Source organism: Hippoglossus hippoglossus, chromosome 1 (assembly GCF_009819705.1).
Source record: "Hippoglossus hippoglossus isolate fHipHip1 chromosome 1, fHipHip1.pri, whole genome shotgun sequence".
In the NCBI taxonomy this organism is placed as follows: domain Eukaryota; kingdom Metazoa; phylum Chordata; class Actinopteri; order Pleuronectiformes; family Pleuronectidae; genus Hippoglossus; species Hippoglossus hippoglossus.
Genome location: NC_047151.1, coordinates 15691045 through 15979402, shown reverse-complemented (window position 1 = coordinate 15979402; position 288358 = coordinate 15691045). Strand labels below are relative to the sequence as shown.

The following is a 288358-nucleotide window of genomic DNA, read 5'->3' as shown; positions in this document are numbered from 1 at the left end:
TTGTGAAGTATTGTAAAAGAAGATTAAACTTCAAACAAGAGGAACTGAAAACTCAGAACGGGTCCAAATTACTCTCGGCTTGTCTGTGGGAAAGACTATGAATACTTACTGTCTCTGCCTGTAGTTTGTGAGACAACGTGGTGTTTGGTGTTATTCTCTTCTCTACTGCTGCTACTTCACCTTATCTTCAATTACGGGCATGTGGAAGTAATTCTGGGACCCTGATATTCCCTCATATCTGCTGTACTTGACAAAGGTCTTCAAATTCATTCATTGTGTTCTTATTAAGGTCTTGAATACAACTTCTTGAAACAGTGGCTATGCATTAGATTTAGTTTACAGGCGGGAGGTTGATAGTTTCTGTCACTGTGAGAATCCTGTCCTGTGTTTTTTTCATTGGATGTGAAATTATTCACTTTCAGGGCAACAACAGCAGAAAACCACACAAAGCTTTGTAGACCTCTATCACGAAGAGAAGCTCTGCATCAGATTCCACTGTGAATGATGCGTTGGGCTCCTGTGATGTGTTGCGAATGTGTGTGTGATATCCGGCAGCTACCTGTTTCTTTTTGGACTTTAATTTTTCTCGAAAGAAGTTAAAAAAACAAAAAAAACACTGTGAACATGTGACCTCCTGTTCTCCTCCAAAGTAAAACAGTCTGTGTTCTTGGCAAACCTCCACTGCACAGGCTGCATGAGCTGCAGGGTCAGAGTAAATCCGTCCTCGTATCTATGCATTATTTTTGCAGATCTGTCAGCGGTGCTTAGGTTTTTTCGTGTGTAACTGAAATAGAATGAGCAGTTAATTTTGGTGTTGGAGATTTAACCTCCTCAGGAAGAAGACAGGTATACAGGGAGGGGATATGTTCAGTCAGATACCGAAGAGATAAGTACACACTAAGGCACAAGGATTTGTATGATCGATGATATTATTTTCTGAAAGTTGAGACATTTCACTTCAAAGGAAATTCAAATATCACTATAAGTTTGGACTTTAATGCTTGTGACTAAGTTATGGGATCGTCTTAGACAAAAAAAAAAGAAGAAAGAAAAAAAAGAAACCGCACAATAAAAGAAATGTCCATTCGACGAGCCAATCACCACGGACATTGCCTTTAAAGGAAAAGTCTGTACAGGTTATATATCTGCGGTACGATGTCACGTTGCGTCATTTGGCTGTTTTTCAACACCGGTCATCTCCAGACATGGACGGGCGCCAAATTGTTCTCGTCGTTCTCTTAGGTAATTGTTTGTAATGAAACTATATCGTTCTCTGCCGTGAAGTGAAATGTATATTTTTTACATCCATGACATTTTTACTGGTATTGTGTGTTTTGTTACCTTTTCTTTTTATAATTCAGGAGTTGTTTCCTGCAGTCGCCATGAAATTACTGGATCGCTGTCAGAGGTGACAGTCAGACGAGGAGACAACGTCACTCTCTACTGTGACTGCAAACTGTCCACTGGCGTTTACATCGTGTGGTACAGGAACTGTTCTCATGAGAACCAGCCCACTCTCGTTCTTAAAGCAAAACCTAATTATTTAGTTGATTTCCAGTTTTTGAAGAACTTTACTTCTAACTCCTTTGACCTGCTGATCGTTAACGTCACCGATTCTGATGAGGGTCTTTACTACTGTGGAAATGAGGAGATGAAGGTGGTGGATACGGAAAGGATCGTCCCCAAATATTTTCGAAGTTACGGCAATGTGACAACAAGGATCCTGCTGAGTATGTATTGTGGTCTGACTTTGCTATGTATTAGGCAAGTAGCTTTTCTATCATATTAATTCTAATGAAATTAGACAAAGCTACAAATCAGAGACTGCTTGAGTTTGAAGGGTTTGGGTTTTTTAAAGTGCAACATTTTTCATTTAGTCTTTTAATGAATATGAGAAGCCTGAAAACAGCTTTGCGCAAGGAATAAACAGAATAAACACTGTAAAAAAGATATGTCCAAAAAATTCTACTTGTTTTCTGAATTAAAGTTGTAAACATTTGGTTGCATTTGTATTTAATTTGTATTTATCATTGTTTGTGATTAAGTTCATGGTTAAACTGTAAAATATCAAGCTACAATTACATGTCTTTGTCTTAATGGTTTGAGAACGACACCTTGAGAATTATTGCCAAATTTTTTGATGTAAATATTGGCCAATGTATAGTATCTGAATTTTTTAGTCCCCAATATTGACACAGGGCTCAAGTCCTCAAGCCCCCCCACCCCCCCACCCCCACCCCCCGAGTGCTCTGGCTTCCTCCCACAGTCAATGTTAATAATTGGTGATTCTAAATTGACCGTAGGTGTAAATGTCTCTGGATGTCGGCCTCCCGCTTTTCGCACAGTTAGCTGGATTTGGCTCCAGTCCCATGACTCTTAAAGGATAAGATAAAAGAAGATAAAGCAGAAAGAAAAGTGTTTATGAATTTGTGTTTGATTCCAGATTCCATGGGTAACCACAGTGGATGCAGCTCGAGCGGTGGGTTTGCGTCCTGGAGGCTGGTGGTGTTCACGCCAGCCATCGCTATTCTCTCCTCTCTCCTCTCCTTTATTTTGGTTTACCACTTCTGTCAGAAATCAGGTAGGTTCCCTGCTGTGATGTCTCAGCTGTTTTCTTAATTTGTACCTCAAGTTTTTTTCTCTCATATTTTCTTTAAACGTCTTGTCCAGTCAATTTGGAAAATCTATTTTTATTGATCTTTTTTCAAAAATAACATTGATATGCTTAATAATTAATTTTGCAGATAAAGAGCCTCAGGTTCAGAGAAGCCAAACCAAACAGAAGCAGGTAACCCACATCAGTTTTTGTATTAATATTTTTGTCAGTATTTTATTTTTCACTTTTAGCTGCAATTTCTTCATAATTGAACATATCCAGAATTTATTGAAGTCACAAATCTTTCTAAACAACAGCACAATAGTAAAGTAATGATTCTTACTGTCGTATTGTTTCTCAGGATGAAGAGATGTGTTGAACACAAGTCGTGTTCCATAGAAAGGACGGATACACACAGCAGCAGACAGAGGATGGAGAGCACAACACCTTTGTTCAAGCAGCAAGTTAACAGAATTTAAATAGTTTCTGAATTCTGAGTGTTCGAATTTAGGTCAACGGTCTTTATGTCCGCGTGAGTTTGTCCTGTGGTTTAAGACACACGGTGCTTTTTAAACCACAAAGAGGGCAGATACACGCTTTGTGACCAGTTACATTCACATTTTTACTGGTTTATATTTACTTTTTCTACAATAACTGTTGTGACATTGTTCTTCCTGAATTGGTAAACCTCGAAGTTTTCTAACTGTAATTGACTGTTGCCTTTATTATTACATCTGAAAACAATGTCCTCCGCTGAATTCTCTTTTGTGTGCTTTGCGCGAATAAAAACAAAATATTACCAAAGACAGTAAAAGGTTTCTTTCTTGTTATGTAGCAAATTTCAAGTTATTTATCTATTTAATTATGAGATAATATCACCTACATTTCTGATTTATATCATTTATGGAGCAAATAGCCACTTTTTTTATATACAGATGATACAGGATGTGAGACAGCCCAGGATCTGGTTTGTCTTTGCAATGTTGATTGTGAAAACACAATACATAATAATAATTTGTATTAAATGAAAAAAGAAATTAAAATAACAGAATAAAATTGAATATAATTTATACAAATATATAGGCCATTAGGCTATATGGGCGGCATGACTCAGGAGGTAGAACTGTTGTCTAACAATCAGGAAGTTCCTGGTTTGATCCCCAGCTGCTTCAGAGAACATGTTGAAGTGCCCTTGAGCATGACACCAAACACTAATTGCTCGTAAAGTTGTCAACGGTGAAGGAACAAGTTAGTGGGAATAGATGAATGAGACAAATGATCCATTGATTAGAAAAGTACAAAATGTATTTATATACAGTATTGTATATTTGTGATGGGCCGTCTTTACTTGTCTCTGTTCTTTTATGATTAATATGTATTATTGTTTACCACTTTTGTATAAGAAATATATTTCAGTACTTTCATAATTTCACTATTTTTTGCTTTGTGTGATTGAATTTTTTTGGGACCAACTATTTACACACATTATTACATTATTAATTTAATAATTAATAGTGGCTCAGGGGTACAGTGGTTAGCACCGGCGCATCACAGCAAGAAGGTTCAGGGCCCTTCTTTGAGGAGTTTGCATGTTCTCCCTGTGCTCGTGTGGGTTTTCTACAAATGGATGAGCAGTAAACATCAGACTGTTCTGAAGTAGTCTACGAGTCCTGACCTTCATCACACTGAACTATGTATTTATGGAAAGATTATAGCAGCACTTGGGAGAAGGCATCTGTCAAACCTGTGTGAACTGGGGCAGAGTGGGCCACACTCCGAGCTGAGAAGTGTAGGCGTCTCATTAGGATTTGCAAAAAGCACTTGACTGTAGTAACTCCCACAAAAAGCTGTGCCGCAAAATAGTAGGTCAAGGGTCCCAATATTTCAACCTGTGCCAATTGTTTTTGTTATTTTATTCAAAACAAAATGTTACATTGAAAATCCAATGCAACACGTCTGTACTGTTAGATCTGAGATACAGAAAAGTGAAGGCTAGTTCTTTTTTTGCGGTTTCAAACCATTTCAGAGAAAATGCAGGTTCCTTTTATTTTAAGCGAAAAAGTACAGACCCTGACACTCAGTTTCCAAAATCTCACAAGAGCGAGTGTTCAATAAACCACAGCATTCTGTCCATGCATGAACAGCGAAGCTTTTACAGGAAACTAACACTGACAAACATACGACCACAGAGCACAGACGCTGCAAAGCTCCGAATGGTCTGCCCGCTGAGGGTGGTGGCATCTCGCCTCGATCTGTAGAAATGTTTTTTCCTCTTACAATGAAAATGCAACATGTGCAAACATAACGGAAGTAAAACACGGGTTAGAACTGCAGCTCTGTAGCCACCTCAGCTCTGAGTCTTTACACATATAGCACTGTTACAGTCACTGTTCATCCTCTGAATGATAACATCTGAATTACTCACATGGATATGTATCACCTCCACAAAGGAGCTTATATTTTGACCCCTGTCTGTTTGTTTGTTGGTGTTACGACCCAGCCCAGGCGAAAACCCAGATGCAACATGATGAATGAGTCTCCCCTCTTCTCAGCTCCCAAGAACCACCAGCAGCAAATTACTACAGCCTGTTTAAAGGTTTATTAAAACTATGTTTTTGCATCGGGGTGGGCCAACAGCAAAACGACAAACAAAAACAACCTTAAGGCTGAGTGTGAGAAATTGGGTGCAGATCCAAACAAAAACCTGGATATAGTGAATTTAAATCTAGTTTCATAGGAGGACTGTGTGGCCTTGGTAGAGGTTAGAGACATTCTAACCTGTTCATGTACTGCCTGTTTCTGTTGCACCAATGATTGATGATAAAAATATTTGTCATTCAGACCATGTGAAATTAGAATATTTATAGAGGAGGTCAGGAGAGGTAGTGATCTCTTAACATCACTCAGTAACGTGACTGACTCCATTTGAAACACTACTGACCTCTAGTGATGACGATAAGAAAAAAAGAAAAAAAGGGCCATTTGTGGGTCTTCATCTGTTGACCCATCTGATGACATTACAGCTCCCCAAAAGTGATGCCAAACTGTCTTGATCGCCCCCTGGTGGCTGGCTACAGTGTAAGTCAACCCTTCCTTCTCCATTTAACTGGATGGTGCATGAACCAAACTAAAAAGTGAAAGTAAAGGAATGAAATAAATGAATTAGTCATTTGATGCTCTAAAAACAGGGTGAAACCTCATGATTGACAGTTGACACTGACACACGATTGGTTGTCCCCTGATCACTGTTGTGCAGAATGTGGTTTTACATGACATCATCATCACAAGATGGCAACATTCGTATCCAGGATATTTTAGGTTCATTTCTGGAAAGTGGAGACACGTCGTCCATCTTTATATTCAGTCTATGAATTATGCCTTTTTGTGGCATGATTTATTTAAGATGAAAAACCACAGGAAGTATGTCTCCTGTCTAAGTGTAGTCTCAACAGAAAAAGGGTTTCTGCTGGCAATGCCTTAACTTCATTAAAATGCAATAAAATCTCATGTCCCCTAATGTGACCATCTTACAGAGTAATCTTCATCAATCGGCGCATCATAAACCAGTTCTTCAGATTTTTATGTGACATTAAAAATGCTTGAATACAATTAAAATGCTAAAAACATGCTCAAAGCAGGTAATTGTACCAAAGAAGCTCGCTGCAGGCAAATTATTTAACAAGCCACACTGGTGGTAAAAAAAAAGTCTGAATAACCGCATTAAATTTGAATACGATAAAAGGATATGTCTCCATTACACAGGCTGTGTCGTCTGGTGCACAATGTAAAAGAGTGAATTTCTCTGGAAGCTGTCTGAAATATAGTCCACGGTCTGATGATGAGCATTCATGTCACAGATGGTGTTCTCAGTAGGATTTGGAATGAATACGTGTCAGAGTGGCAGCAGACCAACCTGGAAATGGGTCGTCCTTTTTTCATTGTATTTTATTATGACAATACGGCAGCTTTGTTTTTTTAATCAGACCAAAAAAAAAAAGAAATGTGTTTTGTTCCCATTCGGATTTTCTAAACCTCGTTTTCACACGGAACAGTGAGCAACGACTTTCTTAAAACATTTTTTTTGCATTTGTGGTCATAAAGCCCCTGCAGACAGTAAATGACAGTAAATGCTCTGATATAGTGTCAGCTTCTGATTTACATGCTGTTTGTCACAGATTCCATGGATGTAATGAAAATCAAATGTACTGTACAGATTAACAGTTCAACCTGTTGTGGTTTTTGTAAGAATATTTCCCTTATCTTTCTCCAAGGTACTTTTTATTTGTGTAAATCCTGCAACGCTGAGGACATTTCATAAAAAAAAAAAATTATAATTATATATATTTTAATAACTAAATAAACATATTTTCATTTGACTCGTTCTCATCTGATGTAAAATTATTCTTTTCAGTTTGAAGGGAGGTGTACTGTGAAATAAATGATTCGTAAAGATGATCTTTACCTGACCTCTAGTGGAAAGTCAATGCAATGCACCGTATAGTCCAATTAAAAAGTTGGACGTCACAGTGAAAGGGTCCAAATTGAATTATACGGCTCTTTTTAATTCTCAGTCACTGTGGCTGCAGGAAAAAACATGATGTTCTACCTTTAACAATAGCAACACTGCTGTTCTATTCAAGGGGTCTGATGAAAACCTTATTTCTACTAAGTAAACGAACAAAAACATTACCTGTCATGAAGGTTCTGTCAGGACTATATCCATTCAAGCTGCAATTCAATATTTCAGGTCTCTTTCACAAAGGATTGAAATAATTTATAGACTGGTGATGTGTTGGTTGTTTTTAATCGTACATATGAGTGCACAACATTTCCTTATTTCACCTTGTTTATTTTCTCAATCATCAGTTGCTATTAAATCAGCAAATAACAACAGTCCAATAAATCTTATTTTCATACTAATACACAGCAGCAAACAGCAGTTATCCTCAGATAAGAACAGGGGAAATATTGTATTGATATATCCCCGATACTTGACACTCATTCAAAGTAAGACATGACAGAAAACATATTCCAATAATCATTTTTAAATCAATCAAAGGCTTTTTTTTCAGTTATTTGATTTAAAAGGTCATAATAGGCTACTGTATTTATGTCTGTAAACAATAAAAGGATCATTAATAATCCATAAACAATTCACGCAATCAAATATGCATCTAAATGCACTTATTTAAAAAAGAGAAAAAAAACGCTTTACTGTTTTAGTAAGTAAACTGCTCTTCAGAATTATGCACATTTAAAAAAGAAACTTGGGTGATTCCAAACTGGGTCAATAAAGGGTCAATATTAGCTTTGTTAACCCTGATCTATCTGCAACCTTGTAGGCTATTAGATTGTTAGGGATACACCAGCTGTCAAAAATGCCCCATTGCACTTCATGAAAACGCAACCAGAACGCTGTGACTGAGGTAGCTGCGAGTGAGTAGTAGAGTGCAAAAAATAAATAAATACACAGCAACCAGCAGTTTCCGTTCTGAAAGCATGTGCTCCAGGTTACAAGGTAATGCAAATGTTGTTTTATGTCTATTCCAGCTGGTGATCAGAGTCATGGCCCTTTGCAGGGGAGCCTGATGTTATGGCTCTGTTACGTTCTTAGATCCAGCTCATCCTTCTCTTTTGTTTTTAGCTGGACCACAACAGCAGGGCCTCTCCCTACAGCCCCAAACACAAATGTCTGACCCGCTGACGCACTGGTCAATAGCAAACAACAATCAAATAATAGGGAAAAAAGCAAGACTAAAAGTTTAAAGCAAATAACTACTTGGCTTATCTGCCTCAGCAGTAGTGTGTGGGTGTCGTCAAACAGCCATACAATAAATCTGATTTTGATTTAAAATGTTCCTAAACCTGATTGGTGCATGACAATCTGCTGTCAACAGCGGCCATGTGGTCAGATATATCTTTCAGATTGTAAAGGGAGAAGTTGGATATTGACAGTGACAGAGAGCTAAAATTAGCTTAACACAAACCATGACCTATATGCCAACAATGTAACACTACAGTCTAGATGAAGGAAAACAACTTAATAACCTCCAGTCCTGCTCTTATTTGCCTGCAGGCATGTTTTCTGTTCAGATCATGGTAACTGTGGTAGTTGAAGTCAATATCGCATCGGTCACCCCCCCCCCCCCCCCCCCCCCCATGACTGTTGTTTCCAAGTACAAGTGTTACCAGAAGCCAAGAACTGTGACTGCCAGAAACCAAAACATTGTACATTGTACACTTTACTGTGTGTCAACCTCCAATAAATGTTGATTAACAACTTAATCCTTACTGTATTAAAAAAAAATATCTGGTCACAATTATTTTTTTGTTCTAGTTTATTCCAAAGGTAATTTATAGGAGACAGCGTAAAAAACAATAAAAAAAAAATCTTTCATGCAATATTATCAAAACTGTCGTAGTAAAAAACTAATTGACAAAATAGGTTTTTGGGGCCTTCAAACTGCCTAAGTGTGATGTGTTCACCAAGCAGCTGTAGGGAAAATGAAGCTAAATGTCGGACCAGACTCCCTTTCATTCTTTATATCATAGAATACAAATCGAGTTCCAAGGGGGGAAACTTATCAAGACCTCACTTAATATAACCACAGTTCTCTCAAAACAAAATGCTTTCATTTTCTACTGCAGTAAGTGTCTCCGTTCAAACCTCTGTTATACAGAAGAGCAGCATGTATTTAAACATTATTTAATCCTTCAGCCATAGGCAAAGCATCAAAAAAATCTACATTCAAAATAATATATGGTATCAACCATATGTGTAAATAAGACTTAATCAAAGATATCATCTTTAAATATAAGTAAGTCACGTGAAAAGCTTTTGCAGTTTCCTATTGATTACATATTCAACTGTCATATGTTAACAAATGTACTGTATCTTCTTAAAAAAGTGTTCACAGGCAACATTAGGCATCATGCGTGTACCATGATTCTCTCAGTGCCACCAAACTCAGAGAATGAAAACATCATATTTAATATTCCAGACACCACTGACTTCTTCAGGTAAAATTGTCCTTTCTTGAAGTGCTACCTGATATCTTCCATGAGATCCTAAAACGCCATTTTATGATTCAATAAAATGCTAAGAAAACGAAAAAAAAATTGATTGTCAGAGTTTCTGAAGACCACTTTGAGGCTTCTCTGTTGTTGAATCATTTTTCTTTTTAAAAAGACTTTTGAGCTTCATGGATTTCTTGCTCTTTTCTTTATCCTTGCTCTTCTCTTCTCCAGTCTCAGAAGGGGAAGTGAGAGATGGAATGGCGACCCTTGGTGGTGGCATAGGGGGCTCCACGTCTGCTGGCAGCCTGGCCTGAGGAGGTGTTGGGGAGATGCAGGACTTCTCAAGGATTCCATCATACACGAGCTGGCTCAACGGACCAGCGTTAAAAAGATCTGATGATGTCCACGGCCCCTGGGAGGTTAACATAAGGTCTGGAACATCAACTCTATCCCTGATTTTTCCTGCGGGATTGTCAACCAAACTGTCTGTGTCATCTCTTGCCATTCTTGGTATTCTCCGTCTGAGAGAACCAGTAGACAGCTCAAGTTCATCTCTCAGCATCCTCCGGTTTGCTGGTTCTTGCATCTCTGCAGAGGACGAGATATCCATAAGGGCATCAAGTTTCTCTCTGGGTAGCATCTTTTGGGAAGCAAGATCTGTACAATGCTCCAACTCATCTCGTGAGATCCTTCGTGGTGCTCTAGTTGTCTCAACCATTTTGTCCATTGCCAATGCCCTCACTGAGGAATCAAGCTGACATTCTCCTTTATTCCACAGAAGCTTTCTTGAACCTGTGTCTAGGGAAATAGCCTTTGAATTTCTTGTCACTCTTCTGGGTACTAAGTCAAACGGATGCTCAGCATCATCTTGTGTTATCTTTCTTAAGCTGCTGTCAAATGAAGCCCCCATCATACCTCTGGATATGTTCCTTTGTGGCTGTTTATCTGTTGATGCTTCTAATTCATTCCAAATGATCTTTCTAACATCCATTGGTAAATCACTTATTTCTCTGTATATATTCCTTGAAGAAGGGTCAATAAAATCCCCTATTGTATCTCTTTCTACTTTCCAGGATGGAATATCTTTTGAAGACTCTTCTTTAGACATCTTCAAAGATTCCAAAGACGAATCCAGCAATTTGTCTCTCCCCATCTTCCTGCAGACAACATCTACCTCAAGCTCTTCTGTGGAAACTTTACGAACTGGAACAACAACCTCTACTTCTTTACTCAAAGTCTTTGAAATTGAGGGATCTGCAAGTAGCTCAGTTTCATCATGATAAAGCCTTTGAGAGGAAGCATCAACAGTGGGATTATGGTACATTTTGCTGAGAGGAGGAGAAATCATGCAGTCTGTGTCTGAGTACTTCTCTTGGGAGTTTCTATTAGTGAGAGAAAGGAATGGAAGAATAAGGGGAGGAAGAAAGGAAGGAAGGAATTAAACTATGGACAAACATCAATACAGGTTCTGCTGAAATTGTTCACAAACTACTAAAAGTTGTGGACAAGGAGACATACTGTTGCTTTAGCGTTTTCCGGAGAAGGCTTTCTTCCTCATCAAAGCAAAGGTAAGGAGCTCGGATGGGGATGAGAAGGTCAGGGTCTGGGGAGATCATGGCAGTCGGTGGCTGAGTAATGACACCAGGCCGACATGGCCGACATTTGGTAGATCCCTGTGTTCGAGGAGAGCGCTTCAGTGGTGCAACTGGAACCAAGATGAACCAATTAGCAGGTAACAATCCATATATATCAGACAGTGTTGTAGTGTAATGCCAGGCACAGACAAACATGTTTTCCTACTTGTTCAGCTAGTTGGTGAGCTAACCACCAACATGCTAGTCAGCCATAAACATGCTAATGTCAGTCCCTTTACACTTTCTTCCTATATTAGTGGAGAAGTATAACATTTGCAAGTCTTCCAGGACATGAATTGTTGATCCAAATGTAAAGTCCAGAGCCTCAAGAGTCTGCTGATAGGAAGCTCTGTGGACTGTATACGTGGGATCTTAATAGACAAAAGCTCACAATTCCTGTTACTTACCTGTCATCTGTGGTAAGATTGAGGATTCTTCTAACAGATCCTCTAAAGATCCATGTACAGAGCTATGGCATGAACAAGGTGGCTGAGGCACTCGGGGCATACCCAGGGCAATTGAGTCTGAGTAGAGCTGAGCAGTGAGGTTTGCTAGACCAGAATTCCTGATTATGGGAAAGCCGCAGAGGCGTTCAATCTGCTGCCAGCGATGGAGTCGCTCCCGCAGGCAGGCTGTTACTTCAAACAAGGCATTCCTTAACGAGATACAAAGACGTTTGTCAAAGACATTACATGTTGCATATTTACTGGAACACAACCGGCACAGGGAATTCTGTCACTCACTTTGCTTGCAGGATCTTGTGGTCGACCTGATCTAAAGAGGAGCTGTGGGCAACATGGAGAGTCCCCAGCAGTGAACTCCTCTTCTTCTTAATCTTCTCCGCCTGCAAGGAAGTAAAGGCAGTGGATCAGTCAACAGGAAGTAGGTTGTGCAGTACAGATCAGCTCCATATCCATTGTAACTCATTTCAATTGTCTCACCATGATCACCAGTCACACAATCATGAAGGATGAAAGATAAAATGTCGCTTGACTATTTTCCATGTATTCAAAATAGTCTTCTTCAGACATTACCTCTTCCTTGGCGACGGAAAGTTGCTGTTCTGCACTCTGCTTCTTGACATTGTAGTACTTGACCTCTACTTCATGCGTTAGCTGGAGCCACTGCTGCAGAACCTCTGAGACACTCCAGCTTGCATGCATGTCCTTCTCCGCCTGCTTCAGTGCCCCACGGACCTAAATGGATACCATCGGTTCAAGGTTCGCCATCAATTTGTTCAAACTACAGCAAAGGTAAGCTACTTAATGCTGCAAATGTGTTGTTTTCTCTGGTTGTGTGAATGAATAATAAATAAATTCAAGCATTTATTGTCATTGAACAGCTGTACAACGAAACTTAAGTGCAACTCCTCTCAGTGGTACAAAGAGACAATAACAACAAAGATCAAAGATCAAAGATCAAAGATCGGCCAACAACTCATCATGTAAAAAACTGTTGTAAATAAATAGATATTGCATAGACGGTTATAAGATAAAATTAGGTATGGTGTATGATGCGTTGCATCTACCTGTTCCAGCTCTTCCTCTGCATAGCGCAGGCGGCTGAGCTCAGTGACAGCACCCTGCCTCAGCTCATGCAGACGATAAGTCTCCTCCTGTGCTCCCATGATCTCATCCCTCATCTTCTCCTCCAGGTTCTGTTTCTCCTCCGCAACATTACGCTTCTCTTCTTGGGCTTGCTCCAGCCTGAGGGCGTGGAAATGTTATTAGTATAACTCGACAAGACTACCAGTCATTTATACAAAGCACTGCAGGTGACAGACAAAGAAATACTCCTGGATACTCACTGTTCCTGTAAATCTGTGAGGCTCTGCTCAGCCCTCTGAAGACTATCCAAATCTTTCATCATCTTGGTTATGTGGACTTTACTGGCTTTGTTCTGGGCCTGAGCAAACCAGCAGCCTCCAACTCCCATCACCACCGACACAATGAGCACCAGGTCCTTCATGTAATTATGAGGACCTATGGTTTAGTGAAAAGATGATAAGTTATGGTGGATGTATCATAAATGAATCATAAGTGAAGAGATAAAGGCTAATAAAAGGAGATTTTAAGGACAAGAAACAAGATGAAGTAAACCAAAAACACAGACTAAAACCTTACGTGTTTTGTCTGACAAAATGTCTAAGCCTCTTAAAACTAGTGCACACCCACCCACAGTTCACTTGTACCGTTTTTAGACATTATTGTTTACAGCACATTGATACCAGCTTCGGCCCCTATCATCAAAAGTTCTTGAACCTCGTTGTCTCTGCAAGTTAACATCTTCGTCAGTGTCTTCTACATATATGACACCTTTTTTTTAATCCCAAGATATTTTTCTTTTTGTTGTTTTTTTCAGTTTGGCCCCTGTTGCACTTTAGAAACTTCATTTTAATGTCCCATAATGTTCCTACTGTATTCTCACATTCTCACTCAGACATTTACACAGGGGTCTGGAAGGAAAAGTTCTGGAAAATGTTGGGGGGGGGGGAATGTCCGGTGCATGTCTGAAAGCAGCTTCAGTATGCCAGATTAGATTTATACTGTTTAGGAATGTTATTAATAACATTGATATTCACTTCACATTTTTAATTAAGTGGATTTACGATGACTTTCTTAGTGAAACGGTACAATACCAGTTGTTGTCCATTAAATATCGGAAAAACAGGGTGAAAACTAAAGAGGCAGGAACAGAAACAGATACATTTAAGAGACATAAGAGTTGGGAGAGTGGGGGGGCTTGTTCGTACGTGCAGGCGGTCCGAACAGCACCACGTCCAGAGCTTTGATGTTGAGCTTCTGTTTGTCTCGCTGGTCCAGAACTCTCAGCTGGGCGCTCAGGAATGAAGGCTCATTAGCAGCGATCCTGCACAGAGACGTCACAGACAGTGCTTGTTCACCGTGTTGCTGTGGCTCTTGACAACACAGTGACTTAGTTTGACAATATGACACAAGAGAATTCGTTTTGGTTGATATTATCTTTCTCGTCGGCCATTCTCACCTGGGGAGTGTGTTTCCATTGACCTTGAAGTCTTTAAAGTTTCTCTCATACTGCGGCAACTCAACAAAGTCCTTCAGCCAGCGAAGCACCTCATCTTGAGTCCAGTTGTGTACTGACAAACGAGACAATGAAAGAAGACAAAGAGAGATAAAGCCAAAGTAAGAACCTGCACGCACGCACGCACGCACGCACGCACGCACGCACGCACGCACGCACGCACGCACACACACACACACACACACACACACAGTCTCTCTCTCCCTCTCTCATACACACACACACACACACCTTCAGATGACTTCCAGCCCCTCCACAGCTCCTCAACCGTGATGTGTTGGTCTTCTCTGTGCAGGTTGCTGTGTTTGTTGGTCTGCTGCTGCTTCATGTCTTCGATGATGAACTGTAAAAAATGGAGCGACAGTGGAATAAAGAGTTTTTCAGATACAAACATTACAGAGCGAGGTCAGGAGCCACCAGGCGTGGATTTCAATCTAGGCATAAAGAGAGAGAGACTATTGACATATTGAGACTATATTTATTTATAATGGGCGCAGAAGCACTAGTGTGTATTGCGAATTCCAGCGAATGCATGTTCCTGGTTGTGTGTGTGTTAGTGCTGTCTTGGAATGTGTCCTTGGCTGTAAACGGAGGCTTCATATGATGGCCTGGAGGAATCTCGGGGCTGCGTTCTGATAATCCCAGGCCCTTCCCCTTACGTTTCTATGGCAACCGCAACCTGAGCCCCTGGATACTGTATCCGCGCACCGCATTCTGGATGGAGAAGGCATTCGAGAATTCTGGGTTTACTACCGATGTCACACACAACTAGACTCTCTGAACAACATATCTTTCTGCTCCGAATGTTATCTACAAAAAGACCACACAAATTGCACATGCAGACAAACGTGTTTTTACATTGATTAAAAGTCCCTTAGCCCTCGTATAGAGCTAAATAAAGACAGTGATACATTTTCAGACTGATAATTTGTTTACATGGCTGAATGGAAAAGTTTTGATAATTGCTTTTTGTGCCAAATGAAATGTTTTTCTCCAATTGATGAAATGCTCTGGAAGTGTGACATTATGTATTAAAACATATTATTATAGTTCTGCAAACAGAAGCGACGCATATCAACCTCAGTTTGCCAAAACATTCCGTGATATTTAGTTATGTGTTGCTTTTTGTTGGGTTTTTAATTGGATAAAAGAAAATCCTTGCAATGAACAAACAGATAAATAGTTTGCGACTTCCTGAAGAAAATCTAAGTTTGATTCAGGAAACATTGCGAGGACTTAAAGTCTTAAGCGTGACTGTGAAGGTCAACAGTGTTTCAGTATTCTTTTGTCACTGAGCCAAAAGCAAAAGTTATACTGTTACTATCCTTGAAGCAGCATTTGACTCTCGCTGCAGCCAGGACACCTGTTGTCGAACTGCTTTACCCTGTTGGCCTCTTGCATGCATGAGCACGTACACACTGCGATTTAGAACATCTAAGAAAATGGTGTAAAGATTATTGGGGGGGGGGGGGGTTAACATTCTACGAAGAGCGAGCTGTACCTCCATACTCTCCTCCACCTCGATTCCCCCGTCCTGGTCATCATCCATCATGTGATGTATGATCCGCAGGGCCTCCAGGCTGTAGCGATCGGCCTCGCTCATACATGGTGGGGTCACCCCCATGCAGGGGTCTACAAGGGTCAGGGGGACATTTTTAATAATCCATACTTCACTCAACACATCCAAGGAGTAACCCGCATTTATTCATCCATCCAGCTCAACTGATCCCTTACAGCTCGGATCTATAGAGTAAGCGTGTTCATTTCTGTTGACTCCTCAGTTCACTGATCCTTTCAGAGCAGAGAGATCATCTCATCTGCTCTGTGCTGAGTGAATGGGATTGTTTCTGCTCATGCCGGGAATGCACAATGAATAATTTCGACTAGTTTGGAGCAGCAGACATAGAGTGTGCGCATTTTGTCAATATTGCTACTGAGAAGTCTTTTTGTCGATGCAGAATTTTCACATTTCAAAAAACAATATGTTGAGTCATTGGCTGTGGTTTTTCTCCTCAAAACAGGAAGTAGGTCATGTTTTTGCCCCTGTTTGTTTGTTGGTTTGTTTTGACTACACAGAAACTACTGATAAGATGTCCATGTAACTTGGTGGTAGGATTGGACATGGGCCAAGAAAGAACCATTTCATTTTTGGCACAGATCTGGACAAAAGGCTCCAGGATTTTTGTCACTTTCTTTAACACTGTGAGGCAGTGTGTTTTTATTAAATTATTTTCACCAATATCCCCGCTGGCCAATTATGGAAATGATATCTATGAGTGTAGTTAATTTAGTGTGGCTTGAGTTCATTTAAGGGGACTGTTGCCATCCAGGCTATGCGCTCTGCTAAATACAATAATCTTTTATCAACATCAACTCGATAAATATGCAAAATAAACCAACTCCATAATCCTGACAAAAAAAACTCACACTAGAAAAAAATTGCTTCTGGCTCCAGGGAAAATTTAAAAAAATGTCCAATGTCTCTCAGAAATGAAGTAATACATTACATTTAGCATTTCTCTTCATCAGCCATTCAAAACACTTTTCTTTTGTTTTCTACCATAACCATCATCCATTGATGATGTGCTTTAAAGCCATGCAGGGACACACTGGCAGATTTGAACAGTTTTAACCAACATTGACAACACACATTTAATGGTAAGCACTTGAATGTTACACTTCAACAAACTGAATTTTTTCTATAAAGTAAAAAAAAAGAGAACAAATAAAAACAAGGTTGTTATAATCGAACCAGTTCTGAATTATGAGTTTGAAAATCAAATTGGTGCAAAAAAAGTTGTTGCCTCCAGCACACGGAAAAACAACGTGGGCAGAAATTCCGTAGCAGAATGTCCTTGGTCACGTGGTGATGACGATTACATGGAGGATCTAGTCATCGAGACCAAATCAGCTGTTGTTATGAGGCATTAAATCGTACATTACGTTTAACACAGGGATACTGTATGCATGGGAAGATGACACAGCTTTCTGTCGGCGGTCAGGCCAGTGAGTCAGAGTCCATTTTTGTCTCCGTGACTTTAGAGTTTCGGAACTCAGAGGATCTGGGAGTCAAAAGGTCGGCCAGTTAAACCCACCATGATCCGTTCCACTGACACTAACTGCTCCCCACCTGCAGTGTATGTAGCAATTCAAGTGACTTGTGGAAGAAGTAAATCCTGGTTTCTGTCATTAAACTTTTGCAAGAATATTGGACTTGATGTCTTGAGTAGAATTTTTACATGGAGCAAGTCGTCTTGGAATGAGCCCATGCACGCTCAATACAATTCAGCACTGAAATAAGAGTAGGCCTTTGAAAGTCGATCCTACAACATGGATCACTATACTAGCAGATAAACAGGTGGAGCTGAGAGAAGGTGCAGAGAACAACACAAACTGAACATGAGAGGGTAATATGATCTTCAATTCTAAATGACTCCATTGTTTCCTGTTTGTGTTGCTTACATGACAGACATGGGATTTTTTTTCCCAAGATAATTACGGCAACAAATATTGAAACTATCAATAATCTGCTGTTTCACTTTACATCGTCAGTATCCTGAAAAAAGAAGAGTAAATATCATGAAGAGTGTTCCGTGTTTATCTCCTCAGTCCCACAGTGTTTGATGTATAACACTTAAAGTACAGAGCAGAGACATTGGTCCCCCTGGCTTTTGGTGATGAAACTTGTATTTCTAAACAATGAAGAGACATCTCAGGCTATGAAACATGTGTGTTGTATGCAAAGGTCTTTCTGGACAGTTTTCTCAGGCAGCTCCTCAGGCACCTCCAACTCCCTCTCCACAGGTGAGCTGAGGCTGGATTGAACTCAGACTTTAAAAACAAAAATCCCTTTACAAAGTAAACATTTTACTGAATGTAAAGAAAGAAAGATTTATCAAAATGTCTAAAAAATATGGTTACAAAGGTTTTTGGTTTATTTGAATTATGCTCTCTGTGCAGCCTGTTGAATAATAGATGACAGTTAAATAATAATAGATTAATTTAAAGGGAGGCAGCTCAATTCAACCTCCAGTTATCATCAAAACTGGCTGAAAAATAAGTCAAGACCAAACATTTCTAGTCAAGTCAAGTGCGCCTTCGAGAGTTCTAAGGAAAGTTCACATAGAAGATAACACAGTTGTTTCTCTCATAAGATTGTAGAATAAACCTGGATGAAGTTAGATGGAAATCATGAGACATCCAGACATCCAGCTGGAAAGCATATTTCAAAACACTGGCATGCACTGTCATCCTCAGCAGTGAAATGTGCCAATATGTGTATCCATGGTAAATGGTGCTTTGATAGATTTGAATACGTGTCCAGCTTTCCTTATTGATGTGAGTCTTCAGTTGCTCCATGCATGCTGCTTGAGCACGTACCTGTAGGGTCGAAGCCCGCGCTCCCACCAGGGAGGCTGAAACCCTGCAGGTCCCCGGCGCCTTGCGCGGCCACAAAGATCGCAGCGGGGAAGACGAGGAGCAGCAGAGGCGACAGAGGCAGCATTTCAGATGATATCTCACAATATATCGTCGTGCAGAGTTGAGAAACTCCTTAGTACAAATGGAGAAGATATTAATCGCGACACCAACCCCCCCCCCGTTTGGGAGCGCACCAGTGTCAGTCTGCGAAAATGTGTTAAGCGATATCCGTGTTGCTATTACGGGGCACAGCCAAGAAGTGAGATGTGATACCGATGATTCGCTTGAGAAATCAGACGAGCTGGATTTATAGTGTGCAACCCGGGATATTGCCTGTAACAGTGCGCATAACGGGTTTGGCAGTCAGGATTTGCGGAGTCATCCAAATGCGCAAAGGCTGTGCGTAAAGGTTCCTCCAAACGGCTGTTAATCCCCAGAAAAAGGCTGATTCTGCTCAGATGATGAATAATCCAAACTAGATCTGATAAAAACACATCAGAATAAATGAACCTGAGGCTGAAGCATCCTTCATAAAACCCACTGTTATAACCACACAGACACACAGCAGATCTCAGGAGTTTAAAGAGGAAGAAGGAAAGCTCCCTTTTTAGGTCAGATGGTGTTTGAATTGAGGAGGAAACACAAGTTTAGGATCCTGTTCAGGTCGAATACACCCTCTCATTCCCTCGAGTCCAGTGAGAGTCTGTTCTGTGTCGGCTATTGATTCTCTTCATGAGCCAGATAACCGGAGAGGCTTCAGTCTGGTCTGTCTCCAGCCAGCCCTTTCCCAACAGAGACATCGAGGTGTGACGCTGTTGCGCGGAACTCTCTCCCCCTTCCCTCTCCCTCTCCCTGTGAGTGTGTGTGTGTGTCAACAGGGCCCCCCAACACTTCATTAGGTTTCCTGACTCACACTCCGACCCAAATATAGGTCAGCATTTTTCAGTTCGCCTCCGTGTTGGTCCAGATTTGTTTAGATGTCCACTTGTCCATTTTTTATAACTTCTGTATTAACACTGAGGGGGTGACACATCCTGAAGAGACATTCCAACTCCACTATTCCTTTTTTTACGGCCTAGCTGATTCTCACTTGGAAGGAAGATAAATTAAAGTATGAAGTATTGCTCCAGATCAAGACCACCATTCCAGAAATAGAGTGTCATATGTCACGTCCTGGCCAGGCTGTCCGGGTCTGACAGTTGTATCCACAGATCGTCAAGCAACGTGGATGGACGTAGCAAATGTTGGGGCTTCTAATGACGTCTAGATGTGGCTGGGGATGGAAGTATCTTCGTCACAATTGGGCGCGCGGTCGACTTAATTAAAAGCTAAATTAACAGGAGAAACATTTTGTGTTGAGGGGACACAAACAGAGCACATTACTCTACACACACACACACACACTAAGAGTAACAAAGTGTCACGTTACAGCCCAACAATCCAGCTCCTGGTTTAAAAATAGTGGGGCAGATTCAACCTCTCCCCCACAGAGCAACAGCCCAAGTGGCAAGTGTCCAGTGAGGCCACAGTAGGACCGGTGTAACCAGTGAACTGTATATGTGTATTTGTTATAATCCTAAATCCTACAGCTCATGCTCTGCTCTGCGATGAGAATGACACAGAGAAGGGAGATGGAGGTGATGCAACAAGAGCAAAAAATGCCCAACTGAAATAAAGGAGAAAATCTGCACAGCTAAAAGTCCCGTTAAAGGATTTCTCTTTCTCAGACGTCTGTCTCCCTCAGCACCCATCAAAAGATTCTTTACTGGATGTGCGTGTTGTTCAGCTCATTTTTATTCATGACCTTTCACTGAAGAGAACCTCGGCAGACTGACTGACTCTCTGTATGACCAGAGTGTTATACCAGACCTGAGAGACGGAGGGAGAAGAGAAGGTACAGAGTGAGAACAAAAAGGCAGGATGTGAGTCCCAGTCACAAAGACCAGGTCGACTGTGGATCTGCATATGTGACCAAAAATTCAATAATTTGAAATAAGCAAAGATTTTTATAAGGTGTACAAATAACAAAGACACATTCACCTCTGCAGAACCAGTTGTAATACTGAAATCTGCAGTAACAGAATCTCTATGAAATGTTTGTACATCAGTTAAGAGACGAGCAGGACCTCATCTACAGTTTGTTCCTCTAATACAACTACTGTGCTGGGAGCATGGAGGGAAAACAATGGAGCGGACACGAAAGGCCTTTCAGGTGGAGTTCGGTGGCACCAGAGGAGGTGATGTAAATACTTAAGTCTATACAACAATAAATCTATTAGGCACGGTGAAAACACATATGTTACAACTGAAGCGATTCACATCACTGTCATGAAAACTTCCAATGGGCAAAAAGTTGGCCAACCAGCCACATGTACTTAACTTTGATGTCAATCTTTAAACATGACAGAGAGCACGATACAAACAGAATGATGGGAATCAGGGCACTTTGTGAGTCAGGTACTGCAGGTAGTGGTTTTTAAGGCAAGATAAACTGCTCAGTAAATCAGTTCACAGTTACATTTTTACTTTCTAAACAAGGTGGGCGGAGAGTCTGAGTCTGGACAAGCCATCATCTCATCCCAGAAGACTCAAGAGCACAAGCACAGCTGATTGTTCTGGAGTTAGATCTACTGTATCTGCAGCAGACACAGCTCAGTCCCAGCATGGTTACTGAGCAGGTGAACTACAAGCTCCACGGCAAAGACGGTGTTAAAGCTTCTTCTTCCAACACGTAAGCACAAAAGGACTCTTAAGGCCTCTTAAAATCAAACATATGAAAGAGTAAAAAGTCACAAAGACAGTTTAGAAATGCTCTTCCTTGGTTCAATTACTTTTTCCTCTGGGAATATAATAGCAGTACTTTTGTTTAGATTTAAGTTTACGCAGATTACTAGTACAAAAACAGCTCGCTGATTAGAAAACCTAGACCTTGTCTCACAGAACACACCGATAGTGTCATATGTTATCCACAAATACACTACACTAATCAAAAACGGTCATCTTGGATGTAAAGAGACTGATCAGAGAAGATCTAAGCGAATAACTGGGGCCAGATATGCTCATGTCTTCATTCTTTAAAGTGCCTTCTTAAAAACACAGTTTGATCATTTGTTTTTTGCACAGCATGTGGAATTGTGAAAAGTTCTGTTAATAAGTATGAATTTGGGTATCAAGTTCCAAAACACACCAGTGGATATTAAACTAGAGGTGAGGTGTCAGACTACTAGAGACTCACTAAAAGCCGTTTCAACCTTTAACCCTCCATTGAGACAAAACTCTATTTGGTAACAAAAGTGAACTTACTATGCAAATGTCATAATGTACCTCAGCAAAAGCTTATAAAATATAATATGAATAAAATAATATAATAATATTTCTTGGTCCGTAAAAACTATGTTACTCTTATAACAAAATGTTTCCCTTACACACAACAGAAAAATCCCCACAGTACAAATGTGACTGTGGCAAAAAGAAAGCACAGTGAAAATAGCTTTCAAGCCCATGTATAAAAAACGAAATGTTTGTTTACAAATCAGGTTTGTTGGCAGATTCATCTCCTTTTAAGTGACGTTTTGAGACATCAAGCTTCTCAGATTGGGGCGTATGTCGTGTCCACAACGAACCACAAGATGGAGCTACAGAGAGGAGTCAGTAATCCCAAGTAATGTCGGTGAACTTTTTTCCCTCGACTCGCTCGTTCATTCCTCATGATTCCACAGCTGCTCTGTCGTGAAGAGTTCCTGTGCAGCTCTTCAAAAGGTCCATGAGCCTCTTTGGAAAGTACGTGCACACATTTTCTATCTCATTCACAAAACAACGCGCACACACACACACGCACACACACGATAGGTGTTACTACGACAGCACTGACATGGTGGAGGCTCCTGATGACATCCCTGAGTCACTACTGTTGTAAGCCACCTGGACGTCCCCGAGCCCACCCAGCGAGGATGATGGCGAAGAGGAAGACGCCGGTGATGACGAAGAGGTGCTGTGTGAGCGCAGAATGGCCCCGGCAGCACTGCAGTGGGGTCGCGGCCCAGGTTCAGGGGTGTAGGTGAAGGTGAGGGCAGTGGCATAGATGATTCCATCGTTGCGGACCAGTGTGACAGGGACCTGCACCGGCTGCCTCACCCAGCGCCAGCCCTCCCTGAAGGCAGAAATGTCCGGCACCACACACAGAATGCTCTCTCCACATCTTATGGGGCAGACAGATGAGACAAGGTTTGAGCATTTGAACCATTAAACATTAAATTCTCTTTTCCACCGGTGAAAAAACACAACTATCATCTGATAGCGACGGAAACATGACACTCAGGTGAACACGTTAATTTCTTCTACAAGACGTTATGACACACATTGAACTATTGGGCTGTATGAATAGCCATGAACGTTACTATACTTATTGTTGTTTACATCTTGGGCACAACGTGAACAACGCGCCCTACGCAAGATGCAGCACTGGCGAGACAGTGAGGTGACAGAGCTTCACAGTTTCCGTCATTAGAACTTGAATCACCTTTTCAGCAGGTTTACCCGCATTTAGAAAAACCTGCATATCCCTGCATATTTTGTTGTAAACGAGTTATTAGGGCGCTTTTACATCTAGCTTGTTTGGTCCAGACCTTCAGACTTTTCAGTTTAGTCCAAACCAAAATAACAGGTGTGAAAGGTGCCTCCAACCGACCAAAATTAGGTCCAACCAAAAGAGGTGGTGTCAGTCCACATCAAACTCTACCATGGTTCAGTTCTTTTGCAGCCTGAAAATACGTTTTTGGATTGTTGGGACTTCGAACAAATTGACCAATGAGGTTACTGGTCTCTCCAGAAACAGAGTTGCCCAGGTTTGCAGGATTGCAGTGTTCACCTCTCAAAATATTGGAAATTTAGGAATGAGGGAGTTCATTTCGCACATTTAAACTCGTGTTTTGTACTGCACCTGGAGTTGGTGATGAAGGTGGCAACGAAATTAACATTAACATTAACTGGTTCATTCATTTTATCAATTGAAACAGAAAGAATACTACCTGCTAATTTTTAACGTGCCAATGTCAGACTCATCTACAAACCAATCAATGTCGAGTATAGGTGGATGCAGCAAACGTAAGTGATGACAACAGGACAAACGTGCGTCTTACAAAAGTCTCAAGTCCGCTCTCTAAATCAAAACGTAAAACTAAAACTAACGTAACTAATGTAAAGAATGCAACAAAGACGTGAACCTTGGTAAATATACACACTGTATAAGCACACTCACCTGTACATGGTGTCAGCCTCCACATCTCCGAACCACACTCTGAGGTTAGGGGTGAAGTTCTGTCCTGTCAGTTCCAACATCGCCACATCTCCTCCTCCGTTTAACTGGCAACATTAAAGCCAAAAAGGTTTTATGACTTTAAGAAATGTCCCCACAGGCTGAGTAAGGCTTAAAAAGGAAGTAGTTTGGAACCACATAGTCACTCATGTTTACTGATAAAAATCATGACAAACCTGCAGACTTTCCACCACAGGAACAGGTGTGACCGGTGTGGGGACGGGACCCATGCCCTCATAAAAGGTGTACTCTGCCTTGTTAGTGCTAATAATAGTCCAGGAAGCCCCATCGTTGATAATATCTTTGTTTGTCTCTTTGGAGCACTGTGTGGCCTGGAAGAACAAATAAAAGTAAATTCATTTCACTGCCCACTTCATGTCTAACGAGAGGAAGAAGCTACTGGAGTGTCGGGTCGGAGCTTCTCATAGATGAGATTATTATTATTGACAAAGATTAGACTCTCTTCCTGGAGTCCAAGGCAAGAAGAAAAACAGCAGCTGTGAGCAATGCCCTCAGCAGAAATATTAAAGGGATAGTTCACCAAGAAATGAAAATTCACTTTAATATTCTGTTCGCTATAGGCAGAAACAGAAGCACTATTTCACAATTCAATGTCAAATTCTGTCTCTTAAACCAGTTCATGTTTGGATTATGGGTACATTTTGAATGGTTTTGAATGCGCACCTGGAACTGGATGATCCTCTCCTGTGAGAGACAGAGATACATCCTTTCTGTGTCTTTCAGGTAGAAGGCACACTTGTGCAGCTGAGACACTGGGTCATCTGCCTCCATCAACGCCATCTGCTTGTCGACTTTGCGAATGACCTGAGAAAGAAACAAGTTATATATTGTGTATTTGTGCAAACACATTTGGAAACGTTGCACAGTTACACTACCAATCATACGTTTTTAAACTGTTTTTTAAATATAAAGAAAAAAATGTATCATGGGGGAATCTTAAATATTAGGTTTAATAAAGAATTTGACTCATCCAGCAGCTGAACACGTGGGGTGTTGTAAAACTTTTGACCAGTGGTATACATACAGATATTACATACACTTTAGTTTAAAAACATCACTAGTATGACCGCAAACTCTCTCACGTGCTATTTGACATAAACACACACATACCAGTCTGGGCAGGGCCATGCCAGTAACAGAACAGACCAACTTGACCGTCTGGCCATAATGGATGTAGCCATCTCTCACAGCAAACTCCTCCCCCTCAGACTCCTCCTCGTCCACTGAACACATGAGAAAACACAATAATGAGTTAAATGTCTAAAAGTCCCGCATTAGCTTTACATGAATGCCTCAGATGGGTGTAAATAATCATGAAACGCACAAGAAAACTGGCCATGGATAAAGTATAACAGGCAAAAAAGTAAAAAAAGAAACTGTGACTCACAGAGGTGGATGAAGAAGGCGCCCCACTGCTGGGAGCTGGCATGAAAGTTTCCGCCCTCCACGTGAAGATACCTGGTGCTGACGGTTTGGGAACGGAGACGGTTGAACAACGCCACCTTAGTCCCTGAAGCTATACACACTAGGAGGACCGAAAGAGAGAGAGAGAGTGAGTGAGAGCGAAAAGAGGTGAAGGATGAGAGATAATATGAAGTCTCTAAATTAAATGTTTGCGGGGAAAACATGCAGTTGTCTTTATACGAGTGTATTGACGCGGCCTGCTACTCACAATCTGCATTTTTCAAGGACTGCTTCTTCTTGGAGGGCTTGGAGATGACCTTGATCCTCTTGCTGAGGAAGACTCCTATGTTGGCGCTGTTGCCGTATAACATCTTCACAGAGAGCATGAAGTGTTTCCTTTTATCCGAGTCACTGATGTACAGCGTCTTAGCCGTGCAGAAGTGCTAACGCAGAAAGAAGATACAGATTAGGGTGGGGGGGGGGGGGTTATGTGAGTGTATGTGTTTGTTCTCCATCTACATCCCTCCGTCAGCCAATTATCTGATTCTGAAAACAAGCTCATTAATGGCATCAGTGCACTTAGAAAACAATGGCAGCTACAGTAGGAACCTTAGAAGGGGTTTTGCAGTAACAAACACAGGATATTGTCAAGCTGTAAAATGCAAAGCAGCTTTGCATTTCATTGTGAAGCAGAGCAATAAACAAGTGGACCAACAAACGATCTGTTTCTTGCTAGAATGCCTGAAGAGAGAGACGTATATGTCAGTATTCGAAGCGGCCATAGGAAGGACATAAAATTCTAAGTCCTGAAGTGTTGCGTTATCACACACGCCTACACACCTTCCCCTCCAGATTGAGTTGCTGCATCTCCTGCTCACTGTTGCCGATCCCGATGAATGCACATGGCTGAGCCTCCTGCTCCGTGCAACCCTCCTTCTCCATAATCTCCAACTTCCTCTTCCAGCCACTGCCCAGCAGGTACACACAGGGCGGAGGGCAGAAAAACCTGAAGTAAACAAACATACATACTTGAGTTCCAATGCATCCATTCTGACTGGTACAGACGCTGTGTCAACCAGTAATATACAAACCTTTTTTCATTGCCATATGACTTTTGGGCCACTTTTGCGTGTAGTATGAGCACCGTTTGATCATCTTTGTCCTTCAAGTAATTCCTCATAGCCTCCCTGAATGGGGGGGGGGGGGAGACGGGGACGATGACACATTATAACACAGCACAGTACAAACTTTTGGAGCATCTGCTTAAATCAAATTGTGTCTCTTGACTTTCTGCAATGTTTCCCTCTACCTTGTCAAACGCTGAGGCTGAGAACGCTCACCAAACTTCCTGCAAAACAACAAACAACAGACCATACAGAGGTGTTTACACGTACGTGTAATACAAAACCAGTGAGTACAGTGTCCATGAGATCTGTGAAGGTGATATTCCCTCCGTCATAAAACTACTGGACTGATGGATGTGGTGGGTCAGGGAAGAACCCATTACACTTTGGTGCAGGTCCAGATTTGTTCATTATTTTCCTTAATTTCTTAAAGATTAATTCATGGATCTTGATGAACAAGATAAGGCACATTTACGGGACTAACAATTATAAAGGTGCTAAAATCAGTCTTTAAACTTTAAAGAAATAAGGGCTGAATGTGATTTAATATTGCACAGGAGATATATTACATATATTATCAAACCCTTGTCCTCTTGGTGGCTTTTTATCCACTTTTTTTTTTACTCTAATTAACTTAGTATTTATTCTATATTTATTCCTATATAGTCAGATCCCTCATTTAGCTCCTGTATATCTTGTAACTGTCTGTGTATGTTTTGACCAAGCTGATTTATAAAGTTGGTCAGAATTAACACTTGATATTGAGCTACAACTAGACAGTGTAAAGTAATGGAATATGAATTGTTTAAAGGGGATCTTAAGTTGTTTAAAAGGGTGAAATCATTATTAAAAAATCAAATCAAATCACCAAAAGCTATGCTCATCAGTACTATTACTGTAAATATATTTATACTGTAACTATTTAACGCTGTGATGTCAATGGAACAATGTTGGTAAAGATCTCCCTTTACTCAACTTACTGAAACAGAAATTAAAAAAAACATAAATAAGTTGTTGAGACAAAATGCAAAAGTGTCAAAAAAAGATTCCGAAAGAGTTTGAATGTCATTGAAACCTTCGTTCTTTTTTATCCACTTTTTCAAAAAACCTTTTTACTCTCATGAACCAATAATGATAGATTGTATATTTGTTCTTATAGCCTCACATCCCTCAGTTAGCTCTCTTATATCCTATATCTGTCTGAGTATGTTTTGTACAAGCTGTTCTAAATGAATTGTCCCCAGTGGGATCGATAAATTAACCTGAGCTAACATGTGGAAGTTACTCAGAATTGACTTGAAAATAAAATAAAAAAAGAAATGTGAAAGTGATTTTAAGTTGTTTAAAAAAGGGACAAAACAATCATTTAAATGAGTTTATGCCCATCAACACTCTGCTGCGACTACTTAAGGCAACAGGCTGTGACGTAGAGGCAACAATGTGTGAGGAGTTAGCAAAGATTTCACTTTACTCCACTTTACTGAAACACAAATGAAAAAGACACAAAGAAGCTGTTGAGGGTCCAACAAGTTAGTGAAATAGTTTGAATGCGATTTTATGTCACATGGTACAAAAGATCCTTAAACCCTATTGTTGTCCACTTTTAAAATGATGTGTATTGTCGTTAATTTACCACTATACAGTCTAAATTACTTTTATAGTTCCAGCTCACCAACCCTCGCCTGGGACTACTTGGTGCAACAGGCTGTGACGTGAACGTAACAATGTGTGAGGAGTTAGCGAAGATTTGACTCTGCTCAACTTTACCGAAACAGAAATGAAACCGACGGAAGTTGTGGAGACCGAACGCAGAAAGTGTCGAGTGTGTCTAGAAGGGAGTGAAGTGGCGTGAGCGTGAGTGAATGTGGCAGAACAACAGACGGAGCGGCGAGCAGCACAGACACCGAGAGGAAGAATGAGGGTCTTTTTCTGCACAACTGACCCCACATCAGGCTCAGTGTGTGTGGGGTCGATTCCGCTGGGGCTCCGGTAACAGCTCCCCCCCCCCCCACACACACACACACACCGACAGATACACAACCCAGACAGACACACACATACACACACACACACAACAGACAACACACTGACCGAGAGAAAACTTTCTCCACAACAACACGGTGCCTTGATTTAAACACTTACCCCGTAACAACGGGCGCCATCTTCCGAATAACTCACCCCCCCTGTGAGAGAGAAAAGTCCAACAATCGCGAGATCCCTCCCACAGCCGGACCCCCCCCACACACCCACAGAAGACACAGACTGAGTGAGTGAGAGAGAGGGAGTGGGAGAGAGACAGAGAGAGAGACAGAGAGAGAGAGAGAGAGGGAGTGGGAGAGAGAGAAAGAGAGAGAGAGAGAGAGAGGAGGGAGTGGGAGAGAGAGAGGGGAGAGGGGGGAGGGGGGGGACGGGGCAAAGGGGTGAGAAGAAGTGGAGGGGGGAGGGGGGAGGACAGACGCCAAAACAACAGGCGTGGGAAAGTTGCGCGCTCGCGCGAGAGCAGGAAAACTCTCACCGTCGACATGAATGGAGGCGGAGCGGAGATATCGCGAGATCACCCCCTCAGTGCTGTTTTTGTTTTTTTTGAACATGGCAGCCGAACTGTAACTCGATTCCCACGACTCACTGAGGCTCGTTGAGCAATACACACAAACTCACACCTCCGTACACAGCCTGGAGATTATTATCATAGGCACTAACACAGACATTTAAACGTCTTCACATGACCTTTATACAGCGTTGGGAGGTACTTTAGTACGTGTTTCATGTTTCTGTACTTTACTTTAGTAGATTTATTTCCAGGTACTTTTCCCTTTTGCTCCACTACATATACCAGCAAATAGATTTCCACTCCACTACATCTTTACAATGCATTGCGTTACATGCTCGCATTGTTTTATATTTATGTTTGTAGAAATCAATAACGACATAACAGCAGCAGTACTTGAGAATATGATATATTACATGATATTACTATTTCAATTGTGAATGGAAAAAAAAAAGAGTAAATGTATAAAAAGTACAACAAAAGGAATTTCATCAGTTAAGATGAGCAATCATTCAAAAATCTCTCTCAGTCTTTAGATCCTCTACATACAGAACATGTGGTTTTGTAAAGTCAGTTCACAAGAGTTATATTTAGAAAATCGGCCAATCACAAGATGGGGAATATATAAACAGTATGGTGGGAGTAATGGTAACAGTTGTATAGTGAGATATGAGATAATTAAATATACACTCTGTGGCCGATTACAAGGTTACAAGGTACACCCCCGGGTACACCCAGCAAAAACATGAAGTCTCAGTCCTGTGATAAATCCTCCCATTGTGACAGTTTTTTATGTTCAGCATGTGTTCAAACTCTTCTGGTATTTATTCAACTTTATGGTTCATGCTGTAGTTTGCATTACCACTGAACTGAATAACGTTATTTAAATATCTAATAATCTTATAAATTACATTATGGACAACAAAGTCGAACTTTCTTTATGGAAATTCATGACTCATTTAAGAAAGACAAATCATTTCTGGAAAGGCAAAAGTAAAAATGGGCATTTGTAATAAAATAAAAAGGGAAACTCAGTGGCTTCTGTTTTTGTAAACCTATTGATGACAAACATGTATTTAATCACAATGCAAAACCAGCAAACCTCAATGGGTTTCAACAGTCAGCGGATGTGGCCTCCTTCACTTCCCCTCAGTATTGAGAGGAGCTGAGGAAGGAGAGGAGCTGAGTAGTGAGAGGAGCTGAGGATTGAGAGGAGCTGAGGAGCTGAGTAGTGAGAGGAGCCTAGGATTGAGAGGAGCCTAGGATTGAGAGGAGCCTAGGATTGAGAGGAGCTGAGGATTGAGAGGAGCTGAGTAGTGAGAGGAGCTGAGGACTGAGAGGAGCTGAGTAGTGAGAGGAGCCTAGGATTGAGAGGAGCTGAGTAGTGAGAGGAGCTGAGTAGTGAGAGGAGCTGAGTAGTGAGAGGAGCTGAGTAGTGAGAGGAGCTGAGGGTTGAGATGGCCGTCTATCCTACAATAATGAATGATGACTAAATCTATGCAGACAACTGATTAATTAAATATGGCAAAACTTTCTTATTTCAAAATCTTGACACACTGTTTCACCTTTGTATAAATATCACTTCCACCTTGTGTAGTGGAAAATGATCACACAATCTCACAAAAAAAACAAACAACTTCAGCTTTCAGAGAAATGCTGTAATTACGGTGGCAGCAGAAGAAAGGGAAGTTAACAAGTGGCTTGTTAAACATAGTCTGTGTCACAGGGTGAGGAATGAAACCTGAATTAATAACACAAAGTAAAAAAGTAGATTAACAATGACAGTCTTCAAATTCTCTAACTATTCTTGGACAAGTTCTTCCTGAGTCAGTGGGGATATGAGACGCTTCATATCTGAAGATCTTTGGGGGGAAAAAAAGCTTTTAAACATTAATGGTCGTAAAAAATAGTGTCTAAACAGTTTGAAAGAAGAAACCCATTCATGTTCAGGGACACAGAAACAACATAGTTTTGCCAAAATAAATCTTTAGTCCCCGGTTATCTGTGCTCCAAAAGTGTTCTGATTAGGACTCCAGCAATTCTGATTTCATCAATGTCCTCTGCTACTGGAAGGAATCATTATTCAGGGATTCCCTCTAAATCTTCCAAAAAATCCTCTTCCTGTACAGCACGTAGGCGATGAACACCCAACAGGAAGTAGCCACGAGGTTTTGGGTGAGGTGCTCAGCGTGGGATTGGCTGTTTGCCATACGCCAGCGGAAGGGGAAGTACTCCTCCAACACTTCATGGCCCACATACACCAGGATGGAGTTCATACCTAAAATGTTTGACAGAATTTGCGATTAGTACATTTGGCAGATTTTATTTCTCAGTACACTAAAAGACAGACAATGCCTGTTCAGTGGTTTCCTAGACTTACTAATTTTTATAATTGCTAATATCAAACCACAAAACCCTGATTTCTAAAATCATATCAAACTGTATTAATTTGGGAAATCAAAGCCTGCCATTTGGTTATAAGTCCAAAAATTCACATTCCTAAAAACTGAGCCGGCTTTATGTCTGATGATATTACAAACCTGGGTAGTAGAAAGGTGCTCCAGACCACCACCTCTGCACGTCCACTATGAAGTAGAGCAGCACTAGCAGCACAAAGGCAAAACAGGCCAGTGTTGTCACATAGGACAGAGACCTAGAAAGCAAGAGGACAGAAACACGCACAAGTGTTAAAGACATCTTTTAGAATCCTTTGTCCAGAGATCTGCTACAATTTCTCTCTGGTTTAAGAGAGATGCTTTCACTCAACACAACTCCACACCTGTAAGTTAAAGCACACCACTGCAGTGGCCGCTCTAAACCTTCCTGTGTGTTTGGCCCTGTGGTGATGCTGGTTGCAGCTTATATTTCTGAAACTGTTAAAGTGACCTGCAGTAAATGAGCCACAGAACCCCCGTAGCTGAACCCCCGCTGCTGCACAAAGAACTGTTCAGCCCTTAATTCAAAGTTTGGTGAAGCTCTACTCTGCAGAACCCCGAACTGGAGACTCAGTTATTGTCGTCCTGAACACGCTGTTGTCGTGATCAAATATGTCCCTTGTTTATATCTGTATCATGTCTCCAAATCGTATCAAATTCAACATTGCACTTCCTTGGGCCCTTAACAATACACATGTAAAGTGTGAAGCTGATAAGGTGAACGGTTCTGGAGATGTGTGAGCCACATACAGACTTCTGAGATTTCTGAAATTAGTGGATAGATTATTAATAACAGGGGCTTGTGATAAACTTCAACAACCTCTGACTGTGCTGAGCAATGCACTATCATGGCTGGGTGTCCAGCTTGAACTTGTGCTCAAAATCTTACCATGTCTCACTTTATTTTGTGATGGAAAGTGTGTGTGTGTGTTAAATGATTAGGACGTATATTTAGGACAGTGAGAACTTCCCCAAACATTCAGTCAACAGCTGCGGTATAAAAGAAAAGCTGCCAAAACCAAGTTCCATTTGAAAGTGCATGAAAGCAAACGTTACCATAGGTTCTTGTTGACAGGAATGAAGCCCTGGTCTGTGGAACACTTGGTCAGAATTGCTGATATGGCTCCCTGAGTGTCACAAGACAGTTTATTATAAAATCAAGAAGGGGAAATGGTCCTGGAAATAAATGTGTTTGGGGAAAGTCAAAGACATTGTGCAATGAGTCATTGAACAGCAACTGTTTGAATACATATGTAAAACGTGATATAGCAACATAAAGTGCTTACCAAAAAGAGACCCCATAATAGAAACCTCGACATTATACTTGTGTGGAGATCTCTGTAGTGTAAGATAATTTTTCCTGCCTGGGGAAATTAAAAGCACAACAAATTATTATCAATGGCAATTTGGACTTTAGAAATATGACCAAAAAAAGAAAGACACAAAAAGAAAGAGACAAATTCATGTGACAAACCTGTAAACCAAGAAAAGCCATGAGGACAGAGTTGATGCTGCCAAGGACACCTTCTGGATCAAAGGGCATGCGAGTTGCGTAAATCACCTGAATTGAAATGGAAACCGAAGTGGAAACTTGTAAATAGGTTCTGGTGCAGTTTAACCTACCATCACCTGTCAAGTCAACATTTTTGGGAGTTAGAAATGTGGGTTAGCCTGGGAGAGAGAAACCTGATAAGTCAGCTGAAATTTCAACATCCCAAGTTATAAAAAGACTGAACGTGTGGGGTCACTTACCCGTGACGACGGAGTCTGGTAGATGTGGTTCTCTCCCAGCAGCCAACGGTCTATGAAACCAGCCGCTCCACCAGTGCAATTCATGTAAAGGCCCATGTCCCCAATCCCACCTGGGCCCAGATAGCCTCTGTTGAAAAGAGTGAGGTGAAGCTAGTGTCAATAATGTGGGATAACGGCCATCGAGAGCAAGGATAAGATTTGAAAACCAATACAAGCTCGACTGAGGATTTGGGAAGGGACATTTCTTCAGATCTGATATAAATTTGGACTCTTTATTAATTTACTACCACTATTCATTTTATCAGTTTTTATTTTTTATAGCTTATGTCTGCAATCCCAGGACTCTGCAGTCAACAAGGGTTTTAATCGGCTCCATCTTCGATCGGCAGTGATGGAAACCTCGGTGAATATCCTCTACTGGCAATGGGAAAGGAGTCAAACCCCCCTTTTCTAGTGCATTTACCTGCATTTAAAAAACGGATCATTTCGGTGTAAAAGAGGGATTAGTTTCATCATTGTTGGGTAAAAGTAAGTAAATGAAAACTAAAAGGGAACAGAAAAATAAAAATCTACACAAAAAGTTAACATTTGTCAGTTTTGAAAATCTGATTAATGAAAAACTTGAGTGAGACATATCCGAATAACAGACCAAACTGCCATTACATGTTACTTCATTATCAAAGCACACAGACATAGGACCAAAGACACATGACACAAATACTCATTGGAACTAAACAATTACGTGTTGCTTGCCGGGAAATGTTCCTTATAACATGGACTCTTATAACATGGACTCAAAGAGACACAAAAACATGCCCTGATCAACTCACGCTGGACAATCTGCTACCGGGAGTTGGAAAGTGAGGAACAACCAGAGGATTTCTAAGAGGATCACACACAGCCAGGCAGGCCAGTACAGCAAGATGTCACGGAAGGGGGACCACCAAGCACTCTGGAAAACACACAATCATTAATCAAACACTTAAGTTTCAGTTTATTTCAGGGGACTCTTGTGCCAGCAGAGCAACAAATAGAAGGTTAAAGAACGTGGGTAAAATGGAGCTGTTGGCTGACCGTCGTGAGGATGTCGAGGTGACCTTTTGCCACCAGCAGATCCAGGCAGGCTACAACCAGGTAGGACCAGGCCAGGCGCTGCAACACACCTGGGATTCGCAGGTTGTCCCAAGATACTGTGGGGTGGACAAGGAGGGAGTGGGAGCACACGGGTCAAGAAAGGAACAAATTACACCAAAGAATAATAGTTAAATAATGGTTTAAATAAAGGGTTTAGGATTTTGTCATCAACATGTAAGAATTGTGTTTATACTCACATGGTCCCTGGCAATAGTTTGGGTTGATAATGACGACACCGAGGATGAAGAGCTGCAGGCTCCTCCACACAGTTTTCCTCAGCAGTGAGCAGCGTGTTGAGCCTGCACACAGCAGGGAGTTGGTTGACAGTGCAATGGATGTCCCCATTATAAACACAAACCTGGTGGAGGAGGGAAACACAGTGTGAGGAACAGAGAGCAGTGCATTCAAGGGAACTGGGAAAGGATTTATTATTTTGGTTTGATTCATTTTATTTTTTTCTTGACAGGTGAAATTTAGTCTCCTTTACTGCAATCTAAGAACACTTAGATACACTGAAAAACACATATTACAAGCACAAAGAACAAAACTCTGTTGTAAGATACGCAACAGACCAGCTGGGAAAGCAACACAGGAGGTAATGGATGCTGAAATCACTGGAAACTGCATTTCACCTCACTTTGGACAAATGTGCAAATTCAACTAATCTACAGGGGTAGGGTTGAATTAGTTTGTGGTTCTGGCACTCTGTTAAGATACATATGTGATCTTTTATCTCGTACAACCCTGCTCGCACTTTGAGATCCTCTGGTAGGGGCCTTTAATTGTTACAGATCTCGGCTAAAGACGAAGCGGACAGAGTTGTTTTAAATTTATTTTCTACGTGTTTTTTATTTGTGAAGCACTTTAACGTTGTTTTGAGAAGGGCTGTATAAATAAGTGGGGTTCCATAAGCTACAGAACTAAGACATACTAGTGAAAATCTGTTGGAGGAATTGATCTTACCAAGGGAAGACTAAATCTGCAACAGTTAGACCTGTGAGGAGACAAATGTAAAACACAGGTTTATACATTGAATACAATACCAAGGATAATACTGTGCCAGTTTACAAAGATCTGTGAGTATCTACTAACATGGTTTAACAGAACAACAACAAAAGTAGAACCAGTCGGGGCTCACCATTCCAGCTTTGGTGCCTGAAGAACCAGTATCGCCCCCCTCCATAGTTCACAAACACCATAATGACTAAGGCAATTCTGACAGGAAACACAGAAAATGCACCATAACTGAAAAGCACCACAAGCAAGAGATTACAGAAATACAGCTCAACGGTTCGCTTTGAGAGAAATGTTGCTTGAAACAAATGTACTACTTCAGATAACTGGATCCTTAACGACTGACATTTCTGGTGTCAGCTGCAAAAATGTCACGCTGCAGCGAGAACCCAATGACACAGTGTCACACATCAGATCAAGTGGTAATTCAAATAAGAAGCAGTATTTTCTCTGAGAAAGTCGAGCTGCAGGGGTGAAGGGGGGTGAGGGGATGTGGAGTGGGGTTTACCCTCTGAATGTGTCCAGAGATCGCAGCCTCTTGCTGGGGTTGGGTGGAGGAGGGAGGATGGTGTCACTAACTGGTGGCACAGCTCTGCCAGGGGAGCCCAGTTCCTGGACGGTGAAATTACAGTTAAATATGAACATTATTCTGTTGGAAGCACACACACTTCTGCACGAAGACACGAGTCATGCATAGCGGTTAAAATCATTTGTTTTAACACATTTTCCACAAAAACAACAACTTCCACTGTGCTTTACAATGCAAACTAAAACTACACAGGGTGTCAGAACATCACTCACTTTAAACAAATCAAGTATATTAGTCACAGCATGAAAATGAAGCTGCTTCACTCGTGTGGTGTAATGACAAGCTCCCTACATATTAACACTCACAGAGTTGATGAGCCTCTCCGTCTCCAACGAGCCAGTAACTCGGAAGAGGATATTCCTCACCACGTCAAGCCTGGACAAGACGTATTCAACCAGGTTAAGAGTCTTTCTATAAGAAGCTCAAGGTGCACAATACATTAAATAAAGCAGCAGTGCATCTCGGGGCTTAGTAATAATAATAGTTGTTTACACTTGTTATTATTCTACAGGACCACAACAAATATCTAACTAATTACACAAATCCAATGCAATCTAGTTATCGTTACATTAAGACATCATTAGTAGAGTTGACTTTGTTGGTATTATCACAGGTCTATCTGGGAATTTAGTGCATAAAGATTAAGAATGAAATGATAACATGACATTACCTCAATATTATCCGACCAATGCAGGACATCAAGATCAGTCCAGCAAAGATAAGAAAAGCCACTAATATCGCTGTGAAGAGTGGAACAATATCAGTTAGATGTAGCGTGTACATGGTCCAATGCTATAAGGATGAATATAGCACTTATAACAACACTTAGAAGATGACATGTTTCCATGTCACACAAGCTAATGAAGGTGTTGAATTGACTCACGTATGTAGCTGTTGACTGGGTCTGCGTCAGTCACTACAGAACAATTCACTACTGAGGAGTCGGTGAAATTTTTCACCCACAGAGAGTAGTTCCCGTGCTCCCCAAAGTGGAAGGGAACCCTGCGGATGAAAGACGTGACGCTAAACACATAGCAAACCAGCCAAACTATAAATATATGAAGGGCATATTCCTTACATGGATGTAAACTGTGATTCAACAGTGTTTCTGTAACAAGATTAACTCACACAACACACCACACTCACCTAGATAAAATGTGCAAGACATGGATTTTAGAGTTTGCTCGTTTTAAAAAGTGTGTTTTCCTCATATGCTGGTTGGATATGCAAACAGAATTTTATTTAATGATGTTTCACAACACCTCGACTGTTAAGGATCTGTGAAGACCCTGAATTGTTATATTCATGTATTCATTCATGAGTAGCCCAGCTATGGAGTACTTTCACATGACTGCATATCTACAAATCATTGAAGTTACTTGTTTGGGACCATTTACACAGTAAATTCTATTAATTGTAATATTCCTGAACATTTACTGCATAAAGTAAAAAAAAAAGCCTAGTTCTCATGTATGGGAAAGATGTCAGTGTTATTAAACTTACGTGCACAGCTCCAGGTTGACAGGGGTGCTGTTGAGCTGTAGTGTTATTTCATGCTGTGTGCTCACAACAAAGTCAACCGAACTGGGCTGTCCAGGAGTGGGCGCTGCTGGTACAACTCCCAGCTGCTGGTACAAACACTAGCTCACAAAGACACAAGACCAGGTACATTTAAATTCACATTACATTCTCATCTGACATAAAAGCCATACAACCACCGAACAAACTGAAGTCAAATATTAGGTGTGTGTGTGTGTGTTTGTGAGTGAGTGAGTGTACCTGGTAGCAGCGCTCTGACACCCAGGACACCACCACCTCAGTGCCCAGCTCATTGTTGACTCTCAGAAATGCCTCGTCCATCTTCAGCACCCTGTGTTTGTGATGGGTTGAGCCAGCTGGAGGAAAAAAAGAGACATCAGTTGAAATGCATTTGCTGTGCAGGAGGAAAACACATGCAGAAGATGGTGCAGCTCCACAGTGGGTCTGACCACACCCCTCTGAGCTGACACAGCTATAGATATCATCTGAATCACCAAGAAACTCGAAACACTGGGTTTGCATTAGAACCAAAAGCCTGATGGTAGATTAATCCCAGCTGCCACAAGTCAACGTGGACTTGAACCGACGAGAGATAAACAAACCCTGAACGCTTCGCTACAGCCACTTTCACTAACTTACCTCAAAGCGATGGTTCCCTGCTACTGTGAAACTTACTCCACGCATAAGAGTGTGCTGGCTCTATAGAAACGTCTCTGGAGAGAAGAACCAGTCCAGCCTAAGTGTGAGCTACAGGCAGCTAGCAGCTAGCTGTGTCTGAGGAGGGAAACATGTGAGAGGGTTGAAGTCCCGGCTGCACAGCCCCATGGTCACATGCTGGATTAATCCATGCGACACCCCCCAGGAGGGAAGTTCAAACATCCAGAGCTCAGGCTTCCTCTGCTGACTGGATTTCTCCAGTCGACGCTGAACTAGAGTTAGCTCTAGAAAATGTTAATCGTGCCTATTAAAACCCTTGTTTATGGGCTTAATAGTCAAATACTTCAATCAAGCTACGTACTATTTTCACGTGGTTGACGAAAGACACTAATTCGTTGGTGAAATGTGATCTACACACATGCAGGCGTTTATGTAAACAAGTGTTGACATGTTCGCTAGCCGTGTAGCTCACTAGCTAGCTCTGGTGGTCCTCAGTAGTAAACACTGCTGGTTACTCACAGGCAGACGCTTCAGCCGCCAGTGGAGCCACACACACCGCTACAAGCAGAGCAGTGGCAGCAAGGACAAACATGTATTTCTCTAGTCGTGTCATGTCTTCCTGTCTTTGCTGTTTCCCCCCCTCGACAGAAGAAGATGTGGATTTGGACTTTCCTTCAGTTTCCCCTTTTCCATAACTGATTCCACTTCCGACCCTTCCTTGTTTTGACATTGTAGAGGGAGCGAGAAGGGACAAAGTTCATTATTAACGCAACCAGGCCAATGCCCTCCTCAAAGGTTCAATAACACGATTACTATTATCTGTCTCTGTGTGTGTGTGTGTGTGTGTGTGTGTGTGTGTGTGTGTGTGTGTGTGTGTGTGTGGCAATCAGCCATGCATAGACAATCTAATTCAAATCTACTATGCAAGATCAGTCAAATTAAATAATAATCAATAACTATCAGTGAAATAACATAAACGCAAACGAGTCAAATTACTTGGGGTCAGAAAACAATAGTGTGTGCTCACTTTTTTTGTAATTTAATCATAACATTATGAACATTTGGAGAGAACCCTAATAAATATGAAGTTAAGGGGTTAATAGTGACCAGACTACCTTTTAAATATTAATTTTTTGATAACTAATTTGACTCATTTGCTTTTATGTTATTTCACTGATATTTATTGAATATTAGTATGATTTAATTGTATCGATCTTTCATTGTGGATTTGATTGTCTGTACATGACAGATTCAGATTCAGAAACATCCCCTTAAAGACACATTTCCAGACATGGACTTCAACCATAGGACTACAACATGATCAGCTGCACATGTTTTCCACTTCCTGCGCGGACCCTGTTGCCGTGGTAACATGAATATATTTCAACGAATCAGTGGACTATACATGACTCAACTCCACAGCAGAGTTTAAAAACAGATCTTCAGCACAAGGAACAATTCAAGCTTCGAAAACGCACTGAGCTGTTTCTAATTACAATCTAATCAAATCAAATAACGTTGATCATCAAATCTGCCAATTGACGCATGCGCAGACGCGATCATAGCAAGGATTCCTAGTCGATAACCGAGTTAATCCCTAGTGCCTCTCACCGGACATCATTCGTCACAATGACAGATAAACAAAGTGCCCAGAAAAGGTAACGCGAGTAATAACATGTCAATGAAGTTTGGCCGCTTGATTAAATAACAACAGTATCAAAGTTCAGTGTCTCCACAGCCACAGTGAAGTGGACATGTTGCTAGTTTTATCGGCTTTTCCGAGGGGTTAGCCATAGCAACATAAGCTAACACCTCCACGCCTTGTTTGTCCCTCTTCTGTGTTGCAGTGTCAAAATAGCCGCCGGAGCCGTAGTTTGTGTGGAGTGTGAAATCAGAGGAGATGTCACCATCGGTAAGATGTCCCCCTCTCGCTACTGGACACTGGTGTCTTAGCGACAAACCCGCACATCTATGCGAGTCCGACTTTGTTGGAGCCACTGACACACTTGTCATCCTCTTGTTTCCTCAGGCCCCAGAACAGTGGTGCACCCAAAAGCTCGTATTATTGCAGAGGCAGGACCCATAGTGATTGGAGAAGGCAATTTGATCGAGGAGCAAGCTCTGATTATCAATAGGTAGGTTTCCTGTACATATCTGTCTACTACTACTACTACTACCACTACTACTTCTACTTCTACTACTACTACTAATCATAATAATACCTTTTTTCTTAACAAGGTTACAAAGTGCTTTAAAACAACACAGAACAACATAAGACAAAATAAAACTAAAACAAAACACTGTTAAAAGCAGTTAGAATCAGGCATTAGAGGCTTTATCATAAAAATATGTTTTAAACAAAACTTGAAATCAGGTAAATAGATGGAAAGTCTAATCTCCTTAGGCGATGCATCACATTTGCCTTGTCACCCACTTAGGAACTACTTGCAACTGTTTGTTGGAAGATCTTCGATAATGGTGTGGAGCACAAGGAGTGAGTGGGTCTGTAATGTAACTGTGGGCCAGACCATGCTGAGATGGAAAAGTTATTTAACAAGTTATTAAAAGAATCTAAAAACCTGGCAGCCAGTGAAGGGAGGAAAGAATTGGAGAGAAATCAACCCTACAAGCTGAGGTTGAGACACAGAGGAAACAACATCTCTCTTATCTTCTTATATGAGCTGCCTGATTTGTGATCCTCCTCCTCACCTGCATCATAATAACCACCAACCCGTTTGCTCTGCCCCACCTGCAGTTACCCAGAAAACATCACACCAGATTCGGAGGTGGAACCAAAGACAATGACCATCGGCATCAACAATGTATTTGAAGTCGGCTGTGGTATCCTTTTTATTAGCCCGAGCAGTCTCATCGTATTATTCAGGGGATTTTAAGGTTTAATAATCTGCTGATTCTGATTCTTAGCCACCAAAAGCATAACTTTGCCTTGACAGACGACGTACAGTATCACAAGCTCTGAAGATCGGGGACAACAATGTGATCGAATCTAAAGGTGGGATGTTCGTGTTGCTTCCAGTGTGTGTTTGTGTAGCGATGTTAGCAAGTGAAACCCACATCTGCTGAGGAGGTCGGAGCATTTAGACGAACACCATCACCAACTGTATCAAATGTCATCTGTGTCGCCCTCCTAGCTGACGTCGGTAGGAATGTGATCCTCACCAGTGGCTGTATCATCGGAGCTTTCTGTCAGGTCAACACGTGTGAGGTCATACCTGAGAACACGGTCATCTATGGCTCCGGGTGTATGAGACGGGTTCAGACAGAGAGACCACAGGTACGTTCACACACACACACACACACACACACACACACGCCTGGCCTACATCCTGGGGTGGAGATGGATACCCTGTGCTTGTAATTAGCAATTCAACTTCATAAATAAAGCAGTCATGTGTAGATTGTGTTGTAGAGGTTTTACTGCTATTACATCCGCCTTATCTTAAGATAATACTGCATGTGAACGTGTACTTTGACTGTGTCTAATGTATTTAAGTACAATGTTAAATACTAAGGATTGAGCAGTGCGGCAGTACTATGACCTTAGAGACAGATTATCTAAATATGCTTAAACATGAGTGTTAGCAGGTGCATACTGTACATACTGAAACATTTGGTCATGCTAATATGATCAGGGTTCTGACCAGTCTGTCCTGTGACCTCATTAGAGAAGCTTATGTCCAAAAGGTCCTGCGTGTACATATCAAAAGTAATCGTCTTTTTAACAGTGCTGCATTGAAAACACAGTTTGACCTAATTACATAAAAGTATAAAGTTTAGCTTAAACATCCCGGGCCTGATGTTTTTATGACCCTCCACTTAAATAAAACTTAATTTTTGCACTCAAGCAGATTTTATGAGTTTTTGTACATTACTGCAATAATCTGCATTTAAGGAAGAAAAGTGGGGCTATGGTTATCACAAGTTAAATCTACTATATCACAATTTGTGGTACAGGATACGCATTTAAATTTCCATTTGTCATTTTCTTCCATAGTCTCCTCAAATTGTTCAAGTTGAGATCTTAGTATTTCAGTTGTCTAGTGGTTTTGAGTTGGTGCAAAATGTTCAGATGGCAAAGCATTATGAAACACACACATTGTGATTATCACCATTCGTTAATAAACATTTGTTTTGTTGCCTTCACAGCCCCAGACTCTTCAGCTCGACTTCCTGATGAAGATATTGCCTAACTACCACCATTTAAAGAAAACGGTCAAAGCAGGCCACACCGCCAGCTAAAATTTAGCTTTCTAGTTTTTAAGTTGAATTATAAATGGCTAATAAAACCTTATCAGGATTAGCGCTTACTGGAAGGAAGCATGAATGTATATAATCATATATAATAAGCAGCTGGCTTCATCAGTAAGTATTTTCACTTGCCGATTAATATTTTCTACTCTAACTGAAACAGATTTAAGCATTTCATCTTTATTTCGCTGTGCTGATGTGCTTTTCTATAATAAATTAGATAACCTCAAATCAAAGAAGTGTGTATTATACATTTTTTATAATCACATAGTTAATGTCTAATATTGCAGTTACAGTAAGAGTAACCATAGATATATCCACATTTTGAAAAAGGAAAATACCAGTATTAAATGATAATTGTTAAGAAATACCATTGATTTATAACCTGAATTCATATTCAACAACTAAATACTCAATGTTGGAAACTAAAATGGTAATTCAGTCAGAAGTGTTACCACTACAGTGTGTGTGTGTGTGTGTGTGTGTGTGTGTGTGTATATATATATATCTCAGACGTTTCAGAGCAACCATCCATTATTCTGTAACAGTGTAATTTATTAAAACAATTTCAAAACAAATTCCATATTTCAAACCGCTATGCCAAGGTGCTGCAAATTAAAAGAATTTAAATATTTTTTTAATTCCACAGAAGGTAATGTCCGAGATGTTTCTTGCTGGATAAGAGACATCAGTGTGATGCACTGCACAACAAAACATCTGCAGTTCCTGATCAAAGGAAGCCGTCAGACGACTGGTGCCATGTCACATAAAACCTTCACACACACACACATACACACCTCTCTGCAGTACTCTAAGTAAAATAAAGAAAAAAAAGTATTTACACACTTCAACTCATTTACATTTTAACAGTAAGGTTACAGCGCCCCCTTAAGAGCATCCACTGTCCTCAATGGTCTCAATACTCTTTTTCCCCTGCGGTGTCCTTCAGTCATCACTGATCAATAAACAAACTGAAAAGGATTCCGCAACACGGGTGCTTTTCACATCATGTAATACACGATCACTGATCACTGAGAGGGGTGCAAAGAAGGAAAAGAAGCCAGTTTGTTTGACCTAACACCCAGCAAAGGTCTTTGTACTGTATTGTGGCCAGAGTCCCCATCTGATGAAGGGACTCAGCTGCTCCTCTGAGTGAAGGGACTTCACTTCTTTGCAGGAACACCTTCTGAATAATCCTCCAGAACCCCGGCCAAATGGTTGTTGTGGGTCTTGAAGTGTCTCTTCCTCTGCCCACCTTGCTTCTTCCTCTTTTGAACTGGCAACTGCACAGAAACACAATCGCTGATTATGACGCTTAATGTAGTAAGTATAAATGTCAGTATTCAATATGAAAATGTTTGTCTTCATTTCTCGTGACAAATCAGGACGAGTCCATTCAAAGTTCAGGATGTGAGACTGAAAATCAAACATGTGAAAACAGAAGTCACTCGCCACTTTTTTTGGTCCCGATTCCTGCATGGACGAGATGCCTTGTTTCTTCAGGTACTCCTCGATCTTCTCTTCATCAATGGAATCAACTGGAACGCTCCTCCACAGTTTCTGAAATTCTGCATTTTACAGAGAGAGAAATACACTGAAGACCCAGACGTAATAATAATTTCATGAGTTTGACCAAATACATTTATGAACATAAAAATTTATACCAAAATATGGCTGGTAAATACATTTGATATAAATCTATAATGAATATAGAGCATTTGGGAATCATTTTCTTTTTGTGCATCAGTCACCTTTATAAACCGACTTTAACGTGAGGCCGAATTTGCTTGTTTTGACAATCTTCCATGTTAAAGTCAGACGTTTCAGAGCAATTAAAAACCTGGGTTTCCTAGTTAATCACAACTTAATGTTAACAATGTTATAGTGAACCTCAGTTCCAATTTAGAATTTAACAGAATCTTCTGTTAGAAGAAAAAGCACCAACGTTTGGCTTACACATTTTGATTTGATGAGTGTATTTAAAAAGGTGTTGGTTGTTGTGCATTTTGATGATAAATGAATTGTGTAGGAGGATCATTGACAGCCAAGACAGAGACTGACACATCACAACTGACAGAGAAAGACGAATTCTCACCTTCATCTACTGTAAACTGACAGTGTTTGTCGTTGTAGAAGAGGATCTTTTTCTTGTCTGGCCTCGTCACAAAGATGATCTGATCCCCCAAAGCCTGTGAACAACCACATGAGTGCTCATTACTCAATATTCACACAAGATAGAAAAGGTGTGAGACTGGAGTTTATAACTAAAATGGGTCCAACAGTGATTTGAAACTTTCTTTAGTTAAATGCAGGAAAACTCCGAAGTAGTGTTGACGGCAGGTGCAACTGTAGCAGCAGCAAGGTGTTTCAAAACTAAAACGTAGCAGTGTGGATGTAGCCTTTGTGTAGCCATACATTATATTTACTATGCGTTACCTTAATGGCTTTGGCCGAGTTGGGCAGCCCCTCCTCTACATCGTCCAGCAGCACTCCTCCCAGGCCCAGCTGGTCGTGTTTGTCCAGCAGCCTCAGTAAGGCTTTCTTGTCCTTCAGGTTGTACTTGGGCTTGAAGCCATACGTTCCATCCCGCACGTCGATTTTCGGATTGTTGACCAAAGCCTGACATTTGCAGGGAGATGTACAGCAGTGAATTCCCAATTCTAAGCTCACTGGTTAAGTAGTAAACCACAAAATATAAACTTCAAAATCAGGTTGAAAACGTATATTTTATATTTACATAAAACACCATCTCTTTTCCTTAGGTTATAAAGGTAACTAGAAGGTATGTGTTATTGATTTGTTGCGGATCTGTGGCTTCTATCTTACATACTGGATGATGATATAGAAGTGAGAAGGAAGCCTACAGATGTCCGTTAGGGCAATCAAGTATAATTTGAGAACGTCAGATGTAAAATTGCTGAGTGTAATGGTGCAGGACAAACGTACTCCTGATGATAAATACAAAGGTTGTATACAACTTAAGAAACACACCTCAGTCATAAGCCAATGTTTCTGCTTCATGCTGATGTCCAGAAGCTTGGTCTCATCCAGAATCTCTTCTAAGGTCAAGCAGTGCGTGTCACCATTCTGATGCCTCGTCTGAGAGTGAAGCACAGAGAAGCACATGAATTTACAAACAGAAAATACACTCACAGTAAAAAACTAAACTTCTTTAGCACTCATTCGATCTGAGCAACTCGTCATCTTACACCTCCGACAGAATTTTAGTTAAGTTTAATTTTGTCCCTCTCAGCCAACAGTCAGGTTTTAAGATTGAACTCTGTTTTCGATTATTCAACAGATGGCACAAAAAGGCGCACACTCAAAGAAAATCTGTCAAGTTGAGAGTGAGTTTGCCGCGAGGGATGAGTCAGACAGTGTGACGGGGCCTGGCAGCCTCTCTGCACAGCCACAGCATGAGGAACAAGCTGTTTACAAACCAAAAGGAAGGCCGGGGAGCAAATGTTACAAAGGGGACACAACTGACTCACTTGGTTGACACAATAGACAAGTCAAAGCTTTTCAAGAGCTTTGATGGAGATGACATGTTAAAAAATCTGGGAATCATGCAGAGGCTATTGTGACAGCTGAAAGCAGCATGGAGAGGAGACACCCATGAAGCTGAAATGTCTAAGACAGAGGTTGTTTGCAGAGAAAAGGATTAATACATTCACCACTAAATTACAAGTTTTTTTTTTTTTTAAAGAGACATTTTCTACGGAAACTTACCTTCATATAATTGACTATCTTGGCCAAGCAGCCAAATTTGTACCCGGAGCTTGCTTTGATGTTTATGTTGCCATTACTCGACTCTGAAAAAAGGAAGAAGAAGAAGAGCAGTTAAGTAAAAATATTTTAATGTTATTCAAATGGATAAATAGGAGCTACAGGTTTTGGTGAAAAGCCCCTCCCCCTTTCACATGAAGAGTGAGAACATATGGTTTTCATTGCTGAGAGGGGAAAGGGGGCCGGGCATCTTCTCCAACCTCATTCATTACATTGATAAGGCATCACCCTGTGTAATCTCAACAATACAGATGATTAACATTAGATCAAGGAAAAGACATTTAGTTCAGTTAAATCTAGTTCACACATGCCAAAGGAAACTGGTGGGATGTCCAAGTTTGATTCTACTTCAAATCCATCAGTATCATATCAGTGATATATATCATATTTCAAACAAAACCTGGTAACCCCTGCTCCCTTTCAAATAAAAAAAGAAAGAAAGATGAGCTGTACTTTTGATTGGCTCTCGAAAGGAACAGAGCATCTACCATTGAAGAGCCAAAATTCCCATCACTACTATGTTAGGTTTTGGTAACAAAGCTTGTTAGTGGCATCAATTTATTGTTGATTTTGTTCTTTTCAGGGAAAATACAGATAATCACCTGCCTTATTCAACATCCTTCTAAAAATACAGCTGGAGCAGTATGAGAGCATAATTTGATAAGAGTGATTAGAGGAACAGCCAGATGGTCCCATTGTCTCTCTTGGGAGTAAAACAATGCTGCTCCAACCCCCAGGAGACTGTCTGAGGTCTGGAGTCAGCACTCGCCAATCCAGGCTGAAAACACACTGACTCATGAATGATTCACGGTGTGGGCGGGAGCTTCTGTCGCTGCGAGCTGCGCCGTGGGCCCGACGCCGAGATTGTGACAGGCTGGTTAACCAACGGTGCAGAGGCAGGGCAAAGACGGAAAGAGCCAATGATGGAGAGGAGGAGCCTGTGCCGCTCAGCTGAGACGTGAAGAGCTGCAAGGAGTGGCGGAAGGGAGCAAAGGGAGGGAGTGCACGAGCGACGGCTGGAAGTGCACGAGAGTGCTAGAGGAGGAAAACAGGTCGAGGAGTGAACGCGGGGGGAGGGCGAGAGTGGGAGACAGAGCGATAGGTGGAGCACCGAGAAGAGGAGAGAGCATCTGTTGACTTGCATCTTCTAAAGAACTGATCCAGACACACAGGTGAGTCTGCATATTTTTCAGAATAGCATCCTAGGAATCGTGTGTGTGTGTCTGTGTGTGTGTGTGTGTGTCTGTGTGGGTGTGTGGCATCAACGATCCACAGTGTGAATTGAAGCTGCGGGCTGTTCTCGGTCTTAATGTGCAGCTATGACTGAGGGGTTTTGGTGAATAATGATGATAATCTTTAATGCAGCAAATCTATTTCAGCAGCCAATTCCTTCTACATTTGAATAATCTAATATTGCGATTACCGTTTCAGGCAGTGATGTCTGTTATACAACAACTAAGTTAAGACCTTTACATCGAAATTAAAACATTCAGGGCAAAAATAAGGAGCTACGCAATGGATTAGATAATCATGGATCTGTACGTATGCACTCATGCCACTAGTATAGCAAGTATTATTGTTTCTGTGTCTGTATCTGTGTGTGTACTCATGTGCATCATGTCCGTCTGTGATTGTGGAAAATGCATGAGTCGATACAAGCTGCAGCTCTCAAGACAAATCACTGATGGTACTGACAGCACTGAGGCGCCAAGCAGGGGGCATTAGGAGTGTGCAAGTGTGTTTGTGTGTTTAGCGAGCCTGTGAAACCAGAGGACAACATCTAGTCCCACAGCACCTTTTAAAGCTTGGCTGGGGTGCGGCTCATTAAGAATCTTATCTGTCACTGTGTAGGAATTGTTGTAAGAATAGGTGAAATATTCAAATTTTCTGAACCAACTTCACACATCACATATGCATTGTCATGTTGGGAAACACAACCAAACTAAACCTGTGCTTGAAATTTCACAGAATGTTCTTGATAAAACAATAAAACAAAACATTTGACTGACATGGTGACGTGCAGAGCAATATTTGTTGGTAATGTTTTAAAACGAAAAGTAACCTTAACCCCATGTCAAGCAGAGTACAAAAAGAAACCAACTAGAATGGCATTAAGTAGAGCTCACACCTCCACCGGGGCCAAATAGTCCCCTTAAATTCAATCAGGCACCAAAATTGACCAAATTGCACACACACCCCTACTGTAGATATTATACCTCTAAATATACCTGATTCTTTCCCATCAAGATTCATGAATTAATCTGCGACAATGTCAAAAAACACCCTATAGCTCAATGTGATACAATGTGATACAAATTCCTGGATCTGCCCCCGGATCTAGATCTGCACCAAAATGTAATAGGTTCTTCTCTGACCGATACCACAACCATCCACCAAGTTTCACAGAATTCTATCTGTCCAGTAGTTTTTATGTAATCTTTACAATCAAACCAATCAACTTAACATCCAGGTTGTATAAAGATGTCCCAAATCTATTCAACATACAAAAGTCCAGTTTAAGGTGTAAGGGGAGAAAAAGACAGTAAAATGACAGGATGCTGTAAAAAGAAGCATGACCCTCTTTTCTCTGCCTCTTTTAGTGGTTGACTCAAGTAATCTGGGTCAGCTGCCTTGCTCTCAGTAGATAAATAATAAAAATGTCTGTGTGAGTCTTTAAAACATGCATGTGTGTGTATGTGTGTGTGGGCAGAGAGACGGGTGCACTGCTCCCTGAGGATTTAAAATGGTAGGCGCTGGCTAAAAATGTGAAAGTATTGCAGAAGAAAGACAAATGGCCTGACAACATGCATCATTCTCCTCATTTCTTTATTGCAGTTCCTCAACTAGATGCCACATCTCACTGTGCACTCATCCGATCTATGGCCTCAGTCAGGTTTCGCTCTGTAACATTATTTGCAATTTCTCCAATAACACGTGCAAGTCCTTCTTGTTCTGACAGACGTAGACTCGTATATTCTGTGAATAGGTCGATACTGCAATTCCTTTTTACAACATGACACTATGACTGCTACTGATGTAGTACTAAAATAATTACATTACAGCAAAGTACCCAACAGAAACCCTTTAGAGCAAATGGCTTCCCCATTCAGTCCGTGCCCTCCAGTGAGGATGTGTCTTTTACAAACAGCCTATTAGCAGTGCACATGGTCCATAGAGACAGTAATACGTTCACCAAGGAGGTTATGTTTTTGTCTGCATTTATTTGTTAGTAGTATAGGGCGTTTTTCAACATTTTCCTCAGTTTCTTGAAGAATAATTCATGGACCTTGATGAAAACAACTTGGCATATTAAGGAGACTGATATTTATGAGTGTTTGCAATTTAGTGCATGTTTAAATGTGGTTTCATAAGGGACTACTGGGCCTTGGCGGAGATACTCTGGTGTGGGACATTTTACCGTTTCTAATATCTATTGTTGTTAGAGGTGCAGACACTGTCTAGTCTGTCAGGTTTAAGATATTGCATCACATTCAGACAACAAAGACAATCTTAAATGTAATGGCCAAAAGGGGAATTCATTCATCGTTCTTTCACCATGGAAACAAGTATTTCACAACCAATACTCTTGAATTTGCCGTCACCACCTTAAAGTGAAACGCAGAACCACACTCAATACTAATATTTGTCTCTGTTTTTGTTGCTTTTAAGGAGAAATCATGGCCAACCTCACTGCCACTATAAACCCAAGTAATCTCTCATGGCACCATGAGGCAGTCTCTCTTTCCCATGTCTCCTTGCAAGTCCAGGAAGTGTACCCCTTCCACGACGGCTGGAACGTGGCGTGCTTCGTCATCCTCCTGCTCTTCATCCTCACTGTCCTGTCTCTGGCTGCCTTGGCCGTGCTCTACGAGCTACTTGACTGTGGGTGCTGCGCCAAAGAGAAGACACATCACCAGCTACAGGAGGAGGGGCCGGGGAGCTGCAGCAAGCTCATGACCAGCATTTGCAAGGAGCCAGAATCGCATACTGAGGTGGTATAAAGGCGGCCATGACGACGAAAAGGAACTGTAGGAATTCGGGGGTCACTGCTGAGCCGGGCAAGAGCACAGGCGCTGACCTCGACGCACAGAGAAATGAACTTCTAAAACAATGTAATAGTGGTTCAGATGCTCACAGTTGAAAAGGGAGCCCAGATACCATTAAAAAAGAAGGGGGCAGTGTTTCATTGATTTGGAGTGAGTCTTAATAGCTGTTTTATTTTGTCTATGAGGAAACGCTCACACATATACATTCACTACCACTTAACATAGAGTGCAGACCCTGAAAGCCATATTTTACACCAGAAAATAATCAGGAGAAAGAGAGAGCACCAGAGTAGAAAATGACACCAAGAGTGATTAAAAAAATATATATACACAATTTAAATAATCTTGTTTTTACTTTGTTTTCTTTTATATAGTAAAAGCCCAAACATATTAACTTAAAGAAAAGACACTAATCGGAACAAATATCATACATTTAAAAAAGAAAGCAAGTTTTCTTGTTCAGCGACACCTGCCCTGTGAGTACTGCACATACTTATTACCTGTTTGATCCAGAGAACCATCTACGAGAGGTTGTAAAATGTTGTACACAAAGAAGAATTTGCATATTCTTGTTTCCCAAGCAGCAAAGACATAATCTTTAAGTTGGATATCATCTTTGCATTGGATAAAGCCTGTGTTTTTCTGCTCTTTAGTAAATTGTGTAACTGTGCTGTTAACATGTTAAGCATTACAACATTATTTGATGACTGACAGTTGGTTGCTGCACAGTGATGTACTTTATCATGTCATATTAAGGACGATGTATAATTTCATATGCCTTACCACAAAATGCCTAATAAATTGTCACTGAATTATGTACCAGTATTTTGTTTTTTCTGCTGAAAGAAGCAGATTATTCAGTAATTATACTGAGAGTGGTAATATGATGAATATAAACTCTATTCTTTGGTTGTTTGTCATATTATATATGACATATTGTATTATATTCAGACAGTATCTTGATTCGTGAATTACTGCTCCTTGTAAAATAATAGTTTTAAAACAAATACCCTGTATTTAGATGCAAGCATTTTTAGTTTGGAGGAGAGGAGGGAAATTATGAGAATGATATGACACAAGGCAAAATCTGTGAATAAGAGGGGCTCATATAATTGCACTCTCTAGAAATTTGGGAAACTTTACTGAATGGCTTTGCCTCAGCCATTGACATAATGAGACAGTGTTGGTTATATAAATGTTGACAGATGCATCCCTATTGAAACTGAAAAGTAGTACAAGTATTCTTTTCAGTACAAAGCACTGTAATACATGTTGCACAGACCCTTCACGACAGCGGTACCAATCAAACACGTGATAACCCGTTTTTAAAGCTGCCTGCCTCACTTACCAGCGCCGTGCTTGGACCCTGACGATCCGTCCTTGTCTGCTTTGGACTTCTTTTTCTTGTGAGAGTCTGATGTCTGTCTCTTCTCTACAGCTGGAGTGGACAGAGCTCTTTTTTTGAACAGCTCCCTCTCCCTCAGTAGTGCTGGATCCATCCTGGCTGATAGGGCACAAAAAAAATCATAATTAAAAACCACAGTTTAATGAATATTCAGCAAAATATGAGTCAACAAAGCTACTTTTGGAGATGTTAGTGTCATTTTATAAGTTCACCAAGGAGGGTATGTTTTAGTTGCTGTTGCTTGTCAGTCGTTCAGCAGAATTACTCAACAACCACTGAACCTGTTTCCATGAAATGTTGGAGCGGATCTGGATAAATTGGTGGAGAGATTCAGGACTTTTTTACCCCTCACTTTCTTTGACGTGGCCAAAAGGTCCATTCACCTCTGAGGTGTGTATCTACACTCACTCTCCTTCTTTGTACTCTACACTCAGTCTTCTTTTTAACTTTTCAAATGCAGCCGAGCTGTTAAGGCCGAGGTTTCGCAAGTACCAAATATTATTCATCGTGCATCCAGGAGAGTGAACGGTTTCATATCCCACACCGAACACAGGAGGGATCCCACTGTAAACACAGCTGTGTGAAAAGAGTTCAGGGCTCCTCAGTAAAAACAAGCAGAGAAATATGAGACCCTGACACCCTCAGATTTACCTCCTGTGTGTTATGTGTCCCCTGTCTCCTCCATGTCCACCCAGCAGACAGCTCAGCCTCATATTCCCACTGAGACCAACCTGTACTATAGTACTAGTGGACTTCATCATAAATAAAATCATAAATAATGACAATAAGAGAGTGGAATTTGACACGAGTCTCCTCAAAAAGAAACAATCAATGAACCCAGGCTTCTTGGAGAACCAGTATAATAACATTTGATATGGAGCGTGGAGAACACTAGTAGCTGATAAGAGCAGCCAGACTGTGTGGACATTAAATCATTGTGCACTAATATAAACTGAACAGAGTTAAGACCCCCACACATAACAGCTAACTGAGTTAACATTAGCATGGTTCATGTACCAGCCTGGCGTTGTAGCTGTATCGAGATGCATTTAACTCGTCAAACAGTGATGGCTGCCGCTACCTCGCTTTACCAAACGCTGTTTACTTGTTTGCATCCTCTGACACCAACGAGGTTAAATGTAAAGCTGCGACACAGTCCAACACTGGCTAGTTAGCGTTAGCATTAGCTTTGCGGGTCGTGGGCGAACGTTACCTGAGACTTTGTTCCGGTTCTCAGAGAAAGTGACGGATTCGTCCCGGAGGACAAACTAATATCAGAGGTGATGCACCAGGAGGACAGCAGCTTCCTTCCAGAAATAAACCACTTTGTCTTCCTGCAAAGATCATAGAAGTTGACGTTAGCTAAATAACTTCAGACACAAAACATCACATTTTTCTCCACAGGCTGAACTTCCGGTTCTTGTTCGATTCCTCAGGATTCGACAGTTGATCCTTGGAATACGTCATCGCGTATGATAATCATTCACAGTTGAAAAAAAGGAAAGACAAATAAATGTATTTGCAAAAACTGATAAATAAAATAACATAATGTAGCCCTGACGAGTTTATTCACATCAGAGACAGCAACCAGGCCTGTAATAATGTTTATGATTTAAAAAAGCTGAGGAATACTTAAATCTAAGCTCAAAATTTAACACATCAATATAATTTCAATATATATATATATATATATATATATGTATATATTGTTTTTGTTTTTTCGGGAGCGGGGGGGGTATTTTACTATTTCACAATCAGTTTGTATTTGATTCTGTGAAGCTTACAACGCATGGTGTTTATTTCTGCTGTGTGACTTGATGTGTACTTCATCTTTTTATTCATAATTTGATGATTAATAAAAGAGGAAAAAAAAGATATTGTAAAAGAAGAGACACAATTTGAGTTCAGTGCAGTTTCGCATATAATTATTGATGTTTTCCATCAAGCAAAGTAACCTGAATAAAAATTACAAAGAAGATGGATGGATGGATATTTCTTTCAGAATATTAAAATATACCTCTGGTTTGGGTGAATAGGGAAATTAATTAATAGTTTTGTTTAGATATATCAATATTATTGAGAGTACTTATTCAGAGCAGTGCTCAGTAGTTCTTTAATAACTGCACCTCTGATTATTAATTTGAAAGTGGAGCTGGAGGCAGTAAATGGCACAAGGGCGCCTCTCAGTTGTTCCTTCATGGTACTGCCTCGTACACACAAACATTTCTCCAATTTTCTCTGCTCTGACTCTGACAACAAAAAGATAAAATCTGTATGTTCAACGTGAACAGTTTTATCAGCACAGGGGGAGAGAGAGAAAAGCATAGTGACAAAGAAACTAACAAACAAAGACCGGAACAAATTAAGATAAAATGAAAACATTGATGTGCTGATACATAAATCATTTTTGTCATGTGACCCCCATCAGCGCTTTGTTTTCATTCTACCTGGTGGCAGAAGAAAACAAGAAAAGAAAAAAATAAACACTAAAATATTTCATGACAATACTAATAATTTTGTACCCTCAGCAGAAAATGATTTGTTCACAAAGGAACATTATTTATAGTAAAAAGCTCATTTAATATCAAGGTTTTAAAATAAATCTTTGGAAGACTTTTGTTTTAATTACAACAATTGCGGATATAGTAACTAAATTACAGATCTTACAAGGTTTGTTGTAGTTGTTTGTTGTAATGTATTTATTCATGCTGAGCACACTCATTGTACTGAAGTGGTTTTTACCTCCCATAGTGAGAAAGAATAACCAGAATATGAAAAATAATTAAATTTTCTTTGTCTGTTATTATCACATTTTTGATATGTGTTGTGTTCTCTGTTGTAAAAACCACACAACACACTGTGATATATTATGTTTATTAATAGATACTCTCCACTGGGAAATTAAAAAAAATGAATAGGAGCTTATGTACATTTTTGGTGCAAACTAATCTTATCTCATATCCTCCATCTGTTCCGGGGCCTTAATATCAAAAACTGGAGATGCTGAGATTAAAAAAAAAATATTCTCAGTGTGATCTGTGATGTTTGTGTGTGTGTGTGTGTGTGTGTGTGTGTTTGTGTGTGTGTGTGTGTGTGTGTGTGTGTGTGTGTGTGTGTGTGTGTGTGTGTGTGTGTGTGTGTGTGCGTGAAACACACATCCACACACACTTAACATCGACACATACATACACACGTATACATGCAACACAGTGAGAAGCAGACGGAAAGTGGTATGCCTATATTTCTTTCAACATTTCTCCTCCTGTGTCCTGTGAATTTCTTCACTGAGGCGTAATTGTGTATTTTTAACCTCACAATGTGGTAATCACGTGGTTTTCCTTGGTGATTCATACAGTGGATCAACAAATCAGTATTTAAGCTCACATATTTGTCAGGATTAGTTTGATGTCACATACTAGATTCTTATCAAAGCAGTGAACTAAAATTTATTTCATTCTTCCCCGAATTAACTCAAGTCCCTGGTTGGTTCCAAAAATGATCCCCAGTCTTTGACGATGAATAATGCAGAAAAGACTCGATGAGCAGGTGGAGAACAGCCCAGAACATAAACGCACACATCAGCTCATCCAACTCTCAGATGTTCATGTGAATCATAGGACAAATTAGCATCTCCAAAACTCCTAATTAATGATTCAGCAGGCCAGTCAAAGAAGTGAGCCCACATGAATGATTAAATATGTGCTAACCTAATTTAGGGCCTGATCCATAATGAATGAATTACACTGTTTAGTCATAGCAGGGAGGGAATGGAGGGGAGAGGGAAAAGATGTGGACATCAGAGTATTGTTCGACTCACGAAGCGATGAATTATTGTGCTTCAGAAAGCTCGACCTCTCGGTTCCAGTCGCTTTCAAGCCACAACGACCTGCACAGAAAAGTATAACCACTGGACAGGAGTCACAATTTGCTCTGTATTAATCTGTTCAGTGTTTTGTTGGTTCTCGCAGCTGAAATTGTGTGAGAGAGAGGGGTCATTATATCATGTTCCACAGTAACAGAGGGAAAGAGAAAGAGAGTCAGCACCAGTAATCTACAGGTGAGGAGCAGAGAAGAGATGAGTGAAGTCCTGGAGCTGCAGACAACCAGTGCAAATCCCTGCAAAGGAGGAAATCTCAAGGTGACAGCTTTCAATTACAACAGCAAGAGAAAGTGAGAGTGTGTGTGTTTGTGTGCGTGCGTGTGTGTAGTGTGCGTGCATGTGTGTATGTGTACTACCTGTCAGCACTCCTGGGCTTCACTGACAGTTCAGTGTCACAGCTTCTGAACTGAAAGTACCTCATACACAAAGAGAAACACACACATCCTCACACACGCACACACACACACACACACACACACACACACACACACACACACACTTTTTCTCCGTCTTGTTTCCACGTTTGTCTTTGCTGTATTCTCAGGTATCGGGGTCGATCTTTTGTTGGACTCTGAGCAGCAGAGAAAAGAGAAGGGAGAAACAGCTCATTGGAGCTCGGTGTACATTGTGTGTGTGTGGGTGTATGTAAAGTGTTTGAGAATATATCATGGATCGGGAAACAAAGGCCACGAGCAAACAAACTACAACTGAGAACTGACAATGTTATTTATTTATTTGTTAGATTGTTTAATAGGACGATACAGGAAAAAAAAGTATAACCAAGAAAGAAGGCAGGAAATCCAACAGATATTGGATTCAAGAATAAAATTCAGCGAGCACCAGGATTAACATTATTTATTCAATTAACATTAAAGAAAATGACAGAAGTAGCAAACAATGCATTAATTTGATTCTATTATTATTATTATTATTATTAGTAGTAGTAGTAGAAGTAGAAGTAGTAGCAGTAGAAGTAGTAGTAGTAGTAGTAGTAGAAGTAGTAGCAGTACGATTATTTGTATTATTTGTGTTATCCATCCATTTTCTATATCACTTATACCTTAATATTTTTAATAATAAAAATAATACTCATAATAACCATAATAATGTTGCTAAATATGTCATTCCAACACCATGGGCATAGATATGCTACTTTAACAATGTCCCCATGTCCCATTCACCAATACATTTCTTCATAAATGCAGCACTTTCTTTTTTCTATTCATACTCTGTCGGTAGAGCCACCAAAGGGCAAGTTGGGTTTCAGTATCTTGCTGGGGATCTAAGCTGGTGTCTATCTGGAATATGACTTTATACTCAACTGCACCTAAAACTCAGCACAGAAAAGCAGCAACAGACCAAAAGTACACAAAGGTGTCCACATACCCTTTTCCACATTTTCACATGCAGTGCAATTTTCAGATCACCTTCAGGTTGGTTAAGCGAAGTGTCGCTATATCAACACAGCTGCCAATTCAGGTCAATTGTTATTGCATTGCTTGTCAAGCGTGAAGATGATAATGATGTCATCGGTGACATCATCACAAGATTTTCTCTCAATTCAGTTCAAATGAATGGATGAATCTCTCTCTGCGGATTCTTCGAGAACCGCAAATCCAAAAGAAATCTGTAGTCTGCAGTGTTTATTGAGAAAATGAGACAGACAGACATTCATTTATTTATTGGTGGCCATATACTGCTACTGGTGTGAGGTGATTTTGTAAAAATAAGCAATTTTGTAACTGAGCTTCATAATGACAGTAACCACAGGGTGGCAGTAGAACAGCATTTTCCTCTTTGCGAGTGACTCACCGAACCAGAGGAGCTGCAGCCTCTCAAAACAGACAGAGGAGATAAAAACAGCCAAACCTGCCATATTGACCCCGGTCTCAGGGCTGCATCTCGTCCGCTAACCTTCCAAATGAAAAGCCCACCACGACTGCTGAAGCATCCGGATTTACTCGTTAAAAGTCAAAATCCAGGAGGTCGTGGGACAGAGCATCTCTAATGGAGGAGACGAGGAGGTCTGACATGCTCTCATGCTCGAAAGCCAGGCCAGCAGTCTGTGGCTTTGTGCAGACAAACCTCTTATCAAAGAAACCAATGTTCTATTTTTGACTGACTGGTAAGAAGGGCACCGGTCAAGCCAAATGATCCTTTGTGCGAAATCTGAAAATTTAAAGAGGAGATGTCTCTTAAGGATTTTGAACAAGCTCTCTCGCTGTGAGGTGGCTGGTGAGGCATCGTTATGTAAGACAGCGAAGATACTCGAGGATGAGGCAGAGTTTTGTTGCCGAGGCAGTTTTTAAACTATTCTATACTTTGTAGCAGAAACAGTGTCCCAGAAATGAGTCGTACTGGCTTGTGAATATGAGATGATGAACAGCATTTTATGTAACTGCAGAAAAGGGGATTTTCACTTATGTACAGAAGGGGTTTAAGATACACACACACACACACACACACACACACACACACACACACACACACACACACACACACACACGCATGTGCATAGTCGTGACTTGCAATGATTTCCTGGAGACTTACTCTAACTCTAACTCTAACCATGGCTACTACTTGCCTAACCCTAAACTTAAATGTAACCAAAACCATATCGTAATCTTAACCTAAATTTAGCCTTAACCAAAACCTTAACGAAACCTTAAAACGCATCATCACCTTAAAATGTAATGAAAACGGAATGATTTACATTACGAGGACTTGCTTCATCATAAGGAAGACATGTCCCCATAATGTGATGTGAACAGATGTAGGTCCCCACAACGTCAATAATACCACACTCAGACACACACACACACACACATATAAATATATATACTGTTATTTCTCTTCATTCATTAATGTCAGCCTTCATCAGTAAATGCCAAATAACTTATTCTATCCATATGTGCACAAATACATGTGTGTGTGCTGTTCAGATGCACATGCGTGTGCTGTGTGGTTGTGTGGGTGGCACCCGAGCACTACAGGGGACAGCCAGGTGAAACGAGTGTGTGCTGTCCAAACCCTGCAGGGCCAAGCTAATCCTGGTTCCTGATGTTAATCTGAGTATTGAGCCTCTGTATGGGGAGGGGGTGCTGACACCTGATGGTGTGGAGGTCAATGCAGTGTGTGTGTGTGTGTGTGTGTGTGTGTGTGTGTGTGTGTGTGTGTGTGTGTGTGTGTGTGCGCGTGTGTGTGTGTATGAATGATGCTCCTCTTGCCCTTTCCAAATGTCACAGAAGGGCCAACTCCTGAGAAGCAGGCCCATAACGTGGGCCTACACAACATGAGTGTGTGAGTGTTGCTGTTTCCGTCTGTGAGTGTGTGTGTGTGTGTGTGTGTGTGTGTGATGATAATCTCCACCATTAAGCCCTTCAAAAGCCTGCCAATGTTTGTGCGTCTATGCAAGACAAGAAAGCGCGTGCACATTTTTGTGTGCACAGTCTGTTTGCGTGGAACTTTCTCTTCTGCATCCCATTCTCTATTCTCTTACTGCATCTTTAATAACCGCTGTCCACGCCGCAGTGCAGTTCACAAACAAAGTCTTCAAAACAACATCTGCTTACCACAAATTTAAAAAAATGGATTTTCATACATTTTCCCCAAGTGGTTTATAATTGAGTTTTGATTTATATTCACTTAAAGATAGAAATAAGAAGAGGTGAACGGAGGCCCAGGTTTGCCACACTAACGATATTGTTCGAGGATCTGTGTCACAAATGGTTCTGCTTTAAAATAATTACTTCACATGTGTATAAATTCAGCCTGAACAATGTACACGCCTTGCTTAGCAGCATTAATCACCATTTAATCAAATTCATTCCTCAGCCATGTGACTAATGTGGGCGAGAACAAAAGGGAGTGCACCACGGTGCATGCATTGTCCGCCTACAGTCTGTCACCTGTTTGTCCTGTTCCATTCCTCATAGCATAACAAAAAAACAAACAAACACATAAACACAAACCATTAGCACAGCCACAATGCTTTCTTAAAAAAAGTTTGAGCTTCATTGCCAAACAGAAGTTGAAAAGATGAATCATTCCTTTATGGTGATAAAGTTTGTTTTAGGCACATTTTAGCAGAACATAATTTTTTTTTTTGCCTGCTGGGAGTGTCCAAAACATAAAAGAATAAACAACAAATGTTTGATGTATTCCTTTGCTGCTCTTACACGGCTTGTGCCTCACTTTCTACTTCTTCTCTTCCTTTTTTATTTATTTGTTTATTTGAGTTAGTTTCCACATTTGTGAGTGTTGTGTTTGTGTTGCCAACGCTGATCCTGATGTTCAGAATTAGAGGTTTAATAAGATTGATTTTCCCTTCAATCACCACATGAAAATAACAGTTTTCACCAAATTTTGGGGGAGGGGAATAATTGAATGGTTTGAATTGCACAGGAGATGGAACTACTAATCGGATATTTTATTTTATTTTTCATCAGTGCATCTTGATACAAAGGTGGTTATTTACAGCTTTTACAGTCAAACTCTGCAGGGGACTGGGAGTGGTTGATGCTGCTGATGGCGGGGGGTTGCACATATACAAGCTCACAGAGAGCACAGTTCATTTAACAGTTTCTATGTCCATGATGGTTTGACTTAATAATGACTGTTTGAATTCTTACAAACTGCGAAAATATTGTCATTATTCCAGCAGACAAACTTCATCCACAGTGCAACTGCCATATCCCTGGAAATACGGATGAGGCATCTATCATAAAGCCGACTTTAAGGTTTAACAAGCAATATTTGAACTGTATTTTTTACACCATCAAAGAAACAGGTAAGGTGCTAATTTAAAAACGTAACAACTTGCAAAAGTGCCCAGCTGTTTTTAAGTTTAAATAAAGCAATAGCTGTGTCCAAATTCATCCTTTGGAGGCTGCATTTACAGACAGATTGTGTCACAGAGGCGCGACTAGGCGGTCTCATTAAGAAGGCTCCTTCTTTCGCCCCCGTGCAACAAAGGGTCCAAAGGGTGGATCCTTCTCAGGACAGCGTTTCCCAGGATTCATTGTGCTTTGGTTACAAACATGACACCTCAAAAACATCCGATGCTTATACACTTTCAAATGTATCAGTCTTCAACTCGATAGAACAGCTAATGGTACAAATGTCAAAAAAACTAAACAAGGAGCATTACAACTTTCTCACCATGTCCAATTACAGCTCTGTTGCTAGCCTAACCCGATAATGACAAGCTGGTGTCGCAAACCAAGAAAAGATACCAAATTCCCTGATTAGTGTCACCAACTTACCGCTCTCACCTAGCAACAGAGCTGCAGTTGGACAAGATGAGAATGTTTATGCCCCTTGTTTTTTGAACATATATCTGTGAGCTGTCATTACCTCTTCGGTTCATCACCGAGGAACAATAAATGGTAAATGGTTTGTATTTATATACATTATATATATTATGTCAGTTTGAAAGAAAAAATGCTCCGAGCAATTGTATCTTCTCTTTTCATTAATAAATAAAGATAGATATATAGAGTTTACATTTTTAAACTGCATTTTAGTCTTTTTTCCGTAAACTATATTGCCTTTTGATATTTAGAGGTTTCGGATTTCATCAGTGAGATGCATTCACAGGCAGCGGGAATCCCAAAATACAATTTTCTAGTCTTGATGACCACTCAGCGCGCTTACAAAAATCCTGGGATAGGTTGGTTGGAGAAGGAGCCTTCTATCTCAGCGATAGAAGGAAGCATTTATTGGCTGCATTTGGAGCCTTCGAAATGGGTCTTGTTGCGCCACTGTGACACAATCAGTCCACAAGTGCAGCCTCTGAAAGATGCTGCCCCTGAATTGAGACACATGCTTATATATTTGCGACATACAGTTTGATGTACATCTTCTGTAGAGTAATGAATTGGCTTGGGGCTGAGTGAAGAAGGCAGGGCAGTGAAGCAGGAAAGTACTGAGAGATAAACTAACACGGTGATGGTTTGATAGAAGAGACAGATGAGAGGGACAGAGGAGAGAGTCCACCTCTAGTTTGAGTGACTCACCAGAATTAGATAATTTAGACATCCTTGCCATATGACTGCTTTATTCCCACCACGTACGCTGTGGGAGATCTGTTCTGCTAATCACTTGTTAATAAGATGGCTAAAAGCACAGTTTCACAGAGGCCACTCAAATCCACTCATCTATTTCTGTACATCGTGTTTTTTGTGAATTCCTCTCATGTTCCAAGGAGGATCATTGTGGATTTCCTACTCGACCAACTGGACTCTGTGGCAACAGATGTCATGGGAACTGTAAGGGTCACTCATGTGTGCGTGTTTGTGCGTTTGTGTGATTGTGTATGTGGTTGCATGTTTCCACACACTTTTATCTGTGTGTGTTTGTGAGCTCAGATTTATTCGGGAATTCCCCTGATATCAGCTGGCACACATTTCTTTCCCAGCCTCCTTCATAATCCTCTTCCCTTTCCATAAGTGTTTCCCAGACCAAAATGGAAAACCAATAGAATAATGAAATACAATATAATACAATAACTCACATATTTTCCCTGCACTAATGAGGCAAACAGGGTAGCTTACCAGTCTGTTTGGGTCGGACATCATGGCTGATTTACAGCGTGTCCCTTTAGACAACTGATAAAGACACAGATTCATATTCTACCCAGTGTTTCTTGTTACTTCTTTCACTCATATTTAAAGGGGGCTTTACTGACTTTACTGTATAAATAGCACAGAATGTGTATAACATATATCATCAAAATTCATATTCCAGCCCATGTTCTCATTGAAAATAAACCTTGAGGGGCTACCAGTTTCTTTGCAAACCCAACAATACAAGACATTTGTTTGCAATTGAAAGTGGAATGGAGGATTGTAATTCTTTACTTCTGTGTTATTTCTGTTGAGTCCCAATACTTTCAACTTTCTATCATGAAAATTCATGTACATCATTTGCAGATTAGCATAAATTTTGTCTGCTAACAACTGATAGAGCTGTTAGTCAGTATAACATAATCCTAAATATACTAAATATAGCAAATCTGGAAAATAAGAAGACTGAATAATGCTCATTCCTCCACAACTGAGGCCTGGATAGTGTTGCTAGATGGTAAACGTTTAGAAGTATCATACCAGAGGCTTAACATTATTTTATCATCTTATCATATTTAAGAAAACAATAACAATGCTTAAACAAAAATATTTATAAAAAACTATATTTTGATAAAGTATTTGACACCGCCCACAAATCTTACCATATGAAAAAAGCATGGTTCAAGCTCCACCTCTGAATCGTTGCCTGTGTCTCCTACTTCCTCTGTGAATTATGATTGGCTGGAAAGACGTCATGTGAAAAGAGAAGTGTAAACAAACATGTGTAAACAAATAGACACATGGTCCCTATTAATGTCATCAAAACAAGCATGTTTATACGCAGACGTTTATCCAGATTTTACTACTGATAATTCCTAGTACTCCGTATACTGTCACTAAATGATGAAGTATCATACATTTTTAAAATCTGAAATCACTATTGATCGCACATCATACAGACGGTGACATTATTGTACAAATGCAATAATTATCCGACACCTAGTTACACAAGATCCATATATATGGCCAAATGTGTGCAGAGGAACAAGCTGTAAACACACCACTGACCTTCTCACCATTAACACTAGCATTCATTTGGTGTTGTGTGTCTGTCCACCTGATGAATCTAAGTCCAATATTCACTCTCTTTTAGCCATTTCCACCAACATCTGTGAAAAATGTCTGTCTTTCTAGCTGGCGAGATGGTCCACTATGCTCACCGGCTAGTCAACAGCTTTGTCTGTCTGTCATTCGATGCTTTTATCTGAGGTTTTCTTTTCTTTTCTTTTTGCTGAAGACAGGAGACTGCTGCCAAAAATCAGTTTAATAAAAGCAGAGTTTTTACACTTATGAGCTGGAAACCTTGACAGACAACTAAAGTCGGCTAAAAAGCTCCACAGATGCCGAGGTGAGGTGAAATGTTGTGCGAGTCTACAACCATTGCTCTTTGTGGCTGCACTTAGACACAGCCACTGCTTTATGATAAATGCTACCTTATAAATCCGATGCTTAATGTTCATCATCTTTTAGCATGTTAGCATGCTAACATTTATTAATCACCAAAGCCCTTAGGCCTCCTCGTCGTCGTCTTCATTAAAATTTCCTTACATCCATCAAGCAGGAGCTGACTCACAGACCGGCCCTACAGCCAAGCCACTGGCCTTACTAAAAATATTGACTGAGTGCAGCTTTAACACATTAATATGCTGTAAAGACATTAATCGCAACACGAGAAGAGTGATGACTAAATACCCAAAATATTTCCATCACAGGGAGAACGGTCCTGGGAACCTTGTGCATGCTGTTGCATAATATACGCAATCATCTGAAGCTTGTGTTCTGGCCTTGGAGGCTGCATGTGAAGGATCAAGCTCTCCTTCCATTCTGGGTGAGATTTAATAGTCATTATAAAGTGATTATTGCCTCTGTCCAGCACCCCCCCCCCTCCTCCCACACTCCCCCTTCATCTCTCTTTCAGTAAAGCTTCCACAGATCGTCAAGCACATGCAGCCGCAGGTCCTTCAGAAGACTGAAAAAACTGATCGTTCACTGCTGTTAAGATTTGCAATTGCTGGGTATGTATATGTGTGTGTGTGTGTGTGTGTGTGTGTGTGTGTGTGTGTGTGTGTGTGTGTGTGTGTGTGTGTGTGTGTGTGTGTGTGTGTGTGTGTGTGTACTTCTTACTTACAGAGTGAGGATATTTTAAGAAAGTGAGGATATTTTGGTCGGTCCATACTTTCTGACCCACCAACAAAGTTCTGTATGAGGGTCAAGAATATTTTTTGTCCACACTTGTTGCATGTTTAAAAATAAATATCCGATCATGTGGTGTCAATCCTTTTTACACACAGACTCCGAAACGTTTGTCCATCCTAAAGTTTTCGGAACAGGTTGGATTTGCTGCAGTTTTTGCATCTGTCATCATATGTTCCAGAGAGTTGTTTGAATTTGTTCGAAATCAATCCGATCATAGAAATGTGTTTTCTCATGATTTTCCTTGTGACTCATACAGAAGATCAACAAATTGTGGAAATCAGTTTTCAGTTGCAGTTTGATGCCACAAACTAGATTCTTATCAAAGCAATTGAAGGAACCAAACTTTACTTTTTTCCCTGTCTCACACTTTCCTCGTCTTCTCAGCATTCCTTCCTTTTTCCTGTTGCACCAAGTTGGCACCACAAATCCTGTTATTCTGACTCTCCCATCTCACCCTCTGTGGCTGAGCCTGACTGCGCGGTGGAGGCAGCACTGATATCTCAGTTGTGGGTATTATTAGTCTCTCTGGAGAGCTCCACCTGTAAACAAGTCACGCCACTGTCAGAAAAGAAGGTGAAACCAACTGTGAGACATGGGCAGCGGGGGGGTTGCAGTGGGAGTAGCACACTAATGAGAAAATAACCACAGAGAAGACACTGAGATGAATGTTAGCGGAGTGCTTTGCCCAAAATTAGCCTTTTCATATTAATTACTCCTTCTGAAATTAAATGCTTTTTGAAAACGTGAGCAGCAGCAGTAATCTCCAAAGGTAGAAGCAAAAACTCAGGACATTTGAATCTAGTTTCAGTTGACAGAATACATTTAGATACAATGGGCTGATTCCAAATGTAAAGGACGATATTTAGGTTGTGTGTTTTTATGGATAACACGTTTAATACACCACAGCAAATTGAAAGTGGGTGCAAATGTCAAACCATTTACGTCGCCGCAAATATTCTATTCCCTTCACTGTATACTTTCCCATGTCTGAGAGCCACAGCCTGTAAGTGCACATCAAGGTCCAGTGTAATACTGTTGTCAGTTCGTGTTCATAGTTGTGCTGTTGTTGTGCAGAATCCCCATGAAGATGATTCAAGTGTGCAGGAACAGAAATGTGCAGCACAGCTATTCTCTGAAGGACCCCGGGATTAGGTCAGTTTGAAAGAAAAATGCTCTGAGCAATTGTATCTTCTCTTTTCATTAATAAATAAAGATAAATATATAAATATAGAGAGTTACAATTTTGAATCTGCATATTAGTCTTTTTTCCGTCAACTATATTGCTTGTTGATATTTAGAGGTTTCGGATGTCATCAGTGAGATGCGTTCACAGGCAGCGGGAATCCCGAAATGAGATCATTATGTTTGTGCCTAAAACTTTGAAAAATCATGGGTGAAAAATGTCCAACATCCTCATATGAGTATCTCAGGCAGCATGTTAGCATCTGCTCATGTGAAAATCATCGGTGGTCTACAATGGTAGAGTTGTGTATTTAAGTTTAACCTGTGCTGTCAGTATATATTTATGAACACACAGGTCACGTCTCTTTGCCTCTGCTAACTTTGTGAACAGCCTCATGCAGCATCAACACTGCAGCTATCTGCTGATTCTCACCGGAGTATGTGTCATGCAGCTGTCAGGGCTGGGGTTTTAATAAAAAGATAGACCTACGCAATGCAAGAGTGTATGTCGCATACAAATTCAGCTCAATGTTCCAGGTTGCCAGCAGCTGATTTATTCCTCAAAAGTGAAAATGATCAGACATTATGACAAGTGCAAATGTGTCGTCTGCACAAATGCTGTGCGTGCATTGTTGACTGTGAAAACCGAGAAACAGATGCAACTCTGAAATGGCATCTATGTTGATTACAACAACTGACTACAATCTTGTGACCTGCCACCAAAGTGGTTTTCCCTCCTGGATGCACACACTGTACTCAGTTACTTTCTGATAATGTCAGAGCCATCTCGCCTCATAGTTTTCATAAAAGAAATATACTCGACTGTTGAGTTGATCTTTTTTAATGTTTACTTCTGGCATTTCAAATGATTCATAAATGATTTGTGAGACGAAGTAAAAATATAAACAGTTAATCCACATCTCACCATGACTGCAAACTTAAGGAACACTTCGCTTTTTATCACTATGCTTTATATTACAACAATAATGATCTCATAACTACATATTTTATACAGTTGTGGTATTCACTTTTGTAGTTTCCTTAACGTTTCCTTTTCTCTCCTTTATTTCTATTGAATAAATGGATAAAAATACATCTATAAATATTTATAAACTGCTTATTGTTACCGCTTATAATTGCTAACATGGGGGACTTAAAGTAGTATCTTGACGTTTCAAAGTAAGTAACACTAGTTTTTGTTGTTACAAGCACAGTGGGTGCTCTTAGTTGTGTTATAAGGTTTGATGAGGCATCAAGTGTGGATGCAACTGAAGCATGAGATAAAGGAGTTGTTGGCTATTATATAAATGTAGTATTTTATTTTTAAAAAACTTTAAAATCTAAAATCCATTAACCCAATTTTAGATTTTAACACAGAATAATGAATTTGAATTATTAATTGTCCCATGTAATTGTATCTTAAAACTTTACAAAATGTTACTAATTGTTTTTTAATTGCACAATCTAAATGCAAATTTAAGTAATCACTTAATAACTTGTTTCAATATATCAATGAATTAATCAATTATGACTAAGCACCGACAAACTCTATAATTATTTCAGTGGCACACTTAAGCCTCAATACAAATTGCCCCCAGGGGACATAAAAGATATATTGAATTGTACTTAATGGAATCCACCTTGGCTGTGTGAAGCAGCGATGGGTGCCGGGTCGTCTTTAACACAGGAGGCTACAGGTCGGACTGAGTCACTGTGACAACAGTTATCATAGAGCAAGGTGGTCCCGATATGTGTTTCATTTTTTCTGTTCAATGAGAGGATAGAAAACATATTACACACAGGCTCAAATTGTGTGTGTATGTGTGTGTCCAGGTTTTATTCATATTGTGAGGAACTAACGCCCAGTCCACACTAATGCAGACATGTTGCTAAACAAACTTTTCCCTCTGTGTTTGGTCTCCTCCACAAACAAAAAGCACCAAAAGTCTATAAAATGGTGACTGTTTTACAAACGCCTACCTAAGTGCAGATTTTCTAAAACTGCTTTTTGTGTGTGGATGAGACCAAACACAGAGGGAAAAGTTTGTTAAGCAGAACGTCCACATTAGTTTTCCTCACAATATGAATAAAACCTGGACACACATATACAAACCAGAGCATTTGGGGAAACAATGACATCACAGCTCATTTTGTGCATGGCCACTGTTGTTCTGTGTGAGGATCATGCGCCAGAAACAGCAACAACAATGGCGACTAAATACTGGTTTCTCTACGTCTAGTTACCACTGATATGCCTAATTACAAGTTTACAGCTAAATTTAGCTTCACTGCACCACATCACCAACATTCACAGTCTCAGCCAATGTCGGATCGTACCAGATCATTGATGTAGACTTTATCGCCCCCTGCTGGACCGGCATACTTCTTTGATTGTTTCTAGTCGTTTTTTGTGTTCTCGTCTTGATGAGGATATTTTGTAAAACTAAGGTCGTGCGAACAGAGATGTTTTAAGAAATGGAGGAGAAAATATCTATGTGTGCATAAGAGAGAGAGAGAGAGAGAGAGAGAGAGAGAGAGAGAGAGAGAGAGAGAGAGAGAGATTGCACATACACATCTGTGGCCTCATTGTTCATTAATTCACTGCAAACCCACCTCAGCAGCTTGTTTCTACGTCCCTTGCAAAAAAGGACACAACTGGGACATTGAACAAAAAACTCTGGCTGATGTAACGTCCAATTAAAACAGATTTAATAAATGTCATTACTTTTAAAAACTTTTTTCTTTATCGAAATAACATTTATAATATTCAAAGAACCTGTGTAGGGCATGGAATACATTATATTTGGGTTATACACGTTGTTTTATAATAATGTATCCCTCATAAGGCTAGAATGGGAAAAATGTATTGGCGCATCTTTAGATGGTTAATGGTATTTAAATGCATTGATTTGGTCCTATTGTAGCTATATGGCTTTAACACTTTTCCTTCTACTGCTAAAGTAATTTGTGGACCCAGCTGAGCTGAACACTGCCTTGGTGCCTCAGACACGTCACATTCACAACGTGGGCCAGCCAAGCTCGGCTCGCTCCCTCCTTTTAAACTCTACTTTTTAATCACTTTCACTTTTGCTATCTTCACGCATCTGTTAGCGTCACCATCTCTCTCACCCTCACGCACACACACTCTCAATGTCTCATTTCCTCACACACCCGGCAATCTTTTCAAAATCACTTCCTTGATTCACATCTTTGCCCTCCCCATTTATGAGCACTTTATTGAGAGGCAGAGAGGTGGCAGAAAAACAGACATAATTGCCTGGGGTGGTAAGTTATTGGAAAATGGATGAATTGCTTTCTTCAGGGAAAAGCCGTGAGAGTGTCAGGAATAAAGAAGCCTTCTTAATAACACTGAAGGTCATGTGGAGATGTTGGGGAGTGATTTCTCTGTGCTGCAGCAGAATGAGGGATGAATAAACACACACTGCATTTTTTTTCTCTCTCTCTCTCCCTCCGTGCATATGCAATTTATGAGTGTGTGTTTCTAAGGGCATGATTCTTCATGTGTATGGGGCTCATGGGTTTGGGCGTGCGCCGGCGAAGGGCATTGGGACCGCTGGTATTGTTATTCTCTGCCAGCTGGGCTTGGCTGAGTAAGGTTAGGGCTCCGTTTGAAAGGGTCCTTCAAGTTCATCTCCATGGTTACAACCAGACCCCCACAAGGTGGTTCAGTTGAGTTAAGTTAGGATGGATATAAAAAATAATGCTGAGGCACAGCAGGCAAAAAGGTGCATTAGTCATTCGGGTTTATATCTATATAAATACACACACACATACATGTATATACATGTATACATACATGTATACACACATACATACATATATGTGTGGGTGGCACATGGTGCGGGGAGCAATTGCCTCTTGGCAAGGGGGTTCCCGGTTTGAATCACGGTTTGGCTGGGGTCTTCATGTGTGGAGTTTGCATGTTCTTCCCATGTCTGTGTGGGTTTGCTCCAGGTATTCCGGCTTCCTCCCACAGTCCAAAGACTTTGGGGTTTGGATTAAATTAAATGTGAACAGTGAATGGTTGACTGTATCTGTATCTGGCCCTGTGATACGCCGGCAACCTGTCATGTATCCTGCCTTGTGCCCAAAGTCAGCGGGGATTGTTGGGATTTATCCAAATATTGAGTCTCTTTAATGCAATCTTAAAATGCAATTGTGATCTTTTAAACCCAACACACGGGGAACTGCAATATTCAGGGATAGGAAATAAATGATTCATTCAAAATCATTTAATATCCTATTTCTTTCTATTTCTCTCATCTCCTTCGCTTCTCCTACACTCATATTAGTCAATGCTAACAGATGGGTGCCCGGAAATAGATGTAAAGGAAACTGTGTGCACCATCCAGCAGATCCAGCACATCCAACAGACCAGAGACAGTCAGCACATTGCTGCCATTCTGTGGGTGGACTCCTCATGACCAATCAGTAAGAGACGCATCGGAGTACAGGAGTCAGAGCCGCCGGGGGTTCCAGGAGACTTCATCTGTCTGATGAAGTGTTCTCAAAGGCAAAATGATGGATTATTGAAAAAGCAATTATCACTTATCACAACTGCTTTCTTAAAAATCTAATTAGGTCATTTTTATTGTCAGTCATTGAGGAGCAATAATAACGAGTAAATATTGCGTTGCCAGTCATGATCAGTGACAGAGACAGTGAACACATGGGCTCCATTTCTTCCATTACACAATCTGACTTCATGTTTTCGCACCTGTCCGTTTGTTTGTCAGCTGGATTGCACAAAAACTACTGAATGGATTTCTACGAAACTTGGTGAAAGGATGCGACTTGGACCCTATACAAATTTCGCATATATCTGGACAAAGGGGCGGATCCAGGAACTTATTTTAACCTGTCATTTTCACCAAATTCCCAGGGAATAATTGATGGATCTTAATGGCATATTCAGATGAGAAATATGTGTGTGTACTATTTGGTGCAGCTTGATTTAAGTCAAGGGGACAGTTGGGCCTCAGCGAAGGTATTTGCTTTGTGCAGATGGAAGATTCTCAATCGTAGTGGCATTGGTGCATTTATCTGGACAGACGATGACAGTAGAGAGGGAAATTTGAGGATTTCGAGGAGGAATCTGAAAGACGTATGTGGCATGATCAGCATCTTAAACCCTGCAGGCCACCAAGCCACTTGGATTCAGCTATATTCAGCATCCATACGAGAAGACACCCAAAAAAGGACTGCATGGCTGTAAAGTCAACATCAGCAATGCGTCAAATACCAGAGAAGCCAATTGTGAGCATGCTAGGTGAGCTTATTCTCCTGGCATCCGTTATGTCGCTGCCATGTTGTTGATGCTGGTGCATTATGGCACAAAGCAACAGGGAGCATGTCAGCAGGAAGCTTCCCAGTTTTACACGCACACACAGACACACAGACAACAGAGTTTTTGAATGGATGAGACCAAACGCAGAGGGAAAAGTTTATTTCGCTGAAATTCACTGAAGTGGGGACAGGGACCCAAATAATGACAATGCCTCCACTTTTTTTTCTCCTGATAGTAGAGACAATGAGCCGATTTAAATACGTTTTCCTTCAGAGATAATACAGGTTTTAATTCAATCGAAATAACCAGAGTTACTGGAAATATCACTGCGATGCCTGACACTGCTGTGTTACTAAGAATACAAATGTGTGTTATTATATTCATGCTTAACATTAATTAGGTACAAAGGTGTTACATCCCTGTCCAACTGACGTAACACTGACTCACACTAATAGTGACTTAAGCTTCAGGCAAGTTGGGTTGGCATGTTAGGAATATAATGACATGAAAATGTGAGGTAGAAAAGTGTGAGTATGTGCAGGTGTGTGTGTGTGTGTGTGTGTGTGTGTGTGTGTGTGTGTGTGTGTGTGTGTGTGTGTGTGTGTGTGTGTGTGTGTGTGTGTGTGTGGGAGAGAGATTGATGGAGTGTCAGAGGATGTCTGTGAAGATTCTCAGTCATCCAGATCCTGTTTATCCAAGAGGAGTCGAATTGAGGACAGCTGGACTTGGACCTGTCATAACCAAGTCCACTTGTCCTCAGTTCAACTCTTGTAGGATGTCAGACGATGGGATTTGTATGGACTGAAGCGTCTCACACATACCAGCCCTGCAGACAGCCCTGGAACCACAAACACCGAGCAGCTCCCTTGTTGCTCTGAGAGTTTTTACCTATAGGCAAGTGGTGCCTCGTCTTCGCCTGATCCCCTGGGGACACGAGACCTGACATCATTCACTCACAGAAAGAAACACAGCAGCACCTTGGTGCAAAACCATTGACGCAAATGCAGACATTCAAATGCCTTTACATGCACACACACACACCCACCCACCCACCCACACGCACACGCACACGCACACGCACTCACACATGCACACGCACGCGCACACGCACGCGCACACACATACACACCCATTTCCAAACAAACTCTATAAGAGTTTCTCAGTGGGAAACTGGGACAAACTGTTCTGGCAGGGGAAAACGTCTGTGCTCACAGAGCAAATCTTACTGTTTGGCAGCCAACGAAGCGAACGGGCAAGCTAGCACGTGCACGAGAGTGACTACACGCACATGCACATGCACAACCAAATGCGATTATTTGTTATAAAGGAGCAGGCCACAGTGGCAGATGTAAAATGGATGACATCTGGCTGTAGAAGGGTTTTCTCTCCGTGTTCATGTGTGTCCTATTATTCTGAGAAATAGAGGGAGAAATGGCTAAATTTGGCAACGAGTTCTCAACATCTAGAGGCAAACAATAATCTCTGTCATGCAAGAACGTATTAATATCACCTGAAGACAAATGGTAACCGATATGTGGAGGATGAGAGGAAAAGAGGTAGAGGTGAAAAGGCTGCGAGAGGAGCTGAAAATAGGACGTAGAATAAAGACGAGATGTGAGAGCAAAAAGAAATAAAAGGTTGATTGGAATGTGAGGAGAGAAGGAAAGGAAAGAAATTCAAGGAGAGGAAGCGGAAAAGGAAGAAAAAGAGAAAGCAAAGAAGTTTTAGTTTTTTCCTTTTTTTTGCTGTCATTTTTTCACACTTTTATTCAATCTCTCTTTTTATTCCTCTCCCCCACTGCTGCTCTCATGGGAACCCAGTTCTGAGTTGCTTGAGCTGTTTGGAGTGTTTACCAGTGTTTGTGTGTGCATGTGTGTGTGTGTGTGTGTGTGTGTGTGTGTGTGTGTGTGTGCGCATGTGTGAGTCGGCGCGTCAATGTGTGTCGGTGCATGCACGTGTGGGAGGTTGTAAATTGAGCAGGTGTATCAGGAACAAAGGAGCAGGGAAGATCAGTGAGTCAACTATCGCCAAGCTGTGTGTGTTTGAGCGCATTATTGAATGTATGTGTGTGTGTGTGTGCGTGTGCGTGTGTGTGTGCGTTTGAGTGAGACAGAGAAAGAGAGGGCGTGTAATAAAAGTGTCGACCTGGGGGATTTGTCAGGGGAAACAACACTCTGTGAATCCCACTTAATGTGCGAGCAAACCCACACACACACACACACACTCTTGCACAGAGACTCAAACATGCAAACACAACATGTTGATTTTTGTAATTTCCAGGAGACACTCAGTGATGCAAATATGCCTCTGAGTGATTGATTCTTGGTTTGAGGTGACAAAGTGGCTCTTGACAAACACGAGGCCTTCCAGAGCTTTTATGTTTATTTATTTATTTTGTAATGCTGGCCTTTATAAACCACCACCGCAGTCATACTGTACAGGGACAGACAAATTACATAACGTTACGACAGCTCAGGGTTTGTTTATTGCACAGGACACAATGTGTGTGTTAGAATATGCAAATCCTATTCAAATGCAAAAAAAAAACTGAACACGAGTGAGTCAACAATATTATTCAGTCACATTATTATGGAGAGACCCGGGCTCCAGGTAATAGCAGCAAAGATCCCCATCTATGATTTTCCCCCGAAATGGCTTCTTTGTCAAATATAAATACAAACACTAAAGCAGACACACAATTTGAATTCATTTTGTTTCCTTTTTTCTTTTGATCCCCTTGTCTCAGAACTTTAATGAGGTGCAGCGTGGGTGCTGCTTCTCTCTCTCCATCGTTTTCCTGCCTCCCTCCACACCCACTCTATTCCTCTTTTTTTTTTTCTTTCTGTCAAACACCCCCCAGTCCAGTTTAACTGCCTTCACTTTCCGCAGGGCATACTGACGGAGGTAGCTTCCTGACAGATGTTGGTCTCTTATTGTCTTGTAATGAACAGCCTTAGAAATCCAAGACGCTACATGCCACATGAATATATATATACAGTAAATAATCGGGGTGTATACATGGTCAGCTTCTATCTGGCTTTTCAGGAATATTTGAGATGTTTTGTTGATGTGTGGTGAGCTGGGTTGTGGCCGTTGTGGCCTGTATGTTCTCACCACGTTAAGTGGTGAGAACATACAGGGATCTGTTATGATGTCTCTAAAAGCCTTTATGGGGAGAAAAGGCTTGCTGCACCAGGTGCATGGTCCAACAGGGTTGTTCTTAGTCTCTTAAATACTCATGGGAAAGTTTTGGGTGTAACATGCAAGACAACCAATCAGAGTGCATCTCCTATTCCCTTCCTAAGCCACATCTCTGTGGATTGCTGTTATAACGGTGTATTTGCCAGATAGTACGAAAACACGCTGTTCTGGAGAGGGAACAAATCAGAAAGGGAATGAGCAAAGACCATGTATGTGCGTAGCAGAGTTTATGCATGTTGTGCACCCACCTAAGCACATGCTAGTATATTCTTAATGCACCCTTACAACAGTGAAAAGTTGAACAACTCACTTCAGATCAAGCTTTTGTTGGTCAAACGTGCAATGGCTCCCGACTGCCTGAAGATATTGTGCCAATTATGTGCGTGACCACATCTTATAACAAGCCTATGTGCATTCAGATGGGCACAAATACATTTGTTATTTAAACAATGTGTTCAAATCCACTCATGGTAGAATAATCAAAACCCAAAAAGGAAAAAAAAAGTGTTGCTGCGCCAGTTGCACGGTCCAACTGTTCCGTCCAACTGTTCTTAGTCTTTTGATTAATCATGGGTGTGTTCTGGGGGTAACATGCCATTAGCCATGCCATTGTCCCTCCTTTGTGCATATTACTAACTTCTTAAAGCTCCCTTAAGAATAACAGTGAAACACTGCACTATTGACTGCAGGTGTTTTTTTTTTCCTGCTGTTTCAAGACAGCATTGCAGCTATAATGCATCTAATTTTGAATGCAACAAACCTATGTGTGCTCAGATAGACACAAGTTAATCAATAAATTGGGTTTGATAATGAAAACTGTGTCCGTCTCTAAGTAGAAAAAACACAAAGTACTGCAGGTGAGGGGGGCTGTAGATTCAGACCGACTTACTGCAATGGTGTTGGTGAAGATACAAAACACACCATAGAATTTAAGAATTATACTTCATATGTTTGAGCCAAATGGTTCTTCATCAGTTTGCATTTTGGTCACGGAGCACACAGCACTGAAGGCAGTAGATTTATCATTCAAACCGTGTGTGTAGATAACTATGTCTGTCTACAATTTTACCTGCAAAGGTTTATGAAAAGTGTCGTATCAAGAGAAAAATGTCATTATTGGTGTAAGGTTTCCATGTGACAGAAGGGATGTGGGTGTCAATACCTCAGCATGTGCTGGTGCCTTGATGTATGCATGTACTGTGGGCGTTCAGTCCTTCTTACCTGCCTTCTCTCTCTCTCTCGCTCTCCTTCTCTATGTTCTATGATCCCTTCTTTGCTTTTCTGCTATGCAGTAAATTTATGTGGTGTAGTAAAGACAAGGCGGGAGGGGGGGTGTGCTGCTAGGTGGGTGGTTAAGAGGGGTGGAATTGAAAAGATGGAGCAAGAGAAAGGGGGAGGTAGTGATAGAGAGTGAGCAAAGAAGAGATACACAGAGTGAGAAGGAGAAAGAGAGATTTGTGCACAGCCATCTGTGCACGTTAGACTGAATTTTGTGGTGTGTGTGTGTGTGTGTGTGTGTGTGTGTGTGTGTGTGTGTGTGGGGGTGGGTGTGTGTGTGTGTGTGTGGACATCTATATTCTCTTTACAACAATACATTGTGTACACTGCATTTTATTCACATATAAGTATTACAAGGGATTTCTTAAAACAGATTATATCTAATTATATTATATAACAACATAATCAACATGTATATGGATTCATGTGTATGCTGATACAGATATTAGGGAGTACACATATTTATGATTTATTGGCCAATATTTGTACCGTATCAAAAACATTGACAATGATTCCTAAGATATAACTATCAAACCCTTATGACAAAGAAATGCAATTGAGGTTTGATATTCTACAGTTTTACCCAAAAGATTATCATTAATAATAATAAATAAAAGAAAAATTCAATTCAATCCAATATGTATATATAGACCTTGAATTTCATTTTTTTAAATATATATGGCATATATAAATGCACATCTTTTCTTCATAATTTATTGTGTGACATAAAAGTTTTCAATTTGGCGCATATTAGCAAAAATAAACCTTGATAAAGTCTGTGAGAAGCTCTTATCAGCTGATTTATCCTTCCTCAGCCACCATTTCCAAAAGTTAGAAAATACGTTGATGGTCTTTCCCTTTGTGACATAGCCAAGATGGTGACCATTGACTTATTGTAACCATGATGATCAAGGTCCTCTAAATTAAAAAATATATTTTTGGCCCATAATTACTATTAAGCTCTTTTTCCTACTCTAACCAAACTTTAACCATGACATTATCAGAAAATATTTTTGAAATGTTAACAGTGTCGTACGGCACAGATAAACAATGTTGCCGTGCCTATGAGGTATCATAAAATGTGTCTTTCTGGAGGATGGGCTGTGGACAAACTTTTGTTTTCTTTAATTTTGAAGAACTCGTTGGTTTGGCCTTTATATGTGCAAGTTAATACAGATTGTCATTCATTTGTAAATGTTAAACAAACCCATCTCTGGTTTTTGAGACCAGCAGGGGACAGTAGCAACGCTCAGTTTACTCTTCTCTGTGTATAGAAGTTAAATGTTGGCTTCTAAAATTGCACATGTGCCTGCTGGGATCCATGGTGTTTGCAGGCTTTACTCTTTGAGGCCCGAGGTGTTGTTTTGCTTGTGTTGACTCTCCAAACTTAAAGTGAGACATAGAACGAAAACGTGGGCAGGCAACAGTGTCTGGTTTTGGCAAAAGTCTGAATTCAAATGCCATCTGAAACGTGCTGACCACCTGGACTGTTAACCTTCTTGTGCTGCATGTGGCCAAGACAAACACAGCTGCTTGGATAAAGTTTGCCATCTCTACATAACAGTGGAAAGTTTGTTAATTTCAAGAGCCAATTAGGATCAATCCTCGAACAAGTTTTCAGTGGGAACAATAGAAGACATACTCTTATCGTCCAAAATGTAACTGTTACTGTCCATGATGCATTCTGAAAGTTACCAACAGAAATGATCAATACATATGAGTGTATGATTGAGTAAGTGATGAGACCAGTCCATGTATTTTAGAAAACTCCCCCCTCAGGCATTTGGCCCTGTGACAAATCAAGCTTGCCAGTTTCTGTTCGGCTTGTCTTTGAGGCGCTGCCATCCAAGGTCATGTCATTTAAGTGGAAATAACAAAATTTCGATGTGGGACATTTCAATATGGTGGGTTGAGATCAGTGGAGGGTAATAAGAAACAATGACAATCCAGGCTGAACACATCAATAGTTGTCTAAAAAAAATTAAATAATAATAATAAATAGATGCAGGGATTGATTCTGTTATTTTTCACATGAGGAAAAACAGTAGAGGACTGAGCCAGTTGATCAGTGGCCAGATGGACACTGGAGTATTTGGACTGACACTTGCTTTGGCTCGGCTAAATCCTTGTGGTTTCCAAACGGAGAATGTGTTTTCAATTGACTAAAGATGTATTATTTCAGACAATGGGAAACAGAGACATTGTAAAACCTCAACAGAACACAATCTGAACAATGATTAACTACAACTCAGCTGGCAGAGCAGCTTGCAACCATAATTCAAAAAAAAATTTCATTTTATAATAAAAGCATCAAATTTGTTATGTGTTTATATATATATGTCACCAGCAGTTGGTCAAACATGCCTTTTCCATTGGACCAATATGCAACATTATCATTGTAATAATCTACATAGTAACCCTGAGAACATAATGAAACACTCACTCAAAATTCGATGGATTTACAGCCACATTTTTCATTTTGTTGTATAACGTCCTATGAATCAGATCCTGTAGTACTGGTATCGGAGGATGTATTTTCAATCCACTTCCCAAATATCTATTATTTAAGACTAATGCTTTAGGAAATTAGCTGGTGTTGGTGGTAGGTTTGTGCGTTGACAATAATCTATAAATTAAATAAATAAATAATCAATTAAATACATATCACGATACAGTGGTTACGATTTGACTCAATGGCTCCACCTGACGCTTCTTTACAATTTCACAAGAGATATTTACCACTTTAAGCAGTGTTCTTAAACATCAGTTTCCCATACACTCTATTTCTAAACAATTTTGCTGCAATGGTATTACAGGATCTGATAGAAAATCCAGAACAATGTTGAAAACCACTTGGGCAGTCTCCATTTACAATGAAATTGCTCTTTAAATATAAAGTCTAAGAAATTATTTTAATAACCATAGAGAATTTAGAGCCATTCAAGTCAATCCACTGTCTCTTATTACAGAATTTGTTAGGCCTCCTGCTCTCTGTAAATCCACGAATTTGAATACCATGTACCATCTCTTTCTTCTCATGACTTCATTAGAAAAAAACATGTCTGTACAGTTAGGGAGCTCATGGGCAAAGAAGCTATAAAAGACGAGAGAACATGAGGGACAGCGTTGGATAAAGCAAGGAAGAGTAGATCTGGGATTAAAGGAGAGAGGGATGAAAGATGGGATGAAGAAGATGGGAAGAGGTGCCGTGGTGCGAGTGGATTGAAGATGAGAGGAGCGGGCTGGAGACCGTGGGGTATCTGCACGTCTGCCACCAGCAGAGAGCAGATGTTGGACCCGCAGGCCTCCACCAGCATGGAGCCCCTAAAGCTGGCACAGTAGCAAACATGCAGTGACACACACTAATACTGCACGCACATACACATGTATGCGCTTTTGTATGTACATGCACACAACAACGTAACAAACCATTTGCAACCTGCTGTACTGTATGACGAGATCATGGAGCTGGGTGAATGCACAGAGAAGCAGTGTTAAATACATTGAACAATTTAATTTATACACAACTGGTGGTGAATTAAAGATGTTTGCGTTTTGTTAAACAACATCTTCATTAGTGTTGTTTTACATACAGAAAACAACACAAAAACAGCTTTTTGCCTCATCAACAAAAACGCACACTGAGGCACACAAAAACGTACATCACATTGATTTTTTTGTACAAACACAGACTCGGGCATTAAACATATTGTAGAGATTCATCAGGTAGAACTCATTCCCTCTCTTCATCATTTTACAGATCCATACATTTCACAAAGAGCAATAAATCGTCCCCATACCCTTTTAACTCCCACTTTTTCTGAAGGAGCAGTTGTTGGGATTTGGATCTGGACCTAAAATAAAGAGACACATCTCCATTGGAGATAATATTTTCTTTTCTTATTTTACAGCATCGCCAAACGTGAAACAATATCCCCTTTAAATCCATAAATGTCATGCATAAATGTGGGATATGTGTTTGCATAACTTAATAAGAGTGAATATGAAATTGGAATTTAATGAAACTACAAGGCTCCTGAACATTTGCAATTAATTATAAAACAAAAAGGCCTGAAGCAGTAGTGAACCCCCTGACTACTGTGTTAAACTGTACATACTGTAAAACAATGCAGACGCTTTCCTGTAAAATCGACTCATGTTGGAGATAATGTGTCTCTCATCCGTTATGTTAATTATCTCATTTGTTTACTTTTGGTTTAGAATCAATCTTGGTGAAATGCTGCATGAAGCCTTATAAATGTAAATTCAAAATTTTAAGAAAAACTAAAAAGCAGCAACCTCGACCTTAATATCAAGAAAAATATGATGACAAAAGTGGACGCACAAAAGAGTGAATACACTCTCAAACACAAACACGCACGCGCGCACACACAGAGTGAATGACAGCGGGGGCTCTGGGTCGATGAACATGTGGCAGCAGATGAGAGACCATAAGAGAGTAGGATAAATATTTGAAGCTTAGCGCAGCAGATCTGTAAGCCATCAATCAATCTGCAGATTCCATGGTGATGCTGTGTGTTTGTGCAGGTTGATGTGTGTGTTCATGTTGTTGGGTATATGTGGGTGTGTTACAGCTGATGACATGACATTCACTGATATTGAGCCTGCATTTTAAGCATCTTTAATATATTTTACTCCTTTTTTTTAATGTGTTTTGAAAGAGCTCTGTGTGTTCTTATAGGAGCTGAATGACCCCTGTGTGAAAAAAGGCCACTTTGAGGAATTATAGATCTTCAGAGGAAGGTCAACAATGCCATTAGGTCAGCAGGTCACACAGATCGATCCCAGTAGTGTATCGGCCTGTTTTCCCTAAAGGCTATCGTCCACCTACACTGGCTCATTACAAGAGTAAAGAAGCTGATTCACATTCACAGAAGGAACAAGGGCCTGACTATGTGCACTGCTGCAATGTGGTAGGTTTGTACATATTGTTGTTATCTACGACCATCTGAAATTCCAGTTGTATAGCCTAATATTAAAATAACATATATATATAATACTTTGACGGGCTTAAATATAGAGTATAGAGGAAGATGATAAGAAGAAGATCAGAAAAGTCAAAGAGAGATTCCCATGCTCTGAGAGCAATGTGAACCATTATGGTTGTTAATGTGCAGTTTTATACTAAGGGGGCTTTTACACCTTTCTTGTTTGGTCCGGACCCTTTGACTTTTCAGTTAGGTTCAAACTAAAATAACAAGTGTGGAAGGTGCCTCAGACATACAGATCAAAAATTATTTCCGTACAAAGTAGGTGGTTTCCGTACGGATCAAACTTAGCCATGGTTCGGTTTGTTTGCAATGCGAAAAACCCTTTTTAGGATAGTTTGGACTTTTGGACCAATTGTAGGAAGTTGAGTCAGCATCAAACAATACAGGAAAAAGGTGTGGAAGCAGCTCACAGGATTGTTTGCAGTCTTCGCCTCAGATGATGTTTGAACAATGAGGACATTCCTTTTGCTGTAGTAATGCCATAATGATATAAGATTGGCGACAAAATGAATGACGAGAACCAGTTCATTCATTTTCTCCATTCAGAGATGTAAGGTGGACACAAAAGTCTTAAGGATTTATTCTCTGAGCGTCAACTGAAGTTTTTGAGACATCTTCCATGCAGTCCAGTTTGAGGGACATGTTACTGAAACTGCAAATGTCAACCTCACAATAACTGTGGTTAAATGAAGGATTCACAACGCTTTACCCTGTTGGGACCATGAACGTCTATATTTCATGGCATTTCTTTCAATATTTGTTAAGATATTGCAGTCTGGACCAAAGTGGTGGACCGATCGACTGGCATTGATGGAAACTCCATCCCTCCAGCCACATTGCTAATGTGGTTTTAAAAAAAAAAGAAAAAGATAAGAAATCTCAAGGGATGTAATTAAAACATCTCCACCCACACCCAGAGAGCAAAGAGAGCCATAAGTAGTAAAAAGGCAATTAGAAAAAATCTACATGAAGTTATAAGAGTACAAATAGGACAAGTAGAAATCAGAAGTAACATCTATGCATAATTAATTATCTGCCCGTGACAGACACAAATTACAATAAAGACAAAAGCAAAGAAGAACCCAGACTTGCTTCATGTTCTGTGGCTTTATAATATATAGGTCTTAAAATGTACTAATGTTCCAGCATCTGTTGACCCATAAACTTAGCCAGGCTTTGGCCACAGGCTTGCATAGTTAACTAGATGCGTCATGAACTATATTGTTTGAATACTTGCTGTCTGCTATGCATATCCCTGGAGTATTACACTAAAGGACACGCCGCAGTATTCAGACTGTATAGGACCTCCAGAAAACAAAACTTGGCGACACTGGAGGTTACGTATTGCCCCTACACTGCCCCCTACAGTTCATGTGCATATTGCATTTGCACGTAGTGTTAATTTCTAAACCAAAAGGACACAGTGGAAGCCATGATGCTTACGCATAATTTAAAGCAAGTTAAAGCTCTGGCCTAACTTTATTTTAGAATTAAAGTGTATTAAATAAATGTGCTGTTTCTTTTTACTGTATTCTAGTAAATTTACAACACCGTGAGTGAGTACATTTTTTAAACGTGATGAATATGTGATTATGTTTCTGTGTTCTATGTGCTTTATGTCTGATCGTGGTTTTTTTGTCTCTCCCTGCTTGTATTGATACTGTATATGACATTTATTTATTCAATTTGTTGCCCATCTTTATCCTGTTTACACTCCCTGGCAGAATAGATATTGTATCTCAATGGAACCTACCTGGTTAAATAAAGAATAAACTAATATAAAAGATAAATAAATAAACTCAACTAGTGGCCTTAAGCTTTTGCACCACAGACCAGGCCAAGCAACGCCTGTAAGATGTGCTCCAAGGTTGAAATAAAAAATGTCTCCAAATTGCAAAAACAAATATTTGTGAAAAAAATATGAAGATAAATATTGTGTTGGTAAATTTTTAAGTTGTAAAACCCAAAGTTTTCTTTCACCTTCTCAAGATACTCGGCTGTATACAGGAAAGTTTTCAGTATTGTCTCATAAATAATGTCATTCTCTCGTTTTTTCACAGATTGCATTGCAGTTTACAGTATGATACTATACGGCATTAATATTTTAGTTTTTCTGACAAATCTACTGCGAGAGGATGTGACAGGATAACATTTGGTGTTCAGCCCAGAAATCTGCATTCAAGGTTTCAGAACTCAACCCAACAGTCTGCTGCCTCTGACCTGTGGAGCTGAGACGACTGTCCAGACGAGCGCTGGGATCCTCTGGGTTGGATTTGTTCTGATGATGGTGCAATCCCCAGACTGTCATCCTACGCCAGGCTCAATGATTGGGTCGGCATGCTGGAATGTGTGTGTGTGTGTGTGTGTGTGAATCTATGAGTCTGTGTGAACTTGTATGACCTTAAATAAAAACGTTGACCCTCATATTTCTGCTGATTCATTTTCCTTTTTTAGTCTTGAACTGTTGCTTTCATTCTTTCTTGTATTTTCCCAAAGGTGGGTCTGACTTTTTGTACCAATAACATTGAAAAGATGGGAATTTAGGTTTGTAGTGAGGCTTAAACAGTTTCATTCATAAACTAAATGAACACATTTTAAATGTCCTTTATTTTTAACCTTTCTAGTTTCATATTAAGTTTCCATATCCACAAGAAGATATACCTGTGGTTTTAAGTTCAGAAACCCATCGACATTGACAGTATAGTTGTGACATCATACAGTTACAGATGTCCTGACAGTTTTATTCATTAAAGACACGGGAATCTTTTTTTTCCTCCAATATGGGACCTTTGAGAAACCAGACAAGTTAATGCTAATGTGAGAGTAATGAAAAAATATTAAAAACAATAAACACCCATCTGTCCAAAAGCCTAACATAACCAATGCTTCATTATCAAATATACACATTAAGCTATTACATTTTAGAGGGGATAAATGGATTCCTCGTTCTTTTAGTGAATAAACTCATACTAGATAATTTACGTATTTTCACATTAACAATACACAAATTCCAATCCTCTTTATATAGTTTTTGTGTCTCCTGACTGTAAGCGTCTGTAAACCTTAAATAATAAAGATGAGATCTTGGGAACTGGCACAGCACTGAGCTGAAAAACAAATCTGCTTTATACCTTGAAGCTTTTTGCTCCAAGCAAAGTACTTTTGCTTTTCATCTTAAACATTCATCAATAATATTCTACTCTGCAATTGACTTCCCCACTCTTCCTCTTACCCTTCCCAAAGGATTTCTGTTGCTGTAAATTACTGTAATATCAACAGTAACATACAGTAAAGGTGTTTGAGAGTAGCACAGTTGTATTTTATTATAGGGACTTTGTCATGGGCTGGGACACATGTACTGTATTTTGAGTGGTTAGTGTAAAACTATCAGAACAAATGTAGTAAACCTACATCTTATTGTATTCAATTCACAACTTGCTCACACCGAAAATGAAGACAAACAACCAACATCACTCTTCAAAACTGAAAGTGAAAGTGAATTTGTGGATCTGGAGAACATCAAAACATTGAGGTATGTACCAGCACTATGTTGCATTCTTTAATAATGCAATGAGTTTGACCTCAGGCCTTTTGAGATCAAAACAACAATCTACACCCGCTACTTTCTTACTCTTTTGTTTTCTTATTCAGCTCCATTGATTTGTTTTCATTTCTTTTAATGCCTCCCAGACGTCCACAGCCAGTGGCCCGGTGTACATCTTTCGGGTTGTCTGTCCATTCCATTCTTGTGAACACGATATCTAGAGAAAACCTTGAGGGAACTTCTTCAACTTTGCTACTAACATTCAGTTGGACTCAGAGATTATCTGATTACATTTTGGTGGTTCAAGGTCAAAGATCATGGTCACCTCATGTTTTTGGAAAAGTGTTCTAAACACCCGAATGAAATGTTATTAATAAGATAAAGTGATTAAATGTTAGTGTTCAAAGTCAAAGGTCAAGGTCTCTCTGACCTCGCAAAGCCTTTCTTGCCTTGTTAACGCGTTATCTTAAGAAAACCTTGAGAGAACCTGTTCAAATTTGGCACAAAATTTTACATAGACTCACGGATTAACTGATTCGATTTGGGTGGTCAAGCTCACAGGTCAAGGTCATGTGGCAAGTCTGCCTTTAGAAATTTAGATCAGTTGTCACATGAGTGACCTCACATGAGTCTGGAAAGATTTGTGTGTAGACTAAAACTGCACTGGTTGGTGGAGGCATGCAACCACAGCGAGACAATTCTAGTTTCTTCTTTTACATTACTGATTATAATGCTGTAAAAAAAAATTGATAATTAAAATACAGTTACTATTAGACACTGACTTTTTTCCTTCAATGTAAAATACATCTCTTTGCAGGCAACTGGCTGCAAGAAGGTAACTGTACATTTCATGGCAGCCACTTCACAGTGCATTCTTTCACACAGCTTTGTTGCATTCCAACAAACTATTGATAAACTGGAGCTGGAACGTTTTCAAATGAAACCTCAACTAAACTCTTGATACTTTAAGATCATTTTAAATGTATCTAAAGCTATAGTCCCTCTTGTTAAGTAATCTGAATAATAACGCTATAAGGCCGACTCTTGTTTTCTCCTGTAGACCCTTTATCCTTTTTCAGAAATAGTATTTTTCTTCTTCTTGTAACATTGTTTTCCAATAAATCGGCTATTGTGGCTTGTCCTTGAGAGTCTCTTCTCACTCAACCAGCCAAGACATCAACTCCTCCGTACCATCCCTCCACATACAGCCGCGCCATTTGTACAAAGCGATGCTCAATCAAAGGCCGATATACCCTTGCGGTTCTGAGGGTTAAGAGGGTGTGAGTGCGTGCCGGTGTGTGTGTGTGTGTGTGCATGAGGATGAGGGGTAATTGAGGCACTTCATACCCTGAGTTTTGATAAGGGGACTAATGGTGCATGTGGTTGCTGTGGAAACCTTTGTTTGAACATAACAGTACAAAGATCTCCTTCCCTCCACACAACACACATACATGCCCCCTTCCTCTATATCTGGATCCTTCTCTCTCACTGTGATATGAGAGCGTATTCTTCTTGCACCAGTGATTTGAAAAGAGGCAGCAGATACATAATGAAGAGTCCTTGGACTCCAGCAAACAGCCAGTGTTTTTAATCCTTTTCCTGCCTGTGAGGGGTTGAATATCTGCCAGCTCACTGTAGTCTCAGGGTGGTGGTTTTTCGCCGGATCTCAGGAGGATGTTGAATAAGCACAACAAAAAAAAGATGCTGCAGTTCATCAAAATACACACAAATATGGATGTGGAGATGTACACAATATTACACCCAGCCATCTTCCCAGGTGAGCGGCATTCATGCTGAGAGCGTGTTGGTAAATTGTTAATATTGTGCGGTGCATCGCTGCTTATACATTTGAATGGTTCTTAAATTACATTTTAAATTTAGATGAGCTGTTTCAGTTAGCTGACAAATGCGTTGTCCTGTTCCCTGAGGGGGGGCTCGGAGCATTTGGTTCCTACAGAGCCAGTGTGGGAGAAACCAAGTAGCCAATCAAAATGCACAATACTTCATTTTTCTGCACCACACCCAGGCTGGATTTTTGATAATAAGATACATCTTTTGAGCAGAAAGAGATATGCAGTGTGTGTGTGTGTGTGTGTGTGTGTGTGTGTGTGTGTGTGTGTGTGTGTGAGAAGTCATTTCTTTAGGTGGTAGGACCTTTTCCAGTAGAAACACTGCCCTTGTCAGGACTACCAGACCTCATGGGGGCCGTAGCCCTGTCCTAATGAGGTCTTGGTTAAGATTAGGTTTAGGTTAGGTTTAGGGTAAGGTTAGGATTATAGGGTAACTCTCTAGGAAATCAAGGTAAGTCAATGAAATGTCCTCTGGAGTTATGGAGACATGACTGTGTGTATGTGTGTAATATCTTTGTAAGGACCATTTTGAGCCAAGACCCTGTCGAGTGAGGACATTTTGGGAAAGTGAGGACATTTTGGCCAGTCCTCACTTTCTGACCCACATTCAATTGGTTGTTTGAGGGTTAAGGCTTGATTTTAGGGTTAGGGTTAGGTTAAGGTTAGGACATGATTAGGCTTTTAGTTGTGATGGTTTAGGTTAAGAGATGGGTAAGGGAATGCATTATTCCAATGAGTGTCCTCACTAGGATAGAAGAACGAGTGTGTGTGTGTGTGTGTGGTGGGGGGGGGGTTTGGGGTGGGGGTTGGGGGTGTCTGTTTGTGTGTTTGGCATGTGGAAATTCATTAACAGCCTTTCAATCAGGCACATCCATTATAGCAGGTGATCACGCTAGCAGAAATTTAATCAAATTTAATATTTGATGAGGATTCTACATTTTCTTCTTCAAACTCCAACATTTACACAGCCTCTTCTCACACAAAACACCTATTGGTTATTGTCAACAGTCTACTGTACCAACCCAGCTCACCCACTGACTCTGTAAGTTTCTGTGATTAATGCAAATCATGCCGATACATGCAGGATGGAGATATTCCACCTGTAAATGTTTGCATCCAGTATTCAACCCACATATTTCATGAGCTCTGCACCCAAACCACTGAGCCAAAATTTTTTGGTTTTCAGGGGTTTTGTGTACGTGCTCAGTATCCCCGCATGCACTGATTAATGCGAGCTAACTATAGCTCAGATAAATCTTCTAAAACCTGACTGCATGGAGGAATGGAGATTCAAACCACGGTGCTGCATCTCCATACATATGAAATAACTGCACTTTATCTAATGTGTAGTGTAAATGTCCTTAGGACCTGCAATAGTTAGAGAAAAATGTGACCAACTTTGCACTTGAACCCTCAGTCCTTACAACACATACTCAACTATTCACAAAATGCTGAAGAGTGAAAGAGGCTGTGGGCCAACTAGCACAGCATCAGTGAAAGAGAGAGAGAGAGACAGACAGAAGACAGGAGCCTCACTATCTCCATCTCGCAAAGGTGTCTCTCTCAGCCACGATGTACTGTAGCCATAGCAACTGGCATCCAGCATCTCCTGAAGGGAACGAGAAAAAAGATCCATGATTCATATCCAAACAACAACAGCCTGAGAATCCAAATATACTGAGGTAAAACTGCCACCCCCAGACAGTCAAGCTGACAGCTGTGAAGAGGAGGGGCCGAGCAGAAAACAAATAAACAAAGGCAATCACATCCGCCCTCTGTTTCGCTTCATTCTAACCACTTGTGGTCATTTTTTTTCATCTGTTTGCCTCTTGTGATCTTAGCCATGTTGACTTGTCCTGCATGACAGTAAGAAGTAATAACTCTGTCAGGCCAGCAGGACGGAATAAAGCGAGACTGGCAGCTTTGCGAGCGAGTCAGCTCCTGCGGTTACACACCAATACTTTTCAAATTCACCAGTTGAGGAGATGGATAGGTTAAGAGGATATGATGGAGTTCTGTATCAATCAGGCGTGCACACCATCCACTGTGAGCAAAAACTGCGATCCACTTTTGGTTTTTTTTTTCATTTTCTCGTTCCAATCACATGCAAATGCAACTTGCAACTGCAGCTGTTTCACTCGAATCAGAGTCTCGCAACTTTCTATATTCGCTCCAAGACTGTCAGCCGGAAACAACGGCCACATTTACAGCCTCCGGGGGGGGGGGGGGGGGGGGGGGGGGGGGGGGGGGGGGGGAGCACCACAATCACTGCCAATGAAAACATAATAAGCAAGCCAGAACTACTTGTGAACCGTGTTTAGTCGAGCTGCATCATAATAACCAAGATTGGAATCTCTTCATTACCGAAAAGTCCCCCGGTTCTGTCACTCAAACGTTGCAATCCGGTCGTCTTTGACGCCTTTTGCCTGCTCAAGTAAGCGGCAGCAATCAAGGCCCTGCCTGCTGGGCCCACTATAAGGCAGCTGCGCCCCATTACCAATCAGAAGGAAGAGGGAGACTGGGCCTCCGGGAGACACCAGTTTGGACTGTGGTGCTGTGTGGTGATAAAGTTTATAGAGGCTTCCTTCCCTGTTTGTTTCCTCGGTCCGCACACGTTCACAACTTACTTCTGTCCCTGCTCCTCTGTTAGAGGAAAAGCCCTCGCCCTCCTTTGTGTCTAGCTTTCTCAATTTACTGTCTTTACATGCTCGGCTACGAGTTGTTAGTTCATTTCGATAAACCAGTTCTAAACCTGCCAGTTTGGTTTGAGTTGTTTTCTTGGCCTGTGTTAATGCTACTGCAGAGTTATTCCTATTCATTACTGAGTCCTCCTCAAACAGGCCCACAATATACTGTCACGTTTTATTTCATGTGTGTTGTACGTTGTGTGCAAAACTATCTCCAGTGAAGCCTTCGATGAACCGGATCAATCAATCAATCAAATTTTATTTGTACAGCCCATATTCACAAATCACAATTTGTCTCATAGGGCTTTAACAAGGTGTGGCATCATCTGTCCTTAACCCTCAACAAGAGTTAAGAAAAAAAATGTAGAAACCTCAGAGAGAGCCACATGTGAGGGATCCCTCTCCCTGGATGGACAGAAGTGCAATAGATGCAGTGTGAAAACAGTATGGATGAAATGATCTGGGGGGAAAGATATTATTATATAGTGTAGGTTATCCAAGGACGTAGATGAAGACATGTTCAACTCTGTCCAGAGACTGCCTGTTAGCACAGCACGCTGCCCTGCCTCCACTGACTGCAAGGCACTATTTTCCATTAATACTGAATGTATCACGTGTCCAAATCGCACCAAATTCAACACTGCCCTTGCTTGGGCACTTAACAATACGCAAGTCAAGTGTGAAGCAGATAAGAACGGTTCTTGAGATATGAGAGACAGACTGAGAGTTATGGAATCAATAGCTAGATAACAACAGTGTAATTGTATTTTTCTGTCCCCCATCACATTTGCTGCCCATGAAAGCTCACAGAACTCTGTCTGTTCTTTTGCAGATATGCCCTACATCCATACTGTTTCAAACAAAACACTTAAAACGAGTCACAGTCATATTGCTCCATAAGGTAATGGATTCTCTATGGTGAACATGATACAGGTTCCAATTAGTTTAAACCAAAATATTCTAAATTAAAAATCATATTCAGGTAATTCTCCTCATACCATATTTTAAATGTTAAAATGGAAATTTGATTTCCTTTTGCCAAACGTTTGTGACTTTTGTTTCATTTGTTTCTCTCCTTGTTTATTTATTTATATTTACATTTACTCATTTGGCAGAAGCTTTTATCCAAAGTGAGTTACGACTGAGGGACAACACTAAAGCTTCAGTACAGTAGGAGACCTTGTACTAAGTGCCAAATCTGCTCAATAAGACAAAGTGCAGGAGATCAGATAGAGGAGCGCTTCAAAAGTGCACAGTAAGTGCTAGTTAGGCATGTTAGGGTGTTAGAGGTGTTAGGAGGGGAGGTGCTCGCAGAAGAGAAGAGTCTCGGACAGGGTCTTGAAGGGTGAGAGGGGGGGCTGCTCTGATAGCATTTTGTGGCTTGTTCCACCATCAGAGAATCCCATAGGAGAAGAGTGTGAACTGTGACTGCCTTACGGTAACTGGAATTTGAGTCAGGTGGCCGTGAGTAGGAAGTGGAGGTCGATGAGCAGCGGAATGACATGTTGATCAAAGAATAGATGTGCTGCTGTATTCTGGACCGCCTGTAGGGGTTTCATTGTAGATATATAATGTTGCATTCACACCAAACGCAAAGCGTTTTTTCACATGATGAGATTCAATAACGAGTCAATGCAAAAACGCGAATAGACAATGTGAATGACGTGATAGCTCAACGCGATAGATGCCCACTTGAAATGTTTGAACTTGAGAGAAAATGTATGTGAGGCAATTTCAGATTCGGATTCCTGTGATGTATAGTGCAAAACAACACAACATGGTCAGAGAAGGATACAGCTCTGCAGGAGAAAATACGTGAATGGAAATAGTTCTTCCCTTTCTTTTTGCAAGACAAATAGCTTTTCATTATGATTCTTTTGAGCACATTCTGCCGCTTTATGGATTCATGATAAAACCAGGGCGACTTTTCTGTCCAGTGGGAAATGTCATTACAGATGCAATGAATGAACTCCATAGACCAGACCCAGCACTTCATTCACGTCATTACATAGTGTAGCCAAAATGCCTAAACTCTAAGAATGAAAAAAAACTATGATGAGAGTTCTCTATAATTCTCTGGGGAGAGGACACACCAGAGGCCATAATGTAAGAGTGTGTTGTTTTCCTGGATCTTAATAAAATAAAAATAAAATTGGGATTGTCTTATATTTGAGGACTAAACAATAATGTGTTCAATCAATACACATATATTCTTAATGATATTTACACTTTTACAGGGTGTTGCATTAGGGGTAGTGTTTGCAGTGTTTTCATGTTTGTCAATACTGAGTGTTGTAGAGTTAAACAGCCTGTTTAGTTCAGTTAAACCTGCAGGAGTTGTGTAATGTGCTCTGCCACCACCGAGGGAGATGCATTTCTCCCGACTGCAGAATTGAACCAGGGAGAAAAACTGTCAAACAGCCATGGATTAAATCAGTCACAGATGATGAGCTCAAAAAGACTAAAGTCGAAAAAAAGTATTAAAAGTCAGAGAAAATAATTAGATGTGAGGAATGAGAGTGAGAGTTATCAATTCTCTATGGTAACTCAGTCAGCTGACCGGTGGCCACAGTGTCCCTCTACAGACATTCAACCTAATGAAATTTGTAATAAGCAGCCAAACAATCTTTGAATTGTCAGACGGCTATAGGAGGATGAAGGAAATGCATATTCCCCCAAGTCAACACAGCACCTGAGCCCCCCCCCCCCCCCCTCAGAAACCCAGGGAAAACCCTGTTACAACACTTATTACACCTCACTAATACATGAAATTACCCAGTATTGGGGTTTAAATGAAACATCTGTAATTTCAGTTCATTACACAACTGATGATAGAGATGGAGAACAAGGTGGAAAAGACGTAGGTGTAGCCAAACGTAGGCTCCTGGTTCCATTTAACATCAAGAAGAAATTATAAACTGGTTAAAAGACACAATGTTGTTGCTTTTCACTTCTTTGCAATGTGAGGCAGGTTTGACTTTACTTAGATAATCCAGTGTCAATAACTGCTCTGTTCACAAGAAGAGAGAATTTCGAAATACGGAATGGTCACAAAGTCCCAATGTTCTTCTATTGTAAGGTCACTAAATGCCCATAAATTCCTCCGCCAACCACTTTTAAATTCACTAGATTTAGCAGATTTTTATTTGGATCTGCACCAAACTGCACTGACTCATAAATATCAGTCCCCTAAACATGCCAGAGTTTTTCTCTGATAAAACAAATGCTCTTTCACAAAGTTAACAAAAGTAAAAAAAAAATCCTCTAATCCAGATCCACACCAACATTTAATGGGTTCTTCCCTGATCCATGCCACATCTTTCCACAATGGTAATCTGTTAAATAGTTTTTTGCGTAATCTTGTTTACAGACCAACCAATGGACATGGCCTGGGCGGAGGTAACAACACAAAATATAATGCAGATATTATTAAATACATAACATTTAAAACATAATATTTAATGTTAATTCCCTAAAATACAGAATTTTGTAATTAATTATGTAACTAATAACCTTTAAATTCATAATGTACAGTAGCTTTTCAGTAAGTTACCCATTGCTTTCCATGCAGTCGTGTGTATTTACCTGGCAGCAGCAGCACTGAAGCACACAAGAACAACAGGTACAGTCGAGTCAGGGGAACAATGGGAGGCTCCATTGTTAACACAAGTTTATGGAGTTTTTCGGTTCCACCTTTGCACAGAATATCACAAAGGTCAAAGACTGCACAGACGAGGTATGAAAACACACAGATGCCCAGTGTGTTTGAGTGTCTCCAGGACTTACAGTACATCTGTTCATGTGCACAGGCTTTCCTCAGCCTTTTCTCCACCATGTAATGTGAATTGAATCTGATTTGCACATTTGAGGCAAACTAATCAGCTCTTCAGTTTAAAAGCAGTAAATTAATATGTTTCAGAGAGAAATTTGACATGTGCCTGGCCTGCTGTACCAGCTCTCCATAAAGCACACCGGGCATATCTGTCATACACTCTAATGACTAGCCCTCTCCCTCTCCATCCCGGCAATAATCTAAATGTCAGTATTTTCTGGGCTCCCAATACGTTCCCAAAATAGTATCTCCATTGCTGAGCCTCCACGCTCTGAAAAGACGCAGTGAGCGTGACTCACAGCAGAGGCAGCAGAGACGCCATGCCACCCCAAACCAAATTTAAAAAAAACAGGCTAGTGGATCGACAGCCAGCCTCTCCCCACTCTCCTATTCTACAGCTCACCGTCACTCTACCACTCTTTTTGCCAACTACGCCTTCCTTTCTCTCTTTTCACCAATCAGAGTGAATTATTCAGGGCGGCCTGTGTGTACCTGTTAAGTGTTTTTCTTCCAATGAGTGCTCTCACAGAAAATGAAGGTGAGGAATCAATGAGCAAGTGTGCATATGCTGCAGCCCACGGGCTGCCCAAGAGAATGAGCTGGCATAGAAATGCCTGCGCACACACACACACACACACACACACACACACACACACACACACACACACACACACACAAGCTTACATACACACATAGGTCAGCGGAGGAACCCCTGTGCATTTTGATGTGTTTCCAGAGGTCAGGGCGAGAAGAGCCATTCAGCTAATATGATGTGGCTCGGAGAAAGACTATTCAGCTCTCACTCGCAGCGGGCTGCTAATCAACGAAGGAATGGCCACATTGTATTGTCCGGGAATTTCATCCAACATGATGAAATTCCCGGACAATACAATAAATTCCAACGACTGGCCAGGAAATCTAGAATGCAAGGTCATGTGTTTCAAATCCATCAGCAGCTAGATTCCAGAATGGCTGGGAAATGTCCCTCTTGTGCGTTATAGTGCCCAACGGTGCAGAAGAAGGAAATGGGATGGAAATCTTGAAATGTCATAGTGTGTATGGATGGGCTGATTTTTCATATTTAATCAAATTCAAACTCAGCTTTAAATGCCATTGTTGCCTTAATTAACAGAGACCACAATGTAATATCAGTTTCACGATGGGGGCTGCCTGTTACCAAGCCGTTCATCCACACTAACGCTGGATTCCACTGGCGAATCAGGTCACATTCATCACATCATTTATAGAAAAAAACATACTGATTAGCTTTAGAGCCATGTTAATAAATCTGTGAGGGACCTTTGAACGCTCAGGGTCAACATTAACTGGACATTAAAGGCAGGGTTGGTAAGTTGTTTCTGTAACAATTTTGATTTTATTTGTTGAAATCCACTTCACGTCCTGGTAGTCATCAAACATAAAGAAAAAAGCCAGTGTCTGTGGCCTTGACAGGACTGTAATAAACACGACCAATCATGCAATTCGGACTGTTTGAAATGATTGGTCCATGTACCCGTGCTCTCACTGTGCACAATCACAAGCTAGAGCGACAAACACAGATGAAGCAGAGACGATAGCTAAAAGTTAGCGAGCGGGTCATTGAAAAGTCGGCTTGCGGCAGTTGTCAGGCAGTTCATGTGTTTTTGGGGCGTAGCTTTGACGAGAGGGTCGATGGGAGGGGGTGGGATGTATCGGTTGCATAGTGTAGCCTCGTCTTGCTAGTGTTTCCAGGATTACCAACCCTAGCTTTAAGGGAATACATGGCAGACAAGACCACACTGATCAGATTTAGAACAAATCGATAGGGATGCACTGATATGGAAATTCTTGGCCGATACCGATATTTAAAACAACAATCTAGCCGATAGCCGATACCGATATTTGTTTATTACTTGAATAATATGAAAAACAGAAAAAGTGACAAGTGTAACTTTAGATGCCATGGATGGACATAGACACCTATTCAGCCAAACATTTAACAGTATCACCAGGCCTACTCAAGACATCATCTCAACTGTAAACAGATGCTTGCAATGCAGCCTTACAAAACACTAGCATAAACCCTTAGGGAATGCCATATAAATTCAAGTCAAGATGCAACTGACATGACATAACTGAATGTTTTATGCCGTCTGTAGGTGTGTCTTCAATTTATGTTCCGTGACATCCAACATTTCTTGATTTTAATTTCGATATTGCTGTTTCTCAGCACATTCCCTCAAATTGCAAAAGTAATATTTCTGTGCATGAACCTTTTCTAAAAACTCTGAAGTATTTTAAGCCCAGAGTCGCTTTCCAGGAAGGATTTGTTACTGTACTGCTCTGTTTTGGTTTTTGTACCCCTTGTATTAGAGTTTCCACATTTAGATTCCCTCAGCTTGCCACCATCATTAATTAATCATATACAATAAACAGATGTATTCCCTTTAATTTACACCCCTGCGCATCCTCGCAGTCTTCTGCCTTTGGTCTGCGAGCTGAGTCTGAGAGACGTGTCACCTTGTAAGACATACTGAATGCCTTCCCTTGAAGGAGGGAAACAGAGAGCGCGGGAAGATAACACAGCCAGGCAGCACTAACCGATCAGAGCACTCCAGCAGAGATATGACCCACATAGACCAACGCTCGTTTAATCAGCCTGCTACTGGCAGTGGTGGAGGGAAGAGGGGAACAGGAGGGAAGGAGGGAAGGGGGGAGCATTAGGTGGCCCCAGTTAGTTTTGGAGAAAACTAAAATACATTTATTTAAAAAGCTTTTTTTTTTTCCAACGCTTGCTTTTACTTCGCACTATCATTCCTTTTTGCAGTCTCCCTGCCTTTTCTCATTATATTCTAACTCCATTTTTTCCTGTCATTTTCTCTCCTTTGCTTTCCATGAACCAAATCTTCCATCAAAGTAGATAAGAAATATGGAAAGTCCTCAATATAACATAGATACTGTGCAGAGATTACACCCAACCGAGTCAAAAGAAGCGTTTGTGGGGGGCACTGCTGCAAATAAAATGGCATATTGCGATTTTCTCGAAGCTTTTGAAATTTATCCGAGACCAGAGACATTTAATTTTCGTTTTTCTTTTCACTAGTATATTGGAAATTCATTGTAGGTCAACCACTGATACCAACTGTCTGGGATGTGTCAGCCAAACATTATTGTCACCTTCAGTTTCACTTCAAGTCTGTAAATCTGCACCACTAGAACAAATACAACCCAAGCCGCCATCAGAGAGAATATTTATATGCATGGGAGCAGGTTGCAATGTAATTAGGGCTAGTTGCTCTTTTACAGATATCTTTGTCATGTGCCAGCATTGTCAGTCTCACAGCCAGGATTTAGAAACATGAGCCCTGAACACGGAGCATTAAATGTGCAGTCTGGACACACATACCTCTAATTATCTCGTACTCTATTTGTAAAAATTTACATTTTTAAATTGGATAATTAATTGATACTTTAGAGGGAACACTCTGTCTCTCCATTAAGTTGTACTGTGTGTTTGGGGGAGTGGGACAAACCAACAGTGAGGTCTTGGTGCACCCATGAAACTCCCAAAGTCTCAGAGCAGCCTTGAGCTAAACTATCAGTGGTGGAGGAAGAACTCCACACATTTTAAGTTAACAAATGTACTCAAGTAAGATTAAAAGTACAACATGAACTTTTCAGATGACATGTCAAGTGATACCAATATGTATGTGAATATATGTTATATTAACGTAACTTTCAATTGACATTACACATCTACAGTGTATCTGAACATTGGAAGGGAACGTTTCCTTCCAACAAATTATGCTGTAAGGCCTTTCTTCGAAATAGATTGTGATAAAAAACAAACAGAAGTTGTTGTTCCTCACACACGTGTTGTGTTAACGCTTGATGGTGGGTGTGTCCAATGGTGCAGTTGCGATCGTCATAACGACAACAATCATAGTTTCATGCTTGGGAGACACAACATAGCCGGTTTCAAGCTAACGTGCCATGTTAGCTGTCAAAGCAATGCAGAAAGAAAAGGAAGAAAACTGGAAATCAAAGCCACAACTTAATGAACACACGCCAGGAATCATCTGCTGCCTCTGCCTCCAATTTTGTGATTTGATGGCCCTCAATTAAAGTCACACAAAAGAACTTTCTAGAGGAAAACCTCTTTACTCGTAATTTCCGTAATAATTGTGGCCAGAATTCTTACTAGGAACCATTGAAAAAAGCAGGGTCATTTGGACTGTATATTGATAAGATGTTAACAGTTCATTGCAACATCTCTTAGAAATCTTGTTGAAGGTGTCCAAGGACCCTGCAACCTGTCCACCACTTACAGCTTCTATCTGTACTGATTGGCATCTGTACTGATAGCCAACGAGTTCACCTGTTGGCCTTGGTGCTGACCATGTAGGCAGAGGCTGTGGAGGTTGAAGAAGCAGATCCATTTAAATGATTATGTGCTGGAGAACAAACTGAGTCCTGGAATGTGACGCTCTCTGTCCATGTCTCCTTTTTCTAATATCTCTGTAAGTGTTGTTGCATCAAGCTCAGCAAATGTAGGACACTGTTTCAGATGAAAGTCTGTAAAGCCTGGAATAAGACCTAAGTAATAAAGGCTCTTCTTACACAAACATGTCTATTACACACACCTCTCAACCCACACAGCTGATTTAATGGTGCACATAATCACTTCACAGGTGGTTTGTTGGGAAGTAATTCTTCATACCACTTGACTCTTGTAGGTCAGGTCCATACATATGGGAAGTGTAAATGGGTGAAAAGTTAAGTCTCTATATTGGAGAACTGGTGCATGCATATATAGTGTGTGTACCAGTGAAACTGTGAAAAGGGGAGGGGCAGTACACAGGTTACCAGCGTATTCCAGGGCTGACATGTGGAGAAAAACAACCATTAACACTCACATTCACCAACGGCAGCAATGGGCAATTTTATATTCTCCAATTAACCTAAACTGCAGGTCTTTTGGATTCAAAATGAAAGTGCCACAGACGTGCGACCCCTCACTATCTCTGGAGTTGGCTACAGACAAAGGATCTTTTTTTCAGCTGGTCTGCAAAAAATCCCTTACATGTCTAAGTGTTACCTATGGTGCTGTAAATTGTCTTGCTGCAAGTGAAGCTGGTCTGATAATGACTTAAAACTGCTATTTCTAATCGCCACAACTACTATGTTCAGAACCCCTCCTATACACCCAGCCAGGACACCGAGTTTTTACACTTCTTATGGCAGGATTTCATCTGAGAGTGAAACACGAGTACAGAAATGCATGTAACACAATGTCCGTTGCTATATGCACAGTATGTCATTTCCCTAATGAGCCAGAAATGCGTATTTGAAGTGAAAACGCTGCGGCTCTTCAAACCTTTGTGATTGCATTCAATTTGGATGTAATGACTGATGGAGGCGGAAAACCACAAAGCTATGTCGGTAATTTATTTGTTGGCAAACAACTTTCACTGTTACAACAAATATTAGTTATGAGATCATTCAACTTGGAACCCATACAAAAAGAATAAATAACTAGCAATAATATTGTAATAATAATAATGATCATAATAATTTAAAAAAAGAAACAAAAAAATAAACCCAGTGCCACTTTATTTTCTCCCGTCTAAAGCCAGCTTCCTTTCCTCCAAGCTTGTTTTGCTAACTTTAAACCAATAAACAGATAAATAAATAATTTCTCTCTCGGGGACATGGCGCGGGGGCTTGTGGGATACATGTGCAAGCTAAACTTCATACACTTTTTTAAATTTTTCCTCCTAAATAAGTAAACATTGGCTCTCCACATTGGACAGTGCTGCTGTGTGCAGTTTTCACATCTTCAGTACATATATGGGGAGTCACTCATGGCATTTCACAGAAGAGAACCGCCCTTTCTCAATTTATGGAAGCAGTGTTAATTCTCTCTTATTTAGTTTTTGAGAAGGCCGCTTGTTATTCTCAGCATCCTTTCACCTGCACAGTAAGATCTCACCCAGCACAGCAAGGTAATGTCGATTTGTAGAACATTTGGCAAATAGAGAGGATATGCTTCATAAACCGTTGTGTTCCTCCAAGTATCTGATATCGTATTTCACCCAGGCTCCTTCTTGTGCCTAAAGGAAGGAAATGCTTTCCTCGAGAACAAATCAGAAAAGACTCACTTCCAGCAATTACTAAAACGTAGCATTTCCAAAGTAACTGTCTCCTCCATAAGCTATAACCACTTCTTTTTCCCTTTACTTTCAAAACTACCCAGTGGTAAAGTATATAGTAACAGTTGATTTGCAGAATGTGAGTGACAGTGTTGCTATAAAAGGACCAGAATGAGGTGTGCGTGGGGTATATGCGTATTAATTAAGGAGTGTGTAACTGTCTCTGTATTTATGAAACAGTGTCATGAGAGATAGTCCCTTGCTCGTTCTGTATAGTCTACACGTGAGAACATATCATGACTTCCCAGAACGGTTCCACAGACAAAAGGTTTGCAACCTAAAAATTGAAAAATAAAAGACTTGGTCATATGCAACATTTGTATCTGTATCTGTATTCTGTACAATACATAGAAACAGTTTGTGATTTCCTCGTAGTCCGTCCATAACTGAAAACTTTCACAGAAGAGAGGAGAAGAAATGGAACCCATTCTTTAATTTTTTTTTTCTTTTAAATCCAGTCTGTTGTAATATGATCTTCCTTCTTTGTTTTCAGTGGAATACACGGTATAGCCGCAGTCACTACAGCTCGCAGGAATGTTACACCAGCCCGGACACAACTCCAGCTTAGCAGATACGAAGGAAGAAGAATTCAGTACATCAGCGTGATATGGTTACAGTTTCGGTTGTCCATTAAAAATGTTTTTGGGATGGTCACGAGTGAGAGCATATTATCGTACATCCTCCACTTGATTGGCAAGGAGTGGGGAAGTGCCTCTTTGGGGGCCAGTTTGTGTTTATGCGCACCAGAGTTGAATATCCTGCTCTGCCCTTTGGAGAGTTGGAAACGTCATCCCAGTACGTGTCTTTAAAAGTGAGACAGAGAGACAGACATACAGACAAAACAGACAAGCAGCTCCTTTAACCAGGGCTGGGGGGTCATGCCCCTGTAGTGGTGGTAGTGGAGACTATACGCTATGATCTGCTAGAGGTCCATATTGGGGAACTTGTAGGGCTACGGTCAATCCAAGATCCCAAATTAAAGTCACAGGTGGGGTAAAATTACAGAGCCCCCCCCACTTCCTTTCCAATTCTCGTTGATGTTCACAAAGTCTCTCAGAACCGCCCAGGCTCTCAGTGTGCTCCATTGATGACAATACATTCAGTCCCTGCTTTGATATGACCAGCGATATCTCAACCGTATTGTCATGAACCATAGTTTATGTCACACAAACACACAGTACGTCAATCCAGGGGCGGGCCAGCTCAGTCTGTCAGTCAACAACACAGAATGTTTTCATTGGGAGGTTGGAAATGTGAGTGGACTGGGGAGGGAAAAAAACAAGTCTCTTTATTGGCTCTATAGACTGGTAACCAGGTGGGAAGGGTCTACGGGCGGCTCCTCGGGTGATGAATCAGACTCCTCTTTGTTCCCGGCCACCATGTATCCATCACTGCCACCACGGCCCATGTGGTAGTAGGTCTGCAGCTCGTGAAGGTGATTCCTGGAGCCCAGGTTTGGCATGCTCTTATAATAGACGTCATCCAGCTCGGGGGCCGTAGCACTCTTGCAGGGCTGCAGCTCCCCCGAGCTCTCTTCCTCTCCGTCTGTAAGGCCGTTCATCTGCCCATCCGGGAGGTCCGTTAGCACTGGCATGCTGGTGTAGAGTGAGTCTCTGTGGTTGGGCGAGTGCGTCTGCTCATCGGTGTGCTCGTTGGTCAGTAGGGGGAAGAAGCTTTCGCTGGTCTCCTGGGGAATGCGCCGTGGCCTTGAGAAGCTGTGCGGGGGAGGCGGCGGTGGCGGGTGGCTGTCTGGCGGCGGGGGCCGTGGCGGCAGGAGAGGAGCGTTGGACTCCTCTCTGATAATCTCCAATCCCAGGTTCTCCTCGTGGGGGAAGGCTGCAGGGTTGTCCAGCACCATGGGCCCATTGTCCTCTTTACCGCTGCCCAAACACCCACTGACTCCACTGCTGCTGCTGCTGCTGCTGCCGCCGGCCAGGCTCCCTGAAAGAAGAAAGCAGAACAAATGGTTATAGCATATCGCCGACAGTTAATGTTGAACACCGAGCAGCGCCGCTTCCACAGCGGTGATTTCAACTCATCAAGAACGTCAAGTGAAGTGAAATCGATATTTTCATATTAACGGTGGATCAAATTACAATAGGAAAGGCGTTGCTCATATTATCATCTGACTCATTCACCTGCATTTTCCCAACACTTATACAAAGTGATATAATCTCAGTGTTCTGGTTTTTCACCTCGGCACTCGTCAGAGCCGATTGAAGTCACAGCAGGCCGCTCGTTGAAACAGCTCTAAAAAGCCACTGTACACAACCTGCCCAGCACAAAATGGCACTGAGCATTTAGCAGCTTTACAGCCACTTACAGTATTTCTCTCAGGAGCAGCTAGAGATGAAAAACTGCCAACAGTAAAGTGAGTACTGGACATGCCTTCAACAGGTGGCCTGAAACATGAACGCAGATGAAGGCTGATCAGTCTCGGAGCCCATTGGCTATCGTCTGACGACAAATTAGCATCTGAGGGAAACTTCCAATATTTAAGGTAAGGTAATCCTTTATTGGTCCCCATGGGGTGACACTTAAAGTAGGTGTCCAGATGCCATTTTGGATAATCTATTTTCAGAGCTATCTGCATAGGAATGCAGGTAAATGAAAAAGCCGATCCGATGCATTTCAGTCAATTTGGTTGGTCACCACAAGGACTGTTGACCTGCGGGCAACCAAAACCTGCTCAAATGTAATTGGTCAAACTAGAAACAGACGCCAGACGGCTTTATAAGATAGTTGTAGCAGTAGACAGGTGAGTGTGCACCAGCAAGTTTGAGGTGAATCAAAACAGTCACCTCCGTTCGTCATGCTGCTGTTGACCAGCTTGTTCATCAGGTTGTGGTTGCGCTCGGTGGTGGCTCGCTCGTGGTTATTGAGGTAGGACGGGATGTAGTTGGAGGTCAGCTCCTTGAGGATCTTCTTCTCCAGGGTGGTCTCCTTGTGGTTGCTGTGGGTGCCGTATCCACCGCTTCGGTCTAGAATCTGGACGCAGTCACTCAAGTATTCGCTGCTGGCCATGGTGTAGTTGTTGGCATGGTTACCATTGAGAGGAAGTGTATCCATAACGCTGGAGTCTCTTGCGTTGTTCAGGATGCCCTCTGAGGAGCAAATAATGAAAAAAAAATGTTTTGATAATTATTAGGTTCCTTAAAATATACTGAGTGGATTTCTCAGACGAAAGATTTTAATTATTGTTTGATATCGTAGCGTGTGCTGTGAATTGAGGATTTAAAAAAAGTAGCAATGATCATTTCCTTGGAAGGAAAAATGCTTAATTTAAGAGAAACCTCAGAACTTTCTTTTTCTTAATTACTGCCAGAACCACAGCAAAACTAAAAGAGCAGTTACACTCCCAATGCAAAATAAATGTTTCAAAAATAACGCTTTAAGTAATTAGATTGCAAGTAATTTCCAAGAGCAAATATAACTCGATTTTCGATTTGCCCAATTTGCATCCGCAATATTTCAATTCAATGAGTCAGTGCGAAAGCTTGTTTTATTATTACTATAAATAAATTTCTCAAGAAATAGCATTTTGTCAAACAGGAATCCAAAACTGTGTAACAAACCAAATAAGACAAGTGTATTACTGTGTGCACTGACTCATGATTTGTGAAAAAAAAAAGAAGCATGTCTGAAAATAGACTGAAAATGTTAGGCAGAGTGCTTTGGACGCAAAGGGAGAGAGAAGTCAATGTTATTGAAGTAGGCGAGTATTAATTTAGTCCATACTTGTGTCTCGGTAAGGTGCTGATGGACAGCATGAGGGAGAAGAGAGAAAAGAGACACAGACGTGAGTTCTCACATAGAGAGAAACAAATTTCAGCAGCTACAAAATCAACAGTTGCACAGTAATTGGAGGCGTGAATGAAAACAAAGAAAACCCTGTCAGATGCTTAAAATCCAAGTCTAGTTTTTCAGGGTCTTATTGTTTACTGTCTGATTTTATTTATTAAACACAGAAAAAAAACATGAAAACACACAAAACAAATTGCATTTAAAACACAGCATATATATATATATTGTCCACATGCAGTGTAAAGCAATACACAAATCCCAATTGATATGTGCAATGTGGCATTCAAAATGAAGCACGGTATAAAATATGAGCATTCACACAAAATAATACAAATATTTCATGGCTCCCAAGTAGCTTATAAATTATAGAGTGCATCTATTGCATAAAATAAATAATGGTGTGGAGGTTTTTTACTGTTTGATACATTTATGTGCTGTGAGAACTGCCAGTGGGTGTCCATTGTGAGAGATTATTGCAGTGTGATTGATCGCCTTACTTGGGAGCCATAATCAGGCGAGATCAGATACGCAGCCAAAAGTGCATCATGGTGGCAAACATTTCAAAATGAAATGACCATGCAAAAAGAAATGCAATGTGGCGAACAAAAGACTCAAAGCGAACTTTCCAAATATTAAATGTTGGTAATAGGAACATGATGCACACCTTGGGTGTTGTACATGCCCACGGCTGGGTTATTATAGACTGCCGAGTCCCCCAGGAGAGTGTTATAAGGATTGTTAGTACCATGGGGACGAAGGAGAGCATTAGTTATAAGATGATTAGCCATGGCTCCTGGTACAGGCAGATAGAAAGAGAGAGGGAGAGAGGAAGGGCGACAGCCAAGACAAGAGAGGAAGAGGAGAGGGAAAGCAACAGCCAAGTCAAGAGAGAAGCAGAGAGAGGCACTCGAGAGAAAAAAAAAAGGCAGAGCAGAGATAGAGGTTAAAGGAGAAAGTGTGTAGACGTTGCAGAGTGGAAGTAAGTAAGAAGGGGAAAAAGGAAGGGAGAGTGAGATGGAAGGGGAGTGTGTGGAAGAAAGAGGGAGAGAAGAGGACAAGTAAATCAAACAAGCAAACATAGTTTGAGGTGAAAGCCAAGAAAAAGCTTGACGAGTCATTCTTGCAGCCACTGCATACAGGCTGAGGGATGGGATGAGAGAGAGAGAGAGAGAGAGAGAGAGAGAGAGAGGGAGAGAGAGAGAGAGAGACAGACAGACAGACAGACAGAGAGAGAGAGAGAGAGAGAGAGAGAGAGAGAGAGAGAGAGACAGACAGACAGACAGACAGACAGACAGACAGAGAGAGACAAGGAGAACATAGCAATGCTTGAAGAAGATTGTGCTGCAGTTCAATAGGCTTGAGCAGAGAAGCATGACTACAGGATAGTTAATGGACAAAGGGGCCACAAAAAAAGTGTTCCCAGAGCATTTCTTCCCCAGGTGGGACACGGATCATGTACACATTAAGAAACTGCAGGAAAACAGAAGAGGAACGACCGTGACAGCTCCTGTACATTCTTCTTCCTCCTATCATCCTCACGCTACCGCTACCGCTATAAACACGGATGAATGTCATATAGCTTCAAAACACGAGTTAGAGGAGGGAAGAAAAGTAAGGCACCAAACCATCTCTGTGGTGTCGCTTTCTTTTAGCTTTCTTTTAGCGTCTGTGTTTTCAGTTTGGAACGTCTTCAAATAAAACTAAAACTATCCTAACAACTCTAAATTGTAGTGCACAATGCACATTAATTAAAACGGATATAATAAAAGCATAAAGGGAAATTTGTCAATGTGACCAAATGTGTAATTTAAACCCTTAATCCCAAAACAACAAAAAACTAGGACAGAGTATTAGGGCCATAGTGAAGAAATATTTTATTTTGAAAATAATGTCATATTAAGAGAATAGAGTCATGATATTGAAAGAAAAAATATATATAATTGAATGACCAAAAAGTGACGATATAACAAAGGTAAAATTGTAATTTACAAGAAAAATCCACAATTCAATTAGAAAAAATTTCATAAAATTACAAGAATAAAGTTGTATCTAAATATCATGAGATTAAAGTTGTAATTAATTGAGAAAAAAGTCATAATAGTACGAGAATAAAAAACTTAACTTAGTGACAAAAAAAAGAATAAAGTTGAATTTCATGTGAAAAAAGAGAATAAAGAAAAGAAAATCTAAAAAAAAAAGTAAGAAGAAAGGAGAATGACTTTATTCTTTGAAATCTGAGATTATATTTCCTGTCTAAGTGGCCCTCATACTCATAATAATGAAAGTGAACACACACCTCCATTTTACTCTCTCCTAATTTCAACAAGTCAGTCCCCCATCAGAATATCCAGTTTATTCCACTCCATCCTTAAGCCACAGTGTGTAGTCGTTTGAGATCTACTGGCTGAGCACCTCTCGGCTCCACACGTGTGAGGGAGGAGGAGGAGGAGGAGGAGGAGGAAGGGGTGTCTTAAGCCCTGCCTCACTAAGTGTGTGATAATTCAGGCGCTGACACACACCGTGTCTGCTTTAGCATCAATCTGTCATGCTAACAGCTTATTAGTGGCCTGAAGGAAGCGAGGGCCACACCTCGACTTCGATGCTAACAAATGGTACTGTATGTGTGCAAGTTCCACTGTGTGTGTGTGTGTGTGTGTTTGTCTGAATGTGTGTGTCAAAATGTCTAGCCTTTTGGGTGTCTGTGTCCTCATTACCCCGGCCCTCAGACAGCCATACTCATGGGTTCCTTTTTCACAGACCATTACTGTGGCTTTACTCTGGAGGGACAGCAACAGACAGTTACGAATGCAGCGGGCTCAGCCTAATACTCATTTAAAATCAGAGTAATTACTGTAGCCTTCAGATAAGCTCGACTGAACACCCAGGTGCTTAGGTGAAGAACCTTCTGCAAAACTTTGCACTGCTGCAGCACTACCAAACATTCCTTGTAATTTTGCTCTTAAAGTGTTAATTCACCCAGAAAGTAAAGTTTTCGAGTCGAATTTGAATACCTGGGCTTCCAGACACTTGGATGACACCACAGCAGCAGTATGGAGGCATTGGTTTTTCGGGGCAGGTGCAATGTTCAACTCACTTTTATTCTGCATTATTATTCTGGGTCTTACATGATATGTCCTTGTGTACTGTTTTTAGTTTTTGTTCTCGTTTGTTGTACTGTTCTGTAGCCGATGTAGCACTTTGGCCCGAGACAAATTTCCCCTTGTGACAATAAAGTATATTTGATTTGATTTGATATTTTTGGTGTTTAAAGAAGTGGTCCCCCTGTTACTTCAATTGTTTTGGACTTGGCTGCAACGCTGTTTAGCCTGGAAGTGTTTTGTGGACTCAAACACTTCACCCACCCCTCCATCGGCATAGTGGTGAGTAGATAATGAGTTTTTTTGAGTGAAGTATCCCGTTAATACTCGTATCTTCGTCTGAAGAGACACGCTACTACATTCAGTTAATAACAAAGCATTAATTAACTCTACATAATTTACAGTATAATAATAAAGGCTATAGACGTGTTCAGCTAAAGGATTTCTCACCCACTATGCATCAAAACAACACCATCCCAGGAAAAAGATGTATAGGAGCCATCAACACTGTGTTTCTACAGAACTCTGTCGATTTTAAATGAAACCACAAACCGGTTTCAGTTTTAACTACAAACTTTTTTTCCTGTAAAATCATCCTTTTGAAACATGATGATATTGTGATATTTACACCCTATTCAGCTAATCTGACTCTCTACAAGAACCGTTATCAGAAGTTTGGACTCCTACCACTTTACTAAATGACAGTGTATGCTGTCTGGGCCTCCCGCTATTAATAAAGTAGATATGGTGACAGTGATGAGGATGCAAATGGTAGGTATCCCGTGGTTACCTCTGTTGAGCGTGGCAGAGCTGTTGATGTCTCCAGTGATGAAGGAGGACTCCTGTTTCCTCACAGTGTCATTCCACATCCGCCTGATACGACTCTATACGTAGAAGAAAAAAAAGAGAGAGGCGAGAGAAATAGGAGGAGAGGGAGACGGAGGTAGAGAAGGTGTGGGTAAAGATGAGGCAGCAATGAAAAGGGCAGGAGGGAAGGAAGGATGGGGGAAGTCAAGGGAGGGGAAGGCATGATGACAAAAGAGGGAAAGAAATGCAGTAAGAAATATAAAAGGGGATGGTGTGCAAACGAAGGGCAAATTAGTTGCGGGAGAGGCAGGAAAAAGTAAAGCAACGGCCAGCAAGAGAGAAACAGGTGGGGAGAAATAATTACCCATTAATGCCATTTATGCTTCATCTGCCTGTGTGTCAGCATCAAGGTGCAAGTCAGGGTTTGGGCTATCTCACTTTCAACTCAGAATCCACATTTAAAGTCTGCAACGTCCATGTCAAACAGAGTTTTTTTTATGGCTACGATAAAAGTAGTTGAAAGCGAACAGCGATAACCCAAAACCCTCATGGCGTCCTCTGGCCTCACCTGAGAGTCTGCTGTGCTGTAGCGTCCGGGTGTGCAGGCAGGTAAGCTCACCTGTGAGCCTGTGGAGTAGCGGCCCGGCGTCCGCGAGGTGGTGGTCTTACTGGATGAGGAGATGGACGTCTCCACGCTCTTGCCGCTGCAGCAGTGAGTGCGCAGACATTTGCCGTACTCTTTACGCACCTGGTTAGGGGAGGTGAAAAGCAGGCATGAAGGACTGATGTTCCACTTTGCACATATTGAGGCATATTGTTTAAGACGACATACCAGAGAAAGAACAGCCTGCAGGGGCTTAACTTGATAAAGTGTCTCTGTTAACTTTATTTTCTTGCTCAAATTCTTTGTGCAAATACACACACACACACACACACACAAGCGTCCATAAAAATGCAGACATTAAAGGATTAACTTCATAAACTTAAACGTCAACAGGCAACCCAAATGTTGTTTCTGCCACATAACTGTCTGAAATGGACATGCTCCTTAGGGAGACATACGCCGCACTTGCACACGCAAAACATCTGCATTTAGATCCCAATCAAGTTAGAGCAAATAGGGCCGTAATTGCTTTTTAACAAGCTCATTGGACTGGCAGACGTGTATTGCCACGTGCTCTGTTTGAACAGCTGTGTGGCGAGTTGCTCCGTGCATCTTGGGAGAAACCATGTCGGGCCACATGCCAAAGACAACCTCAGCACTGTTCTGAGGACGTCTCTCAGGATACGTGATCCTGTGGCCTAACACATACCTAAGTACAGTGCATGCTGACATCTGCACACACACACACGCAGCACTTGTTTACCGCTCACACACTTAAAACTAAAAACTCTCTGCGGGACGGCAGCCAGACGAGAGTATTAAGCATTTGATGAATTCTCTCTCCATATCCTACTCCACTTCTGTACTCCCAGGCACTGACAGTGTGTGGGAGACTCTGTAAAAATATCGTTAGAATGTGAAGGCTTCTCCTGGAAGCCACATATAATTCAAATTTAAAAAGTGGTACATATGTACTCGCAAGTGCCTCTAATCCTTTAGGCCAAACAAACCCCAAAACATATAAACATATAAATAGGTTGTCTTTTCAAAATGAAAGAGGGGGAAGCTGCGTGTCAATGTGAAGGAGGTCAATGTATTAAATCACTGAAATCGCTGCCACTTAAGCCGTTTTTAGACATGAACTCAAAATGGGTACAGAAATTTCCCAGAGTTTGCCTTTCACATTTTAAGAGTGCAGCAGGAGATTGTCCAATTCGGACTCTCTCTCAACAACAGCAAAATGTCACGGACATTCAGGCAAGGGGCGGTGCCTGGGGAGAGCATGAAGGAGGCATTTTGTATTGTCAAAATCTCTTGAATCTCGTCTTTCCACGCCTCTTCTACGTGAATGCCACATCCTAAGATATTTGTTTTTGTTCTTTTTTATTTAGTTTTGCGTCTGTTGTGTTGGAAACATCATCAAAGCACACACTCGCTGGCTGGTTTCTGATATTTCCCCGAAATTTTACGAGGGGGCTTGCAGCAAAAGTTCCCGGAAAATAGCAACTGACTTGGAAATAGTTTTTTTCTCTTATATCGCCCCTCCCAAAAATGTCAGTCCAAAAGCAGCTTTAGACACAAATCAGATATATTTCTTCTGTATGTGTCCAAATGTTTGGACAACTGGAGCTAAATGTTATCAAAAGTTTTTGAAAAAATGCTATTTCCGGCTTGATGACCCTGCCTGATGATGAAAAACTGTCTTTTCCGTTGGGGGATGACAGAAACACTGTAAGACCGGCAGCTCCGTTTATTACCTGCTGTCAGACAGTGAAAAGTGAGCGAGAGAGTGAAAACATGAGAATCGAGCAGCCGGTAGTGTTACAGAATGACCAATCAAACCCCTGACAGCTCTGCAGATATTTTTGGTGTCCCCTGCTGATCACTGCTCGCCATGTGTGTGTCTCTGTTTGTTTTGTATTTGTCTGCCTGTCACGCTAACTCGTCTATTTCCGTCTATCTTTGTCTCTGTGTGTGTGTGCCTCACCTTCTTCTGCAGTATGCAGTGGAAGATGAAGATGAACATCCCCTGCAGGGAGTTGAAGATGGTGAAAAGGTAGGCCATGATCACGGTGCTCTCGTTGATGTACATTAGGCCGAACGCCCAGGTCAGGCCCAGCAGGCACAGCAGAGCAATGGCACCGATCACCCAGGACCTATAAAAGATAGAAGGGAGAAATCACCCACTGGATAACCATGTCAATTTAAATTTGATTTAACATCTCATATTCTCAACAAGAGCTCTTTTAGCAATGTAACATTATATACAAAGTTTATTTTGCGGATGGCATTATAGGCAGTATAAAAAGCCTTATCTCTTTCCCTGGAAAGCTAAAGCTTTTCATCCAAGTTTGATGCATGTGGGATATAAGGCAGGAGAAAGGGGTGAAGGAGGGTTCACTCAGCCCTGACACTGTGGGACTGGGATGAGGGAAACAGTGGGAGGCTTTTGCCAAAAAGAATTACACTCTTGCAAAAATGGTAGAGACAAGAGAGAAAGGGGATTTGCTCATTTAGATACCATCTCGAGAGACAGGCAGGGGAGGTTAGAAGCTAGCTGACGTCAGCCACTAGTAACGAGAGAGTCAAGCCCATAAGACCTTTTCCGAGAGAGATCCAAAGTCTGTCATTCGTCAAAGTGCACATCCGAGGGTAAAGAGTGTTTTCACAGGCAGAAGTGGGTCCTGAAGTCTGTTAGTGCAAATGGGACGATAACAATTTAATGGAACCAAATTTCATAAAAGTTTTCTGAGGCTCCATTTCAAACAGAGCCTATGTGGAAATGAGTCATAAAGGTAAAATGTCAGAGAAATGGTCATGTCGAGGCATGTGTATGCATCGTAAGTCCTCGTCTGAGTGCGTGCACGTGAGAGTGAGTGTGTGTGGGGCCGTGTGAGTGGTATCGCTGGGCGTTAAGTAGACGGACATTACGGCCATTATAAAATGACATTTCCCAGTAAAGGTCATGGTGTCGGGTCTGCCACAGCCACGATGATGGCTGTTAATTTGATTGGCTGACTGGGCAGTGATCACCTCTCATGTGAGACTTGAAGACAAAGAAAGGGGGTAAAGAAAGAAAGGGGGAGGGCGGAGAGAGGAAAAGACATCGGGGCAGATATTAGAAGAGTCAGGAGGAAGGAAGAGAGAAAGAAGAGAGTAAGTGAGTGAGACTGAGGTGATTGATTCGATGTTGCCCTCTGTGGCACCATTCAGGCGAGACAGAACCTCCAATAAAGCTCGTCTGACGACCCCCTTCAATAAAGGGTATACTCATCCCTCTCTTTTCCATCCCTCCATTCCACCTCTCCCTCCAGTGCTCCCTCGAGTCATGGTTTCTCTCTCGGCTCGGCGTCCCCTTATTCACATCGCACCATTATAATATTTCAATAGCACTTTGGGTCTATAGGTCATAGGAGCTCGCAAGTCACAGACGAACAAGTGATCCGTTTTACAAAGCAGGTTAATGGTTAATTAAGGGATAAGCAAAGACTCGAGGAGGTTTCACAGACAAATGAGATGACAAACAAACCAATCAAAATACAGCTAGGGAGGATGACAGGCATCTGATTGGAGGGAGGCCTTACCAGAGCCAGTCCTCAACAAAGACAACACATGATGGCTTGAAGTTAAAGAGAGAAAGAAAAACGAAAAGAAGAAAAAAAAAGAATGAGATGATGATGATTAACATGTAAATGAAACACTAATGAAGTAAAATGATCAAAATCAATTCGGCCTTTAGTGTGCTCAGAGAGGAAAAAGGGAAAAAAAGGGTTGGATTCTAAATAATTATTTCATTTTATCTTTCATCTGCCTTTTTTGATCTCAATCCCCTGAACTGCAGCGGGGCAAAGATTGGCTGCTTTCGTCTTTATGTCTGAAACGCTTCCCACTTGAAGTCCTACTTAAAACTGCTGTCATGAGAGATAAATTGGCAGTAATATTTAAACGATACATCAAATGAGTAAGCCATTTTGTCATTTATATTCTGAGCAGCCGCCGCATATTGTTTGAATTAGACTGAGCCTTTTGTCTCAGACGAAAACGAAAAAACTAAGTCCTGATGAGTTAGCTCGGAGGCCACGGCTTCATTGTTCTGTGGGAATTAAGTCATATTCAGTGATATTCTCTGAGGGCGATACAGGTAACGTGACATGATGAATTCAGTGGGTGGTGTCTTGAAATAATGTCGGAAATAATGCTTAATGTGACATGCTTAGGTACAAAATAAGCTGATGGACATAGATTTAAAATACAGTTTGACATTTTGGGAAATATACCTTTTTTCAGCTTTTTTGTCTAACGAGATGTTTAATACCGCTTTGAGCTAAGCTAGCCTGGCTCTGTTTAAAGGTAACAAAGTCACTATCCACACGTCATACTTCCAGGCACAGACTTTTAACTTTAACATTTTACACTCAGCTTTTTTAACTCTGCTTCAATTATGCTAACTCATAAACTGTATATAAAGATGGATGACATGTCCCTAAAAGTGAAGCCAAAACCCTCTGGTGGCAGGCCGCAGTATTGGTCATAAATCCAGCCTCTTCCTTTAAGCAGATGGGACATAGGCAAACTAAAAGTCAAATTTCATGTTTATTACATTAAATATAAATAAGTAGTTATTATGAAACAGATATATGCAAGTGCTTATTTTGATTATGATTGACAGCTGAGACTCCTGATTGGTCAAGCGCATTTGTATTGGCGGGATCTTAGCTCCAGTTTTGTTCAGTGGAATCAAGGAGAGACATGTCGTCGATCTTTATATTCAATCTAGATGCTAAACTAAACGACTGCGTCTCATCCAGCTACATACTGTATTTAACAAACAGAAATAAGAGTGGAATCAGTCTATTTATCTTGACAAAAAATTGAGAATAAGCATATTTTCCAAAATGTCAAACTATTCCTTGAACTTAACCCACACACACATGCATAATCCCACCCACTTTCACCCCCAAGAGCACTGGTGAGGCAGCAGAATGGTCAGCACACATGCACTTACTTGATGTTGTCCAGACATCCAGAGTCTGGTTTGAGAATGGCCGTATGGTGGAACATCTTATAAAGAGCGATACCGAGGAAGATTACGTTCAGCTGAAACACACACACACACACAAGTAAATATTCTGCAGCGATGAGCCTAATTAAAGACACATTGTCACCACCACAGTTCACACACATACAGTGCATGTCATTTCATTTTCCCTTGCAGCAGTAATTGGCTTGGGGACAGTATCGGCCTACAATCGACGAACCTTTATGTTCTAAAAATACAGCAGCTGGAGCATCAGAGAAAACACAGCAGTCATTGTGACCATCAATGATCATTGCTGTAATAAAAAATCCAATTCTCCCAGTTGCTGTCCAGTCTGCTGTCCTTACCTATTGCTTTGATAGGGTGGTTTAATAATAACTCATCTAGGCTGTTGTGTTAGGTCCCCAAGGCTGTGTATGTTAGCAATGGGTGTAGAGTCATAACAGAGCAGTCCCACCTGCACTGCTCCCACTTACAGGCCCAGTTAGATCAGTGATAGTCTGCCTGACATTTCTAAAATGAGCACAGAGCATCAGTGTACATGCTGACATTCACCTAATTGGGAACATCTCCCATTGCTTTAGTTGTACCTTTTTCACTATATATATATATAGTGTGCATGCTTCTTCAAGGTAGGAAGGATGCTTGTGTCTGTGCCTAAAAAGAGTTTACTCACTCATAACTTATCATTTATTCAGTGAAAAAGAAATGTGTTTATCAAATAAAACAAACACACAAATGAATTAAGTATTTTCAAAATAAAGTTAGCAATTGTGTTCATTTATGTTACTAACTGAAGTTTTTTCAGTGGTGACATTGCTCTATGCATCGATTACAAAAATGTTGCTTTTCCTACAGTGCTATTCCTTTCAGAAATCTAATATAGTTTACTTTGTAAATGTGTTTATACCAGATTTCTACCCTAACTATGTTGTGAAACTAAGAAAATAGTAACATCAGACAATTTTGCATCTTTTTAGTTGGCAGGAGTGAAAATGAGTCATCCTCTACTTTTGTGATGTTATTATTCCAGAATGACAAAGGCATTGAGAACACTTCAGAGACACCGGATGTTGGCTCTATTGGCTGTATTATGTTTTTTTTCTAATGTTTTTCCGAATGACACACACATTTCTGGACTTTTTTCTAATCGGAAATGGCTTAAAAAATCTCCCTAGGGTGGCATGACTCAGACCCACTCAGGTTTGGGCCAAGCCCCAAATTTATACAACCATTGAATGATCAAACTGACACATGGAGTTTCTCCTGCTTCCACTTACAAAACAAAAAGCTCAGTTAAACCTTAACGGAGCGAGTCCCCTCTGCACGAACATGTATCACCCGCTCCTCTCTGTAACCTACATGCAGCACTATGCCAAGTGTGTGAGCATGTGTGTACGTGTGTCTCACCATGATGATGAGAGTAGCAGGGCCAATGAAACTCCAGATAAAGTATGTATCCAATCGCAGCCAGCACCTAGAGAGGGGGAGAGAGAAGAGATAAAGAGTGAGTACGAGAGAGAGAGAGAGAGAGAGAGAGAGAGAGAGAGAGAGAGAGAGGGAGAGAGAGAGAGAGAGAGACAGAGACAGAGAGAGACATCATGCATGAGAAACAGAGGGAAGAAAAACAGGAGAAAGGAAAGACGCAGAGGGATTAAAAACATGCCCCAGTCTCAGATGGATGTAGGGTAGCAAGGATTTACCATCAGAGGACAGGACATGCATCACAGTTACACACACACACACACGCAAGGAGAAAAAGCCATACATTACACGCCACACAGTATATCAAACGCATCAGGTTAGAGGGAGGACAAAAAGAATTGGTGCGGATGAAAAAGTGAAAGAGACGGAGAGCAGTGAGAGAGGCGTTGCAGGACGGAGAAAAAATACACTACGGTGTATGCACACCTCAAATATACATCACACACGGAGGGGGAGACAGCGAGGGATGAGCACCTGTGATAAATAAACCCTCAGTCCCCCCTCAGGGCACAGATATATGACACAGCCACATCCTGCAGTCGCAAAAATATGACATGACTGTGTTCATTTTAATACTGAGTTATGGATGCAGCCCTCATACCGGGCTATTTATGGAGTCTGGGAGTGGCGGCGGTGAGGTTAAAGGAGAAGGGGCACACACACACACACACACACACACACACAGAGGCACAGATTTCTGACCACAAGGTTAGCGTTGATGGTAAAAGATAAACTGCTGTATGCTAAATTATACTACCCCCAAAACATCTTCACTCATCAATTGCAGTAAGCAGGAGAAGGAGAAAAAAAAAAAGAAAGTCGCCCGCCTGCCCTCCGCTGAGGTCAGACCCAAAGGGCTGCAGGAAAAAAAAAGTACCTGAGTAAAAACCGCTGGAGCAAAATGGCCGACTGATTCACGACCAGCTGCTTCTGAATTATTAATCTTTCAATTTCCAGCACATTAGAGAGCCCTCCATTACGGGTCCCTGACTGTGTCACTGTATCCTCCAATAGGGCTCCTCTGCTAAGTCATAGCCACCTTCATTATGGGACGGGAGATAGACTCAGTGCCACTGGCTAATATGGGGGGGGGGGGGGGAATGGCGGTGTGATGTGTGTCAAGGTGACACAGCAGGGGTGGCAGATGATATTTGCCGAGGTTTTCTTTCAATGCGTTATGTCAAACATGATAAGCAGCGCCATTTTCAAGGCCTGACTGATGAATGAGTCACTCGAGAGAGTTTCTGCTTTTAATGAAAATAGTTTTCAGTTTCTTCTTGAAGTCCAAAGAGGCACAGGGCCATTAAAAGCATGAAAAGTGGTTGTTTGGGTGAAGGACAAGAATTAATTTTTGGGTGAAATTTGTCTTTTACATCTTCACTGATTTCAATGTGGCTCTTTATTAACATTATGCTGCCACAACATATTACTTATTTTTTGGGGGGTTTCTACCGTTAAACCGCAGCTATTGTCTGGTGGCTAATGGCATGCAGTCTGATTATTCATCCAGAGCTTGGCATTCAGACACTCATGTTTTAATGATGGTCCCACGATGAAATATTGATCTAAGTGGTATACGGACTGTTGTGGCCTGACGCTTAAACACTGCTAAATCCAACCCTTTCCTCGTCTTCCAGCCTCCGAGGTGACGTGGAGCTGCGAGGTCTGATCTACAGAAGACCCCCGCCAGCAGCACAGGACGTGGGCATTTGAGCGTGTGAATCATTTAACAGCCCTATAGTGTCCTGTCATATTTCACTTTCTATATGGAGCCGCTCATTTATTAGCAATTGAGGGAAGAGATTTTTTTCCAGATACAAGTTTTTTTCAATGCAAGGTTCCGCATTGATAATGCCCTTTCTTACAGTTGTAGAGTGGAGGACAGGTCACGGACTTCCGAAGTGCACCGTATACATTTATGCACATCATGCACATAATATGCATATGCACATGCATGAATAAGATTTGGGACTCTCGAAGTGTCTTCTCAGAGTCACAGCATGAATGGAGTGGACAGGTCAAGCGTGTGAAACTGTTGTTATGTTCACTCTGGTGTATTTGTGTGGGGCCTATTATGCATTCACTTCATATGAATGAGATGCTGCCTGGCTTCTCTTGGATTCACTCTGTGTTTCCAGTTGGACAAGTCAAGCATGCGTGAATACGTTTCCATGTGCTCTTAATGTATGTCCTCATCCCACTCACCGCTCTGCTCTTCCTCTGGGGAATCTTCCTTTTTCTTTGTTTACACACACTAGTGCAGACCAGTGTGGATGTGTGCACGCTCTGACAGACTGCCCCATCACTTCAGTTTCTATCCCTCCATTCTCACAAATATTCAAATCACTTCTTTTCTCCCTCAGGCTAAATCCATACCACTACGTTTTCATTTGAGAGCAGCAAACTGAAACGATCTCTGTCCGTTACGGTTCCGGATGAGTTAAGATCCCCATCCATACTAACTCACCTCAGAACGCATATCATGTGACCACTCACGTACACTGGGCATGCCCGTGCTAGTTTAAACAGGAGGGCTCACATCCCACTGGACAAGGGAATAGTCGCAGATTGCCCAAAAAGTAGCTCGTCTCCTGATCATGTAAACAGATGTTTCATTGTAAAATGCAGAATCTAACTGCACAACAGCTGTTAACTAAGACAACAGAGTCAGCAACGCTTATAATTACCCATGTCGTAAACTAAACTGGTAGCCGAGGCTAACGCCGGTTGTTTGCATCTGGAAGGGATGGATGTGATAGGAGCCTGACGAATCAGCGAAGGCTACATCGTGACCGAAACACCCGATCGGCAACCGGTTGTAAGTGTCCACGAGTTCATCAGTTCCAAACATCTCAGTTTCTGCCCGTACAGACTATAATGCTGCTCTGGAGTTTTCCAACTAAAATGGGACCAGCAGTGATAACAAACATCTGTTATAGTGGCTCTAAAACTCCGGAGTAGTGTGGACGCCAGGTGCATCTGTATCGGGTTGATATGGATGTTACTGTGGATGTAGCCTCAGTCTGCTCCACCGTGCACCCCCCCCCCCCCCCCCCCCCCCGTCTTTCCCACAAGTTTAATCCTTCCATATTCACACATTGTTGCCGCTGTGCTCATGCAGCCACTCTAACGTGCATTCCCCCCCCCCTGCTTGTATCCACACTTCCCCTCCCGTCTTCCATCCTTCTCTGCCTCTCCTCCCTCTCAACCTCGCTGAATTGACTCTTCAGAGGTGCCACAGCTTGCAGACTCCACTGTGGCAGACACAGCCAAAACGACATCAGGCACTTCAGGCCCCCCCCCCCCCCCCCCCCTTTCCCTCTCTGCCCCCATCATCCATCCATCCTTCCTTCATGCTATACGCTCCCTCTCACCCCCCCCCTATCCTTACACTCGGTCAGTGCCGTAGCTCCTGTAGTCCACTGCGGCGGATACAGCCACGATGATGGCAGGCACTCCGTATCCTGCCAGGTAGAAGTACTTAGTCCTGGAGTGTTCGCTCTCAAACACCTCTACCAGCATGATGTAGAGCTGCACCCCTTCCAGGAACATCCAAGTGAAGGCTGCCAAGAAGAAGAAATGGAGCAGGGCCGCGAAGACTGCACAGGCAATCTGGAGAGGGAAGGAAAAGACGGAGAGGATTCAGAAATACAGTAAAAACAGCATGGAGCGGCGCTCGAGAAATATGTAATCTGGGGGACAGTTGGGCTGATGAGATGGAGGGAAAAAGACACTTCAGGTGATAAGGAGTGTGAGTAAGACTTTATTGTCGTCACACATAGGGCCGACAATTCTGGAGTAGACGGGAGAGGGCGAGCACGAGGCAGGAAGCAGCAGATGGAGCTCACAATCATAGAGTAGTATAACAGCAATTACAGGCGACAGAATGACTCTAAATCACTTCAAGATAGCAACATTAGTAGAGCCTCCTTCGCACTTTACTCCACGTCTACATCTACAAGTTATTTAAGAAGATAGATGGGAGAATACAAGTGACAAGTCGGTGCTGCAGCCTGTGCTGATTGACCACATTTCAAACAGAAGCACTTTCAAAAGGGGGCTGAGAGAGAAGAGGAGGGAGGGGGTTATGGAGGAGGGCAAATTACTTGGCAGCACTGGAGAGAATACAATGTGATTTTTTTGTCAATGCCAAGGATGAACAGAAATAAGTAAAAAAAAATACAGAAAAATGACTCAGCAACTTGGTATGAAGGAGACAAAGCACCTATAAAAATTGACACATTTTAGAGCTCGGGAAAAAGGCGGCAGTAACATCAGTTTAGAAATTGAATATCAGGTTTTATGCTTTAACTAGAGCTGAACCGTGGATTTTAAATAAACTATATAATCAAATCAAAATACTGTGAATATTGTTATGGTGTGGCAAGGGTGATGAAAATAACTAATGCGATTAGCAGAACGTGAACAAATGGAGATTAAATCACATTTGTATCATGTGAATAGAGACTAATGAAGGGGAGGAAGAGTTGGAGAGGCCGGTGATAAAATGTTCCTTTCAGACATGAACTGCAGAAAATGTAAATCGGCTCTGACTTCAACCTAATCCGCACGTGTGCTTGACTCATCCACCCATCACCTACCCAAAGGAATTATTTTCTCTATTTCAGAGACCTGCACCCACATGAATATTCCTAAAATACAATAGCATCCACTGTGTGAGGATTTGAGCGACTCTGCCTCCTCTAAATGATGCGCCCGGCTGCAGTGATTGAGTGCTCGCTTGCAGCATTGATCGCAGGGATGCACAAGGTTTGCTTTGCAAGGAGCTGCAGCCGTGGGGAATGAGTTTCTCCCAAAAAGAAAGCAAATTACCCTCAGATGACTCGTCCATTTCCCCCACCGACAGAGATGCCCTATTATCAGAAATGCTCATTCTTCTGACCCTACCCATCCGACCTGTGGATCTACGGCAAGTCCGCAGGTAGAACTGCAACCCGCTCATCACTAGTGCAGATATTTTCCTGGGCTTTGCCTCTCACGTATAAAGAACGCATCATCTGGGGCTACATCCATACGACCATGTTTTTTTAATATGTGGTTGTTAGTTACAGAAAGAGCTAGGCTACAAACAAGAAGCAACAATGGCTAAAAGTCAAAGCAGAGATGTCTCTTCTTGGATCGATGAGGAGGGGGAGCGGTTACTAAGGAGTATGAGGTGGCCACTGAGGTTTAGGTTTTCTTCCGGACTTAAACGCAGCCCCGGAGTTTTGAAAATAAATTGGGGCCAGCAGTGTTTCTGACATTTTTCATTTTCAAGTCCATATCGTGTTTGAAATGTCAACGGCACGCCCATTTTTGGACCTTTTTTTTTGTCCGAAGTAAGTGACTCGTACATTTGCTTTTCACATACACAGCCCCTCTGAAGAATTTCAGGAAAGTGTCCGGACTTCATGTCTGAAAGCAGCTTTAGAAAAACCCTTAGTCTCTCCTGAATGAAATAAATAAGAAAAGCCCAGCAGCAAAGGATGAGTAGTTGAAAAGTGAAAGAGGGGCATCAAACCTAAAGCAACATTTTCAGCAGGAGGAAAAGGAAGAAAAAGAGCGCTGCTTTAGAAGAGAGGACGAGGAAAGAATGAGCGGCGAGATTTGGCCCGTCACGTTCACGGCAATGTTCTGATCTAAAGAGTCTCTCCTAAATCACTGAATGGGAGAGCGAACAGTCAGACTTTTATAATGGAGGGGTTTTCAGCGAGAGACAATTACCTAATGTCTGAGAGACAATGAGTTTAGGGGGCGAGGGAGTCACTCATTTCCATTTCTAATGACCGCACAGTGTATCTTACACACACAGATACACGCACGTACATGCACACACACACACACACACACACACACGCACACACACGCACACACACGCACACGCACACACACGCACGCACACACACGCACACACACACACACAGGTAAAAAACTGGCTGATTATGCAAAGTCATTTACTTTTCCTGCTGGAATTACTGGCTTAACCGGCTGTGAGCTAAGTGACGCTGAAGATGTTAATGGGGGTCACAAATAGTCACCGGTAATTAACAGGAGAACGCCACACACACCGATACAGCGGCACACACACGTACACAGAAACATGATCCCTCCTACACAAACATACACACACCAAAGACAAATACACAAACCTCAATGTCAAAACACATTATATCAAATTTGCCTCGTCTCTTCATCCACAATGAGATTGTTTTCTCATTGAACTCTCAGCAGGATGCCAATGCATGAGGCTTTACTTTAATATGGGGGAGGTAAAGGATATACCCCAGGGTACGGCCTCCCCCATAAACACACACTCCAATGATTAAATGATGATTAAACCAGTTAACAGAAGAAAAAGAAAACATGGGCTACCTTTACACTAAAGGTCACATATACTATAATACATACAAACAGATTATCGTTCAATGAGCATAAAAGAATAATTAGATTTGTTGTCAATGCTGGAAAATAAAGGTCCTAATAAAGGATTTGCATATTAAATGCAGATCGTATATGTTATATACAACATGCGCTGTGACTGAGGTTACATCCATACGGCTATGTTCTCGTGATCAGTTTTAATCCCTGTCCATACTAAAATGCAGGTGACCACTTATAAACAATGGACATGCGCAATGAACATTTGGTTGTTAGTTGCAGAAGGGGATATGCTACAAATAATACCTTGTCTCCTACACAATTTAACTGCAAAACATGTATTAGCAAAGTCCGCAGAGTCAGCAACGTTCCTATGTCATCGTTTCCAAACGTCTCCTGTCCAGAGTAAAACACTGAGTTCTTAAACAAATACGTGGACGCTGGGTGTTTCCGTAGTAGAGTCGATAACAAACAAAAAGGCTCTAGTGTGGATTTAGCCTGGCACACAATTCACAATTGAGCCAGTCAACCTGATCCAGGACCTTGAGAGAACAGGCCATGACTAACAAAACCTCTATCACCCGCAGACATGTTGAATAGACTGCATTCATGCACAGCTTTTACTAGAATGCACAGGAATCATTGAACGCTACTTGACATTTTGATGCACACAATGACATACAGCCAATACACACACTGAGCCGGGATAAAAACCCAAGGTTGTTCTGAATGTCAACATGCATCATTTGACCCCTGCTCGGGAGCTGTTTGCGATTCCAATTGATTTTGTGTAGCCTTTCCATAAAATTATATTCAAAACATTTATATTTTTTATTCTTTCCTCTATATTTTATTTCAAAATCCCTATTCATCCAAAATAAATTCAACAGTTTTGTTCAGCACACAGGACAGCATTTACACACGGTAATTCTCCAGTACATTAGCAGTGATGTGTGGGGACTCGTGTGAAATTGCGTTCTTAATATGAACAGTCAAATGCAGGTTGAACCCATATTTACAATCCTGCCTCGCATGAGATTTGTTTGTGATCTTTTTATTTACCACACAAACATCCTCCTCACAACCAGTGGGATTCCCTGCTACTGTTGCCTGAGGGGAAAATGACTAACAAATGCAAATGTTGACATGAACTCAGCAAAGATAATAAAAAGCTTTAATAGATTAAAGATCTACTAGAGAGGCATTTATGAATCACTGGTAATGGACCAAAGAAATGCCAGAATACATATTTATTATATTTGGGTTACTTCTCAAGGACTCTTCGTATTTATTACCTTTACTAAGTAGGTTTTTCCGTGTGCATATATTACAGAAAAACTACCGGATGGATTCCCAGGAAACTGGGTGGAGGATTCGGTATGGGTTCTGATCAGGGGGGTTAGTAAAGGAATTATATTTCCGTTTCTTGTCAGTTGTCATTATCATTTTCAAAAATTTTCCAAGATTTCTCAGAAAACAGATCTGACATGTTTAGAAGACTGATATTTATGAGTGTGTGACATTGATGCCGATCCAAATAAAAATCCAGATCTAGTGAATTAAATGCGGTTTCATAAGGGGACTGTGGGGGCGAGTGCCCTGAAGTGTCATTTAATATACATATTATAAGGATAATATATTATACCTCTTTAAAAGTAACCTAAATATAATACATATGTATAGTACAATAACTAATTAGGTTCTGTTATAGATGTTATATCTGCTTTGCTTTAGTTGGCAATGCTTTCTCAACGAGCAACAAACTGTAAAATGATTAATATGATTGTAATTGTCGACCTCTTCCACTAAGTGTACGTAGTGACGTCATGGAAAAATTAAACATGTGCAGTTAAAACAAATCCATTAATTCAGTGGTTGCCTTGCTGTTTTTTCCTTGTCACAATTAACGTGAAATATAAAAATAAAACATTACACAACTATTTGAATACACAGATATTGTTTGTTTTGATAGCGACTCAGATACATTCCTGCTTCTGATTCACTCTGGGAACGCTGCGTGTAACAAACCTGCTGTTTCTTATTCATGTGGTGGTAACGTGGTCAACCACTGACAGCAAGTTAGTAAACATTTCACAATTGACTCTGCCAACGCTGCAATATGATCAGTACCGTTGGTCAGTGGACAATTATGCCGAGCCTGTGCCAGTGCAGCATGAATAAAAAAGGTTTCAAATGAAGCCTGTGAACAGAAATAGTTGTTTTTATTTATTTCTATATCTAGTTCACGTTTCAATATTGATCATCTTGTCATAGCTGTCATGAACACAGACTCCATTATCTGTACCCGGGCCTGGAGCCAATCCCAGCTCACATTGGGCGAGGGGCGGGGTTCACCCAGGACAGGTCCCCAGCGTATCGCACGGCCATTCTGCACAGATACACACTTAAAAGAAAATCCATTCTCCTTACCGGCTGGTCGGCCCTGTTGATCCCGACCAGGAACAGTGACTCGGCGATGAAGAGGCTGATGCAGAGGTTCTTGTGGATGGTGTTGCGGTCGCTCTGCAGCCCGCGGAAGAAGCAGAAGGTGAAGATGCAGATGAGCAAACAAACCAGCGACAACAGGATCCCCACCCACGTGATCACGTCCAGGAGCAGGTCATGCATGCTGTCCGCTTTCTGTGAGACGTACAAAAAAAAGAGAAAGGCAAAAGGCATGAGGGGTTTATCTGATACAAGTTCAGCTTTAGTTTATTAAAATCCATCTATCCACTATCTAGACTGCTATATCCTTTGAGGGTCCCCAAGTTGCTGAGCCACCCAGCCAACTTTGGGCTAGAGGTGGGCTACACCCTGGAAAGCTTGCCCGCATGTGGCAGGGCCAACATACAGAGACACACATCATATCTACATCGTAGATACAGGGGCATGCAAACTTCATAAAGAAAGACCTTGGTCGACCCGGCTATCGAACCAGGAACCCTCTGCTTTGAGGTGACAGCGCCGTTCGCAGAAATCGCACAAGTCATATTGTTGTTACATACACATACACACAGGCAGACCCCTCCCCTCCCCTCCCCTGAGTCTGGCTGTGTGTCGCTGAGCGTTCAGGGCCACAGCGTTACGCGGCGTTGCACAGGTGCGCTGGCTCTATCCATCAGTGTCCTGCAACCTGGCAGGCGGAGCAATGTTCAACATTGCACTGCTGTGATGGATCTACTGCTCAAACCCTCACAGTGTGTTCACACGGGGGGCTGCCGAGCCATAGCTCTGACCATGACCCCTTTAGAAGTAACACACATCCTCTGGCCCGGAGGGGGAGAGACGAGGGTGTCGCGCGTTATCCGGAGTTACAGGAGCCGATTTGGGAAAAGGAACTTATCGTGACAAAAGGCGGAGACTAAAGAAGGTGCTTATCCCACACACGGCGGGACAAAGGGGTTCTTATCCACTGCCCACTCTGACTCGTGGATGTCAAAGTAATTCTGTTCTCGTCACGTCACAATGAAACAATAAAATAAAGTCTCATGGAAGGTGAATTCGATTTGATCTGTTCTGCTGAATTTGTTTGAGGTGCATATTTCTTTTGCTATCTCAGTGTCAACATCGGGCCAGATGAAACAACTGTAAAAATCATCTGTGAAATCTCCCCTGCCAAGTTTGATTACTCAGATCCAAAGTCTCTGGAGAGTTCAAATCTATTTTCCTCCTCTTCCTTCCTTCCCTTCCCTCCCACTTTTTTCCCCCAGGATGTGTTGACCATCCTTTGCCAGCCACCACTAATCAAATGATGAACAGCTGACCCTTTGATATTGCCCCTCCCCGCCTCCTCTGGCAGGCTTGGCGGAACAAACGCCTACCTTGACCTCCACGTGGGCCATAAGCACCGCAAAGCTGGTGAGGTGTGTGCAGGAGCAGCTGGTGTGTGTGCGATTGGTGCCCAGCAGACGACAGTCCTGCGTAGACCAGAATCCCATCATGGTGCGTTTGGAGTAGCTCCAGAACGAACAGTTGGGATTGAAGTTTTCTTCCGAATGCTAAGGAGAGGGGGAGAGAGAGTTAGACATGGAGAGAGAGACCGAAAAGGAGGAGGGGTGGGAGAGCAAGGAGACAGAGAACAGATACTTAGTCATGGGGAGGTGGGAGGCAGAAGCATGAAAATGTTGGGAGAGCCAAAAGAAAAGTGAGAAAAGTGGTGGGAGGACTTGGTGGAGAGGGGATGGAGAGGAAGAGACACAGAGAGGGAGTCACAACACACACACACACACACAACAACAACAAAACAACAAACAGAAGGGACAGAATGAGAGAGCGCAGCAACAAATAAACACAGAGTCATGGCAGGAGGTGGCGGTGCCGTGTCCGTGCGTGTAGGAGCTGCTCGTGCTGTGTAAACTTATGAAGCTGTATGTGTGTGTGTGTGTGTGTGTGTGTGTGTGTGTGTGTGTGTGTGTGTGCGCGCGCGCGTGTGTGTCTGTGTGTGTGTGTGTGTGTGTGTGATGCTTTAGGGAAGTGCTCTTAAAATGAGCAACTGAAACTGTGGGGATTTTTCTCTTCTTTGCAGCCAACGAGCTGAAACACCAATTGGAGACGAATTGGTTTGCTGGATAAGAAACTAAATATTTACCACAATTTACGATTTTTAAAAGTCACATGAAACAATTGCAACTTTATCCAGCGTGTGATTATTGTTTTTACCAGAGCAGTTTTTAATGTAATCTGAGAAGATGTAAAATCAAGATAAAATCCAGTGGAACAAGTTTTCTGGTGCATACGCAAAACTTTGTAGTGTGCACACAAATCTTTCTAGTGTACATGTAAAAGTTTCTTGTAACTTGAAAAAAAAATGCCTTCGGTGCTCTGAAGAATAATTTCCTGAAGCTGCTAGTCACTGTTTTTTGTTTTGATTTTATAAATGTTACACAAATGGGGTAAAATTTCACATTATAGTATTTGAAGCCTTGGTGAAAATACTTGTTATAGTAAATAATATTCATCATTATTATTGGTTTTGGTGTCTCGTGGTTGTTTGATTCCATTCATCATGTCATTCTTCCAATTCTGTGTTTTCTTTGCCCCTTACCCGTTTTGCCACCTGTTGGCTGCTCCACCCCTCAGAACACCTCCTACTTATTCATCCCCTCTGTAAATATACATATACTGTAAATAATTACCCTTTGATTTATCAGATTGTTTTCATGTTCCTGAATCATCAGCGGCGCTGTTGTGCTTGTGGGCCTGGATTTTCAGAAAAGCTTCAAATATCACCATCCTTCTCCTTTCACCTCTTTTTATCCCTCCTCTTCCATTATCCAGCACGCTATTTCTTTTTAATGTTTACAAAGGGAGGTCATGACTTGCAGCTCACTTACCTGCAGGTGTTTGACAATGAAGACCACAGGCTCAGACAGGTAAACCTTATTGCTCTCCTTGTTAATGGATGCCGTGATGACCGGGGAGTTGACGATAACAGAGTAATTAGGGTAGACCGCCTCGCTGCTCAGCTTGACGCTGGCGTTCTCCGTCGACAGGTAGGAACCCAAGTTCCTGTACAAGACAAACGCCATCCTGATCTCACCTGTCAGAAAGACACACAGGAACATATGAGAGGAGCTCGAGATAATTGTTGACTTACACCCCAAGGACAGAAATAGACTGAAGGAGTGTTAGACGGAGCGAAGGAGAGAGACACGGCGGCCACAGACTTCATTGTGAGAGCAGGAGGGAAAGAGTGTGTGATTTCTCCTCTACCGTTTCTGCCGTGCTGTTTGAGAGTGCTGGCTGACAGCTGGATGGAGTTTCCATGTAGCTCTGACTGAGGGAACGTCAGGTCTGCAAGGTTCCCCTCCGTGCTCAGCCTGGCCACTTCCAACTCTGAAACACACACACACACACACACACATTAGACACGTAGCATGAGGATTTGTTTTACAGACTCGTAATAACCATGTTTTCTCACTAAGTGCATCACAGCAGAACACAGGCATGAATCCTGAAGCGGTTTCTAGCTTTTCCCCAAACAAAGAAAATGAAACAGCTGACACGCATCGGAGTGTTTTATACTAAAAAGGCAACAACGTCTTCAGGCAACTGGTCCAACACACGCGAGGTGGATAATCCAGCCTGTCTCTTCCACTGTGGGAATCTAATTTCCCCACTCAGGTTCGTTAGCACATTCCTGATTACGGCCGCGTAATGTATTCGATAAAAGTTTCTAATTAAGGACTAATTATACCTTTGGTGTATTGCTACCTTGTGCTTCTGAGCGATTTGGTGATTTAGACAATGCTTTTCGCGGTGAAAACAGCTCCCTGATCAAATAAACAACACAAGGACATGCTCGAATGGAAATGAGAGTGGGAGAGGAGGAGGTGGAGTGGGAGAGGAGGAGGGTGAGAGGAAGGGAAGTTGAAGAGGTCAGGGAGAAGTGCTGGAAAGAGCAAAAAAAGAAAAAAAGGAGGCTAGTCAGAGGGAAATAATGGATGAGATGAGCGAATTGTGGCGTAGAGTGGAGAAATATTACTGTGGCTACAGCCATTTCTACTGCTGTCTATTTTAGTTTGGGCGTGAGTGGTCACGTGATTTTCATTTTCAGGCCCGTCTCAGTTTCTGCTTGTCCAGACTGAAACGCAGCCCTGGAGCTTTTCAATTAAAACAGGGCCAGGGGCGTTTCCAAACTTCTCCATTTTAGTGGCTCTGAAACTCCGGAGTCGTGTGGACGTCGGGCGAATCCTGGGCATTGTTGACGCCTTTTCAAATGAAAGCGTAGTTATGTGGAGGTAGTATAGAGGACAATATGAGGCACAGAAGCGGGAGATAAAAGGTGTGGGAGAGAAGCAGAATGAGGCAGGCAGACGTAAACACAGACGCTGAGATGCAAATAAAGAGAGAGAAACACTGGTTAAGTGTCCCTCATTTTCACATGAGCCAAACTAAATATTCAAGATGTGCACACACACACACACACACACACACACACACACACATCCACACCCACCCACAGCGGCGGGGTATCAAAACACACTGAGTCTAATCTAATTAAAGGATCCTTGTCATGACAATCCTCCTCCAAAGAAACACCCTTGTTCATTATCGTTATCACACACTCACGCTGTTACCGCTGTTACCTTCCAATCACTGATTTGGTTCTAATAATAGGGCTATTTATTCATCTTAATGTGACTGCACTGCACATTCGCTCACACTAAATCCAACAGAATCACACAGTATAGCTGCAGTGGCTTCTTTTAAATACGCATCATTCAAGTACTTTGTTCGTGTCACTCACTCTCCTCTGATGGCCTTAGAAAAGAAGGGAGGGGGCTTAAGAGGCGCAAGGAAAAGAAGGGTAGAAAGAAAGGAAATGAAGAGAGAGAGAGAGAGAGAGAAAGAGAGATGAGAGGCGGTATCGGGCCAGTTATGAATAAAGAGGAGAGATAATCACGGTGGATCTGCCCACTGGATTAGCTGGAAGGGAAGATTAACGGCACAAAAAAGGAGACGAAAGCGGAGACAAAATTTTCCACTAAGAGATAATTTCCTGTTTTAAGTCCTTCAGAGATGTGGTAGCCTACATCTCGAAGGCTGTTTATGTAACTATACTGTATTTATGAGGCGCGTTCAGGAGGAAAAGAATTGGAGGAGATAGAAGTCTGAAATTACGTAAGGTAAGATGGTGTAGGAGGGCCGTTTGCTGCCTGGGAATGTGCCACTTCAACTTGAGCAAGAGCGAGACGGGGAAGTCACGTTGGAGGGACCGAGTCTGCGGAATCCGACTGTCTGCCTTCGATAGGAGCAGGATGAAATGTTATCGCCACGTTGTGCGACTTAAATAGCTGTGATTTCATTGCTTGCTGATGTGAAAGTGAGCAAAAGAAACCCTCAGAGCGTCGTTTGACATTCCACCGCCGCCGTCGCCCTCGAGCGTGCGCTCAACCCGGCCCCATCCTCACATCATCTTCTCCACTTCTCTCTCTCTCTCTTCCTCCTCGCCTGCTCCTCCTCCGCGACTCTTCACGTCTGATTGAGTGACGGAAGACCAGCGAAGCCTCGTAATGGCAGAGTGATGTGTTGGGAAGTTTTGAAATATTAAATCCCAAAAAAAGTCGGGGGGGGGGGGGGAGTAAACAGCGGGATAATCAAGGGGAAACGGATGAGAGCAGCTCGCTGGTCTGCGCGCAGATGAAATGATGGCTCACATATGTGTCATCATCCAGAGGCATGAAAAGCACTGAGGCTTTTCTTGCTCTCCAGTATTTCTGCGTCCATGGGCCCACTGATGAGAAGATCAGTGAGAGGAGATGATGGAAGGAGGCGAAATAGAGAGCAGAGGAAGGGGGGGGTGCACGTACAGCCATAATAACCAGCTCTGTTCTGTTCATTCAATTCCTCCTACAAGTGGAGGGATGAAACAGAGAACAGAGAAATAAAGAAACAAAAATTATTGTCTCCGGCAAACAATTCATGGCTGCCTTAGAAGCCCCAAGGCCACTTCTTTCCCTGTATTCTGTTAGATTAGGTTTAGTCTCTGTGGATTTGTTCCTTCAAAGCCTCTCACACAACAACCTGCACCTCTTCATCGTGACCTTTCTGTAGGTCCCTGCTGCTCGTGAGAGAGCAAACACGCAAAGCTGTAAATACACGTCGTACCAGAAATACTCGTTTTTTGCACAGGCATGATCTGAAGTAATGCTGAAATGTATGATTAGGTTATTTTAAATATCGCTTTGTTTCTTTTTTCTTCTTCTATTCAATTAAAAGGTACAGTCTGTAACTTTTGGGCGCTCGGGTTCTCATGGGAGACGTCGTCTTCACCGCCTTTGTCGATGAAACGCTACCTGGCACTACTCAGGCGTAAATCATGTTTACGCCTGAGGCAATGTATTCAACTTTTTACTCACGTTATGCAGCAAATGATGATGACAAATTGTTATAAATTATGAGTCCACTGGAGTGAACTATGTCGTTTGCCCTGGAAGTTACAGCAGCGAAGCAGATATGATGCAATAAAAAGGCAAACAAACTGAAACGTCCCGTTGTCTTGAGTAAACTTGGGAATTCTCTGGGTTTGAACATTGTTGGAAACATTTTGAATGATGTAAGCACATCAGTCAACAAAATTTACAACCTAGATCTCGTAAATTTTAGATAATGAAAAATTGTTTCAAACTATGTCTTAAACAGGTATCAATAGCTTTTGAGATACGAGAAACTGCTGAAACTGCTCTTCAGGTAGAATAATATGATTTTGGATTAAGGAATGCAGAAATAATTCAGGTTTGGGCTGTTTAACATGGTTCTCCTTTTAATCCCTTTAAAGTCTCATTAGATTCCAGAGGTTTTGTTAATTCATGCTCACAAATTATTAATTCGACAGAATGAATTGCTAAGTTTTGTACTTAACTGATCAAACATTTACACCTAAAACATCTTGTCCTCTTAAAAGGTTCTCTTTAAAAGTACTTCAGAGAAAACACATAATGCTGAATTAAGTAATAACACAGACGCTTAATATGTTTATCTATTATGCAAAGTTTCTCTCATGGTATACTGTTGTTTTCGACTTCATGGGACTTCAAATTGAAGATTTTCATATTCTTCACACTCTCTGTAAAATATGAATTATAATGTATTCAGTGGTAAGATATCTCCGAGTTCACCTAGCTGCTCTGCTTCATGTGCACAAACCCTCACATATGTTTCTCTCCTCAGCCTCTCTGCACTGTAACAACAGCATTATTCTGCCCCATTTCCATTCATGCCCACTCCACATGTCCGTTCACATGTACAGTACATGTGTTTGTGTGTGTGTGTGTGTGTGTGTGTGTGTGTGTGTGTGTGTGTGTGTGTGTGTGTGTGTGTGTGTGTGTGATTGCACACATGATGGATGATGTTATTTTTTGAGCCACGATGAAGTTAAATATTATTTGTTGTTTCTAGTTTGTATGAAACATAGATCTGAGGTGGCGGCTTCCTGTTGTCATCTTTGCTTCTTACTATGATGTTACATCATATGCTCAGATCTTGTAGTTTTCCTGAGCGGGTTTAGATTGTTATTGGATTCGTAAAACAAAGAAAAAAGGAAGAAAAAAGAAAGAAAACTGGGAAATCTAATAACCATATTTCTGCCAAAATGAGGGCACGACGTTGTAGGAATTCTTTAATCTTTTATTTTTGGTTCACGTAAAGTCAACAAAACCTGTACCAGTGATTTTCTCCTCACTCGGCCATACTGTACCTCGCACTACTAAAAGTCAACTCCTGACTAGTGCAGCCACAGCCTTCACCACTTGGACACTCTTCTGATCCACTGCAGCAAATAGAGGCTAAGTGCCTTGCTCAAGGGCGTCTCAACAGGATCCCTGACACTTACAGGGTCAAGCTTAGTTTACAGAGCTGGAAGCTACCAAAAAGAGAGAAAGAAAAAAAGCTGTACTCACGGATGTTGTCAGTGGTCTCCAGCACAGTGTCCGTCTTGAGGAGGTTGTCAGCCAACATGAAAGCGCCGGTCTCCACAGTGTCGAGGAGCAGAGTGGCCGAGTGCAGCTGCTCGCTGGTGGACAGCTCCCTCCACGCTGACTGGGCCCGTGGCTGCAGCAGATTATTCACCGTCTCCACCATCGCCTGGGGCAGCAGCAGAGACACACATGAGGTCACATCGAAGGAAAGCTTTTATCACTTTCAGTCAATGATGCTAATGCGAGAATCAATGCAAATAATACAAGTAACATAGTGGCACCATGGCGACTGCACACTGCAGTCTATGGGATGCAACGGGGACGATGTTTACATGGACAACAATATTCCGACTATTGACCTGATTCTGAACAAGACAGTATTTGGATTATGAGTTGATAATAGAATATTCCATACATATTCCAGCTGACATGTTGCAGAGCAGACTCCTATCATGAAATTTACGTCGTATATTTGACATTTCCACCAGGATTTTAAAACACAACCTGAAATAGTTTAATACATGATGCTACTGTGTTTTTTCTCAATTTTGCAAAAGCTTCAACTACTTCTTACCTTCAACTACTTACTCATTGTGGGAACTGTTGGGTTTTTGCTAAGGTCTCGACCTTAATATGTTATGTTTTGGGGGTTAAAATTGAATTGAATTGAATATGTCCCTAACATCCACTTATCTTTTATTTTTTATTCATTTGTATTTTGGCCATGAATTTTGTGAAGCACTTTGTAACTTTGTTTAGATAAGTGGTATAAAAATAACGTTATTATTATTATCATCTTTTTTTCCACTCAAACCTGGGACATGTGTCATCAAGGATTTGGTAACTGCCGTATGTTGATGTCGCAAAAGGCAGTGAAAACAACAATAGGCCGTCACATTGCGATGACGTTGTTTACATGTCAACTTATGTCGGAATGCTCAACATGTCTCATTGTTTATTCCTATTATGACCTTATTCAGGAAACTCAGAAAATGCTGTTTACATGGCAGTGTCTTATTCAGACTATTGTCTTAATCAGGTTCGTATCAGAATAATGGCGTCCATGCACACATGTTTAGTGAGAATGCGATGACTTTTTATTTGTCATGTTGACGTCATGACAACAAAATGTGATGCAAATGTAGCATTCCCATGCAAACATAACCACGCTCTGAAAGAAAAAAGTTGCACTCCATCTGTAATGTTCATTTTCACCATTTTTTCTGACAAAAATCTCTTAATAAAAAGAATGTTGTGATAGAAAATCCATCACAGATGTTCTAAAAATCAAGCGAAGCTAATTAGCTGATTGGAATCTCCATGTGTCCACATCCCCAAACCTGGTTCAGTTATTTTTCTTTTTTTTCTTTGAAAGCAACAGTCTTATCTCGGAGTTGGGAAACTTCTGCTTGGGGGTCTGGGAAGAAATTAGAGTTTTATCAGATAACGTCTGCTGGGTCATATCCAGCTGTGCAGAGCCGTTTTGGATCCAAGAAGTATTACCAAACCCAACAGAGAGGAGCTGGCTCGCGCAGATGAAGCGCTCTCTGTGAGACAATACTTATTTTGTCTCTGGCTCACATTCCTTTATGCTCCTAAGAATTCACCTCCTCATTTTCAGACATGAGCCCCACACATATTCGCAGATACGCACATCTTAAGAGACCCAGGGAGAGACAAAGAAAGCGAGAGAATAAGAGAGCCGCGGAGAGGTGGGGGGAGAACAAGTGGCGAGCATGGGAGAGCGATAAAACAGTCCAGAGAGTGCATGGTGACAGGCGTCCACTGGGAACAAGGGAGGCGAAAAAGCGAATACAGGTGCTATCAAACACACACATCTCACACTCCCTGCCTGTCTCTTTATTTTCTCTTTCTTTCGCTCTGACTGTGAACCACCCCGAAAACGCTCTCTTATCCTCCACATATGTTTCACTCTATTCCATGCTTATCTCTCTGGAGGAGGGCGGGGGGGCGGGGGGGGGGGGGGGGGGGGTGGAACGCCGGTGCCACGAGGAAGAGAGGGGTCTCCAGTCGGTGACTGCGAGGGCAGGGGGAGGGAGAGCGAGCGTTCACACATCAGCCATTTGACTTCCTCTCTGCCCTTTTCACTCAGGGTTAGGACGAGGTGGAAAGGCAGCAAGAGCGATTGTCAAGACGTAAAGAGTGTGTTTGAGTGTGTGCAGTGTGAGAGGATTCAGTGGAACGCTGTAGCTGATCACTGTCGATGTGCCGTCGTCCTCTGGGATTCCAACCTGTTTATTTTGGGGGTGTTGTATCCTAATGTAGATACAATATATCGCACACGTGAAACGGGGTGCTTAGTCAACAAGCTAATATGATAATATTATGTCCTTTTTAGCCCGAGCAGTTAATTAGCTGGAATGCATATCGGATGAGTTTGGAAGGGCTACATGTAAACAAAAACTAATTAATCCACTGCTTCGGCAAACAACAAAAATAAGCAGGAGCGGATATGGAGTACACACACACACACAAGCACACACACACACACACACACAGGAATCTGTCTCTATCTCCATCGTTTCACTGATCGACAGAACACTCCCCAAGCTGCGATACACAGTAACAGGAAAACTCTGCTTTATTCCAGATTTGGATTTTGGTCACATTTGGACCCAGAGTCTGCGCAGTGGTGATCGGGGGCTGGAGCCGCGGTATAGCGAGGTCCTGCTGAGCTGTCGATCTTGACGTTTCACATCCTTCTTAGAGCATCAAGTAACTTTAGTTTGGTCCATGTCCAATCCACTAACATGGAGGAGGTGGGATTTATGACCTATACTGCAGCCAGCCACCGGGTGGCAATCGAGACGCTTTGGCCTTTGAAATCAGGCCTTAATGTGATGAGTAAGTTCGAGTGTACAAAATGTAAATGCACTGATGCAAATGCCGTATACACAGTGAGCTGGTGCATTTGTTTAATGTGAAAGTGTGTGTGCTGCTGCAGAGTGCGGACGGGATGGGAGGCGTGTGTGCTCCTACAGTGTATGTGTGTGTATGTGTGTGTGTGTGTGTAGTTGAGGCTGTGCACAAGGGGCTGGGGGAAGCATTGCAGTGCATCATTCTGCTCCACTTGCTGTACAGTAACAGTCCAGGCAACAGAGAGAAAGACAGAGAGGACGCTGTGTTGTAAGCGCAGCAGATCTGACAGCAGCGGCACCGCTCGCTCACTCACGCTGCCGCTGCTGCTCCCAAACGCTCACTTTGACGCGTTTCAGATAACCTCGCCTTTTCTACTCTCATTAAACTTTTCATTGCCTCTTATTGAACTTTTGATTATCTTGCATTTTCAATTTCATATGATTTTTTTTTTCCTCATTGAAATTTAATTCACGGGCGCAGAGATTGCATCTGTGGAGGAGAGAGATAGGTAAGGAGAAGAAGGGGTGTGATTTCCTCGAGGTCCAGACATCTCGATATCAGAAAGTCAGAGATGGAATATACATGACGCAGTGTGCGTGTGCGTGTGTGTGTGTGTGTGTGTGTGTGTGTGTGTGTGTGTGTGTGTGTGTGTGTGTGTGTGTGTTTGTGTGTGTGTGTGTGTGTGTGTGTGTGTGTGTGCCTGTAAGCTCTGGTGACATTTCTATCCGCACAAGTACGAGGACTTGAGGGCTAAAATGGAGACAGGTTTTTTTTTATGGGTCTTCAAAGAGGGGAGAGACTCTGCAGAGACAGATAAGGGTGTCGTTTGTGTGTGTGTGTGTGTGTGTGTGTGTGTCTATGTATTACTGAGTAGGCATGCGCATGTGTGCACAAACACGCAGCGTGCGCATGTACACTCACACACACACACACACACACCAGTAAATGGGGCAGAAGTGAAATGCTTTGAAGCGTCTGGGTGATCCAGCGTAAAATGCAGCGGCAAGACAGACTAGAGCTGGGCCGCTCTACTACTCCCAGCAACACGGGGGAACACAGGCACACGCACACGTGCATGGACGTACAGTGTGTGTACCCTCACGCACAGTAGGACACGCTTCGCACAACGACAGAGTTTGGATGTTGGAAGTACGGAAAAGGGGCGAGAGCGGAGGAAAGAATGCTTTTTTTCCGCCTTCTACTCGCCTGACTGAGCTCTGAGAAAGTGCATGTTTTGAAAATGTTTTCATCAGAGGAGCAGGCTTATCTGTCAGTTGTTGTCGGAGTTTGTCTTCCCTGACAGGATGAGTTTGCAGCTAAATCAGGCTTTAAATTCACAGCATGCCACGCTCTGACCCGCCATCCATAAATAGAGGGCAAATTAGACATTGTCATTGAGCATCACTGTCTCCTCACTGCCCTCTTTATTGTTTTTTTTGTTCTCATTCTCTCACATTCCATCCCCGCGACTCTGTTCTCTCCTCTCTCTCTCTCGTTTAATTTCTGCCAACCCCCCACCTCTCCCTCAGTCTACCATGCAGAATCTACCTCTCTCCATCAATCCAGCCTACAGCATCAAAGCCTCTCCACACCACCAACTTCATCATGAATAAATTGCCAATTTAGTGTACATGAAACGAGTCCCCAGCTCCCCAAATGAAGTGAGGGAGGAAGAGGAGGGATGAGAAAAAGAGAGAGGGAGAGAGGAAAAGAGAGAGGGAGAATTCAATTATTTTTGTCTCTATTAAGAACCCAAACCTCCTGCCCACTCTCCTCACTTGGCAATTAGTGCTGTAGATAATTAACGAGGAGAGGGCAGCACCACACCACATCGCTAATCACGCACATTTCTATCTGGCAGAGTAAGGGACTGTTGGTATAATTTTGTTTCGCATTACTATGGCTAATTATTTAATCGATCACTCCCAGCCCCCTGCAGTAACCAAGGTGTGTGGTGGAACATTTTGATCCCGACCTGTAACAAGCATTCGGGAAGAAAGGCGAAATAAATAAATCAACAGCTACTCCTTGAAATGCACGCCGCATTTATTGGATTAAGGCGACGCATCAACATATCTGACAGGTTCTGACGTGATGGCATTAGATCACTGGTGAAAATATATTTATATATGTCTGCGTGCGTGTCAGCCTGCATAGAGACCTAAGCCATGTTCTATGATGTGACATTGCTGACTGTTGCTGACGTTAAGACTTTTCAGGGGAGAGTGGGGGAAAAAAGCCTGCATCAGGAGAAAAATAGCTAGCCCATCAAGGGTGTGCGTGTGTCTGTGTGTGTGTGTGTGTGTGTGTGTGTGTGTGTGTGTGTGTGTGTGTGTGTGTGTGTGTGTGTGTGTGTGTTTGTCGGGGAGGGTGCAGAGAGAGAAAGAGAGACTCTGCAGTCGATGTACACCACATAGATGAGTACGGTGGGGTCCTTAGATGTTCTGAATTATGAGTTTAGCTGACCAGAGAAATGCCTAAAAGATGTTAGATATTTTTCTGTTCATCATGTGAGGTACGCGGCGTCAACACGGACAAACATCAACACAAGCAGACAAGGATGAAAAATGAGCCACACAAACACAAGCCGGTGTTACACTTTTAAGGCACCGAGGCCATGATCAAGCAATATGCAACAGGATATCCATCATACTCTGTTCTCTCCCTCTGACACAGCAGCAGAGTGGACATTTCTTCCAATAGAGATGGATAGCGAGTCATTTGGGTCCAGGTAGGACTGATTACTATTCTGCAGACAGAACTGCAAAATAGATGAGCTATTATTGATATTGATCATGGCCGCTAATCAGTACCATTGATTCAGAATGCAAAAAAAAGACAGAAAATGAAATGAAATTGAAAACAAAAGAATGTCAGCAAACCCTTTAAGGAGACTGAAGGCGTTGTCACCAGTCTGGACCATGGTCCCAGCCAAGATTCATGTCTTTGTTCTCGTGTTTACATTTGATCTGGTTAGTTTTGGTTTCACATTGTAATTTAGGGAGCGCACTTAAGATGTGTACGTATGTCCTGTCGTCAAGACCAACGTGAGCTCTGTCGAACTAAACTTTGACGTTGATTGGTTTGTAGATGGCCGTGCATCTGACGTCAGCGCTTTGGCAAATCGGCTATTGTATTTGCTAACTTTTTTAAGTGCGTTAAACAAATAATTCTTTGTGTTTGACGGGGGGGACATGAATGAAATGGTTCACTTTGTTAATTTGGTTGCCAATGTAATAACATTACGCTTTCACCACCAGCAAAATGAACGTCCTTGTTGATCAAACATTAAATCTTCAGACGACTTCTTCTATTATTTAATGCTGTCTCAACGAAACAAAATGTTCTCACACTGCAACCTAACCAAACCCTGGTTCAGTTTGATCTGGACCGGGACCACCTCTTTTGGTCGGACTACATTTTGGTCCGTTTGTCTAGACTCTGCTCTGATGCACTTTTGTTATTTGGTTATTTTGGACAAAACTGAGAAGTCAAGACCAAAAAAAATGGGCATGAGAGTGCCTTCAAACGTTATTATCAGACATTAGTGGATGGTTACCAGTGACTCTGATGCACTTAGTGTATTCAGGGCCAGACTCTACCTCTTAAATGTAAGACTCCTCAAAGGGTTAGGATTCAAATCATAAAGCTGCTGTAGCATAGAATCAGGATTCTACTGAAGAGCGTTACAATGTGTGAGAACACACACACACACACACAAAAGCTTTCTTTGCGAATTACATGCTGAGTGTGAATGGAAAAAAAAAAGAAAAAGAGAAACCACGTCGGTCATAGTGTGGCAAAGTAATCAACGATACCAGGAAGTTGAAATACCTGTGTGAAAAACCTGCAGGACCTTTCTCTCTTCTGAAGCTGCAAATTCAAACAATTCAACAGTTAGCGATGTAACACCTCTTAATCCGACACACACGTACACACACAGAAGCAGTCACACCCACTTCATTTACATTGCACAGAAAGACTTTGGTGGCTGAAACATATTGTTATTCTTCTCCCTCGCCACCTTTTTTCCTTCTCCCCTCACCGTCTTCCCTGCCTCCTTGTTCTACCCTCCCTTTTTCCTTTTTCCACTCATGTTCAGTTTCTACCGTCAACTGAATTGATGGCATTAATTACTATGTAACTCGTGCATGATTGGTCGTATTCGATTTCCTAATGAAAATTATCATAATAAGCCGGCATATTACTCAATTGGGTAAATATAATTGGGTCATTATTGAAATCAAGAGGAGAGATTTTCCTCTTCTATTGAGGATTTTTTCCCCCCTTACAAATTCAACCTTTAACAGGCCATTTGGTCAACAGCAAAACACAAATTAATTGATTCCACTTACACATGCTCCAATGTGTTCACGTCTCACGTCAATGAATCACTGAGCGGGAGTAGCACGAAAAGCCCTAATATCATGTAAGGTTGCATTTTCCTTTATTAGCTCAGTCTGTGACAGCACTAGTTCTACATTTTTGTTTTACTAGTTGAACAACTATGATAACTAGTCAACATTTTCCAACTAGTGCCACTGCTGTTGAACTAATATACACACAGGCCGCACTACTAATGCCGGCCACCTCTGGTCTGCAGACTGATGCACTAGTGGACCACTGTACAGAGCTACTAATGCTCAGAGTGTTACTAGTTAACAAGTGAGCTGTAAAAAGTCACAAGTTAACCACTAAGAGCCAAAACGGCTACTAGTTAATTAGTAAGGTCCAAATGCTGTTTTTGGCCTTTACTAGCTACCAAGTAAGGGATAAAGGCTTTGACTGGTTAATTAGTAAGCATTTTGACCAATACTATTTAGCTAGTAAGATCAATCCTCCGTAGACATTTTGGCATTTCTTGTGAACTGGTAAAGACAAAAAGGTTTTAACTGGTTAACCAGTGAGCGTTTTGACCTTCACAAGTTAAACTAGTGAGCATTTTGGCCTTCACCAGTTCACTAAAGCAGAACATTGTAGGAGATAGTTAACTGGTGAAGGTGAACAAGGTGCTTCTAGTAGCTCACTAGCGAAACTTGCAGGACTCTGACCATCACCAGTTTGGTCCAGTTTTTCACTAGTTGGGGTTTTACTGCTACTAGTGCTGCCTGTGTATGAACTAGTTTGACATGAGTGGCACTAGTTGCGGTAAAAGATTGACTAAGCAAAGCTGTTTAACCAACAAGCCAAACTGCCGAACTAGTGAAACCAAGTCTCCAACTAGTGCTGACAAAGACTGAACTAGTTAAGGACAATGAGGCCTGATATCGAGGATAAGTACTGAATGCTCAAACAGCCTTCCATAGACAGAGGAGGTATAGTGACGGTGATAGTGAGACAAGGGGAGAAGGCAGAAGGGGAAGATAAAGCAGAGCGATTCACAAAGAACAAAGCCAGTGACTGTATAAGAGGTGGCAGCAGCTGTCAGTCTGGCTGCTAAACCCCGCCCATCACTGTTGACCTCAGCAGAGATGATCAAGAAAGGGTCCGTCATCCACTCAGCCGGCCGATTAGCCAGCCAAGCCAGCCTTTCCCCAATGATTTAACTCTCTTTAATTGAATGCCTACATGGACAAAGTATAAAGCTGAATTCTTTCCTTGTCCGCCACTGTGGTAAAACACATCCTTTCCATGCTCGGGATCGAGTTCCCATTAATGTAATCCTGAAGAGAGCACTCTGGCCCGTCGACAGCATCTTCGCCACTGTAACTCAGAGACTGAAGTTCATTAAACAATGAGCTATGACGTAAAACGTGTCCCAAGCCTGTTTTCATCTCGAGCGCTGTGTTTTTTAATGAGGATTACTCCCAGGCCAGACAAGAGTTTTATTAAATTTCAGCTCGATCTGGAAAGAGTTGAGGAACCCTGCCAAAGGCTAAAAGCAGTTATCTATCACCCATAATGTTGAGCAAAACTTGTTACAAACACTCACACGCAGAAGAGGATAAAATAATGTCTAAAAGCAGCTATTTATCATCTGGAAATCTGCAGAGTAATGTGTGGTGCTTCCTCAAAGACTGCAATAGAGTTTTCTAACCCCTGAAGAATGAGTGCAAGACAAAAACACTAACTATATGCTGCTCATCTAACTATTAGCTCAAAACTATCACTCAATCTGTTCCTTGCTCTTTCTCTTTCGTCCTCCTTTATTTTTCTTCATCTCTCATCTAGCTTGTATCCTCCCCCATACCAGTGTCTGCAAGAAAATCTCCCTCAGTCACTCACTGTACAATAACACAAGTGTTTCTTGAGGCAGTACCTTGGTGAGGCTGCGGGCTGCGCTGTCCTTGCCCCCGGGGGTGAGGTTCCTGAGCTGGACGTCAAGCAGTTCGACCAGCTGGGCCATGGCCCGCACCGTGGACGGCACGTCGCCAGGCCGCAGGAGCCCTTTGGTCTGCTCCGCCAGCTCCCTGGCAACGATCGCAGCCGTCTCACCCGAACGAAGCTGCGAGCCAAACAGGGTGACAGGAGCGGCGGGAGGGGTAAAGTAAAAAAAGAGAGAGAGAGAGAGAGATTGATGGGAGTGAAGAAGTCAGGTGAGGTTAGAAGGGAAGTAAGATTTGTGGAGAGGAGAAAAAGTTAGCGAGCAGACGAGGACAGTGGTAGAGGGGGTTTGGGATTAAAGCAGCAAGAGACAGATGGAAAAATGAAAGGACAGGAAAGGAAGGGCAGAGAGGGAAAGAGTGGATTGAGTAAGGGAAGAAAAGGACAGATGGGTAATGAGACAGACGAGGATGGTAGGTGCAGTAAGGAAGTGAGGAATAGGGAAGGGATAGAGGAGCACAAAGTGGGTTAAGGTTGAAGGGGAATCCAAGGGCTTATAAAGTCTTTATGAAGACATTTAAAAACACTTTACAGAAACAACTCCTAATTTAGCACCTCTGCTCCAATGCTGATTTCACAGGGATCATTTTCCATGTTTTGTCTTTCACAGAAACCCTCTAAAGCCTTTTTCAGCTCACGTGAGAACACACTCAAAAGCCATAAATTGAAATTGCGGGAAGTTTCAAGGCGAGCACTTCCCCCTGCAGCTATATAAAATCTCCCAGATCTCAAACACGAGTTAGGGATAACAAATGAAGATGGATACATGGCCTAAATCTTTCCCTGTGGTCAGTGCATCTTCATGCGTGAGAAATTGCTCCAGAACCGTATCCATAATACATATCTTCAAACTGGGGCTCAGCCGCGTAGCCACGAGGGCCACCAGCAGCTTTCAGACTTACTTTCTGCATGATGTGGTTGACCCAGGGTGACGTGCAGTTGCTGAGGTCGGGGCCTCTGGGATCCCAGTAGCCCAAGTGGGCCATGCACACGTATGTGGCCACACCTGCGAAAACAAGCAAAACAAACAAGGTGAGACAGCGCTGACATTCACCAGGAGACATGAGGACTCTTGAGGTGACTGGGGTTCACTAAGCAGATTGTGAGTGCATCGTCTGTGAGTATGTGTGTGTGTGTGCGTGTGTGTGTGTGTGTGTGTGTGTGTGGACGATAGCTGGAGGATTTGAAGATTCATCATTGTCATGTGAGATAATTGATTAAAACCAGAGAATGTTTTTCCTGAGGATGTGAGAGTTCTCCTACGACTGCTCCACCACATTTTCAGAAGGAAATATATATGTTTTACTTTGTAACAGCCCCTTAAGACCCCCTTAGATCCTTCTCCTCTCCACTCCACTCAGTATCACGATCAAAGGATGATGGAGCACGCTGTGTCGTGGATCCCTCACTGTCAGGTCTCCTCTATACACCTCCCCCCTTTTAAATCTCAAATGCAGGACTCAATTTTTTGGAAAGACAATTATATTTGGAATTGAGCGACTTATTGTATTTTGTGTATTCGGCTGTATGTTTTCAGTTTAATTATCACACTGTCAAATAAAGTTAAGACAATACGCTTTTAGAGCTCATTGGTGCACATGTGGAATTGTATTTTCCATCTTTATGTACAGTCTGTGGAAAAGGCATATGGTTTATTAAATTTGATACTTTATTTATATTACTAGTCAACAGCATGTGTATAAAACACGAACTACAACATGAATGTACTGACAGGTTCAGGCTGGGGGTCACAGGGGGGTTGCTTTGACTTGCTCATCAACATCAGAGACACACACTTTTCTTTTTAACTGCAGTATTGATATTTTTACTTGGGGAAAATGTTTCCACTTAGAGTTTTATGCAAACGACTTGTAACACAAGACTCAGGAGGGAATAATAAAGCAAAGAACAAAATACTAATCCTGGACGAAGCTTGCTCTCCAGCCCCCCATGCGTCTCCTTACCCAGTGTCCCTACAGGGCAGGGCTGCTTGGCCGTCTGGCCTTGCTGTGTCCGAGGCCACGATATGTCGGCTGTCAACCTTGGACTGCAGAAGTCTTGAGGAGGCAGGGCAGGAGGCTGTGGGGCTGCAGGAGGGACCTGCACCGCTGGAGTGCGTCCGGCTTTCTGGTTGGTGTCAGGAATCTGGTTGGTATCTGATGACGAGCCACCGACAGGAACCAGGATGGGCTGGCGAATCGTGGTCGTGGTTCGGTACCGCTGGCCAGGGGAGGTGGTGAGGAGGGGCCTTGGGGTGGTGTAGTAGGGAGGAGAACGAGTGGTGGTGGTGCGGCTGGTAGACGAAGAGGAGGAGCCCCCACCACCACCACCTGGACCTCCTCCTCCCCCTCCTCGGTTAGGGGGCATCATGGGAGGTGGGCGATAATCTGCAAAGAAAAGAGTGCAGGGTTTAAATTTGCACAAACACAACACCTGGGTTCTTAAACCTGGACCCACAGTCTGTTATGAAGCTTTGTGGTTCACAACGTGACTGGAGTGTGGATGATTCTATGAGATCTGGATAACAGAGCAAAAGTTCAAAATGTATTTCCATGAACGGAAGCAAAAGAACAACAGAATTAAATTAACTGCGATCAAACCCTCTGCACCATGTGATGTGAGCAACGGCCCCGCGAGCCTAAACAAATATTATAGTGACAGACACCAACACGTTTGCAGGCATTCATTTACACAGCACTAAGTAGATCTGACAGGGAGGAGCTGATGTTTCTGATGACTTACAAATGTCAGTGTTTCATCGCTTGTCAGTGTTAACATATGCCAGATCATTTGCGTTTGCATTTGCGTGTGTGTGTGTGTGTGTGTGTGTGTGTGTGTGTGTGTGTGTGTGTGTGTGTGTGTGGTTTTCTTCTCAGTTGTTCCAATCACCTCTTGCATAGTGAGATCCCATACGTATACCATGTGCACAGAGATGTGCTCACATTAAACACAGCTGAAAGTAAGATTTGTTATTTTGCAGTAGCTGAATAATGATCACTCCTGGAGAAATGCATATTTTGATTCAGCTGGATCCACACCTAATTTGGCCTTTTTATAAATATTACCACTCTAAAGGGCGTACAGCAACTGCAGTTACGTAAAAAGCAGAAACCTCCAAGCCAGACCAGCATTTGTGTCACACAAGGTTAACAGTCCTTCCTGTGGGACTTGTACAGTAGTTGCTTCTCGCTGCTTAACCTGGCAGAAAAAAAATCATCCTTTCCCTGTCATGCATGATTCATCACACGGTGACATCTGAACATTCAGAAAGGTCACTTAAATGCATATGGCCCAGTCTTTTATTGTCAATATTTTATTGTAAAAAAAAAAAGCTCAATTATTCACATTGACCTCAGACAGAAATAAAGAAAGAATGGACGACATGATGGAAAGAGAGAGGAGGAAAAGAGCACGTGTGTTTGTGAATCACTAGTGTCCTCTCGTGAAAATACTACATCGCCCATCCGTCTCTCTCTGTCTGCTAACCTCTCTCTGCTTTCAGTACAAATCAATATTGCATGATCGCAGGTTGAGTAGATGGAAATGATTATTTACACTTCTCCCTCACGTTCCCTTCGAAATATGTTTTCAGTCTCGAATCATTTAGAAGTCATTATGGGTAATATGCTGCTTCCAGGTGGGGCCCATTTTCACAAGCCACATCTTCACTCAGAAACAAAGCAGGTGAAAGCTTTATCTGCCACTGCAAACACTTTAACATGTGTAAATATATGAAATACACTCGGGGACATATTTAGGAATTGTAATTACAGAAGAAAAAACAAACAAATCTTCTTATATCAAATTCAAACCTGCAGAGGTTTCAGATGCTAATTAAAAACACTTGATTTTTCTTATATAACAAAGCTGCTCAAATATGGATTCTGAAGACTTCATGTAATGCCACTTTAACAACTAAAAAGTCAGTTGTTTTAATATTCTTTATATTGTATCATCTCAGGTAACTGACTAAAACTATTTCTTTCACATAGAGTAGAAGAAAACCTAAATCTAAGAGTGAAATACTCCAGAGAAGCTGACACTGGCTAAAAACATCTCGGTCTATACATGCAGACCAGCAACACTGAATTATATTTCTTTCTTTCAGACTGTGTAATATATATCACGTTACATTTTTTCTGGGTAATGAAGTCTTTCTAACTCTGGACAAACTCGCTGCTTGAGTTGAAGTGGGAAGTTGATGTTGAAATATGCCTTTTAGTGGAAGGCAGTGTTACTTGTGTTTCTCCATCCAAGGACTCGGTGCGCCTCAGGCCATAATGTGTACTACATGCTGGTCACTGACACTGAGGGGTTACAGGGCCATTTTTCAATCAGGCTACATGTACGGTTCAGGAAAGGGGAAATATTGTAGGATTACAATCAGTAGAATACAATCAGAGCGATAAGTGCATTTATGTGTAACTGCAACTGTTTTTTATGTCATTTTCTCTGTGTGGTCCATCCGGAATTAGGGGAGAGTGTGAGTGACGCAGGCTGAGGTGTGTGTGTGTGTGTGTGTGTGTGTGTGTGTGTGTGTGTGTGTGTGTGTGTGTGTGTGTGTGTGTGTGTGTGGGTGTTTCTATTATTTAGTGTGAACTGAAGCCGTCCCCTTCCCGTGGATTGTGAGTAATTAAAGCCACTGTACTTTTCTCTGTCTATCTCTGTCTCTCTCTCACTCCACCTCCTCTGTCTGTCTGTCTGGTTGACTGACAGCCGTGTAAAATCCCACTCCCCGTGTACGTTCTGTTCTCTTCCTCCACAATTCAATGGAGTGTTTCCATACCTAAACTGTGCTGCTCCCCGCTCCTGAATCACCGCCGCCCTGCCTCGTGCATTCTCCACGGAACGTTGCCATCAATCATGCGTGGCAGCGGTGGCCTAGGGACTGGCTGTCAATCTGCGTGTGTGTGTGTGTGTGCGTGTGTGTGTGCGTGTACTTATGAAACAGTGAGTAAGTGAGAGTGTGTGTGTGCCTATCTGCACTCAAACAGGAAGCTCCATTAGGGCCTCTGCCACAACAATATAAGAGTTATGGTGTGCATGTGCGTGTGTGTGTGTGTGAGGTTGATGTCTGCTGTCATTTGAGTACAGGGCAGAAAACACTGACAGCTCAGGGTCATGTAAGACAAAAGCCTGCGAGCATCATAGGAAAGGGGCCACAGCACTTCACCACCCATGTATCTCTCCTCCCTCCTCTGCTGTTCTCTTGACATCATCCACCTGATTTCATCACTCACTCCTGTTTTTTATTCTACCTGTTTAATCTTAAACACATTCTCACATGTGCTTGCCTTTGTTTTAATTCCGTCCTCCCGCGCTCACCCTTCTGCAACATTTAGATGATAAAAGGTCTTGTGATGTGATTCATTTATCACGGGCATCACCGAGGAGGCTGTGGAAGATGCTGTAGGGAGCTAGGGAACTACAGGAGGATGACATAACAGCTTCATGAAACATTTATAAAGAAAAAAAGGGCTCGAGGTTGTACTCAAGGGGACTGACATATCTCCCCGCGTTTTAGCTTCGGAAGCTGTGAGTAAATGCTTTACGACAACTTCATGATGTCAGCTAACCTAAACGTTGTACACTTTGCGTGGACCAATGCCACAAGAGCAGCTGTGTGACACAAATCAAAAAAAAAAAAACACAATCACAAACTGAGTACAAGCCGTGAACCGTTGTTAGGATTTTACACTGTACGAAAACATCAGTTCATATATATGCATGACACTTCATGTACAAGTGGTTGCATAAGATAACATGGCTCTAGCCACACTGCATGTAAGAAATCAGGTTTTTCTCCCTGAACTGTCGCTGCACAGTTTTCCACTCTGAGAACCAGGTCCTTCTATTCTATTAAGTGCTGCATTTAGAGGTTTGGAGGTTTTTTTGCATGGTAAATATTTGCAGGATCACATATAAATACTAGAATGACACCCAAGTAGACTGCATGTTCTCTGCCAAGGCCCAACAGTCCCCATAAATCCAATCAAGCTGCATCAAATTACACACAGTCGTATTTCAGTCCTCTAAATATGACTTTCATCAAGAGCCATAAATTATTCCCTAGGAAAACAGTGAAAAAGTCACAGAAACGCCCTCTCATCTCTCAGTCTTAAAGAAAGTAGTAAGGGAATTCCTGGATCTGTCCTCTGATCTGGATTGGCACCAAAATGTGACAGAAACATCCTTCCACCAAGTTTGTAGTTTATCTTGGTTTCAAACAAACATATAAAAACCAACCCAAAAACAAACGGCCAAGGGTGAAAACATAACCTCTTTAGCGGATGTATAAACACAACATTCTATAACTAATGCTTTTCAGTTTTTAAGTATAAATTACTTGGACTTTGTTTATAAAACAATATGATCACATCATAATGATACCACACCACCAATGTCTCTAATTCTATTCTATCGGTCAAACACTGTCCACTACAGAAGATAGTATGGAGCGATGAAAAGCTCCGAAAACAAAAACTAATGGACCCTGTGTTGAGACTGTTTTGTTTTCTGCGGTTTCCAAAGTCAAGAATGAACTTTCGACCTCAAGTTTGCGCTAACAAGGACAATAAGTCCTTGAAGTGGTCAGGAAAATGGAATTGCGACCATCTATTCTTCCGTAACATCTGGAAAACATCTGCGGTGAAAGATCTAAATCTCTGTAACGGCTATTAAAGTGATAATGAGTTTAAATTGTTGACTATTCCCTTGTATTGTATTCTATTGTTTTGTATTTTGTTGTTTTTTCCCCCCTTTCCTGACCTGTAGCAGCTCGGTGGAAAGTGAGACAATGGCAGGCTGGCATTAAACTTGTTCCTGGAGTTGCCTATCTGTCACTGCACTGGTGGGGCCATAGAGATACTGTCAGTCACCCTGAGACGCAAACACATGATCATCTGAAATACAGACAGGCAATGCATGTGTGTGTGTGTGTGTGTGTGTGTGTGTGTGTGTGTGTGTGTGTGTGTGTGTGTGTGTGTGTGTGTGTGTGTGTGCCTGTGCACGTGTGTGGCAATGTTTTTCTGTGTGGGTAAGACTGTCTGTCTCTGCCTCCGCTCCGCTGCCGAGAATGCTCTTGTTGACTTCTCATACGGTAAACAGAGGGATCGTAAATCCACAGCACAAAAGGTAGGCAGGGAGGGGAGAGAGCGAGACGAGGGAAAAGCGAACTTCCCTTGGCAAGTTTCCCACATTGTCAGGAACGCGGCGGACAAACAGACTGCGAGAGGGAGGAGGAGTGAAACAGAGGCAAAGAGGAGAGGGATTTGATGGAAGATAGCAGATGAACAAAGCTGAGACGAAGTGTGAGATTATACTCGTTTATTATTCAAGATGACAACTTTATTTATTCATTTATTTTAGTATTGGTGACTTTATTTGAGTGTTTGCAGTTGGCAGACAGGAAACATCGAACAATCGAACCATCGACGTCACCATGTGATCATGCGCTGTAGCAATTTAGCCGCTCATTGTACTTTCTTGCAGTTTGCGTAAAAGTTACAGCCTCCTTGCCTCTAAATACACGCACAGACACACAGACACACACAGACACAGACAGACACACACACACACACACACACACACACACCATCCTGAACAGTAGGGAGGAATAGATCCAGAGGGGTAACAGCAAAATGATAATCTGACTGGAGGGCAAGAAGCTTTCTAGGCTGGATAGTCGCACAGACGTGAATAGGGCTGCATACTGCGATAACACACTTCCCCTATGGCTGGAGAGCTCGCACACAAACATACACACACTCACTAACAGATACTGACTTTTCCCTCAGTTGTGCACCAAGCAACACACACGCACACACACACATGCATGGTGCACACAAAAACAGCCTGAACAGAAATGTTACTTTTACTTTTCATTCACTTACGTGCAACTCAAACACACAGTCGTGTGCACATACTGAGCTCGTGGCGAGCGACTCGGGCCTGCTGATAAGACAGAACCAAGCACTTCAAAGCAGCGATACTTGGGAGATAGAAAACAACCTCAACTAATCGAGTCTCCCTCAAAATGGCTGCCAGGCACCGCCGCCACGTTCCGCAGCAAATGTTTCACATACAGATGCATCGCCCGCTCAACCCTGCTGGCTTTACCAGTTGCATAATCACGCTATCCTTCTGCCGAGGCTGGAGACTCCTGCAGCAAGTTTGCCGATTACATGCTTTGCTCTTAATCAGGGGGAAGTTCCGTTGTACAAAGCAAAAGCTAATGCAAGAGACCAGTTTTATTCTCTTTAATAATGGAGAGGATCACCAGCATGTTCCTTTAAAGTGCAGACTGGTGCCTGTGCTGTTCCAGACATGCATCAACTCTGTGTCAATTCTGTGAGGACAAGTATGAATATATAGTAGGTCTCCAGCAAAATCCTATTACTGTCTTATAGTGGAAGCTGTAGCCTCTAGCAAGTGACCCTGTGGTGATTCAATATTTTGTTCCCCATAATTTATCATAATGGCCCATCATTTACAGATTAAGATTGTATCAACTCTGTTTTGCCTCCTGTGAATGTTTTATATTCAAAAACTAAAAATCTGAAAAGACCACAGCCATGGCGGCACTCTCTGCTCGCCACTCTCTTCTGTATTTACTTCCTACGAGGCCGTGGGTTTCCCCCTCCATCCTGTTCTCCTCGCTGGGCCAGCTTAATTTGGCATCTGCTGTTTGGCAGAGGCGAAGCAGTTCTGAGGCCAAATGCAAGCGGAGGGCCCGGCTGGGGCAATCCAATCGATAAGGACACACTGCAGGTAAGGAACAGGTGCGCCAGACTGTGTGAAGCAGAGTTCAGTCTCTGCGGGGAGATGGCTGTGTCGTAATCTATTTGGGAGGGAGGGACATAGGTAGGGAGGGAGCAGGTCTAGAGCACAGGGATGGGTGTGGGTGGAAAAGAGGAAAGACGAGTGTCGACTAAGGTGTGAAGGATGCTACGTATTCATGTTGCCTTGTATAAAACCACTTCGAGGATTGTGGTGTCACAGTTTACATCCATCCATTATCTATATTGCTTACTGTTTACAGCAGGGGAGTTAGAGCCATATTCCCAGCTGACATTGGGTGAGAGGTGGGGTTCACCCCTGACAGGTCGCCAACGTATCACAGGGCCAACGTACAGAGACAAACAACCGTTCACACCTACCATCAATTTAGAGTCCCCACTTAACCTAAGCTGCATGTCTTTGGCTTGACTACCCTCAGAGGAACCACCCAGACACGTGGAGACCATGCAAACTCCACACAGAAAAGCCCTGGCTGAACTGGGATTCAAACTAAAAACCTTCTTGCTCTGAGTCGACAGTGCTTTCCACTGACATTTCACTTTAGAGACTAAATGTCAGTCAGCAGAAAGCATACCTCCAGCAAGGCCCAACTGTCCCCTTATGAAACCACATTTATAAATACACACTCATAAATGTCAGACCAAAACTGCCTGGTTTTCTTTATCAGCTCCATGAATTATTCTCTGACAAATCAACGAAAATGTTGAAGAATGCCCAATCTCGCAATATAAAAAAAATAAATCCTGGATCCGCAGCCTGATCTGGACCTGTATCAAAATTGTATGCGTCCTTCCCTGACCCACACCGCATCCCTCCACCAAGTTTAATGGTAATCGGTCCAGTAGATTTTGCGTAATCAATCTCCTTGTTGGAGGTAATGAGATCCAAGACACACAGGCGTACGAACAGAACTGATTCTAATTGTTCTTTTGTTATTTTTTGACATCCTATCCCAAAATTGGGAGAATACAAAATTTTGATTCCCACTTTGTAAACAATCATAAGAACATACTAAGCAACCCCGCAATCAATTTTGCCGGAGCTAAATCATCTCAAGTGGCGCGAGCAGCTCAAGGCTTTCACACACACATACACAATGCACCTTCACAAACACAACCACACACACAACATCTCAGTGTAAAAGCCAGGAATGTGCTGAGGGTTCGTCTAATCAGTGACCTGGTGAAAGAGGGGGCTCCACTTTAACCATTAACTCTTGTTTTTCTCTCCGATTTGGGAAATGCTGCTGCTAACGTTTCCTGCACTTCTTAGCCTTCTGCCGCTTGATTGCAATCTGGTGCCAAAGCGAGGGAGAGGAGAGGAGAGGGAGTCGAGGGGGAGGATGGAGTAAATTCGCGGAGAGGAGTTAAAGACAATAGATAGCTCCATGCTTGACTTCCTTAGGAAATGGAACTCTGTGATTCTGGCCATTAAGAGTTCAAAGGTGAAGCTGTAAATTTCTGTAAACTGACAGAGTGACAAGCAGAGGTCAGGTCTCAGTGTAACTGCGTATTTAATGGATTAGAAGAGAATGGCAGAATCCGATTCATCTCCAATGAGGATTAAAAGACTTTCAATATTTGATTGCAGTTTTTAGCAGTTTTGGTCTATAATACAGCAAAATACTTCAAACTCGTCATCATTTGTCTCCTCACTGCCGGCGGATGTGTTGGTCATGGGGTCACGCAAGAAGTCAAACACGGAGCATCTGTCTCCTTTAAAAGATGTCCCGTGGGTCGCCAAGTGCTTCATTTAGTTTGTCTTGTTCCTTCAAACATTTCCTGCACGTCCCGGGGTCGGAATCGTGTCACGTCAAATACAGCCGCACTTTCTACCATTTAGCTTCAGTCGTTTTGTTGTTGTGTCGACTTGAGTTTGAGCTAGCTACTAGCTAACTGCAGGCTGACGTTACGTTCTTCCAGAGCCACTTAGAGAACATCGCCAGAGAGTTAAGTGTAATGTTAACTTGTATTAATCTTGCCTGTAAGCAGGGCAACTATTTCAGGCACTTAAACGGAGAACCAATATCTGCATTGTGATACAGTCCGGTAGGTACCGGCTGTGTAGGATTTCGGAACCTGACCCTATAAAATACACCTCTAGGGATCCTTTATCCTGTCAAATATGAAATCAGATCGTCTCACCTTAACTAAAGAACTTAAATGGATCGTCACTTTGAATGGCTAAAGTGAAGCAGCACTAGAACATACCTGTACAACTCCAAAACAACTATAGAGATGTGAGTAAGCAAGGGAAAGTGAAAACAGAGAGGAAACACGAGTGAAGCACTGATAAGAAAAGCAGCGTTTACAAGACGTGATCTACTCAGTTTTCGCCATTTTGCCATTTTGCCCCTCCCTTCCCAAAGATGCAGATAACATGAATAATTTTGCGACTTGGTGGGAAAAACTTTCTAAAGTGTGGCAAAGCAGACTGGAGGTGATAAATTATTAAAATGTTTCATCGGAGCCATGCCGCTTGCGTAGGGCAGGCATCTATAATATGCATGTAAGAAGACGTGATGAAACAACTCCATAAACAGTAGAGAGTGAGTGAGTGTTTGGGGAGCGCGGGGTGGGAGGAAAGGGTGATGCAGACAGAGACAAGTGACTCTGACTCTGTCTTTATGAAGGCATGCACCAGGCCTCTATAATACAGTATAAACATCCGATTAAATAGGCCTGTGTGATGCAGGGAGGGGCTGAGAGCAGAGACAGGATGGAAGATAAAACAGGAGATAAGGACGACGCGGGGGAAAACAGGGAGAAACACGATGTAAAGGAGGAAGATATACGAGGAGGGGAAATATTGAGATTCCTGCCATTGTGAGTGCGAGTGTGAGAGACGGAGAGAAAGAATGGGGATTTAACAAACAATGAAGAAACACAAGCAGACATGTGAAACAATAAATGTACACAGGCACATCACTTCCTTCTTAAGTACCAAGGGAAGGAGAATATGCATTTCAAAAAGATCATTCTCTGCCGCGTGCTGCATCAACAGCGTGATGGAATACAAGGGAGGAAATCTTTATATCATCTGTTGGCCTAAGATGAACTAAAGCTTGATTTGATTTGTTCCATGCTCACAGGAAACCTCAGGTGATACATTGGGTTGTGCTACAACCTTTCAATAATATGGTCAATATGATTATTGTTACTATAACTTACACTAGAAGCTTCAACAGAAACACTATTCATTCACTGTAAATGGGGTCATGCCATGCATTGCCAAGCTGCCTTGTGGTTCCCCCGTGTTGCTTTACCTGCGCTGCGGAGGGTCAAAGTTGATCACAGCTACATTTTTCAGCAGCTCAGGCAGCAGCGAATCAAATTTTGTTGAAATCCTCAAGCACAGGCGTTCACTAATCAGATCATGTTAAATCAAATGTCAAAATGGGACTGGAAAGACGAGGCACAGGCAGCTGCTGATCCTGGTGTGTGGTCATCTGGTTGTGGAGTTGCTGTGTGCTTCTCCTAAGCGTTGCAGGGCACGCTAGCAGGAAAGCCGATATAGTGAAAACATTAAATCGTGATTGTTGTTATGATCATGTTATGATGATGTGCTGGGCTTTCCCACCGTGAAGCGTTAATACAATGGGTCCTGTGTCAAACTTTGGGATATAATACATAAACAATTTTTTTTACTGCTGGTTTACTTAGTATGTTCCAATTTTTCATTTATTTTGAAAAAGTTATAACTTGTAAAATGTTTCATCCAGATCTAAACTCTTCAGTACTTGAAAAGATTCAGGTTTGATAATCTCCCCTATAATGTATATTATATTATATAGTAAATGGTCTGCATGCATGTTTTGGCAAAGATTGGACTGTGCTGAAATAACTGTCACATTCAGACACGTGTCCTAAAAGATAAACCGTCTTGTCAGAAGGCTGCAAATGACCCACAGTGACCTCCTCTGAACTGACCAATGAGCCGCCTGCACTTTCCCAGCTGGACAGACACAACGCAGTAATTGGAGCTCTCGCTGCTCCACTCCAATTATACACAGTCCTCCGTAACCTACCTCGGCCTTCTCTTACTCCATGGCCCATTTCCTGTCTCATTTTATGTCTTTAAGAAGTCCACATGAGCTGAAACAAAAGCAGGGCGAGCATTAAGCTACATCAGTAATGAGTGGAAACCCTCCGATTGGCCCCTTTCCTTGGCCTCTTTCCTGAACTGGCGAAAGGAAAGAAAAGGAAAACAAAAAGACTAAACAGGACTGTTTGACCACTGCTAAATATGCTCATAGTTAGTCCAAACAGAAAAACACATTTCTGAGTTTGGAAAGAAAGAAGGGGCCGAAGCTTGGTCCAGCTTCAGCGACAAAATCAAACTTCAATGAATCGACTTGTCACCTCATTTTCCGAAGAATGGGAAAATCATGCAGTTGAGGAAGTTAATTTATTCCTTGTCTTCATTGAGTGAAGCAGCGTAAGGAGTGAGGCAGCATTGATTGTATGTATTTATCTCTGACTGGTCAGCAGTCTGGCTTGTTGCTGTGCACTGGAGGTCGTTCTCCACATTGAATCCCAATTGATCTCATCTTTAAAGCCTCCTGAGACGCCCAGAGCTCCATTATGAGAGTGATCACACTCTCAAGTGTACACCAATAAGCTCATGAATAGAGAAACACAAACTCGCAAGGTAATTACACAACCACATTAGCTTATAGGTGTGGGCATTGTTATGCATGCATTAACTCACAGTATAACTTTTTTTACAGCATGATCTCCTTTCACACACACACACACACACACACACACACACACACACACACACACACACACACACACACACACACACACACACACACACACACACTAACACACACACACTGATCGGTAGAAACCAAGTTTAATGCTGCCTCACTCTATAATTCCTTGTACTGCCTACTAACTGCGTGTAAGAGCATGCGTTGATTCAGACATCATTTAATAAGACATGAAGCCAGACTGCCTTGACCACTCCATAGAAAGGTGCTGAAAGGCAATTATGCTGGGCAAATAGCCCTTCAGGCTCTAGGGGCCTAAGCCCTTTCATCCAAAGGAGGGAATGAGGAGGAGGGTGGACTTTACCCCGGAGTTGGACGAGAGTCATTCTGGGTCAGACTGTAGTTTCGTACTGACGCGGCAACACCGGTTTGGTGTTGTGAGTTGATCTGAACGAGCCAAGCCCGGCAACAGGAGGTCAGTTCATCCTAATGTCTCATCTTTTCATGTGGAAAGTTTTGGCTTCTGTTAGATTTCTGCCACCAACCAAATATAGAGATTGTCAGAATTGTTGTGGTGTTGCTCAAATTATTTCATAGCTAAAGTTAGAACAACAACATCATAAATTTAGGCCGTTTTGACATGTTATCACTTACAGCATATGAACGCGAGACCAATGTTCAATCTCCTTTTAGCTTTGTTTTCATCTCAGCCTCCTAAGTGTTAGTTTTAAATTTCTGGTTTAATGTGTCTGCTGACTGCCCCTGCTAGAATCTCTAAAGTAAATCTGTACGAATGAACCAAACCAGGAAAAGTTAGTTAGAGTTACGTGATAATTATCTCCGCCAAAGACATAATTATCGCAGGTTAGTTTGTTTGGTGGTTTGCTTGATTAGTTTACATCACTGTACAACCCTGAGCCGTATAGTTTCTGTCCACACCAAAACTCTCTGCTTACTCCTGCAATAACTGTGAATTTGCACATCTTATATCTTTTTGTATGTCATATTCCTGCTTACCTCGTTACATTATCTTTAAATGCAAACAACTACTGCTACTTTGCACACTTGTCTCTTGTACATATTTGTCATCTCTTGTTTATAGGTGTATTCTTCATTCTATTATATTTTAGTACGTGACAGTTTATTCTAGTTCTTTATTGTGTATCATTTACTTAGGGAGTATGTATAGTTTTATTACATTTTATGTTTATTACATTGTATTTTGAGCTATTTTAATTCTTCGTAACTGTTTTATTGCTACTTCTCTATGTGCAATGCCCTTCACATGCTGCTGTAACACAATAATTTCCCAATTTGGGATCAATAAAGTACCATATATCTATCTATCTATCTATCTATCTATCTATCTATCTATCTATCTATCTATCTATCTATCTAACAATAGTGATCAGAGCAGATTTAAAAGGTCTCTTTCTAGAGACAGTGTCGTAGTTAAATCCAATGACTGTTTTCACTGGAACTGCACAATATGTACGGCATTACTACTGCAGGCAACAACCTTTGCAAAGAATAGTTAAAATAAGACAAAAAAAAAAAGAAAACTGTCAAACACAAGCATCTTCAGATTGTCCTCCTATTTGGATATCCTGTATGAAAGTGCTATCAGTTCCTCTGCCCCCCAAAGACTCTTGGCTCCATTGTGGAGGAATGTTTTATCATCTGTTATGCAGCTGGGGGAAACTAAAGAGAAGGCTGGCAAGTGGTACAGTAAAATGCAAGAGGCATTTACAGTAAGACTCAGCATAACATCAGATAGAGGTAGAGATCAAGGTAGTCTTTATGACGTCTTTGTGAATTATTCTTTTGCTTGACTAGAAAAGCTGAACAATTTCCATAAATAGCAGCTCTGCTGACATCTGTAATTTCACAGACACGGCTATATCCACGACCAGCTCTTAAAGTCATTCTGTTTTTTTGATGTCGGAAAAACATGCAGGAACCATGGGTGGGGTGAGGCGGTGGGGGGGGGGGGGGGCAGTCATATTTGTGAACGGTGACAGCACAGATGGTGCTTTTTCCTTTTGTTCCTTTTTAAGTCATTTAGCAGAATTATTTATTAGATGGAGATTAGTGGCTGTAAGTATCCCTTATGTCACAACAAAAAGCATTTATCATTAATAGGATTATTAAAAGCATCACAAATATGCCAGGGCATTTCATGTGACAATACAAAATTTAAAAGGATCACATCACTGACTGTCCAGTAAATGTTGTGGGGGGGAAAGTTCTTAAAGCAGCATATTTTATTACACATGGTGCAAAAACGAATGTGGAAAAAGACATTAAGAAGGGCATGGGGGGGAGAAGGAGGAAGAGGTGGGACTTACCGTTGTTGCCGAAGTCCAGCGAGTACTTGACCACATGGTAGTTATTCCACACATACAGCAGGTTGTCTCTCGGGTTGTAATCCACTGCAGCGATGTACTGGTAGGAATTGGGAAACGGTATGTTAACGGTCATCTCCTTGCTCTTGTCAGTGTTGTACATGTAGTCTATTTTGTTCCCGGTCCCCTCGTTGTCGTCGTCTTCGTAGACGGTCTTGACGACGTAGAGGACTCCGCAGATCATGAAAGCGTTGGAGGCAGAGCGTTTGTCGTAGGTGGTGTCCCAGGAGCCTTCGATACGCAGCGTGTAGGGGTTGAGCTGGCTCACCACGATGCGCCCGTTGTTCTGCTCTGTTGCATAGATAACCCACAGTCCGTTCTCGTCCACAGCGAGGTCGATGTCCGACTTACCGCCCCAGCGGTAGGGCGAGGTGTCGTGGTAATTGGCATTGGCGATTATAGCCTCACCGCTCTTGATGCGCGTGCGCAAGTCAAACTTTACAATGTTGCGTGTGCGCTCCTTGTTGAAGAAGAGCGCGCCATCATACACCACAAAGCCAGTCCCGTCCACACGATGTGGGAGTTTGTAGGTGGTGGTGGGACGACCTGCGACGAAGTCCTCTTTCGACGAGTACTCTGTCAGCGTGTCTGTGCGGTATGGGGTCCAGGGCATGTAGTAGATCTTGTCTGAGGCCTGTAACGGGTCTTTGCACCACGCACCGGACTGGTGGTCTGACTCAAAAAGATGTTCGCTTTGGTACACCCCTCGCAGAATGCCAGGACACAGAAATACTGAGGAACAAAGAACATTATTACATTAGATTAGAAGTGTTAATGCAGTTGTTGGTTGTGAGAAAAGGCGTCTGCAGCTCCGATCACTCAAACCACATTTGAAGGGTTGTGTGTGGCCTCATTCTTTTTGCAACGTGAACGCAAATGAGACCTGAGCCACATATGAAGAACTGCCAAGCTAACATCTCTGACTCGCTACAGTTTAAATGGGTTCTTACGCTTCTCAATGTCCACACATTAATTTGTTTTTTAGGCACCGCCACAATATCAACACTGATAACTACATGATTGATACATTAAATAAATGAGAAGAATCCTCCGTAATAGCTGTACGCATGGATACTTTTGGCCCCTCTTGACGGCACTCGCCTTTTCTCTATCATCTGACATATCTTTAAAATCATACCGGGTAAAATAAACATAATTTGGTCTTTGTGAACAGAAAAGTCGTTGTTTGTGTGTTACTGCATATAGCATGGGCGAGTGAGATCCAATCACAATTGGTTCAAGTGATTCACTTAATGCTGTTTATTCATGATTGGATCTCTCAAGACAGATGTTACAGTAATATCAGGTTCTAACAGGGCCAACAATTTCCTGAAAGCGCATGTGAAATGTTTCCCTCTTTTCATTAAGGTTGCAGTGTGTTTTAACTTAACCGTAACCACCACTGATGATAGGCTTGCTGCGTTGTGGTTTGGCTGTTGTGTAGTCACTGTCATTCTTAAGCACAACAACAGCAGCAGACCTCCTATTCAACAGATAATACCCTGCTCTCACAGCTAAGAGAAAATGAGAAAATGGCACATTTTGTTCTACTTCCCCCTTTCCCTCAATTCCCATTTCTCCCTCCCTCCCTCCCTGGCTCCTCATTAGCTCTCTCCTCCTTTCTCTCCTTTCTATTTCTGTCAGGATCGACCAACTGTAGAACCAAACATGTCTTTTATAGCCTGCTGTTTCTGCAATTGTTACAGTAATTCATTCCCCACTCCGTGCTTGGTATTCCCATCCTGGAATACTGGGGTTATGTTTTATGAGTGATGTGGGAGATGTAGTAAATTCTGGGAAGCCAGTGCGACCAGAGTCGTAGGGACCTTTGTAATTTAACTGGAATGCTGTCACACATATGCACGCACACACGGCAGACACACACAGACACGCCAGATGTGCATTGTGGTTTTCCCATTCTTCTCAGTAATATAATTCCTGATCCCACGCGGAGCCCTGGGAATATTGATTGAATTTTCATTGGCTATTCAAAGCGCTGGCGTAATTTTCATATCATTTGAAATATTAAATGTCAATGTAATTCTCTGTTCATTGGCTCATCATAAAAAGTGTGCTCCACCCGTGGAGAGTTTGTTAAGTGACATTCTACACGATACCATGGAATAATATGGGCCTAGAGTGTGTCTAATGAGAACCAGTGTTTCTAAATTGCCTCTATATGCTGAGATCAAGCTCTCTTAATACAGCTGCAGTGACTTTGAAAGAGATGTCATTCTGCCACGAGGTACAAAGCGCTTCAGGCGCTGGCACCAAAAAGTGACGCCCAGCCCCGGATTTTGAGCATGTGTACATGTGAGTGAGTGAGGGCCTGCACGTTTCAGACTTACCTTTCTGTTCCACTTCTGCGCGAGCCACAGGCGAAATATTTGAAGAGGAAAGAGAGAAAGAGAGAGATGGAGACAAAAGACAAAAATAGATTAATGATGCAATAATAAGGAAATCGTGATAATACAATCTCAGATCTCCATAATCGTTCTCATATTTCATCCTAACCATGTGAGAGTGCCAGGATGCTCTCCATGTGCGATTGGTAATAACATTACGTAAGCGTCTGAGGAGACTGCGCTGCAACGGGGAGGCGATCTGACAGTAATGCATCTCACATGTGTCACACATGGAGACACATGGGGGAACCGACACCAACGTGCCCCGTGCAGACACAGACAGAGGGAGCCGGGCACTGAGAGCCAAAGCACAAGACCACAGGACCACATGAAACAACACACTCGTATTCATAGTATCCGTGGTGGTCCCTATTCTGAGTGCAGGACAAAATACAGCAATAGAAAATGACCTGATATAATGAGTTCTTTAATGTTTGCTAAAAGCAACGGAGTGATGAAAAGCACAAAACGATTTGATTACTGGGTCTGCATTTCAGTAGAGCAGCCAAAACTGCCACATTGTAATGCTTCCTGATGCACAGTGGGTGAGCTGATGCTTTGTGTGTGTCACCTACTTGTGTGTGAGTGTACAAACACCTGTGTGTGAGTGTGTGTGTGTGTGTGTGTGTGTGTGGAAGTGGAGGCAGTCTGAATGCACTGGTTTTCTTCAACCAAAACATCAAAAATCCTGCTCTATTATATTCAAAGCGTTATCCTTAGAGCTTCAGAGGTGGGTTGCTCATGTCGCCTCCCAGTGAAGTGTGCACACTTGCTTAGAGCATCTTAAACATATGAATTCCATTCCACCTTGCTCCCTGGGGGAATAAGTGGAATGTGAACATGGCAGAAACCTAATCCTGCAGGCCCACAGGCGGCCTAAAGCATCTGGGGGCCCGTTTCAGGAGCTAAAGTGGGGCCCTACCCTCCCATAAAAAAAATGTGCAAGGATTGGTTTACATCAATCAAGGTGGATTTTCAGACTTCATCTTAAATGCATTATGTGCATTTTCAGCATTACGGATGGCTCAACAATTCCCTTAATTAAAAACTGAATTAGGAAGAAGCCTAACCTTTCTACTGCATCTTTCTGCATTTAATAAATGCTTTGTATCAGCTGGCTTTAAGAATTCCCTCAAGTAACAACAAACACCATACTGGGCTGTAAAGTTTATCCTCCCCCAGTCCCTACAGTCCAAATGGGCTTTGCCACCATATCTACAGTATTAAAGGTATAAGTCGTAAAGGTCAATCCTATCAGCCGTGTTGAAGTTAGTTCTCCAATAAACCATTTAAATGTATACAGAGATTTTTAAGGCTCATTTAAAGTCGATGTTAGATTCACATATGGAAAAGGACGGAGTCTTGTGCCTGTACTCTGTGTAAATTTCGTCATACATACGAAATTGGGAAAAAAAGGGAGCAGTACCATCAGAAATTGTGGGGGGGGCAGTGCAGCTAATAGTGCAGGTGAGATGACCATGAGACACAAAGAAGAAATTTCAACAATGGCGAGTTGGTAAGAAACCACCGGCGTCTATAAGATGTTACTTTGAGTGGTCACAGTGACGAACACCCGTCTTTGCCAGCTTTGCAGACAAATTTTGGAACTCGCCAACAAGAGCCCCAGATTGCAGACAAATTGTGTTCGATGGGCAGTCACCATCGCTGTGTGTGAATTCTTCAGAGACGCCAACATGTCGTCTCCTCCGACGAGATCTCGAGCAGGCTTAATATCTACACAAAGTACAGCCAATCAGAGTGCGAGAGAGTTTCTTTCAGAATCAGAACGATCACTATCTTTTTTTTACTTAGGTTTTTTTACGTCCCCTGAAGGGAATGTGTAGTTTGTGAATCTGTGGCTTGTTAAAAATATACTATAGCTCCACACAGAGAAAAAAAGTCGGCCACAAAACAGTCATAAATGCAGAGTCATGAATAAAAGGGCTGAACAATGAGGAAAATACATGTGGACTGGTATTTTGACTGAACATTTTCTGGCCGCACATAGGCTGTCACCGCTGATTTAAAAGCCAAAAGCATGACTGACGAAGATGAATCAGTCCTATCTGATTGTGAAGACTGTGATCAACAGGAAGACTACAAGACGGATGAGGGAAACAACCCAGTCGTGTCAGCATTAGATGAGAGGGACACCACTGTGTGCCCCGCGGCTTTGGCGTCAGGTGAAGAAGAGCCCAGAGTGCCCCCCGCGGTGCTATCGTCAGGTGAGGGAGAGAGCAGAGCCGTGCGAGCCCCCTGCAGCTCCAACACTGGATTATGTTGAGTGTTCAAAAAGTGTGTTTCCTTACTATGAAATAAAAAAAATGCCACTCTTCTGTGCTGTAGTGGTTTGTTTCCAATAAGTGTAGGCCTATATAGTTTTGAAGTGAATTATTAAATTCTTGCAAGTTAGTCAAGGGCCCTTTGGAGGTCTCTTTCAATAGAGGGGTGAAACGGCCTTGCTATAAGGCCGCTTATGTGCAGGCCATGGCCTTGTGTGTCAAGAGCTGCTGAATGGAGCTGGTCCCTGGAGAGCGAGGAAGAGGAGAGGAGAGGAGAGGAAGAGGGAGAGGAGAGGAGAGGAGAGGAGAGGAGAGGAGAGGAAGAGGGAGAGGAGAGGAGAGGAGAGGAGAGGAGAGGAGAGGAGAGGAGAGGAAGAGGGAGAGGAGAGGAGAGGAGAGGAGAGGAGAGGAAGAGGAAGAGGAAGAGGAGAGGAGACAGGCAGAGTCCTCAAAGGGAAAGTGTTCAGAGAGACTTCCGACCGGCACATGTTTATATATAGCACAAGTGCACTACATATTGCACAGTACATGCATGAATTCTTTAACACATTAAAGCCTAATCTCACCACCAACCACAAGACGTACACAAACACATGTGACATACAGAAACACACACACACACACACCACCATTAAATCCTAGGCTCATGAAAAATGCATGGTAACTGGTGCGGCTTAGCACAACTCCCGATAAATAAGCAATCTATGGAAGGAGATCGTGTTCAACCTAAAACAAGAGTGAACAAGCGTGTGCTGTCCCGAGTTAAGATAGGTAACGCTTCGCCACGGGGAAGCAGTTCCCTTGAGAGAAAGAAAAAGAAAAGCAGAGAGTGTGTTTAAACAGATGTGTTTGTGCGACAGACACACACATGTACTGGCACGCACACGTATAAACAATACAGAGAGACACATCGCGGTTGAGACGACAGGGATTAATGACACCCAACAACAAGGAGGCAGCTTCACCTGAGGCTCCCACAAAACCTTGCTGACGCCAAAAGGAAAACATGCAGAGTTCAAGGTTGCCGGAGACTAATAGATTTCGAATGAAAAAGTGTGGCAGCAACAAGTAGACCAAATGGCACGCGAAATGTCAAACAAATGTCATTCAATTTGTGCTGTTGCTGAGCTCATTGCAGGATTTTTTATTTTTTGTGAGGCATCTGTTTTTAATCTCTATGACAAGGGTAAGAAATGAGAGTATTTTTCCACAAATCGCAGTCATTCATCTCTCAGCGCACATGGACTTGACAGAGTGAATGTAGGTTGCCGAGACATTTGTTGAAACCTCAAGGTTCTGTCAAGGTTAGCTGGAGCGGCGCATAGCGGTGCAATAGATGAGAAGTCTTTTGTGCTAATTCAGAAACTGTGAGAATAGGGAGGAAAAATACGGAGTGAAACACCTCGCAGAAAAAATGGTTCCTACGAAAACGTCAACAAGAAAAGCATCTTCTCTCTATCTTTTTACGTGTTTGTTTCCCCATAATTGAAACCTGCAGACGTGCGGCACGTTTTTATTCGTCCAGTATCTTTGACTGATCATTTGAGAAACCACTTAGGCTGCATATTGAATGGTTAGTTCTGCAGCTACAGAGGAAAACATTATTTTGTCCATTCATTCCTAGTGAGGCTGAGTGAATGATTATTAGAAAGCAATAGCGGAACAATAACACCAACAGCCTTGTTTAGTTTCATTAAAAACCATCTAAATATTCATTAATATCTGCAAAAGTATCTTGAATGTCTGTAATCACATGAACGGCTCTGACTCTGCCTGCGCTGTCTTTTCACCTCGTTCGTTCCATTTCCCATTTCTCATACACGTCCCACACACACACGCGCACACACGCGCAGACCCAGTGTTAATCTGAATGTGCTGCGGTGTAAAGATAATTAGCATTTTTATTGAAAACGTATGGTTTATTAAGGATGTATTCGTCGTGGAGGGAAGGCGGCGTGTATGCTCATGAGTGTGTGTTAATGTGTGCATGGGTGGGGCACAGAAGCGTGCCTGAGTCTGCAGACAACGAGTGGCGACAGCAGCCTCACCACTATTATCTCTGATCTCCAATCAGCTCAGCCGGCTGCAGCCCAAGGTCATTTGCGGACACGGACGTTTTTCATCTTTTCCCCGTCCATTATCCTCTTCTTTCTCTCATCCTCACCTGCCATCCCCTTTCATCGTTTTCATACCGCGCCTCTCTCCTCGTCCACTCCCTCTGTTATGTCCCCTGCATTTCTACCACTTCACCCAACCCCAAACCCTGTCCACCCCTTTAACTGTGTCTTTTTATCAGTTAATTCATTCTCTCTGTTCCTCGTCTGCTGGCCTCGTCTAACCCATTTCTCTCTATCTCTGTTTCAGCTGTGGCTCGTGCTCCCTCGCTCCGTCTCTCTCTCCTTCTGTCTTTTTGGTTCCCTTCCATCTTTCTCTCGCTCTCTCTGGGAGACACTAAAAAAAATGCCGCCCGCATATGTGTGCGCACACATATAGTGTCCATGCAGAGAGACGCACACCAACGAACGTGCCCACACACACAGGGATAGAACTCTGCCAGCGAACAGTTGTTTCCACGACATGTGCAAACACACACACACACACACACACACACACACACACACACACACACACACACAGCTGTTCTCATGTCATCATGATGAAGTTATTCCAAGGGTCCAATCTGACAGAAGTCTTTAATTGGACAGACAAGAAGGTGATTTTATCTTTTAATTAGCTTTCCTGTGGAGCCAACGTCTATTGTCCAAAATAGACTGCGTGGGTATTGCATAACATATCACTGGTTTTCTCTGTTTAATACACTTAATGTGGTAGTAGGCTAATTGCTTCATAACGGCAGTTGAGAACCAGGGTCTGAAGATTAGAGAATGGACAGACATAATCGAAAGATTCAATTTTTTTTATAAATGGACGAACATGAATGAAACAATGCATCTCATCATTTTCATTTTCTTGTGTGGCATATAGCATACTTGTAGAGATTAAACGTATCCATGGACAAGAGCCACCTCCGAGGAAACAGTCTGTTCGGCGATGTGCTAATGTATGGATATTTATAGTTTGCCTGCAGCGCTATGAGGAGGTATACACATGTGGCTAATTACTGCCAAAGCTAGCTGGCTAGTTTGGCACACGACTGCTACACACTCACACCACAGAGAGCCGCGGAGAGGGAGAGAGCTCCAGATTCTTGGAAAGGGGCCCATAAACCTGCAGTTCAGGGAGGAGACATGAAGAGTTGTGAAGGTAGAGCGAGCCAAAAAATCATCAAGAAAAAAAAAACCAGGTGAGGGGGAACGACAAATTCCCACTGAAAACTGAGCTGTGCATAATTGAATTACCTGTTCTACAACCCACAGATTTGTTTACAATATCCATGCAGTGGGAAACACACCAGCTCAACCTGAACATCAGCGCTCAGGAGACGTACGGTGCTGAAGCCGCGGTCTCCACGGAGCGCCACTCATTTTCTTTCCTGCACAGCGGTTTTTAGTGATGAGCGACACCTGGCCCTCAGAGGTTATCGCCTGGGGTGGGTGGGTGGGTGGGTGGGGGTCAGGTGTTTACGCTCAACGACCGGCGCCACCAGGGAGACCCTTCTGAGTAATGGATGTCCCCCGATGTTACAGTCATTTGAGCACTGTAAAGCCAACCCCGGCCCTCGCATGTAGATACGATGATTTGTTGGTCGTCGTAGCTCGGCGTGTTTTAAGAATGCGACAGTTTGAGTATGCTGTCGCATATTTCAGAAAAACAAGCCTCTTTTATCGATCCCTCTTGATTTACGGCAACATTATGGAGATATTTCACCGCTTAATGTCTCGCAAAATGTATCTTTCACAACAATGCAGCGCGGCAGCATTGATTTGCTATGTCAAGCACGTCAGCTTGATTGTAGACGGCTGGATCTCCGGCCTGAATGTCAGCGAACAGCAGCAGAGTATCTTGTTCAGAGGTTCAGACATTACTGTGGCTTTTAAAAGAAAAAATGATTTTATAAATATTCGAGGGGTTGATACCGAGGGGTCGGGCGGAGGACAGCCTTTATGTATTCTCAGGCAAAACAATGTAAAGTGTGGAGTCGCAGTATCCGAGGCCTTGTTTCACCTCTATACAACATCTATTTTTCCCCTGCAACATTTCTCAAGGCTAAACACACCCACAGGAGCCAGGTAGTGTATCACAGCGCTACCTGATCCAGCCTGAACACTTAGTCAGTACACAGATCCTGCTAATGTACTGTCAAAGTCTCTCCCTCTCTTTCTCTCCAGTGCTTTATCTCTCTCTCTCTCTCTCTCTCTCCCTACGTTCCTCCCTCTGTTAACCGAGCTCTCCAATGACTTTGGTTTCGGATGCTGTCTATTTTTACGGGTCGAAACGTTACCCCCGACAGGCCCATTGTTTATCAGATCACCAAACGCAACTCGTCTCCCTGGTCTCGCTCAGTTTCTACCACAGCTGCTCTTCACAGTGATGAATCTATGAAACAAGTTTTCATTTTCACACATGCATTTCTATCGAAGATAAAGAGCGAGCAAGTTTCTAATGAAAGGATGAGACACGAGCGAAAACACACACTGACAAACACTCAATGCTTCGATGCTTCCACGTGTGTGTGTGTGTGTGTGTGTGTGTGTGTGTGTGCGTGCATGCGCCTGGTGGGGCATTAAGCAGGTATCAGGTTGAGTTTCCATCTGCTCCAGAGAGGGCTCTGATAGTCCTATTATTTAATCTGCTGGTCATTCTAGACGCCAGGCAAGAGCCGTTTAGCCAGACATAATTGAATGCTTCAGTGTGGGAGATCACCTTGGCCGCCTGTATGGACCGTGGTGCCAAGACTCTACACTCAGACAGCGTTAGACATATTAGAAACAATCTAAATACATAACAGTGATTTATGCACAAGGAAACATGCATAAAAACGTCCACACATTTATTCCAATCAAAGTTTGTATCCGAGCTTCATATCTGAGTCTACTTTTTTCAATTTTATTTATTTTGGCGAAAATAAGAATTACAGACAAGATTAATGGCCTTTTTTTTTTGCTTTAAATAAATCGTATATATATACCTCAACTCCACCCGTGTATGTCCTCCTGTCTTTCATGACTTATAACTGTTCCACCGCGGAGCCGTTTATAGCCAAAAAAATATGTCAAGAGTAAGATACAGTGCAGTGTGTGTCCAAAAATGGACACGTGTTCATTTCTCAACATACACACATCCTGAATCTACATTCATGTGAGCGTACATAGGAGGACGTGTATCAAGGTCATGTTATATGGAACAGCTATTCAGTTCAAGTTTATATTTAAAACTAAAAAGGATTTTCAAGTGTTATATTTGAGCAGCAGGTCTGAAAAAGTTGTCTCTACATTCCTGTCTATGATCTTCTCACCTCAGTGATTCTCCTCCTAATATATTGTGTATATCTTCTTTCAATGCATTTTTTAAGTAATATAATTTTGGGAAGAACACAGTATTATTCCGATACCACGATATTAGTTTCATCCAGATGAAACTGCAATTTTCGGATTTCAGGTAGTGTAGCATTTGTCAGAGCTAGTATGGTGTCACCCTGGAAGTGCACTTAACTAGCTATTCAAAGAAGGAAATAGTTCCATATTTCTAGATTTATCTATTTGTATTCTTTTTCAGTTATGTCTGTAAAACTAGATAATAAAAATGCTCTGTATGTTTTTTTCTTTCAGACAACACCAAGTAGAAGCGTACTCTGTATCGGCAGACAATTAAAGTCAAGCTATCGGTATCGCGCAGGGAGAAATGGTATCGGAGAATCTCTAATTCTTCTTTTTTTTTTCCTCAATCACAATTTGAGTTTCCAGTTACTCGGTTGTCGTCTGTTGAGGTTTTCCACCCTGATAAGGTGGGAATCGAAATTGAACTTAATTTCCATATGAACAAAGTAGTTTTCATCGCTATGATGTGAAAATAACTAGAGGAAACACGAGGGACATCATTTGAGTTTAAACTTTTTCAAAGAACAGACGCAGCAGCTGCATTATAGTTTTGCCTTTAGACAAACCCTCCAGGCTGGAAAGTAGCGTGAAACAAACATCAATGACAAATAGATGTCTTTAATCCACATCTCCAACCTGAACCCTTATGTATTCATTATGCAGAAAGCTATAACCTAGATTTTTCCGGGGGGAAACTATATTAGTAAAAAGAAAAAAGTTTTGTTTTACAGGCATGGCCCAATAGTGTTTCACTTCAGTGGATACAACCTCCCCCAGTGTGTTATCACACGGTCAAAGGTCACATCAGCATCTGTCATCATTTGAGCCGATCCGTCTTTGTCATCCATCAACCCTCTGACTTTTTGAGAGAGCTGTGTCCTCACAGATTCCCACATGGACTTAATCTGGCAGTCAAATTACTGGTGTTCATTTTTCATTAAAACTAAATATTGTTGGTGCTCATTCAAGATGAAAAACTGGACGATTTACACTAAGTTTAGAAAACAAATATGTATAAAGAGTTTAAAATAGACACTGACAGTTTTTAAGGGGGATTTCACACCTAACTTGTGTGGTTCCAATCCGTGGAGTTTTCAGCTTAGTCCGAACCCAAATAATAGGTGCGAGAAATGGATGGAAATTGTGTCTGAACAAAGCAGGTGGTCTTGGTCTGGATCAAACTGAATCATGGTTCGTTTGCAGTGTGAATAAAAGTTTTTGGGATAGTTTAATCTTTTGGAACAATTCAAAATGAGTTCAAAATGAGTTAACCAGGCTCGAAGGATTACTTGTAGTCTTCGACAAGAATGTCCACTTGCATTCAAACTAGTGTCAAGTACTGCGCCTGAAGTGGTAATCAAATGTAACAAATACTTGAACCTTGATTTAGACCTTAGTTCAGACAACCAGGTGTTGAAAACGCCCCCTTAGACGCATTCAAATGATAATAACTCCAATTTTCAATCATACCCAGAGAAAAACAATGCAAACAGTGGGAGAACATGCAAACTCAGATGAGATCATAAAATGCTGCAATAGTAAAAACAGAAGATCACTTACTGTAAGGGACACACTCATACTGGACCTCCAGGTATTTGTATGTGCCGGGGCAGGGGTCAGGGAAGACATCAGGCCCAGCCACCACTGCACACTGGGTGCGGTTGTTGCATCTGCACGGGGAAGATGGGTAAAGAGGCAGATATGTTAGCTGAACACGAGCAGGAGCAATAATATATTCCCACAACAAACGACTGAAAGTGTGTTTTGAAGGCTGAAACACTTTAGTAAAGACCCTGACATTTACAGTATGTGATGTACAATGAGAGGGATTATATCCTCTCATATAATTCACTATTCACCCGGAGACTCAAGAGTCATCTGTGTTGAAGGATCCTTCAGACTGACAAGAGAACAGACACCGATACACCTGCACTGAACAGTATACACTAATACAATCATTGTGTTCAGCTCTACAAAAGGTGATCCATAGTGGCTACTGCAGGAATGTGCAAGGGCACTTCAGGCATGTGTGTGTGTGTGTGTGTGTGTGTGTGTGTGTGTGTGTGTGTGTGTGTGTGTGTGTGTGTGTGTGTGTGTGTGTGTGTGTGTGTGTGTGTGTGTGTGTGTGTGTGTGTGTGTGTGTGTGTGTGTGTGTATGTGTGTGTGCAGTGAGAACAACAACCTATGCCTTTAAGAGTATCCTGCCCCCAGTCTTTAGATAATTAATTCTAATTATCAGAGGGGCTCGCTCTCACCTGACACACAAAAAGTAAGTATTTCTCACTCGTATTAACACAGGTTACCTAAGGCGCCGCACTATGTGTATGTACTATGTGCCTCTGAGGGCTTGTGTGAGCGTGCGTGTGCGGTCGCAGTCATAAATGCGTAAAAATACACACATGACATTTATGTGTGAATTAAACATGCAGAGGCCGCTCCGCAGCACAACCGTGGATGATTTGTTGGGGGGCAGTTGGAGCCCATACATCACCATGATAGATACATGTAATAACATACGATGCTGGCCCACCCAGAAGAACCACTTCATCTCAGTGGTGTTTGCTGATTTAAATTAATTATTGAAATAACGTGAATGAAGAACATGTTGCGTGCGAGAACGAGGATGAAGGGCTCGGGACGGGAATAGATTTACCTTTAAGGGAAAACAGACAACTTTTCCCGCCTTGGTTTTACATGTGGTGTTACCGTTAGAACATGGCTACCACTCTCAGTCTGTCTACTGTCCAATGCAAGGGTGAAATAGTGCAGCTAAAACCGTCGAGCGAATGCCCATCCAAGGTTCACTTATGTTTGCGGTTGTTTTCTATCACTCTCCCTCTTGGCCATCTTTGCCTCCTCTGGCGACGGAGCTCTCGGGCTCTTTTTCTTAATATCAATAGAGTTTCCACAGTTGCTCGGATGTGTTACTGTCCAGATAAGATCAAATGAGACTTTATTAATCCCGAAGGAAATTATTGTGCCAGCTTGCCCCATTGCAGTATCAACAATATAGAAACGAATAGAATACAGTAAATAAAACAAGAGTATCAAGTCTAAAAATATAAGTGAAAAAAGTACAAAGTGTGTTGTAAATGAAATATACATATAAAGTGTACACTGAGTAATGCAGAACCATTGCCTAATAACAATATAAATAATATAGGAGAATAAAATAAGCTAAGGAAGTTACATGAGACAGTAAAACCAATATTAAACAAAGAGGCAGTAAGTAGCATTGATAAGTAATATGGGATATTGCACATGATATTGAGATATGATGAAAACATATTACACATACTTAAAGCTACTGATTGCTACAAGGGGAAAAACAATCATGTATCCTCTTTCTCCTGTTGTTGCACGTGTTTTTCCTTTATGCCCTAAATCAAGCCTTCATTTTCCCTGAAATTTTACACCCATGAGGCAGAATCGCAGAGTACAAACAAGGCTTACAGCGATAAAAACTATTGGTGGCGTTATTTGTCAGCCGTTACATTGGACAATAAGCCTTTAGTATATAACCATAAGTTACAGCAAAATAAATGTATCTATAGCCAATGTAAGAGGGCTGATGAGCCATTTCCCCTCTCGTCCCAATATTTCCTTTCAATTAGTACCACTGTTCTCTCTCCCTCTCTCCCTCTCCGCGCACCTGTCAAACAGGCGACATTTATATTAAAAACATTCCGATTCTTCCACTGAGATACTTTTTAATGAGCATGCCAAACCCCTCAAGTCTCCCTTCTTTCAGAATCACATTCAACAATTTGCATAATGAAATATGCATGAGAGATAATTTAATTTTTATTCAATAGTCAGATATAACACGTGGAACGTATGTAGGGGAAATGGAACCACCTCTCTGTGACGGGCCGTGTATAACGGTATCTATTGTTGACCAGTGTGTCCCAGGTCAAGCGAGGGGTGACTGGAGTTTGAAAGGTTTCAAACTCGGTGTGTTGCGACGTCTGTCATATTCTAATAACAATAACCAGCCAGTCTTCTCTACCCTCGTCCTCCCTTCGCTTTTCTCGCCTCCGTGCTTTTTAATTTCTTGCCCCGGTGCCTTCATCATCGGTCACCTGTCATCAGTGCAAAGTTGTGGACTGGGGGGGGGGCACAAAACTGACAACTTTCTTCACAACACCCACCGATGGACACGACTGGCACGATCACATTAGTGAATCAGAAAAAAAAAACTCCAATTATCGATCCTTCCGTGTTTGCTAGCACAACAAAAAAAATCTGCCATTTGTTATGATGTCATCACACTGAGACATGAGAACATGCGATTCGCGTGTAACTTAAGCTCTGTCCCAATTCAGAGTCAAGCTCCTTCGGGGGACACATTCTACCCAGCCCACAAAGGAGGCGGTCTTTGTGCGTAGACCGCAAAGGCCCAATGGAAAATAAACAGTCTGATCTACTGAGGCTTTCCGTGATCGGCATCACCAGCTCGTCCCACCCTTACAGCTGTCGCCTAGCAACAGAGCTGCAGTTGGACATGATGAGTAGGTTTTAATGCCCCTTGGTTTATTTAACGTGTGTACCATTAGCTGTTCCGTTGAGTTGAAGTGTAATACTCTTGGACATCTTGTCGTTTGCCATTACTTTGAAAAATCGTTCGTCAAAAAAGCGCAATGAATCCTGGGACATGTTGGAATGGGAAGGATCACAGTGTCGGAGCCTTCGTTTCTCAGAGATACAAGGACACATTTGTCGGCGGCATTTGGAGGAGCCTTTGAAATGGGACAGTCTCTTGCTCCAATGGGAAGCAATCGGCCTCCGAAGGATGCGACCCCGAATTGAGACACAGCTTTAAAACTCAAATGTAATGCCACAGGTGCAAATGTAGGATTCATCATTTCCAGATGAAAACTTTAAAAAAGGGATTCTGCAGGAAACTATGGAAAAACCTGAGCGCAAAGCAGTCCTCCTGGAGGAGGCAACTCAGTGCCAAAACTGTTCCCTTTGTGTTTCTTCTTCGCATTTGTATTTTTCTCAGCGGCGACACCTATCGTTTAGAAGACAGACCTTTACGCAGAGAGTCAGTGCACCTCAAACACGAGTATGAAAGGAAGAGGCGTTCTGTCTACGTCACAGTTGGTGTGTGTGTGTGATGACCAATCCATCAAGCCTATTGAAGGGAAAGAAACTCGGGTAACACTGTGACACCCAAAGGACTTTAAAAAAATGTTTTCCTACAGACGAAAGGGAAAAACTCCAACAGACGCAAAGAAAATGCTCATATACATCAAAAAGTCACTATACAGAGTCAAGATATGCATAAATAACTACGATGCAGCCAACAGGGAGTGTAGGAGAAAAAAGGGATGCGTGTGTTCAAAGAGAGCAAAAATGAGAAAATGTGTTTGTATTTCTGCTTTATGATAGTGCAAAAAACAGCCCCTGTTCTCAGAACATTCACGGCTGAGTCATAAAACACTGAAGGTTATTGACTGGTATTTTAAATACAGGGTACAGAGCAAAGATTTGACATAATCCTCTGCCCGCTCTATCTCTCTGCTATCACTCCTGCTATTTTTGTCTGCACAAACTTTCTTTTTCCCTTTTTTTCATCTTTTTTTTTTCTTAAGCCAAGATAATAAAGCAATTTCTTTTTCAGCTCTTCTTCATCCCTCCAACCAAGGAATTATTCCTCTCTGCTCCTCTTTCTTTGTCTCTCATTTCCACTGTCTGTTCTTTTTTCTGCTGTCTGTTTATCTATCTTAAACCCACTTAGCTGCAGTTTCTGAAGTCACACCCAGATATATGTGGTAGGCCTCTTATTGCCGGGATCTTTCTCCCCCTCTGTCGTCTCCCTCCTTAATATCTTTCTCATCCCTGCCTCCCTCAGGGCGTCATCTCTAGCCTCCCTGTTTCTCCCTCAATCCCTCCATCCTCAGTAAAGCCTGTGCTGACGTCACCATTCTGTCTGAGCCAGTCGTCTGAGTCAGATCCAAAAAAGACTCCCTTATGTCCCCAGTACCTCCAGCTCCTTCTCCGCTTTTTTTCCCCCTCTCCTCCTCTGCCAATGTGTTTACCCAGCAGCCCAAAAAACATAAAAACATCGGCAATAAAATCCCCCATTTACGACCTTGCGTCCAGCAACACATGCACACGTACGACGTGCGCACGTGCCCCCTGCACACACCTTTGCAACCTTTTACACATACTAAAACGGCTCTGTATTTTTCATGTGTTTTTCTTTGTGTTGGCAGAAACGCTTCTTTTTAATTAGCATGGCCACATCAAAACAAGGCAGTGGCCTGGATACCGCCTTGCCTACTGGCTGTCTTCCCTGCAATGTGTAACTCTCTCACACACACACACACACACACACACACAGAAACGCACACACACACACACAGAAACGGACACACACACACACACACACACACACACACACACACACACACACACACACACACACACACACACACACGCACACACACGCGCACACAAACAAACCGTTCACTAACAAAGCCGAGCTGTGGCAGGCAGGAAGAGAGAAAGCTGATGCTGCTGCAGTGGGTGATGCTGTTGTTATATTCTCTGATGTTTTTCACTTTGTTTGGCAGACCCCCCCCTTCACTCCGTCTCTGTCTCTCCGTCTCTATCCCTCATATAAACATAACTGACTGACTGATGATTTGATGAGGCTGACGCTGGCTGAGAGTGTGTGTGCGTGGGTATGTGTGCGTTTGTGTGCGCAATATGTGCCAGCGCTCGCATGTGTCTGTCAGCAGATGCAAAAGGGAATAAGTATTTTGTGAGAGCGCGCGCACATCTGCCTGCATGTGCCTGTGTGCAGATGTGTAGAAAGAGCTATATAATTACAGAGCGAGTGAGAGCTGGGAACTAATCCTCATGAGCCGAAGGAGGTGTCTGAGAGTGAGTGACACACAAAGCCCTGGCATAGTCAACATTCGAATGCTGTCAGACATTCCGACAATGCTGCGCGTGTCATCTTCAACACAGCAGGAACACGCTCAACACACTTACACTTCCTGGAGTGTATGTTAAACATACATACAAACACTTATAGACACTGTGCCGCCGGAAATCTGTCTACGAACATTTCTTTTACACATTCTAGAACGCTGCAGGAACATTTCAGACCTGAAGGCTACTGCCTGATATACCCTTCCACCAGTTTCTAACCCTGCTAACAGACACACAAACAGCAACAGAACTTCCTTGGCAGATTTAATTACTACTTTCCAATAATACCATTAAAATTCATATATATCAAACTGTCACTGTATCAATTGAAAAACTGCACTATATGAAAAAATAAGTGACGTGGCTACATCATTATTCATTAGAGCAATTTGGGGTTTAATATGTTGCTCAAGGACACTTTCCCATGTGGACAGGAAGCGTCAGGGATTGAACCACTAACTCCACAATTTATGACCAATTTGCCCCGTCCCATCCAAGCTCATGTGAACCAACTGAACCAAGCCAGAGGAGATTCTATTTGTCGATGAGGACTGTGAGATGTGGTTGAAAGCTCCAAGGGAAGCTAGTCTGTAGACCTTTAACTCAACTCCACTGACTGGGGCTAGTAAAGGATTATCTTATCCTATCTTAATCTTCGCAGGTATTATTTTTTGAGAGATTTTAGTATTTATCTTCACGGGTAATTCGGTGAATGGAATTGTTCGCAGTCATGGTGTTAACTCAGCGCAATCAGCCTTTCAGCATTTCTAAAATCTGTCTTATCCGGAGCTAATTCCTGAGCTTTACTTTCCCCATTCTGACAAAACTGCATCCACTAAGGCACCTGCCACTTAATATTTTTGAAACACCTTCGTGGGCAAAGAAGAAAACGACAGTACCCATGAAAATTTACAATGATGGGTTATGATGTCATTGTCGCCTGATTTTATCATTATCCATAAAGCTCACTACAGCTCTCTGTTTAAGACCTTTTCCCAATGTTTGGCCCTGCAGAGGCCTAGACATCACGTGAACAGATATTCATTCAAGGCAGCTAAGACACACAAATACCCAATAAACAATAAGATAGGAGAAATATGGATATTAAGGTTTTTTTTTGCTGTTGTTACTGTTCCTGTCTGGTTTTCCTGCTTTGTTTGTTTGGTCCCTATTCCATTCTTGCACCTGCTCGTGGCTGGACGAGGTTTCCACACTCCTGATCGCCCGCCAATCCTCCTCCACACCTGAGCTCCAATCCCTTATCAACAGCTCTCGACTATCAGGATGAGCCCTTCCAACAAGTCTCTGCCAGATCATCATTCAGCTGGCAGCAGAAATGCTTCGGCCAACTCCTCTGATTTTTTACGATCCTTTTTCGACTTAATCTGACCATTGTTGTTTTTTTTACCACGCGCTCACTCCTGCACACTTCCACGAGTGGATTTGGCCGTGATGGATCTAGGATTTTTCTTAAACGTTGGCCATGAATACATTTTCACTGAGGGGGTGATTTTTTATACGTCCAACATCCCTGCAAAATTCCTGATTCAGTAAGGTAAAGCCCATTCCTTGTTCAAGCTCTTTGTTCTCTTCAAAAAAGCTTAGCAAGATCTTAACAAATTGTCATATTTATTATTACTATTGTTAAGCAAGTGCATATTTAAAAAAAGACTCAGGAGCCAATCACATTTCAGTTGGGGCTGGTGCCCCCCTGGCCGTCCCTGGATCCGCCCCTGCTGGGATTCGGGTTCACAGAAGATGCTTTTTTGGAATCTCGAACAAATAATAAGCAGAGACTCTTATCAAGAATCAGTGTTTGTTTATTTATTCTGTTCATAATCTTGTAGGCTGCATGGAACCTTTTAAACCCACTCCTGTCTCTGGTCCTGTGATCTGCTCTTAGAGTCCAGCCATTACCTTCCATCCTAACGTCCTTATCTCGTTGCATGAAGCCACAGGATATACAGCTGATGAAAGCTTTGCCGTAAGGCCATGTTTTTCTTGTTATTCATGCTGTTATGAATATGAGAGGGATTTTAAATGACATTGCCTTTGGAGCAGAATCCTGAGTTTCTATTTTCCTTACATCCTACAGTAAGATGATGGCTGAGCATTTAAATCCTCATTAGTATCATTATTACTCTTATTATTATTATTATCAAAAAACACTGCATGAAGGGAATGTTGTAGAACAATAGAGCGCCGTCTGAAAATCCCAAACGCATTTATCAAACAAACAAGCTGTGTCTGAAATCTCTCTATTTACTAGCGCACTATATTTAGCTAATTAACTAATTTGCAACAACAAATACGTTTTGGAGGAAACATAATGAAGGCATAAGTGAAATGTTCACAAACAAAGTATTTGTATCCAAACTTGCAGTGACTAAATCATAACTAAACTTTTTTTCTGGTTATGCTGAGCACATGAAAGTGAGGGAAAGATCGCCGTCTGCGTGGTCACGGAAAAAGTCTGTGATGACTTCAGACGCAACATGTTCACTTGCATTTAACCAAAAACCACAATCTCTCCTCCATCTAACCACAGGCATCCTGTGGGTGTGAGGCCCGTTCAATTCACTAAAAACACTGTTGTCTCTGAACACGATCCAGCCAGCGATCGCACTGCCACCACGGAGTCATTGAGAAAACACAGTTTAGCTGTCTATGAACGTTATTTCTAGGAAATGTATGCTTCTTAAAGTGCCTCATAAATGTACGCTTTTATCACAGAAGTAGTGCTCGTGGCCTGTACTCAACTGTCTGCTAAACAATCCAACAACGCAATGTATCACATCTAAAAATGCAAAATGTGAACTCTCTCAGTGATGATGCAAAATTGTAAAGAATTATTAGTGTCTACATTTTAATTTACTCTTAAGAAGATGCAGTATGGGTCAGGGAAGAGCCCATTCAATTTAGGTGCAGAAAATTCAGGTTTCTTTTACATTGTGAGAAAACATTTTTTAATTTTCCCAGGAAATAACTGATGGATGTTGAAAAAAAAAGAGGCATATTTAGGGAACTGTTGTCTATAAGTGGTAGCTTTAAATTTAAGGGGAATGTTGGGCCTTGGCAGATGTATGCGCTCTTGTAGTTACATTTTAAAAAGTGCAAAACTAGGTATTCAAGAACAGAGATATACGCCCCCTGCACTTTGTTGCAACATCTTTGATAACTGCGCTACTGAGCATCTTGGAGCTTCTATTTTCACACCAGCAGGAGCATCGCTGGTTCACAACACTGACACATCTCTTATCAGAGTTCCCTCTGAGAGATGTGCAATGGTCGGAACATGCAATATAGACTCAGGGTGTGCATAATTTCAACATCTTGTTTTTTCTTTCTCACAAACTGTGGGGTAGCTGGCGGAGAAGAATATCTTTTGGAAGAATATATTCTGCTTTTGACAGCTGGACAGCAGAAACACGGACTGATATAGATTATAGGGGGAACCGTGGGGAGTTAAGCACATATTGAAATTACCTGCAAGAAAAAAAGAGTGGAGGGTAAAGGAGTTTTTATCATAGAGACATTCAGTTATGTTTTACATAAACGTGTGTTCGACTTTTCTTTTATCAAAAAATATATTTTGTCCGTTCTCAGTGGTGTCTAAAAAGTAATGTCTTTAAATCCCCTGTTTCCTCCATTGTTTGCTGTGTTTTCATTTTGTTGCAGTTTAATAGGAAATTCAAATAAGTATGTTTAGCCAACATCTATTTCTTCAAACAACCACAGTAAACCCTGATGATGAAAAAAATCATGCCTGGCTAATACCACTATAAACTTCACTACACCAGTAGTCCAAATTATCCATAAAAAAACAGAATGACTCCGTTCGTATAAAAAAATGCTTCTTTCATCAGCGTGAAAATGTGTCCCATGGTGAAAAACATGACAGATTTTATAAGCTTGTAAAACATTCTGAAAAAGAAATTAAATTGAAATCCCCAAACTGGGGGAAATTAAGCAGAGGGAGTCGAGCAGTTGGAAAAACATAAAATAAAAAAGGGACGGGGAGAGAGATGAATTTCAGCAGGACTCTTTATGTCCTGCGGGAGTTCAGGAAACCCATTTGACAGCAGACAGAGCGTAGTTACTGTATCCCGCTACAGGATAAAAAGCTGTTAGGCCGGCCATACACCCTCTCTCTCTCCCTCTCTCTCTCACACACACACACACACACACACACACACACACACACACACACACACACACACACGCACACACACTCACCACATATGAGATTCTCCTGCTACTGGCCTCGTTTCAGCTTTATTAGCTCCCTGATGTCGTTATACACACATATATAGTGCGCTGTTTGGAGATGGACAAATGGAGTGATGGGAATGGATGTTGAATGGGAGGAATAAAACGTGGGGAGGTTGGCATGTGTGTGTGTGTGTGTGTGTGTGTGTGTGTGTGTGTGTGTGTGTGTGTGTGTGTGTGTGTGTGTGTGTGTGTGTGTGTGTGTGTGGAGGGATACAGGGGGAATTGGGATGTAGTAAGTAAATGAAGAGTGATGCAGGGAATCGCGATTGACAGAGTTAGGAGAAGCGGAGCGAGACCGGCCGACGTCTGTGTGTGTTTGTGTGAGTAATCTGTGTGCGTGTCTACCATGGGGTATAGTGAGGCAGACGCATCACATCCTGTGCCAGCACCACCATACCACACTTGGAATAAAAAAATGACAGATCTGTCTCTCTCTTTCTCAGACACATACACATATATATATATATCTCTATATATGTGTGTGTGTCTGTGTGAATACAGTTCTCTGCAGTCCCTGCATGTCTGTCAGCTCTCGAGCAGCCTGTCAGACAGGCCACAGGTAAAATAATGTTGTTTTCCCTACTGGGAAAAAAGCTTTGAAATGTGTTGCATTATTAATATTTGGCTGGAGGATGTCACTCCACCTATTTTCTCACATTCTGTCTGAGCATGTCTTGTACACTGCAATATGTAGCTTCTGTCAAACAAAGTGTTCACCGGATATTCTCATGCATGCACTTTGGGATTTTAGCCTGAAAGATGTCAATGATCGAAAATGACTGACGACTGACAACTCACAGTCGAGTCAATAAAATCGCCCACTTGTGCTGTCACATTTCCGTGCAGAGATGAAAGCTGTTTAAAGAATCAGGAAGTTGTAAACTCTGGATACAGAGAAGCATTTGTATGCAAATGGGAAACAGTGGAGACATTTCTGCAACGACATTGTTAAGAAAACATAAATGTGATAAAAATTTGCATTGAATGGGAAATGTGTGAAGAAGGTTGTCAACAGCTAATTTAATTTGCAGAGAAAAGATTGATACCACTTCAATATGGCTGCTGGAGATGTTTGTTTTAGGTTAAATGACTGTAAATGCTAATTGGATTGAACTGGATATATGATGCTTCTTAATTAAACCTTCGTAGCTGTTGATAGGAAAATCATATTATAATAACATATATTTTCACAGGATATTGTCTTGGTATAGTTAATTCTTTTGCAAGAAACAATCTGCTTAAAAATTATGTTGTATCTTGCATCTTCTTGTGCAGTGGCAAACAAATAATGCACACAGACACTTAATGCCCTCTATCTTGCAGGCAGGCAGACAGCCAAGTAGCTACAGTTTTTAAACTCCGCCATCTCTCCTCTCCTGTGCTCTCCTCTTCCAATGGTAACCATAGCAACTTCCAAGTCGTCTGATTCCAGGACACACTCAGGGAGTCTTTCTACTGATTCCACCTAGCAACATTCCTCTGCTGGTCTCCCTGTGTTTCTCTCAGCCATACATCTGTGTGTGCATGTGTGTGTTTCTCCGTGTGACACCTCTTTCTCCAGAATTTAATCCAAGACCACCTGCTTGCACAAACTCTGAAATCCTCCTAAAAGCTAAAAGACGAGTAGCATTTCAGACAGCTGGGCTGTCTCTCCTGGTTGTTGAAAAGCAGAGGAGCGTGTAAGACACCAAAGCCGTCAAGACGATGGAGCAACGCCAAACAGAGAAGCTGTCTCGCAGGATTTAGTCTGCCTCGCATCATAATGCAAAATAAATGCATGCTGTTGTGTGTATGCATGTACTGTATGTTCATGTGCATGAGACAGAGGGCTGCGTCTTGTGTCCTGGTCTGGTTTTGCACTTCAATGTCAATGTCAAAGTATCGAGTCAGTCACTTCCTACATGCCAGCACGTCGGAGGCACTGACTCACATGTTTGTCTCCGAATGTGTCAGACTTTGTGTGTGTATGTGGGAGCAGGAGAATGAAATAGAGAGGATGTGTGTGGTGTCTAGACCGTTCTCAAACTATTCTCAGCCAGCCACATAGCTTAGGTGCTCGGTGAAGCATGGTAACTAAGGTTAGCAGAGCTGTCGCGACAGCAGAAAAGGGTCAGACATCGGAGACTTTGACATGTGGAAATACAGAGGTTTTTGAAGAACAACAGTTGTCAGTCGGGGCGGCTGTATCTCAGTGTGTGAGTGGGGATATGGAGGATAATGAGGGTGAACAAAGGGCAGCAATATAATGTGATGAACCTTTGCTCTCATTGCCATCACATATCAAAAGTTTCTACATACTGTGTGTCAGAATCTATTTTTAAATATATCTTCCCTTCTAAGTTTTCTCTCAATATGCCTATATCTGCATCTGTGTGTGTGTACATACACACGCACAGCATGCATGTGTGTAGGGCCTAATTACCGCACTGAGCTAGGGTGACAGTTGGGCCCCTAGGGTGCCGCAGGGCATCTCCTGTAACCATGGTGACTATAAGGGTGGCAGCACAAGCACACACACATTAAGTAGGACATTTCCAGATATGACCTCATTCAATGGGAAGCAGGAGAGTTAATGGAGGGAGAAGACAAGTGAACAGATATAAACAGATAAAATCTGTGATAAATAATATAACAAGATATAATTGTTGATATCCTGGTGAGTCCACCTCCGCAAGACCCACACAAAACACCCAGCACACACCGCCTCAGCTGCCTCAGTGCAAACTCTCAACAGATAATATTGTTGTCGTAGCGACACAGGGCTGGAGTAATGATTCAGTAGATTTATAGGATTTATGTAAGTCGAGAGCATTAATTTATCTGTGTCTCTGTCATTATGTGTTCTGCCTCTCTTTACTTCTCCTCTGTTTACTGAGATGAATCAGACTCAAACGGAGAAGACAGATGAAGTGCAGGTATGCCTGTATGATTTCATACTTCACTGCTCACACATTCCTGGACTGTAGGACATGGCTAGCACCGGATCATAGTCTATGAATCAAGTGTTTTTTTTATAATTCAGAGTCAAAGGAAAAAAAGACTTCAGAGGTTTCTTTCCATTCTCCCGTGTGAAGGGTTCAAACATGCGTGTGCACACTCGCTAACACATACAAAAGCATAGAAACACACACCACGGCATATACACACTAGCCTGGTGCTTTGAAGGCTGAGACTCAGTTCTAAAGAGACAGGCTGCCAGAAGAAGTTGACCGAGCCTTGGATGTGATGAGCAACTCTCTCAGTTTCTCTCTGAGTGTGTCTTTCTGTGCACGGGCAAGAGAGTTTGTGTGAGCATGCATGCATGAGCAAGCTCGCATGTTCATGCATGCATGCATGCATGCATGTGTAATTATTGGTGTGTGTGCACACAGGGCTGGTGAATATATGTTTTTACAAAGATTGTGCACCTTGGATCCCTGGGGCCATCAAAGGCTGGGGTTTAATATAGAGGATGCTTCTATAGCCTTCAGCCAATGATCAGGGGGGTGTAAAAATATAGAATCACACTGTGAAATACAGACAACGTGCTGCATCACATGAGCTTCTGCCTTTAAGTCTCAACTCCACCTTTCCTCTGAGCAATGGAAAGTGAAAAAACAGGAAAGGGCGATGAAAACTAAAACAGATGGCGAGGGAGAAAGGAAAAGTGACAGTGTGGGTGGGAAGTAGGGGGTGAGAGGCAATTTGAAATATGAGAGGAGTGAAGAAAAACTGGAAATGGATTGACAGAAATTGAGATATCAAAAGGGAGAGAGAGAGAGAGAGAGAGACAGGGAACTGATAAATAAAGCATGTTGTTATTCAACACTTCCAAAAGCAAGGGAGAGAAGGGGAGCAGAAAATAGGGGGGGGGGGGGGGGGGGGGGGGGGGGGGGGGGGGGACTACTCCTTACCCTTGTCTTTCATGTCAAAGTGATTTCCCTTTGTGTTGAGGGACTTCTTCAAGAGGGAAGGAGAAGAAAAGTGGAGAGCAACAGAGAAGGGGGGACAGACGGGAGGGAAAGAGAGGCAGAAGGGCAAACAAGGTGACAAGGTGGGAGAGGCTGAGCAGAGGTGTCAGGGGAAAGTCTGTTTGAAGTCCAGAAGTAATTTTCTAACATGGTAGCTGTGGCAGGGGCAGCAAGTGTGTGCAGTGCCTACACATTCTGCAGAGTGTCCACACTTATGGCCTCAAGTGCCCGAATACCTGTGTGTGTTTGTGTGCAGGAGTGCCTGTGTGTGAGTGTGTGAGAGAGAGAATCAGTGCAGAAAGAGAGCGCGCGCCGAAAGGTACTCGGTTCATGAAGCACTCAAGTATCAGTGAGGGACAAGGAGCGCATTGAGAAGCATCTCCGTAGAAGCCATCAAGTCACTTTTATGTCAGTGGATCGCTGTGACTTGCAGCCGTTCCACCATTTTGGCTCGCAGCTCTCTCCCTGTGCAGAACTGAACAACCCAAACTTTGAAAATGCTTCTGCTTCCCTGATATAACTCTTACCCAGGGCCAGTTTAACATACACTAAACCTTACTACGCCGTAGCCGAGCCAACATGGCTTTAAAGTATTTAAATATAAAAGGGCCCATTCCAAGGTAAAGAAAACAACAATTCGTACAATTTAGATGAAACACACGAGTGAAAACATCGCTAGGATTATTTAATATTCAATTTCTGTCAATTGATCCATTTCACATAAATCTTACACACTGGACCTTTAAAGCCGGTCCCCATTGTAATGTCCTTAACACAAGTAAATAAACAGCATATAAGAGGGTTAGAAGATCGGAGATAGGCTGTGAAATGGAGTGTTCAGCAGGCGGGATTTTTACGTGCACTAATATTGAGACTCAATAAGCGCGATACTAACACAGCGATAAGAACTTGGATCATATGGACAATTTCTTAATGAGATAATAAAATTAAAACCTAAAAAGAACAGAAGTTAAAACAAAGAATGCTCGGGAGCCACTTTGAAATAAGTGCTGCAGCTCCAAACCTGATAAAGCGGAGTGAGCCATTGAACTGGGGCCAGTCTATCGCAAAAACAGATTAAGCGTAACTTTCATGGCCGCAGCTTCGTTTCCCCTTCAACCCAGTGTATCCCAATGGGGAGATAATCTGGGAAATGCAGCGATATCAGGTCCTCTCTAGGTTGCCTGAGAAGCCTTGTGAGACCCTCTGGAGATATGAGGCTTTGATATCAAGACCAATTATGTGGTATGGGCACACACACACACACACACACACACACACACACACACACACACACACACACACACACACACAAGCATATACACTGACAAAGACAAACGCACACACACACACACACGCACACACTCCCTGGCCTTGGAGAGAGGTAGAGAGGAAAACAAAAAGAGAATGTGATACTGAGGAAACACTGGGCAGGCGGAACATGCTCTGATTTTATCAGCTAGTTGAGCCGGGCTTGAAAGCCAAAGACGATACAGACGTAGAGGGAATGAGAGAGTGGAAACTTGACAGGCTGAAACAGACTGAAGAAGAGGGATGTGTGAGAATATGGGAAGGAGCGAAATTCACACACACACGCACAAATAAACCCCACTGCAATTCACACAAAAGCCCCAAATAAAGCCTTCAAAACACACTAATGAGTTCACAAACAAGCATGAGACGTGTGCACACTCATGGTTCAATGTGTGCATCTACCTGAAACACCCATACTGTGTTCATGACTACATCTGAGCTGGGTTTTCGCTCGTGTCACTCACGGCCTTTTGCGGCAATCACACACACATACATACAAACCCACACTGAAAATATACTGTAAGTGATAAACAGTTGTTTCCTGTCTGAGTCACCTCCGCAGAGGATCCCTCCAGATTAAGTTTGGCCTCTGGCTCTGCTAATTGGAGCTTAAAGTCTGGTGTAGCCCCTGGGCAGCGTGTGCGGTGTGTGGCACATGCTGCGTGTATCTGCGTGTGTATAAATTATGGATATGGAGGCCGGTAGGAGAGTGGCCACACACGCTGCAGCTGCTTGACGCGAGTGGGGGAGACTGGGCCAAGCCAAAGCAATCGCAATCAGAGCACCGGCACATGACGGAGACAGGTGCTATGATATGTACATATATATGTGTGTGTGTGTGTGTGTGTGTAAAGGCCTTTTTCACAGCAGACATTTTGACATTTCACAGTCGGGAAATCACAGGTAAATAATGAAATAAACTAACTGATGGCTGAATTCCATTAGGTGTGACTCATGAATTTCATTACTGTGATATTTTTTACTGTAACATGTCAAAATGTCTGCTCGGAAAAGTCTCAATTAAGCTGCTTCCTGACATGCACTGAACTCCAGATAATCTCCTGAAATCATCCAGCGGGGCTGTTTGGGAGAAACTCCAGACTGATCTGCAGAGCTTCTCCCTCCAGCCGCCTGGTAAAAACTCAGGAGAATGTTTCCCCCGAATGAGCACATGTGAGAATACAGCAGGATATTATCCGGAGAAGTCACCACGATCGAGTGGACATGTTGAAAAAAATCAAAGACTGTAAATGATACACGTAGAAGACACAGAAGAAGATGGCAACTTGGAAAGATAACGAGATTCGAGAACTTTTGGTGATGACTGCCAACACCGGTGTCGATGTGCTGTACACAAAAACGTGTTATCTCGTTATTTCCTGTCCCCAACAACGGTTAGTTTTCAGTTGTCGGGAACACATCTGATTGAAGAATCTCCTGCTGCGTTCTTCATATGTGAAAGACAAACTCCCACTGTACCGACATTTTGCGGAGTTCATGTCAACAGCTTTACTGATACCCATGATTTAATGGATTTAAAAGATTGTCATAGAATAAACTAAAATAGACATTGTAATTTCTATTCAAAGATAAACTTAAAGCAGATTCCCTGTGTTTTCTACCATGTATGAAAAATGATTAATGTAAGGCGAGCGCATTAATTCATCCTTGTCTGTGTCATCATGTGTTCTGCCTCTCTTTTCTTCTCCTCCTCTGTTTACTGAGATGAATCAAACGGAGAAGACAGATGAAGTGCAGGTATGCCTGTGTGGCTTCATACTTCACTGCTCACACATTCCTGGACTGCAGGACATGGCTAGCACCGGATCATAGTCTATGAATTTCTATAATTCAGAGTCAAAGGAAAATAAGAACTTCAGAGGTTCCTCTCCAGTTTCCTGTGTGGTTCAAACATGCGTGTGCACACTCGCTAACGCACACACACACACACACACACACACACACACACACACACACACACACACACACACACTGCTGTTACTGTTCAGCTTGTCAGGAGAGGAGGCGGTCACACTGTCCAGCTGTAGAGGAAGTGTTACCCGAGTAATACCATTGTCTGATAAGGTTCTGCTGTGGTTTGGCATTGTACTGTATGTACAGGAAGTGAGAGAAGCAGAAATGTGGGGGGCGAGGGGGTTACACTGGGTTTCAATAGATTTCCCATCACCTCTCTCCTTTTTTTCCCCATTACACACACGTCTGACAGGGCTGTGGTGTCATTTAATGTTGCTGTTGTTTGCGGTCAACTTTGTGAAAGTGGGTTAACGTGTGAGTAATGATGGACTTTCCTAAATCTCCATTCCCGCAACTTTTACTTTACAAAACGTCTCTGTCCAGAGGAGAACACACAAGAAAAACAACCTCAAGCGCTCAAACAAGCATTCCAGGCCCGTGGCTGGTGATGAAGTCCACATCAATGAGGAATTCTGAGAAGTAATAATGAGCGAGGCAGATGTCTGTGAATGACGATAATGTGATGCTCTGAGCGCTAAATTTGGCTGCAAACTTGTAACTGGAGCTAGCAGTGCTCACCAAATGTAGAGAAACCGGTACATAGCCGCCATTGCTGTCATTGTGTCTGGCACATGAACACACAAAGTTGCAGTTGGCATGTGCGAAGTAAGCTGTGACTTGAAACGCTGTGTGTGTGTGTGTGTGTGTGTGTGTGTGTGTGTGTGTGTGTGTGTGTGTGTATGCGTGTGCGTGTGCGTGTGCGTGTGTGTGTGTGTGTGTGTGCGTGTGTGGAACCAAACACAGAGGGACAATTTGGTTTTGCTGATGAATCTCAAGGATGACTAGTCACCGAACAGTTGAAACTCCACATTCACTGTCGTTATAGGGTCTCTGGGACTGAGAGAAAATCTGTCTCCTCCTCTCTTCAAATAACTAAAACAATTCCGAGTGTTGCTATTTTGGCTGAAGCTCTTTATGCTGCGAGTCAACCTTGCACATTCGGCAGTAAAGCCTGCCATGGGACAAATTCAATTTCCAAAGCAACACACAGCCATAATTATTTTCACTGTGGTCCAATTTAGTTCCGCAGTCCTCTCACAAAGTAAGACTTGAGATGAACTTTCTTCACACAAGCGCTGTAGAGTTTCACAGTCACATGCTTTTAGTACTTCATGCATACACACTGACCTGAGTGACATGATCTTGTACGCGTCGGGCAGGTAGCACCGCGTGTTCTCCATCTGTGCAGGGTCGGAGTCGCAGATCTTGTCATCGGTGCGGCCGTAGTTGGCGCTCTCGATCATGATGACGTCCGTGCCGGGGCAGCGCAGCTCGATGGGGTAGGACTCACAGGACAGCTCCCTGCGCACCACTGCCATGGGGATGGGGGCACGGCCATGGACTGGACACACAGACACACAAACACATACGTTAGCCCAATGACAGTGCTTGATGTAATGATCTGTCTCCCCTATACCCATTGAAATACGTGATACAACTTATTTGTAAGCGTGTCTTTCAAATATGGAGGTCTGAATCGTACAAGCACACGCTGTGTTTAACTCAAACTGTATTTGTACCCTTGTCATATAGACTAATTATCCACACTGAAGGAAAACAATAGATCACAGGATTTTTCATAAGCACATGTCCTCTGTTGCAAGTAAACTGCCTTGATAATTGCTGTTTTGTAGTTAGCAGCTCGAGACATCCTTCTAGGTAGAGAGTAAATTGCCTAGCAGTTTCAACAGGCATTTAGTTCCGCGGAAATTATTCAAAGACGGCAATGCCTAATTATTCTCAGAGGCTGAAAATGGGATGCATACATCCACCCTTACTGTACTGAAAAAGGAAACGTGTCATTAATCCCAATGAGATTGAAGCCACTGATGTGTCCCAGATCTTTTTAGTGCTGTTGCTTCGCTCCCTGACTTAATAATGAGTGGAACTGATGAAGCGTCTTGCATGATGAAACATCTGTTGGGCCAAACCGCATCAGCGAGTTGCCACTGACTTCTCAACTCTGGATATCCAATCACATGGAACTGGAAGTTTTTAACAATAGGAAACAGCAGAAGCTTTTTGCAAAACAATCCTCCAAAAATATAGAAATCCTAAACAACACATGCTGCAACCCAAAATATGTGCTGCTCTCACAGGAAATGAGCTACATCTGCAGTGATGTGAGCACAATAAGATGTTAGGTCAAACTAATCCAGATGTGACTGGTTTTGCAGACAGTGGATAAGTATTTACTTTATTTGGATGATTATTGCACCCTGAGTATTTTTTGTGCCTAACCAGTTGTTTTGTTGCCTAAACCTTAGCAAAGAACAAGTGCAAATAATATGTTGATAAAATGCAGAAACTAATCTCATTTCATATGAATATCAATTAATAAGTGAATTAATTTGAGAAACTGATTTGAGATCATCTATATTTAGATTATATGCAACAATTCCTATGGCTAAGATAAGATCAAATAAAATAATCCCAGTCTCACAATGGGGAAGATGAAAGTCAAGATAGGAACATCAGTGAAAGTAATAAATAAGTAAACAAGCAATACAAACACAAGGGAATATAAACAAACATATCAAATATGATAGAAATTATCTATTACATTTATATATTGCATATATCTTATCACAGTAAAATACGGAATCAACCCTAAATTAAAATTTCGGTATTATATCTCATACGTAGAGTATTGTCTGGGTACTCACAGCCTGATTCACACATTCCCATGAAACTACACTGTCATCCAAAAACTTTAAACAAATAATGTTACCTAGAGGGAAATTAAATCAAACAAACACTGCTCTTTTATGTGTTCTTGTTTGTTTTAAATATATTTATATATGTTTTTAACCACAGCACCTACATATTGTCTAGTGATAGAGACGGTGCTGTGATGTGAATGGTTTTTTGGGGCCGGATGTTTCCGGGGACTCTGGTTGTTGTTGTGGTGCAGCGTGGATGTTGTTATTCTCTTTTGCTCAGAGCAGCTGTCCCTCTGAGCATCAGCTATCATCCCTTGATACTGTGGGTTATCATGAGGTTTTCACATGTGTTGTTCAGCTCTGCCAATATATCCTGGCTGGAGCGTGACTGCAATGTCGAATTTATTGTGCTTAATTTTACATGGCTTCATATTGTGCAGCTGCCCGAGGAGCACATCTGAGAGTTGGAGCTATATTTGGTGCCATATACATATTACGCATCGTCCCAACTGAACAAAGAAATAAAACACAGTATATTAAATCTGAGCAAAACTAGTCAAGTAAATGTGATTTTTTTTTCTTCTATTGTATTTATTGTTTTCTTTATGTTTTTTATTGAAGAATCCTGCCAAAGCCTTTCCAAACTATTTCTGAAAGCAAACACACACACACACACACGTGCACTTATGAAGACACACGGCGAACAGACCCTTGAAACACACGCCTACAACATCCCTGAGAGGCGAGGCGCAGCACCACCTTCCTCGCTCTCCTTGTCACCGTGACCATAGCAACCCTGTCCTCCCTCCCTCTGGCTCCATCATTGGCTGGAGGAGCGTCATGGTTACACGCATGCCGCAAAGAATCTGAATGAGCTCAATGACACTCTGCCCGGGCTCAACTTAATACTGCCCTTCACTCCATCACACACACAAACAGACACACGGACACACACACACGCATACAAATGCTCGCAGTGGTGGCATGTGGAGGAAGAAATATTCACCGGCAATGCAGTCGCTGTCTGCATGGTGCTGGTACTTGAGGGCACGATATTGATAATGGCAGGCCCTAGCTTAGAGATAAGACTGATATATAAGTGACATTTACTGAAAATGTCCTCCCTAATGAATGAACACACACACACACACACACACACACACACACACACACACACACCACCCCAGGCTGTGATTAGACCTTAAGCACATATTCAGATAGAAAGTGCGGCTTGGTAGCGGTTGAGGAATTGAGGGACCTCATGCATTTTTGTGTGTGTGTGTGTGTGTGTGTGTGTGTGTGTGTGTGTGTGTGTGTGTCTGTTTGTGTGTGTGTGTGTGTGTGTGTCTGTTTGTGTGTGTGTGTGTGTGTGTGTGTGTGTGTGTGTGTGTGTGTGTGTGTACGAGGCGAGTGCTCAGGGCAGTGGGTCATTACTGCGTTAATATGAGTGTTAGTTTATAAGCTTTTCAATGGCTGCATCATGTCCGCCTTTGCGAGCGTGAATGTAAATTTTGAGGGTTAATTGAAGCGTACTGGGATCAATACACAGTATTGTGAGGCAGCTGTCTAGACTGGCTTTAGATCAGATGTCTTAAGAGTGTTGCCTCACAGGATCCCTGCTGGGTATAAAGACGACATTTATGACACACACACACACACACACACAAACACACACACAAACACGCACACACACACTGAGGATTCTGTTTTCCAATTAAAAGCCACTCTGCCTTCATAAGGGGCAGTAAATGCTCCGACTCTCACACACCGTCCTGTCTTGTTTGTCACCTTTTAATTTATCTGTTTACATTAGCAGCCTCCTCTATAAAACTGCACTGTGGTTAAGCTGCCTGCAAATACTCCACTGGCATGTTCGGTCATACAGACACATGATACACACACACTGACGCACACATGCCAATATTAGGCTCGCTTGTCTTTGCACACGTGCGGTAAAGTGGGAGCTAGCAAGTGCATGTTAATGTGTCTGTCATTAGTTGTGTAAGTGGTGACAGGAACTTGGCAGCCGCGGACAGTACAGACAGTCTTATTCAGACTCTCTCATTGCCTCGGGGGGGCTGAAACAAAAGGATATCGACTTATACATTTGGGCCAAGAACAAGAGAGTGGCGAAAGAGGTGGATGGATGGAAGGAAGGAGAGGGAGAGGGTGAGAGGATAGAGGGGAGAGATTTAAAAGGTGATCTCTCACTTGAACTGCCAATGTGTTTGGCTGGGGCGCATGGCGTCTGAAATGTGGGTCTTCTGAGAGCAAAATCAACAAAACAAAAATAACCAAAAACACATTTTTTAAAGAGCAAAAGAGAGTAAAGCTGGTCTTATTCTGTGTTTTCCTTCTTGTCGATATATGTCTCATGAAAAGATCAAAAACAACAGAGAATTAAATCTTCGGAACAAGTACTGCCTCTGCAGCCAAATCCGGATACACTGCAGCTCTTTATCTCACTGCTTTCATTGTTATATAAATAAAAAAAAATTATACGTCAAATATAAATCATTTCACAGCAAACAGAGGCTTGTGGAGGCGCTGGAGCTGTGACTCAGTGTATGATAGGAAAACCATCTGCACGACCAAGCCATTTTTTTATTGGTTAGGGAACCTCTTCCCTCGGGATGCTTAAAAAAGGTCCCTGACTAAGAAGTGGCCTCAATAAATGAATCTCGCGCAGATCGAAGTGTGCAGATGTTTTTCACATTTTGCCCAGAGAACTGGTACAATAGGTATTCTGCTTTCTTTTGAAATGTATTATTCCGTGGCTGAAAATAGTCTCTATTCTCCTCTTTGAGGTTAAGAAATTGCAATGCCCACCAGTTTATAAGATGCTGTGAAAGATTTTATTTTATCTACCTACAACAAATATCTGTCTGTCTGTATGTGGAACGCGTTTCTTACAAACCAGTCATCTTATCAGTTTCACACTTAGCATATTCTTAATGGTCTGAGGAAGTGCAGTGTCCAATTTAGTTGAATTTGTTGATTAGTTCAATATTAATCAAATTTGAATAAACAGGCGACTAGCACTCTGTAGCAGTCGGTAGTGGGGGGGGGGCAGTGTTCCGTCAGTCGGCGGACAGAAGTTAAACATGTCTTCTTCCATGTCTTCCGATAAACCACAGCAGTGGGCAGGAACTGGGTCAAACTGGGGGTCAAAATCATCATGGCATTCACATTCATAGTATCACTTCCTCTTTAGCAATTAGTCTTCAAAGTAAAAACACAACGTTCATTTGTTTTGCAGCAATGCTTTATAAAAACCTGAATTACAGAGCTTTTATTTTGAAGATTGTGTCGGTTGCTTAAAAGACCTGTGAGGTAGCCGACATGCAATGTATGGAAAGATAACACCAGTAAGCACACGTTAACAGTGATGAAGCAAATTCTGTTTGAATTTATATAAAACCTTAACTATAAAATCTTCATTGCAGATGAACCAGGTAGGATGAACACAACGTTTTCTAACTTCAATCTGCACAGACTGTTTATATAAAAAGCTCTGCACACAACGTCCAGCACAGAACAGTTTGAGGAGGAGCATTAATTAGTGACAAGGAATAATTATGAGGACGCTCCAGAGCATTAACACAGGACAAGCAAACAGTTTAGAATGGGCACTGCACTAGTTTGAATTAAATCATATATTTATGATCTGGATTTATTCTCGAAGACAAAAGGTATCCAGAGGTAAAGATACTGGTGGTTGTTGTCTTTTCAGCGTATTTGTTGACGAGGAAAACAAAGAAAAACAGCAGCTTTTTCCTCTAACACGATCTAATGTCCTCATATTTGCCCGAGTTTGTTTGTCCTCTGCACTGATGTGTTCACGGTGGGATTGCATCAGTTTTCCAGCTTTCTTGCAGCAGCACATTCAACAAGTCCACTATATGTCCGGTTTAACAGCATCCACGCCAGAAACACACACTAAACCCCAGCAAAGATTAAAAAAAAAAACACACATTCCTGCCATTTTTGTTCAAAAATTCATGCTTCCCTATTCTCTTTTATATGTCTTCACATAACCCTTAAATAATGACAAGACACGGCTCGGTGGAGAAGATCGAGCGCTTGCTGCTGCGTGTCCTCCAGCTAAACTGTCTTTGTTTCAACTAATCCTTGCTAAGTATAAACAGCGCGATTTGCATATGTCGACTTATTCTTTAGACATTGATGCAAATACCTTTGACTGAAACTCATCTCCTGGTGCTAAAGCAAAGCCCCTTGGTGTTTGTGTCTGACTGGCTGCCTGTGCAGCACTTCCTGTTTTTTGCTGAAGTGTGTTTATGCGTTTAAGGAGGATCTCTGTCCATGTGGGTGTACAGTATTTCAGTAAATCATCTCTGTGTGCATGCACGGCAACAGCAACAGCAGTCAAGTGAGCAAGTACATGCATGTGTGTGTGTGTGTTTAGTGTGTGTCTGCATGTGTGCAGCAGTTTCTCCTCACAACACTGTGATTGACAGCAGCTATTAATAGGATTAAGTCCAAGTGGGCCTGAGCTCCCTCCAGGAGCTATAGGGCTGCGTCTGCCCTGTTTGTGTGTGTGTGTGTGTGTGTGTGTGTGTGTGTGTGTGTGTGTGTGTGTGTGTGTGTGTGTGTGTGTGTGTGTGTGTGTGTGTGTGTGTGACAGTGAGAGAGGGAGAGTGGAAGAGAGAGAGAGATAGTGCATGAGAGTCACAGGCAGATGCATATAAATGAATGAGGAGTAAGTTAAGTGTTTCCTTGGTTTCTTACAAATGCTTGGTGTGTGTGGGTGGTTACTTTACACAGTTACTGCTTTAATTAGTAGTTGTGATGGGATAAATATCATGCCCTATTCTGAAACTGAAAAAAAGGCTTTGAAAGGTTAAAACTCTTGTTCCTGCCTCCAGGATCCTGACTTTTATTTTCAGATCGGTTTCCAAGTTTCTAAGCATCAGAAGAGCAGCAAATCACTGCTAAATATCATAAATCAAATATAACATTTGGGCAAATCTCCTCTGAAAAGTGCGTATTCTAAACTCTGGTCTGAAATAACAGACCGCAATAAGAGTGCAAGTGTATATCCGAAAAGTATCAAAATAAAGATTTGCCCTTTTAAAAGCTGAAGTATCAAGGTTTCTGAACCTTTTTCCAACATAGCAGCAGTTCTAAAATTGAACAGGTTTCAAACCTGGAAAAGAAACTGATGCACTGGGGGAACAGGAACAAATTTGAAAGTCAAAATGTGTTGGAGAAACATTGTAAGAGGAGCGCTGCAGTTTCAAAGAAGGAAAACTCAAAGAGTAAATCATGTTTGTTTACATTTTTTTCCCAGCCTATTAAAAAAATTATGCAAGGCTTCAAAATCAAGTTGCAATCATGGAAAACCGTCCTCATTAGAATTCAAGCTTTCAAACACCAGTTTCAAACATTATTTCAAGGCATTTTGGATGTGGAATGATATTTAACCCATAAGTCGTGGGCAATTTACTGCAATTTATATTCCATCTCTGTTTAGTGCAAACCTACTACAATAGGCCTCTGTCTCAACATGCATTTGGACTTGTCCTAGTATGAGAGGAACAGGTGTTACTAATAATATTCTCTTCTGTTTGAATGTCCCAGTGCAACAGTGACAGTGAGTGATGCCTTGGAACTGAGGCAGCTCAATGGAACTCAGCCATCGTTCATTTATTATTCCCACCTGTGCTTCTCCTACGGTGACATGTGAGAAATTAGGTGAACTCTGTGCAGCTTCACAGCGACGACGTTACGCTAGCTGTTAATGGTCAGTGAATAAACCTGAGAGCTCGGGCTGGCTGTATTTCCAGCCTCTGTGACACAAAAAGAAAAAAAGAAAAAACAGGTTTCTGGTTATTAAAGTATGTAAAGCTGCATATATCTTACCAACGGCGAGCGGAGCGAACAAAGTGGCGACGAAGAGCAGGCATCTGATCCACATGACGTCTGAGGGTGACCCGGGAGTTGACATGGGAGTACTTCCTGCTGAGCCCAGACGCTCTTGTGGCGAGCTGTTTCTCTCACAGCTCAGTGTTGCTGACACCATACAGGCCTGCGAAGTAACACACAGGGAGGAGATGCTCACTGTGCTGCCACATCAAAACAAGTTGAAATGCTTTATCCCCATATGTATTAAGATATACTATACAGTATTACACATGTCCACACTTAACACACTTAACCTCCCATTCCCCCCATTCACCAACGCACCACCACACATTAATCACGTTTCATAGGGTTAGTGGGTTAGTATCATTAGAGAGCATTAGAAACCTTGAGCACTTCACAATAAAAAAAAAACACACTTCACCAAGAGCTTATAAAAGAGAACAAACAGCAGCGTTCTCCCAAAAACCTGCTTCTAGTATTTGATAAATATTTCCCCTCAGATCAACCTTCAGATGATCACAGATAAACAGCTTCAACAACAAAGTGCGCTCACTCCTGCAAAGTTTATGCAGCGAGGGAAAAGTCCCCCCCCCCCCCCCCGACGCTCTATTACTCTGTTTGCTTATGGCGGATTGATGTTTTAGCAAACAGCACTTTACTAAGGTCAATGCAGCTTCCCGTAGATATATGTCACAGAGGACCACACACTGATCAATAATCATCTTAAACGATGCAGAGAGAAATACAGGGAGCGTGGCATGATTAAGAGCCACAACAGTAACTCGTGGATGATACTACAGCCTGATAACAGCTGTAGCCTGACGCAACATGATCTTTTTTTTTTTCGAATATGAAGAATGTGTAGAGTAGAGCGAGACCACTATATCTGTTAGCTGATACTATTTTCTAATATAAGTGGTATTGGCTTTTACCGATATGCACCAGTTAAACTGTAAAATATTGATTCATAAGCGTTTGATGAAATCGCAGAAATTATTGACAATCTAAAAAATAAAAAAGTTATGATATGTATATCTGCTGACATATTGGTATCAATGATTTGCTTCAAAATATTGGCATTAGCATAAGCCCCAAAAATCCATATTGTCAGGCTGTAAGTGTTGAATGATGTTGATGAATAGACCCCACATGTAAAAACAATATTTAGTGTACTCTGTATGAATAGACATGTCAATCAATGAAATGTACAGTGAAATAGAGGCAATGATAGTCAGACTGATCCTTTAAAAAATAAAAAATAAAAATCTGGGCACAGCTGCTGTATGGCAACAATTCCGCATAATGTAGTTGCAGAAAAAAAAAATCGAATTCCATCTGCATTTGTTTGAAACCCGACAAAGTAGTTGTCCTCAAAAAAATATTTTCATTGCTTTATCTTATTCTGTAAATGTTTCTAAAGCAGTCAAGAGCAGAGCTGGGCAATAAAACAAGAGTAGATATCACAATATAATTGTCATCAATAGCAATATATCAAAAGTCCAATAGATATCAATGTAATGGAGTAATGCATTGTGCAAGCAGAGGGAAGAAGAATATCACATAATTGATCCAAATCAGATTCGTTAAATGATTTTCTGAAATAGTAATGTTACATTTATCATGAGAATAATCGACATTGACTGATATGAACTCTCCATGAAATAATTTCTGGCCAATATCCTCCAGCAAGAATCAAGAGTTGTTCCGATCTTTCTAGCATTCACAGCTCAGATACAGTTGGAATAAAATAAGCTGATGAAATACTGGGGGAAAAAACAGGAAACTTTTGCACAAATAAACATTTCACGATTCACCAGACCATATGACAAATAATCCATTTACACAAAATGTAGGACTGAATGCTAAATGTTCACACTGAAGAAATAAAACACAGAAAACCACATTATAATGCTGCCTAATGTTTGCATAATGATGCGGCTGTCTGTGTCAGGATTCACTTCACTCCGTGTTGCACATCAGCATCAAAGTGTGAAATCTATTGATGTTCTAATCTAATTGTTCATTTCATGGTCTATCTGCGATAAACAATTAATAATCTGAGATTAGTAACAGTAAGTGACAGACTGGTAAACATCATCCCTCCCTCTCTTTTTTTCTGAACTGATTAAGCTGACCAACGCTCGCCCACTTGCTCATCCATCAACTGTTTCAAATCACTTTCTTCCTACATTGCCAGATTCATCCTTCTTTAATCAAGACAAAATAGAAATGTTTACACATCTCTTGCATGTTTGCACATGTTGTTCAAGTCGGCAAGGTCATTGCATCATTGAGTTATCATGCAATCATCCTAGTTTGTGTCAAATAAATAAATAAATATAAATAAATTCGTTTTCATAGAGTAGTTCAAAGGGTAACCGCAGCCTTATTTTGGGCCTAAATGTTCACTGTTCTCAGGGGAACCCCGACCACGCCCCAAATAAACAGCCATGTGGAGTTTGTGAATGTGTGTGTGTGTGTGTGTGTGTGTGTGTGTGTGTGTGTGTGTGTGTGTGTGTGTGTGTGTGTGTGTGTGTGTGTGTGTGTGTGTGTGTGTGTGTGTGACCGAGAGAGGCTGCAGAGATTTGCCACAGTAGATGGAGTGAAGCAGACAGGCAGAGCCATGGGAAATATTTCATGTGTAACAGAGACTATTGATCAGTGTGACCAGAACCATTTTAGGCCCAGCAGAGACCAGGACAATAGTCAGCGAGCTTACGCCAAGCTGTGCAGGCAAATAGCTGTTTTTGGCACATTCTCTCCCTTAGACATTAACAAGGACAGTAGGATTTTTTTTTTTGTCCCCAACAAAAACTGCCAGAATGACACAGACCTTTCTGTAACCACCGGAGACGTACAACATATGCATAATGCATCCTTTGAAAATCTACAGTGGCAATAAGCCTCCTGCTGCAGACAGGGCCGATAGACAGAAACACCCAGAGGCACCCGTCCACTGCATAATCTGTATCTGTGGGAGCAGACCCACACCAGAGACAAACAGCAGAATCGTTTCAGGATGTCAAAGTAAATCACTGAATTTGAAAATCCCCTTCAAATTACTGCGATAAAAACACAGCTATAAACTGATATTACCGACCTTTAATTGTAGAAGAAAATCGTATTTGCGTTGTGATAAAAATAATCTAAACTGTTTCCTATCGTCTTGTTTTTTTATAGACATTACATTATTCATCAACCGTTTATTTTCCCTGCATCCCTTATCTATTATCATTTGATGTTCACATCTCTTTATGGGTTTTAAAATCTCACAACACTGACCTGTGAGTGTCAGAAATATCATGAAGGTGTTACACAGGTTTAGAATCAGACATTTATTTTACTGTATTTAACCAGTTAGATCAAAAAAATCCTGTGAGTCATTATAATGACAAACTCACTCAGAATAATGAGTTAATATCTCAAAGCAATGAGTTAGTATCTCAAAATAACAGCTTAATGACTAAGAAAATGAGTTAGTATCTCAATGTAATGACTTACTGTGTAAAATAATGACTTGGTATCTCATAATGTTGATTTAACGTCTCATAATATCGACTTACTATGTCATAATTTTGACTTTTCAATCTCGTAATTTTGATTTAGCTTATTTTTCTTCCACTGGCGGAAATTGGCTTCCATAAACCCGGCAGGTCTCGAGATGGGATGTGTCTCTTAATGTTTTGTTCAATCAAACGCCGATCACACCGTTGGCAAACTTTTGAACCAACAGAGATTTTTCGCGTCTCTTAATGTAGGGCAGTGCAGCTGATTCCATCGGAGAGTGATTTCCAATCCGCTAACGATCGCTGACAAACCTAATGGCACCAAAGTGATAGAATCACAATAGACTCCCATGCATTATTCTTGCCCCTGCTTAAACAACTCAACAAGCTGCCCCATTTTGATTGATTGGTCCCTAACTCGGTTGAACACGGGCAATCTGACCAGCTGTCCTCAGCGAGACACAGGAGGCATACACTGACATATGGCCGGACGCCACCAGCCACAGCATTCCACTGTTCCATAATTCAAAAGCTATTCCATCACACACATGCTCCAACCTCCCCCCCCTCCCCCCTAACCTCACCCATCCGTTAATTAACCCTCTCATCTCCGCCACACTCACGATGCCTTCACAGGACAATAGTTGCGTGGCAGCCTCGAGCAGGATTCATCCAAACTCGAATCACTCGACTTGTGTTCATAATTCAGCAGGGCCGCGCATCCTCCCATATGTTCCGATAATGACATCAAAATATGTTCCATCGACAATGCATAGACAATGGCCCAAAGCACCCCCCCCCCCCTCGTTTCTATATAATGTTTTGTCTCATTATCTTAATGTGTTGATTGGTTAATGCATTATGAATAAACAGGCAGTAATGGTGCTAATTATCAGAACATATGTGATGTGTTTACACCCCGTCCTCGCCAGTCGATCGCGCACATAAGATTTGGCAAACATCATGCGCCCCATCTGAATCCACTCACTGTTCAAAATGATGAAATAATCAAGTCATATATTTTAAATGAACTCCGCACTTCCCACCGTGAGACGGTTGTATCTCAGCGGAGACCCTGGCTGGCAGATAAGCAGCATCTGCATGAAAACTGAGCAAAACATCAGCTAATAAGCAGGATCAGACCAAAACAAATAGCCGTCCCCGGATCCGAGCGCTTTGATTTACCTGCTGTTTCCACCCGTCTCTGCCCCAGTTATATCTGCTCAGGAGACATCGAGTAATTATTCCGGAGATATAAAAACATACACTTCTTTTTTGTTGCTGTTGTTTTCAGGTTACTTTGCCCTCAGAGTTCAGTATATAAAGTTGACAATATATGCGACAAAAAGAATTCTGATTTGAATAAGAATAGTGTGATCTTATTAAATGTACCAGGTTCTCTATAGGAACCTACTGTTTACTGTGCCACTGAGACAATCTGCTCCTCGATAGAGCTGCCTGCATAACTGACTGGGTTTCGATGTCCTTTATTTTCCTGCCCTGAATCTTTATTTCCTACAGGGTCAGATTTAACGGAGATGTTGCCGGGGCCACTACACTCACAGACTTTACTGCATGCATCCATGAACTAATTGATGTTGGGCTGATTCTGTGCACTGAGGCAGCCTGACCCTATGACTGTGTGTGTGTGTGTGTGTGTGTGTGTGTGTGTGTGTGTGTGTGTGTGTGTGTGTGTGTGTGTGTGTGTGTGTGTGTGTGTGTGTGTGTGTCCAGTCCCTTAACGAGAGTCCTGACTGTCACAGCAGTCCTCATTTGGGGATCCTGTCTTTCACTAATGAGTGCTGACCAGACTGGGCTACCTTGTCAATGCATGTCACGCGCAGGCACACACACATACAAACATGCACGCGCATGTCACACACAAACACACACACATACACATGCTCATCACTAGGAGACCAGATGCCCTACTCCCTCAGCCTACAGGCAGAGAGTCTCAAATGCATCCGTGTTTGGCACGCGAGTGTGTGCGTGTGTGTGTGTGTGTGTGTGTGTGTTACAGCTGTCGACATAGTAGATTGTAGTGTAGCTAAAAAATAAAAAACATAAAAAGAAAATGTGAGTATTTTGTGGTCCATCTACATGTTGTCCCTAATTAGAGTGGAAGCAAACCAAGAGTGATTGTGCAGTTTTGACAGTTTTGAAAGGAAACACGCTCATCATTAGTAAAACCCTCAATCTGAGGAAATTATTTGTTAAAATATTTGTGGACAAAATATAGTCATAGGAGGGATTTGATGTGTCCGTCCAAAAACAATAATAACACACTGACGCATATCTTCCACAAGTGTTCTACCGTGCAAATACTATACATTTAGTGGTACCGATCCATTGAATCAGCGGAAGCTTGGCAGCGTATACATTCTTCTTCTCCCTCACCCATTTCCTTCATTTAGTTTTTCTTCACCTTTTCTTTTTTTCCTTCTCCTCAGTCTCTTCACTTGTTCGTTCTTTGCTCTGCTGGAGAGAAGTCTGAGCGGAACAAAGCTCAAGGGGCCATGCACCATGTTCAGGAAAATGGCATGTGTCTGCCAAGCTACGGTAAATTACCTCCAGTTGGCTTGCTAGGTTAGGTTTAACCACCATGGACCATTCCTGTGTGAGTGTGAGTGTGTGTGTGTGTGTGTGTTTGTGTGTGTGTGTGTGTGACATGCGCGAATGTGTGAGTTTAGTGGTTGTGTTTGTGAAGGAGAAGTCTGCGACGAGGTTGTGTGAGTGACAGAGTGAGTGGGTTTGGGTGGTGTGGCAAATTATCCTCAGCACAGGTAGATAGGCTGGGAGAATTTTGATTAGCGTGACAACACACACACACACACACACACACACACACACACACACACACACACACACACTTTCAGGAAGCTAATTTGGCCGTGTAGAGCTGGAGAGATGGCTTATCAGGACAGGACCTGGTGGGAGGCTGGACTATGGCTTATAATGAGAGACATAGGATACAAGCGGATAAATGCACATGCAGACACGCACAACAAAAAATCACAGCGACTATGCACAATACAAATAAAGACACACACTTGACACATGCAAACACACACTCAAACCACCGTGAGTGATTTAGTAAAGAAAGTCCACCCTCATAATTCCCCTGTGCTGATGAGGCCTAAGATACTGATGAGCTGTGAGTGGGCCCTCGGTGGGACCAGGGGGCTCAGGGAAAACATACTGTCGGCTCACAGCAATGTTATTGTCTTGACATGTCGGCTACAACATGTATCCGTGCTGTTGCATGTGCCGGGTGTTTTGGGGAAAGCTTCACATACAAGCCCGCTCGGACCAGATTAAAATCACAATTAATAGTGAGTCAATGTCACATGTTTGTTCTGGCCAAACCTTAACTCAACAAGACAAACAGTCATGTCAGCTTGTGTCTCTCATTTTCAGTCTATACATTTGGCTGGTGTAGCAGGGCTCCCACTGGCTGTTTCTAACATGTGCAGTGCATACGGACAGGCGAGTGCACACACATGTGTGTGGGAATAGGTGGGTGAGGGGCTGCTTCCCTGTAGGAATGTGCACAATTGTCATTGTGCCCTGAAGACGAGTGGCCTGGCAGGCAATTTATTTCATACAGGGCTGGTTGTAAATCCTTTGTGTGGCCTCACGGCAAATAACTGCAGAGTGCTGGAGTGTAGCCTTAAAGGTATAGGTCACCCCCACATGTGACATGCTTTGGTCATTGTGTTTTCAATTTGAAGTCATCTGAAAAAGAATTGGCATTAGCACTGTCTACCCATACTGTAAAGGTTAATCTATATAATACAACTGTTTTTTTTCTTTTTTTTTTACTCATGTGACACTTATTTGACATTTATTCAAAGTCTTCATTCTGTTAATGTGTTAAATTGACATGATTATGTTTCCCCTCCTTTGCATGAAAAAAACCTCCTGCACATTTTCATTTTAAAAAGATCTGTCCCTTAAAAATAATTTTCACTCAAACTAGTTCAAAGCTCTGGGCTGAGAACCTCGTCCCCCCCCCCCCCCCCCCCCTACATGTTAGACATTCTATGCCCGTAAGAGAATTGTGTCTGGGGAGGCTCCGGCTTTGACCGGACCACTGCAGTTTCCGCATGGCTGCCTCTGGTTGCTCTGAGGACGCTCCCAGAAATCCAATGCACTGAAACCACCCTGAAAATCCACCGCCGACGACCTCGTCTGTACGGCACCGCTGTTTTGATTTCTCATCGCCCAGACTAGACACCGCGCACTCTTCTGCTCTGAACTTTCTAATGCTCCAGTCTAATCAACTCTACGTGGCCCCCACGCCCTCATGAGACCAGGCGGGCTGAGGCGGAGATTTGTGCGAGGAAGAATGGCGCACGGAGGAGACGTAAAGGAGAGGGGACGGCCGAGGAGAGAAAAGAAGAGAAGATGAGGGATAAGGGAGGGAGGAGGAAGATAAAGGACGAGATACATAGATTAGGTCAGGAAGGGAAAAAAGGCTGATGAGGATAGAGATGGAAAGATGGGATAAAGGAGGAGTGACAGAGGGATGGGGGGCAGAGAGGATGGCAGGAGGCAGCGAGAGAGGCAGTGCCAAAAGCAATCAGAGTGAGTTGAGGAGAATCTTAAAGCAAGTTAATAACCTAAGGCATTTATCTTTTTCATCCCTGTCCATCTGCAGTACATAATGTCTGGACAAAGATTCATAAAACAAAAACCTACAGAGCCATAAAACAAGGACATTAAAAACTGTTGCATGTGACGGGACAAATATGTATGACATTAAAACAGCACAGCTCATTGGCCTACGTGGCCTCAACAGTATCGTGCTACGTATGTGGCCAGAATTTAGCTAGATTACCAGAATCAGACTTTCTTGTTTTATAAATATGAAGCTAATTTATAGACTTTTTCTGACCTATTTGTTTCCTGTCACTGGAAAACTATTGATGCTCCAAAATTTAAATATCTGGGTTTATTATAAGCTACAACATAAATATGGTCGATATTGTAGCAGCTAAATGTAATCACAAGGGAGAAACGAGTCCTGCTTCATGCTAACTACCCTACTGCTAAAGCTAAAGCTAGTTTACAGGCATTTACGTCACACAATTTGCATGAAGTTATTTAGTTTGTTTTAACACATAAATAAGACAGTATCAGAATGGGGAAAAGACAAAGAGATGGACTAGTCCTGCAGAAAAGCAACTAGCCTAGCAAAGATATTATTTGGATTGTCCAAAGATGGAGGACAGTATCTAATTTTTCAAACAGCTAAAGGTAAAGCTAGTTGCAGATCCAAGCCAGAGTAAATTGTCATGCTTAGTTATTGGCTTTGTTTTAACACAAACATAAGAGGTAAAAGATAAAGATATTACTACTCCTGCTCCTGTGAACGCCATTTCAAGTCTGAACAACAATTCGGAAAGTCTGCGAAAATGTTGGTACGTTGTTGATGTCATATCACTTATAAACCTTTTTATAATCAGCTCTAAATATTATCTTCTAATTAAACATGTCAAATGTTACACTGCATGTCCTTCTCTCATCAGTGTCTAAAACCCATGACCGTTTAGCCAATACCGACATTTTTAAGATTAACGTGCACACATTTGAAATTATTTATATTCCTGTCACAACTGATCCTATTTCTTCCATCTTGGTCGATATGCAAATCATAGGAAACAAATAAACACAAAACATATTCTGTTTCCAGTGTCATGGGACTTTCCATGGAGTATGTGAATGCATATGAATATAGATCATTGTATTCATTATGATTATTATAATAATGAAGAACTAAATAATGATTATGTAGACTTATTTTATTGATGATTTTGTAGTTGTTGCACAACTTGAACTTGAAACTCCTTTCTGCCTAACCTCCCTGCATCTGTAATGATTGTTGTCAGACTTTGTAGTGCAGTGTAGCAAGCAGCCAATTTCCCTGTAGCTCATTTCTCACCACTCCTCGTGCACGGCCAATATTTTCTCTTCTACCTACTACGGTAGGTTGATTCATTCACTCTATCCTTGGCTTGCGACGAAGCAAGAAAAACACAAATAAACAAATGAATGCACAAGCAACTGTGAAATGCAAATACACAAACAAGTAAACAGTCATTCATTTGCTACACGCATGTGCAGCTCTTCAATATCTGTCAGTAACCCATAAGGGGAAGTTAATGGTTTACAAAACTGCCACTGATACAATCAATTATGTCGACTGCAGATGCAGTGATGTTGATTCCACTGCCACTGCTGTTGTCCCCCCCCCCTTTGATTCATCCGTCTTCTCCTTCATACCACCCTCTCTCTCTCCCCCCATCGCCATCTCCCTCTCTTCCTCTCTGTCACCGCGCTCTAAACCCAGTACTGTCACAATGGATCTGTCAGAGCCGAGCCTTAAAGCCAGAGGCGGAGAGAGGCAAATTTTGTGTGTGTGTGTGTTTGTGTGTGTGTGCGTGTGCGAGTGTGATTGTGATTGTGAGAGAAGAAGAGAGAGAGAAAGGAGAGAAAGTTGTGCAGTACAGTACAGAGAACAGCCAGCTCAGCAGTGAATGATGCTGCATTAAAGAGGAGGCAGACAAACAGGCTGGATATTGCACTCATGGCCTAGATTTAAAATCCTCATGAAAGGGCCAGGCTCGAGAAGCCGGAGAACACACTCCAATGTTCAAATGAGCTCTGGTTTTTTTTGAACTTCCTTCCTGCATTTATCAATTATTTTCTCCACTTATTTTCATCCCATTTTGTTATCCTCCCTCCAGTCTTGTTTACTTCTGCTTTTAACCTCTCTGCACTCTCGCTGCCTCTTTCTACGACTCTCTCTTCTCTCTTACGGTGCTTCCTCTGGTCCCTCTGTCGTGCACACTGTCAATCCACCTCCCTCTGTTACTCCGTAAAAGACGATTAAAAATCTTTTTCCATCTTAAGGTCCTCAAAGCCCATTGTTCTCCATTTCAAAATAACCTCACATGAAAGACTTCTAAAGATTCCCAGGGCCTAAATAATTAGATGCCTACTCTAAGGCAGTAGGTTTTTTTATTCATTCTCTTCAAATGCTAGGTCCCAGAAATACACACACAAATATATTTGTTTGGAATCAGCAAAAGTTAAAAACTCGTAATGTAGATTCAGCAATTCAGTTCAGGTGATTTCTGCATAAGAACATCTGCCTCTTGCATTACAGAGCAGATATGAACTGGGTATATCAGAGTCTTGAAAAATTTATTCAAAAAGGCCTTTCTGGGGCGCTTACTGGGCCCTGTTCGTAATTTAATAATGCATAAGTACCAACACTGGTATATAAATATAAAAGGAGGCACTTAGTGCTGGATTGGACTGCTGAGAAAATGGCATCGGAAATACAGAGAGATCTAACCGACGGGAGAGTACATTCATTTGCAGCCTGTCACCTTGGCTCCTGCGTAAGAAAATGCGCTCGTGGACACAAAAGAAAATATTTCCTTTTACAGTTATAGAATAATAACAGAATAAAAGCCGTGAGTCACTTTGACGGCTGCGCTGCTCAGAGCAGCAATGTGTGTAAAATGTCTCACGACAGATGTCCACAGATATATGGGAGAATTTGTCAGCAAACACTTTTCATTAGATGTTACATTTGCACTTCTCTCCGGAAACAAAATAAAAAAAAACCTAAAGTGAAGAAGAGATCTTCTTCAAAGTTGGTCGGGATTAAAGAGGCACAGCAGTGGTTACTCGGTGCAAGAAATGTACCTGAAACATTACTACATAAAAAATAAAGACTTATTACCGCTCCCTGCTGGGCTGTGGCTTCGCTTTAGTTTTTAGGGAACAAATGTTTCCACATATCATGAGATTTATGTTCAAGCCCTCATCGCTCTCTCTGAGAAAGCTATAAATATCACTGCTTTTTTTTTTTATCAAACATATGTTAAAGTCCTTTTTCCTAGTAATTCCACCTCTGTATGCATTGCATCCACGGTCTTTGTAATCATATTCAATGGTGTTTGAAATGCAAGCATGTAAGAACCACTGTTCTGTGATTGCAAGGTAATGTGCTTGTTTTCTGCAGCTCGGGCCACGACTGTAGCATTTCTGATAAGCCATATCCATCACTTTTCCGAAAATAGCATAAAAAGTGATGACACAATGAGCTCCAGCAGGATGTATGGGCGGTGATTCTGAGGCAATCAATGGAGACAGCAAAGGTAAACACAGTGCTAAATGTCAGCTACAGTGATTGCGCCGCCACAATATCACCCCGGTGCGGGAGACCCGAATAACCAAAATCAATAATCTAATCATTTCATATTCAAATCATGCAGGCTAGAGGTCCGGATCTTATTGCAGTTTCAAATCCCTGGTGTGCTGATGTATTCCAATCAACAAACCAGCGCGGCAAGATGCATTGAGAATCCAGTAATTCAAAGGAGCAGTGGGTGGACCGCAACCATTACTGAGCATCACACATTCTGTAATAGATTTTTGAATGTTTATCAGTTTCTGCATGTGATGGTGAGGTATGAGATTTATGCCATATTTATAAACAGTGTGTTATTTTTGCTTTATGTAAGTAAATGTACCAATAAGGACATTTCTTTACTGTTGTATATATATATTTTCCGTTTTGCACAATTTGATGTGCTTCAAATAGTTTTTTTTATACAATAATTTTACTGTATAATTTATATTGGTAGGTTATAGTGCAGAAATAGTGAGAAAATTGTCCAAAGAGTCCAAATAAAAGAAAACTTGGGTGAGCAAAAATGTTACACCACTTGTTTCATCAATGCTTAATTGCGACAGTGAGACATATTTAATCAGGACTGTGTCTCACTCTCCTCAGATCTAATATTCAGGTTGTAGCTCCAGATCTTGAACATTGATTCCCTTTCAAAATTGTAGTAAATCTGTATAGATTCAAGTTCTGAGGACATCCGCTGAATTTGAGGGTTACACACGGATGCCTGTGAGGTCTGTATCTTCCTTTCCTACATCTGAAAATACATAAAGGGAGCATATTTATATTAAGTTCTCTCTGATAATGGAAAGAAGAGAAGAGATTAATTTATTCATATGTTTCTTTACAGAACACTTTAAAACGCCTTCCAATGTGGTGGCACAGCAGAACACATGCTTTTACAATACTGTTTTTATCAGAACAAATAGATTGAAATACTTTGACTAAGTCAGATATATTTTAAACAGTATTGCATAATACAACAGAGTGAAAAGATTTGCATCTAAATGTACATAATTTAACTTCAGCCACCAGGGATCATGGGAGTTGTTGCCTCCACCACCATTGCCGATGAAACCTAACGCAACTCAGGAAAATCATGCTCACGGATGAGGTAACGTGTCAAAGTTGTATTCATGTTACGCTGCAAACGCAGATGAATAATCTTGATCCATTACGAGTGACCAGTTCAAACAGTGGAAAGGAGAAAGCAGCCGACTGGCTAACTGGCTATCAGTGTGTTTTTCCTGAGTCATACGCCATTTGCCCGGGGGAGTTACAGCAGAGACAGACAAAGCCAAGGGTAAAGCAGATATGACGTAATTACAAAACTTCTCAATACCTTGAATAAAATTGTGGATATCTCTGGGTTTTAACCTTGTTGGAAAGATTTTGGATAATGTAAGTAAACAAGTCCAAAAAATATATATAACTAGTCCTTTTTTGACATCTTAATCTGAAAGTTTAAACGTTTGTTCATATTTTCTAACGTTTTCATGCTCTCAAATGTGGCGTTCAAACCCTCTCTGCCTTCCAAACGCCAGCAAGAGTGGAGTTCTCACGAGCCTGTAATACTTCACTAACTAGTGTTTTTGTTGGAATCGATGCTGAAGCACCCACATAGAACAACAAATCTCCGCAGTGTGCGACAGGGAACAACCGAACTGGTAAACAGACACATGGAGGGAAAACATCTGTCGGTGCATCTGCTGATAATCTGACCGAGCCCATTGGAAATCTTCACGCACAATACAGTCAGCTGTGCACAATTAGCACCGGTTCATGAGCAGAACGCCACAAACAGGAGACGACGCAGTGGGGAAGAGAGAGTGATAGTAACTGCCATAACTTGTTTTCGCACAAATAAGATTGCTTATCCTTCCAGGAATACAGGGGCCCTAAATAGCTGCTTTCTTCCAAGTTGTTGACAAAGAGCATCTCTGTGGGCTATTCCCTGCTGTACAGTGTGAAGTGTGTGTGTGTGTGTGTGTGTGTGTGTGTGTGTACGCGTGCGTGTGTGCTAGCAATACACTCAGGTGGCAGTGTATTTGTGTTAATAAGAGGTGTACGTGTGAGTCCAGGCTGATGCGTTAACGTCACTGTGCGTGTGTGTGACAAGGTGTGTGTGTGTGTGTGTGTGTGTGTGTGTGTGTTTGTGTGTGTGTTTGTGTGTGTGTGCTCCCCTGGTGCCCCGTCTCAATCTTAGGAGGGGGGGAAAACAAAAGCATAAGGGACAGACAGGTGTCTTGGGTGCAGTCAACAGGATACTGAGCCACCAGGCAGCAGACGTGGACAAAAAAATCATCCATTAGCAATAAACAGCGAACGCTCAGATCAACAGAATTCATCCGGACTGTCGCTGATGCACTTCACCGAATTAGCAACTGAGCAATAACAGAAAATGCCACGTGTTTGTAAACTATCAGGTCATCCGCTTGCGGAGAGGAAGGGAGGCCGGACCCCGTCCCTACATTAACACAGTCACACCTGGGAGCTGTGTGGCACGGCCTCACAGTCTCGCACTATTGGGCGCTGAGCCGCTCCACTGGAACATTTAAAGGTTAAGTGCCCACAGGTCAAGGCCCTGATGGCAGTTGTTGAGGGATTTAAACTGCCAGGATTTTCACAGCTACTGTACGACTCAGATTTTAAACCGTGACCTTTCAGTCACAAGCTCATTTCCTCTGAGCCTATCTGTTACTGCAGGTCAATACATGAGAGCCGAGGCTAAATGTGAGGATGGTGCACTGGGATAGTCCCCGTCTTTCACCTCCGTTTATCAGGAGTGGACGGATGGATGGATGGATGGATGGATGGAAGGAAGGAAGGAAGGAAGGAAGGAAGGAAGGAAGGAAGGAAGGAAGGAAGGAAGGAAGGGAGGGAGGAAGGATGGATGGATGGATGGATAGATAGATAGATAGATAGATAGATAGATAGATAGATAGATAGATAGATATTATCATATCATTTACTTTTCAAATCGTTTACAATAGCTTTCTTACCTTGAATAACAATATCTGTTCATATCATCATCATGTGATTTTATCAAAAGCCCGCCATTTATATTGTTGGTTCATCAGCTTTATCAGATGGATAAAAGTTTGACTGATGTTTAATGGTTGCCCTGGCAACTCTTTTCTCTTCCCTCAGTTTCCGCCTCCATTACAGTATCTGTCAGGTCTAGAGTTTCAGAGACATCTGCTTCATGCCCAGCCCAGGGTGTGTTTGTGTATGCATGCATGTGGCTGAGTGGGTTTCTGTGTGTGTCTGTCTGAGTGTGTGTGTGTGTGTGTGTTTGTGTGTGTGTGAGTGTGTATGTGTGTGTGCACACGTACATGTGTGCCCATAAAGGGAAGGAGGCTGAGTCTAATTGCGCAGGCCCATCTGCTGATTCTGGGAAACAGACTTGCAGACAAAAACAGTAGAGACAAAAATACGCACACACACACACTGACACACACAGGCCACAAGTGCCTGCCTCAAAGCCGTCAAGTTGGACCCTGGACAATCTGCACCCGTGCTCTGGCAGCTGTGTGGACGACATTGACTGGCATGGTTTACAATATGGACTCTATTGTCTTAGGACAAAGGCCTCTCCGCTCAAGGCAAAGGTCACATTATCAGACAATACGCTTGTATTCATTGGAGGTGGTGACAGGGGACCAGAGGAGGGATTGTTTGTGTTTGTGTACGTGCATGTGTGTGTGTGTGTGCTGCCGAAGCTCTACTATTTATTATTTTAATATTTTAATAATGTAAGGTGTTTTGTAATTTTTTTTGAAAACGTCTCTTTTAAAATATGTTTCTTGTAACTTGTTAATTAAATCCCTTTTACCTAATTTGGTTTAACACCTAGTTTACAGGTTTATTTCTAATGAGTGCACCGGGTCCACATTTGTGTTTATCAGCTCATCTCACCATACAAACGCATGTGACTAATTAGCTCCAGCAAGGAGGTTATGTTTTAACCCGTGTTTGCTGTTTGTTTGTTTGTTTTGAGCAGGAAAACACAAAAACTACTTTACCCATTTCCACCAAATGGGTTTAGGGGTGTGGCCTGGGAAAACCCCATCAAATGTTGGCGTGGGTGCAGATTACAGGGCAGATCCAGGATTTTGTTTCCTCTCTTTTTAACTATGTTTGATGACAATAAATAATTTAGGACCATCCGACCGCTTCCTTTTTTTCTCATACTTGATTCTCATTTGTAAGACTGTTCGGCCTTGACAGAGGTTTGTGTTCTAATGAGTCATTGTTTAGCCAATGAAACTGATAAATACAAATACAGCTATTTATACTAATTATTGTATTTCTGCATCCTCATTAGGAGGGTGGTAAATGAGGGTTGTGTGTTTGTGCGTGCAGAGCAGGAAACACCTGTTTCAGGGAGAGAAAAAGAAACGAGCACATCCCCCCACATGAGGAATGATATGTCCCCTTTCCTGTTGTTCTTTCCATACAGTCATTGTTTCAGAGAAATAAAGACGAAATGCAGCCTTGATCTCACAGAATCAGATTTCAAACAAGCTCCCAGAGTCATATGAGAGACGAGGAAGGAAAGCATGCAGGGTGACACACACACAGGACGGGAAGTGCAATAAAACACACACACACACACACACACACACACACACACACACACACACACACACACACACACACATATGAACAAGTACACATGAAAAATAAAACTATGCATATCTCCAAACTAGTAGATCTTTTCAAACAGCTGATATTTTAACATTTCTTGTCCAACACTTTATGTACACACAATTTTACTCGAGAGGTACAACACTTGAGTAAAATGACCTTGGGCAATGAAATGTTTTTAGCTTAGCTAACTACATAGTGAACAGCCACACAGAAAAGGAGAAAGAGAGAGAATGAGAGAGAGAGCGAGAGCACCTTCTTTCACATTAATCTCCACCAATTCGATCGATAAAGAATAGGATCCCATGAAAACATGGCCTCAGGGTTTCATTCAGCAAAGATGCAACCTATTTCTCCTCTTAGTGGAAAACTGATGTCTGCCGGGATACTTTGACTAGCTGTCAATATCCGAGTACTGCACCCCCTTCCGTCGTCAATAAACTGAATGTGCAATTCATCAGGCCGACTCTAGGAGCCAGTATTTCTAATTAAAAAGGAGCTCGTAAATTCGACATTTTACAGGCCCGACTCAGCTTGTAAATACACTGTAAGTAAGTTGCAGTGAGTGGCTCCATGGGCAGATGAAGGTCTGAGTTGGTGGTTAAACTCCCGTTGATGCCTTCAAGGAACAAGCAAGGGGATTGTAATTAATTGAATAGTCGTTTCACACACTATTCTATTCTATTCTACATCTTGTTGTTTCCACTGCATTTTGCATTCTGCTCCGTTTGGTTTTTTTTCTTTGAAGCTCGATGGGTCATATCTGATTGGATTAGCAGTTTGAGAGGACACATTTGTCGGGCCAATTAGAGCACTTCCTGGCACAGATGGAACCCTGAGATCTCCCGGGAGTGCGCAGGGTCTTATTTGGGTTCCAAAAAAGCATAAAGCATAGTGTAGAGTCTGCAAAAACAACACACCAGGTGTGTGTCTACGTTTGCGTGACTATCCCCCAGGCCTAAATAAGTGTGCTATAAATAAAAAAAGCATTCTGAGTCAACATCCCTGGTTAAATGTGTCCAAAATTACAAGGCAAGACAAAGTCTCAAGACAAAGTCATACACACACACACACACACACACACACACACACACACACACACACACACATTCTTACCTGTTGTAATTTGCTTTGCTCTCTTAAAGTGAAATGAAGCCCCAGAGAATCACATCTCAATGGCAGCTGGACGTCCTAGTCCTGGAGGGACAGACAGCGAGAGAGAGAGAGAGAGAGAGAGAGAGAGAGAGAGAGAGAGAGAGAGAGAGAGAGAGAGAGAGAGAGTGAAATGAGAGAAAGAGTGAGAGAGATGCAACGAGAGAAAGAAAGAGAGAGAGAAAGATACAGAGGAAGAGAGGGGTGGGGGTTATTCAAGCTCAGTGAACTCAAATCCCTGTCATTTTTTTCACAATAGAGACAGATAGCCATAATATGCAGTGAATGTAGGGTGCTTGGTGAATAATGGCCCCCTCCAGATTGCGTGAATGGCCATAACCCACTCCAACACAAGAACCAGACAGTCCACAAGCTATTCTCGCTCATGATTGCTTGTTTAGTGTTTGCGCGCACACTAATGCACGTGTGTGTGTGTGTGTGTGTGTGTGTGTGTGTGTGTGTGTGTGTGTGTGTGTGTGTGTGTGTGTGTGTGTGTGTGTGTGTGTGTGTGTGTGTGTGTGTGTGTGTGTGTGTGTGCGTGCATGTGTATGTTCTGCCATATAATGACCTCTTAGGTGTCAGTGTATTAAAGTCTATAATAGTCTATATCTGTGCTCACTGGCAGTTTACTGCTAAAAAGCTCTTTCAAGCCATGATAACTGTTTTATATGGGTGGCATTTCACTGCCAAATGCCAGAGACATTTTTCAGAAAGGGAAATTGTTAGCTCTGTTACTAGAATGCAGAGTGGCAGATATTCACACTTAAAATGTGTCTCATATTGTTTTCTATCTATGCCTCGTCCCCTGTTTTCCTATTTTTCATAGTGTATTTCTCTCATTCTCTATCTCCTCACCTCCTTGTCTCTCTCTTTCTCTCTCTCTCTCTCTCTCTCTCTCTCTCTCTTCACCTCTCTCTCCCCCTATCCTCCTCCTCCCCAACCTACATCTCTTGAGGGTAAACTTTGCAGCCTCGTCTCACCAGGGTCAAACTCAATGTGATTGTCTGTATTGTTACTGACATTGCACGTGGGTTTGTGGGTTTGTGCGTGCGCGCATCTCCTGGCATGCAAACTGTAGTTGTGTGCATCGTGACTGTGTGTGTTAGAGGGCAGAGAAAACGGCATATATCTGTTTGGCCTTGAGTTTTTCTGTTCTGACACACACACACACACACACACACACACACACACACACACACACACATGTCCGTACAGAGTGTCAAAGCCGGGACCTTTGTGAAGCTCTCAGGCAGTGCTGCTCAGTAATTGGGTCTATTAGCCAGTACAGGAGACTGTGAGCAATATCTCCATGGTTGGGTGGGCAGAGACTGCAACAAATGATGGATTCACTGTTTTTTGTACATGCAAGTGTTTCCATCCACATTTATGCGCGTAAGTAGTAAATATATACCCCCAATGCTATGTGAGTGTATGCATGCACCACAATTGCCGGAGGCAGCTGAGCACATGAGGCACTGAGCTCCCCCACCTATACAGCGCCTTCATTCAAGTCCCACTTGCTTGTCTCAGGACACAGTATACATTATTCACACGGGGCTGGTCGACAATGGAGGGATCATTGGATGAGGAATGGAGGAAGAGAGGTGGAGAAGAAACAGGTTTGGGTGCAGAAGGCGAGGCGCTGAAGGAACAAGTTTGTATAAGGGGTGGAACCGGGGGGCGGAATGAGATTTCTCATTCGCACTCTTTTATGTGAAAATGTGGAAAAAGGGGGACAGATAAGATTAAAGATGCAGCCCATCGCAGAAGTTCATGCATACATCAGTGGTGCACCGACGCTTTGTTCTACACTCTGAGGGGGAATTGAATCCTAATTTCCGGGCAACTGGATGAAAAATAATATTAGCCACATCGGATCGGTACCCCAACAAATTGCATTCATATTTGACAATTCCATTTTTCATGATTTACAGTATGGGTGGCGCAAACATCCAGTGCAGACGTCAGCATGCCCAGGGAAAGATGTGGAGGTCGAGGTGGGGGGTGTCTACATGCGTGCAGATATCTTAATTTAATTTGCCATAAACACATCCTTTCTTTATGCTTAATCAGTAAATGCCATGTATACATACATGAATGAATATATATACATATTTACCTCCGCCAAGGAGATTATGGAAATTTTTGGAAAACATCCTTTGACATTTTCTGTGATTTGTCAGAGAAAAATCAATGGATCGCGATGAAAAAAGGCATGTTTGTATTTTTGAGCAATTTGTGCAAATAAAAGTCCGTATCTAGTGAATTTTAAAGTGGTTTCATCAGGGGTATGCACTATCCTCAGCACCTCTCTACAGTTTTAATATTGGCACTCAACATTACAAACAGGATTCCACTGAAATAAATCATGGCTTTTTCAGAATCACCCATGTTCTTTGTGTGGCAATAGGATTGGGAGAGGAAGAGCTACAGTGACGAAGTTAGCAGAACACTGTAAAATGTAAAAGTTGTGTTTTGGCTGCTGTGTATGCTGTGGTTTACCGTTTCATTAACCACATCAAGTGATGATTCGCTGCATGTCTACATTGATATCAACAGATATCTTCATTTCCACTGAATCGGGTGCATCTGTGGGCCAGCAGCATAATCTCTGGTCCTCGCAACTACGGTTCTTTCCAGCGAACAAGTTCTCTGACAAGCATTCTGAGAGCAGGCAGGTTAAGATTTGCACACATAAGAGCAGAAAGAGGGAAGATATTTTTGATGGCGTGAAGAAGAGAGGGCTCCTCAGAGAGCGACCAGCAGAGGAGCAGAGAAGAAGTCAACAGACAGCCAGAGAGATTTAGATGGGGAAAAACGGTGAACGCTTACAGCCTTCACAAAGAGCTGAGGGGGGGCTCCGGCCGGGTTTTCAACGAGCGAGAGCCTGAGCCCGACTGAACAATGGTTGGACGTGATGAGGAGCAGGAAGATCCCCGGGCTCTGTGTCTTTCCGAAGAAAAAAAATGGAGTGGATTTAACGTGATAGATGCTGACCATTTTCTCACAGTAAAACAATGGTGTTTTCTATTATAAGAGGCAGTGGTTGTATTGATGTTCTGTGTCAACCCCATTACTCATAAGCCCGCTGTATGTAATTAGGATGACTCCACAGTATGCTTTCATGATGGGTTTTCATGTATTACCATTTGTAATTATGCTTTAGACATCAGATTGCGCCATGAGACACCAGAAATTGCGTTGACGCCTGCTGGTGGAGATTTATGGCCCTTCCAAATGAGGCAATGTGAGGGTGCGGTGCCATATATGTTCATTTTGAAACCACATTTTCTCCCCCCTGGGCTTCAGCAGATTACATATAAGCATAAAGAATATGCAGCAGTGGTGTATATGGTGTATCTGGGCGTAAAATTAAGGACCCTTGTCAATTTGACCCACGTAAATCTTTGAAAGAGGGAGAGAGAAAGACAGGGTGGGAATGAGGAGGGGAGGTGTACATAATGAAAACAAAAAAGAACTGGTTGATTTGTCCACTTATTGTGAACCGTTGAACTGTAATAAACTCTCCTCAACCTCGGACAATGAGATGCTTCAATACATGGGTGCACATGTACACGCAGAATCACACACGAAGAAAAAGTCACACGTCAAGATATATCATTCTAATCATAAGAAATTGCTTGCAGTAATTGCCTGAGAGTTGTATTACACAAAGATTGGTTTTAAAATACCAAATATCATTTATCAGGGACCTGCGCCTGCTCTAACACACAGGCCCTGGAACAACGCCTTCTCATCTTGGTCCATGTGATGGATGCCGTCTCATCTATCACACATACACCTTCTAAGCGAGAGCCAATCCGAGGGTTCAAAACGCACGTGAGCACACCGCAGGAGAAGGCGCATACAATTTCTCACATGGTTAGAAAACAGACACGTGGTCCGTGTAAGTTATTGCCGCAGGCCCACAGGCCAGCGTGGTACTCATCTGTCTTGGCGTGACACTATCAGGCTCCCTTGCAAAACACAGAGGTGGTAAAATGTTTTTATTGCAAAATAAGAAAGATATGTCAGGGGCAAATTGACGGGTGCTGATTCATGCCAATGGGGCATGGCGCTTCTATCTCAAAATGAGTTGTAATGTCCTTGGCGGGAAACGAACCACGCCAGCTTGTTGTCAGAGTCACACGTCGTGAATGGGCTAAAAGTAGCCTCCTCGCGCCAAATTATTCACCAGCCAGTCAACGGGGATTTAACCTGAGGCAGCATGAGGTGCTATATTTACACTTGAGATGAGGCCAGTCAGCTCGATAACACGGGGGGTGGGGGGGGGACACACAAAAGAGCGAAAATTATGTAAACATGCATTATCAAGCCATCGATCACCGCTATATCTGTTAATATCTTTGTTCCATCAGGCATGACCATCTAGTCATCCTTGCCCTCCTTCAGCCTATCATACTGCACCATCAACAAAGCTCCAGATCAATACTCTCTGGCACATATTCTCACTCTCAAAGACTTGGAATGAAAACGCGATTCGATATCAATCACGATCACAGCTGTGCCACTGAACAGGCATAACAAATGACAATATCTTTTTTTTTCTCCCTTTTTTAATCCGCCCTCAAACGACCAGTCGCATCACAGCTTCGAGTCGGATCTTTCACCCTGGTTTATGCTGAAAGGAACCAGATGAACTAGGGAGTGGAAGATGTATGTAATGCAGTTAAAGTAAAAGCCCAGTAAGCAGGAAATTTAAGAGGGGCCTGGGGATGATGGTATTACAGCAGACGCTGATTGTGGACAATCGGCTGCAGAAGGAAAAAGATATGGAAAATATCATTGGATGCAGGATGGTGGGTGTAGAGAGGCGAAGAAACACTTGAGAAGCACCAGGATATGGCGAAACCTCAACAGTTTAACAATCTACAAACAATCTGGATGAAGTAAGCACTACTTTGAAAAACACAATGTCGCTGCAATGAGGCCAGAATTCCCCTCACATTGTCTCAGCCACTGAAGTCAACCAACACAGCCTTTTATTTGCAGCACTGAATACGTCCTTTAAGACAATACTGTATTTTACAAACCCCCGCTGCAGTTTCCTCCATTGATAAGAAATGTTGTGTTTATGCCAGGGCACTGAGAGATTTGTGCCCGCAGCCCTGCGATGACCTCATTGTTCATTGCCCCATAATTCAAATCTGCTCCGCTGTGTTGCATCACATTGTGTATGACTCATTTCCAAGCACCCCATTCTCTAAACAAGCACGGCCTCCTCAGCACGCCACCGTCGGCCCGCGCAAACAACACGGCAAAGAATTTCCCTATCAATACTGTGGTGACTGCCTTAAGACTTGCATATGCACAGCACACACACACACACACACACACACACACACAGACACTGTTTAAATGGATTGAACTAGGAAGTAGGGGAGGAGGTGGGTAAGTGCTATTGTAAATGATTTCCTGCGGAGACCAAAATAATCGGCAGACCTTTGAGTGAGTGTCTTACAATCACTCCGGCCTTGTACACTGATTCTCCATTCAGCTCCCTAATGGCACCATGTGTGTCACTAAATATACGGCTGCAGGCCATGTCTATGGGTGTGTGCGCTCTGGCATGTGCGCTATAGCACTGAAGTGCGAACGTGTGTGAGAGTGGCTGCAATTGACGTATATCACATTGTAACTGTGGGAAGAAATGCATGCGCGTGTGTGTGTGTGTGGTTCCTATTGAGTGGTGACAACTTTGAGTGGTGTGCAGGGAGTTGAAGGGCAGAGAGGAGAAGTGTGGGCAGGAGATGTGTTGACTGGAAGGACGAGTGATTTTTTCTTCCTTTGTACAAGTACCGAGTGAGAGGTTTTGTAAGAATGGACCGTGGCTGCAGTGGCTAATGCAGAACGCAGCTGCTTAAACATGCGGTTCAGACACAAATAAACTGATTTGTCAAGACGCTGAATAGTATTTCACAGCTCAGAATTTGAGTAGCACCATTTGCAAGGTTATTGTAGACTGTGCATGCCTTGGTCATTGGAGGATCAGACAGGTTAAGATCCTGTTTTGTTACGCAAAGCCATCTTCCTCAGATTATTACTTTGGGTGATTGTATGAAAATGACATAAAAGCTCCTTTTCACAACCTCTCTACTTCAGAGCAGCCTTATGATAACCGTCGTCTTCCCTTCACACAGCCATCTTCAAAAAGGTATTAGACGGTGTTCTGCAAGCAATAAAAGCACAATAAATAAGAGTCGATGATAGCAAAACATAAAAGCCGGACATTCAAATTCAGAGCTGCTGCCAAACAAAATTTAAGTGTAAAAACTGGGGAGACAAAAACAAATAAAAGCCTGTCTTAAAAAATAAAAACCTTGACATTGATTTTACCAGAGGAGAGACGATGAGATGGTGAAGTTCAACCCATCTACACACAGTGGATAATTGCTTTAAAATGTTTCTTTAAAATCTGTTCTCTTCAGAATTCCTATCATAGCAAAGTTAGAAAAATACAAAGTAGGAAAAGAGGCAAAATACATTATCCCATCGCCATGATTTTAATATCCAGATTAATGTCTGTGGGGTAATTTCACAATTGATTTATGTCGATTGATTATTCAATCATTGTTATCCCACGTGAGACACATCACAACCTGAGGTCATTAAGCTTGTTTAATTTGACTCTTACAAAACTTTGATTAAAACAAGATGCAATCAAACCTTTGAGGAGTTTCAAACGTATTCAACAGTCTCACTTTTGCTCGTCCGCTTATATGTTATTACAACAACAGATTATTATTAATATCATTATTATTATTATTATTATTATTATTATTATTATTATTATTATTAACAGTTGTGATAGTAGTTTTATTATCATGTTTTAAGAGTTGATATTATTTGATGGCACGTTTAGTTCGATCAACCCTCCAATATTATTTAAATGAAATAATAATTATAATTATTATTTATTGTGAATTATCAATTTGAAAATGTATATCTTGATATAATTTTCTTTTCATATCGTCCAGCACTACCCCAAACCTGAAGATATTGAATTAACTATCACATGATAAAGCTGTCACAATTTGACAAGGTTGACATTTTTCATTCAAAAATTGCTTCAAAAATTATTTACTTTATTTTATTTACTTTATTTCTAATTGCATAACACCCCACTATTCAATGTATTGTTTCAACTCTAACTACATTAGATTTAATACCATGCCAGTGGTTTTTAAAATTTTAACCCACACTCCAGAACCACCTCCCCATCACAGCCTTTAATATTATGATTACAACATACTGCTAAACCATCCAATAACCTGTGAGCAGGATTACAGCGTGTATCACTTTCAGCACTACACACAAACAGCCCTGTTAATGCACAGCATGAGCAGCGAGGGTAGAAATATACATTTCCTCCAATCGGCCCCACAACAAAGACAGATAATAGGCTGCGGTGGTTTGACCCGAAAGCCTTGCAACAGTTCCATATTTAGGTAGAGTAAGACATCTATCTCTGGAGGGCTATTCTGGTCGAGGCCAAAATGAGTCAGTGAATACCCCGAGACACGGCAGCCAGTCGTCTGCTGCTGGTTTTCCCCTTCCCCAAGCATATATCTAATCGGGTAGCAAAGTAACTGCGCAGTAGTCCTCTCGCATGAACTGAACCTCTAATAGGGTTGAATGATATGGGAGGCGAGTTTCACACATTAGGAGAGGTGAACTGAGCTGATATCTCCAGTCGATGGTGGAAAATGCAGGGTTATTCTTTGAGGGAAGGGAAGGGGTAAGGAGTAGGAGGAAGGATGTGTTAACACATGACCGAGTGCTTTAGGTGGATGAGGAAGACGGGCAAGGATCTGGCCTCATTATTTCAATACGGGAGAGAGATGTCTGGGGCAGGAAAAGGCTTTTGAATTAGGTTAAACTCAGCACCCAAAGTGGGGTTAAGACTTGGAACGTGAATCATCACCACATTAGGAAATAGGCCGGTGAAGTCCAACAGCATCCTTTCAATAAAATTTAATATCATTACTGAGGCATTGAGAATTGTTTCCGTTTTTTCCCCTGCTTTAGATACAAGAGTGACTATTTATGCATGGAGGTTGGTTGTCTCTGTGAGCACAATAAATACCTACTCCTGTTTATCTACAAGGCTTTCTGACACAAACCTTTACCTTGCCATGCATAAATTAACTTAATGGAAGACTGCGAGTCCAGAATTGCAAATTCTTTAGAAAACACTCTTTAAAAGGATCTGTGTGCCCGGTCAACACAATTAATGGCATGAGTGAGGTTGGACTCTCTAATCTCTCTTGACATTGGAATTTAGAAACTTCGACACAGCGTAGTTGCACTTGTTACACATCTGATTTTATGCCTGCCTGTCCTAATATTGACATGTCTGTTATTGCTTGCCTGAGACTGATCGTGCTGTCTGCCACGGTTCATTATTTTATCTTGAGGTTTCAATGTGAGCTTGTGATATTTCATATTGACAGGGGGCGGATCCAGGGGCAGGAACAGGGGGCCACTGACCCAAGCTGAACCGGTCACATACTAACAATAAATATGACAATTTGTTAAGATCTTTTTATCTTCTAACCTTTACTGAAGCACAATGAAAGACAACAAACAAAGATATATAAGATATATTCGTATAAATGGGGTGTGTCTTTGCTCAAAGCTACAGAGCTAGAAATGACTTTAATTTGCACCTTACTGAATCAGAAAGTGGACCCTCTGTAAATTAAAATTAAAATTTCAAAGGATCCTAGATCCACTGCATACGGAATCCCTTATTTCATCATCCAAGGATTAGCTGTTGTTACTGGAGCCATCCAGATCCAAACCAAATATTGTGTTACATTAACAGCTCTGAACAAAGGAGATCAGGCCTCCGTTAATCAAGCAGAACAATCCGAATTAGCACAGCCATCCTAATTTGCACCCTGTTTCCCCTCAACAGGGCGCATTGTCTTTTCTTCTGCATCACAACAAGTGAAATGAATCAGCGACCTAATTAAAGGAGGACAGACAGACCTACAGTCAGCAGATTGCTTGATTGCTGCTGTTGCACATTATACAGCTTCAGGTGCCTCAGTGACATCAGTGCCGTGATGGGTGTCATTGCTGAGCGTGACACAATACAGAGGGACACAACATGCTCTCTGAATCACCATGCAATCAGGATGGGATGTCTCACAAACATCCTGCTGGTATCAGTCAGAAAAGTACATGTTTGGTATATAGGTTTGGGAAGGATGACACAAATATGAGTGAGGCTACACACCTCTACACTGTTTAAAGCAGATATATAACATTTACGTGAGACAACCAACAATGGAGGACAAATTTTCGGGTTTACTTTAGGATAAATAATTAGCTCGGCCTAAAAGAAAATGCAGCCATGCGACGTTAGGATCACTGGGAGGTAAACTAATGCACAGATGACAGACGACAAAGTGGTATTCATCTCATCCACAAACATAATCATCTCCTTGGAGACCGGGCCTGTGCTTTTAACAGATGCTACCAAAATGGCAGCCAAGGAAACCTATACTGTATGTAAAAAATTTCTCAGACATCGACAGACAGATAAACTGCCAACACTGACTATTTTTCCCACCTGCTCAGTGGATTCCTCCGAGACACTTTTTCTGAGCTGCAGCGCTGACAGATGAGTCAACAGAGTGTCAACCACTCCACCCAACAAAGCCCATACCTACGATTTATGTCATGGAGAGCTACACAAGGAGTTTTTCCACAATATCTTTGTTGAGAGTCAGTTGGATGTTGAGTATTGTGATTCAAAAGGGGGGGCACTCCGGAGCCACCCAAGCAGACACACAACAAATGACCACTGAGAGCTGCTTTGTCTAATTTAGACACCTTTTGCAGTTATGCATAGGCTCGATGACTTCTTTAATTATAGAGCCTATATATACAGTTCACCATCACAAATCAATCAGGCTTGCCGATTTCAAGGAGGACACTGAATATCTATGGTCACACACACACACATCACAAACCGGCTGCTCTTCTCAGATTAGGTCTAGATCGAAGAATTGTACAACCTTCAGGAGTTTCCAGTTGCACATCAAGGTCAACTGCAACCGCCTCTTCTGTAAATAAGAGCCACAGCTTTCACTCATGGAGCCGCATGATTGATGTATCCTGGGGTGCACCGGCCTGCTGGATACTCCTTTTCCTCCCACAGTGGCTGGGTTTACTCTGGATTTTTAGACTGCGGCTAACAAACCATCAGCACATCCCCCCTCCCCGAACGGGCTCCAGCACACCTGCATTCCCACTTATACTGACACAATGACAGCCCCACAGAATTAACCTGAGGAGGTGAACCACACATGTGGGTCTATCTGTCATCCATCACGCCAAAGCATGTGATTTGACATTGCGCGCTGCAACGAGGCAGATACATGCGGCTACAGATTCACAATTACGCGTGAGATGCGGACGAGAAGCCGTCATGAGATAATGTGATTGATCATTTTTGCAGGAGGTAAGAGGTCGCTCGTCACTTCGCCTTATAGCGACGTCTCGTAGCCTCTCCGAGCGACGCCCATGCATCCAGCCCCGCAAGCCGCCGGACCCCCATCCTCCACACAGACACCGAGAACTACACCACATTTCAGCCTCTCGTCCATTAGGGACAGTTTTCGTTGCCCCCTTAAGTGCAATGATCGCAGGCCACATTCCCATGGGCATCCGAGAGGACCGATGCTGCTTCCAGAGTCAGGTCGGTGACAGACGCAGGTTGACAAATCGTCCGGAGGTTTGGACACACACAAAACATATACATCTGCATCGTTGGTGAGGGAATAAAGAGCGGTTCCTTACCGTATCACCGCGCACCAGCGGCGTACAAGCGCATTCGTGTACACATCCAGTGCAGAGCGCAGTCAGGAATAACCTTTTCTCTGCTGTTTCATACAGTCCCCATGCACCACGCAGATGTCATGTAGAAATAAAATCTCCAGTCGATAAATAATTTCACTGATTGGCGCCTCAGCTCCGGCTCCGTGGCTAATTAATTCTCTCTGCTGCAAAGACACAGGAACGACACCTCGCGAAAAATGGATGGAAACGAAGCTAGAGGTGCAATAAACCAATAGCTGTGCGCTCCGGATCCCGATCAGCGCGCACACAGAGAGGCGCCGTGTCCGCGTCCAAATGCACTGAAACCAGTGGAGCGCTGTAGGAGGACAGAGGGGTATCTCTCTATCCGTCTGCCTGTATCCCTCCTCCCTCCCTCCTTCCTTCCCTCCCTTTCTCTCTCCCTCTCTCTTTATCTTTTTAGTTGTCTTTATGTTCTTACTGACTTCTGCCGAAGTCCACAGGCGCAGAGCGCAGCGGAGCAGAGCACCGTGGTCAACACACACACGCACAGACACACACCTACACGCACACGCATACACGCACACACACAGTGTGCGCGTGAGAGAGAGAGAGAGGGGTCAGAAATGACAAACCAATTTGGAGGCGCAGTGGATGCTCGGTGGATCAGAGCGCAGCCCGGCGAGAGGAGCGGTGCGTTGCAGCCAGCCAGCAGGCGGGGGAGCCGAGCCGAGGCTGGGTGGGTGGGTGCAAGGCTTGGGAGGGGAGGTGGGGGAGACGACTCCTGCCTGGGGGATGCAGGAGAGAGGAAGAGGGAGGGATGAAGTGGGGGTGTCTGGTGGAAAACGCGGCACTGGATTGTGACTCCTACTAAATCTCTGGACCTAGGGCTCCACCTGCCGTGTGGAAACACACAGGGGCTCCAAAAGTTTCACACGGGAACATGATGTGGGTGTGACTCTGACACATGAGGTCTGGGCTGACGGGTGTGGGGGTTTAGACATGACTTAATGTGAGATTGCATGATTGCACTTTGGGTGACAACTGCAATATGTAACTTACAGTTGGTGCAGCTCCATTCATTGGCACATTCTCAAATAAACAGGGGATATGAGAGGTGATGTCACAGTCTTAATTTAGGCTGCATCAGTTTGATGTCTTGTTCCCTCATGACACCAGATTGGTATTTAGAGAGCCAGACATTGAACGTGGACCACTCAAGAGAGCTTTTCGTCTGGCAGGGGTCGTCTCATAATGGTCAAACCTTAACATGGTGATGACAAATCCATAGCAGCAACAAGCTGAAATGCTATTGGAAGAAAAGACGAATCAAAATTATATCTATACATTAAAATGCACTCACTTCCAGAAAGGATGTAGTACACACTTTTTGTGTTACTATTCAACATGTGTTGTGTTCAGAGAGAAAATGATATTTTTCCTACCTTAGCATTTATGTTTAGATAAGATAAGATGATTCTTTATTAGTCCCACAGCAGGGAAATCTGCCATGTTGCAGAAGCAAAGAGGACAGTTTAAAATAGACATCAGGTAATAGTCAAAAGAATATACACTGTGAGCATAATACATATTTACAGTGTAACACGATTGCATATTGGCCATTGAATTGTACATATGGAAATTTGTATTGCAAAGTTAAATATGTTAATCCTTAAACCTAAAGAGCACAACCCTTAAAGGGTAAAGAAAAGTGTTTTTATTTTTTATTCTATGTCCCAATGTCTAATGTGATCTTCAAACTGATTTTAATCATTCCTAGTTAGCCCTCATTTATTCATTTCTAACTATATTATGAATAGTAGATTCCCTGATATATCAACAAAGTTTATTATTATTATTATTATTATTATTATTATTATTAGTAGTAGTAGTAGTAGTAGTAGTAGTAGTAGTAGTAGTAGTAGTAGCAGTAGTAGTAGTAAGAAGAAGTATTGCATTGCAGGTCCACAAATAGCTTAATGATTTTTGTCTTCAGTCTTAGAAAGGAAACTTATTATTTTAATATCTTACATTTGATTTAATAACCCATTTTGTCTGAATATTCAATAATTGTATTTGCTCCTTCCTTTTTGAAGGTTCTATAATGATGTTGTCACAGTGATGTGGTCCATTGGGCACAGGGATTGTGTAGGCTAACCCACACACAGTTTGGAGCTGACTATATGAGAATAATTTGCAGAGAGCTGCACTGAAACATATTATCCAGGATTACCTGCAGGCTGGTTCCCTTTCATGAGGGATGAGCCCTGCTCTCTGTGCCTGAAGATCACACCGGGTGGTGACATGCGCACTGTGGCCCGAGCGCGCACAAGCCGCGCGGACACAATGCTGGGGAAATAAAGCACTCGGGCTTCTTGCGTCTGGACCGATTCATATCGTGGCGTCCCTCGTTTGGCTGCTGTGACTGCTCCCTACGGGGGAAGTGTCTCGCGGCACAGATAAACTCACGGTGGCTGTGCGTGGAACTCCGTGGGGACCTGTTGATCGGCCACCATCGAGAAGACGCGATGGAGGTGAGAGGCGCAGCGGACGCTTGTGAGCTAATGTCCGTGTGTTCGTCACAGTGATAGATCTAATGCGAACGGCTCATTTATTTAGCAGATTGATTCTATAGATTCCATGTCAAATTAGAGGCTAATGAACCTAATCACTGCAAATCAGTCATCTGGTTTTTTTTTTTTTTTTCCCAGCATGGCTTTACCATCAACAGGTATAAGATAAAGATTTCATTAGGCTGCCGTGAAGGGCATAGAAGTACTGCGATACCCATCGTGCCTATCAATGGCCCCTAATTAGATTTCAGATGGGACGTTGTCATTTCCAGCCCATCGTCTTGAAAATCAAATCATGTCATTGGGATCATATTTTGAAGGAATACAGGCTCCCTCTCTCCCCCCGCCCTCTAGCCAGAATGGTCGGGAGGCCATGTGTCGCTGTTCATTACCATCACTGGCTGATAAAGCCTTTTGGAGAAGATTTAAATCCTCGCTAAAGAGCATTAGTTGACAAGGAAGGCGCTTGCAAACAAGCATGGCACAGGCCTTGGAGGTGAGGATATCGATGTGATATTATACATGCTGCTGAACACAGGTAAAATGAATACTTGTGTTTATGCACAAGGTCAGGGAGGATGATCGAAAGTGTTTTTAGGAGAAAATAGGGTTCTATAGATTTGTCTCAAATCTGCATCCTCACAGGGATCGTTACAATTTCATTCCAGGGTCTGTGGACCTTGGAATTTGAAGGAAATGTTGTCAATGGTTTAAAGACAAGAACAATAATCTAAATTCTGCAATCTTGCGGTGGTTTCTTAATTTTTTTCCAGAGCTATACATCAGAATTAAAAATGTATCTACAGTAGAGACTCGACTTGTCCTCTACAAATATCCTCTACATACACCATCATGGAACTGTAAATAGACTGACTGCTGTGTTAAATGTCTTGCTGAAGCGTAAACTGTTTGTATTCTGTTGCTATCCAGGTGCCAAACAGTGAAGAACTGACTCCTAACTAAAGGCGCACTAAAGGTCGCACAGCAACAGCTCATCCCACCAATCTGTCAACAGGCTACACGATGGAAATCATGGGTAAGTGCATTTGGGGCCTTGCAGATGTAGAATACTGCTTTTTAAGCCAGCCATGTTCCAGTGACCTCGGTAAGACACCTCCGCACAACAGCCACCGTCAGAGGCTTAGAATTAAGGTGTCAGCCATGGCTGCAGCAGCCAGACGAGAAAGAATACTTACATCTACACAGGTGGCACAGAGCTCGCAGTCTGGTCGGTAGTCAAAACTTTGGTGGTGAAGAGTTTACAGGGTCTTAACCTTCTGCCACGTACAATTACTGCAGTTGTGGCTTGCGCTCATTAGCTGCTGCTCCACCAAATAAACAAGTGCAATATGACCTGACAACAAGACTCCAGATGGTTGCACGTCCTCCTTTAGTATTATCCTAATGATTCTTGATTAAGATTTTTAAAAGCCTTCCTGCCTATGCTTTGGCCACAAGTCATAAGCCCTATTTTGAGTTGAGAAGAGAAGCATACGACAGTATTGAAGACACCTTTGAATTGAAAGAACTCTAACAGCCGTGGTTCAGGGATATTTTTTTCTTAGTTATCACACCGTGCATCAGAGCTGAGAAAGGATGCTATTTTGTATTCTAAACACAAATGTTGTATTTTCTCTGAGAAAATATCTTCGTTTTCCCAACAGTATGTATTCACTGTTGACATTTCATAACTTTTTGCCTGAAAGGTTTGAGTTTGTGGTCAGGGTCACCCAGGAGCCACAGCAACATTTGGAAACTGGAACACAAAGCCAAACAGTTGAAATCCTGTTACAAACGGTTCGCTATTTCTCTGCAGATACGCAGCATGCCTTGGAGGCTGTGGGGAGACTACAAGCTAAACTGAAGGAGCGGGGGGAGGCCCCCACACAGGAGAAACTCTCCCTGCTGAAGACCGTCCTGCAGAGCCCCCTGTTCCACCACATACTCAGCTTACAGCAAGCTAAGCGGAAGCCCCTGGCGAAGGTACAGCATGAGCATGAGTGCGTAGGTGTTCGGTGTATACTGAATGGTTGGGGAAGGAGCCGGAATCGTTCCCAAAATACTGAATGCGGGAGCCAAACGGGATGAGTAATCAGCTTACCTAAGCTTACCACTAAAGCCCTGAGAAAGAGCAAGAGAGGGAGAGAGGGAGCGTGAAGGAGAGAGGGGAAGGAAGAAGTGGCGATGTATCATGTTGAGGAGTTTGCAGAAGTCATCTGTACTATTGTCATAAGTGTTAAGCTGAAGTGTGTGTGTGTGTGTGGTATAGATATAACTCATGTTGTGGGGACCTACATCTGTTTACAACATCATGGGGACTTGTCTACTCATAACATAAATCCTTACATTTTAAGGTGAAGAAGTGTTTAAGGTTTAGGTTTAGGTTTAGGTTAGGGTGAGGGTTAGGAAATCAATGTAAGTCAATGTAATGTCCTCTGAAGTCACAGAGACTAGATTGTTTGTGTGTGTATATGTGTTTGTGTGTAGTCCTGGTATTACTTACAATTACATTGTGGGGACCTTAATCTGTTTACACAGTCACATTATGGGGACCACATAGTGTAAATCATTAAATTTTAAGGTGAATACACGTTTTAAGGCTAGTTAAGGTTTGGGTTTAGTTTAGGTTAAGTTTAGTTTTCGGTCAAGGTTTAGCTTTTTGCTTTAGGGTAGGGGTTAGGGTTTGGCATGTATAGTAATTAGGGTTAGGGTCAAAATAAGTCTCTAGGAAATCAATGTAATGTCCTCTGAAGTGTGTGTGTGTGTGTGTGTGTGTGTGTGTGTGTGTGTGTGTGTGTGTGTGTGTGTGTGTGTGTGTGTGTGTGTGTGTGTGTGTGTATTGTATTGTTGACAGTATCAAGTCCCACATATCTGTCAGTGGTGAGCATTGCGGCTTGGTAATTGCTTGTTGTGGTGTGCCGTAACAGGCTAACCCTATAAAGTCCCAAAGTCTACACGCACAGGCATTACCACATTGTCAGTGAGGTGTTTGCCAGAGCTTTTTATCATCTCTGCCTTTCAGGAAATATATGTCAAAAGGTTTCTTGTATTTTTATCAGGAAAGGCACTGACACCATTTCTATTAGTTCAAGTTCCTGTATATTATATAATAAAATACTGGAATATAAGTGCACATTCTTGCGGTGTGAAGTCGCCCTATTGGTGTTTTGATAGTGTTTTATCTTTTGTTCGACTCCTGCTCTTCCAACAGGTTTCAGAGTTGTTAGAGCGGAACGGCATATAAATCAAAAAAGCATCCCCTGAAATTTGTTTTTCAACTTTGAAACAGAAAATCTCAAAGACTTGGGTTGTGTTTTGTGTTTGTTTGGTATTGAAGAGAAACCTTTATCTAAGATCCTTGGGTTTTTGCTCTCTTATCTTTTCCCTCTGCTCCATTTCAAACATATTCCCCTATATTTTTTTTCCTGTCCTCTCTCCCTACTCTCTCTCCCGACTCTTTCCTCATCGTCTCACAATTCTCTCCTTTCCTCGACTTCTTTATCCTCTCCATTTGCCCACAATCACTCTCTCACCGTCATCCCATTTCTCTCTGCCTCGATATCTCCTCTCTTCAATTAATGTTTTCACCTTTCTATCAACCCCTGTTCCCCCATCTCTTTATCATCCTCATCCATTTTCCCTAACAATCTTTCTCCCTTTCCTTGCATCCTCCAATCCTACTCCATTTCATCTGTTTCCTCTCAATCCCAACCTATCTCACACCTCGCCATGTGTCGTTATCTGCTCCTAACAGGGGAAGGGCATTTCCAAATCTGTATCCATGAACTGTGGACCATGCCCGGGCGTACCAGTGGGGTTGAAGACTCTGTGTCACAGTGACTCTTACACATGGGCCATGGAGAACAGATCCTCCCACAGGGAGGGCAGCATGTCTTCCCTGGGCTCGCAGGATCTGTCCTTCTCGGACATCTATCCCAACAACTGCACTCACACCGAATCGCAGGTACGTAAAATATCCATCATAAATGAAAGGTCCTTTGAGAGGACGTTGAGTAATGGGGGGGATTTTATATTTAAAGCACTCACTTCATGAAACGAGCAAATCATTTTCTTTTTCTTTCAATTGTAAAATGTAACAGGTCACCATTGGAAATGTCACACATCACATTTGAGAATATTACATTCCTTTATAAAACACTAGCAAAGCAGGATTTCACATCATCTGGGGATTTCGGTTGAGCATAATCGGCTGCTCCGCTAACCCAGTGTCATTTACGGTTTGCTTTTATTTTACATGTGACATTTATTTTTTAGTACTGCACTCCCCCTCGGATCTCCCGCACCATGTCCATGGGCAGAAACCTGGCTGCTATTGCTCACGAGGTACAGTAGTCTTAGAAGTGAGGTGTAACTGCAGAGCTAAATGTGTGTCTGTGGATGTAGATAAACAAGGGTACCATGCACATTCAGCACTAACCTGTCAATGCTGTTTCACCTTTTTTTACTGGATTAATTGGAATAGATTTTTCTCTCTCTCTTTCTTTTCGCCACATTAGAGGCGTCATGTGGAGATGATTGAGCTGACCAATGACGGGAAGGGGCTTGGCTTTGGCATCATAGGAGGGCGGAGCACAGGAGTTATGGTCAAGACCATCCTACCTGGAGGAGCTGCCGGCCGGGTAAATCCACTTGTCAGTCACATAGACAACGCTTAAATAAAGTGCTAGTCTGACATTTTGGCTTTAAGAGACAGGAGCTAAAACCAAGTGTTTCATATCAAGATCCTGTGGCTGTGGAGAGTCTAAAGAGTAGAATCAATCTCATCATCAAATCAAGTTTTCCAAATTGTCACACTTTTCCTTTCTTTAATGAAGGAAATCTTACAACAAACACCATATTGAATATTTAATTTGGTGAAATGTGTTGAGTAGAATGTGTTTGAATATTTTAACAAAGACCAGTTTCTGAATATATATTTTGTTGGAATTTGGCCCCTTCAGGATAAACGCCTGCGTAGTGGAGATCAGATCCTGCGCATCGGAGACACAGACCTGGCGGGCATGAACAGTGAGCAGGTGGCACAGGTGAGGCATGGTTTGTTGAAGCTTTACAAAAGTTGATGATGAATTGAAGTGCTACATAAGTCATTTTCCGTAATCATAATACTTTATTCCGTAGGTGTTTGAATAACAGCAAAATCTAACTTAGCAGTAGCCGGATCACTGTTTTTTTTTTTTCAAGGAAAAGCTCAGGTAGAAAAATGAACCAGACATACAGTACATTTGCCACAACTGCCAGCTTGGCTTGAACTTCCTTTTCTTTTGTAAAACTGAAAAAAAAACATTCAACTGCAATTTTTGCCAACCATGAAGGATCTGTAGGTGTTACCTATCCTCTGGCCTTTGGAGGCAGCAATGAGTTCAATGCTACTTGGCAAACGATACTGACGCAAATGAAACAGCACACTAGAAAATGTTAGAAAGCGTCAATGTTTTCAAATATTTTTGTGGTTAAGAAGAAACAAATGTTCAATGATGAAAACTGATTGGCTGGTTATAAAAAAAGTCTGTTCTGTTCCTTTATTCGTTCTGTCACACTCACTTTTCATTCTCTCACAAATCACCACCTGGCCCAGGTGCTGCGAAATGCTGGTACCAAGGTGAAGCTGCTCATTGCCAGGGATATCACCAAGGACAACCACCTATCCTCACCTGCCCTCAGCCAGGACAGCTTGGATGGCAAGGTGTGTAAAGAATTATAGTGCAAAAATGAATTCAATCATAAACCTTTTTTATGAAATATTTGTTGATTCAGTGGCATTAAATGTGTGACAAAGTATTCTTTAAACCCAAAACATGAGCATAACATGTGTGGCTCCATGTTCTTTTCCAGCTCAATGACTTCAATGATGAGTATGAGTTCAGTGTGCAGTTCACTAAAAACAGCCGGGGCCTGGGATTCACCATCTCTAGCTACATAGGTGACCTCAATTCAGGTAATAACATCTACCAAGTCACAAGAAACAAACTGGATCAATAATAAAACTGTTATGACTATATGGCTTATGCAAAACATTATTGATGATCTGTGAGTTTTTAAGGAACGACACAATCAATACTAAGTTTCTTTTAATGTATCTCTACCTCCTCAGTGTACAGTGCCGGTGTGATGGTGAAGAGCATTGTGAAAGGCAGCGCTATTGATCAAGATGGACGCATCCACATTGGAGATATTATTCTATCTGTGAGTTCCACCAAATTCGCAAATAGATACCTTTTTCATTTTGCTCCCTGTAGACTCTGAATACCTTCTTGTCTCAAATATATTCTCTGCTGAATCTTAACGATTTCAGCCTCTCAAAATCTGCACTGTTTGCAACTTTGAGTAGTTCCACACTCACCAATTAGGCTCTTTTTTAGCTGATGAAGTAGAATTCTAGGTTTTCTTTTTACTTTTGCCCCATCCATCTCTTCGTCAACTCTTGTTTTACATTTTCTTTCCATCTTGCTCTATCTCTTAATTTTTGATGACTATTGATCTTTTCTGAGTTCCAATTTAATTTACCAGCACTTGTTGTACCTTCATACCATCCACTCCATCCACAAACACTTCTGTCTGCATCATACCTTCACCTTTCCGTTCATCCCTAAGACTCAAATATGTTGCCTTTAAAAGTCATCGTCCGTTTTAAATGACGTCACTGTCACTGCCCACACACTGCCATGCATTTTTTACGTTAGCATGTTAGCATGCATCCGCCAGAGGGTTAGACAACAACAAACATGCGAGACAGTGGAGAAGGTTGTGGTGATAATGTACCAAGAGATTAAGAAAGAGGCACATTGTTGAAGGGCATGTTTACATCGTGTTGATACCTCAAACTTGCAAAGTCTCTCCTCAAAAGTTTGGCTATTTCGCATCCTGTGTTTGTCTGGCTTGAACTATTGGCTGTATTGCCCTGCCATGATTTCTAGTGGTGCTGCTCTGTTTGGTCAGTTTTGCCCTCCTTCGTAAATTAAGATGTGGACAAATACAGATTAAATGAACGGCGATTACAGATGAAAGGCTCCGTCCATTTCCATATATGTAGCCTATCTAACATTGTGTATAAATGAGCCTTTACTCTTCTCATTTACTCGTGTCCCTGTCCCTCCCCACAGGTAGATGGCGTGAGCATGCATGGCTGCAGTGAGCAGAGGGCAATGGAGGTGCTGAGGAGGACGGGGCCCCTGGTCAGACTGAGGTTGCTGAGGAAATCCGTCCGTCTGAGTCACATCCTGCCGCCGGTTCCTCCCCTGCAGCCGCTCCGACACTCCCACAGCTTCCACGAGGGGAATCCCTACAGAGTGGCCCTCAACAGGATTCAAGAGACAGGTGCTTTGAGCTGGGGGGGGGGGGGTATTGGTTTTGAACTAACTGAGCAAATTTTGATTTGCCAGTGTGCAGTGATGTAAACCTGTGTTAATAATCAGATATGATATGTTGTACGATAATGAGAAAAATTGCAATATCTGTTCAAACAATGAGCTTTGTGGATGAGGAGCTTTATCTTCTCTTACATGTTTGCTTGGAAACTGTACACATTATCATTTTTTTCAAACTCAAATGTGATTGGATTTCTGCTAAACTGTGTTTCTCCGTCCCCCAGGAATCTGCTCCCTGCGTGAGATCTCCCGGCGAGCAGCATACGCCAACAGACGACCCCGACATGATTTCAGAAACGGTAAGCTTTCCCTTCCCATGCTGCACTGCAGTCTGGAACTGGATCACGGGGCTTAGTCTGATATGCTAATTGGGCTCAGGGAACAGCGATGTGGCAGTGAGGCATGCTCGTTGATAGGAGTCTATTTATAGTGTCGTGCAGTTATGTGTTTATCCAACTCATTCAACTCATTCCAGATGATTTGTTTCTCGGGCCCGCCTGCATACGTGGCTTTATTTAGACAAGGATTTTTTGGCTTGATTAGAGAGTACAGTCAAATAAGCGCTGATTGCTGTGAGGCTTTAATAGCTGAACCAGAAAATATTAGTTTGCCAAACAAAAAAAAAACACAAGATGCTGGGTGTGAATGTGCATGCTTGTGTGCCTGTAGTTTGTGTGCACGCGTGTGTCCACATAGTTGTGTGTTGAAACCTGGATTGGCCACCTTGAGAACTATCTTCTCTTTATAAAACAGCTCTGCTGATGCTTTCAAATAGGTTCCTATTTTTGCGTTGATTACATCTCGGGCCAGGGACAATGTGATTAGGGATGTGTGTTTGTCACTTTTTCTTTACCTGTGTGTGTGTGAAATGAGGGTGATTGTTTGTGTGCACAATTTACAGGCGGGAAACTGATGCCAGCTGAAGAGGAGTACCTGAGGAAGAGGTGGCAGCATGCGGTTGGACCCCGATATGAAGTTATTGTACGTCTCTCTGTAAAGTAGATAAGAAATTGAAACGTAGCTTCATATTTTTTTGGCTAAGGCATCTCTGGAAATTCAAAAAAGTACATAATTACATAATAATAATAATATATACACCATTACTCATCTACAGGCAAAAACACTACTTACTTTCTACAGTATGAAGTATCTGCTTTTCTTCCTTGGTTTTCCACCGCTCATTTGTCCCTTTGCTCTCTTAGGTGTGTCAGCTGGAGCGGTTCAGCGAGACAAGTGGACTGGGCATCAGCCTGGAGGCTCGGGCAGGACATCATTACCTGTGCTCCGTCTTACCTGAGGGGCCCATTGGCCAAAGCGATAAGATCTTCACTGGAGACCAGATATTGGAGGTAACCAACTGAAGCTGATCCTCTCAGCCCACTGTTCTGCTACTCATCCTTTTAGTCAGTCGACAAAGATATGATCTGTGAGGGAAGGATTACTTCGGCACATCTTGAGGAATATAAGTGGATGGATCATAAAAATGTTCCGTCATGGATCATCATCAGTTCACACAACCATAGTTTCTCTCATGTTTCCAGCTTTCAAGCAATAATACTACATATATCTAGAGTGACAGTCAGTAGTGTCCCAACAGTCCACTTATGAAACCACATTTAAATTCACTAGATCTGGAATTCTATTTTCATCTGCACCAAATTGCACGCACTCATAAATACCAGTCTCCTAAATGTGCCTGATTTAAAAAATATATTTATATGTATACTGTACTTTCTGAGAAATCAACAAAAATAATGAAAACGCTGTATCTCACAATGTTAAAGAAAGTGAAAAATAAATTCATGGATCCCTCCCCTGATCCAGATCTGCACCTAAATTGAATAGGTTCTTCCTTGGGTGAGGCCTTTACCCTCCTCAGAATGTAATACATAAATATTTTTGGGCGTTATCCTGCTAACACACAAACAAATGCAAATGAAAACTGTAATAATAATATCCATATGGTAATAATAGCCTGTTCTTTAAAGCACAGTTACAGAACAGTTACACTACTTGGTAGAATCATGCATTTTCAAATACCTACATATACACAAGACATTTTTGCTTGAACCATACGGTAAAGTTTAGTTTTCACAGAATGTCAAGTAAACTGTGAAACTTTTTTCCCTTAAGGCAGTGAAATCAGTTGTAGGGAGGTGGGTGTGAGTGTGTGTGTGCCTCTGTGCAGCTGTGCCTGTACTGTAGGGGGAGAGCTTGCCCTCCTTCCCTTCCACTGGTGCAAGTTCACACACCCACACATATCACTCATCATGATGAGCAGTCATTGTACCGGAGCTCGTCTTGGAGACATTATACACTGCTAACTGCCTTGTCTTTCAAATCAAAGTACATCACAGAGAAAGATTGAGACTCTACAATATTGTGGAGAGAAACGCAACCAATTCACCTTTGATGAATGTATTTAATATATTATACACAGTAGTACATATACATATAATGGAGAATAATATATTATATATAATCACTATATTCTTATATTATTTTCCTCTTTTAAATTGCTTTTAAAAACATATTTGATGTATGTGCTTTTACTGCACTTGTGGTCTGAACTTACTTTTATTTTTTAAGTCACCTTACAACACAATTATACAACAGCTTCTTGTAATCCCTATTGTATTTGTTTATTTGTTATTATTCTTTAATATGCAAATTATTACTTCTATTTCACATTTTGAATAATACTAACTTTACATTTAGATATCTTTTGCTAATTTGAATGCATATTATTATTATTATCATTATTAATAAGTTATATATATATATATATATATTTACATATTTATGCATAATTTATCTTCCTGCCAGGTGAATGGGATCCCTCTCATTGGAGAGACACATAAGGAGGTGGTCAATCTTCTGAAGGAGCTGCCGATCCATGTATGTCTGGTGTGCTCTCGAGTTGTCCCCCCTTCAATTCCAGACAGTGATGAGGAAGATGATAATGAAGTCCACCTCACCCTGAAAGAGCTGCTGGCTGAGTTCAATGACAAGGTGAAGGCAGTGGGGTTTATTATTGGTGTTTAAATCCTTTTACCTTCAGTCAATATAAACTACATCTACTCTGCATTTAAAAGTACAATTCTAAATGCAGCTGATATGATATTCTTCTCTGTGTCCTCTCTCCCCCCTCTTGTTCCAGTTGGACCAGGGCTGTGTCATCCCCTGTCCTACGGCTGAGGACATCACCAAGCGTGGCGTACCACCCATGTCACCTCCTTTGGCCATGTGGGAGAGAGAGGCTCAGGTGGTCGAGCTGGAGAAAGGCGAGTCGGGACTGGGCTTCAGTATCCTGGACTACCAGGTCAGAGACGTGCCCCCGAGTCTTTCTACAAATAGAACCGACTGCAATAGGCTGCAGTCGAAGAATATCGGTGTCAGGTTGGATAGGGAGAACACTCAGAGAATACAGAAGCAGACACTCTTGTATTCTACAGGGAGAATTGTTGTATTCTGTGTATTTATGCTCCAAGACTTTCAAGCCATGTTAAGAAATAGCAGCTTTATTAAAGCTGACTGCTCCTCTATGAGACCAACTAGTCCATTTTTCTTTTCCTATAATTAAAAATTCTCTTTCATCCTGTTGTTTAATCTCTTGTTTTAATTTATGTAACAAATGTGTCTCAAATATCTTCAGTAACCCGACTATACTCGATCTTATGTTTCACTCCAGGATCCAGAAGATGTCACTAAAACAGTGCTGGTCATCCGCTCCTTGGTGCCTGGGGGTGTAGCAGATCAAGATGGTCGCCTGCTGCCCGGCGACCGACTCATGTTTGTCAATGATACCGACCTGGAAGGTTCCAGCCTGGATTATGCTGTGTATGTCCTTAAATCCACTGGTTATGGCCCTGTCCGCGTCGGTGTTGCCAAACCCCTGCCGGTATGTGCAGATAATTAAATTTAAGTGTTTGATTTGATATCTGTCAGCAGAGGGTAATGATGGGAGAGGTGGGGAATTACATCCAATAAAGTTCATCGTCTCAGCTCAGAGTCAGCAGCGCCTTAACTGCTGGGCATCTTGGGCAGCCCACGATTTCATTTCATTAGATGTTTATTTCAGTATTTGTGTGAGACACATTACTTATAGTTCCATAGTTGAGACATAGCACTTTTAACTTAACGCAAAGAAACTTCACAACAAAGGAGAGAGAATGTGTGTATTTATCTTGATATAGATCAATTTCGCAAAATTCGGTTAAAACACTTTTTAGAGATTAAATAACCAGAGACGTGTGTCCACTTTTGGCTAATGCAGTAGTTGAAATGCCTGAGAAATTAAAGTATTTCACCTCAATGTGCTATTATGAAGATATCAAATATAAAAAGTGCAGGGGCAGTAGGGGCAGCTGTGGCTTAGGGGTTAGAGCAGAATGTCCACTAACAAGAAAGTTGCATGTTTGATCCCAGTCTCCCCGATTCCATGTCCCAAAGTGTCCTCGGGCAAAATACTGAAGTCCAGACGGCCATGCCAACAGTGTATGAGTGATGTGTGATAGAGAAAGTGCTGCAGATGCAATGTATGAATGTGTGTGTGAATGTCAAAACTGTACTGTACTTTTCATCATCACATTACAACATGTTTGCCACCCATAAATTCAAGTGTTTTTTTACTTCATTCAATTTTCATCAAACTATTATTTTATCATTTCAAAAAAGCCACAGTTATGCAGTACAAGTACACAAGTGTAGATTATTCTTGGGAGTACTGTATTCCTTCTCCTTTTTGTTTTGAGCTGTGGCTTAGTAACAAGGAGCAGAGAATCCAGTTACAAGCCATTTGAATTTTTAATGCGGCTGAGAGATGAACACAATGCTCGACAACACTACAGATGGAGAGAAGGGGAGAGGAGAAGAGGGTGTCTAATTCACAGTCACCTCCTTTAGCCTGTTTGCCTCTGTGTGAATTTGCTTACTTTTAAAGCACACAGACAGTTTTCTCTTTTATTTTTTCTTCCAACTCAGTATTTTTGCAACTTTGACATTTTCGTATATTTCAGCTGGAACTGTGTGGCGGCTTGACGCCCATCTCAGAGAGGAGCGTGCGGGTTTCCTGCGATGACACCGAGAATCACACTCAGGCCGGCCTGCTAGCTGAAGCGGCCGAGGCTTTCGCCAACACTTACCACTCTGAGGACAACAGCTTCGGCCAGCAGTGTTACAAAAGAACGGTGAGTCAGAGATAAGCATCAGTCAGTGGAAAGAATTGATATTACTGGATAGTTTGTGCTCATATTTGACGTTTTGTGGATGGAAAAACATTGCAAGGTGCCATTCACACTCTTGTGGTACCACAGGAGAGCAAAGGGCAAAGTACATCAACATGAGAATTGAGAATTGTTACATTATACACTGCAGTGTTGTTTAAACTGCACAAATCATTTAAACTTAATATCTTGGTACATTATCACCACAGCCTCCTCCACTGTCTTGCATATTTGTTGTTGTCTAACAACAACTTTTTTTCCAGCAGTAGATTTTTGCATGAACTGCATGTAGATCATATATCTGCGAATAAATAGCATTGTCGTAATTGTCAGAGTTTCCAGAACTAGTGTAACCCGCAGTAATAGAGTAACAGCAGGTAGAGACCAGCTGTGGGACTCAGTCCACAGAACCCTGAAGCCTCTCCACCGCTGCTGCACTAAGAGCTGTTCACCTGTTCTAAGTTTCTCAGTACACAGAACCTCGAACTGGAGAAACAGTTGTCGTGAATGTGCCTGCTGTCATGATCAATGTCACTTACATTGATGAGTCCTAGCCGCTGAGCTTCCTTGGACCCTTAACAATACTCAAGCCAAATGTGAAGCCGACAAGAAGAACAATTCTAGAGATATGAGTTCCACACACAGACAGACAGACCAAGATTTCTGGCTTTATTAGGTAGATGCGTGATTTAGTCCATAAACTTAATACAAGAGAAATACAGAGTGAAGTACAGTGTTGAATAATCATGTATCATCTAAGAGGATCCATGGCGATGAGCATTCGCATAAGGTTTTAGGCTCAGCAGGGAACATCTCTGCAGTGACAGCTACAGTAACACTCCAACAGTCTGAATCTCTCAGGCCATCACACAGGAAGCGTTGCTCATTGCCAGGCAAACCTGAGATTCTGCGGGTAGAAGTTTTAGCTGCTCTGAAGGAGATTACCATGACAGTGTTTGTTCTCTCTGTGCACGTTCTATAATGGGGAGCTTAGAGGCGGCTGTATCAATATCACCGGGTCAGGTATAAAGAAAGTGCTCAGTGTCAAAGACTTGTTCCTCCATTGTGGCCTCAACTCGGAGCTATTGAGGAAGCCTTTTGTACTCGCTTTTGCTTAATTACCAACAATTGCCTCTCAAAGAAAAGTGCTTACCGCTTGCAAGAAATTGGCACCTGGGCTATCGCAAGGACATACATTTCTGCGACACTGTTTCCCACAGACACACACACACACACACACACACACAAAGAGACTCAGCTAGTGTCAGCGCTCACATCAAAGACAGACTTGTTGCAAAGGTAGCTTTAGAATTTCAGTGCCGGCTTGTACTTTCTGTGATGGTTCAAAGAAGAACCCTTCGTCTTTGTGAAGTTCCCAGGGGGAAGGACCAAAGAAGTCTTAACTTTGTGCTTGTTTCAAATCTCAGAATTATTCAGAGGAGCTAAGAGATGTTTGAAATTGTTTTGTCAATAATAGTGAATAGTGAAAATATTGAAAGAAGTGAAAGAATAGTGATAGAAATGATAGTAACACTTCAGCGCTCCATGACATATGCAAATCTGCAGTTGTCCACCACTATTGCTATGTCCATCCGTCCATCCATTCATCCATTATCTATACCGCTTGTCCTTTGAGGTTCGCATAATGGGCTTGAGCCAATCCCAGCTAACACTTCGCGAGAAGCGGAGTACGCCCTGGACATGTCGCCAGTGGATCAGTTCACATTTGTTCTTAGCTTGACAACTGGCTTGATGGATTGCCAAGAGACTTGCAACAGGTTTTAGGCTCTCTTTAGAAAAAACTGTAATGGCTTTTCCTATAGCACCTTGAGTACATATAAGTACTTCTTGTTCTGTCAAATATCAGCATCTAGGCTACTTGATAAATTGCCACTGAACTGACTAAAGATCGTTGAGAGTCATGAATAGCGATTTTCCTGAAACACATTTTCTATGGTTATTTTGCAAGATGTCACACTTACATTTACCCGCAGCGGTCGCCATGTTAATTATCTTTTTCCATTCGTGAAGCATTCAGCAATTTCCGTCTACCATTTCGTTTATAGTGGCGCCCTGAATACACTATGCTAGAAAGGTAGTTTGAAGGGCTAGATAGCCACTAGCCTTACATCACATAGAGAAATGGTACAACACTACCCCTTCATGGCCACGCACAAAACGAAGGGGTGAATTAGGACAGGGCCTCACTCACGTTTGATGTATTTGTTATCTCACCTTCCTGCCCTCTGTTTGTCTCTCTCTCGCAGGAAAACCAGCCACGTTATCGCTTCGGCATCATGGACAACGACAGGCAGCAAGCCCCTCCTCCGCCTCCCCGCACCAGCTTTGAGAAGACAATCACTGTTGTCCGGGGCAACCGTAGCCTTGGTATGTTCTCCGTCTTTCTCATGGTGATGATGTCTTGGTGTGTGTACGTCGCCGGCATGGCGATAATGACACTAATAGGCGGTGATGACGGCTGCCCTGAAGAAGAGTGGTGAAGTGGTGTGCTCCTCGTACCTGAGAGGGGATATGGATACTGTGTGTGTGTGTTTCTGTGTGTGTGTGTGTGTGTGTGTGTGTGTGTGTGTGTGTGTGTGTGTGTGTGTGTGTGTGTGTGTGTGTGTGCCTGTGTGTGTGTGTGTGTGCGTGTGTGTGTGCCTGTGTGTGTGTGTGTGTGCGTGTGTGTGTGTGTGTGAGAGCGTGTGCTATATGTGTGTATTTGTGTCTGAGAGACTAGTAAGGGGGTGCATGAAAGGCCAACATTATGAGAAATAAGAAGTAATATTGAAACCAATGAGTATTTGTTACTTTTAGTACTTTGAAATTATTTGAATATAGTTATTTTTCTACCACAGTGTTGAGAGGACATTGTCTTAAGTGCTCCAAGTCGAATGTTTGGCTGTTCAAACATGACAGTGGGCAAACAACAGGGTGTACGGCGCTCCTGCACTTTCATCTAAGGGCACTCTGCAAAACATAAGGAAATAAACTTATTTATATTCTGGAAATATGTTCTAGTAAGACACTGCATGTGTGTGTGTGCGCAAATGTGTGTTTGTGTGTGAGAAAGTTTGAAATTATGTAAATTTTCATAGGTAGAGGAATTCAAGGTCATAATCACCAGTCTGTGTGTCACTGCATTCTTTGGTTTTCATGTGTTTAAAATATTGCAGGTTTTATTGCTGAGATATTAAAGTAGCATAGTTCTTTTCTGGAAATCAAAATGTGGAGCAGGGTTTTTTCAGATTTCTGTGTGATTTAGGTTTTTGCAAATTTAAACATATTGGAAGCTTCAACATGGGCAGAGTGAACGTCTGTACGGTCCTGTAAGGCTTGAAAATGGGGGGTTGTAGTACAATATTTATCGGTACTACTTTAATTTCTTCCAATGATTAGGTGCAATGTTAAATTCTATCCAGTACGTATTTATGACTCAATGCCCAATGTTGGAGATGAGACATTAAACAGTAAAAAGCTGTTTACACTACAATGACTGAACAGCTTTTAGGGTGTGAAAGGGAAAGGGTGGGTTTTCTTGCCTTGATCGTCTGAACCCATGAATGTGAGCAGAGACTTACTACAAGGTCACGGTACCCTAAAGACATTTTGTTGTGGTTAGAACAAATAGATTCTCCTCTCATGTGGCTACTTTCCATAAATCATCAATGAACTTGAATTTGTGATAGATGTGTTTTGATGCTGTGTTTTAGTATTTCAACACTTTCTTTGAGACTCAACATCATTTCTTTAAACATCCTGTCATGTCATGGAAATGTGTGTCTTCTGTTTGTTTTGTCCAGCGTCGGTAGCTGTGTCTCCAGTTGACTGTATTCCAGGCACTATGATTGTATTGTAATTTGAATGTAACACTAAAAGCAATAAACTATTTATTTGATCAAAAAAAATAAGCACAAAGTCATTTCTTTGATCAACTTCAAATTATGTACGACCATAGTGTTGTGGATGTGCCTAGTCGTTAGATAGCCCTGTAGAACACAGGCGCCATAGACCAGACGGCCTAATTTGTTGTAGCCTTTCTCCTCTGCAGTGTGTGTGAATGTGCGTGTGCATGAGGTGTGCGCGTGTGTGTGTCTGTGACGCCTGATTTACCTGCTTCTGCCTGTTTGCATTAATGAAGTGTTTGTGTAATCCGCCCAGCATCCAATTTGATAATGCCAAAGTTAGGTGTTTGTACGACTGGCATGTGTTACCCCTCTCGTCACCTGTGCCCTGTGCCCCCTGTGGGTGTGAGTGTGTATGTGCACCTTATGCGAGCGCGACTGTGAAGGATGTTGCTGTGCAAATGTCAAGCATGTGTAGCCATGTTTGTGTGCTAATCTGCCTAGTGTCTGTCTTGATTATGCTGATTATGCCGCTGTCAGATGTTTGTTTCAGCGACTCTCTGTCTGTCTGGCATGTATTCAAAGCAGCCTTCGCCAACCTTCCACTCACCTGTGTGTGTGTGTGTGTGTGTGTGTGTGTGTGTGTGTGTGTGTGTGTGTGTGTTTGTGTACATGTGTGCGTGTTGGCAGGGATGTCGGTGAGTGCTATCAAGGACGGCTCAGGCATGCTGGTGCGCAGTGTGGTCCAGGGGGGCTCTGTTAGCCAGGATGGCAGGCTGGGGGTGGGGGACGCCATCTTGGCCCTCAACGGAGAACCTACCTCCAACCTGACAAACGCCAAGGCCAGGGCCACGCTCCGCAGACACTCTGTCATAGGGCCAGAAATGAGGTGAGGGGCCAGTCACTGTCCAACTGCATTACAAACTGAGCATGGTGTCTATTGTTACATGATGGTGTATGCAGATCACACAAATCTATGACATATCTTAGGAAAATCTTTTCTTACTCTACATCACTGAACTGGCTCTGGATCACCGGTTCTCAGTAATCTTCAGTCAGAATCTAAAAGCACCATGTGAGTGGATGTGCATCACAGTGTGCCTCATCCTCTTTAAAACGGCTCGAGTGCTTTTTGAACCTTCACATCTTTAAATTGTTGTGGAGAAGTGACTGTAACGCTGACGCACAACACGACATCATCAAGTACAGTCACAGCAGGAAATGTTTCAGTAATTCTGACAAGACAGAGGAGAGTTTCTTTTGTTCTTAGCAACAAAAAAAAAACTAAAAAGAAACGATAAGCAAGTGTGGTAAGTTTTTGTTGCAGTGACGTTACTAATTGTGATTTACTGTATCTAGTGGGACATGTCAGAATGTCCTCTGTGAAAAAGGCTTAAAGACCCTGCACACCCACATTAGCATTTTCACCAATTATTCTTGCTAGCGTGACCTCTGCATAGGTCAAAGCTATGAGCTCGAGCCATGTTGGCTTTATACGAGGTGGATTGGAGGAGGATTAGAGATATGCAATCAACCACACTATGGGCACATCCACACAGTCTAATCAAACACGATAAGGGAAAACAATATTTGTCATAATGTATATAACATATGTATAATTTATAAGTAATTAATGTGTATAGCTAAATGTTGCTGATGTGAAGGATAGCCTTATTTACATCAAGGTGTAGGTACATTTAGCCATATTAGTTTCATTGACTGCCTCTGTAGGAGCAGAACTAACAAAAAGGTATTCCAATACAAAACGACATCATTGCGCACAGAGAACCTGTGAATTCAAAATCTGCTCTATTTTTAATGTTTCCCTGTGTGTCATATTTTTTGTCCCATAATTGCGCCTTTTCAAGTTTCCTCTTTGGAGAAGAAAGTGTTGATGCAGAAAACAATCAATAAATAATTGCAGGAAGTTAACTGCTTTCAAAGCAATTAGAAGAAGAGATTGGCCAAGATACTTCCTATTCTCTCCTTCTGCACATCCACCACTAATGTTACAGTAACAGGTTCCCTAATCCTCCACACCTCCAGCTGTGCCCAGCGGTGTGTGATTCAACTTGTTGCTACACAGTGTTGGGCCTTTGAACTGCTGTCAATATGTCACACAACTGTGTAAAGGAGAATGGTATTTTATATTGTGTTGCTAAAATCTAACACATAGCCTATTCAGTTAGTATCCTGGCTTTTGTATAAACTCTGGGACCTAAAAATGGGCTCAGTGGGCCCAGCATTAAAGATAGGTGTGTGTTTATGTGTGTGTTGTTGTTGTGTGTGTGTGTGTGTGTGTGTGTGTGTGTGTGTGTGTGTGTGTGTGTGTGTGTGTGTGTGTGTGTGTGTGTGTGTGTGTGTGTGTGTAAGAGACAGTGTGTTATTTAGCCAGTTATTCATCTTACCTCCATGTGCACCTCTTATTGTGTCACAGTTTAAACACATGGTTGAAAAAAAAAAAGCCAGAGTCAGTATTTAAGAAGAAATGTAGAATTCTTTGGGAATAACAATCAACAGTCAACCACTGAAAGAAAAAAGTAACTGAATACCACCCACATTTTCTAGATCTATCCGCGCAGATCATGACAGTTGTTGTGACTCGAATGAGTGAGTATATGTCATACGTCATAAATGTAAATGTCTGTGACTCCAGTGAGTATAATATAAGTATTTGCTGTCCGCAGTCACAAGCATGACTTTCACTTTCACTCCATCGTCACCTCGAAATGATCTTGACTCAACTTGGATCTCCATTAGCGCCTTGTTTTCGACGCCGCAGTCATCGTTGACAGAGGAGCCGCACTCATGTTAAATTAGATTAGATGATGAAATTTTAAATATTGCCTGAGGGGAAATTGGGGAAATGATTACTTGTTCTAACATCAGCGGTTATGGTTCCACATAGACAACACAGCTGACTGGAGCCATGCCCCACCTCCACCACCCTGCTGCCTCGCAAAACACCCACTCACTCTCTTTCAGCATCTCTTTGTCTCCCTCCACCTCTCTCTCTCTCACACACAGACACACACACACACACACACACAAACACACGCACACGCACACGCAGTCTTTCAATGGTCTAACCTCCAAAAACACCTTTTTCCTGCGATGGGAAATATCTTTGAATAATTCATCACTCATCTCACCTTGAACAGCGCGGTGCTGAATAAAAGAGCGGTTTGAAGAGCCTCTCGTAGATGCACACGATGCACACCCAGATGAACACACACGTTCTCTATCGCACACATGCACCAACAAAACGCTCACCCGTTTACACTGCGTCCTCCTGACAGCACTGCAGACCAACTAGCAGAGAGTGGAGGCAGATGAGTTGCGTTGGCAGCCTCAGAATAAAACAGACGTAGACGGGTGAGGGCCTGTCACTATCAAACTGCCTCTGTTGAGACAAGACAGGCCGTCCACATGGCTCAGTTAAAACAGCTCAGCACAGGAGATCTCCATATTCAATCTGCCACCGCGAGTGGAGCAGATAAATTAGCAGGTTCAAACGCCGCGTCTATACGTCACGTCACACAAGAATAGAAGCGGGACGAGGGGGGGGGGGTGGGCTTTGACGATGTCCTGGACACTTAAGTTAACTGACAACTTTTACGCAGTGATTCCGATCAGGGTTTATGCCAAACACCTTCTCTTTTTTTTAGGTTTCAGAAACTTTTAGAAATATGCCTTGAATTAAAAATGCACACATTTAATACTGTTAATACTCACTGTTTTTTTTTTCATCTTGTTTCAATGGCAGTAAAAGCGGCGCTGATGACATCCATAATTTTAGAGCACTTAAAAAACTCATGTGACACGCCAGACAGCATTTAGTAAATGTTGTTTACTGATTGTTTTTCAGGTCTGAACGAATGACAACTTAATAGTTAGTTGCTTGATGTTTAATAACGACTTTTGCACTTATTGCACATCACTTCAGGTGTCCAGCTTCCCCCTCTCCTATTTAGTGCTGGATAATTATTATGGATAAGGACTTTATAATGGTGTAAATCTTCATCAATCAAATGGCCTGATAGATGCGTCTGAATACCTAAAGTTAATCTAAACCTGTATATATTTAGAACAGTATATAGGGCTTAAAGACAACAGAGTATGAGAGCCATATGGATTTTAAAACCAATTAGAGATTTTGAGAATGAAGTTGTAAAAAGATCTGAATTCATTCATAATATTACAAAAATAAATCAGAAGATTAGCCCGTGTTAAAAGGAAGAATGTGAAGCATCTTGTTAAGTTATTCTTTGGGATACGAATATTGAAATAGTTCATCTTTTGTCACATTGTCCTAAGTATCAGGACTTTGAAAAGACACAGTATGTGTTCTGAAGAAAGAACCACACAGAGTTGGAGGAAATTGTGGAAAAATGTTTGATAGTGGTCGACTGTAAAGTTATTGTTGGATACGTCTGCTTGGTTTCGTATTTTCTCAACAAACAATGGAAGGTGGAAATACGGAGAGCATGGGTTCTTCTCCTTAGTACGGGTTATTTCCTAATTGTTAATTTATTTCAAAATATTGTGACTTTTCTTATTAAATTACAATTTTACTCTCATAATATTATAACTTTTTACTCATCAAATTATGACTTTATCATCGTAATATTATGACTTTTGTCATTAAATTACAACTTTACTCTCATAATTTTATAATGTTTTTCTCATTAAAGTAACGACTTTGTAATCTAATATTATGACTTTTTTCTTGTTAAATTACACCTTTACTCTTTTAATATTATTGCAATTTTTTCATTTTATTACAACTTTCTCCGGTTACGACCTTAATCTCATAAGTAAAATGACATGAAATCTGTAAAAATAAAATTTTCAACATGGGCTTAATACTCTGTCGTACTTGAAGCATCAGTCACTTCAGTATCCTGGCAAATCTGCTTTTCCGCATTCTTACCAAGAGTTATGGTTGATGATGAGATTGATATGATTTTGCTGAACCTCACGGTGACAATCAGAAGTCACTTTCTTTATGCTGCCTAACCATATGCGGCTTGGATATACATTTTCATGCATTGATTTCTATTATTCTTTATTGTGCATCTATCTATTTATCATATATAGAAACCATCCACTAAGTGCCATGTCATTTGTCTTGTTCCCTGTCATCCACTTGTCATTGTTTGGTGTTAGAAGTGATATGAATATGTAGCTGTGAAAATACAGTAACGATAAAACATATGTCATATTAATATTTTAAATGTTTTCCCCCCACCCTCCACATTTCTGTTCCCACATCCCCCTACCCTCAGTGTAACCTATGTCCCAGCCCATCAGGTGGACGAACACCGTATCCGTCTGTGTTTGCCCCCTCTGGCGTCCATCGAGGCCGACAGCGCCTCTTCCTCGCCCACCCCACCGACACCCTCTCCAGAACCTGCATCGGCCCCAGCCAGACCCCTCAGTCCAGTCAAAGCTCCAGCTCCAACTCCTGCTTCATCCACCCGCACACCCTCCGCCTCGGTCAAATTTAAAACTGCTGCTCCACATCCAGCCTCAGTCAGAGTCTCTGCTTCGCTTAAAGCTCCATTCAAGGGCCCAGCCGTAGTTCCCACCATCACCCCGGCCCCAGACTCAAGGTAATGTAAGATCCAGAGCTTTCAGACCATTATTTATGGTCACCTAATCCCTACTCAGGCCCTGGAGTGCAAGATAAACCTGTCCCAGGGTTTATTGGACTTCAGCACTCCAGCTTTATGACATGTTGATATGTTTGCTGCAGAGACTTCAGATTCTGAAACAGCTTTACATTCTCAGCTCTTTAATGTGTTAACCTCCTGATTTTTATTGCAGCAGGGGTTTTATCGCGGTATCACAAATACACATTTCTGCAGGTTAAGTCACACTAATGATCCAGGTTATTATCTGACACTTTAATTAACCGTGTCCATGGGAAAACAATGTGTTTCCTTATGCAACCGGCTCAGTGTGAGTCTGAATTTTCTCTCCTCTCCATTCTTCACTGTGGTAAAAGGCTAAAGCTTCTCTGAATGTTGAATCTTTGAGTTATATTTAGCCGTTCGCTTATGGATCTCAGTGCTGACTGTCAGCGAAAATGAATTGTTTCGCTTCTGTCTACCCCTGCTTTTGCTCCGTCTTCGTGTCCCTGCCTCTCTCCTCCCTCTCCCTGCAATTTCTCTTCCCTCGCCCTTATCTTTCAGTACATTTTGTCTCTCTCTCTCTCTGTTTCTCTCCCCATCTCTCTGCCAGACTTCCCACTTGTTTCTTTGTGTCTGCATCTGTCTCTCATCACTCTCTCATCTCTCTCTCAGTCATCTTGCTGCGGTCATTTTCTCTTTACCTCATTTTCCCTCTCTCCTCCACGCCTCCTCCTATCCTCTTCTCCCGGCTGCTCATTTTCAGCGCTGGTGGAACCATTTGTTCTGTCCTCTCCTGTAACTTACCTGGCTATAGGCTCCTGCTACGCAGATAGCACCACTATCACTCACCTCCATGGGCTTATTACAGCCCTCGAACGTTAAATATATTCATGAAAATTTCTCTCCTTCTCTACCTCTTTCTTACACACACACACACACACACACACACACACACACACACACACACACACACACACACACACAGGCACACAGGCACACAGGCACACACATATGCAGTGTATATTTACAGAGATACACTACCTTTGTATGACCTCCCTGGCAGAAAATGTGTGTTTTCAGGGCTGTTTGCTCCTGCAGCGCCGGTGTATCTTTTCAAGGCCCACCACTGGAACTCGCTATTGGCAATGTGTCACTGTGTCACAGTGCATCAGGCTTTGACAAAAAAAAAAAAGCGTGATCAAGTCAAACGTTATTTTACTCTCAGACTGAAGGCTGCAATGAATAATGATCATTTTCACTTTCACTGGACTGATTTGTAGATCATTAGTCGATTAAACAATAGAATCTCTATATATAAAGTTTCCAAAGCTGAAGTTTCAGATTTAGTTTTCTCGACAAATCAATAGTCAAATCACAAAGACATTTATTTTACAATGAGGTAAGGCAGTAAAAAGCTGTATAATATATATTCAGTATATGTAATTAACTTCAAATGTACAAAATTGTTGCCAATACATTTCCCTCTATTTGTGTCTTCAGGCACAGAATATTATCTGCACAGTAAATCTAAAGAAACAAACTTTAAAGATGTATTGTGTAACAATTATTCATTAAAATGTCTAAAACAGCTAGAACTATATATAGTTACTATAGTTATACTAGTCCAAAGTTATATTTTATACTTTTAATGTAAAATAAATTAATTCCGGACAAAAATCGAAATTAGAGTTTATGACGACTCATCCGGTTTATTTATTCGACATCACACATTAATTCCACGTTATTTCTACTTGCATGTTTATTCAGCATCAGTTGGCAGACTCCTAAGTCTCTACCTCACGATACTAAAGGAGAAGGGAAGGACAAGATTAGTGCAGATGGGAAAGTACCGACGCTGGAGGTGGAGATAAAGGTGGATGGTAACGAGGAGGGCGATGCGGAGGTCCCTCCTTGTACCACCTTGGTGTCGTGGGATCAACCTAGGAGGTTAGTGAATCAGTGATGTCAGCAACAAAGTCTCTTCTTTGTGATTAGATTTTTATTCAGATTCTCCGTTTCCATCCTCTTTTTAACACTCTGCCCGTGGTGTCCGTTATCCTCAGTGCCAGAGAAGGCTTAGCAAAATCCTAGTGTGTTCAGGTTATGTTCGCAGCAGGGGTCGAACAGCACAGCGCACACACAACCCTATTCCTGCTTCTTAGGCCCAGAGAGAGCGACTCTTTTCCACCCTGTACTTAATGCATTTATGACTGTATCCTGCTTGGATAAATCACATAAGCTGCACTGAATGCAAAGACCAGCTTTTGTGTGTCCCTCATTGGAATTATTCTCCTGTTTTGACTTAATCTGTGAAACTCTATCCACAGTCCTGAGCAGTGGATAGACGAAGACTGAGGAGGAAAAAAGGGAAAACCTGTAGGAATAATTCTCCTTTTTGTACATTTTGCAGAAGTAGTTCAAAACCGAGTAGGTCTTCATCAGGCATCCAGAGGACTGGAATTCATCATTCATATATACGAAGGATTTACAATTCTATAATGTGTGCGGATGTTCCTTGTTTCCTGCTTTGTGTTTCAGCGTTCAGCTGACGCGAGCACCAGGCCAATCCCTAGGTATCAGCATAATGGGAGGCAGAGGCATGGGCCGCAGACTGAGCAGTGGAGAGATGATGAGGGGAGTCTTCATCAAGCACATCAGCCCCGACAGCCCGGCAGCAGATAATGGCACCCTCCGGACTGGAGACAGGATACTGGAAGTATGTGTGTGTCTGTGTGTGTGTGTGTGTGTAAGTATTTGTACAGACATCTTTGTGTGGACCACAACCTACAGAGTGAGGACATTTGGGAAAGTGCGGATCAGCCAAAATGTTCTAACCTGAGGGTTAGGCATTGAAACATGGATACATGAATTTGAGGGTGCCCAAGATGAACACACTAAGGGAAATTAAAAAAGGAACAAGTTAGACTAAGAAAGAAGAATATTTAAAAAAACAATAACATATATATACAGGTATATAATTTGTATCACACACACACACGCACACACACTTACAGGAATAAAATGATATTGCAATTTTTTTTGTTTCAGGTTACACTTTTCAATTTATTTCCTAAAAACGTAGAAGATTTTATCCATACTGCGTACCTCAGTTTTGCCACATGTCTATGTCCAATATCTGATATGTGTGTTTACTTTGCCAAGGTTTGTGGTGTGGACTTACGAGACGCCAGCCATGAGCAGGCAGTGGAGGCCATCCGCAGGGCTGGAGACACTGTGGTCTTCCTGGTCCAGTCGGGACAACACAGATCTCAGGTACTACATCTTCAAATACAGCAGCAAGAGAAATTGTATGTTTCTAGTGAGGTAAAAGGCACTGTGCTACTGATAAGCAGGTACTTTACGAATACTTTCCATTCGGTGGAATTTCAGTCTCTTGAGGCTCCAGATTTTTTCACACTGAATCCCATTACTCAGTATATGCAGAGAGAGGGTGCAGTTTTATTCTGTTGGACCACTTCATCAGAAGTTTGTAGCATTGCAATTACTAGATATCGCTGAACAAATTTATCTTTAACTGAAAACTTATGTGGTATCGTGTATATCTTATCATATTGGGCGCAGCATTTCAAGTGTCTATGTTTCTTGTAGATATTCATCTGCCTACTCCGTGTTTTGTTCTTCACCCACAGTCTCCGATACTCACCAACCATGAAAGACAAACTCCAACATCCCAACCCAATTCACACGGCAACAAGGTAACACTTAATCCAACTTTGAGATAGTAATACTTTTTTATCTCACCGGTGACAGCTGGTCGCCAGAAGAAATTCCTTCAAATTCAGTACAAATTTTCCTTGGACTCACAGATGAACTGATTTGAATTTGGTGGTCAAAGGTCAAGGTCACATGGCCTCCTGTTGTTGTGAACACAATAACAACAGCCTGAGGGAATTCCTCCAAATTTACTACAAACGTTTGCTTGGACTCAAAAATTAACTGATTAGATTTTAGTGCTTGAAGGTCAAAGGTCAAGGTTACTGTGACCGATATATCAGGAACAACGATAGTGAATATCATGACATCTGGCACAAACAGTCACTGTTACTTGAGGATGACCTGATTCAAATTTGAAGGTCAAAGGTCAAGATTAATTTGAACTCACAAAGCTTGTTTTGCCTTGTGAACACATTATCTCAAGAACGACCCTTAGAAAACCCTTCAAATTTATCACAAATGATCATTCAGACCCAGAGATTATCTGATTTTATTTTGGTGTTCAAAGGTCAAGGTCACGGTGACCTCACAAAATATGAATTTCTTTAAATTCTGACCAGACGTCACTTGGACTCAAATATGAACAGATTATGTTTAAGTGGTCAAAGGTCACACTGTCCTCACATGTGTGTGGAAAGAACATGTACGTAGACTGAAACTGCACTGGTTGACAGAGGCATGTTTCTTGTTGCTGTATTTCTAGTACTTCCCCTTTTCTAATGTAAAAAATGAACTTAAATATAAAGTGTTTACAGCGACACTGAATCAAAGAGCAGTAGTTACTTTTTGTGTCTTAAAGGCAGTGACTGTTTCTTCAGATTTCGTGTGAACAGATGAGAAGCTGTGAAGTCATTTTTTCTCTGTTTCTGTTCCCACACAGTTGTTTGACTGTTTATGGCTCTAATGTATGGGGAATGTTATGTATACTCTATACATAGAGTGATGAGTCATTGACGCCCACATGGTATTCCAAAAAGATTGAAGCAGCTTTAAAGGGGATTTTGAGCGGTAGATTTCTGTTTTTGTTAGTGATGCATGTAGAACTGTATTTGTGTTTCCCCTCATGGTTGTAGGAAGCAGAGTCCTGCGGTGGTTTGTTCCTTAGCCTCTCCCCTTCAAACCCCTTCATTCCCACCCCCTTTAAGGTTAGTACATTGTTGTTTGTGTATGTGTGTGCATTATCATGGGTACAGGGCATCTTAAAAGAAGCCTTGGATTAGCATTTGCACTAAGCCCACTTCCAAAAATGTAATTAACGTGCATATTTGTGGATAAAACCCTTATAGTTCAAAGTCCCTTGCAGCTACCTTGTTTGTTAAAGCCCTTTGTTTTTCTCTTTGATGGAGATGCATAACTCTTTAAATAGACAGTACATTCTTTTGAAGTTATTTTTCCATGCACTTCCAAGTTGGTTACAAAATAATGCATGATTCTGGTCATCTTTCATGTTATTTTTAGCTGACATTAAAACTGTGTTCATTAATTCATTCTGTTCGTCAGTTTTTCTCACTGCTACATCAAGCACACTGAGCAAGCCTCAGGGATAGTCCAACTCATGCCCGAAGGACCCCTGAGGCATCTCCAACACTGCCTGTTCAATAATGCAAAACTTCTCCCAAGGTACCTTCGCCAGCATCCGAGAGAAAGGATCGAAGGAGCACCGTGACTGTCACAGCACCTATCGCAGCAGCAGCAGCAGCTGAAGACGGGGGCGACAGGGGCAGGAGTAAGTCCGCATTATAGAGACGTCCCACAAACAAACAGGCATCCTCCAAAAGCCGTCGGGAACAGGACATGTGTGGCGATGTTTAGTAGCCACAGTCGCACAGTGCGTGTCACGTGATGCCCTGAAGAGGTTTTGCTATACAGAGCCAGAAAAAGACCATAGAGAGTCACTTGGAGTCATATGAGCAAATACTATCTCCATACTACTCACATGTGAAGCCAAGCCCAAGCTTTAATGTGCAAGTGTTGTTAGTCAAGAGCATAAAAGCTTGAAGAGCAGTATGTTCTTGTGGGGGGGGGGGGGGGGCATTTGGGTTTTAGTTTTCAGATGAGAACTTAGGATTGTTGGCTTCTTTGTTCCCTGAAAGAACTGTTGCTCAAGTTGAATCAATTCTTAGATTTACTCACTGCAGCAATGGAAGGTGCCCTGTAGAGTTGCACCTATGCACACATAAGTAAACCAGCACACACACACACACACACACACACACACACACACACACACACACACACACACACACACACACACACACACACACACACACACACACACACACACACACACACACACACACACACACACACACACAAGCGCCTCTAGGGTATTATGCTTCCTCTCCTCTCTGTCAGTCATTACATGTAACATCTCACCATTTTTTTTTTTGCCTTGTACCATATCCTCTTTCTAATGGCCTCCTGGTTTTTTTTTACTTCTAACTCTGACTCTCTCAGAAAAGATGCTGCAGCGCTACGGCAGCCTGTCAGGGAAGCTCCACATGATTGAGCTGGAGAAGGACCCCGCCGCTCACGGCCTGGGAATCAGTCTCACGGGGAACAAGGACGGCTCCAGGGCCCGCATGAGCGTCTTTGTGGCAGATATAGACCCTCAAGGTCCCGCCGGTTTAGATGGAAGGATACGGGTTGGAGACGAGCTACTGGAGGTAAAGAGGAGAATGAATGGGAACGGGTGAGGGAAGGGCCAGGAAAAGGTTGGAGTCCTACAGAGAGAGACAAAGTACCAGAGTCAAAAAACTCAGAGCAGCAGAGGGAGAGCAGTGGTTTGTGGGTGGAAGGCATGGGCGAGTACAGAAGATTTATCTGACAAATTAGCATTTGAAAGATGGTTGGTGCTGGGTTGGATTCTTGCAATGACAAGCTGTGAAATAGAGATGAGGAGGAAAAAGCGAGGCAGAGGAGAAGCTGACGGTCGAGACAGAGAGGGGGAGGGAGACGAAGATGGCAGAAAGACAGATTAATGTGGAGACGGATGAGATAAGGACAGAAAATGTTATTTTTCTTCTAGATCAATGGTCAGATCTTGTACGGTCGCAGTCACCAGAATGCCTCCACCATCATCAACAGCGCTCCATCTAAAGTCAAGATCATTCTCATCAGGTGATTTTCTACATGGCTTTTTTCTTCCTGAACTTTTACTAAATATATATATATATATATTTATAGGTGTTGACCAGCTCGGGGATAACAGAAGTTTATTGTGTTGTTTTACAAGGAATAAAGCTCAGAGTCAAAAGGCCCAGGAATCCAGATCAGAGTGTGAGGACACGGTCGACTCCCAGATAGACTCTGCAGAGCGTGGAGCGTTGTCCAGCGACATCCAGCATGTCATCCTACCTCAGGTACTGCAACATCAGTGCATCTTGGCATTAACCACAGCACGGTTCAAACTAATGATTGATCTGTAACAGAATCTTATTGTGGTAAAAAAAAAACGCCTTGATACAAGAGGAATTATAATAGGAGAGGAAAAAATATGATATAAACAAAAATATCTTTTATATGAAACTGCTGTTAGCGCAATGAATTCTTGGTAAGACGTCAAATTTAAAGTTTATTCTCCTCTTCCTCCAGGATCATGCAGGTCTTGGCCTCTGCCTGGCAGAAGATGACTCTAAGGATGGAGTGGTGGTCAGGTCTCTGGTCCAGCACGGCACAGCTAGTAAGGTGTGGCACCATCAGTAGCATTATCGCAACTATCTACATCTTCGTCAGCAACAATTATATGTTGCTTGAATAGAAATTCAGTTTCTTTACACTCTGCAATAACAACTGTTTCACTATCATTCATTCCTCTCTTGCTTGATATAATTGTCTCCTCTACTACACGTGTCTTTTCACGGGTGGAGGAAATATTCAATACCTCAACATAATAAATACAAAGGTATTATTGACAAAATGTACAACTATTATAAAAATATACGCACTATTATAGTGTTGGATTATTATAAAGATGTAAGCAGCTTTTAATGTTGTAAAGATAAATGGGGTGGAAGCTATTTTGTTTATAAATATAGTGGAGTACAAAATGCAGTCGTTACCTCTTTGAGAAGTATAAAGTTAGTTTAGCTTGACTCCCTTTTTTCTAACCCCGGCAAAGAGGTTATGTTTTTACCCCTGTCCATTTGTTGGTTGGTTTGTTTATTTAATTAACCACCAAACTTGGTGGAAGGATGAAAGAACCCATTCAATTTTGGCGTGGATCCAGGATTTTTTATTCACTTTATTCAAGTTTTATTTTTACCCTTTTCCAGAGAATAATTAATGGATGTTGGAGGGAACTGATATTTATGAGTGTGTGTAATTTGGTGCAGTTTGGTTGACTTTGAGGAGAATTGGTGGAGATATGGGGTCTTCTAACATTGTAGTTTATTCATGTTTCTGTGTGTATGCAGGATGGCAGGATAATGACCGGAGACACAATCATAGCAGTGGGGGATGAACATGTAGCTGGACTGTCAGTGGAAAAGGTACCAACACACACACACACACACACACACACACACACACACACACACACACACACACACACACACACACACACACACACACACACACACACACACACACACACACACACACACACACATGCGATTTGCACTTCAAGGTCATCCTGATTTAATGATTTATGACTTGCCCGTCATCTCCTTGTCCAGGTGTCCAGTTTGATTCTCAAACATCGGGTCACTGTCAAGCTCTCCATCAGCCGCTCCAGCAGTCTCTCCCCCTCCTCCTCCACTCAACCTCTCCCCTCACCCCTCTCCCAACCCTGCTCCACCTCTCCCGTACCGTCCCAAACCCTCCCCGTTTCCTCCTCCTCCTCTTCATCCCTCAAAACCACACACACCTCTACCGCAGGACAGTCTGATTGGCTGGGAGCTGCGCCCACGACGTCTGACCCTGTGAGCTGCCCGGTCGTAGCGGGCAGGGAAACCACGATAGAGATCTGCAAAGGGAGCGTGGGCCTGGGCCTCAGCATTGTGGGAGGATGTGACACTCTGCTGGTATGAACCGCTGAATGACATCTGTCACTCAATATAAAACTAAATGGATTTTTGTTGTTACTGTCAGCTCATCATTTTATCAATCATTCATTTATTATTTACTCTATTTCCAGTAGTATGTATCACCTTTTATCTGTGAATGGAAAGTGTATTGTGAAATATTAAGTATAACAGGGCGGATTCTGATAGAGCTCGATTGTAGTGGAGGTGTCTCTTATAATGAGAGTGCTTTCTTATTTTTCCACCAGGGGGCAGTAGTAATCCATGAAGTGAATGATGGCGGAGCAGCACAGAGAGATGGAAGGCTGCAGGCTGGAGACCAGATATTAGAGGTAGTATGAGTACACACAAATATCACATTGTTATTATTCTATTATCGTTTAGATAAGTGCTATACAAATAAAGTTATTATTATTATAATTATTACTATACTTAATGAGATAAAAAGTAGTAGCAGCTACTTTTTTTTTCCCACCTCAGCAACAGAACATTATTTTTGTGGCCACATGACTAAAGTATATATATTTTTTTTTATATAATTATAGTGATACAAATCAAAACAAAAGCTTTACTGAATTAATGCCATTTATCTCTTATTTTTACTTTTATTAGAAAATGCTGTTTATTTTGTATTTCTTTATGTATATGGACATATCAACATCATTTAAATGTCTTAACCTGATATCCTGCAACAAAGGAAGTGTCATGTTAAGAAATACAAATACAAGACAATGAATTAGTTGAAATGACGTCAAAATGAATTAAACAACCATACACAAAACATATCGTGCAAATCAACAAGAAGCTGCAAAAAATATGATTCATTGTAATAACATGCAGATTGACACATGCAAGTTTGCCCTCAATTTAGCCGTGAACCACGATAAAGACCTCCTTATCATTTGGTGCGATACAATCTCTTTGCTGTTTGTGACTCCACATCTCTGCCCCCCCTCTCTCTCACGTCCTCCCAGGTAAACGGCATAGACCTGCGGCAGGCTACTCACGACGAAGCTATTGGCGTGCTGCGGCTCACCACCCAACGGGTTTGCCTGCGCGTCTTCAGGCACCAGGAGGCGTACAGGGAGGAGGACCTGTGGGACGTCTTTAGCATGGAGCTCAGGCCTCGTCCTGGAGAGGGGCTCGGGTTCACCACAGTGGGGAAAAGGTACAGTCTGGGTGCCAAATACATGGGGTGTTGGGGGTCCCCTTGATTGACATTTGAGACCCCCTTGAAAGCCTCAACAGCAAATGTCTGGGGGGGGGGTCTCTGGAAAAAACATTAAAATACCATTTGTCACTTATAATTGTCACTAAAATGTTTTTTAAAAGCGTACTATGTCCAGTATTAGGTAGGCAGCATTTCCGCTACGTTTATTTTATAGCGGCGGCCCATTGCTGCTTCAGGATTGGGGCAGACACACACATTTAACTATAGATGACATGGGACGTTGCAGTACAAATCCAAAGTGTTGCAATTAAGCCAAATTATCACTTTACAAACCCAAGAATGAATAATTAGTTTCAGTTTCAGAGCCTGGATTAAAACAGGATCTGCTCTGGTGTTTGAGAGCTTTAGATCACGATGTCACAGAGTCATGATGACATCCACAAGCTTCATTGTATTTTTCATTAGACATGAGTGTAAACACAAGGCTTGTTCAGCTCAAACACCTTGTGAGGATGAGAACCAGGTGAGAAATGAAACGGGGCCATAAACTTGCTGAATCATGAGACGATATAAGGAAACGATGCAGCAGCAGTCCGACCTATTTCTAATCACAGATTTAATCACTTTCCCCTTTTTAGTACGGAAGTTGAAGTTAGTTGGATAATTACTTTGCAGAATGCTGCTGTTGCCAGAATAATGAAATATTAAAGGGGACATAGCATGCAAATTCCACTTTGTTAGTGCTTCTACAGGTTAATGTGGGTATCTGGCATGTCTACCAACCCAAAAACTCTGGGGAAAAAACACTCGCGCGTTTTGTTATAGTTCCTCTAAGTCAGAAACGTCATGCTTGAGCAACTCGATTGCGCTTCCTGGGTTTTGTGTCGTAACAAGGAACTGGAAGTCTCCCTACATGGTCTTGGCCCCCCGTCCCCCCCCCCCCCGTCCCCCCACACTCGCTACGCCGGGTTTACACCGGAGGCAGCGAGGCTGCGAGGCAGCGCAGCACCGTTCCCAAGCACGCAGCCGCCTGGCTGTTCACACGGGACGAGCATTTCTCCGCTGGTCAGCCCGCGATTCACTCACATGTGGCATTTGTCTGGATCGTTGGGACTGGGAGGCTGCAGCAGCTGCTCGGGCGCGACCGCTCGCTCTCCCGTGCGTGAGCTGGAATTTGTGTCAGCGCCACACAGCCAGCAGTGTGGAAGACTTCCGCAGTGTTCAGCGCTACTGTAACCCCCGAACCCCGACATTCAACGGGTACAACAACAAGCGGAGAAAGCAGAATCGCGGGCTGACCTTATATATACAGTCTATGGGGCTGACCAGCGTGGAGAAATGCTCGTCCCGTGTGAACAGCCAGGCGGCTGCGCGCTTGAGAACGGCGCTGCGCTGCCTCGCAGCGGTCTTCCACACTGCCAGCTGTGTGGAAGACTTCCGCAGTGTTCAGCTCTACTGTACGCCGGGTTACAGTAGTTACGCCGGGTTACAGTAGTTACGCCGGGGTACAGTAGTTACGCCGGGTTACAGTAGTACGCCGGGTTACAGTAGTTACGCCGGGGTACACCGGACGCGGAAGCGCCGTTCTCCAGCACGCAGCCGCCTGGCTGTTCACACGGGACGAGCATTTCTCCGCGCTGGTCAGCCCCATAGACTGTATATATAAGGTCAGCCCGCGATTCTGCTTTCTCCGCTTGTTGTTGTACCCGTTGAATGTCGGGGTTCGGGGGTAAATGATGGTCTTCATAGCCCCCCCCACCCCTCTCTTTCTCTCTCTGTCTGTCTGCTTGTGTGCTTGTAGTGGATGGGCAGAGGGGGACATTTAATTATGTGATTGGGAAAATTAAAACTCCAGGACAACAGAAGGGGAATACAAAGTATGGGATGCATATTTGATAATTTATATCATATAAAATATGTAATTTATATCGTTTAAAATCATGGGGGGAGAGGGGGGAGCTGGCTCATTAGCATTTAAATGAACAGGCACTCAAAACAGGTCACTCTGTGGAGGGCTGTTTTATACAGGGTAAAAAGGGTGCTGTTTTATATGATCCTTGTGGTATTTTGACCAAAGTATGTTACAGACATTTCATTAAGACCCCAAGGAACCATATCAACTTGTGGTAAAATGGGCATGCTATGTCCCCTTTAATATAGTTTGAACAAACACAAGTGGATTTGAGCAGAAAAGGTTCAGGTTAATGCCTGAGTGACAAAGAGCTAGTCTTCTGTCTGTTGCTTTGGTAAAGGCTAAATCAAGCGCTTCACATTATGATATTATAATGTAAAGTTATTAATTAAGTATCTGAATCAAACAAAGCTCAGCAGTCATTTTCAGTGTGAATTTCCCAAATCCAACCTTAATATGTAGCTTGGAAGTGTGAGATTAACTTAACCACAGACACTCTCCTAATGTAAGATTGATTTTTATGCCTTTGTGACGAGGCAGTACGGTTTCAGTCGGTCCGTCTGTCCGTCCCATTCTTGTGAACATGATATCTCAACAACACCTTAGAGGAAATGGTACAAACATTCAGTTGGACTCAAAGATGGACTGATTGGATTTTGATGACCTCACCACACATGGTTTTAGCCTCTTGAACATGATCTCTCAAATCTGCCTGTAGGGAATTTGTGCCATTTGTTGCCTGGACTCTAAGATTAGCTGATTAGATTTCACTGGTCAAAGGTCAGAGGTCATGGTGACCTCATATGAATCTAGAACAAAATCTATGTTGTCTGAAAGTGCACTTGCTGGAGAAGGCATACAACTGCAGGGCAGCTAGTTGTTTGGGGTTAATTATTAGTAATTATAATAATTAACACTAGTTATTATTCTTTTGTTTTTTTAAATAATTCTAAGATCTGTGTATTTATTGATGAATTAGTTTTATCTCATAGTTATTTATATACTGGTTATATTTCTTTTGGATTTAACATCACTTGGTTCCATTCTACATAAACATTTCTGAAGTAGATTTTTAAAATTGTAGTTATGAAAAGGTTATTTGGTTGTTTTTGCTCTTTCTTTAATTTACCAGTCAAATGTAAAAAATATATATATTTTAACCACCTGAAGTCGTGCTTAGCATGAAAAATATATAAATATCTTTGGTAGAAACAATTCTGTAAAGTTAAACTTCTTCTGTTCGAAGTCTTGAACCTGAGGGCCTTTACTTAGTTAAAGGTCAAGGACTTTATAGAAACATGGATAATGATTGTAAGAATTAGGCGAGAGACACATAATGAAATCACACACCCTTAAAGCATCCAATAATCACCATGACGGTTAAATAGGTGTGATATAAGCGTCACAGTGCAGGGAGGACACATTATTTCTAAAGAGTTTCGATGCAGATTTAAATGCAGCTTAGCGTGTTTGCACAAACAAGTGTGACATTATGCAAAGCAGCAGGTTTACAGGTCATTTCCTTTATGAGCGTGGAGCAGACGCAGTTTGTGACCTCTGTTTTCTTCCTACAGTAATGACACGGGCATCTTTGTATCAGATATCATCAGAGGAGGCGTAGCAGATTCAGATGGCAGTTTGTTGCTAGGTGACCAGATCCTGTCAATCAACGAGGAGGATGTGCGCGCGGCGTCACAGGAACACGCACAGAAGCTGCTGCAGGTCTGAATTATTCTCATTTGCACGTGTACAAGTGTAGAAACAAATTAACACTTGGTAGCAGTGGGTAGTTTTATGGATTCCTGCTCTCATGTGCGATGTGTCGCTTCTCTCTCAGAGTTACAGTGGAGTGGTTCATCTGGAGGTGGCTCGTTTTAAAGCGGGGGTGCAGTACTCACAGCGGAGCCAGGTACACTGCTTCTCCTGGATGTCTTTGTCTAAACAGTGACAGAGAAACAGACAATAGAAGTTTTCAGATGTTTAAATGCCCTACACTGATTTATGTATGATTTGCATTGTATCGACTGAGTCCAGACTTTCTAGGATATCGTAGTCACTAGTTTAACTTTTACTCTTATGCTGTATTTTAACGTTAGTACTTTGTGAACCTAGGAGTACTTTAAGTTGTGTTTTATCCAGAGCGAAGACTCCGACTGCTCCACCCTGACGCCCTCGAGTGGAGGTGATGCTTCCGTCTGCCACCAGAGGGAGTCAAATAACAAAGCAGGGAGCTGTAGTGAGTGGCAGTCAGGTCTGGATGCAAAATAGATCAATTCTGTTTATTATGTAGATTAAAATTAAGGCAATTCACTTTGTTAGATGTTAAAAGTTATGCTGTTACCATCTTTATGCAAACACAAGCTCTCTCTCTCTCGCTCCTTCCACAGCATTTCAAGACTTCCCTGACGTCAGAAAAGTAATAATACAAAAGGTAGAGCATCCGATCTTGATATAATCATCAATAATTGTTTAATTTGTGCCCCATATTGCCTCGGAGAAATTCTTCAATATTTTTAATGTATACTTTTTGAAATAATTATTTGTTTAGAGCTTAGAGCTTTTGTTCCCTACCTTCAATTATGATTTCTAGTTAGATATACTGTTTATATGTATTTACACACACACACACACACACACACACACACACACACACACACATTTATATATATATATATATATATATATATATGTATATATCTTCCTTGCCTGGCTGGACCCCTGGCTCGTATGACACTAGGTGTGGATGTGACGTGTTGTCTAACAGTTTGTATAATGTGTGTGTGGCATGACCACAGGATCCATGTGACTCCCTGGGCATCAGTGTAGCAGGAGGAGTGGGCAGTCCCCATGGCAACGTACCTCTTTTTATTGCTACCATGGATACCAATGGACTGGCTGCCAAAACACAGCTATTACAGGTGAGTTTGTGCACCTGTCTGTGTGTGTGTGTCTGTGTGTGTGTCTGTGTGTGTATGTGTGTGCGTGAGAGTCGATGTATTCGTTACCACATCTCTGGGGAAAAACATTTGCTGCGGTGGAAGAAGTACTCAGATACCTGAATAAAAGTACCAGTAAAGCATTGTAAAAATAACCCAGTACAAGTAAATGTCCTGAATGAAAATGTCTACTTATGTAAACCTACATAAGTGAAGTAAAAGTACTGGTCTGGTCCTTCTGAATAAAAATGACCTTATATAAAACATCATTATGATTAATACTGGAGTGTCTGTGTAAGCAGCATGTTCGTGTTGTAGCTGCTGGAGGTGAAGCCACCGTCATGAGATGATTAAAGAGAGTATGGAGCTCCATAATTATAAAGCTCCATAAGAGAGGACACCTACTAAGCTCTGAACTATATTTGTTGAATTAGTTTTGGTTAAAACGTATAGATCACATACCTGGGTTGTAATCAATCACCTGAACCTGCATGATCCATGTAGAAATAAAAAGTAAAACTAGATATAGAAATAAACACAATAAATTTAGTACATAATTGCAATTAGACCGGCACCTAGAGAGGGCATACCTTAGCCAAGGTACATTTTTTATCTCGCATTTAAAAACATCCTCAATTTAAGAAAAGTACTTTAAGTTGGGGTAAAGCTTGGTGTTGGCATTTAGTGGTTACAGTTCAGGATGAATCCACTTCTGGGATTGATCTAACTCAGTACAGTTTCCTCATGAATATAACAGATTGTGTTTTTATGTGTCCATCAGACAGGAGACAAGCTCCTCAGTATCAATGACGTGTCCACGGAGGGAATGACCCACGTCCAGGCCGGAGCTCTGCTGAAGAACGCCACTGGAACCGTCAGCCTGCAGGTGAGGCCACAGACACGCACCTGTTTATCTACGTATAAAGCCTGTGATGGACTAAGATATGCTCTGGTCAGTACCTGCTTCGTATTGATCAATATGATTTTTATAAGATTTACATTAATGACATTTAACGAACATGCAGTTCCAACATAAGTCTTTAACAAGAAACTGAAATGAAATGAGAAATACTTTCAGCCGTCTGTAGTGACTGAGTTCAATACTTAAGCTGCGAAGTGTGAAGTGAATATCAAATTCAGTGAAATCCATCACTTTGAATAAGATATCCATACAGACAGGAAAAATAAATCAGTCCAAGAAAACATATATGTCACAGTCAAAAACTGCCTCTACTGCTGCTCTCTACACATCAGCTGAACTTACATCTTCTCTGGCCATCAACACCCCCCCCCCCCCCCCCCCCCCCCCCCCCCCCCTACTGCTCAGGAGGAATATAAAGTGGAAAGTACAAATCAGATCTATGGCTCCTGCAGCCGTCACTTACAGTAACAATAGTGTGTCTGACAAATGTCACACTGTTGGCCTCCGTGTTGATAAGCTTTTGTGTTGCATAAAGAAGGAATCAGTGCATTGCGTAAAAACAAATCATAGGTTTTTTATTATTAACACAGGCATGAAAATATTAATGCAGCAATAAGAAATCACTTTACTGCCCAACTACTTCATGGGTATTTAAGATCAGTTAGTGCTTTAAAATTATGTTTATCGTTCTCCACATTTCCACATAGTTTCTTTCATGTGTATGTGTGTTTGTAGGTGGCAGAAGGTTCAGGTGTGTGCAGCACAAAGGACGACAGTGATGTCCGTGCGCGGTCGTCAGGCCAACCCAGCAGCCTGCCCTGCTCCCACAACAACCTCTGGTAAGAGTCTCCTCGTGTTCTCCCTCATGTTTTTATGTTACCATCCTCCTGGTTGATACACCGGATAAGGACATAACCCCCGTCCCCTTGACAACAGCGAGGAAGTGCAACCAGAAGCATCGAGACAAGGGATGTTGTAATGTTGTGAAACTTCTACTTTGTGAGATTTCTACACAAATAATCATTCCATCGTGAGAATTCGGTCTTTTGACAGCAACTAAATAAGACATTTGAAAATAGTACAAAAGATGTTACCCCTTTGGGCAAACCAGGCAACACCAAGGTTGAGAAGGCACACTCTCAGTTTTGAAAAGTTGTCAAAAATGATCCACAGAACTTCACCTTTCTTTTCTCACCTATTACCTGCTCTGCTGAGATCAGACACTTTCCTACGCTCATTCACACACTGCAGAGCAACACAGCGACCCATTGTCTCGGCATCGTGTTCCCACAGCGCCCGCATGTATAAGACCATCACCCTGGAGAGAGGCTCCTCGGGCCTGGGCTTCAGCATCGTGGGAGGGTTCGGCAGTCCTCACGGAGACCTGCCCATCTACATCAAAACCGTCTTCAACAAGGTGAGATGACGTCCTCCGGGGACAACTCTTCTGCGGGGATCCTGGTTCAGGATATCAGTTATAGCAACAAAGCGTCTGTGTTCACATGGGAGATGAGGGTACGCCATAATTATCAACAAAGGGCCTAAGATAAGGCCAAACAGAATAATGTATTGTTATGTCTGTTAGACAGTACGGATGTAAGTGTGTGGATTCCATAGTGTCTGGCAGTGGTTGTTGCTTTACTGTACTGTTGTTTTATTGTTATTGTCTGTCTAAAACAAAACAAAAATATGATAAAGTTTAAATAATAAATAAGATTTGTAACAGCTGATGTACTATTAATATTATACTAATATTAAAACTAATATAAAGAAAATGTAGTGTTTAACATTTTAATTGTACTGCAGTTATTCTATATAATTACACTATGAAGTAATATATTATGATAAATATATAAAGTTAATGATATCAATTGCATAATAAATCGATATAGTACCCCGCCTCTTGCTCAGAATCAGCTGTGGTCAGCTCCAGCTCCCACAACCCTTAAAGGATAAGCAGTATCGATAATGGACGGACGGATGGATAGATGGAGGATGGGTAGAGTGATGGATGGATGGATATATAGTCATTTATTATGGCATTATCATGTTCTCGGGTGTCCACACTTCTCATATGTGTTGACACATGTTTTTCACATATTTTCTGCAGCTTGTGATCTTTACTCCAGACACGGTGATGGACTTGTCTTTGTTCTCCGCAGGGGGCGGCCATAGCTGACGGCCGGCTGAAACGTGGGGATCAGATCATCGCCGTGAACGGACACTGCCTGGAGGGGGTGACTCACGCTGAAGCTGTGGACATCCTCAAGAAGACCAAGGGAAGCGTAGTGCTCACTGTTCTCTCCTGAGATACAGTGTGAGTCATTATGTCCCATTTTGATTATGTCTTACAGCAAAGTAGCCCCCGAGGTGATGTAGGTTCACACGGACCTGAGAAGACAAACGTGGAGGGTTTAAGTGATGTAGTTTTGTTTAAAGAGTAGATACTGTGAGTTTATCTGTGTTTAGTTTGGGGATGCTACCTCTAACTGCAAACACACAGTATTCCTAATATAAACTCATTCCTGTCAAGGTGTCATTTCAACTAATGTGTTTATTTTATAAGTCTTCATATCATTAAATATCTCTATATTTATAAAAAATATTTAAATTAATAGTTTAACGATACTCGTATATTATCAAGAAGACAATACCACAGCGTCCCAATCATAAACTGTATATAAAGATAGACGACATGACAGCTTCCCAAAAGTGAAGCCAAGGTGTCTCACTCGCCCCCTTGTGGATGGCTGCTGTATAGGTCATAAATCCTGCCCTGTCCATTGTAGTGGATGAGACGTGGATCAAACTAAGTAGTCAAAGTGCATAGTCATCAAATACATTTTCCTCAAAGATGGTTTATGTTATTTTAGATAATTCTTATCACACTGATGTTTGTTCAAAACTCGTCCCAAGTCAAGGTCGCTGTGACTCACAAAGGCATTTTTTTGCCGTGTGAGCAAGATATTTAAAAATTGTCCTGAGGGGATTTCTTCAAATTTGTTACAAATGTTCACTTAGACTCAAAAATGAACTGATTCAATTTTCAAAGGTCAATGATCAAGGTCGCAGTGACTTCATGAGCTTGTGAACCTGATATATCAGGATCACCCGTAGGGAATTTCACTACGTCTGAAACAATCATTCACTTGGCCTCAAGGATGACCTGATTAGAACTTAGAGGTCAAAGTTTGTGTTGCGTCATCCATCTTTATATTCAGTCTATGGTCACAATCAATAATGAAGATATGTGTCTTAGTCAGTCCTGTTCATTGCATTGATTTGTGTCATTTCCCATGTAAACACATAAATAAATCAACATCCACAAACCTCTGAAACTGACAAATGAAAGCAGTGGAAACATCTGACATGTGACATGTTTTCACTGCTGTCTCCAGACTCCTGTTCATTATTCAGAGTCAACTCCTGAGATCGACTCCCAACACCCACACCATGCCAAGTGCTTCTGCCAATCTTTTGTATGGCAATACAGTTTTAGGACATTTGCTTTGTAGGCCTGTTTTACTTGTTATTCCTCATCCTCATATTCTGATCATTCAGAATGTGTCACGATTCCTTGGATTACTGTATTAGATGACGTGTTTATACTTTGACCACCTTGTGCAGAACAGGAGACAACTCATTTTGTCACATCTGTAAAAGCAGCTGTTGAATCCACTTTGAATATCATCTGTAAGACTAACTCTGATTTATTTACTGGTTCATTATTTATTACTGTCTGCACATTAGTACATTTGATCAGTTGTTGTTTTTTTTAGGACCAGATGGGAGTATTGTTGTAGCATAATGTGCAATCTTTATTTAGAAACCTCATCATACCTGTTTTATATGATTTTATATATACCATGATAATTATATTTATGTTTTCTTAACTGTCATTCATTTTATTTCATTTACGCGAGTAGTCCTCAGCCTCAGCCCACACTCATCTGTGTCTGGTATTGTGCAACACTGTATGTACTGTCAGTGATCTTATTAAATGTTGATTTGTTAGAGTCTTTGTGTCCAAAGCTGTTGTTGTTATTACATTATTCTGTTAACTTTCTTCTCTATCACTGTGTAAAATGTCATAGTGAAACAAGGAGACACCTTAGATATGGTTGTGTTTTATTAATGAGGAACGACACTCGATTGCCCAATAATCCCGGCATTAATGGAAATGTATCTTTCACTGGTGTGTGTCATAAAAAAAAAGACAGTGCATAAAAGACAGAATACATGACCCGATTCAGAAAAATACAAAATACCATGTAGTAACATCTAGGAGTGAAAATGTAAAATGAACCTAAAGTGAACCTGTGGCAATTCAAAACTAAATAATAAATATAAAGCGCTGTGGGCCTGCTCAGCTTAATGAGTCCTTAAGTTCATCCTTAGTTATCTGCAGAGCAGCAGTGGGGCGAACAAGACTCTGAACCTTCATCCTCAAGACATCATCTCAAAAAAGGGTGTGAAGCGGATGAGATGTTTCACTGAAGGATTTCGTCGGACATTCTGTCAACTGCTTCTTCATGATTTCCTGAGAGTGCATCTGCTTAGACCCAACGGTCTCCATAAATTCAATTAGGCTGCACCAAGTTCAACACATTCAGAGATGCCAGTCTTCTAAACATCAAGACCCATGAATTATTCTCTATCAGCTACTATGTGAGGATGCTGAAGAGAGTGAATTTTTTTTTTCTGGAATTGCCCGTATGTCTGGATCCCTGCCATGTTTTTTTCTTGGCTCATGTCCCATCTGTCCACCAAGTTTCTTTGAAATCAGCTCAGTACTTTTCTGTGTGTAATCTTGCTGACAGACAAACAGCCCAACGGACACGGGGTGAAATCAGAATCTCTTTAGTGGCGGTAATGAAAACAACCAAGGAATCGTTATTCTTATCTGATGCTTTGTTCTGTCTGTATGAATTTATTTATGTATAGTCGGTCTAACCTGTGGAAATCCCATTGTTTTAACGTTTAAAGCCCACAGATTCAGAGCAGAAAAAAGAATTCAAAGAAATCTGAAATTCCTTCACGTCTGGGTGTGAAGCTAAATTTATATGTACAAGATATTATTTCTTTTCTTTTTTCAAATCACTGAACTGCACTTTGCCTTTGACATGTTTTATTGTTGTGTTTTTGTCTTCAGCTTTCTCTCCCTGTCTTCTTTATCTCTGTCTTTGTCGAGCATATTTACGTATTCAGCATCACTCAGGCTTAGTCAAGGTGCCAGGAATGAGTATGTGACATATGGTATATCATGTCATGACAGGGAAGCACTAAATCCTGGAGAGGAAGAGGAAGAGGAAGAGGGAGAGGGAGAGGAAGAGGGAGAGGAAGAGGGAGAGGGAGAGGAAGAGGAAGAGGAAGAGGAAGAGGGAGAGGGAGAGGAGAGGTAGAGGAGAGGAAGAAGAAGAGGGAGAGTAGAGGATAGGAGAGGAAGAGTAGGAGGGAGAGTAGAGGATAGGAGAGGAAGAGGAAGAGGAAAAGTAGGGGAGGGGAGAATTAGAGGAGTGCAACATCTTCGAGACAACCCTGAGTCAGAAAAACACCAAAGCAGACGTCACCTGTGCCTCTGTTTTTAATTTAAATGCCCAACTTTCCTTTTAATTACTGGATTTACCGGTGACAACTTGATAAACAATACATTTGCACACAAATGTCTCATTTAGGAAATAGGAGGCATCGAGGGAGATCCTGTCTGGAGCCTCCGCATGAATCAAAGCCATCTGTTCACGTTGGAAGCTTTATTGAAAGCAAGCCATCACGATCTGCTTTATCCTTCTCCAGATGAACAATTGCCTGCCTGAGGGCTGGTGTGAAGAGGAGGGTTGGAGCTAGAGAAACTGCACGATGCCTTTTTGTGCATTAAACTCAGATGTTTACAACAATAACATTCTCCATAAAACTCAAATTGGCTACTTGTTTGGATTTTTTTCATCATGTGAACTTCAACAGATTTCTGTGCAGCTCTTGTGGGAGTAGCAGGGACATTGAAATCCCCCTTTCCTCTATCATTTAGCAGCAGACCACAAGCAGCTGTGGCTTTTTCCACCCCACGGCCCTTCTCAACCTCAATTCCGATATAAAACAGCAAGGGCCCTGATGCATTTTTAAGCAGAGGAAAGTAAGATGACTTTCATGAGAGCTCACTTGACATGAAAGCCACTAATGATCCTCTCTCTCTCTCGAGTGGCCAAATGATTGTTCTATGTGCCACTGTCACATCTATCCGTATTAATAAATCCACAGGACTGTGTTTCCCTGTCAGTGTAACCTGCTGGTATAGAGAGAACAGCCAACTGATGGTGGGTCCAAAAAAAAAAATCGCTTCTTCTCCATCCATTCCCATGAGATTCCTTTTTTTTTTTCCTCTCGAAAATACCAGCCTGCACTGCAGAAATGCCAATCGCAAGCAATTCAATCAAGTGCTGAGTCTGAGAATTCTGCTTCCCTCAAAGCGAGATAGAAATATCCCGACCAGGAGATTCACTCTAAACACTGTGTAAACTGTGGTCTGCAGTCTGTAGTAAATCAAAGCTTTCAATTTAGTGGTCATCGTCTTTAGAGCCACGACCCAAAACTGAGTCGAGGTTGTCAAGAGCAAATGAGCTGAACTGATGGTAAAAGAGACAAATGAAAACACGGTTTGTTCAGTGGTGTGGCCCGGAGCGGGAAATAATTAGACACAGTCATGCAGTTAGCAGAGGAGCACCGCATGACACGCTGCGTCATCTGGTTAGGAGCTTTCAAATCTCTCTGATTTACTGAGACAAGGATTTCGCTCTCAAATAATTACCCTCTCTCCAAATCAGAAAAGTAATTTCCATCTCCAATTCTCCTTTGTCCTTTTCTTTATCAAACTGCTGTAGGCACAATTAGATTTCCAAGGTCCTTCATTTTCTCGATTAAATTCAAAATTCTTTAAAACATTTGTGTGTCTCACGATTTCTCATGTTGGTCTAAAAGCCATTTCCTAAGATTGTCGTCTACTTCTCAACTGCATGTTAAACTGCCCATTGTTTGTATAAGCTTCAGATTTCATCTTCATCAACACTGTGTACTTTTAAAGTACTGTTCTGATATCCCTACTACTATTATTTTAATTATGACGTAACAACCAATACTCTCTCTCTCTTCTTTCTTACTCTCTCCCCCAATTTTTCTTCCGTCCCCCATTTCCTCTCCACTGATCCACTGACACATGTAGTATATTAATATATATGTATGCATTTAATTGATCTGAAGATAAACTGATCAATGCAATGCAAGTTAAACTGCACCAAAAGTTAAGGACACAACCTTTTTTTAAATGTCAAGGAATACACCATGCGCTGCTGCTGTGCGCTTTTTTTTTTGGTCATTACGTCAGGAGGACATGAGGTCGCGATTCTCTGGTTAATCGTGGTCTTTCCTTGTTTTTTCGCGTGTGCGGCCTTCTTTCCCTGTGCAGCTCAGAAACTCTCCGTCACACACATCAGCATCGATCCGGGTGTTAAAACAGGACGAGAATGAAACAAAACATATCCAAACTGATCCAGGAACGCGTCCAGAACGAGGAGTGCGTGATCCCTGGAGCTGCAGCCGTCACTGACAGGTGCGTGTGAGCGACCCTGCTGCTCTTTAGACCCCTGTGACAAGTGTGGACCCTGAGTCTGAGGAATGTAGCGGCTCTGTGGGGACTCTGTCAGAGGTACTGCTGAGTTTCCATCTCATCAAGTGTTAATAAGTTTTACTGGAACTTTCACAAGATAAATCAAACTCCTACGCAATCCATTTTACTTTCCATCATGCAGGGATTTATTTTGGCTTTGTTTTGCAAGTGTAACCTCAGCAAGTGTCCAAATGTTTGCAGAAATATCAAATAACCTGTAGACGACGTTGTACCCTGTTCTGCAGTAACGTGTTACAGCCACATGAGGGCGATGTGTGTGTGTTATGAACACATGGGAATGAATTTGATCTGATTCATTGGTTGGAGCAACATTAAGTGGTGTGATTTGCTTGTTGGCCTCAGGCTTCAGACAAGCATGTGTGTGCCTGCAGCAAAAACATCTAGTGTCAAGACCTGCTACAGCACATTATTCACTTATATCTGCATGGAAGTGTCAGAATCACTGAGCTGGGAGATGAAAAAGCAAAGGATGTAAGTGTTTTTTTAGAGTTATCAAATAATGTCATGAGTTTAAGTGAATTCAATTGGCCAGTGAATATATACTTGAAGCTCATTTCATTCTAAGCTGAGCCGTTCCAGACCATCTGACCTCTTGGCTGCAGCCTGATCTCTTCTGTTGTTGCCAGCCCAACAATTTCAAGCAAATACAAAGACACAGACTCTGGCTCTGAAACCAGTTCACCTTTATTAGAAGAAGTCGGGGTATTTAAAAAAAGAAGAAGAAACAAACGCATGAACATGTTAAGGCCTCTCTACAAAGGCGTGGTTTCAGACGACAGACTGCGATTTGTCCAACCGCCGGTCGTCCTCTGAGTAGCGTCGGAAGGTCTCTCCCAGCAGCGGCTCCAAAGCCTCGGCTGATCGGTAGGAGCGGGCACGCACAGCGCAGGCGATGACGCCGCCCACCACCGCCACCACCAGCACTGCCCCAACGATAGCTATGGTGATGATCTCAGACAGGGTGTAAGCTTGAGCTATGAGGGGGGGGGGAGAAAAGAAGGTCACTTGGGGTAACTGGTGTTTTTGTGTGTTTGTGTGACGCGACTCACCTGGCCACTGGACCTCGTAGGAGTATCCCAGGTTTTCTGGGGCAGCGACAAACATCTCAGCGTTGGTGACAGGAGGCCAGAAGGGAACCATGTTGGACCTGCGGTTGTGCCCGATAGGAGCGTTCTCCTCGGGGTACACTATTTCACCTGCAGGATGAGGGGAAATAGGTTCATCCATCTTTTCATCCTTTACAGTGATTTATGTTCCCGTGTCTGTTTCTTTTTCAGTCTGCATTGTACCTGGTGAGTGCCGGCGGAGCCACTCGTCGAAGACCGCGTCGGTGAAGGTGTGCAGCAGGACAAAGATGGGATCGTTGGGCGAGAGGTGAGTCTGCCCGCCCGTCCCATTGAGGAAGAGGTGGGCCAGGTTGTGGAGGCTGCGGATCACCGGGTCGTACATCCCCTGAGGGGCGCTGTAGCCTAGAAAAATACAGAACAGCAAAGCCAGTGAAGGAAAGCACTGATTTACCTAAATTAGGACGAACAAATGCTGTGTTGGAGTGAACCATATGTGCACGTGGGTGGATGATCTAGCTTGTGCATGTGTGTGCGTTTATTTCTGGCTTTGTGTTTGTATTCGTGTCACGCTGTACTCTGAGCTGAGGCCTGAGCAGCTCTCCTTTGGTTTTGATGGCAGGATGTTAAATCTTAAGCGCCGCTCCCGTTCTGACCCTTGTCCACACGCACCTTCGATGGTGTTCCTGAAGCTCTCAGAGGACGTGGAGTAGTAGGGCGGAGTGTCGAAGGTGTTGAGCTCCAGGCAGTCCAGCACGTCCTTGGGCTCCGGCAGCCTCTGCACCATGGGCCGCGCCACGTTGCCAGCGGGGTTCCTCCTGATGGGACTGGTTTCTGAGTCTGGGTGAGGAAGGACAAAACCCGAGCTGAGGAGAACTATAATTGCGTCTCTACTCGAAAACTTGAACAATTTTTTATTTATTCCTTTTGCTTAGTGGGATTGTAATTCTGATTGTTCCCAGAGGTCCCTGCAGAAATGGAAGGAGAGATTAGAGATGTTGTTTTATTAACCACTTTCTAATTCTGTGTGGGAGACGAGACTGGTTTGATTGGTCTTAAACATGACAGGATGGCAGTTTTCTCTTTTAATTATTCACTGAAAGTCAACATTAGTGAGTGGGAGCTCTGTGAGAGTTTTCTTTTTTTAATTTCTATTCTCATGCATGCATGATCTCTTTCTTTTTTTATTTCCTGTGCTTCCGCTCTACACACGCGCACACACGCGCGCACACACACACACACACACACACACACACACACACACACACACACACACACACACACGTACATAAACAGAAGGCTACATAACTGAGTTGTCTGTCTGTTTGAAGACTATTCCCTCAGATCAAAAGAACCAGTCGACTGCTAGAATCCTCTTTTAACAAGCACATGCACAAATGAGGCGCACACACACACACACACACACATACTCATGTACACACTCACACATACACACTCACACACACTCACACACCCTAACCCATTTAAGGAGATGTTGCTTGTTGACGCAGGAAATACCCAGGCCTGTCATGACTCTCTAAGGGGATTAATGAGACTGATCACTCGGCACAGTGGCCACTCACATGTTCTACCCATTACCGAATTACCGAATGTGCAGTTGTTTGAAATCCCCCCCATCGCCCCTTCTGCTTTGTTCCTGTGTTTGTAGTGAGAGCGCCCCAGCGAAAGCAGATTGACATTCTTCACAGTTCCAGGTGGAAGGAGTACTGCGTGATTTTAAAGTGTTTGAGAAGAAAAAACTGAATGGAAAGTAGTGATTTAGAATTATAATCTGGTGCCAGTGTGGAGTTAGATCCAATCCCTGCAAATCTAAAGCACCTAAAGTCGGTCTTATTGCAGTGCTACACAGAGGTCTCTTATTCCAGTTTAAACCACTTGATCCATCTGAGGAATTACCGCTTGCAAAAGCAGAGGCGGATTCAGGGGTGGGTCCGGGGGGGGTGCACTGGCCCCCGGCTGAAATCTGATAGAGCCCTGAAGTGCCCTTCTCTGTACAGTATTTTTTTTTTTTTAAACTGAATACATAAACTAGTCACTTACTGACAATACTAACAATAAATAGGACAAGTAGTTAATAATTTTGTGCTTGAACAATTTTCAACATATATTCAATAATGTGTAGTTTTGCTCAAAGCTATAGAGCTAATGGTAAACAAATAAAAAGGTGCTCCTTATCCCTCTTTTACACCAAAATTTGTGAGTATATGCAGGTTTTGTTAAACATTGATAAGCCTGCTAAGAAGGCCACTGACTCCTCTATCATTGCCAGTTTGCTTCTGGTAACTCAAGCAAACCTCGCCGTCTTCCCAAATTGATGCTCGACCCGGTGTCACGTTTCCGTCACTGCTGATCGGAGCCGGAGCTGATAAAGACCTGTGTCTACTTCAGAGTCATTTGACGAGGGAGTGAATGCAGATTGTATCCATTCCCATTGCAGACAAAAGCCAGATGTTAGTGGGGTGTTTTACCAGTGGAAAAGGGTCTTGATGAACCAGGAATTTTGCATGGATGCAGTTCCTACAATTGGCCTCTTTATTGCCCCTGATTTAGAAAAATCCTAAATCCGCCGCTGTTCAGAACTGCGGTACGTTCTGATATCTGCTGCAGAGAAAATATGTTTGTAAGATGCCCTCTGCAGCTAAGAAGGTGATGTTTAAACAAGTGAAGTAGTTTCAGACACACCGTAGTAAAAGCTAGCAATAACGCTGCACAACAGCTGGTGGTATTATTTATAGCAGCTGATGTTCTACATGTTCCCTTTATGAGCTCTTTGCCCTCTTTTCTGAAGCAGCTGAGACTACTGCTCCGTAATTTCAATGCCGCTTTCTCGCCGAGAGCGAGAAGGTGAGGGGGGGGGGTTCTTTCAGCGAAAGTCCTTACTGTTGCACACGGTGCCCAGTGAATCGTAGTCGTCCACGCTCTCGCAGATGACCCTCCACTGGGAGAACACGGAGTTGGTGCTGATGGAGTTCATGTCAAAAGAGCTCCTGGCTCCCATCAGGTCGTCTGTGCAGATGTCACACTCGCTGCCGCCGATGGCAAAGTTCCAGTAGGGCAGGGCGAAGGTGGAGTCGCCCAGCATGTCCTGCGTGGTTATAATAAAGGAAGAAGGCAGGTGTTAGTGGCAGGATACGTTGTAATACCATTTCTCCGCACTTTCCTCTTTCACCTCTGTCTGTTCTCCTTCCCCCCTGTTCCTCCCTTCTCCTCTAGGATAGCTTCCCACTGCTCAAATCCCCAAACTCTTTCCTTTTCTCCTTCCTTCCTTCATCCCTCCATCCGCCCCGAAGCTACCTCTCCTCCCTCTCTTTCATCTTTCTCCCCGCTCCGTACTCGCCTGCATGTCTCTCTCCAGTTGCAACAGATGGAAACGGTGCCAGGTGACAAAACCTGGGCCCTCGTGGGAGAAGTCCACTCCTCCGAAGCTCGCCTGGCCCGGCCCCAGGTAGGTTTTGCTGACGGAGTAGTAGTGGCTCCAAACAAAGTAGTTGTAAATGGTGATGTTCTCAAACTGTGGGCTGTTGCCATCGGGCCCAAACACCTCCTGGTACCTGGGGAGGTGGGAAGCAGCAAGTGTCACCTTGATTATTATTTCCAACACACTGCTGCTGTTTATTCCCTCAGTTTCCTGAACGCAGCCTCATTAAGAGTGTAGCTATAACCCGGGCGTGGCCGTTAACACAGGAGACATTTTATTTTTTGATCAGGGAGGTTAAAAGGGTTCTCCTACCTGCAGCTAAGAATTGCTCAAAATGTTAATCTACTTCAAATCCCATTTGGAAGGCGGTTATTTAAGAGCTGTTACTTAAAAGACGATAAATCTCTTTACACCTTCTTACTCATTTGTTCTTCCACCTTCAGCTTAAAAAGAAAGCTGCCATGAGCAATATTTTAAGATCTTAATGATAATTTGCAAAACGCAGCGTGGGTTCACCCTCAGCCATATTACAGAGCTCTCAACTCGCCAGACTCAGGCTAGACGGAGAGCCTGCAGGTCCTCGGTTGAAGCTCAGCTCTCTGTTCCTCAGTCGTACCAAAAGAGCAAAGACCGGCGGAGATCGATTTCCCTTTGAAATTAGGTCATTAAATCATTTTTTACACATCCTTAACATTGTTTTTTTATTCTAACAAAGCCTATACGGATTAATTAGAATGATGTAACCCTTAGAAAATGCTTCTGTACCGTCGTGTACAGATGACCAGGTCAGGGTGGACGGTCCTCTTAGCTTGGTCCAGAGCGCTCACGAATGCTTGCTTGTCCGACGTGCTCATCTGCATGATATTCCTCCTCACTGCAGTTGGGTTAATGGGGAAGAGGAAGACAGCAGGAGCAGGAAGTGAGGAGAGAAGGTGTCGAGGAGTTGTCGAGGTGGGAGAGAGCAGAAGGAAGAGGAGAGAAAGGACAGTGTTATTAAAGATTAACACAAAGATTTCCTCTCCCTAACTATAAAATGTGGCCTTTATTCCCTCGCTTTATTTTGAGGCCCAGTGAAATCTTAAAAGGTAAAGTAGGAGGTAGACGTGGACATTTTAAGTTGGCAGTGCTGAGTTCAGATGCCACTGTTCGGCCTCTTACCCACAGAGATCCTCTGATCACAGTTCGGTCCGGTCAGCCCGTGTCGGCATCCCAAGCAGTTGTAGCCGCTGAAATTCCCGTTGCACTGGCAGGTGCGGTTGAAAAACCTCAGCGGCCACCTCTCCCTGTCGTCTCGCCCTGCGTAAGGATACTGGGGTCCGTGGCGCCGGTTGTCTGCCGCAATGGACACGCACTGCCCCCTCCCCGTGCTGGAGCCACACTCGTCCCCGGCCACCCCTGTAGGGGACGGGCAGCACTGGCCGCTCTGCAGCCCCTCGGGGGTAACGCACTCCCGGGGGAACTGGGCCAGCGTTCGGGCGGCACACAGGGTCACCACCAGGAGACCCGCTCTCCACATGCTAAGATCCAGAGAGAAGGAAGGTGAAAGAAAGTGTTTTAGGTGCGTTGTGTTCACTTATGCACTGTTAGGTGCCTTCGCCTCATAACCTGATTTTAACCCGGGTTCTACTTTTTAACTGTTACTTCAATATACTGCAGACTCACACATCAATAAAGCCCAAGAACAACACGCTCGGTTTGTGTTCTCTCGTTGAAGCCATTTGTCTTATCGTTATTCCGAATCTTCACTTCTTGCACACCCCTGCGAGTGGCGCGAGTCGTTATTCATAATTCACAAAGCCATTAGCTTTCAACTCTCCCAACTTCAGAAACAAGGCTTTTAACAATGGATGACAAGAGATGATCTGCTTCAACCTGTTTCGCGGTTTGGATTTGCTCGTCCTTTGAAGCTTGTTGATTAGGAATGAATGAGTGGAGACCAATAATTTCTCAGGAGCAATTATTTTACAACAAAACAGTCATAGAAACCACCCAAGTAGAGTCACCAATTAAAATAAAACGTGAGGGAAGAATGTGTTAGGAGATGAAACATTTTCTGGATGATTGAATGCTATTCAGAATATAATAACACTCAGCCAGTGCAACATCGATGTTTTGTCACAGTTTGCTAGATGTGATCAGAAATAAAACTTTTCATAACTCTACAATACAATAGCCTCTTGTTCATTTTAAGTTCATAAATGGCAAATAATCAGTTATTCTGAGACTTATTGCAGTTCATGCTGTGAAAAGGATGTGTGAGTATAGTGTGTGGCCCCCTACCTCTGACTGTGCATGCTGCTCCTCTCCGTCTGCAGAAGTGTATCCCCCCAAGAGTCGGCCCGCTCCCCATCTCCTGGCTTAAATAGCTATCGAGCGCATGATCCGACCTTTTCTGGAGCTTGTGTAAGCACCTACAGTCACACAAACACGGCACACACACACACACACACACACAGTACACATGAATACACTTGAGGGTTCAAGTGCTTTCTCCAACACTCACTCTCATGCCTTGTGATCGTAACACAAACGATGCCAGTCTGTGTGGTCACTCACAATACAGGGCTCGACTGTGAGAGAGGATTCGTTCTTTGGTCATACTTGAGTGAGTTTACTGACTTTCAGCCAAGTAAAAGCTGATGCTTACGGTGGAGTTATAGGGCCACTGAAAAGGGAAGATATTTTATGAGAAGAAAGTTGCAAATTATTAAAAGAATAAAGTCATAATTAAATTAGACTAAAGTCATAATTTCAGGAACACGTGTCATGTTAGAAGTGGAATGTCAGACGATCAGCTTGACACTATTGTTGTAATATTGTAGTTTTCTCATTAAATTATGATTTTGTTCTTTTAATTTGACAATTTATAAGATTATGACTTAACTCTCGTAATATTATACATTTTTGTCATTAATTACGTCTTTACTTCATAGTATTACTTACAGAAAAAATGTATTCAAGAAAGAAATGACACGTTCATCGTTATCATTTTATTATGGTACTCAAATTACAAATGATGATTCAAAGGTCGGGGGTTACACGGAATACAAATTTAAATCAAGTTTTAAACTTCAATTTAATCATGAAAAGACGGCACCGGACGGTTCAGCCAAAGCACTCTGATCAAATGGAACTGAATTACTGATCAAATGGGTCAAATGGTTCATGCCTGCTGCCCAGTTCACAGATTTTAACAGCTTTGTACAACATTTCTTAACAAAGTCATTGTAGCTGACCGACGTCAAGCTAGACTCAGCTTTTATTACATTTACACTCAAATACATGCAGAGTATTTAAAACACGCACTTCCTCTTCCACTCGTTCACAAATCCCTTCTCACCTGTTAATCAGACACTTCCTTTCACATTCACACATGCCAAACGTGTTACCGATTTTTCAATTTACACATACGCTCACACAGACAGACATACACACCAGATACAAACGTGTTACATATACAGTTGTTACAGTTGGAATCCAAGGCGGTCTGTGTTGGTTTAGGGTGGTAAACTGGGTAAACTGAGATGGGGTACAGGGGTGGAGAGTGGCTTTTGGGGGTTTTATTTAGACACAGAAGGAACAGACAAACGGTTAGACCCCTAGAGGATGGACGTCCGGAGGTCTTGTGAGGAGCCTGGTCCCGGTCCAGTGTTGGCAGACTCCTCTCTGGAGGAGGACATGGCTATCGCCTGCTCCTCTTTGTGCGGCTCTCTGTTTTGGGCCAGGGTTGAAGCCACATCAGACGGGTCAAGTGCTGCTATCCTGGTAGAGAGGACAGAAGGCATGTTGGCAGAGAGTAATGGATAAATTGCAGAAAATAATCAATGACCCACGCGTGCAGCAGGAGCAGTTTAAACCAAATGAGGACGAAACCTTTGTTTTTACATGAAAACAAAGACAGACTCGTTCTGCCGGGACACTTAAAAGGTACCAGTAAAATTCAAGCACAGTTTAATTTGTTGTGTTTTCATTTAATGGCTGTCGAACTGCTGCTTAATATGCCGCTGCAAGCAAACGCTGATATTGTCACTGCAAGGACTTTTATCTAATGACTACAGCACCAGATGGAGACGCTTATAAGCTGTGGTGGAAGGAGATGGACTGTGAGGGAATAAAAGACCCAGATATAAATAGAGAAGTTGACGTTATTGACTAATTGCAGGTGACTATGTCATGGGTAAAAAAATAAAATAATTTAAAGCGCTGAATACATTTTATAACACCCTCGTTGATTCAGCCTGAAGGGTATCCATACTGCCATTGTTTGTGCTTTGGTACAAACATGGCATAGTACAAAATAAAAGAGTCCATTTTGTATGATTATCTTCATCAAGGAAGTTGTGTTTTCTTCTGCATTCGTTTATTCTTTGTAAGCCGGGTAAAGCAAAAACTACTGAAACAATTTCCAACTGATGGCAGGTTTGGGGCATGACCCAGGGAAGAAACCTCTTAATTGTGTTGAGGACGCAGGAATTATATCCTCGTTTGTCAGATTGGACATTTTTCTACAAAGAAATCAGGTATGTTTAGGGGACTGATATTTTTGAGTGTGTGCAATTTTTACGAATCCATTTAAAAACCTGGATCTAGTGAATTTTACTGTGTTTTCATAAGGGGACTGTTGGGCCTTTGCCGACGCATGCGCTCCACTGCGTGCCATCCTAGTTTTATTCTTTTAACTCATGGATCTCACTTTTCCTGACTTACAAGTCCTGCTTCATAGTCAGTACTCTCCATTTCAACCCATCACCCCTCCACTCTGCAACGCGAGATGTATGGGGTTACATTTTAGCAGCTTCCAAGGAGAAATGAAGGGAGGCATGTTACACAGCTTCAATTCAAGTTCAGCTGTCCTGCCTCAGGACTGTGCAGCGGTCAAAGTCAGATGCAGGCCTTCCTTGTGACTCCACGCCCTCTACTTAGCCCTTGTAAATTCTGCATAACAATTTCTTTTAGAAACCTGATTGCTACACATTCAAATTTAAATGCTGTGTGAGCTCTGTGTTTTGGGGCAGCTGGAGGTAGAGCGGGTCGTCCACTAACTACAAGGTCGGCAGTTCGACCCCTTCTCCCTCATTTTGCATTGCCTATACTGAAGGTAGTGAACCCTAAATTGCCCCTCACAGCTGCCCCTGCTGTGTATGAGTGATGCACGATGTACGAGAAAGTACATAGATGCACTGTATGAATGTGTGTGTGAATGAGTGGATGGCAAAACTGCACCGTAAAGCGCTTTGACTGGTCATCAAGACTAGAAAAGCTCTATATCAATACAGACCATTTACTAGTATTGTATCACAACCTGCATTTACCTAGACTTTTGAAACGTATATCATATCAGAAAAGGCTATCGGAACATTTCAGGTTCCAAAATGTGTATTATTTGTGTATAGCGTTTCTCTTGGCTTCCACAGTTTGTATACACTCGCTGTATTCGTTTGATTTGCACAACAGCTTCTGGCATCCTCAGAGTCCCCGATGCCCTTTTATCATTCAGATAATACTGCTGCTAAAGATGTGACTTTTACAGAGTGTTCTCGGAGTGACTTTAGTAGTTCACTAGCAGCGTTTTACAGATTCAATCTTCCAATAGCAACTGGATTGTCACCGCTGCTCTAAAGTCTCTTAACAAGGACACATTTCAAGATGACTCTGTCGACTGTTAAATAATTCAGCGTTGCTTTGTTATCCTCTGTGCTCGGCACGCATCAGATTTCACTTTGCGCCTTGCACACTCTCACAAGCGACAGACGTGCACTCATTGAATCACATACATGTGTTATTTTTTTTCTTAAATCTGTCTTCTATCTTTTTTTCCCCTTATTTTTTCCACACAGACTTTCACCCCATACTCACATACTGGTTTGCTATTGATCCAAGCCCGCTAGTCTGATTAGGAAAAATAGTGGTATTACCCATTAATGCTCTGGGTTCACGGGACTCGTGCGCTCATGTGACGCAGCGAGCAGCTCCACGGGCACATAACTTGCACAAAATAGCCAGGAGGGAATCAGCTGAGAAGCACACAACTGGTGGTTCCTCTGAACCACAAGCTTCCAGGTCAGCGCACCACATCTAGTCCATTAACAATGGGCAAATCTGACATCTGGCTAGTGTGAATGACAGGGAGACTGACACTGTGGAAGTCGGTTTGGCAGTAGCTGAAAAATCAGACTATAGGTGAAAAGGAAAATGTGGGAGTGAGGGAAAAACGCCATACAGAAAGTTAATGTAAATAAAACCTTAAAATGATTTTAATCAGACAAAAGCTACAAAGCTATTCTGTCAGGGGAAGGTTGATAATAAGATCTTCATCTCTGCTTTACAACATTAACTAGGACATTTCAGTACTTTAAACAGAAGTTTTCTCTGATTTCTACCTTTAGTTTAAACTAGTGCACTGCCTGTTCTCAACCTGCCTGTTTTGAATGAGCTGTTTGTTTGACCAGTGGTGATGCTGGTTGCAGCTTTTCTCTCTGAAACTGTAAAACCTGACCTGCAGAAACTGAGCCGCAGCCAGTAAAGACCAGCTGCCCGTCCACAGGACCCTGAAGCTGCTGCATAAAGAGCTGTTCACCTGTTTATTCAAAGTTCAGTGAAGTACATAGAACCCAGAACAGTTTTTTGTTGGCGTTGTGAATGTGCAGAGAGCTGGTCAGCTGTTTATTGATATTGAAGGTATCGTGTGTCCAATTTGCAACAAGTTCGACACAGCGCCTCCTTTGGCCCTTACCAATACACATGGCAAGTTTGAAGCCAATATGATGAACGGTTCTCAAGATATGTGAGTCACATACAGACAGAGCGACAGACAGATATTTCTGGAAATAGTCGATTTTATAATCAGCACCTGAAAAAGTTTCTATTTTCGCTCCCTCCACTCCACTAATCTGCTTGGAAATAGTTTGAATAATATTATTGTATTCATCTCAATACCTCTGGAACATTTTTATACCATCATGTTGGAAGGTGCTTCCCTTCAGCATCTTCAAAACCCAAATGAGGAAATATCTTTTGAAAGAAAAAGCCTTTATCTCTCCATTAGAGCAGTGAAGCTGCTCTGGAGGCTTTTAAATGTGGATTTTTCTCTCTTTTTATGTGCAACCCGTCTGTATGTATATGCACTGCCTGTGCTTGTACACATCACCACCATGTAGATCTTTTGAAATGTGAACTTACTGTTGAGTGTCCCCGTTGCCTGCTGGCAGTGTGTCGTCACTGCAGTCCCCTCCTGTAGTGGCCTCTGGTTCAACGCACCCTTCCTCACATGCCCGCTGAGTAGCTGGGGTGCTGCTCTCACACACACACACACACACACACACACACACACACACACACACACACACACACACACACACACACACACACACACACACAGAAAAATGACACACAACATCTCAGATATTACTGTTGTTGCTTACCACAGCCCTTCCACAAATTAACTGCTTGTTGCTCTGGGCCGTGTGGAAGAAATAATAAAAACCAGCAGAGCAAATAACTGATGAAAGACCATTATTTATAACGGCGGAGAGAAATACTGAGCACAGTCTTCTCATTTCATCATCTATCAGTGCAGAAATGTGAGCTGCAGCTTGGCTAACATCAGAAGCAATCATGTACCAGCACTGCCGTAAGTCCCATCTGTGATTGTGGCTCTGTTGGTGCTAAAGCAAGCAATCAGATGGCTTATTTCAGCTATTAGCGAGGAAGCATTGGGATGTGGTTGGTGCTAGTGTGAATGCAGACTAAGTATTATTTTGATTTCTATTCCTAAAAAAAAAAAAGAGTCTGCTTTACAAAGATGGAGCCAGGACACAAACTCATGCTACAGAACACTAAGATTAGTTTTAATGGGAAATCTATTTTTGTATGAGGTTATTGGATGTATTATGAAGCTACAGCTTCCCAAAAGATGACAATGGATGGCAGGCATGAGGATATATTATTGGTTTCAAGTTGAACAGTCTTAAGTAAAGCATAATCGGAGTGTACTTTGGGCTGAAGGAAAACTTGTTTCTATAGATAAAGCGCACAGAGACCAATTCTACCTACTTGTTTTTGTTACGACATTTGAGGATATAGATAACGATGACTGCGGTCTCCAGAACCAGGAAGACTGCAGCAGAAATGGCCCCAATCTTCCACGCCTCCAGGCCCAGCTCCCTCATCTCTAAATTAATTAATTAAGACAAACGAAGAGCAGAAGAGAAAGGCAGTGGATTAAGAGGTGAATGTACAGTAGTATACCAAGACATCTGAATCAGCTCTTCCTCTTGTGCACATAAGGGAGCTGTACTCTGATCGAATCCTCATTGGGCATAGAAAGTGTATAACGGGAATACTTTACTTGGGCAGATAATAGCATAGTCACCCACCAGTCAGAGCAAATCAAATGTAGTCATTATGAAGAGATTCTGCTGTGAGGGATGAGATTTTGGGGGTCTGGAGTTCTTAAATGCAAATAGCTGTCAATAGAAATTAGCCAAAATGTCGTCTGGATCTAAAACTACCACAACATGTATCGCTGTTTGTGTTTTGTGTGGAGCAGCATTCGACTCGTGTGATGAAGTAAAGTAGTCAGAATATTACTGTGTACGGCGAATGGAACATGGAGTCTTGTTTCTACACCGGAAGCCTCTAAAATATAAAACCTCAGGCTACAGCCAATGGGCTAACGAGATGGATTCAAATGGAACAAAATCAGCTCGTCCATCTGCTTTGTTTTCAGAACCATAATAATGATTTATACTCTTATTGATTGCTCTCACCAAGTGTTGCTGCAGAAATCTGTTATAATATGTACTATAATATAAGATACAGTTTTGAAATGACACAGTATATTAACTTGTTTTTCCATTTTACCTGTGGTTCTAGTTGAATCTTCCACCAGCTCATTGGTCTGCCCTGGTTCCTCCACTTCGGCCTGAGGGGGTTCAGTCAGAACATCCTTCACTGTATTATCCAGCGTCGGTTGGGGGACATCAGGGTTGTGTGGCAGAATGTCATCGGTAGGGGTGATGATCTCATTGCCATGGTTGGATTTCTCATCACCGAGGGTATTTTCCCCCGTCTCCTCCCCGCCCAGGGATGGGCTCGGGGTGGGAGCCTGGTTCTCGGTGCTCTGCTCTACGGAGGCTTCAGGCTCAGGGGCAGAGATCACCAGGATTTCTAGAAGAGGAGCATGTGGTATGTGACACACAGATGAAAATGAAGCCAAGAGGCCAAGGTTTAGGGTTTGTGGAGAGGACCTATGGAATGTAGAATAATGCACAGATGTGCTGTAGCTCAGAGTAACAGGTGAGCAGAGCTCTGCTCCCCTGAAAGGCTTTGAGATATTTAGTTCTGAAACATCGTCCATTTTACAGGTTTACAAGTTACAGACAATGAGCTTCCTGAACTAGATTAAGATAGTAAAAAAATGGCAGTGTGTTTTTCCCCCATTCAAATACCAATTTTGAACATTTCCTTGAATATCTCCACTGATTAAGACAATGCTCTGTCTATTCCTGTTATTGTCACTTGTTGAACTTCTTTTCCCTTAGTTGGTGCATTGTGTATGGAATAGTAAATCGTGAAGTTAGAAAACAAACATTTTGCTCAGACACACGGAAAAGGACAGGGAAGTGACTTGGCGGCCATAGAGAGAGAGACACAAAGAGAATACATGTTTAGTAGTGCCACCGAAAAATAGGGCTCCCCCTCAAAGCCACTGTGGAATTCAAACTCTGTTTGTAGAGTTTTTGTTATTATGTGTCCCGATAATCATCTCGCTGAATTTTGGAGAGTTTTAGTTTCCACTGATAAATCATTCATATGCGTGGTTATATATTCTGAGTTATAACATTTTGCTCCACTTACCTCCTCTCTGACACTGCTAAAACAACAGGAGCAGCTGATGTTGGATGTTGAAAAACCTCTTTTAGGAGGCGTGCTGGCAGCCAATATTTTTGTAAAATGTATTAAAGGAGCGTATAATCTGTATTTAAGAGCTTTCCTCACTTGATGTAGGTTAAGATGGAAAAAATGCAAGCTCAACCAAAGCCGCTGAGTGTTGGACTGAATGTTTAAAGGCAAATACCAGTTGAGTTTTAGGGTTTTCGGACCCAAATTACCAACAGATTTTTACATACTCAGCAGCGACTGATGTACTGAAAGTGAAATGAGAGGGGCAGCTAACGTTTGGAGCTCATTAACGAAATTGTTGATAAGTTGACAAGAAGATTTGAGGAAGTGTGAGACATTGTGGACCTACAAGGGGGCGTGGTTCCAGTTTCAGGCCTCTACACTGAGGCCTTATTTCCTTGTGCCTGGTTTCAGTCCAACGCACCACGTTGCAAGCCTACTGATAGGAATTATACATATCTCACCTTGATCCTCTGTTTCGCCGCCATGTGACGTCTCCGATGGGACCTGCTCCTCTCCTCCCGCTAGTTGATCCCCCCCATCATCCACCAATGCAACAGATTCCTCCTTTATTTCACTCTCTCCATCTCTTTCACCTCCTGCCGCCTCCCCCACATCTGCACCTTCTGTCTCTACCTCTCCAGCAGCTCCTCCCTCCACCCCAAACTGGCCTTGTTCGTCCTTTACTTCCGGTCCTTCTGTGTCCTTCACTACCTCTTCCTCCTCCTCCTCCACTACAGTTTCTGTGGTCTCTGTCTCGTGATTATCAGACGGCAGTACTGACACATCACTTTCTACCTGAGTTTCTCCCTCTAGTGATTCTTCCGTTCCCAATACATCTGCTACCTGGTCCACATCAGCCACAGCCAGGTGAGGGTCAGCCTCTTCCAGACCCTCCTGTTCTGTGTCTCCGTCCAATGCCACGTCCACAATAGATGGAGTTTCCTCTGCGTCTTCAGTTCCTGTTTCAGCTGCAACTTTCTCTTCTGACGACACAACCTGCATAGTGTCGTCCTCCGCCCCTGTCTCCTCTACTGTTGAATCCCCTCCTGTCTCTTCTGACTCTGCAACCCCCTGACTGACTTCAGTGTCCAGAGACTCATTGATAACCTCCACTCCATCTGTTGTTTCTCCAGTTTCTACACCTGTAGTGGTCTCCTCCACAGACCCAGCTGCTGTTTCACCCTCATCCTCTGCATTCCCTTTCTCTTCCTCAGCTACGTCTTCAAATGCATCCACCTCTGCCACCTCCTGCTCCTCTTCAACATCAGTATACCCTCCCTTGATTCCCACATCTTCACCCTCCAGCTCCTTCCCCACTGCCTGCTCCACGACCTTGGCCTCTATGTCTGCTTCAGCCTTGTCTTTTTCAGTCCACGTTGCATCCTCTTCAACCACTTCCTGCACCGCTAGCTCATCTGCTTTCCCTTCGCTCCCTCCTTCCACCTGCCCCATGGCTGCCTCCACCACCCTCTCCAGCAGCTCCTTCAGCACTTCCTCTGCCCCACGACCCTCCACCTGCTCTGAGGCCTCCAACACAGCTTGCTGCACATCTTTAAGGCTCGGAGGGGCCACTACTGGCACTACTTCTGCAGGGGGCAACTCTGATTCTTGGGGTAAGGTCTGGCCATCTTGGTGGGTGACCAGCATGGAGGATTGCAACGATGATGACAGACCTAGAAAGGAGGTATTAAACATTTTTGGTGGGTTGTAGCTTTGTAAACACTAGAATAACCTGAATGATTTGTACTGTGTGTTATATTGATACTGATGAAATTGACCAATCAGGGAGCAGATCCAAAGATTGCATTATTACATTCCTGCTTGTTTCTTTGCTCCTTCAGTCATTGACTCACTGATTAAGAATACAAAAATAGATGAAATATAGATGTAAGCACATTACATGTAGAGGCAAGTGAAATAAAATGATGTTGTTTGGCTTCGTACACAAATATCATCACATAGATAATAAAACCTGATTGTATTATGCCACCCTACCTTCAGTTGTGCAGTGTTGTGTTAACAAAACCACCAGGAATCCTTTCAAAAAGACGTACTCCATGTTGTCAGAGAAACCATAAAAGAATACACTCCAAAACAGTCCAAGTTTGTTCCAGGAAAACGCTTCTTTACCTCCTTTCGTTCCTTCAGCCTTGCTTAACTGTCATGCGTGTGCGTTTGGGTACAACACCACAGGACATACAGTACACTGAATGTGTAGACTCTCGTCGGCTGGACAGTAAATTGGGCCTGGTGACGCCGATGTGAGGGAGGGCGAAAAACTGAACATCGTCCTGTTAAATGTTGCCACCCCGAGGTGTCTTCGTACCGCCAGGTGTCTGTGCGAGAGTTGGGCGGGTTAAAGTAGCACCTCCATGTTAAATGCTTTGGAGAGCCTTACACGGGCTGTGGTAAAGCTCGGGCGGCATGTCACACACACAGTGAACTCTGGAGGAGCAATTATAGGTGGGCTGTGAGTTTGGGGTGTGAGTGATACTACTATTAGGACTTGACATAGAGCTAGAGAAAGCAGATCTGAATGCAGCGCAGAAACGCTGCAGGCAAGAGCACATCATAATATTACAACGCCATTGACATTCATACAAGCATGTTGATATTCTTTGGGGTCACTGTTCAGGGAAATTATATGGAATGGCATATGTTTCCGGTGTTTTTTATTTTTGTATTCTTTATATGGCCTTTGCACCCTTTACAGGCATCTATCTGTGCATATATGAGCAGAGCAGCAATGGGACGACTCCATGTGTTTATCTTACAAAGACATCCATGTAATACAAAGTGCTTATGTCACAAGGATGTTTAGCATTTCCCTGTTCCGTCTCACAATGGCATTGTTAGTGTCGGAATACATGGAAATTTGTAAGTGGGTGCTACATTAATTGGGCTCCAACTGCAAAGGTACAGAGCCAGCCACAGTGTGTTGCTAGAGGCAATGAAAAATTCCCAGTTGAATTATTGTGCAGCAGTTTATTTATATTCATATCCAGGTTAGCATCATTGGGACATCCCAGGCATACACAACAAGCACTTGGATGAAGTGTTTAAAATGTCTCTGTGGATTCAGCCAGGTATGAGACTGAGCATCTGTTTCCTACTCACTAATCTGTCTTTTGTACACTGTTAAAATATGATGACATGCTTATGTGCATGCAAAGGAGCAGATAGTGTGCAGTTGTGAAAGGCAGGACTGAAGTGACTGCTGTACACCTACAGTGGAGATAATGGGGCTGGGGTGTTGCTGGGAAGACCTACTTCTTTGTCATGATAGACTTGTAGGGATGGAAGGAGTGTGTTAGTACGCAACATTATAGAAATACAGTAATGTTCAGACATTCAGCTAAATGAAATGTAATGTAAAAATCTGAATCCTCGGGATCGTTTGTAATCAGTGTCTGGGCCTCTGAACTTTAATCAGAGCTAACATCTCCAGGTCACACTTTGAAGTTGTTATACTTTATGAAAAAAGAATAATGACATTCCCAACAAACTCTGTTGTACTTTGTCTTTGTGCTATTTGGGAGATTGTTAGCAAGCTAACACATTAACCAAAGAGGATGAGCATCCTAACATTACACCTGCCGAACATCTCTATCTTCTTGTCATTGTTAGCATGTTGATGTTAGTGTTGGGCTCAAAATGGCTATTAGCTTGCATAAAATTGTTACATATAGAGAAAAAACACTGGTCAGGTTATTTTGAAAACGTTGTTAACATTTACAATTTTGTAAAATAAGATGTGTGTTGTTGAAATAACACCAGCTAGATAATCTTAAATGTTGTTGGGTCACTAAAGTTAATGAAGTTAACATTAATGTCCAAGGATTTAAAGTATGCAGAGATGCTAACTTTAAATGTGAACTAAATTTCCCCTCCAGGTGAAGACATCAATTTCTCACAGACATCTGTCTGATATCGGTCTGCCCGTCACTGTCCCCCTCCCCCCTTGGAGAAGTAATCTGTCTTTGATAGATCATACATTGTTGCCCTGTGATCTGACCGATAATAGTAGCCCTTCTGGGAAGCTCCACTGTATCTCGCCTTTCAATGAAATCAGCATATCCTTAAAGGCTCCATTGATTCTCATGCCAAAAGACCAGCGTGACAAAATTATAAAGCTGTGTCATGGAACCAATGAGACTCGACCCACCAGCTTATTATCTCAACAGCTCCTCAGCAGGAAACACTGAAAGTCTGCTCTAAGCTATGAAACCAACTACGGAAATAATAGAGACTTTTTGCTGTCAGTGGTTGGTATAGAACATGTCAGCGCTATTCTCCGTGGTCTTTGTGCTGGTTTTGAAGCCACGGGGGGCGTCGCGCGAGTGATCTTTGCTTCAATTTGATTTGCTTGACATTCCAGTGCCAAATCTACACGTCTGCATAACGAGAGTCTCTTTTCTCGGTCTGAAAACAAACCACGAAGAGAAACTTGTGAGACTTTAGAGCTCCAGAGCGATAAAACACGTCTGCATTGTTTTCTTCTCTACGTACTTTGTGACATTCTTTTGAATTCTCTCTAACTTTCATTTCACTGATCTCACGCCCCCCCCCCCACCCCACCCCCCTTATTCGTGACTGCAGGAGATTAGGTCTGAAAGGTTAATACAGTCACATGAGCTTCACATTGTGCTTTGTGCTACCAGGCAGTAGCACTTCATATTTGGCTTGTGACTGGGCTGGAGAGGGGAATTACTACAACGAAACGTACTGTCTTTTTTTTACATACACACACATCCACTTCACCCTCCACACCTCTTATCTCAACACACTCGCATTTACATGGGCATACAATCGCACACAAACTTGGGAACACTTTGTAATACTGTGAAATAATTAGTTCAGAGGCCTAGTTTTCATGTTGGCTTATGATTTGTAACTTCTATCTGTAAAACAAACACTGTGCTGTCAATCAGAAAAAAGACAAAGGGCAAATTGCCTGTATTTTATTAAGCTAAGGACAAACAATCACTAATTCCTGTATAAAAA

At 42.2% G+C, this 288358-nt stretch overlaps 11 protein-coding genes across 34 annotated transcripts; 4 read left to right on the top strand and 7 right to left on the bottom strand.

The window, feature by feature from the left end:
- The first annotated feature begins 1032 nt into the window (after window positions 1-1032).
- Window positions 1033-3483, top strand: LOC117762654. Of its 2 annotated transcripts, none has more exons than XM_034587161.1 (5): window positions 1033-1242; window positions 1362-1730; window positions 2444-2581; window positions 2745-2788; window positions 2958-3483. In XM_034587161.1, the coding sequence occupies exons 1-5, from the start codon at window positions 1206-1208 to the stop codon at window positions 2973-2975; spliced, it is 606 nt and encodes a 201-aa protein (XP_034443052.1). In that variant the 5' UTR covers window positions 1033-1205; the 3' UTR covers window positions 2976-3483. The 2 variants fall into 2 exon arrangements, with proteins under 2 accessions (XP_034443052.1, XP_034443043.1); XM_034587152.1 differs by having other exon boundaries at window positions 2996-3481.
- A 5726-nt stretch (window positions 3484-9209) lies between these two features.
- stim2a (tromal interaction molecule 2a) lies at window positions 9210-19571 on the bottom strand. Of its 2 annotated transcripts, none has more exons than XM_034587119.1 (12): window positions 18688-19571; window positions 15809-15939; window positions 14539-14650; window positions 14251-14362; window positions 14000-14115; window positions 13055-13229; window positions 12776-12953; window positions 12282-12443; window positions 11991-12091; window positions 11655-11902; window positions 11132-11318; window positions 9210-10995 (listed from the first exon to the last, which is right to left on the bottom strand). In XM_034587119.1, exons 1-12 carry the CDS (start codon window positions 18809-18811, stop codon window positions 9723-9725), a joined length of 2919 nt encoding a protein of 972 aa, XP_034443010.1. In that variant the 5' UTR covers window positions 18812-19571; the 3' UTR covers window positions 9210-9722. The 2 variants fall into 2 exon arrangements, with proteins under 2 accessions (XP_034443010.1, XP_034443020.1); XM_034587129.1 differs by having other exon boundaries at window positions 11757-11902.
- Window positions 19572-20712: 1141 nt separating this feature from the next.
- LOC117762644 (recombining binding protein suppressor of hairless-like) lies at window positions 20713-28895 on the bottom strand. The gene is made up of 11 exons (XM_034587141.1): window positions 28732-28895; window positions 26775-26813; window positions 26557-26652; window positions 26306-26471; window positions 25734-25908; window positions 25449-25586; window positions 25172-25284; window positions 24725-24865; window positions 24217-24372; window positions 23984-24087; window positions 20713-22924 (listed from the first exon to the last, which is right to left on the bottom strand). Exons 1-11 carry the CDS (start codon window positions 28749-28751, stop codon window positions 22582-22584), a joined length of 1491 nt encoding a protein of 496 aa, XP_034443032.1. The 5' UTR covers window positions 28752-28895; the 3' UTR covers window positions 20713-22581.
- A 494-nt stretch (window positions 28896-29389) lies between these two features.
- hgsnat (heparan-alpha-glucosaminide N-acetyltransferase) lies at window positions 29390-39004 on the bottom strand. 2 transcript variants are annotated; one of them, XM_034586933.1, is made up of 18 exons: window positions 38777-39004; window positions 37841-37956; window positions 37565-37701; window positions 36945-37063; window positions 36732-36801; window positions 36367-36436; window positions 35981-36084; window positions 35597-35673; window positions 35422-35452; window positions 34656-34816; window positions 34399-34514; window positions 34155-34276; window positions 33325-33451; window positions 33047-33133; window positions 32859-32936; window positions 32629-32699; window positions 31678-31790; window positions 29390-31415 (listed from the first exon to the last, which is right to left on the bottom strand). In XM_034586933.1, exons 1-18 carry the CDS (start codon window positions 38985-38987, stop codon window positions 31234-31236), a joined length of 1992 nt encoding a protein of 663 aa, XP_034442824.1. In that variant the 5' UTR covers window positions 38988-39004; the 3' UTR covers window positions 29390-31233. The 2 variants fall into 2 exon arrangements, with proteins under 2 accessions (XP_034442824.1, XP_034442834.1); XM_034586943.1 differs by lacking the exon at window positions 38777-39004 and adding an exon at window positions 38240-38592 and having other exon boundaries at window positions 30362-31415.
- Window positions 39005-39783: 779 nt separating this feature from the next.
- Window positions 39784-42758, top strand: LOC117762581 (dynactin subunit 6-like). The gene is made up of 7 exons (XM_034586987.1): window positions 39784-39915; window positions 40105-40169; window positions 40287-40392; window positions 41013-41098; window positions 41223-41270; window positions 41410-41552; window positions 42425-42758. The coding sequence occupies exons 1-7, from the start codon at window positions 39887-39889 to the stop codon at window positions 42515-42517; spliced, it is 570 nt and encodes a 189-aa protein (XP_034442878.1). The 5' UTR covers window positions 39784-39886; the 3' UTR covers window positions 42518-42758.
- A 302-nt stretch (window positions 42759-43060) lies between these two features.
- On the bottom strand, window positions 43061-53206 carry gtf2e2 (general transcription factor IIE, polypeptide 2, beta). Of its 3 annotated transcripts, none has more exons than XM_034586965.1 (8): window positions 52977-53206; window positions 51707-51862; window positions 46256-46338; window positions 45518-45625; window positions 44963-45145; window positions 44622-44715; window positions 43979-44094; window positions 43061-43809 (listed from the first exon to the last, which is right to left on the bottom strand). In XM_034586965.1, the coding sequence occupies exons 2-8, from the start codon at window positions 51855-51857 to the stop codon at window positions 43690-43692; spliced, it is 855 nt and encodes a 284-aa protein (XP_034442856.1). In that variant the 5' UTR covers window positions 51858-51862; window positions 52977-53206; the 3' UTR covers window positions 43061-43689. The 3 variants fall into 3 exon arrangements, with proteins under 3 accessions (XP_034442856.1, XP_034442865.1, XP_034442847.1); XM_034586974.1 differs by having other exon boundaries at window positions 43061-43813; window positions 43983-44094; window positions 52977-53205; XM_034586956.1 differs by having other exon boundaries at window positions 43975-44094; window positions 52977-53204.
- Window positions 47092-50500, top strand: smim18 (small integral membrane protein 18). Its single transcript, XM_034587000.1, has 2 exons — window positions 47092-47484; window positions 49982-50500. Exon 2 carries the CDS (start codon window positions 49990-49992, stop codon window positions 50311-50313), a length of 324 nt encoding a protein of 107 aa, XP_034442891.1. The 5' UTR covers window positions 47092-47484; window positions 49982-49989; the 3' UTR covers window positions 50314-50500.
- Window positions 53207-97772: 44566 nt separating the features above from the next.
- On the bottom strand, window positions 97773-221673 carry adgrl3.1 (adhesion G protein-coupled receptor L3.1). 14 transcript variants are annotated; one of them, XM_034584511.1, is made up of 26 exons: window positions 221539-221673; window positions 210038-210118; window positions 192554-192719; window positions 185136-185349; window positions 167053-167162; window positions 157656-157670; window positions 155251-156039; window positions 141351-141773; window positions 140289-140392; window positions 139322-139507; window positions 136897-136935; window positions 130165-130348; window positions 125477-125599; window positions 125098-125303; window positions 123586-123762; window positions 122195-122404; window positions 116778-116998; window positions 113312-113378; window positions 111869-111960; window positions 108851-109019; window positions 106828-107007; window positions 106243-106336; window positions 103019-103147; window positions 102289-102306; window positions 101352-101654; window positions 97773-100491 (listed from the first exon to the last, which is right to left on the bottom strand). In XM_034584511.1, exons 3-26 carry the CDS (start codon window positions 192711-192713, stop codon window positions 99848-99850), a joined length of 4857 nt encoding a protein of 1618 aa, XP_034440402.1. In that variant the 5' UTR covers window positions 192714-192719; window positions 210038-210118; window positions 221539-221673; the 3' UTR covers window positions 97773-99847. The 14 variants fall into 14 exon arrangements, with proteins under 14 accessions (XP_034440402.1, XP_034440392.1, XP_034440430.1 ...); XM_034584501.1 differs by lacking the exon at window positions 221539-221673 and adding an exon at window positions 220907-221499; XM_034584539.1 differs by lacking the exon at window positions 221539-221673 and adding an exon at window positions 220907-221499 and having other exon boundaries at window positions 106879-107007.
- Window positions 221674-223207: 1534 nt separating this feature from the next.
- si:dkey-92j12.5 (multiple PDZ domain protein) lies at window positions 223208-265289 on the top strand. 6 transcript variants are annotated; one of them, XM_034593256.1, is made up of 46 exons: window positions 223209-223437; window positions 224407-224512; window positions 225293-225459; window positions 227228-227440; window positions 227752-227820; window positions 227994-228116; window positions 228438-228521; window positions 229073-229180; window positions 229330-229432; window positions 229589-229680; window positions 230598-230811; window positions 231086-231160; window positions 231763-231842; window positions 232064-232210; window positions 233688-233873; window positions 234022-234183; window positions 234553-234762; window positions 235880-236050; window positions 238354-238474; window positions 240622-240820; window positions 242500-242541; window positions 245220-245546; window positions 247341-247514; window positions 248106-248283; window positions 248730-248840; window positions 249218-249283; window positions 250376-250447; window positions 250923-251028; window positions 251760-251968; window positions 252331-252422; window positions 252538-252664; window positions 252897-252989; window positions 253718-253792; window positions 253979-254326; window positions 254575-254658; window positions 255301-255494; window positions 258984-259131; window positions 259247-259318; window positions 259522-259645; window positions 259797-259840; window positions 260205-260327; window positions 261127-261231; window positions 262003-262106; window positions 262561-262684; window positions 263430-264786; window positions 264829-265289. In XM_034593256.1, the coding sequence occupies exons 2-45, from the start codon at window positions 224500-224502 to the stop codon at window positions 263574-263576; spliced, it is 5826 nt and encodes a 1941-aa protein (XP_034449147.1). In that variant the 5' UTR covers window positions 223209-223437; window positions 224407-224499; the 3' UTR covers window positions 263577-264786; window positions 264829-265289. The 6 variants fall into 6 exon arrangements, with proteins under 6 accessions (XP_034449181.1, XP_034449147.1, XP_034449138.1 ...); XM_034593247.1 differs by having other exon boundaries at window positions 247338-247514; XM_034593265.1 differs by having other exon boundaries at window positions 223210-223437; window positions 247338-247514; window positions 259549-259645.
- Window positions 265290-269618: 4329 nt separating this feature from the next.
- Window positions 269619-275857, bottom strand: tyrp1b (tyrosinase-related protein 1b). The gene is made up of 9 exons (XM_034593318.1): window positions 275729-275857; window positions 274607-274965; window positions 274214-274322; window positions 273368-273581; window positions 272911-273115; window positions 270682-270849; window positions 270235-270414; window positions 269995-270141; window positions 269619-269919 (listed from the first exon to the last, which is right to left on the bottom strand). Exons 1-9 carry the CDS (start codon window positions 275740-275742, stop codon window positions 269714-269716), a joined length of 1602 nt encoding a protein of 533 aa, XP_034449209.1. The 5' UTR covers window positions 275743-275857; the 3' UTR covers window positions 269619-269713.
- A 570-nt stretch (window positions 275858-276427) lies between these two features.
- Window positions 276428-285498, bottom strand: si:dkeyp-118a3.2. The gene is made up of 6 exons (XM_034593302.1): window positions 285350-285498; window positions 283816-285027; window positions 282311-282616; window positions 281501-281618; window positions 280628-280738; window positions 276428-277210 (listed from the first exon to the last, which is right to left on the bottom strand). Exons 1-6 carry the CDS (start codon window positions 285411-285413, stop codon window positions 277048-277050), a joined length of 1974 nt encoding a protein of 657 aa, XP_034449193.1. The 5' UTR covers window positions 285414-285498; the 3' UTR covers window positions 276428-277047.
- Between the last annotated feature and the right edge of the window lie 2860 nt (window positions 285499-288358).

What these genes read in the sequence shown, in the direction of transcription:
- LOC117762581 (XM_034586987.1), top strand. Translation starts at nt 39,887, where the DNA reads ATGACAGATAAACAAAGTGCCCAGAAAAG. An exon ending in TGTATTTGAAGTCGGCTGTG is followed by an intron (nt 41,099 to 41,222) that starts GTATCCTTTTTA and finishes GACGACGTACAG; the next exon opens with TATCACAAGCTCTGAAGATC. An exon ending in TTCAGACAGAGAGACCACAG is followed by an intron (nt 41,553 to 42,424) that starts GTACGTTCACAC and finishes TTGCCTTCACAG; the next exon opens with CCCCAGACTCTTCAGCTCGA.
- si:dkey-92j12.5 (XM_034593247.1), top strand. An exon ending in TTGGAGACGAGCTACTGGAG is followed by an intron (nt 251,969 to 252,330) that starts GTAAAGAGGAGA and finishes TTTTTCTTCTAG; the next exon opens with ATCAATGGTCAGATCTTGTA. An exon ending in CTGGAACCGTCAGCCTGCAG is followed by an intron (nt 261,232 to 262,002) that starts GTGAGGCCACAG and finishes GTGTGTTTGTAG; the next exon opens with GTGGCAGAAGGTTCAGGTGT.
- stim2a (XM_034587119.1), bottom strand. Translation starts at nt 18,811, where the DNA reads ATGCTGCCTCTGTCGCCTCTGCTGCTCCTCGTCTTCCCCGCTGCGATC. An exon ending in AGGTGGAGGAGAGTATGGAG is followed by an intron (nt 14,651 to 15,808) that starts GTACAGCTCGCT and finishes CATTTTTTACAG; the next exon opens with TTCATCATCGAAGACATGAA. An exon ending in AATCTTACCACAGATGACAG is followed by an intron (nt 11,319 to 11,654) that starts GTAAGTAACAGG and finishes TCTTGGTTCCAG; the next exon opens with TTGCACCACTGAAGCGCTCT.
- adgrl3.1 (XM_034584511.1), bottom strand. Translation starts at nt 192,713, where the DNA reads ATGGTGTCAGCAACACTGAGCTGTGAGAGAAACAGCTCGCCACAAGAG. An exon ending in TACAAGATCATGTCACTCAG is followed by an intron (nt 167,163 to 185,135) that starts GTCAGTGTGTAT and finishes TTCCCCGTGCAG; the next exon opens with ATGCAACAACCGCACCCAGT. An exon ending in GGAGACCACTGACAACATCC is followed by an intron (nt 125,600 to 130,164) that starts GTGAGTACAGCT and finishes TGTGTGTTTCAG; the next exon opens with AGTTGGAAGTGGCCAGGCTG.
- si:dkeyp-118a3.2 (XM_034593302.1), bottom strand. Translation starts at nt 285,413, where the DNA reads ATGGAGTACGTCTTTTTGAAAGGATTCCTGGTGGTTTTGTTAACACAA. An exon ending in CGGCGAAACAGAGGATCAAG is followed by an intron (nt 282,617 to 283,815) that starts GTGAGATATGTA and finishes CTCCTCTTCTAG; the next exon opens with AAATCCTGGTGATCTCTGCC. An exon ending in GGCAACGGGGACACTCAACA is followed by an intron (nt 277,211 to 280,627) that starts GTAAGTTCACAT and finishes CCTCTCTACCAG; the next exon opens with GATAGCAGCACTTGACCCGT.
- LOC117762654 (XM_034587152.1), top strand. Translation starts at nt 1,206, where the DNA reads ATGGACGGGCGCCAAATTGTTCTCGTCGTTCTCTTAG. An exon ending in TGTTCTCGTCGTTCTCTTAG is followed by an intron (nt 1,243 to 1,361) that starts GTAATTGTTTGT and finishes TTTATAATTCAG; the next exon opens with GAGTTGTTTCCTGCAGTCGC. An exon ending in CCACTTCTGTCAGAAATCAG is followed by an intron (nt 2,582 to 2,744) that starts GTAGGTTCCCTG and finishes TTAATTTTGCAG; the next exon opens with ATAAAGAGCCTCAGGTTCAG.
- smim18 (XM_034587000.1), top strand. Translation starts at nt 49,990, where the DNA reads ATGGCCAACCTCACTGCCACTATAAACCCAAGTAATCTCTCATGGCAC.
- hgsnat (XM_034586933.1), bottom strand. Translation starts at nt 38,987, where the DNA reads ATGTCAAAACAAGGAAGGGTCGGAAGTGGAATCAGTTATGGAAAAGGG. An exon ending in GTCAACCTGGAGCTGTGCAC is followed by an intron (nt 37,064 to 37,564) that starts GTAAGTTTAATA and finishes TTTCATCCGCAG; the next exon opens with GGTTCCCTTCCACTTTGGGG. An exon ending in ACCAGACTCCGTCGTCACGG is followed by an intron (nt 33,134 to 33,324) that starts GTAAGTGACCCC and finishes ATTTCAATTCAG; the next exon opens with GTGATTTACGCAACTCGCAT.
- LOC117762644 (XM_034587141.1), bottom strand. Translation starts at nt 28,751, where the DNA reads ATGGCGCCCGTTGTTACGGG. An exon ending in ATGGCGCCCGTTGTTACGGG is followed by an intron (nt 26,814 to 28,731) that starts GTAAGTGTTTAA and finishes GTTGTTTTGCAG; the next exon opens with GAAGTTTGGTGAGCGTTCTC. An exon ending in GAGGCTGACACCATGTACAG is followed by an intron (nt 22,925 to 23,983) that starts GTGAGTGTGCTT and finishes CTGCCCCATAAG; the next exon opens with ATGTGGAGAGAGCATTCTGT.
- tyrp1b (XM_034593318.1), bottom strand. An exon ending in CTGGTCATCTGTACACGACG is followed by an intron (nt 273,582 to 274,213) that starts GTACAGAAGCAT and finishes CCACCTCCCCAG; the next exon opens with GTACCAGGAGGTGTTTGGGC. An exon ending in AACTGGAGAGAGACATGCAG is followed by an intron (nt 273,116 to 273,367) that starts GCGAGTACGGAG and finishes ATAACCACGCAG; the next exon opens with GACATGCTGGGCGACTCCAC.
- gtf2e2 (XM_034586956.1), bottom strand. Translation starts at nt 51,857, where the DNA reads ATGGATCCAGCACTACTGAGGGAGAGGGAGCTGTTCAAAAAAAGAGCT. An exon ending in AGGGTCCAAGCACGGCGCTG is followed by an intron (nt 46,339 to 51,706) that starts GTAAGTGAGGCA and finishes TCCTTTTTTCAG; the next exon opens with AGTCGAGTAATGGCAACATA. An exon ending in TCAGTTTACAGTAGATGAAG is followed by an intron (nt 44,095 to 44,621) that starts GTGAGAATTCGT and finishes TGTAAAATGCAG; the next exon opens with AATTTCAGAAACTGTGGAGG.